Here is a 288,358-nt window from a genome sequence, read left to right as displayed (position 1 = left end):
TTCCCCAGAGGGTGGTTGGGCACTGAACAGGCTCCCCAGGGCAGTGGTCACAGCCCCAAGGCTGACAGAGCTCAAGGAGCGTTTGGACAATGCTCTCAGGTGGGATTGTTGGAGTGTCCTGTATGTGCAGGGTCAGGAATTGGACTTGATGATCCCTGTGGGTCCCTTCCAGCTCAGGATATTCTGTGATTCCATGAACCCCAGGTGCCCAGGCTGTGCTCGGTGACAGACGAGGAGCCGCTGTGACATCGCTGCAGCTGCCACAGCCTGCGCTGTGGTTTGGCTGCTCATGGGCTGTCTAGACAAGCCTTCGAGAGAGCCATGTTCTTCTGGTTCCCATTTGATTATGAGACAGGCTTTTTCATCTCTAATGTAAACATGCCTGAATAAAATAACTCGGCTATGGCATTTCTTGTACAAAGCCCCTTTTCTGGAAGGAGTGATTTGATTCATACGTTTCCATTCCCCACCACGGATACAATTTCATCTTTCCCATTTGGGCATTAGGTTTCCTGAAAAAAAGGGTGAGGTGAAAATGCTGAGCCCCAAAGAAAGTGCTCATATTTAGCGAAGAGCTGCAGCTGTGCAAATACAAGGCTTTGCCTGGAACAAGTGAACTGAAATCCACCTGATTTCATCACTTCCACTTAACACATCCAGCCCCAGGCTCTCCCTGCCTGGCAGGAGCGAGGTTGGTGCCTGTGCTGGGGCACAGCAGGGCTAGGACAGCTCTGCCATCGCCAGAACTTCTGTAAGATGGAATGTTGGGATGGGTCTGAGGGGACCATTGTGGTGGCAGTTCCTCTGAGCAGTGTGAAAACACACATTAATTTCCTTGTAAATCAAGTGGCATATCTCAGTGGTGAGGAGAGAGGGCCTTGGATCAAGAGCCAGGGCTTTTGCCGGCTCCTTGTTGGCTGCTGCTGGTTCATCCCTTTGCTTTGTGCTCGTATTCTCCTCACCCACCTCCTACTGTGGACACTGGGTGCCTCTCCAGGGGCTGCCAGGGCACAGGTGCTGCTGGGTGTTTGCTGTGGATAAGGGTACCAACTGTGTGTAAAGAGGGATCGAAAAGGTCGCTTGGGAAGTCTTGGGAACTTCGGAGGGAGTTGGAGACAACTCCTGCTGTTTGATCATTGCATTCCCCTAACATTGCTCTTGTGTATCTAAAGTAGAACTGAACCAAGGCTGGGTTGGAGCTACCTCTGAGGTTTTGCATTGTCCTGGAAAAATGGATATGAAAGCCAAGTCTTTCCTTTGCACTTCATACCGAGCTCCTGCAAATGGCCCAAGTTACTGAACCTCCAGAAACTATTTACAGGGGCCTGGAGTGACAGACAAGGGCAAGTGGCTTCACACTGCCAGAGGGCAGGGTTAGATGAGATATTAGGAAAAAAATTCTTTCTTATGAGGGTGGTGAGGCCCTGGCACAGGTTGCCCAGAGAACCTGTGGCTGCCCCATCCCTGAAAGTGTTCAAGACCAGGTTGGATGAGGCTTGGAGCAACTTGGTCTAGTGGAAGGTGTCCCTGCCCACAGCAGGAGTTAGAAGTAGAGGATCTTTAAGGTTACTTCCAATCCAAACCATTCTGGGATTCTCTGAAGAAAGACAAGTGAGCACAGAGCCAGCACAGAGCCCTGCTCCCACTGCTCATGCTCGGCACAGGCATCGTGTGCTCCCGGGCTGGCAGCCAGTTCAGGGGGAATGTTTCTGCTCACTGAAAGGGGATCAGACCCCTGGATAAACTCAACAGCTTCTCTCCATAAAGGGTTTGAAATTGGGTGAGTGGCTGCATCATCTGGAGCTAAATAAATGAGAGATTTTCATTTTGAAATAGGCTCTCTTCCAAGCATGTCTTAGTTTGGGGAAAATCTGCTCTCTGCAGCTTTTCTGAAGACTTTCTCTGCTCTTCTGTTGATTATTCTGCTTTTGTTTATGAAATTAGACTGGTGGTGAATTTCATATGTTATTGAGTAGTTCTGAGCATGCTTTGGCCCTAAGCAAATATATGGTAATAGCATAAGATCAGTCAAGGAAAACACAGAAATTCTCAGTTTGTCACCACACACCTCACTGTGTTTGCAGGAGATAAGGAGATCAGACTTTCCCAGCCCTGTCCAGCATGATCCTGTCCCTAGATTGGATCAGCAGTACAACATATCTAGCACTTCAGTGAGAATCTCTTTTTTTATCCAATCAAGAATATTAAAAGAATTCTGTGGAATAGCTATAAATTCAAACATAGAGACTTTTGTTGAGCAAGAAAAAGAAATTAAGATTATAAAAGATCATAATGCAAAATTAAAAAAAGTCTGCTGTATCACTAAAGGACAAGGAGTTATTTGTCAGCTTCCCTACTTACAACTCAGAAATTGGTTTGAGGATTGAAATGCAGTACAACAGCAAAACTGCTGCAGGTGCTTTTCATAAAAGCAACATTCAGTTATTGTGTTATTGGATCTTATCTGAAAGGGCTTTTAAAATATTTGTTATCCGATCCTACATGTAACATAGTGTTGTCATTATGTGTCTAAATATTTTTCCATTAGACCACCCGTGTTCATGTCAACAAACCTCAGAAATTAAATTTATTCCCTTCATGGAATCATGGAATCCCAGAATGGTTAGGGTTGGAAGGGACTTCAAAGCTCATCAAGTTCCATCCCCTTGCTGTGGGCAGGGACACCTTCCACTATCCCAGGTTGCTCCAAGCCCCATCCAACCTGGTCTTGGACACTTCCAGGGATGGAGCAGGCACAGTTTCTCTGGGCAACCTGTGCCAGGGCCTCACCACCCTCACAGGAGAGAATTTCTTCCCAATATCTCACCCAAATTTTCCTTCTTTCAGTTTGAACCCACTACTCTTTGTCCTGTTGCTACAGTTGCTGCTGAACTTCTTGAACACCAGTTCCTGATGAATTTCTTGCCTGTTTGACGGCTCTTGCTCCTTGTGATGGGGTGTTGGATAGATTTTGGATGACTAGTGAGTGAGAGGGGTCATACAGAGCTTAGTGGAAAACCCTGAGTTTGGATCAGTCATTTTCATTTATTTTAGTGGAAACGTGGACCTCTCTGTTATGAATTTAGGAGCACTGGATATAGTTTTGCTATCTTTAGTTACCTTTCATGGTCCCCTGCAGAGCAGTTCCTGAGCCAAAAAGGTCCACAGGTGACAGCTTCAAAGCCATAGGTGTTCCCAGTGATTCTGAAGAACACAGTAGAAATTCTGTGCCTTTGATAAAATAGTGAACTCCATTAAATTTGTATGGCTTCTAGATAAACTTCTGTGGAAACCTATTAGTTAGGTGTGTTAAATTTTACAAGACTTCCTTGCAAGCTGTGCTGGTTTTGGTCAACCACCAGCTCAGATGAGTTCAATCTATCTACTCCTGGCTATTTACAAGAAAGGATTTAACCCCCAAAATAAGAGAAAATCAAACCATTTTAGCATCAACAAGGCAAGGAAATGGAGCATGCCATGTTCTGTCAACAGCAGCTACGCTCTGTGTAAAGAAATTAACTCCCCAAGTGTACTTGCCCTTTGGGTCTGAGTTTAATCCCATGTATTTCTATCACTTTTAATAAGTAGATTTATATTGGACACCAAATGTTAAAATTAGCTAAACTTGAAAGGCCTGCCTTTGAAATGAGTCAGAATAGATTCTCCGTCGAAGTTACTGCAGTGCCAATAAGGATTAATTAAAACTCAAATGTTCTTCATTGTGTGTTAATTGAAGAATTGTTATTCAGTCAACCTTCTTGATTTTTCTCTGTGTTAAATAATCATGGAAGTATTTCACCTAGTCTCACTGTTTATTTAACCAGTTAATTAAGGGAGGGGATATTCTGCATTTATTAGTATTTTAATTGGAGAATTTTTATTCCCGGTGGCCTAAACATCTACATATGTTCAGGTTTTAACTTTTTTTGTCTTTTAAATGACCAGTGTTCCTGATTGTACACACTACAGACTGGGGGGAAAAAAGCTTTCAAGTACTCTGCACAATTGAACTTCATTAGGGATTGAAGACCAGGGGCCAGGTTTCCATCTCAGCTGTGCTCATGTAAAACAAAGTAATTCCCCACTGTAATAATGGACTTGCTCTGAGCTGGTTCTGGCATCGAGATGAGAATTTGGCCTTTGTGACTTAAATAATTAGAGCGCACATTGTATAATGGTATTTAACGGCTCAAAACATTCTATTTAATGGCCACTGATTTATAAAAGGTTACTTTATAATGTATTCACAGTTCAGTGGGTGCCACAAAATTTAAAGCTCCATGGAGAGCCCTCTTGCAGGCAAAGCATGAGAAAATCTTCACTTTAAAGGGATAAGATTCACGTGTGTATGTGGCTTTTTTTCCTGTGTGACCACACTCTACATGACATTATCATTTGCCCCATCCCTGGAAGTGTTCAAGGCCAGATTGGATGGGGCTTGGAGCAACCTGGTCTAGTGGAAGGTGTCTCTGCCCATGGCAGGGGATGGAACAGGATGAGCTTTAAAAGTCCCTTACAACCCAAACTATTCTGTGATTCTATGATGTTATTAAAAAAATTCCCAACTTGTGGGGTCCTGCAAATCTGTAGATATTTGCAACTCTGAAACAAATCAAGGTGCTTCAATATTTTTCTCTGCTTTCCTTCCCTACACTCTGCTGTGAACCAGAAGGCAGCAAACACCAACACAGGTTTCATGCTGACAGTCCATATTCTTTTTGTTCTTTATTTAATTTCTGTCTTCAGTAACCCTAGAAATATATTTTTTCCTCCTGACTTCACCCAGCTTTTCTATTTCATTGGTGAGATCAAGACAGAGATTACTCCAAATAAAGTAAGACCTTATCTTGCACAGAAAAATATGAAAAACATAGAAGCATGTCCAGTATCTTTTGTTTCTCTGTACCGATGCTGAGTGATTTATAGTCACAATTCTTATTTCCCTGATAAGGAAAGTGTCTTTAGATTAAAAATTTGGCAAAACAAATTTTTTTTCCATGTAAAATCAAAGATGAATGTGAATTACTTTTTAAGTCCAGATTCCAAGCATAGTTTCTGATTTAGCAATGCAGTTAGGATACAGTTACATTAGAAAATATGAACAAGCTCCTCAGTCAGGGAAGCCCTTGGGTACGTATTTAACTCCCACTGGGTTTACTAGGAATATGAATATTTGGTTGAAGCCAGGTCACTGTGATAAATATAGAATGTTAGATTAGGAAGCACTGCCTTGGTGATATACTCAGGTGAGTTGATGTCACCAACACTGGAATTTTACATTCACCTTATCTGAGTTGTCAGGGCATCCTTCTCAACTTGTGCCTTAGCTGGATCTCTGTAGGTAGTTTGTCTTTATTACTCTGAATTGATGATTTTCTCAGTGACTGCCCATTGATTTGCTTTTAAAAGGTATTAAATGTTTTGCAAATAAATGTTTTGCCGGTAATGATGCATTGAACACTCAGCAAAGGAGAAGGGTTCACGCCAGGTATGAAAAGCCAAAGGTGGTCAGAAAAAGCCTGGGTGACAGAAGATTAAGAAAGTGAAGAGCAGAGAACAAATCATGACAAAATTTGGGAGGACTTCTCTCTACTCTGCTGTTCATGACAATGCAGGGAGTCATAAAGCCTTGAGCTAATACTGGTTGTCACTGAATCCTGGCAAATAACCAGAACTGAAAATTAGGGTGAATCACGATTTGTGCTTTTAAAAGAAAAGAAATGAAGAATCCTATTATATCCATCCACCAGTGCCCATCCATCCAAATCTGCTCGTTGGAGTCCACTATTAACCACTCTTACTGTCTGGGGTAATGGCTTTTCCTAAGAGAGCCTTTTCCATGGAAGCACTGTCAAAACAAGGACAAGTTTTGGGCCCATCAACCTTGAGAATGTCCTCTGACATTATTAGCTGAATTCATCAGCTATTAATGACTGCAAGATATATAGGATAGACTCTGGTTAGCACTGGGGAAGACTTTCAATTCACTCCACTCCAAGCTCTATTTATTCATTTAGACTAAATGGAGTTATTAAAGGTCATGACTTCATTTCCAAAGTATCAGGTGAAAATACTTTCCAATTTGACAAATAGAGGACACCAATTGCAATAAAATTAAATCTTCAACAATTTCTTTGATTTTAAAGGATATTTCCTCTAAGTTTTACTTTCATTAACTCAATCCAGGTGGGACCTGGAGAAGTGAATGATGGTTCTCAGTGCTCAGAAGAGAGTTGTGGATGCCAATAATGAATTTGGGGACTTTGGGTTTTCAGAGAACAGCAGCGAGATTTTTTTGTCCTACTCAGCACTGAGTGACATGGAAAACCTGAAATATAATAACCACCATGTGCAGAGGGAATTCACAATAAAGCTTGTGATTTTATTTTGTAATCTGAGATTTACCTGTGATATGTGAGTGAATCAGTAGTGACTAAAGAAAAAATCCTCTCTGCCCTTAAGTTCCCTGAGTGCCTGCACTCCTTATCCTTTTACCTGTAGATGTTACTGTCCAAGTGCTTTTGATAAGGGCATTGCAATACAAATTACAGATACAGTAATATTAAAGTTTTATTGAACTTTTTTTCCCCCCAGCAGGAAATCTGGAAAGCCATCTGCATCACTGACTTCTGCCAGAGCAGGGTTCACCTTTCTATGTCCTGTGACTGAGCTCTCAGCAACCTGTGCTGTGGTTGTGATACAAATCCCTAAACCCAGCCAATGTGGTGAGATTGGCCCTGTTGAAGATTCCCACCGTGCCTTCCATGGGACATGTGCTTTGTGGATGGATTTGGCTGGAGGGTGGGTGGCTGGCCTTCTCCAGGAGCTTCCAAAAAAAGATGGAGGAAGAGCAGAGAGGTTGATTTGTTGACCTTTGCAGGAGACACTCAACCCAGGCGAGGACAATCTTCACAGGTGGAAACAGAGGCACCCGTGCCTAAGAGGTGATGGAAAGGGCTGCAGAAGAATCCTGGGAGGACTGACCTTATGGCACCCGGGATTTTGCAGGGTCGTTGAAGGATGACAGATTAAGTGTCTCCAGGCATAATCAGACACGTCAGGTAGGATTGATATTAGTCCTACTTTCTGTGCCCAAAAGCATATGATAAGAATAGAAAATGTTCTGGAGTCACAGCTGGGTGACGGGTCTCTCCTCTCATGTGCCTTGTAGGGCTGGGTGAGCTGCCCATGTTGCGAGAAAAAGCCTCCCAGAATCACTGCATGCTTGCATTGCCCTCAGATTCCTAACAGGATAGCTCAGATAAAGATCTTTACTAATTTGAAATAACACAGCCTGCAGGATTCCCCCCTTTGCTGGCTGTGAAAGTTGAAAATGTTCCATGAATAATTTTGCTCAAGTTGTTCGAGGAAACTTCAGGTCCCCCAAAGGGAACGTGGAAGAACTCTGATTAAACTCCAGTTCCTCCCCTGCTCAGGAAGGGGTAAAATGCAGTGAAGTTTAGATTGCAGGATCCACCCCCCCATAGGAAGGTTAATCCTGTGAGCACAGGAACTCACCTGCTTCACTTGAGAACTGCAAAGCAAGTGGTTCTGTGGAAACTTTGAGAATGTCCAGGCATGTGAGCGTGGCCAGATGTGTGTGCTGCATCAGATTGGAATAAAATGGTGCTTTAGACAGAAAAATAGGTCAGCACAAGATGAGTATGATGCCAAAATAACATAAAAACCCCTTTGCAAGCTTTTATCCAACAGTTTGGGGCTTTGTGCCGCCTTCATTTTGTCAGAGCTGTATATTTAGTTCTCTAAAGACTGTATTAAGAAATCAAGGTGTAATCAATCAGATCTTCTTTCTGTAGTTGCTATTCCCCACGAGGAATTCTTTCAGTTGTAGGGGCAGGAGATTAATTTGTGAAGGTGACTGTGGTCTTGGAATGTGTTTGGGCATTATGGGAATAACAGTAGCAAACAAAAACTATTTCCTAGGAGGTCTGGCCTAAAGATGTTATAAACACCATAAGATGGTATAAATAAGAATTAATTAAAAGTCCTGGTCAGAGCTTGTTCCATGACTTAAAGCAGGACCAGCACAACTACAGAGATTTGAGCCATGTCAAAATATTTGCTTTACACTGTTTGTTTGCAATGGCTTGGCCAAAGTGCGTTTCTCTGGACACTGAGGCTGGGTCACAGAGACAGAGATTACAAATGTCTTCCCTACTGCTGTGGCTGGTGGACAGGAATGGTCTGGTGGGTCCCAGCTTACCCTGGCAATTTGGAATGGAAATTGCAGCTTCCAGCTGAATCCTGGATAATAGTGACATAACAAGAAACAGAATAGACAGGAAGAAGCAGAACCTGTGTGTCCTCCCCATGGTGTTGCAGCAGGAGGGCTGCTCCCAAAGTCATCATTCATGGTGGTTTAGAGTGGATAATGCCTGAATTTTGTAGTGTTTTCTGTTTTTCTTGGGAGGTGACAAAATGACTGATACTCATAGGGATCATGGTTTTGGTGGGAGCAGCTGGGGCACAGTGAGGTGAAATGCTGTGCCTGATGTTGCTCTGCAAATCCATCAGAGCCCAGAATCCAATCCATAGAGCTGGCAGTGTGGCAATAATCATTTCTCTGCAGAGATCCACGAGGGATCTTTGTAGGTCTGATCCAGGTGGCTGGATCTGCCTGTGCCATAGTGCTGCAGGCACAGGAGAGCAGCCAGAGCTGCTGGCAAACAGCCTGTGAGCAGAAGGTGCCCCTGTGCCTTTGGCTGGCCAAGAGTTACAGTTGTGAGTTTTGCTCAAATATGATAACTTTTCACTTGGAATAAGAGAATGATGGGGAAACAAAACAATGGGATCATCTGCAGCTTGGGGCTCACCATCCTCCACAACTTCTCCCTGAAGGGAGGAGCCTGCCATGGGCTACCAGGAGAAGGTACACTCTCCCTTTGGGATGTAGCCTCTCTCTTCAGGATGTATTTTCTCCTTTTGGGATGTAGTCTCTCCCTTGTGGATATGTGGCCTTTGGACCATTTTAAGAAGAGGAATATAAATCAACTATATTTTTTTAATTACAGCCTTTAGTTTCTCTAAGCTACACCAAAACCATCTGAAGATAATATTACTGGATTTTTCTCCTGACACTGTCTGTCCAGTGGAATGGTACAAATGCTTTGTATTTCCTATCAGTATCCAAATCAATAACATTTTCATCTGGCAAAGCTGGTGAAAACTGAAAGCCTTGTGAAGGTGTCCTGTTAACAATGTCTTAACCACTGCTGGCAAAGCCAAGCTCCCCCTATTAAGAATGATGATTTAAAATCCAGTAATATCTAGATATTTATCAGGAGATAAAATGGCTTCTTGCTGTAACTGAAAAGAAAGGAGTCATGAATATGTGGGGCTTTTTAGTAACTTCTAATGAAGATTTTGAAACAATGTCCTTATATTTTTGCATTTCAGTCTATCCAGGAGCTGGCAGAGCAGGCAGTAACATGTAATGTAAAATGAGTTGAAAAGAAAATCTGGGATAATCATTTGTTACCACAGAAAAAAAAAGTAGGGGCTGGTTTTTTTTAGAGAAAAAACCAAAATTTCAGGGTAAACTTGCTATTTTTAGGTTTTATGACTCTCTGTGAGATTTTGAGGAGTAATTATTGGCAGTCACAGCACTAATCCACCCAATGCTCAGAGATCAAAATGCTTTATCAGATTAAGGGGTTATAAGACTTTGAGAAGACTGGTTAAGGTCATATCAAAGTTGCAGTGATTACATTTTATTTTAGCAATTGCTAAAGTGAAGCAAACAGGTGCTTGTGCTTCTGCAGCTGGATGGCACTTGGACCCACAGGCTGTGGAACTGGACAAAATCCACTTTGAAGTGTTTCCTCTGTCCTGCAAAGCAAGCAGTTCCTCAGGGCTTGGGAGGTAGAGAGCCTGTTATACCTGGAGAAAATGTGGAAATTGATGTTGGTGATGACACAGAGGGCAGTGTGTGCTGTAAGGGCTGGGTGGGAGGAATCACAGCTGGATCGGCACAACCCCGCTCGGTCCCAGCTCCACATGGTGCTTCCCCCCCCAGAAGGCTCTGTGAGCAAGGCAGGATCACATAAACCCACGTGCAGAGTGGCGTGAGAGGTGGAGAACCCTCAGGTGTCGGAATAACTGACTTCTCTTTATTTAGGGATTACGTTTTAATTCCTACTTTCAGATACGGCCAGGAATACACGTAGCCACTAATTAAAGTAAATAGGTGCATGAAAGATGTGTTGAAAACTCTCTGTCTGTCTGCCAAGGGGATGTGTGAGATTCTGGCGAGTGTGTGAATGTGCTTTGCTGGGAGTTTCCCAGTCAGTTGTGATTTTTCTTATGCTTCCCCTTCAACCAACTGGTTTGTGCAGTTCAGAAAGGAAATATCCAGAGATATTTCCCATATGGGAAAATGCCAGCAGCAGTGCCACACACTGTGCTCACCGTGTTCCTACTGAGCAGGGTGTTTTCAAGCACCAAACTTTTATTTTTTTTTTTTTCAGTTAAAAAATAAACTTTAAAATATTTAGATGGTTTAGGAATGATAATAGGAATAACCACCCCTGCTGTGAGAGATGCCTTTGCCAGAGGAGGGGACACTGTGTCACACAGCCTCATCTCTCAGCAACATGGCACTGGTTAATAGGGCACAGGTCACTAGGATGAAGAGTTGAACTCACTCCTGGAAGAAGCTCAGAGGGACCTGGCTCAGAAATCACCAGGAGCAAGACACCCCAACAGCGAGGGCACTGGGATGACCAAGGGCAGGACCAGTGCATCCCCCAGCAGTGAGCAGGGAATGTTCCTTGCTTTTCACCTTTGCAAATCTCTCACAGCCTCTCTCCAGGAACTTCACAAATTGGTTGGCTTTGCCTGAACAAGTGAATAAAGTCCCTGGAGCAGGAGAGCAAACCTCAGGAGCAGGAGAGGGTGTCTGCTGCAGGGAGTTGAGCCCCATCAAACCATCTCTGCAGAGTTTACCCCACAGTCACCTGGACAGTGACTTATTACCAGTGGTAGCTCTGTCCCACCAAACACCCTAGAAACAGAGCACAAAATCCTGATTAACATCTCTAACTCTTCACAAACCCCAAGGACAGTGAGGGGGTAACAGACTAAGCTGCCCCAGAGGACATCCCACATTTACTCCACTGTCAGGGCTTCTTCACGTCCCACGTGTGACCTGATTCAATGATCAGTTTATTCTTTAGTGATTTTCATTGATCAAACATGGTATTGAGAGTAGAGGCAGCTATCAAACTGCAAATACTTTTTGCATTATGCCGATGGTAGGGAATAACTCATTTTCTGCACAGCAAACCATGCTCAGGGAGAAAAGTGATCCATAAGCATGAGAAAACAGGCAAAGTTTTAGCTCAAAATCTTGGGAAACTCAGCATTAGCCTGCCTTAAGCTGTGTCGGAGTGGGAGTCTGCATTTCTAACATCCTTGTAAGCACTACTTAGCATTTAAATTTAGGATTTTCTCTGTGGGCGACACTAAAGTCGACAAATGTTTGCCAAACCAGTGGCATCACACTGCATATGACCTTTTGGCAAGCCCTGCAGTAACAGCCTGCTGGCAAGTTCCTCTTGTTTCAACCCTGATGTAAACAGAGTGGTTGGTGGTGTTCCGGAGGCGTGAGGGATGGCACCCACTGCAGGGAGCCCTGTGTGGTTCCTCGGGGAGCTCAGCCTCAAACAGCGGCCCCTGGGAAACATCTGGAATGTACAAAACATCATTGCTGAGCTTTAAGGTCCCTTCCACCCCAAACCGTTCCATGTCTTTACAACACCAGGTTTCAGCTGGCAGAGGAGGCTGCGTGGAAATGTCCTGACGTCCAGACTGGGGAAGCCTTTGTGCCTGTTTTACATCTGCCACCGGAAAATTTGACCTTTTTAATCTTTTCAGGTGAATGTCAGTAACTCTGGAGGACCTCAGCCTGGGAGGATGTGCCTCGCCGGCCTGACAAGACTGACATGCTCTTACAGCAGCACCACATACCTTTAAAATGTAACTTCTGCCCTTGTCGTGACCTTGTGTCTTTCATAGCTTTGCTGTCATTGATTTTCAGTCTCCTTATTGGTTTATTTTTGTACCACATGTGCTCAATGCAAACAGAGAGCCCAAGAGCATGGCTTGGTCAGTCCTTTATCTGCTGACACTACTGAAGGGTCCATCATGATTCTTAAGAACCAGCAGAAGGAAGAGAAGCACAGAAAGAAAATCAGCAGTGAAGGGAGTTGTTCTAATTTGTCACATAGCATAAGGCAGAGCCAGGGGAAAGGTGGCTGCAGGATGTGGTGTTGCTGTGTCTCTACTTTCATAGCAGTTTTCCTCTGTTATTCTCTGCTGGGGGTTTAGGAGAGGAGACCTCAAAATAAAATTAAAAAAAAAAAAGAAAAAAAAGCACTGTCAGGAAATGTTATGCTTTGCTAAAATGGAATCAGAGATTGTCAAAAAGATTTGGGGAGCTGCTTTTTCAGAAACAAAGGTGGGAGTGAAATCCAAGTATTGGTGCTGGCTTTGCTCGTGCTGTGCCAGTTACAGCATTTGCAAAAAATGGGGCTACTGGAGAAAGTGTCTGCTCCGTGTAACTTTCTTAACAGGACTGTGCCAACACCAGAACTTAGTGAGAGAAAGGATAGGGTGTCACCTACAGCAGCGAAGAAACTGTAGAGCGTGTGTTCAAACCAGTGTTCGTGACTGTCTCCTCCTCAGCAGTTTTCATCCAGAGCCAATGTCAACAGCAGGGAACTGCGCCGGCTTCCCATGTCAGTAATTGCTGCTGTGGAATATGAATATTGTGGAATATTGACTTTGCAAGTCAGTAGATCTGAATAATTGATTTGAACAGTGTTTGCACACTCTTCCCCCCCCCATATGACAATGAAGAGCTGCCGACTTCCTGGATAATTTACTCTGCAAATTTTTTCCAGGCAAGTCGACTACACAGCTGTTTGTTTCACTGCTGATGCAGGAGTTCACAGGAGTCAAAGAGGTTTTAAATCCACCGGGAGGTGCAGACAAAGTTGCCAGGACAAAAGGTTTCCTTGTGTTCCTCCTTGCCATTTCACCTTCCTTTTCAGTTCAGTTTGATTTTATTGAGATATATATATGTATGTGTGTGAGAGTGTGTATATATATGTTTATACACGTGTATATGGGGGTGTCAAGAGGGGACTGAGCTAATAACATGGTTCCAGGTGTGAAAGAAATGTGGGGTCCCCTGAGTTCTTCTATTTATGATATGTAACTGTTGAAAGTAAAATTGGCAAAGACCTCTTGAGCCTTAAAATAGAAGAAAAATGAGAAAGCAGTAGTTTCATGAAAGGTAGATAGGAAAGGGAGACGAGCTGTGAGTTGGATAAGGTGAGGTAATCAAGAGTGTGAATAGGCTGTGGAAGATGGACTCAGATTAGGTGCTAACACACATTAATTTACGAGTTTTGGACAAAACCCAGAGAGGAAGAAAATTGCACTTGGGATTGAAATGACAAAGCAATAGGAAGGAGTTTATGTCTGAAGTCTGAAAGCCTCCATGAATGATATGCAAAGAAATGAGCACTGACCCATCTAAATAAATCATCAGTGGCATGGAAGGGAACTGAGCTCATCACCAGTCCCTGCAGGAAGAAACTCCAGCTCCGAACAAAAGCACCAGGATATGGGAAGGATCTGGGCATTGCTCTGGCTTTGCTGTTCCACTCAGGTAAAGAACCTGGAGCAAAATCCTGTTGGCTCTCCTCAGAGCCTGTGACACAATGCCAATGACACCACAGCAAGAACTCGTGTCTCCTACAGCCTCAGAGACAAGGACAAATGCCCTGGGAGCACTTTTCCAAAAATTTCTCAACCCCATCATGGCTGTGAAACAACATGGCTTCATCTCTTGCTGCTTCTGAGCACCAGAAACAGCCTTGAACAGAATTACCTTACTTTACATCTCATTAGTATGATTACATAACTAAAAAATATTGTCTGGTGAAGTATTTCAGGACTGGAGCGAGGCCGGGGAGAACAAAGGCTGCATTCTGGGCGGGCTGGGCTGCAGTTTGACATTAAACACAAACAGCTCTTTGCCATCTTTGTGTAAAGGCTGAAAATATTGTGGGGACTTCCAGTGCTGGCCACTCCACTTCTGTTGTCTGACTCGTAGTATGTTGTTATAGCAAAAGGGGTTTTTCCTCCTCACCTCTGTTTTTAAACACTAAGGGTCCCACTTGTCTTACAGGCTTCTGCTTAAATTGGATTCTGTTGCTCTTTTAGCACGTGGTTCATTTCTCTTCACTGCTGGGACATGTAAAGCAGCGAATCTGCATGGGGTTAATGCCTCAGTGCACTAAAAAAAGCAGAGGCTGGCAGGGAGGAGTGGGAGAAAGTAGATCAAGAGAGAGAGCTTTGTTCCAGTTCGAGTGCTTGAAGGATGAGGGAGCGACTCACACTGTTACTGCAGGCTGAAGGAATGTTGTTAAAGGGATGGGATCTGGTCTTGCTTCAGTTTGAAATTTCATATCTCTGATGACCAACACAATAAGGGAGGAAGACCCTTTCCACAAACATTCCCACGTGTAGGAGTCCATCCCTGGTCTAACACACCATTTCAGGTGGCCATGGTAACAAGTTTGGTTTAGCAAAATTAAAACTTTCTTGGATTCCTGAGGTTTATTCAACACTAGGAAATTGCTAAAAACAGAACCCTCATTGCCGTGGGCATCACTAACAGCCAATCGATTCTGTGTTTTGCAGATGGATACGTTGAACTTTGTCAGCTGAAATATTAATTAATTTCCTTCTGCTCTCAGGAATAAAACGCTGCTGGAGGTACATAGGAACAGATGAATTATTTCCTGCTTCTCTCACTCTTGCAACCTACATTCCAGATCTCTCCCATTTAATACATTCTATTTTGTTTTCTTGTGGGGAGACATGAGGAAGAGGTCAGGAGAATGAAGGGGGGAAGGCTTTTACTTTCTAAGGCATGAAGAGAATTTAGGGACTCTCAAATATAACAAGAGTTTTAGAGGAAGGAAATTCCTTTGCAGCAGCAGATTTTACCCAAGCAGGCTGAGAACTTTGAGTGTGCAAACTCTGAGTGTGTACATGTGTGTGTGCCTGTGAAACATGCTCTTTAACAGTGCTGGGGCTGCTGGCACTTCCCAGGCTGTGATCACTGGGGTGTGACACTGTGAGAGCATCCCTGAGACACTCAGAAATGAGGGAATTCCCAGGGGTTGCAGCCCTGTCCTGTGCTCCTGGATCGTGGCATCCCCCAAGCCACAGAGGGGATGCAGTGTGCAAAGGCAGCTCAGGTGGCTGAATGTGGTGCAGCAAATGCTAAAGCAAAGGGGATTAGCAGAAATAATGAGGCAGAGCTCATCTCCCCCAGGAAAGAAGAAACATGACATGGAGAGAGAGATGAGGGATCTGCATCTGTAGTGTGAAAATTACCAAACTTTCTCAAGAGTCATTTTTGCTCTGCTCATTCCTTACTGGGGATGGGGAGCAGTTCAGGCTTGGCAGATCAGAAGAGTTGTCATCTTCTCATTTTCATGTACTTCAGTACTTTGTAATCTTGGCAATAGGAAGGTGCTGAAGGGGGTCTATTCTTGAGTTTCCAATTCTTGCCTTTCCAATGTTGATTAAACAAGAAAATCTCCTACAAGCCTCTTCTTGTTAGATTCTTCAGTCCTATTTCAAGATCAAATAGGCTTTAAAACAGGTCTGGATAAGCTCACAGACTTAATCTGCTTGAAAGGTATAGGTTGGGCAACAGGCTCGACGTGACAATACCTCACTCTGCGTATCACAGGTGCCCTCTGTCCTTGGCAGGTAAATCTTAGACGTTTTCAGGGGTTGCCTGGGATATCAATGTTCTGCCACTGGCTCAGCACAGTTGTACCTGAAGACACTTGTTTAATGGAAACAGTTTGCATTTTTTGCCACTAATACTTGAGCAGGATCAACATTATTGAGCTAATTAGAATTCAACAAGAACTGATTGTTCATCAGAGAGGGGAAAAAATGTTCCGTGGAGCCCTGGGTTTGGTAGAATTATTTCACATAATTAAGCAATTCCACATCTTGGCATTTTATTCCACTTGTTATCGTTGCACTTTGTTAATAAGTTTTTAATTGCAAATCATCTCTATGACACAAATTACACTGTGTTTACTGATCAGCAAAAATGCCATGAAAACCAGCTTGGATGCCAAGGCCTTCCAAAATACTGGCTGCCAACACCTTTCTCTTACATGGTTTGGCATTAAAATATCTTCAGGTTACCTAAAATATATTGATTTCCAGTTTAAAGTATTATGAACCGCACAGATCCTTGGCTAAGGCTCCAGGAACAGGGAAAGAATGGCTTTCATGGCCAAAAGAAGTTTATTTATGTGTTGTAGACCAGCAAATTTATCTCTGTCTCCCAGATGTTATGGTTTCTATCCTTCACTGCTGCCATATATGCTGTGCGTTCCTCAAATTTGGGAAAGGTGGTTGTTAATACCATTATTTAAGAGTTAAATTCAGAATTACCTGTACAAAATTTTGTGCCAGGTTGAGCAATAATAATTTATCCCCAAATTTATATTATTTATTTGTTTTAATGAAATGTCCAGGCTGAGCTCCTGTAAAACATCTGCTTTATCTTTGCAAAGACTTGAAAAGCTGAAGTGAGAAAGCTCCTTCCTTACTCTTAAAATCTTTAATTATCACCTTCCAGTACAAATGGAGAAACCAGAATTAATTTTTGCAACTGGTTCATTCTATAACATGTGAAGGGAATATGTGAATATCTGTTCAAGTTTGTGTGTGAAGTTTCTGTTCAAGTGACTAAAATCTGTTTGAGACTTTAGCTAGCAAATATTTTCATTTAAAAAAAAAGGATGAAACTTTCAGGGAACCCCAGCGAGACTTGTATTTGCTTTAGGAAGGGGGTTAGCTTTTGAGATTTTTAAAAAATATGCAAAAACTGTTTGAAATTTTACATCAACAGTTTATATGGAGTTAGATATCAATCAGCAACTGAAATTTAAAAAAAATGTTGTAAGTTTGAGGTCAAATGAAGTATTTAATTCAAAATTAAATGAAATATGTTACAGTAGTGGTGAGAATTCCAAAAATAGTAAAGCACAGATGTCCTTAGGTTGGGCTGTCACAGACAAAGGCTGGGGGTCTGTGACCCCAGACCCCTGAAATAAATGCAACACACCCTGGGGGCTAATTGAGATCAGCTCACTAGCTGTGAGCACCAGCCCCTGGCACTGGTCCACGGGTGCTTGCGTGGAGCTGAGGTTGGGATTTCTTTGATCTGGGAGGTTGACGACAGTGCAGTTGGGAAGACCTGGATTTTTGTCCTGATCTGTTGACTTTTTCGTGAGATCTGGAGCAAACATTTATGCCTCCCTGGTTAAGTGACTGCAGCTGTAAAATATTTAAACACAGCTCCTTGGAGCACTGAAAGAGCCATAGACAAGAGTTTTGCAGCTCTTCTCCGGGCTCATCCTCCTCTTCTGCCCCTGATCAGGCTGTCCATGGCCTGGTTAGATGGAGCACCCTCCAATACTTTACCTTATTTTTAAAGTGTTTGGAAGCAAATGCTGTCATTCCAATTTTTGTTAATCTTAGTGTGTCTGTTTCTTTCTCAGGTTATAAAAACATGTGCCTTGTGCGTTTTTTTCACTGTGGAAAGTGTGCTCCAAGTACACCTTCAGCCTCTGAGGGGTGAATTACGGTCCCCTGAAATCATTTCCAATTATGCTGAACTTGGAAAATGCACCACTCTTTCCTTTCCTTTATCTGAAGTCACCTTATCAGAAAGCAATCTCTCAGCTCAGACGAACAGAGATAACAGATATACAAAACTCTGCTGGGTCTGACTTTTTCACCACTTCTTTTCCGTACTGTACATTCTCACTGGTGCCTTGGGGGCTGGGCACTCCCCTCTCTCTAATCTGAAGGGACACTGCTGTTGTCTTCATTCAGGTTTGGCTTGTTGACCTCCTTCAGCCCTCTCTGGCCACAGGGGCATCATTTCCCATCTCCAGAGGACACAGTGACCCGGAGCAGCCTCTGCTGTGCACTTTCCTTCTGGAGGATCAGTGCTGAGAGTGAAGAGGGGTGAAGCAAAGGTGTGAACATTCAATATACTTGGTTCGAGCTGTAACTCAGTTTTATTGAGAGTTTGTTTCAAATGCTCAGCCTTGTTCAACACCCAAACACCCAAAATCCAACCCCCGCTCCCCAGAAATCCACCTGTGCTGGGTAGTTTCCTCTGCAGAACACACAGGTTATTGCAGCTCTTTTCCTGCACTTCCAATTTCACTCTTTCTCACCCTTCAGAAGCTTTGCTGTTCCTCAGCTCTGATTGAGAGGAAACTGCTGTTTCCATTTGGGCTTCACCGTGTGCTTCGCTGCATTTTTCCAACTCATGGATGCTAAATTACATGTAAAAATAAATGTTAGAGTTACCTGAGCTGCTGCGGAGGCTGGAGTGTGCTTTGGCCTCGAGAACTAGGCACCAGGGAGAGCTCCACAAGGCTCCATTGTCTCCATGTCATACTGAATTTCCCTTAGGTCACTGCAGGAATGGGTTCCCCTGGTCAAGGATGAAAACATCCCTTTAGGAAATATCATTTCCAAAAGCTGTGTGCATGTAAACTTAGCCCAGTTTGTTCCAAAATATAATTATAAAATATTGAATTCTAAGGGCGAGAAAACAAATACAAATACAGTCTTACCTCACTTAAAAATAACTAATGTCTACGAATCCTCGGGTTGGAATTATTCCCCGTGGGTTGATTCTTTTGAAATCCAAGACTTTGAAATACCAGCCACAGCACGTGAGAGGAGCTCCATGGCAGGTACAGACAACCAGCTCTGCTTAACATTCCTAAAAGGTCAAATAACTTAAAATTATAAGTATAGTGTTTGAGGTCCATTTATCTGGATATAATTAATTACACCAGAAGTGAAAACAGTTGCTGCAGTACTGGGTGTAAGAGGAGGAAGCACACCCCCAAGTCACTACCATGTACCCAGAATGAATTCCTGCAGTAGTGTCAATCTAATAGTTGTCAACAGTGTAACTGAAGCATTAATCACTGGCTGCTCAGGAAATTCTGTGTTTGAAACAGGAAAGGCAACTGCCCATAATTTATCTTAAAGGACATCCTTGATTTCTCCATTATGTGGAGAAGAGAAGGAAAGCAAAGGGAATAAAATAGTAAAATCTTTACAGAGTCAACACTATGGAATATGGTTGTTTGTATAAATATTAAATTCATGCAGAATTCAGCCTGATGACCCTCTAATCTTGCAACAAAATTTACTGCAAAATCAGAAAGAAGGAAAGAGGAAGGGAAAGGGATGGGAAAGGAGAAGGGGAAGCGAGTTTTCATGGGGCTGCGTTGTACCCCTGGAGTACAAATAATGCAGTTCCCACAAATGTATCTTCTTGCACTGGTAGCTCAAATAAAACCCAGTGTAACAGAAAAAAAATATTTGCCAAGGCACCTCTCATAAGGAGAAGCAGAAAGTACATACTTCTCAGCTTGAATGGCAGCATTATTTTGCCTGTGTTAGCAGAGACAGCAATTATTGTTGGCATAAGGCTTGTTGTAGCTCATAGAGGATTTTCCTCACTGCCCTTGATGGATTGTCAGCTGGGAGGCAGAAAACAGAGCAGATACTTGAGCATAAACCTTGGGAGCAGAGTTGCTAAGAATAGAATTCTTGAAATGGTTTCGTGGCTAATGACTAATCAAAGAAGTTTTCTGTGGCAGCAGTGACGTGAATGTGCTGGTAAATCTGTGCCTGGTGGTTGATGTGGAGACACTGGTCTGTGGTACCAGGTCAGCAGAGCCGCCACCTCAGACCCACCGAGGGCTGAACAATCTCTCCTGTGAGCTGGAGCTGTCACAGCTTGCCAGCACTGAGTGAGTTTCTCTTTGAGTTAGGGGAAAATTCATACTTTGGCTGAAAATGCTGTATTTTCTCTGGATCCATTGGCTTGCCAAGGCATGGAAATTTTGGAATGTTTCACTACGATGCAGTTGAAAGGAAAACTTTTTCTGCCTGCTCAGGCATAAGGATACAGGTACAGGGTGTTTCTTCGAGGAATGTTCTGGACTGAAATATTGAGTGAGTGAGTACAGGCTCCAGGAGCCTTCCAGTGCTCGGGCTCTTGATTTTTTTGAATCTACAATATTTTTTATGCCCATTCCAACTGCGAATGGAACAGCAGAAACAGATGGCTCTGTATGTGAATCAATGCTGTTGCAATGCAAAATCTTGCTATGTGCAGAGAGGGTAAGAGCTAACTTCGAATGGAAGTTAATAGCAATGATGTGTGGAAAGAATATATTAATTGATATTTAATGGTGCGTTAATATTTATTTAAAATTTTGCATGGGGATTGTAACCATAAACTGAAGCTTTAAATAACTGTGCTGTAAAGACAAGTGGAAGGAAAGCAGTAGCAGAGAGATTAAAAAATTAATGCCATGCAAAAGGAAATGAATTCACCTGAAAAAGTCTCTTAAATAAAATATTTTCTTTTATTTTTCATGCACTAGCACCTTATCTCCATCCGAGGCATGTAGTCATTCTGATAATTAAAGCTGCTGCCACTGATCCATGAGAACCACGGGAAACTGCACTTCCATTACTGCACTTCCTAAGAGAACAAGAGATTTGGGGAGAAAGCCCAGGCCTTGTTTAAAGTTCGTGTACACTCAGCTTGGTGTCCTTGATTTACCAGCTCATTTCAGTCAGCCTGTTTAAGCATTAAACAATTATGAAGGTCTTGGAAAGCCCTCCAGTTTCTTTCCCTCAAATTCTTTCTTGCCCTGGTGGTGAAGAAGACCCCCCCCCCTCGCTGTCCCTGCAGACCCACCTACTCTGGGGTAGCTCCTGCCCCGGCAGCCTCATCCCTTAGCAATGCACGGCCATGGGAAGAGCCTGGGTCAAAATATCCATTTAGAGCATAGAATTGTAGAATCATGTAATCATTTAGGTTAGAAAGGCCCTCCAAGATCATCGAGTCCAGCCATTCCCTCAGCACTGCCAAGGCCACCACTAAACCATGTCCCCAAGTGCCACATCTACATGGGTGTTACACCCCTCTAGGGATGGTGACTCCACCACCGCTCTGGGCAGCCTGTGCCAGGGCTGGACAACCCTTTCAATGAAGAAATATTCCCCAATATCCAACCTGGCACGGCTTGAGGCCATTTCCTCTTGTCCTGTCCCTTGTTCCCTGGGAGCAGAGCCCAACACCCACCTGGCTCCACCCTCCTGTCAGGGAGTTGGAGAGAGCAAGAAGGTCCTCCCTGAGCCTCCTCTTCTCCAAGCTGAGCCTCCCTCGCAGCTCCCTCAGCTGCTTCTTGTGCTCTAGATGCTTCCCTACCTCTGTTCCCTTTCTCTGGACATGCTCCAGCCCCTCAAAGTCTTTCTTATCATGAGCAGCCCCCCAGCACCCCCTCATTGGCTTTTTTCTATGCATTGAACCGTGTAAGTTCTCAACTGTGCATTGAGATTATACTTTCTGCTCTCTACTTTCTTTACTGTTATAATTTTAAGTGCTGATATATTCATGAGGACGCTGTATTTTTTTTCTTTTAAGTTTACTTGTGAATGGACATCAGGGGCTGTTTATCCCAGGTGCTGGGAACACACTGACCCAACCAGGAGTTAGTAAGTTCGAAATGCAAAATCTTTATTAATTTTCAAATGAGCGAAACTATTTTTTTCTCACTTCTCTTATAAAATCACGAGGCTACAGCTTCAAAGGAAATTTTGGGAGTTAGATGGTCCCCATGCAGGATTCAGTGAGAATGAGATGCAGATGTAGCTCGTGTTCACCACACGGCTGCTGCTGCTCTGCGATTTTGGCAGCGGGAGTGCTGGGGGAGGTGACAAATTCAGACATGTGTGGCATTGCATGTTTTCCACCCAAACATCACGTTCCCTTGCACGGGTGGTGGATGCTCCTCTGAACACTCAGGAACCAGGGTGAGAGGGCAGGATGATGGAGAGAGGTGTTTTCGTGGTTTAAATGAAGCTGCACCACATGGTTCTGTACAGAGCATCACATTAGATCATTCCTCCTTCTGCAAAATTGATTATGTGCCCATTTATCACCTCCTACATTCGCACTCAGCTCATTCCATTTGCCTTTTCTTATTCTTCAGATGTGCATTTTGCACCATCAAAGAGACACAACACTGGCAAAAATGAATAAACATTTCAGTAAACCCCAAGAGTTTAACTCACAGCCCTAAACCCAGGGGATGAAAGAGGAGAAGGAAAACGGGGTTCAAACCCTCTGGTTACGTGAGTTGACACATCAAGTTGGAGATGCTCCGTTTCCCGCTTGCCTGAGTATTCAGGGATTTCTCTGCAGAAACCAATGGAGTTTGGTCTAAGTAAAAATGGAAACAGTCTGTCTGAGTTATAAACAGCACTTGGTGCCAGTAGGATAAAAATCATGAGGAACGAAGCTCCTGCCATGAGGAGGCAGGAGAAAGGAGTTGGTGGAATGGGGAGAGGAGAACAGTGATGGTTCTGTCATAACACAAAAGCTGACCTATGGAGTACTTATAGAATAATGATCCATTTTTTAATAATTTTGTAAAATCCCACCAGTTTTACTTATAGAAAAAGCTCCTTTCCCAGCCCTGGCACAACTGTCCATAGCTTCCTGACATTCCGATTGTGGAGCTTCTCCCTGAGGTGTCTCCATGCCAGACCTGCTCCTGTGCTTTGGAATAGTTGCCAGCACATCAGCAGGCATAAAGGTCACTGAAACATGAAAATACATGTTAGGAGGTTGGTCAGTCCAGTCTTGCTCAAAGCTGCCCAAAATGACTGCTGGATCATTGCCAGCAAATTTTACTGCTGTATATTATACTCCAGTAATTACACTGCTCTGGGAATATGAAGTCAGCACAGTCTTCCCCTTACTACATTTGTGATACTCCTTTTCTATACACATTCCATAAAGAAATAATATTCTGGGCTTGTGTTTGATGGTATTTATCTGGGGCAAGACACTAAGGAGATTTCTAATAATGCCATTCCCATTAGCAGCTGACCTACAAGGCAGCTGGGAAAGGGCTTTCATGCTTTGTATGGAATATGTGATGGAAGAACCTAATTTTAAATATCAAGTGTATTACGTGTGGCAGGTTGTAAACCTGAGAAAGAGAGTGGAGAATAAATACAGAAACCACGTTGTATGTTTGTTTTTGAGTGCACTGAGTTGTGTGAAGATGGTTTTGGTTCAGGCTTAAGGAGGCACTTGTGTCAGAAGCACCACGACGCTGCACAGGAGGATGGTTTTCTTTGGGAAAAGAGAAAACCAACAAAACTGAGTTACTAAGAATATGTGAAGGCAACCTATTCTTACCCAATGAGCAAGAGGGAAAAGTGTTTGAGTGAAAGTAGGTGTGTGGCTGGGGGAGGGAATGATGCAGCCCCAGCAATCATGGGGACCTGCATGGGAAGCTGGGGGGAGAGAAAGGGAAAGGCTCCTCGGGGTGGGATTGAGCAGAAGGGTCTGGGAGGAGTGTTATTATTGGGTGCTACAGCTCAAAGTGAAAGGTTAGGTCCTCTTTCTTGAGGGCTGGCACCGGAGCATGCAGGGATCCTGGAATGGTGGTAGCTGCATCCAGGGCAGCAGGACTAAGCTGCTGCTTCTTCCTCCTCTTCTTCTTCCTCCTCCTGCCACTGTGTGAGGTCTGCAAGGGGTGCCTGCCAGGGAAATAATCAGCTCCCTGGCAGTATTTAAGGGATGTCCTAATTACTTTTAGAGAAAGGAGAACTGCCTTTCCCAGGATGAAAGAATAGCTCCTTGTGCCTGGTCAAAGAAGAAATCTTCAAAAGCTGGCACTGAAGGTTTTGTAGGGAAGAAATGCATTTAGAAAATACATGTTCGAATTGTGACATAGCTTCAGGTTAAAAAAAAAAATAGTTGTTTACCTTTTTTTAAAAGGGAAAACCTGTTTCAGTTGTTCTTCAATTATCTCCCCTCCTGTGAACATGTACAATTAGGAGCTTAAAGTCCGTTCCCTACCACACTGCTTAATTATGGATGGAAGGTGTTAAGCTAATTAAAGAATGATTGCAGATAACTGCCAGATCTGCCTCAGCAGCTGAAATGTGTCTTGTTCCTTCTATAGAGTGGTAGGATATGAATGTAGATGTCATGGCTGAAGGCTGTGTAGGGCTCCGTCCTTACAGTGCTCTTTCTCTGCAGGCACATCATCCTCCTGTGCCGGTCAGTGGGGAAGGGTGAGGAGGAGAGTTCTTGCTCTGTGCTGCAGCCTGGTCCAGCATCGAGGGAGAGAAAAGGTTTGCCTAATTGTAGCTAAGAAATGGGATTTCATATTTTAGATTGCAGTAATGTTATAAAAAGCCACCCCTGCTCTCTGCGTGTCACTCAGCCTTCGCCTTCGGCAGCTCTTTGACCAGTGTGGTTTGTGCTGAACTCCTCCAGGATGACTGGGCAGGATGTGCTGCTTTTTTAGGCAATGTCATGTTCACCCAAAGATGCTTTTTTTAAGTGAAAAGCAGCTGTACAGAAGGTGATCTTGCTCTTGGGTCACCACAAATGTCAAGTGGGCTCTGAGGATAAAATAACTGAGGTGGCAGTTCTGTTTTGTTTTGTTCCCCCTCCTAGTGAGTCGTTGTTAATTATAATTTTGCTTTCAGTAATTATGGTATCTATCAAAATATAATGACTATAAGGAAAATAATAGTTTTATTTTATAAGAGTAAAATAGCACAAGTCATGTTCTTGTTCTGGTGTTAAGGCAGTTGAGATCTTGTCCTAACAAATTCTTGTGTGTCTGGAACAGGGATATGTTCTCGGTGCTCTCCTTGATAATGTTATTGGATGTCTTCCATCTATTTGCAAAGCCCTTACCAATCTGGAAACGTTTCTGTGTTCCCTTGGGGTGGTACCTACCCTTCCAGGGAGGGAAAGTGCCCAGCACAAGGACCAAGCCATAGAAACAGGGGCATCAGTGGTGGGAAAACAGGTCAAATGTAAGAAATGCACCTTCATTCTGGGTAAGCCGTAATGTAGTGAATAAGACTTTTAAAAAATGTATTTATTGAAAGGGTTCTCAGTATTTTTTATTTTTGTGTCTGCACTTCACAACTAGAGGGTTATAATGGTGGTGCAGCTGTTCTATCAGAGAAGACTGTGCTAGAGATTTGTCAATTTTATTCTTAGCTCTTTATATTGGAAAGGAATTTTTGAAGGCATTTTTGACACTTTGGGAGGAGGGGAAAGGAATTTGATATTCTTGTGGGGCAGGCGGGAAAGAGATCGTGTAACTCATTTCAAAAAACTCTTTAAGCTGCAAGACTTTAACTCTACAGACCTTTAAGCACATTTCTTGTCTTCATTACTTCCAAATAAATGATGCTAGTAATGAAAGAAAAAGTAAAATGCTTGGGAGGACTTGGAAGGTGAAGCCTCCAGCTGGGTCAGCCCAGTGTGATCTGAGAGGGCTTTTCTGGTCTGGACCCACCTGGGGTGCTCTGGGATACCAGACCATGAGCTGCAATACTCAACCCCAATGCATGGCAAATAAAGAGTTGTAACTTATTCTAGGAAATAATATTTTGCTGTAATGTATCTAAATACAAGTATAAGAGAATGCAATTAGATGATCTTTAAGGTCCCTTCCAACCCAAACCATTCTGTGATTCTATGTCATGCCTGAATGGGAAAACCTTTTGGGAAAAGGTTAAATGAGCGGTTCTGTCCTCTGTGAGATCTCAGCTCAGGTGGAGCCTGTGCTGGGTTCCCACTGGTGTAGCTGTTAATGGAGGTTATGAGAAGTTGTGGTCTCTGAGAGATGTGAGGGAGCCTCTGTTGTAGGAGCAGCTCTTAGCAACAGCTTCTCCAGGAGGGTTTATTTGAAGTTTTAGAGGTGGTTTTCTGTACCCACATGAGGGGCAGCAGTGCTGATATATTTACATCCATGTGGGATGTCTTCTGTTTTTAAAAATGCTGACATTTCCATGGCTCCAGAATGTTCAGCGTAGATGGAAACTCCATTTCCACAGCTGATTTGAGTTAATACTGGGATATGACCAGACATCTGCCTGCTACAGAAGCATGTTTTGCCCAGTCTGCCATGAAAATACTTCAAAATGGCCCAGATATGGTTATCAGACGTGAAAACAGAGCGAGAAGTTGCTAAGATAAAATCAAACTGAGAGAGCCCACAAACTGGTTCTATCAGGGAAAAAAAACAACATTCAATCATTCTGTGGCAGTGAAGCAGGCATTTTTTCACTAATAGCACTGAGCTGTGAGTCTCACTCCTTAAGGAAGGCAAAGCTTGCCCTGTGTCACAGCCTGCCTGCGGTACCCAAAACATTTGTTGTTCAGAAGCTCTGGTTAATGCAGAGCTGTTAATTGTCTGACCATTAAATTACTTGGCTTCTACTTAGTCCCCACTGGGGACTAATTTTAAATTCAATTAGCACAAAATTTAAAGGGATATAGTTGAGGGATTCCAGAAAGCTGCAGAGATATGAAATTGTGTTTGATAAGACGCAGTCAGGAAAGGGAAGCTTTTAATCTCCATTTCAAGCTTTTAAACGAGGAGAAACTCCAGAAGAGAAATTAAATTCCATTTGAATACATGTGTACAAATGAGATTTCTTTCTGTTAATGCACTGTAATTTCTAATTATTTTGTTGTTTCAGTAAAACTATTAATAAGCCAGATTTTGAAACAACTAATAAAGCCTTTGGGGAATTAAAGTCACAGGGGTGTATTTGTAAGTTCACACATCGTTGGAGTCTTTAGGCTGAGACTTCAAAGCGTCAAAATGCCACTCTCATCATTTTCACTTCATCAAAAGCAGAAGGGATGAGAAATCCCATTAGGTGCCTGATTTCCAGAATAGTTGTGCAACTGCAAGAACTGTCATCAAGCTCTCAGGAATCAGTGAGGAGATGGAATGTGTTCCTCTTACTGCACACAACTGCACCGTTCCTTATTTTAGGCTGCTGGTAGGTTTGTGGGGGTGGAGCACGGATCTGCAAAGTGAGATTTGGCTCAGGCTGGTCTCACTTTGGGAAGATCTTCAGCAGCACCACCACGAAGCTCTCTCTGACTCCTGCAATGCCTGCCCTGCAGTAGCAGCAGTAACAGCAGTTACATGATACTCTAGCTGACATAAAATTATATTTTAAGATTTCGCGATTTAAAAAGAAAAAATAAATGCAAAAATCCCCAGAGTGAAAAGCTGGTTTTGTGGGTTGAAGAGTGGATGAACCAGTCCTTGTACAGATTCTGAGTGGTGTGCCAGACTTCCAACGAAGCCGTGGGGGAGGTGTATGTTGTGCTGAAGGATAATTGCATCCTGTACAGCGAGCAGGTGTTAAAGGTGTGATGCCTCGCCCTGAATGGGAACAAGTGAGCTGTGCTCTTGTAGCAAACTCTCATTCTGGAACTGCTCTGAGGAGCCTCATTGCTCCCACTCCCCTCCCTGGGAGAGGTTTGTGCACCTTGCCTCTGGCCCAGGGAGGGTTTTCTAAGGCTCATAAAAGCTTTCAGCTTTCTACTTTGGGAGGGGGTTGGCACTCAGGCATTTTGGAAATTGCAGCCTTGTGGTGAGGTATTGCCACTATCCTGCCTCTGAGCCACTGTTTGGATTTCTGTAGTGCTGAGGTTTCCCTGGGGAGGAAGAATGAGCCTTTCTCCTCCTGTAGCAGATCATCAGCTGGAAAATGGGTGTTGCATCAAATGAGCTGAGGTGAAGCACCCAAAATGCTGATCTTGGCCACTGGCAAGGGACAAAGGAGCTCCTCCAGGGTGCTTTGGTACAGGGACCCGCTTCATTGGCATTCTACTCTTCCATGACTTTGAGTGTTTACATTTTAAGACAAATGTTGATACAGATCAAGGCATTGCTCCGAATCGTCTGTGTGGTGACACACGTGACTTCCCTTGTATGGAGTTTGTGTCTGCTCCAGCTCCTCAACCCTTGGCAAACTGGCAGTGATGGTCCCTGCACAGCCCCTACCCCTGCTCTGACTTCACATGGGCCTGTCTTATTTTGATGGGTTTATTCTCCTTAATTTCTCTCCATTCCATTTGAACCATCCACTTTTTTTCTATTGTGCTGGCTGCGTACATTTTTGGGAATAGAGCCCTGTTTAATAAATAGTTATATTTAAAAAAAAAAAAATCAAAAACCAAGCAGCAGAATAATTACAATTCAATTTAAAACTTTCTAAAGGATGCCAGGTTTATTTTCCTTCACTTTTCTGGCACAAACCCATTCAGAAACAGCACTTGCCAACCCATCTTAATTTTGGATAATTACATTTTTGCGATTTCTAATTTGCTAATCTATAGTAATTCCCTTGTGATTTTTTTTTTTCAAGGCAGAAAAGGGGAGTAAGGAAAACTGATTTGTGATCAGAGTTCTCCCTGCTATAATTAACTACATCTAAAAAACAATAATTGATGCTTATATAGCTCCCCAATAGCATCTCTTGAATTGGAACATGCCGCATTGTATACTGCGCTTTCTGCTCTGAAAAGATTGATTTGCAGCCACTACCAATCTGTTGCTAAGCACTCGGTGACGGCACACGCTGAAGTCCTCAAGGACAATACAGAACAGCCAGAATGTTTTTCTCAGTATCAAACCTTTTCCCCCCCCTCCCGTCTCCTGAAATATTGCATCGGTTGCTCCTTAATCAAAGCATAAAAAATGTTGCCAAGGCAATGCCAGAGCCGGAGCCGCCGCTCGCCACAGACAGACCTGCGCTGGGAACTACAAATTTTAGGGCTTTCACTCCAGGCAGCGGAGGTGTGATGGGGGTTTGTTGTCACTGACAGCTTCATTGTCAACTCAGATGTTTTGTAGGGCTGGTTGGTTGTTTGTGTTGTTGGTAGTTTTTTCACTTTAGACAGAGTTAATGACCAAGCGTAGAGGAGTCAATCAGCTTCCTTTAGCCAGTCCTGGTGAATTTGGCTGCTCTGATCCCCTTGGCTGAGAGGTGAAGCAGCAGAGTCTGGCTCCATCCTCTGACATCTCCCTGCAGACACTGACAGACATTGTTCAGGTCCCCTCTCAGTGTCTCCTCTGAGGCTGAACAGCCCCAGCTCCCTCAGCCTTTCCTCGTAAGGGAGATGCTCCGTCCCTTCATCGTCTCCGCAGCCTTCACTGGACCCGCTCCAGGAGCTCCATGTTTCTCTCCTCCTGAGGAGCCCAGACCTGGACACAGCACTGCAGATGTACCTTACATCTGAGGAGCAGAAACCTCAGAGGTGGGCAGGAACAAAGTGTGAATCCATCCTGCATCTCACCTCTCTTCATCCACAGATAGTGTCTGTACAGAGCAGCAATATCAATTCTAAACTTAGCCCAGAAATAAAATATTCTTCCCCAATCCTGCTGTTCCTTTGGGACCATAGGGGAGAGATGGAGTAGGGATGTGTGTCTGCAGCAGAAACATGATTCTTGCACAACAAAAAAACCCAAATAAAACCCCAAACCAAATCACTGTGGACATCTATCTGAGGACATTTTATTTATGTACAGATGAAAATTGAAAACCAATCCTTAAAAAGATATCCTAAACAATTAGGTCAGGAAAGGCACCAAATGCTGAACTCTCTGCTTGGCTGTTCTACTTTGTAATGAGATTTTAATAAAAAGGCAGAAAAGAATGCCAGCTGAGCTGGCACATCTGACATTTTGATAACCTCGTCAATAAAAGTTATTTTATTGGCTTTAAGCAGCTGCAAGACTTTGCCTTATTGTTTAGCTGTCTGTTCATTCTACTCCTGTCTTGTTGATAACAGTAAAAGGATGATGAGTAACAGTGACAATCAATAGAAAGGCATGTTGCTTCTTATATGACCATGAACCCAACTCTTCAAATTGCATCTTCGAATTCCAGGCTCTTTATTTGATCATAAATAGATACACAGGGAAAAAAAACCATACGAGTTTCTAGATGTTGGCTTAGGGTTTTATGAATGTTTGTTCCCAGGTGTTCACCCTTCTGAAACAACTTGAATTCTATTAAAAGCGAAGCACAATATTTATTTTAAGTGAGGGACAAGCTTTTAAACTTCACTACAAGCATCTGGTGGACGGGTGACCATGAAGTGAACTTTCATCAGTGCTCAACCCCATGCCAGTACACCAGGCCATGATGGGATGTTGTGCTCCTGTTGAGAGGTAAGGGGAGTCTTCCTGCTCTGGCCTCTTCTGGTTGGATCCTGAGAGGAGAGTTGAGTTGAAGATGAACCTGTGCTTAAAATTATTGTGTCTGCAAAAGTTAAAATTAAAATTGAATTTTAGAAACTAAACGCTGCTCACAACAACACTTGATTTCAATCTGGATGTTGGGAGTCTGTGAGCTGTGAGCATGGAAACTCAACATTCGTGAGCAACCAACAGGAGATCTCAGCTTTTAGCAGTTTTTTCATTGCTAGGTGAGAGTGACATATACATTAAATGTATCCCTCCAGAACAAAATTTGAATTATTGTTCTAAAATATTCTCTTGTGTTTTCTGAAAATAATTATTCTATCATGAAATTCCATCAAAGACAACAGTGAACAGGACAATTTGACTAACATACATGAGCAGGGGGCCAGTGCTTGCCTGACTTAAAAAAATTAAGATGGATGCCCAGAGGAGCCCAAGTGTGAATTCAGCTCTGGGGATGAGGAACTGATCCCTCCCTCACCCCGAGATGAGGCTCCAGGTGCTGATGAATCCACCAGCTCATACCCCTCCTTGCAGGCATCCCCCACCCACCATCTGGGCATCCTCCAGAGGGATGAATGTCATCAGTCCCTACTGGGGGCTGGGCCAGTCCTGCTCCCCTGTGCCTGTCCTGGTGAGGACTTTGGGGTTGTACTGGTGCTTCTCTGACTTCTGATGTCCTCAACTCTAAAATGATGTTTAAAGCTCTAGAAGCAACATCAGGAATGAACAAGACAAATATACAAAGCCTGGCACGCTCCTGGTGAGGCTCTTAGAAAGTACAAGATCCACCCAGAGCCGGAAGCTGAAGCTGGCAAAAAACAAAGGAGGCAAAGCAGATTTTTAATTGTTTCTTTACAAAACTTGCACAGTGCCACTGGACCAATTCCCTTTCTAGGGAAAATACTCCTGCTTGGCACAGGGTGCATGGGAGCTCACAGCCTGCGTGCATAATGCTGGTTCTTGAACATGTTACCCAGAGCAAGTTAAATTCTGGGCAAATTCACCCCAGGCTGGTGCACAGCATGTCTTGAAGTTGCCCTTGTGTGATGGTTTGTAGCTCTGGCAGGCAGCACTCAGGTCTTGTGGTGGCAGACGAGCACCAGCACCACTATTATCCCTCCTTTAACCAAGTTCCTCACCCCTTAAGGGACTAAACTTCCCAGTATTCCACTGAAACTGATGGGTTTCTGAGAAAAGATGATCAGAATGCATCTCCACAAGAACATAGCCTTTCAGCTCATCCTTGGGGGAATTTTTTCCTCCCTTTTTGTATGTAATTAGAAACTGGAAATAATAGCAAAAGGCTTGTTGTAGATAAATTGACACACTCATCTTCAAAAACACATTTCAGTGGAATAAAAGGGACTGAAAAGACTAAAAATCATTCAGCTTGTATGGAATAAGAGCAGAATGTACTCAATGGGAGAGAAAACAACTACTCCAGCCTACAGTACTGGACCCTTTGGAATTTAACAATCTGGAAACTGTCTTCTAGACTTAACCTATGGAACTTGAGCTCTGTTGCTCTAATTTTTCCAACTTACTCTATTTTCCTCCTCCTGAAATACCAGGATAATATTTTTTCCCTATTTTTATTTCCCTGAATTCACTCTGAGTATTTTTCTGCGGTTATTTAATATTTGCTGTTCAGACTGCGACAGCTCTGCCTGTAGGTGAAAAAAAACTCATGTTGTGTTGCCAAAAGCAGCAATAGAAGCCAGGCTGCTTGTGTTAATATTTGCATTTGAAAGTGCAAAACTGAATTTTCTCTAGTACCAGACACTTCTCTCCTGGTAAAAACGCTGGAGAAAAACATTTGCTGGGTAGAGGGAAAGATGCAAAAAATACTCATGGAAAATACCACTTATTGAATGATATTTTCAAAATACAGAGTCCTTGGAAATATCAGCTATCTGCAGAGCAGACAGAAGAAGTTATGTTGTGGTCCTATCCCGTAGGACATTTTCCTATTTGCCTTTAATACCACATTCAGCTTTTAGGAAGGAAAAACCCAACTCCATAATGGCTTTGGGGACCCTGGGCCACTCCAAGTTGGTTGAGTTCGGCTTTCTGTTTCAACCTTGCAGAGGGATGGTGAGATTTGATGTTTTTGCCAACTGTCTTTGGTTTGAATATGGCAGAAGGGGCCCTTCAACACAAAGATTTTCTGCCAGTCCCTTTTCTGGACCAACAAACTCTGTCCCCCTCTGAAGGATGGCAGAGGGCTCATGTTTTCATTCAGTTATTCCCTCAAGAAGAACGGATGTTTCACTTTATATCTCAACTTGCTCTCTTGTACTTTGGGGAGGTTTCTGGCTGGCTGAGCACTGCCATAAGCACAGAGAGATGTTCCTTCAGGTGCAGCAGAGTGGGGCTGGGGCATAGCAGAGAGGACTGAGGAGGGGGTGATGCCTCCTCCTCTGAGGGGCTCTGCCACAAAACCGCATCATCCCCTCTCTAAGATCCTCTGTGTTGTTGAAATTGTGACTGAATTAGGGCAAAAAAGGGCATTTCTTTGGTGCTCCAGGAGTCCTATTGGATATCTAAGAGGCAGGAGGTGCTCCACCTTCTCCTTCTTGGTAAGGCCTGGCTGGTGGTGAGGTCGGGGCTCCTCCTGGTTCCCCACCCCACCTGGGAAGAGGCAGTAAGTAAGCAGATCTCAGTGTGGACAAAGCGTACTGAAACTGCTCCAGCTGGAACGTGCCGGGTGGAGCTCGTGGCATCCCAAAGAGAAGTAGTACTTAATGCCTTAACCTGCCTTTTCCCAGGGTTTTAGCTGGACTGCACTCTTGCTCTGCCATTCCTTTGGGATTCACCAAACCCCAGCTCCTGGCTTTGAAAGGTGATGTGGAGGATTTTTCAGTCTGGTGCAGGAGGATCCCTGGCACTCAGGGATGTGACTTCCTAGAAACTGCAACAGTTTGCTCAGAGTCCAGAATTGCCACTGGGTTTCTCAACAAGACCATAATTCTGCTGCAGAGTGAGGGTGGTTTGTGCACATCAAATTCCCTGAACTACACTGTATTGCTGCTATTAAAGTGTCTGTGAAAATAAGGGCTGGAGCGCCAGAGACTGCAGTGATGTCCTCTTAAGCTGCCTCCAGAGAAGCTTTTCCCCTTCTCCTTCCTCGTTACAGAGGAACAGCCCATCCCATACCAGCACGTGGGGCCAGCATTCCTTGTCCCACACCGGTGGAACCGAGTGCATGGGGACCAGGTGTGGGGGCAGCATCAGCTGGGGGTCTTGGGCACTTGCTCTTCCCTGTGTTTAAAGCTTTTTGGAAGCTGTGCTGCCGCCCCGTCCCCCTGCAGCTCGGGGACGGTGGAAGGTGTGCGTATAAATAGTCTGGGATCGGAGCCGGTGCCAGTAGGTGGCACTCAAGAATGTGCAGCCCAAGATCTGGGGTTTGGAGGACCAGGGAAGTGGTTTTCCCTGGCAGGTCTCTGCAGGCTCCTGTGAGGAGTTCTGGAGAGCACAAGTTATGCTGTGCTTTAATCCCACCATCCCTGAAAGCCCTGGAGAAGGGAGGTCTGTGGTGCCTTGGGCTGGTTCGAAGCAGGAGGGGATGTGCAGCGGTGCCTGATGGTCCAGCCCCTGTGCTGAGGGATGCTGGCACCTGCACCCCTTCTGCCCTGGCACACACAGGTGGGAAGGCTGAAGTGGCTTTTTCAGCAATGGAAAAAAAATATATAATGTATTTGTGCAAGGGTTTGCAGTGATCAGAGGGCAACTTTAAATGGAGATCTGGTAAGTGCTGCTGTGTCTGTGCTTCACATCCCCTCGCACTGCATGGTGAGCACAGCTCTTCCAGCTCTCTCGGGCAGTAAATGTGTCACTGTGAGTGTGCCTGTGGCACTGGAGGGTTCATTCACCCATCTTCAGTTCCACAGATTGTTAGTGGCATCTGTACCATGTCTTACCACTGACAAAGTGGTTACATTGGCCTGCTCAAGGCTGAGATGTCCTTCTCACCCTGGCCAGCATGTCAGCTGCTGCTTTGGGTGCTGCTCATCCTTTAGGCCAGTTTCTGTGGGATCCCTCTGCGTGGACTCCACAGCAAGTGATCTACCATAGGCAAGAGCACAGAGAATTAGGTGGTGTCCGTTAGAAATAAGACAGGATACTTCCCAAGCTATCTCCAAATCCATCATAATTTGCCCCAAGTGTTTCTCACTAGGACTGGTAACATAATAATTGTTGTATGATTTGCTGAAATCTATGTTCTTTTTTTAAAATGTCATTTATTTGACAAATGCCTCTTTGCATGCTGTCACAATAACTAGAGGAAGAGACTTGCAGGGTGAAACTGTGCTCTAAGCTGCATTGATTTAGTGATTAGTGTCATGTTCATCTTGGATTTTGTAATTCAGACTCATTAACCTGAAAATGTTCTTGCAGTTTTCTTCTCCTAGACTGGTTTGAAAGTACAAAAGCAGCTTCTATTAATTTCAAGGAATCCAAGAGCAACCGTCTCTTGTAAAGTGCTGAACGAGGAGGGGGCAGACTGAGAGTCACTAAATGGTATTTAAAGATTTAATTTTATCGTTTGTTCAAATCTTGATTAAAATAGTATTTATCTGGTTTGCTTCACTGGTTTGAACAATCGGACTAAATCACTGTGTTAAAAAAAACCCAAAAACCTTCAACTATCTCTGCACTGCCAACATACTGTAGTTGGTAAGAAAGGAACGTGCTCCCCATTCTGATCTCGTTTGCTGTAGTTAGAGGCTGGCCCAGTTCATCTGACTGGAAGGAAACTGATCTCTGTTTTGCAGGAAGGACTCCATACAGCTTGTTGCACCCCACACTGTTTGTGTGCACTTTCTTGCACTCTGCTGTCCCGATATGGACTCATTTTAGGATGGAGGTGGGTAGATCAGAGCAAAGCGATAGCAGCAAAGCCATATCCAGAGAGCAGAGCTGAGCTCGGTGAGAGCTGGGGGTGATCACTCATCACACACACCTTTCCTATGCATGTTCCCAATACCATAAAAATCTCCTTGCCCTCCTCTGCAAGGAGCAGGTCCGTCGGTGGCACCCGGAATTCAGGCTCCCGGTTGGAGAGCACCAGGGACAGGATGGTCCCTCTGGGGAGCTTGTCCCAAAGTACTGCTGGAATAGGTGAAAAGGGATGTGTTATTGGATATTATTGTGGATGGCACAGATCTGTGCCTGGGCTGGGGGCATCAGGGGAGAGCCCAGAGCACACAGACCTACTGATCCTCCCTCAGAGGGGGCTGCTAAGGAAAGAGTCTCTAACACAGGTACCACAACTGCAGGGTCAGGCAGGAGCAGAGATTTCCTTCTTGTTCTTATCCCAGATTTGTCCTTCTGAAGCAAGAGGGGACAGCTCAGGTGCAGAAGTGTGTCAGGTTTGGTTTTTTCTCTCAGATAAAGAGCTGACCTTGCCTAAATAACACAGACTGAGTTTGGAGAAATAATTCCAACTTATTTTGCTCTCCTATCCCAGACCCCTTTTTTGGGGCCAGGTTATAGGCTCGTCTGTCCAAACAGTAACCCAGTAAGGTACAGAATATTCCAGAATGTGAAATTTCTTTCTTTCATTTGTCAATTGTAAGCAAAACGGCACTTTGGCTCCCTGGACTCTCTCATTCCTTGGATGAGCACTGGCATGAGCCATGCAGCTCCCTGCTTTTGCATTGAGCAGCTGTGAATGTTTTTTCCAAATTGAATGGTTTCTTACAAATGAAATCTTTAATTTGTGTGTGCAGATCCCTTTTAATATAATCAAGCTCTTTATTCAAGAGAGCAGATCTGATGAAACATCCCATTTCAGCGAGGGCAGTTTAGGCCAGACATCAGGAAAACCTTGCTAATGATTAAAATGGTGAGGCACAGCCACAGGCTGCCAGGAGAGCTTAAGGAAACTCCATCATGGGAAGTCTTTAAGAATAATTTTGGCAGCTATTATCAGGAATGATTTAACTATAATTGATCTTGACTTGGAGAAAGAGAATGGACTAGATGACTTCTTCTTTCTCGTTTTGCATGATTTCCAAGAAATTCTGAAAAAGAAGTTGCATTGAGAGGATTCAGTGTTACCAAATGTTCCTTCCCCTCTTTCTAAGGGAATTTTTTACTAAATTTCAACTGAGCATGCAAATAGTTGAACACACTTTGTAATTTGTCACATGTCAAGGTCTTAACCTCTTGAGGATGTAGCTCCACCTCCATAAATAATCAGATATTTAAATATTTTTCCTTCTCCTGTTGCTTGACGGGTTTGTTGTGTTGCAAAGAGCGACTTGAGTTGCTGTTTCCCCACTGAAGCCAAACCCTGGTGATGGGGCTGGAAGGAAGAGCTGCAGCCACAGTGCAGTGCAAGGCTTAGCCAAACCTTTTAGTTCCACAAACAAGAATTAGAACAGAAAGGGGTTTAAGCAAATATTATTCAACTTAAAGGAAGAGCTGAGTGTTCAGAAAATGACTCACTGTGCAGGCGAGGAGTGTGCACGGCCTTGAACTGTTGTCTTGAGGGCTGGTTTATTAACTACACAAGTGACATGACTAACAGCAAAACCGATGCAGACAGCTGATAGTATCCTTGACCTTAAAAACCTTGATGAAATTTATGATTTGCTCATTTTATAATTTAATAAAGCAATTCTATTAGTCACTCTTTACATTTGCTTCTCCGGACTCAGTGGAGAGATATATACATATATATGAAACTTTATATTTTCAGAATTGGTATTTTAGCCTTGTGTAAAAAGATGCAGCCAACAGAAGATGTGATACAATGTTGGGATCGCTTCCTGTGTGTCTGACTGCAGTGATGGGCAGAAGAGAGATGGTGATCTGAAAATAGCTGCTTTCGCACCTAAAATTCATATGTACAGGCATTCTGACTATTCAGAGCAACCAAATAACTGCAAAGCAGAACAAATACCGTGTGCTGTCTCCTAAACATATTTACCATTCCTTTCAGACATTTTATTTCTTCTCATTCAAGTTTAAATATTGCTGTTCAGAAGCAGCGACCAGAGAAATCTGCAACACTAACAGAGATACACCCCAGTTAATATTCCCTGGTAGGGATGGGCCAAAGCTTGAGTTACTTTCCAAATCCCTGTGACTTTGCAAGTTGGAATTAGAATATTCAGGCAAACCACACAAATTATTTTGGCTTTAGGATGTGAAAACTTGCCTGGTGAGCTTTAGCCAAATAAAACCACCCTGGGTTTTGTTTCACAGCAGCTTTTCCAGGCAAGGATGCTTTTCAGAAAATGAAATCCATTGACCTAGGCCAGGCCAAGAAATGAGGGAAGAGCATGTAGAGGTTATAACCATGTAACTTTACAAACATTTAGCTCCATCCCATATAATTTCACTACATCCAGTGTAACTCACTCTTGGACGCTCGTGAACTTGCAGTCAAGAGCACGTGAAAGCACCAAAGCTCATTTCCCACTTCAGAGCTGTCTCACAGTCCTAAAAGTCTGTGAAATACCTGAATGGTAGAAAATTTTCTGTGCAAAACCATTTTCTCACTTTCTTTAGCGAATGGCAATACCCAGTAAATGCCATCCCTACTTTTCCCTAGGGCGCAGGAGGACCAGTGCCAAACATGGCTGGGACTTACAAGATCAGACTTCCAAAAATGTTTATTCTCCATGAAGTCCTCTGGTTATCCAGCTATGGCCAGGCTGGGTGGAACTCTGAGCAACCTGGTCTACTGGAAGGCGTGTCTGTCCATGGAAGGGGGGTTGGAATAAGATGAGTTTTAAGGTCCCTTCCAACGCAAACCACTCTGGGATTCTATGATTCTATGATTTTCTCCCTTGACTTCATAACACAGGTAAAGGATGGGAAATCTATGGTGAGAAGGACCTGAGTTGATGATGAGAAAGCACCTCTCTCCATGTCTAATTCAGGTCTTTCATACAGTATTTCTGGCCAATTTTAGGCACTCAAGTGCTCCACCTCCCCCCCGGCTTCAGAGTTGGCATCTCCCATTATTTCTAACTCATTATTAGCACACAAGCATCTTGCACTTCCCAACCTTCTCTGTGAACATCCTTGTGCAGGCAGCAGAGGTGCACGAAGAGCTGAGGTTTGATGGCACCAGGCATGTTGCCCAGTCCCTCCTCTCTGTGACTTTGCTCACTATAAACAACTTCTAAAGACACCGGAAAGACACGGCTGTTTCTTCAAACTGGAAATACAAGTAGGAGAGTTCTGTGGTTGGGTCAGTAAGGGAGAGTTCTGCTCCTGGCTGTGAGAAAGGTGGTGGGGGATCACTCTATAAAACTCTGCTCCCATGCATTATATGGTTTTCAGAATTTAGCTTCAGCCACTCCTTATCTTTGCAGCTGCAAAACACTTAAACAAGTTAAAAAGGCTTTATCTCCCTTTACCTTTTTTTTCTGAGGCTGAAACCTGAAAGTTAAGTCTCCCTTTCCCCATTTCTCAAGGTAAAATGAGCAAAGAATGACCCAGACGCTGATGACGTGTCAGTGCATTGACTCTCCTGAGATGGATGTGTTTGGGCTTTGGCATCGCAGAGCAGCTAAAAGCAGTGAGATATGGTGAGAGAAATGATGAAACCAGATGTAAGGGTGATTGAAACCACTTTGTCTGATTCATATTTTTAATGTATTTCTTGGTCCCGGTATTTCATCCCTGTATATTTCCCTCCTGGAATTCATCATACTCTGTGTGTGTGACATCTCAGCTACCAGCTGTGGAAATGATTGTCTGATCACTAAACCCCATAGCTTTAGGTGAGAAATGGGCAACTGGAACAAAGTAAGTACTAACATGCAGTTTTCCATTCTCATTTACACCTTATTAAGTGCAGAGGGAAAGGAATGAAGCCTACAAGATCATGGAATAACCTCGGCTGGGAGGGACCTCCAGAGGTCTCTGGTCCATCCTGCTCCAGTGAGATCACCTCATGCAGGGCTTTGCCCAAAGTCCTTACCTGTGGTGTCTGCGAGCCTTCACCAGCTCCTTGGGACACTGTGGCTGCAGGGGACAGAAGAGAGGCTGTGGAGAAGGGATGATCTCTTCCTTCCTCACCCACTGGGGTCTGAACTCCTCAGGCAGGCAGCATCCCATGGTGATTCTCTCCTGTATGGCTCAGCTTGGCCAGAAACCTTATGAACCTGAGCAGGGTTTGGGTTTGTGATCATATCCAAAATGGGATGCGTTTTGCCAAGGTTTTGCTATGAAAATTACTCCCAGCTCCATTGACTGGACGTGCTGCCTCTGCAGCATCAATTCTATCCCTGGCTGACACCTTTGATTTTGGAAGTTGTCTCCATTTTCCAGAGAAAAGTATGTACATTAGCTATTTTTGGATAGTGTATATTTAATCTCCTGCAAGAAATGGAGCTAGTCACTTGTTCCTTATTTCCAGAGGCATTACATATCTCTTGGTGACAGCTCCAAGGAGCAGAGATCCTTAACTTGTTTAATGTCTTCATTTGGGTGATCGAAAGACACCAAACCAAAGATCCCCTTCTGTATGACTGTGAGGAAAATTGCATGCAGCACTGTCCAGGTAAATCAGCTGCTTCCTCATCTTGGGTTAAAGGGAATATTAAAAAGGAACCAATTTTTGGATGGTTCTCGTATCTGCTTGGAAGCCAATTTAAAATGCTACAGACTGTTCATCATCTTCTCTGGTCATTCTTTTATTTTATGCTTAGCTGAGGATAAGCTGTGGTCTTTGCACCGTGTAAAGTGTGTTTAGACTCTTTGCTCTAGTGAAAAATGAGCTGTTATCTGTGCCAGGACTGAAGTGCGAGGGAGAAATCTGGGACAGTCACAGGGGCTGCCAACGGAAACAACCAGTGGAAGATCTGACTTGTTTAATTGAAAACACATAAAGCAGAGGCACATATTGAGAGTTGCTTGCGGTGGAAAAGTGACCAAAAGTCAGCAGCAACTTCAGAGGGGCTAATGAACATGGCCTGGAGGATTCTCTAGACTGTCCAGACTTGCTCCACACATGTGAATCGGGAGAGCTGGGCTGCTGAAAATTATGGAAGTCATCTGTATTGCCAATAGTTTGAGGGGCCTCATTGTCAAATTAGAAAAGGCAAACCTTGCCAAGAGTGTTCCAGGTTCATCAATGAGCAGCTCAACAGCAAATGACCTGAAGTCTTGCTGTGTTTGTAAATTTGCCTAAATAATAATAATAATAATAATAATAATAATAATAATAATAAAACAAACAAAGGCCCGTCAGTGGTTGTCCTTGCACTGTAGGAGGGACTTTGGGAGTGTGGTGGGAGTGGCCACAGCTGGCAGTGAGGTCACCCCTTTCCCACGGTGTGGCTGGAAGGATCTCCTCAGCACAGGTGAGGCAGCGCTCGCCTAAATACCGGCTTGTGCTTGTGGGTTGAGGTGAAGGGCAGGGAACTCCAGATGAGCTTAACACTGCCAAGGTGAGAGCTGCAGCTTGGATTTGGGCCCAAGGCAAATAGCAAGTTGAAACAAGGTGAGGAACAGGGTCATGCCACCAGAGAGGTGTAAGAATACCAGCCCTGTTAAGCACTGGGCACTGATGAATTAACTTTAATGAGGAAGCTGACAGCCGACTCACAGGCTGATGTTTGGTTTGGTATGAACTAAACCCTTTGTTCATACATAGCACAGATTTACACATGGAAAAAAGGCTGTGGTGTGTAGTCAGCAGTTTTGGTTGGTTAGTTGAGCTTTTTGGTTAATGCTGCTTCGAAAACCAATTGAAAAGCCACAAGGCGTGTGCAGGAGCTCTTGCATTAGTTGTTGCGGACGCAGACTCACCCCTGACTCAGACTCTTCAGTTCCACAAAGCCATGTTTGTGGCTGCAGGGCACCTCTAAGTTAGTGGCCCCATGAGGGTGCAGAGAATCAATAGGCAGGGGTGGCCCACTTGTACCTTCTGCCACCAAACCACCTTTGGCGAGTCTTTCTCTGGTCCAGGTCCCTCGCTAAATACCAAGAATAGCCTTGTCTTTAACTTCTGCCGCCTAATGGCCAGTTAAGGGACCTTTGCAGACCCATTTCTGTCTTCCACCTTCCAAGGCACTTTCCTCAGATCACACATGCAGCCCCCAAGCTCCCATGTGCTTGTTTGCTTTGACTTTGCTCCCTCTTCTCCTGTACTTTGCACTGAATTGAGATGTATCCTCAAACATGGATGGATGGAGAGGCCACCCAATCATGGGACAGTTATTGTTTGAGAGTTTTGATAGCAAATACTTTTTTCTTGCTGGCATCATCAGCTATAGGATGAAAAAAACAAGGAATGTTGTGTTGTCCCTAAGAAAGTGACATCATCTATTCATAACTGTGCTCTTAGGGGAGTCACAGGGGGGAACACCAGCGTCATTTAGGGAGTAAAATGAGGAGGTGTTAGATAACCTTTGTGTTTGCTAAATCCAGCTACATTTGTCAGGGAAGAGTGGAAAGTGTTGATAAAATAGATTTCTCTTTCTGTCTTCCTTTCCAAACTGAAGGGCTGCTAGAAAGTTCAGCACTGTTCTGCGTCTTCAAAAACTGGATGTGCTGTGACAAACATGAAATTTGGGGGTGAATGGCAGAAGCCTCATTGAGCACAGTTTGTATCCTGGGCAGTGAATCCACTGAATGGACCTAGGAAAAAGTAAATAGAATAACCACAATTTTAGATTCTCACAAAGAAAGGGGAGTAGGTTTCTTTTTCCTCTGTCTCCTTTTCTTTTTCTTTCCATGTCTCACACACACACAAGGACAGACGGTCCTTCAAAGAATGTGGAATTGGACTCAGTGATCCTTATGGGTCCCTTTCAACTCTAGATGTTCTATGATTTTACTTTTCCCGATTTCTAATTTACTCTAAATCTATCTGATTGAGCAGAAGCACCAAAAATACAGAAAGGTGCCATTTCTGTGTCTGGTATTCACCAGCCCTTCAATGTGACAGGCACCCACTGCCTGCACCACGAGCACATCTGTTATTAGAAACAGCTGCCAGTGGGAAAGTGTGAACAGCGTGTTCTCTATGGTTACCCACAACACAGGAGCTGGAAGATAAAACACTTCAGGCCAGAGGAACAATTCATTACCTCAGACACACAGGAAACACGCATCAGGGTTTTTCAAACCAACAAATATTCACACCGAGCTGTTCACCTGCCTTTGCCCTTTCGGTTGCGTCACTCCTGGCTCCTCCCACAGCCTTTGCTCATCATTTGCCCCTTTCCTGTCTCTGCCTTCCCTCCATGCCACTTCCCCCAGTTTCCTCCCTTTCTGCTGGAGCAAGCCCCAGATGTTGGCTCCTTTGGAATCCTGCTTTGGATCCATTTTCCAGCTGGCAATGGGTTGATGAACGTTGGTGACACCTGAAGCTCGCACCCAACAAAATGATTTTGCCCTTACGGGTTTGTGCTTTGTAATGTAAGAACATTTTGGCTTGCTCACGTTAGCAGAGCAAATTACAGAACTGGGGGAGATCTGTGTGATTGTTCAGTTGGCACATTTAGAAACCATCAGAGCTGGCTGCTGCTCTGCCATGGCAATGAGCGTGCGTGTCACAGCCCTGCGATGGGAGGTGACAGATCTATTTCAGAAGGTGCTGCACAGAGCAGCTCCCTCTCACCTCCCTTGGCAACTCAACATTTCATCTCTCTAATCTCTGAATTACAGATGATCCTTGTTACCGTTCACGAATCCCAGATACTACACCAGCGCTATTAATTAGCATTTTTCCATACACTGTGAGGTGAGAAGCTGAATGCTTTGATCGTAATAAACTGACTTCTCAACTTGTTCACCTCTCATTTCCAAATACTTTTAATGTTAGGTCAGGAGCCTTGCCAGGCCTTATGACAGTGTGTGAGATTTATGTTCATATATCAAACCTGGTTTACAGTGGTTGGTTACTGTTCTCTGGGATCTCTGTCACTGAAATAACATGCAAGGCATAAAAAGTCTTTCTTGCCAAGAAATTAGTCTGAAATTTCAGAGGAACAAGTAGTTAATGGTCTTTACTCTGTTTAGAGTTTTGTGCTTTCCTCCTCCCTAAAACGTTATGAACAATTTACATCAAAACTAGACAAGCATCACACATTGCTCTACAAACACCTACAAAAGATGCAGAACACCCAGAATTGGGGACCTGACCTTCCCCCATGGTGGAAAAGGAGACTAAATTCTGGATAATTTTAATCATGTAATTTTTCTGGTTGCTTCATTGCAACAGTTGTACTAAAGTGGTGGTGTTGAGGTTGGAACAGATCCTGCTTAAAAATCAATTAGATCATAGACACTTGTAATACTTGCTTTGTTGAAGAGCCATGGAAGGGTTTCGTGGTCGGTCTGATCTTCAAGTGAAGAATTTTGGCCTAGTAATGAATGTTAAGTAAGTAGGAGAAAAGGCTGGCTCTGAAATAGGGATAATCTACACAGGAAGCAAGGTCTGACCTCTGTTTGGCTCCTATCTCAGACACAATTACTTCTAGAAACACAAATGAATGTACGGACCAGACCTCATCACAGCACAGGAGTGAAATCACTTCATATAAAAATGCTGGACGACAGGCTTTTAGCAAGAATTGCCTGGATTATTCTCATCTGGCCTCTATGCAAGACTTCAGAGTGACAGTGATGTGGCTGCTCATTCCCGGTCACTGCCCGTGCACAAAAGGTGCTTGTCCAAAGAAACAAATGGAGCAGCCGTGGTCACTGCTCTGTCCTCAGGGAGCTGCTGGAATTTACACGGAAAGGTCAAATTAATAGCATAAACATACCTTCCAGTCTCTACTTTTACTTGATTAAAAAGAATCAGGTACTAATTATTGTTATTAACTGGGCATGTCAATCCAAAATGAACCCAATGGAAACCATTAAAATCTAAGTTCAAAGATTCATCACCAGACTGGGAAACCATGTATTTTTCTTACAAAATAAAGCAGCTCCTCAGAATTTTCATCTGCATTTGTTGGAAGAGCTGCCTGTGAAACACCAGTGATGGTGTTGGGCACCTTTAGGTGTTGCTTCCTCAAGAGTCTGAACTGGCACTTTTGGGCCCTTTGGGGATTTCTTTCCCATCCCTATTTTATTAGCAAATACATTTTTCATATTTTTGCTGAAAACTGGCTTAACAAGTCACTTCCTTGTAATTTTTGACATTGTACAATGTTAGTTTTACAAGAAAAGTTGTTCTGCTCATCCAGACTATGTTCAAGCTTCTCAGATAGGTGTTTTATTCTCAAATAAATGCTTATATCTGTTCTTATGTGGCATAGCATGAGTTGTGCAATTACAAAGCTTCACTGGTGTAACTATTAATCTTTAGTCATTGCAAATGTCTCTTTTTGATAGTAAAAACAACCCTCAAGCCAGCTGTGTGTGTGCTGTGTCCTAAACACCACTGGTCACTTGTGCTGAGGTGTGCTCTCGGGCAGCTTGGAAAAATACCTCATTTAATCCTTTGGGAGACAAAGGTTTGATTAAGCCACTAGTTATTGGGTTTTGCAGTTATACAATGCATGAAACTATAATTGCAAATGCATTTGGAATGATTTGCAGCTGCATTACTTGGTTTGGTTCAAAAAGAGTCATAAAAATTGCTGAGCAGAGGGAAGATGAGCTCTGTGTGAGGGAAATTTGCACTCTGTGAGTACTGAGCTCTCTCTTCTCCAGCATTTTGGGCCAAGCACTTCATGGATCATATTCCCCTCCATGTCAGCAGGTCTCTGCCTGAGAATTGGGTCTGTGCCACTTCCCAAGTCCCGAGTCCAGCAGCTCCTGAGCACAGGGGGACAGTGATCCCCACAGATTTTGCCCCTCAACTGTCCATGGTAAATCAGGGACAGTGTTGGGTTAAGTGTTGAGGAAGAATGTACAGATGTTCAGAGGAGGAAAAAAAACTTTCTTCTGAGAACCCTATCAATGAATGTCAAATGCCAAAGAGTTTTTGTCACCCCCTCGAGTGAGCTTGGGGATGGCCAAATGGTAAAGTCGTGGAAAACGTGTGGGCTGCCAGAAGGTGAGCTCTGTGGAATTAATGGTGTCTTACGGATAGACCACCCAGGCAAACATGCATAAAACACTTGGTCCAGGTCTATGTTACAGTCTTTTTCCAGTATAGCCATGCTGGGCACTGGGATGGTGGCCTGGGATCTCTCACCAGCAGAGCTGTGCTAGCAGGAGCAGGATTTTTTGAAAATATGAAAGAAGAAATTTACTTTTATTTTCATTGGAATCCTCTAAGTGTCTTTGACAACCATTGCCATAATATTGTTTGTACAAGCAGAGGTACCAATATATGAAGTATGGAAATATTGCCACAGTATAAACACGAGAGCTGGTTCAAGCCTGAGATCCTCTCGGGTATCGATGGGATGTTGCCATTCTCCTGACATATGGTAATGTTTTCTCCCAATAATCTCCTGCAGAAGGAGTGCTGGGCCAACCACTCATACATTCAAATTCCATAAAATATACAGCAGAGTTTATAAAGTTATTAGAACAAAAATGGGTTCGGAGCTCTCATTTCATTGTACAATATGCGGCTTCAGCAAAAGAAATCTGTAAACAGATATTTTAGCTGAATACAAAACTCTATTTAATATTTACTCTGACAACCCTAACGGTGGATTTCAGCCAACATGTTTATGCAGCTCCATGCCTGAAGGTTTCTACTTCGGATTTACAGCTGAATGTTTTCCTGTGTGATGGACGATTATTTAAAACTGCTGCTCTCTCCAGTCCTCAAAATGCCAAAAGACAGTTTTTGTTGCAAGCTGTAATTTCAGTGTTGAGCCAGATTCTGCATGGACTTCATGTCAGTGTTTGTACACAAGGATCAGATTTTGGAGGTTCCCCATGCAAAAGTAACAGAAGAACAGAATCAGGTCCTTCAGGGTTCAGTCAGAGTAATAAATATTATTGATGTGCATCTACTAAATAATTATGTTTGCTAAAATAATCAAACTGAGGCACTATGCCAGAATCTTTATGGCAGTTAAAATTCAACATTAAAATTGCTTTTTACAATTGCTGCCTGTAGATCCAGCACTGGGATTGAGCCTCGGTAAAAGTCAAATGAAAACAGCTTTGTTTGGCTCCAAGTACTTGTTAGTGTCCCCAAAATCCAAAGGATGCTTCAGGAGAGAGACACAAACAATTCACTAGTAACTGGCTTGTCAATGCAGAGCTAATCAATGCAATTAGCTGAGCTTGGCTGGATGATTAGGCTCAGCTTTGAGCAGACCACTGTCACACGCCGTGTTTGCAACCCTTTGCCATCAGCAAAGTCATAATACAGCTCTTGCCCACCCTTTGATGCCAGTATTAAATTACCTCCTATTCCATCTGCACAAGCCAGGTTGATGTAAAATGATGTGAGAGGTGTGCAAAGAAACAGGTTTTTAAGGGTAATTTAACTGGAGCACTCTGTGAAAGGCCTAAGGAAATGCTATTGAGCAGTGGGGAGCAGTTGATGTGATAATGGAGCAGAGACAAAATTATGGAAATTACTGTTCATTAAAGGTTTATTCTGAATATAAGCCAACATTCTCCCCATCTATAAAAGATGTAAAGCAGAGTTCAGAGTGGCTGGGATACCTGAGCTGCTCCAGTTGCTTTAGTGGCTGATGGTGAGTTTATACTGAGGTTGGAATTTCACAAGGATTCTTGTCCATTTGCTTGCTTTGTCTAAGTCTACGTAGAGAAGCAATCAAATAAAGAGATTAAGACAAATTTTGATGCACTTTTACACTTGCCACTATATGACTTTATAATTATTTTGTGACTCCAGGCTGAGGCACCTGTGAAAAATCCTGTGACTGTATTAATGGAGTTTCTTCTCAGGACTTTTCAGAACATTGTTTCCAGAACTTATTTTTCTCAATTTCCTCTCAATTCTTCAGCAAGCCTTTGGTGCTTGGTGAGCATTTAACTACCTATGTCTAGGTGCTAATAAAGGTGACATGAGTGACAGGAAGTGCATTGTATGAGAAATGATGACCTGTGAAGGATGACCATCACTGAAGTTGCACATTCCTCCAGTCTATGGAGAGCCTGTACTAAGCAGAAGGAAATAAATAAATAAATAAATAAATAATTATATCACTTATTCTTGGCTCTGAAACTAAAAATTTCAGAAACTGCAATTTTACTGTAAAAATTGAAATGCTCTACATTGAGGTTTTGACTCCACCTCATTGTACATCAGCTGTAATTTTGAGCATTTGGACTTAAAATGACAAACCACTGGCACAGGCAAAATGAGGCATGTGGACACAGGTGGTCCTTGTGCCTGGGCTGGCTGGGGATTGTGGCACAGTGCTGGGGACTTGGTGTCAGAAAAACGTGACTCCAGGGTTTTCTTCCTCGATGTGACTAAATACAATTTATCTTAAGTAAACATCTTCATGCATTTTATTCCAACCTCTGTAACCAAACCTAAACAGAGTCAACACAACCTTGCCCAAGAACATGTATTTTGGTTTGGTTCTTAATTTTAACTTTTAGATAAAACTGAAGAGATTTGGCTTTTACCATCGTCCTTCATTACGAGCTGGCATCTGACCTCTGTGAATGAGAGCAGACTGGCTGCTCTCCGGCAGCTCACTGATCTAGGCCAAGTTGAAACATCTGACTATTATTATGTAGCCTTATTGACATACTGGTTAGAGAGTCTCTGAACAGAATTGGAAGAGACAGTTTTAATATCCTCTGCAACAGAATTTTCCAGGAATAGAGGTGTGTGTGTGTGTGTGTTTAGGTACAGTGCAGGCTCCGTGCGTAATTTTACGTCAGAATCCCAGAGCCATCCTGCCAGGGCGAAGCCGAGGGCAGCAGAATGGGAAGCCCTTGCTGAGGAGAGGTGTTCCATTGCATAGGACGTAACCTTGGAGTAAATGTGGGCTCCTTCCAGGGCTGACAGGGGCAGAACAACTTCCCTGACCACCATCCCACGGTTTCTCACTTGTCTGCCCGTGCCCCACCTCCGCCCCTCAGGATCAGGCTGGAGGCAGGCAGCAGTCTGGCTGTTCTTCGCCTGTGTGATATGAAACACAGCTCATGGCTTCCAGAGATTTGAGCTAGAAATGTATTAACTTATGATGTTCTGGTTTTCATAAGTCTGAGGTTTTATGATGTTTTGGGATTGTTGTCATCTTGATTTATTTTCTGGGCTTGAAAGGTTTGAACTTGGATATCCATCTTTAGGTTTGGGCCTGTCTGCTCAGCAGTTCCCTGCGCTGCTTTGGTATTTTATCTTCCTGGAAGATTACTCTGCTGGAGTAAATGTAAGGATGGCAAAACCCTCTGGAGGCAGGTTGGGCTGGTTTATTCAGAAAGAAAAATGTGGTAGATTTTCAAAAACGCTGCCATGGGAAAGAAGGGAACAGTCTCTCTTTTGGAAATCTCTTGCACAAATGATCTAAAGGATGGGATTGATACCCTGTTCCCATGGTGTCCTTCTCCCACCAGAATCTGCACTAGTGCTGCCAATGGTCTGGTATGTGGGAAATCAGACACTCAAAACTGAAATGGTCTTTAAGAAAAGTGTGAAGAATCTATCCACTCATTTACGGTGATTTAATCTGGAAGATGAGACGAATATTGCTGGGAACAGTAACACAGCGAGGTGTGAATGGCACCACTAGTCTCAGCGGTGGTTCTGGTTCTCCTCTCTCTCTCCATCAGCACTGGAGGAGGGTCTATAGCAGGACACTTGCCTCCCCAGCCTCACCTCAGCAGCATCTTAAGCCTTTCCCACCACCCTATTCCCAGCAGAGAGAAGGTTCTGGAAGAGATGGGCCATGTGGGCTGATCCAGTGCAGATGGGTTGTGGCTGCATCACTGTGATCACTTGCAGGGCATGTTTTTAATATAGAGCTCAGTACCTGGCTTGAATTTTTTGCAACTGTCAGATTTGTTTTAATCCCCTTATTCTTTGTCTAATGAAGACTGTAGAAAAAATTCATTTCTTTTTCTTTTTTTTCACCATATGTTTGATGCTGCTCCAGTACCGAGTGATTCTGACAGCTCAGGCTGAGAAAGGGAAAGAGCCAGATCTCCCTTCTTGTCTTTAGAAAATCATTTTGGGGTCAGTTCTTCAGCTTTGCAAAAATGCAGCTCAGGAACGTTCCCGGGTTTCTTGTGCCAGGAGAGCTCTGTGGCAGTCTCTTCAGAGAGCTGGGGAAAGTTTGTGCTGAGATAAATCACCACTGCCAATTTGACAGCAAATATCCATCTTCAGCCCAGAGCACTTAATGGCCATGAGCTAATCTTCATCATAAATACCAGTTCCAATTTTGCTTCAAACAGGTGGAATGTCAAATGGTGAGTGTTGGCCAGCTGAAATTAGTTTGATCTTGATCAGAACCACAGTTGGAGCTCTGGTTCTGAGGGCAAACACAAAGATTAAGTGTCGTCCTGCAGCAAAATGATGGATTTGCTGCGGGGAAGAAAGGAACTGAACTCCTTTTTTCCAAGACCCCTAGTTGAAATTATTCCAAGTAGACTTTCTCTGTTCCATATGCAGGTGAAATGCACAGGTTTTCCTAACATTCAAAGCAGATCTGTGAATTTTAGACAAATTATTATCCTCCAAACAGAGAGGGACTTACAGCTCCAGGGAAGGAGATCCGGTGCCCCACTTCCTCCTCTCCTGCCTGTTGTGTCAGCATTCACTTTGTGAGCACAAGACTTGAAGGGACTGTCTGGAATTGCTCAGGATGGCCGGTCCCCACAAACACTCATCTCTGCTCACCACACCAATAAAAGGGACAAGGAATTCCTGCCTACCTGGCCTTCAGCCAGGCCCTTGGCTCCTGCCTCAGTTTCACGGCTGTGCCGGCAGCAGGAGGAGGATGGGAGAGTTTTGTATCAGCCTGATTCAAGCGTTGGAAGAAGGAGCAGAGGAGTCACGCTGCCCACAGTCCTCATGGTCACCTCACAGGGTGCAGGCAGCTCTGCCATCCAGCTGCAGGAGCGAGGACGTGGGGCAGTGGCTGCTGGTGCTCCGTGGAGACAACTTCCCAATCCCCAGCTCTCCCTTACCCTCCTGGCTGAGTCATGAGCACATCACGCAGTTGTTCGGGTGCTGCAACTCCTCCAACTCAGCCTTATCTCTATGCCATTATATTTTTTATATCGTTTCCCCTAGTTCCCTGTGAACTCCAAAATTAGCCAGCACTGTGTTTCCTAGCCTTTTACCAACTATGAGAATGGTGTTTTTTGGGTTGCTAAAAAAGAGTTCCAAGCTTCCCAAACATCATCATGTATTAAAAGCATAAAGGAAGGTGCATGCTGTGCTGGAGGGACTTCACAGGCTTATTTTTTTGTACCAATGAATGGCTTTGAATCAAGCTGTAATTAAGCAGTGACTAATACTGAGGGCAAGAGATTGTCTTCTTCTCATATTTAGATCTTGTGCCTCACTTTTATAATAATGCTGAATAATAATAACAGTACCGTACTGTGGCTTCTCCAAGGATTTCAATTTTTTTATTAAGATTGCTGTATCTATCCATAAGGGCTCTTAAGGAGCCAGCATGGTTTGGGACATACAGGATTCAAATCAGGATTAAGCAATGGAATGGAGAGCGGGAGAGATGGTGCCCGAACAGGTGTCTGTGCTCCCCTCCCCTGCCTGCTGTGCCCAGGTGTGCACTCCCAGCAGCCCGGGCATGTCTCCCTCTGGACCCCCTGAGCAGTGGGAAGCAGGGAAGGGGAGCAGGGTGGACAAAGCCAGTCCCCATGCACAGCCCACCAGCATGCCTGCTTTGTGCATCAGACATCACACAAAGGGTGGGCAGGGAGGGGAGTGGGCGCTGCTGCTCAGAACTAGACCTCCCCTAGCAAGGTGAGGGAGGTTCTCTGTTCCTGCAGTTGTATGTGTTGTTTATAAATACGTGATGTACTTAGAAAAGTGCCGTTCAATTTACCAATAATGCTGTATTTATTTTTCCCAGTTGTCTCTAGTCACTAAGTCAGAATTGTGCAGCCGATTGGCTGCCTGCAATGGTTTCTCAGGAAACTGGCAATTAAGGAGCAGGAAAAACGTCTGTGAGTCACAGATACTTATAAACAAGCTGAGGGGATTGATTGGGCTGCAGCAGGAGCCACCAGAGCACCTCCAGGTCCCCATCCACAGCTCCGTGCTCTGTGTAGGCAGCAGTGGCTGTTCCCCTGGCAGGGCTCAGCGAGGGCACAGCACCACTGGTACCACCACTGGTATCACCATCCTGGCTTAAAGGGGTGGCTGCCCCACCAGTGCCATTTTGGAGTTCACCACCTGTGTTTTGGTCCGTTCCCTGTTCCCTGCCCCGATGTGGTGACTGTCACCAGTGCCATCACACTCTGTGTCCCCTGTGGAGCCCCTGCGAGGCCCGTGCCTGTTCTGCCACTCCAGCTGCAGGCAGGGAACCCACTGGCACCTGCTGTTCTGCAGATTTGAGGAAGGAAAGAGAAGAACATTCAGGGTCCCTTGGCCATTATGCTGTGTTTCTGCTGGGAGAGAGGGTTCCCTCTGCCCCAAACTCTTCCCATTGGCTTGCACAGCCATGCAGCAGGAGCAAGGCTGGAAGAAGCTGGGCTGAGCCGTTGATTGGGCTGAGCTCCCCCTTGCACGGGCAGACCTGGTGCAGGAACATTTCAGAAGGGAGGCAACCTGAGGAAACCTCGTTTCCCTCCTCTCTCCTAAGCCCTTGGTCCTCCTCATGGCTCAGCAGTCATTTACTCCTGCACTTAATTTTTTAGGGATGATTTGAGACTGCTCTGCACTCCCTGCAGCCTCTTCATCCCCACCTCTGAAGGGCTTGCCCATGAGGTGAGGGTGTCACCCCCAGCACTCACAACACAGGGCTGGGCAGGTGAACCCTCCTCCCACCCATGGGAGACCAGTCCCCTGCTCCATGTGCACTTTGTCCCCCTTCCACCCTTGCTGCAGCTCTCCAAGGGGCAGGGAGGGCACAAGCAAAGACAGGGGCCTTGCAGAATTACCTGAACTAATACATAAACCCAAAAAGAAGGAATAACAAAATAAATGCAAGACCTATGCAGAGCCTGCTAGGAGCACATGAGGCAAGGGCCCACCATGGGCAGCCCCACCCACTGAGGCCATTGGCACCCATCAGGGATGGGGATGGCCACTGGAGCCATCAGGGATGACCACTGGCACCTGCTGGGATGCTGTGCTGTGGTAGTGGGACCCTGAATGCAGCAAGGCACTGGTCAGGGTGAGACAGGAAACAGCAACTGCATTTTTACAGCTCTTTTGCTATTTAATCCATATCCATTGGAAAAACAAATTTGTCCTGAAATAATTTGTCTGCTGTCATATGGGGAGTTGATGATAGAACCAGAAATAGATTCCCCCACTGGTAATGCCTCGTGGTGTGCTGCTTTGAGCGGTGTTACAGACACAGACTTGCTCTCTTTTCTTGTCTTTTATCCCCCAGTTCGACAGAAATATTCAGAAATTTCAGAAATTTTCTTCTCTTTATTCCTAACCTGTCTCTCAGTGCTGCACACAACTTAATTCCTGTCAGTGCTCCCATTATCAGTTTCGTACATTCTGACATACATTAGTCTGGAATATAAAAATCTTATTTCATATTAAAGCTAATCTAGTATTTTGATTTAATGAATTGGATCATGCTCAAGGAAATCAGAGTGAAATATCAGCTTGTTAAGTTTCATATCACCAGCTCTCTGATAGGTATAATACGACAATTTCTGGTGAATAAATTATCAAAAAGTTTTATGTGCTGCGTCTAATTTCACTTTCCATCAGATAGAAATTACCACCTACCTCCCAAAGGATGGATTTTTTCTTATTATTCTTCTGTACAACTGCAAAATTAATTACGCTGTTTGGGGTGGGAGTTTATGAAAAAGACACAGAGGGTGGTTCTTAGGGAATTATCTTATTAATGTTACTTCAGCCATCTAAATAAACACAAGGGATTCACTTTGGAGGGAGGTAGAGTCATCAAATGCTTTGATTCTGCATATCAACTCTGTCCCACTTCAAAGTCTCATCTTCATTATTTGGCACCAGCCCTCAGCTTTATCAGTTTTTTAAACACCCTGTTCTGCTCAGCACTTCGGAGATATTTTCCTGAGTGGGTTGTTTTTTCCACTGGCCCTTGCTGAGCTGCATCATTATTCTGCATCTTAGCAGCACTCTAATCTTCCTTCTAATTACATGTAATGAGTATTTTGGAGTTGACAGAAGTACATCAAGACCTAATAATAAAGAAAATTACTAAATCGAGTCTTCCAATTACATTCTATTAGCTCACATGGTTGGCATCTAGTAGAAATAAAAATAGGCATTATTAAAATCCTCCAATATTCCCTTGGTATTTCATCCCCGACCCCACATTGTGCTTCCACAGTCACATCAACAACAGATTTTCTGCCCAAGCCAAAGATTTGCCGAGTTAGAACAGAGTAGTGTGAGGTCCTGTCTGCGCTGGAGACAAGGCCAAAACACGACTGGCTGCCCTGAGAGCAGCTTTATCCTTCATCTGGGAAGCTTTGGATCAATTAAATACACCCATAATGTATGAAGGTGTTATAAATGGTGACCCTCAGTACACAGGAGCAGTGAGGGGACTTAGCACTTCTTAAGATAAACATCTTTTTTTCCTGTTGATTATTGAAAAGAAGCAAATTTGGTTCATTCTCTGACTGAAGGGTGGAGACTTTGCTCTTGTTTTCTTATCACATGTTGTATTATGGCCCCTTTCCATAGCAATGGTTTTAGCGTAAATATAGGAAAGGTCTTAATTATCACAGCTTTTTCTTCCATCCACTGCAGTCCTTCCAAGTGTCCTACCTGGTGATGCAACCATGGGTCAGTGCAGAATGAGCACTGCAATGTTTACCTCTCAGAACTGGATAAACTCCAGAGGTTAAAGGAATCTTCGAGTTGACGTCAAGTCCAGGCCACAGCATTTGGACTCGAACTCTCTCAAGGTCAGGAGTTTGGGTTGAAGCTCCTCTGACTTTGGAATCTAAATGCAAACATGGTTCATAAGGTTCATGTCACCCACAGGGTTATCTTGTCCTCACTTTTTTTCACAGTCTTGCTTTTCTTCTACATGTGCAGCCTGTTACGATGCAGTTGAAGTGTTCGAAAAGCACCTCCTAGAAGAGAAGCGAGAGCTAGAGAAGATTTAAATATTTGATCGTGTCCATAGGTCTCTTTATGTCTCAGAGGCTCATACCTGCCTAGCCAGGAGGAAAGTCCTGCAATGCTGCTTTCCCTGGTCCCCACCTCAAACTGGCCTCAGCTACAGTTTGGAATTGATAGCTTAAACTCAGAACTAAACACGAGTCAAGATGCAGCTTTCTCATGTTTTATGGCATTGAAAACCATGAAAACATGACAAGGTCTGACTCGTTCAGCTGCCTCCCCTGTTCCCACAAAGAGTTGGCAGATGAGCAGCTGAGTCCACATTAATTTCCAGCTGTTTGCTTTCTGTTCCCCACAAAGAGCCATATACTTTTCTTCCCATCACTCAGGAGTACCATCTCCTGACAGTAAGACTCATCCCAGCAACCTTCAGATAGTCTGGAAAGTCATTTCCCACATACAATGCTGAAGGAACATGTTGGATTGGAGGTGCTCCCTCGTGGAGTGCCATTTGGAAGCAGGAGTGTGATCAGACTGAGGGATTGCACATTAACTGCTTGAGTGGTGGAAATGAAACCTGTTAACAGCTTGGCTGTTCCTCACAGAAATACGGCCCCAGTGTGGCTCAACCCAGCTGATCTTTCCTCAAGACAATTATAGGATGCAAATATTTATAAATCACCCATTTATTTTATGCCCTTTGATATGTTAAACATATTCTCTGTATTTCCAATAAGGCTTGAACAAACACTGCCCCTTATGCCCCATTTCCCAGCCAGGCTGACTGGGGGGCACAGAGAAAGGCTCATGGTCCCAAATCCTCCCACGTGCCTCTCTGGGCTGGCCAGAGTGAGTGATGCTCTCCCACAGCCCCTGTACCCATCCTGCTCCAGCTCTGAGCTCCCCAGCTGGAGATGTGGGCTGGGGTCCCCTGCCTTTTGGAGGAGGAGGATGATGTCCTCCTAAAATTTTCAGTGATGCACTGGGAAAATTGAACCAAAAAAAAAAAAAAAAAAAAAAAAAAAAAAAAAAAAGAAAAAAAGTCCCTTCAAAGCTCCAGGTGTTGAAATGCAAAGAAAACACAGTGATTTACCAGCTTCCAGTGTCAATAGTGCCATCCTTCCCCTCCCTCTGCCCACTCAGGACTAACACAGCCCCACAGACCCTTTTTGCTGCAGTTTCAGCCACTGCTCACCCTGGGCAGTTGTGTGGCTTATGGGATAAGGTGGCTTTTCCTCTCCCTCCTCTTCAAGCTGGAAGCCATGAAATGTCACCATTTCTAGTATATTGTCAGGAAAATGGGAGTTGGGCGCAGAACCCAGACCCACACTGGAAGTGTGTGAATGCTTCTGCATCTGCAGAAACAGACAGCCCAAGCCGAGAGACCCAAAAACCATCTTGTGGTCTTTGGCACTGACTGTTCCCCTCCCTCCTCCTCCCCCAGCCCAGAGAATCGCCAGCTCCCGATGCTTTGGGGCAGGGGGCCAGGCTGCCGGCCAGGCAAGGGCTGGGGCTCCACTGCCTTGGACTTGGAGCTGGCCACATCAGAGACACTGTGATTTATATATCCTGTCCGAAATAATGGTTTCAGCAGAAGAAAAGCACCGATTGAAATTGCTGCTGTCACTTCTGCTTCCTGTTTATAACGTGGGATTCGGTTACGCACATGTCAGCGGTGGCATCGCAAACGCTGCATCTGCCCTGGCTTCAGGTAGGGGAGAAAATAAGGGAACATGAGCTCTCAAATCACATTTTGGTGCCAATATCTTCCTTAGCAATAAGGGAAAGAAGAAAAACAATTTCAGGAAAAGGCAGTATATAAGCCACGGTCGCTTCTGAAGCAGAACAATTATTGTTGCTATAAAGGAACCTGTGATGCATCATCTGCTCCTTAACAACTCCTGGGAGAGAAGGAGGGTTATCGAGGGACTCAGGGGGGTGAATCTCTAACCCCAATCTTTAATAAAGAGCTGGAAAGAGATCAGGAAATTATACACTTGTAGGGTTGATCTCAATGGTAAATGCAAGTCTACAGAAATTAATAAAGGATGAGGTCACCCAACAGCTGGAGGAGTTCGCGTTGGTTGGAAAAAAATACTCCAGATGGCTTTTCTAATTTATTTTTTAAAGGAGTAAGGCCTTACCTGACAAATCTGTAAGAATGTTCTCAGCAGCTGAGAGCGGAAACGAGGCAGGATGGGCAGCAACAGCACCCGGATCCAAATGTAACTCGATATTCCTGCAGACAGCGGGCAGAGGGCTGAAGGGCATCATCACAGGAGGGGAGCTCAGAGCTGCATCATGATGTGCCCTCAAGCACTGCCATGGAAATTTAACCAGACAGGGATGAGTTACACAGCCTCGTTGATGGTGTTCATGAGAAAAGAAACTTCCGTTGTACTTTCGGGTGAAAAAGCCCTCATTCCTCTTGCCATCCCTGCCCCGCTCCTTGCAGCAGCCAGCCCAGGTCGAAGGCTGCAGTGGGCCTGGCAGTGGGGGGGTGGGCCAGGGGCACCCCCATGCCTGGGCACAGCAGCAGGGACCCCACTTCCCATCTGTAGAGCTCACTGCTGTGCCAGAGGCTCATTCCCTGTTGGACACTTGGGAGGTTCATGCAAGGCCAGGGAACATGAGAGTGATTGCATATACATTCATGAGGAATTTCTGGCTGGTTGTCAGTGAGCGCTACAGCGAAACTCCGGCTGTACTCGGGGGGTTTTACAGACTGTCCTGCATAGCTGGATCCGTACCCAGCACGAGCTCGCGTTTGAGGTTGGAGCCAACTGGTATGTACTGGCTTACACCAGGGTTCGACTTGGGACTGAGCAGCCATCCCAGATTACAGCAGCGTGGACTGGCTCCAGGAGGTACAAACTGCAGAAAAACATTGTTTGAGCCGAGCTCAATGCTACGGTCAGATTTTAGTAGCAGCGAGACCCCGAGTGGGTGTTGGCTGCTTTGGAGGCTCCTGGTCAGCCCTGAGTTGGGGCTTGGGGCACATTAGGGGTGGCGGAGGGCTGGGATGTTTGGGATCAGTAACAGAGGGCTTGGGAGTGTTGGGAGGCTGCCTGGGACCTGCCTGGAACCCTGAAAGTCACTGGTTATCTCTGAAAATTGAGGGGACAGAAATTGCTTAAATAGAAGAAAGTGACTGACCACATGGTTTCATTCTGTGTGATGCCTCATATGATGTTCAACAAGGAAAGAGAAATCTCAGTATTTGCAGGATCTGGGTCTGCCCTGCAGTGGAATCCATGTTGAGAGGAGGACTTTGTACTGGGGACATGGGTGAAAATAGGGATGATGCATCCAGCTTGGAAACAGTCTGTCAGCAAGGTGCCCCCCTCTGTTCTTTCTCTAACCTGTGGGTACTTACCCACATTTAGCCACGGGATGGCCAACTTTTGAGATTTTATAATGAATTTCATGGCAGTGTTTTCCTTAGCTGACAAGACTTTTCTTAGCTCTATTGCCAAGACCCACACAATATATAAGTTTCTTTTGGTTTTACTACAACATATTCTTTTAACTTATTACTTTAGCCCTTAAATTGCATTAAAATTGCAGACTGGGAAATGCAACAGAAAAGAACCTGCAGGAAGTTTTCCCAGCTGGGTGGTCTGTCCATCAGACTCCATCAATCCTGCAGCTCCAGCCTGCAGCTTCCACATTTTCCACAGAGAGCTTTTGGTGAACTTTTAGCACTGAGCTAATTCTGAGCTGGTGTGAGCAAATTCTGTTGATGGGAATGAGGTTTTACAAACCATGGATTCTGTCACAGCAGAGTTTCTTGACCTTTCTCTGCTGAAGGACTACCTGACAAAAAGTGGGTCGCCCTCAGCCTCCTCTATTGAAAGACATGTGATAAGTAAATAAACATTTCAACATTCAGTGAACAAGATGTTACTGTGCTGGAGAATCATAACAGCACTGTGGTAATTGCAGAGGCTGTAATTAGTCACCAAGAACCACTGGAAACCAGCACCTGACCCTGCTGTGTGCAGGTCCTGACACGCATCTGCCCACCCAACTCTGCTACTTTTTTTAAAAAGTGGGTTGTTTTTCAGCTGATTTCTAATGCTTTATTAACTTCTGCATAGCACTGATGTTTGGGGGACGGACTTTATCCTCTGGTTTTGCTCAGCTGTTTATCTGTCTCTGTTGGTTAGTTCTGACCCCCCAGCCCTTCACGTGCTGACGGATTTCCCAGGCCCTGTATACTCATACATTTACTAATATATTTACTGTATCTTAGTAAATATTCAAACTGATTAGCTGGAAACTCGTTCTGTCGGGCTCTTTCTCATCATTTCCACTGTGCTCGAGCTGCCCATATGCAACATCCTGAGCTGGGATGCAGCAGCCAGGGAACCCAACTGGCCCCAGAACACCTTCAGGTCTTCTTGTCACCTTTATGGCCAAGTAGCGAAAGATGATTTCAGACCATGCCAATGTTATCTGTTGTAATCAAAACTATAATTTTAGTCTTTCCTTTTATTCTTTGTTCCTTATCCCTGACAATTGATTCATAGAGGGAAAAGAAGGAAAAACACCAACATTTGATCAGTCATCCAGAGATTTCCAACCAGGACAACTTTTGAAGCTTGTACAAGGAAACTAATTTAGTATTTTTATAATTTTTCTTTCAACTAGGAAGCTGACACGTAGGTGTGTGTCTAAGTCCACACATTGTCATCTTTCATGTCTTGGCCCTCTTTTGATTTTCCTTTTATTTTTACTCCTGGTTTTATTCTTTTTCTCCTTTATTAAATAGTGACAATTTAAAACATCTTTTTCTTCTAACTCATTACCAATTCATTAAACCATAATACAAAATTTTTAAAGTTATGCTGCAATGTGCATGGCCATAAACAGGCAACAAATACATTTGTTTGTTGGCATCTGGAAGTGTCCTCTCCCAACAGACTTTCTTAGAGTCATTTCCTAATTTTACTGCTGACTGACTTACCAAAGTCGTTCTTTCTGTCTTTAGGAGAAAAAGGAGAGATATGAAAAAGTAATTTATTTCCAGTGGCATCATCTATTTTTGCTAAATCAGTAGCGGGTCACATTGGCTCAGGAAGAGCACTCCTTATCCTTCCAGTCAAAATGAACCTTCGCTATGAAAAGCAGCATCGTTACTGTGTGATTTGGGAATGTTGTTAAAAATAAATAGGGATCAGGGAGAGGTTGATCCAGAGACGCGGCTCATATCCCTTCGTGTGGCTGCAAATGCCTTTTTTTTCCACCATTCTTGAGAAGATGGAACAAGTCAGGAATTATTACAGTAATGTCCCTGTCACTCTGAATAAAACATGAACAAAATTAGTTACTCTTCTTTCAGATTGAAGCAATTATTTCATGTCTCCTTGCACGAGGCCATGTGTAACCTATTTCCGAGCGCTGCAGACAGGGCCATAAAGGATGAAGAAATAACAGCTGGGACTAATTGGAATTATGGTTGACTTGATTCACTATGTTTATTTATTTATTTGTGTGTGTGCAGGGAGGGGAGGAAAGTTTCCTTCAGTATGCAAAATATTTAAAGGGAAAAGAGCTGTGGCAAGTCTGTCGCGATGCTGGTGAGCTTGGCTGGTTTAATTAACCTTTCCACATGAATCCAGCTTTCCATTCTGGAGCTTATCACCTCATTAACACGAGTCACTTTCTCTGTGCCATATCTGTCCTCTCCACCCTGTAACACCAGAGGAGACATGACCTGCTCCCCTGTGACACGGCATCTGACAGCACCCTCAGCCAGACCAGAGCTGACTCTTTCAGCCCTTGCCCAGCACCCACTGTGCTGTTTGCAGGGAAAACCTGTTCCTTAGGAAATTGAAACCCCTGCACTGTTTATTCATCTGCATCTAATTATTCACAGGCATAAGGGGGCAGCTCTGAAAATATTCAGGTAGCTCAGGCTGAAAATTAGAAGGGATTTTGGGTGCCTTGTTGCAATCCAGTGCCCAAACAGACTTTGCGGGGCTGAGGGGGGTCCCACTCCTGGGGGAGCTCGAGAGAGCAGGCAAGTGGCTGACAAGCTTGTGGAAAGTGTCTCAAACCCAGTGTGTTTCTCCAGATTGTTCTGACCAAGTGGCATTTTCTGCCAAAATTCTCTTTTTCTCTGAAGTTTCCCCGCTCATGGTACATGGGATCTATCCATGACAAAGGCAGTTTGTCATGGTGGTATCTGTGCCCTGTTTGGGATGTCTGGGAATCAATCCCTGTATTTTGAAAGCAGAAAAATGATACTTGCCAAAACCGTGGGGGTGTGCAGAAGTTTAATGTTTACTGGATGTTTTGGAAATGCTGTAGACTCCTCATTATAAATAGGTATGAAACTTACTGAGGCTGAGCCTGTTGGGAGCAGAGCACACACTCACTTTGGGACACTGTGGGTTAATGTGGTGGTTTTTCTGCCCTACATTTTTTTTTTCCTTAAGATGTGGCAGGATGCTGCTGAAAATGTATAGCTCAGGGAGCTGGAAAGAATCCTGTGAGTTGTAGTGAATAAATGCAGAGCAGGGAATATAAAATATATGTGTTTTTTAATATTTATTCATAAATTAAAAAGTCAGTATGTTTGCTGAGATGAATGCTAAAAAATTTAATTAAAACCAAAACAACAATGCTCTCTTTCAGTTGCCGTAGCAGCAGAGAAAATGTAGGTAAACATCCTTCTTTCTGAAAAATGATCTTGTTCCTAGCAAACCCCATCACCTCCCTTTCCCAGTAGGAATGTATCATTCTGCTGAAGTGAACCATTAAATGACACTGTGCAAAGTTCTCCGAAGTCAATGCGAGCCTTTTTGCTGATCTTGCTGGACTCCGGATCAGGAGGTAGAAAATTATCTCATTTCATTAATTAGTTGGAAGAAAATTAATCATCTCCTTCTGATGCATGAAATTTTTAATACTGATTTCTCCTCTCCTGGGCAGTATGTTGCCAGAGTCTGGGGGAGCTGTGGCTTGTGCTACTGTACAGGCCACGCTCAGCTCAGCCTTTGCCACCTCCTCCGCGGGGACGGAGACTCAGGACTTGTCCTTCGCCTGCAAAGACAAGAATTTTAAACCTCGCTGCGTTTCCATGAGCCAATGGAACCAGGGTACACTTAATCCGTCTTACAAAGAACACATTTCATCAAATTATAACTCCATTAATATTAATAGCATATTTCAAGATGAAGAGTTCCACTGAGCATCGTCTGCTCCTCTGATTTCCACTGCTGGGTGGCTTCTCCCACCCCAACACTGCTGATCATCTCCCACCACGGTGCAGGGCTCAGGTGCCAGAGTGAGGGGGATGGGGTCAGGAATGGAGGGATCTCCCTGCAGAGCTGACACCCAGGACAGCAGGTGCCTCTGGATGCACATCTCCCACTGTCCCCACCTTCCAGTAGCCAGCATGGAGCTGCCTCAGTGCAGGATGCCATCAGTGATGGGCAATGACTCTGGGGACACGCTGAGAAGGTCCCCTCTGTGCAGGATAGCAGCTCTCTGCTGGGACTGGGCAGCAGCACTGAGCACCTACAGCTTCACAGAATCAGAGAGACATAGAATGGTTTGGGTTTGGAGGGACCTCAAACATCATCTTGTTCCATTCCCTGCTGTGGGCAGGGACACCTTCCACTAGACCTGTCCAACCTGGCCTGGAACATTTCCAGGGATGGGGTATCCATACCTTCTCTGGACAACCTGTGCCCGTATTCAAAATAGGAACTCCACTAAAATTTTATCAACCTGTAAAGCGTCTTTGAGCCTGGCCATGGGCAAGGTTAGCCCCTGCCCCAGAGGGTGCAGAGTGTAACTCACACTTGGATTTTAAAGATGTTTATGAGCTGTTGAGACCTGAGCTCCTGGGCCCTTAAACTTAACATCAGAATTAGAAACTATTACTGAAGAGTTTGACAAAAATCAACTCAACCTTGACTGTTCATAAACATGGCCTGACATTTCCCTCACTGCCTGTACACAGTGGGTATGTTTTTAAAGAGTCCAACCCTATATAAAGGCTCACTGTTGTGAAAAATAATTTACATTGGTTCCTTTCCCATATATATTAGTTACAACCTCAGTAAGAGCACATGGTATTTGCATTTCCAGTTCCAACCACATGTTTCTATGAGAGCGCACTAGAATAGCTGGAGCACTTTACTCCATCCACAGATCTTGGTATTTCCCAGTTCCACTGGGCCTTCTTTATGAAAAAATAAAAGAGTTCCAAAATCAGTTTTCCTTTCCATGAGGAAACAATACAAATAAACTAGTTAATATAATGCTAATTTCACTCAGGATGTTGGCAACCAGAATAGAATCAGAGAGTCACAGAATGGTTTGGGTTGGGAGGATCATCCAGTTCCACCCCCTGCCATAGGCAGGGATATCTCCCACTGGACCAGGTTGCTCCAAGCCCCATACAACCTGGCCTAAAACACTCCCAGGAGTGGGGCAGCCACAGCTTCTCTGGGTAATATAATGCAATAATAATATAATTCAGCTTTAGTTTGCATTACATATCAGCAGGTGAAATACCTATTTGCTCATTTTACCTTCAAGTCATGAAGAAATGAGGACTTACTTTACTTTCTTCATTTACTTGTCAGCTTTATTCATTATAGATGCACATTTTCTAAGATAAGTATCCGTGTCTGTGTTATAATTAAGACTGGAAAAATGTAATGGGTACAGGTATCATTTCTATTCAAATTACTCCTATTTTCAGACAGTTGTTCAGAAGGGGCATTATCCAGGATTATTCAAGTTGCTGCATTTTCCTGCCTGCCTTGTAAGGATGTTAAGAGACAGCTGGCCTTCTGCCTTCCACAGGCAACAGAAGCCTGGTTGGCTAAAGCAAAAAAACCCCACCTTATAGCTCAGGTCTGTGTCCTACTTTCATGAAACAGGAGCAAATGGAGGCAGTGAGGTTGTGATCACAAGAAAATGTTCCCAAATAGGGATCTAGAAGGGTACCTTCTTGACTAGATCCCAGGATATGCCAGGATAGCCCCTCTTCTTAGTTACCTGCTTGCCAGCACTGGTGGAGGTGGCAGTGGGTGTGATGAAGGTGGCAGAGTTGTGGTGGAGGTGGCAGTGGGTGTGATGGTGGTGGCAGAGTTGTGGTGGTGGTGGTGGTGGTGGCAGTGTGGTGGTGGTGGTGGCAGTGGGTGTGATGGTGGTGGTGGCAGTGTGGTGGTGGTGGTGGCAGTGGGTGTGATGGAGGTGGCAGTGTGGTGGTGGTGGTGGTGGTGGTGGTGGTGGTGGCAGCCCTCAAGGACCTGCTTGGGCTCTCTGGGAGCTCTGTGCGCTGTTTACACAGCTGGCTACAATCCAGGTTGGGGTTGGGATGAGAATAAAAAGAATGCAATTGTTATCACAAACCATGATCTCATCCAGCCAGAGACCAAATATTTCCTTGCTGAATAGAAGGTCTGTTCTGACGTTTTACTCACTGAGGCCAACTGAACCTGACAACTCCTAGGAGAGCCAGAGGAATCACAGAATCATGGAATCATTCAGGTTGGAAAAGACCTCCAAGATCATTGAGTCCAACCGTTCCCACAGCATTGCCAGGGACTCTGCTGACAATGTCCCCAGATGCCACATCCACACATCTGTTAAATCCCCCCAGGGATGGTGACTCCACCACAACCCTGGGCAGCCTGTGCCAGGGATGGACAGCATTTTGGGTGAGGAAATTTTTCCTAACATCCAATCTAAACATCCCCTGGTGCCACTTGATGTCATTTTCTCTGGTCCTGTCACTTGTTACCTGAGAGAAAAGACCAGCAACCCTCACTGAGAGAGGCATTTCTAAACACCTTTATTCCCCCTCCTGAGTCAATATGCATTCACAGGAGACATCCTTCCTGAATCATAGAATCATAGAATCCCAGAACAGTTTGGGCTGGAAGGAACCTTAAAGATCATTTAGCCCAACACCATGCCACAGGCAGGGACACCTTCCACTAGACCAGGTTGCTCCAAGCTGCATCCAGCCTGGCCTTGAACACTTCCAGGGATGGGGCAGCCACAGCCGCTCTGGCCACTGTACAGGGCACAGCCCATCCTGTGACCTGCAGTGGAGGGGCTCTGGCCCCAATTTTTGGGAGCTCACTGAGCTTGGGAGCAGCTGCCTCGACTCAGGACCCACCGGGAACAACAAGCAGCTTCTCCCTTGTTGGTTCTTTCCTTTAGAAATTATGAGCTGGTGAGATGGTGTTCAAATGAGTTTTTGGGAGAAGCAGCTTTGCTAATGCTGCTTCGTGGAGTGTCTGAGGAATTGATTGTGCAGGCAAAACGTAATGGGTCTGTTTGAAGGGAAATGAAAACATTCCCTTTTCGGCTCTTGCTGAAGGATAATTATGGGGAAGCTGTTTGTGGCACAAATGCTCTGTTTGCTGTCCCTCCCAGCCGAGCAGACAGCGGGGTTGGTTTAGATTAAGGTCTTTCATGCGGCTCAATTACCACAAATGCGTGGTGATAAGGAATAAGGAATATCAAAGGAGAAATAGAATAACAGGCCCTAAAATTATGTAAATAACTGATAGAGGAGTGTGGTAAAGATGAATTTTTTTTCATTTGGATATATTGAGTAGTTATATTTGCGGAATTACAGCATCTCTTGGGGCTTTTCTAACATTGTGGTTTGTATGTGCTACACTCATGCCTAACTAGCTGTCTGCATGCCAGGAACATTTTTTTTCCCTTTATAAATGACAAGATTTTGATTTCACACCACAGTTACATCTCCCGAGATCCTCTTAATGTGATGACAATTGCAATATTAGTTCAGGCTGTTAATCCCAGGGCTCCTGTATTTTAGCATCTCCCCAATCTCATCAGAATTATATTCTTTCAAGAATATATTGTTGTGTTTATCTTCATATGTATCCCATAAATAATGCTGATGAGCATCTGAGCAATAGTCAGGATAAGTTTCCAGGGAGGTGTGAAGAGCTGTATGTGGTACATGTTGGCATCCTGCATCAAACCAGGGCAGGCTGTTTCAAAGGCTCTGTTTCTTCATGTAGACTTCTTTTCTTTTACTTTTTGTTGTTTCAATTGACATTAAAAGTAAATTTTGATTATAAATACATCTTTGCCTACAAGAAAAGATTTCCGCAGTGCAAGTACACATGCTCCACCTCCAGAGCAGATGCTAATTTAATTCATCTCTGTGAGGTGACTGTCCTGAGGAAGGGAAGCCAGCTCTAAACAGCTCTAAGGCAGAGGTGAAGGTAATCAAGGAGTAATTTCAGGCCAGGACAGGTCAGCTGATATAAATTAAGCCTTAAAGTTGAGTGGGAAATGGTTGTGGGTGTGATGAAGTTCAGACAGTGGTGGTGTTTCTCTGCAGAGCACATGGCAGGAATTGGAGAAATGGAGGAAATTACTAGTTGGAGAAACAAGGTAAAAATCTTTATGCAAAAATCTTTTCTTCATTGGAAAGCTCAGACCCTTGAATCACCCTTCATGTAAACTAACTTACATTTTCTGTGAGGTGGTTTGAGAAGGGATCCACAGGCATTGTACAGGATGAGCAACAAGGTAACTGTGTTTGGTTTGCTTTAGGCTACTGTGGGGAAATCACCATCCAAAGCCTACCAGCCTTGCAATCAGGGATGGAATAAATGAGGAGAAGCAGAGGGGAGTGGTGGTGGTTGTAGGGACAGGACCCCCTTACCCCTCTCCTCTTGCTGCCAAAAGTGGTAAAAATGTGGGCTGAACAACTGCTGAAACAAGAACGACAACATGATATGAGGCTTTTGTAGCCTCTTGTTTTGCCAAGAATTGTTTAAATGATTTTGTTTTGTAAACCTGAGACTGGTTAGTCACAGTCTCCCTCGGCTGCACACTTTGGAGAGGGTGGAGAACAAATTAGTGTGTTTTCCCAATGTCAAATGCCCAAAACCTATGTCCTAGAAGTAAATGCTTTCCTAATGTGTTTTCCCAATGTGTCTTTCTCAGATTTGCAAGATGTGAAGGAAATTAAGCTACTATGAGTGCCAGCCAAAATGCTGTGTTGAGAACTGCACCTCTCCAGGTGGAAACCAAAGACCTGGAATGGGAGCTGTTGAGCAGGTAAGAGGCAGTAAAAAGGAAAACAGTGTGTTTGTGCAGGAGATAATTGTTTTCAGGTGATTCCCGGGTAAGTGCCATTGCTTTAGGCAGGTCTAACACAGAGCTGAGCTATTTGTGCTCTTGCAGGTTGTTAGTCTGTGTGCCTGGGAAGGGGTCACAGGTATCCATAGATCCTCAGAAAGCCTCAGGGTTAAGGCTGGCAAACAAGAGTCCAGAGGTGATTTTGCCTTTTCTAAGAGCCTTGGAGAGAGGAGTTGCCTGGTGCTTATTGCAGTCTCCAGGATGGGAGCTCCAGGGGAAAAATCTTCGCTGAGCTGTAGCTCCTCAGGTGGGAGTAGTTTGGATACCCTCCTGTGAATTCCTGGGCAAAGCAAAACCATCCTGGTGTTAGAAAACATGGAAGTTACTTTGGTGCCCTGTCTGTTGTGGGTTTGGTGTTGTTTTTTTTTTTTAAAAAAAAGTGATTTCTGTGAATACTTTGTATATACTTGAGTCTGTTCAAGGTGAGTTTGTGCTTGGTGAAGCTGAGCCATGGATAGAGGCTGACTCTAAAGCTTTCAAGCCTGGAGAGGTGTTTGTGTGTTTCCTTCTCGTGCCAATGACTGTGATTTTATCATTAACCAGATAAAGTGGTGTTGCCTGAAGCTCTGAATTATCTCCCCTATCTTGAGTTGTCTTCTCTTCCTGTATTTAATTAGCCTAATTTTTTTTTTTTTTTTTTTGACCTTCAGGCAGAGTATAGATCTGGCTATAACTTTAGAAATACTGTATGTAACTCCAGGAATGACTCTGGTGAATCTGGTAAAAGATGGTGGTATGCCACAATTCCTCTGTGCTTGTGGGAACTTCACCTCATGAATTTGGCAATAAGTGAGGAAGAGTAAAGTAGATATCTCAGCATGCTGGCAAATTAGAACCAACACACGCTATTGCCAGTTCATGCTGTCTTTATTTTTGGCTTAAAATAACTTACTCCTTCTGATTTGCCACAAATTAGGGAATTTCTCTGGGAGGAGCAGGGTGGATAGGAGCTGGCGTGTCCCTCCCTGTGCAGCTTTGGGTCCTCCTAACCCAGGATGGTGGTTCTCAGCTGAGTAACTCTAGATGTGCCTCCCCCCCTTATAAAAACCTGTCTTTGAGCAAACATGATCTTGTGGTATCATTGTCCCCAGCCTGCCTTTTGTGCAGACCCACATCCTTCTGTTTGTGTGGGAGCCACCACATGATGACTGTTTTGTCCGTCTGGTGCTCAGGCTGTGAGACCCAGTGATGAACTTGGGCCCTGTTGGTCTCCTCTTCCCACTTGCAATTTTACAGGCTCTGCCATATCCCCTGTCCCCAGCCTGAAGTCGTGCTCAGTCATTTCTCACACAGAAGCTCTTTCATACCTTTGCTCATCTCTTTCTGCTCTCCTACAGTGACCCAGTGAAGCACAAAGCTACTCTCCTGGACAGAACACACGATGGAGGGGTTGGTTATGTCTTTTCCAGAGCAGGAGTGCTCCCTTTAAGTGGCTGCTCTTAGTTCTCAAAATAGTCTGGCAAAGTTGCAAACTACTTTATATATATTATGTTTAAAGAGGATAGAATTTTACCTCCCGTGCTACTGCCTAGACCTGTCAGTAACCCAAAATCTGAAATTTTCACTTGGAAGATCTTGTAATCACTAAATATTAACCATGCCCAGGGCAACTGGAGCTTCCCAGGGCTTCCTCACCTGGCTGTGGGAACCCTGGCAGGCCTGGATTCCCTCTCCTATGCAGGAATTTTACATCTACATTTTACATTTACATCTCTGCACTGATAAATAGGCTCTGGTTACATTTCTGAGCCCATGCATAGGAAACAACTCCCATTCCTTGTCTTTGCACAGAAAAGAAACTGCAGCCTCCTGCTCAGCCTGGGGTCTCCAATGCTCAGCTTCATCTCCTTATTTTAGAAAAGAGACTGTTGCTTCCATCAGAATGGTGATACAGTAAAAGCCTTTTGTCCGTAGAAAACCTACAGAAATACTTGCAAAGCTCTTCAGAAATTCTGCAAGTGGCCCAGAGCTTGCTTTGTCAAGGAATTTAAACATGTAGTCTTGACATGTAAATATTTCCAGAAATATTTCCTGAATAAATAAAATTCCTTCCAAGATGACCTCACCCCTTGGCAGAGGCGAGTGCCTGTACTGTACATCTTCCAGAAGGTTTCATCTGTGCTGTGGTTGGGCTGTGGAGCTCCTGGAGCTTCTGCCAGCTTGGCAGGCTCCAGTGGGATGGGACACAGGAGTCTGGAGTGTGTCACTGATGCCAAGTTCATGGCACTCAGCTCTAAAGTCTCTTTTCCTCTCTTAGTCCCATCCTTCTTCCAGATCTGCAGCACCTCTAATCCCAGCCATGTATAGTCAAATGTGGGGAAGCAGGACCTGAGCATCACTGGGGTTTGTGAACCATAAATCAATTGGATTATATAATTTCTATAATTTACCCTATATTCCAGATAATCAAGGCTGGAATTGGGTTTGTCTCCAGTTTCTGGTTACTGGGGGCTATGAAGAGTTATTCCCAGTGATCTGACCTTCCAAACCTCATGTTGGTTTTTGTTATTTTTGGAGTTTACTTTGAGGGTGAGCATCTGTCTCTGCAGCCTCTGCCAGCTCCTACCTTGTGCTCTCACATACTCCTAAATGAAAGGGAAAGATTTTCTTGCTCTAAACCTGAGGCAAAGAGTCAGGTAACTCTTCCTTGCAAGAGATGTGGGGACATGGCAGACAATAAATAAAATTTATTCATAAATCTCTCTTAGTGCTGAAAGGGGTGTTTCCCAGTTCTGCGTTCAGGAACTTTCACCTGACCTTTCCTTCTGGCCAGTCCATTTCCTACGACTTCCTACATTCCCACCAATTTAATTTCCCCTCTCTCCAAGGCAGCCCTAGTGTGTTGTTATCTATGTGGCTCTGGTGCCTACCCTTGCTCACCTGTTGTGATATCTGGGATCTGTGACTGATTTCTTGCTATGCTGAGCAAAGTACAAACTATTTCTGCCAATTAAGCCTTTATCCAGGTATCTTTAGGTAATTTTTGCAGCACAGAGGAAGGGGAAAGCCTTAGTGACCGTCTACAAAGTCTCTGTTCCTCCTGCTGTGAGAAAGTTGATGAAAGATTTTCAGCATGTGCTGCCATTGAAGTGAGCAGCTCTGCCTTCATAAAACACTGGTTTTCTTCTCTGCATGTCTAAAGTAATAAAAGTGGTAAGAAATTCAAATAAGTTCTTCAGGTTTGAGGAGAACATAAAGAGTTTCCCAAGGGATATCTCTTCAGGAAGGGTGATTTTAAAATCAGTTTAGTTTCTTGGCCAAGTTATTACTCATTGCACCAAGCTCAGCCCTCACCATGTTATCAAAATACTGTAACTGCAAGGAGCGAGTAAGACTGGCTGGAACACAAGAACGTAATTTTTTTGGAAGACTTTTAAGACTTTGAAATTTGTTTGCAGTGCACGTTGAACACAACAGAGTACTTTTGGGAAAAACAGAAAATATGTGACTCCTGGGTGTGCATTGGCCTCCCAAATAGCAGCATTTTGTGCTTGTCTGGCCCAGCACTGACACTGATGTCAAGATGGTGTGTGAGATGTGCTTGTTCCTTGCTGTGAGAAGCCCCCAGCTCCATCCTGTCACATGGGACTGGGTGCTATTAATGTCTGTTGGGGGGAGAATCCCCTTTTGGCAGGTGCTGGTGGTGTCCCTGGCAGGGGACTGGGAGAGGTGCCACTGTCAGGGCTGAGCTGTGACACTGATGACGTTGGGAGGAAACCTCCACCAAGCTCTGAGCACAGTTTATTAATCCTCAGTGACTACACAGATGGATTTAATCATATTGAAGTCTCTTCATACGTGAATTTTTGCTTGAATATTTTTTGCCAATTCTTAAAATACTGACTGGTGCTCCTGCAGAACATGAGCACTGGTGTCTCTAGATCCCTCCAAGTATATGAGCTATGATGTTTATTTTCCACCTGTGGCTCCATAGCTTTTCCCTTCTCAGCTAATTACTGCAGTTCTTTTTAAATGATGCATTTGGTATTGAACTATGGATTTTTAAAAGTTTTTATGCTTGTCTTAGTTGGAAATATGTTCTGGCCTGACTTATAATTCCCTCTGCAGCCTTGTTGGAGTCAGGTAATATACACCAAAGTATGAAGTCAGTAAAACTGTACCGTAAGTCACTGCAGATTTAAAGATTTTTTTTTTTTCTTTTTGTAATGAACATCTATCCCAGGCAGCCAGAAATAATTTCAAAAAATTCCAGGCCCTAATTAAGGAAATCATTTAAGAATATCCTGGGATTTAAAAGTATGCCAAGGGCTTTGCCTTCACAGAGCTGTGATGAGCAGGTACCTGAGCACAGACTCTGAGGGGTCTGGGAGCCTGACCCCCCAACTTGTGCTCCTGATGTGGGAGTGGGAGCAGCGGTGAAATAACTCCTCTGATCAGTGTTAATTGAGTGAACTGGATTTTCATGCCAGCTGGAAAGCAGAGGGGGGAATATGCATCCCTCTGTCTGGGAATTGTTGCAGCTGGAGCCACATTCCGGGCTTCCCGTGGACATTCCCGTGGACATCATGAGTCTGTGTAGGTATCACAAAATTTGTGGTCAAAATTGAAGAACAGTTGAAACAGAACCACGAGCTCAGCCGAGCGAGCCTGAACCAGAGCGATTCCCGGCTCAGTTTGCAGCCGGGTTTCCTGCGATGATGAAAGTTTGAACACTTCAGTGCTCTCGTTCTTTTCACAAGCTGCCGGTAAAGGATTGCAGCAAACCCGTGACCCTTTGGTAACCCCTGGGTTTCCGGGACACTGAGGCAGCAGCCAAACCCCAGCGTCCTGCTGGGAGCAGGGAATGGGGGGAGCCCTTGTGGAGCCAATGGCAGCGCAGAGCTCATCAACCACCACGGGCAGGTCAATAACCGGGGTTGGGGCTCAGGGCTTGGAGCTCTTCCTGTTCAATGGAAGGATGTTGTGACAGAGAAGCACAGCTGAGGTTTCCCGGGGTGGGAGGAGGCTGCTGCTGGCACAGAGACCACTGGGAGCAAGGCCAGAGCTCGTGCTGAAATCTAAGGGAATTTCTTCACAGCTTTCCCCACGTTGCAGTGTCATCCACAGAGATTAAGGGACTGGCTCTCCAGGCTGGAAGCAGGATCCTGAGGGGATCCCACCTGAATGCATCCTGGGTGTGGGATGCCGGGATAACCCCCTCTGGCATGAGGATCCGCCTATGTGGAGGGATCCCACTTCATCCAGCAAACAACAGCTCCCACTCATGGTTTAGTTTGAGTGACCCTGGTTTGGTTACATCTGCAGATCTCACCTTCTGTCAGGTTTTATTTCCATCCATAGCCTGTGCCAGTTTCTCCCACTGGTCCTGCCTGTGGAATCTGCTTAGGTGCAGGGAGCGAATTCCCTGATTCAGTGGGGTCCAGCTCCTATGGAAATACCTCAGCCATTGGCCTCTCAAGTGTTAGGGAACTGGAGGCAAACCTGCCAGAGCTGAAGGCATCCCCTGCCTCAGCCAAGACCTTTATACCTGGGGAGGAAATAAAGCACATTTCAGGCTTCCAACCCTTCTGTGGGCTTTACCTCTGGGAATTTATGGCAGGTAGCTCTGTGGGAGGGTTGTTTGCATTCAAATCCAAGTGTGGTTATTTATAAAGCCAAAAAACAAATACAGCTCTAGATCAGTGAGTACAGATTTGTTTTGGTTTTTTAATTGCCTTTTTTTTGGCTGGTTCTTGCAGCTAGGGGCAGCGTGAGCTGTGATCCTGAAAGGTGGCACTTGTCATAGTGTTCCTCTAGACATGCACCTTCCTGTAAAACCATGGTTGTGTAATTTAGAAGTCATATTTTTGTTGAAATGATTAATTCCACCTAATTCAGAGACCCCCTGGCCCTAAGCATAGGTAAACCCTTCCTGAGGAATGTAAGACATGGCTCAGAACGTCCGTGGTAGGAAGCATCTGTTGTGTTATGCTTAACCTAAAAGTGTTTATTTTTAGACATAATTTGAAATAATGTATTTTGGTTTAGGGATAACTCAGAAAGAATAATTTCAGTAAATGGATCTGTGGTAAATAGTGCATTCCAGTGTTAGTCTTGTTTCTTCAGAGCTGATAACACTGATGGAGTCAAAGCTTATTCAATCTCATAAAGCAAATGAGTGATTCACAGGCTCTGTCTCTCCACAGCGACTCTATTTATAAAATACGAGAATATTATATAAATACCATGTCTTGATCATACATCTGCATTCACTTTGATGGGAAGGCAATTATTTTTCCCTAGCACAGTCCTGTTCAGTGACTTCCTACCTCACCAGAGATTAATTAGTCCAGAAACAAATGTTAAAATACACTTCAAATGGTCAATAACATCGCTGTGCAGTGTTCCTGTCCCTCTCTCCCATGGCAGGGACAGATGTGTCCCTGCAGCTGGCACTGACCTGGGCTGGTTCCTCCATCTTCTGGTGCTGCAGTAGGGTCATGCCATGGGTGTATAGCATCAAATAATCTGTATTTAGATCAGGAAGGACTTGTGGGTGGGTTTATATCATAGAGCTGGGGAGGGACCAAGGGTTCAGGATAAACATTGTGTCACATTCCGTAAAGCTGCCACTGAGTGGTACCGGTGTTGGGGACCTGAGGGGAGGGTGGGGCTGGACTGTGGAGTCCTGGGCTTTTAGGGGCTCTGCCATCACCACCTGAACTGTTCCTCACCGCAGCAGATCCAGAGGGAAACAGGCTGGTAAATGCCCCAGCCTGTAACACATGCAGGAAACCAGGGCTCCTACAGCTGGGCTTTGGGCCATCCGAGTTAAAGCTCCTCTGTCTTCCAGAGCCGTTACGCTTGTGTACACAAATATCCAGAGGCAGGGAGAGATGATCCTTAGTGCTGGGGAGCCCAGGCTTGGCTCGTGGCCTGGGCTGTGCCTGGGACTGAGCGCACAGGCTGAAGAGGTGCTGGTGACACGCACGAGCTGGTGGCAGGGGATTCTCTCACGTTCTTCTAGAACTGTGCCAACTGCTGAGGCACCCAGAGCTGACCCTGGGGGAATTTTGGAGGGTAACAAAGCCCCACCACCGAGCTCACACGACCTAAGGGCTGGGCCTTGAATGGGACAAACTGCAGCCTGGGCTGTACCTGGGTTGTATCTACCCTGAAGGCACCAACCTTTCTGGGACAGGGACACATTGGCCTGCTGTTCACTCCTCCAGCCAGGATGTGTTGGGAAGACCTGTGCAAGGATAACCAGCTTGTTTGTAGTCAATTGTTCTCAGCAACTTCAGAGAGAAGAAAAAAAGATCAAATCCTATCATTTGTACTTTTCTGTTCTGGGGCTGATGCACAAAATGTTCTCAGTGATTTGTGAGGTATTTCTGTCACCATCGTGTGTGTGAGGCAGCAGGAAATGCCAAGAGCATCGTTCCTGTGGTGCCCCCACCCTGGGGAGATGCAGAAGCTCGTTCCCTATGCAGTGACAGCTCCCGGTGTGTGGATAAGGGGGGCCCCGGGGGGGGGGTGTGTCCTAACCCCCCCAGCACTCCCTGTCTCAGCCCTTTGGTTTCTGTTTTATGTTATGTTGCCTCCTCTCTTGTTTGGGTGGGGTTTTTTGTTGTTGTTGTTTTTTAAAGTAGGATTGGAAAAAGGAAAATGAAACCACGTGATTGTTCAGGCTCAGGGTACAAAGCTGGGATAGGTGAGTGGATTCTAGCATTGATTTTTTTAAAAAACATCAAAGTGACTCCGAACCAAGCACTGAGTTTGCAACATGGAGTCAGGTTTCATTTTAAAATATTTTTTTCACTATCCAAGAACTACTATTAGTCTAAGGCCAGTGGCAGATGTTATTTAAAAACACTTGCGTTTGTTTTCTGAAGGCAAATTGTAGATACTTGAGATATAAAAGCTGTTTTTTCTGAGTTGGTGCACAGAAATATAGAGACACATTCTGGACCAGCATCCTGGTTCCCATAAGTGCAATACCATAATTACAAGCTAATCTGTAAGTGCAAAAGAAACAGAAACACAAAATAGATTGAGCTTTAGCAGCTGAAGGAGCCCAGGGAGATGAAGGGAAACATGTAATGCTTTAAATATTAAAAAGCAGAACAAGGTCTTTAAAGGGTTGTGAGGAACTTTGGGGTTGCACTGCCTGTCACAGCCACACAGAGGCTCCTCTTCCTCTGGGGTACACAGGGACATGCACCTGTTTTTACGTGTCTTGCCCTACTGCAACTCCCAAACCATACTGGCAGATCCATGTGGAACTCCAGGCAGTGAGGGCTGGGCATCAGCTGGACAAAACCTTCCATCTGGCATGTGGGAATTGAGAGGTGCTGGGTTTCCTCCCTGGGTGCTCTGGGTCAGCTCAGGTGGCCCTCAAAAAAAGGTACCTGACAGCTGTGAACAACTTCCTTGGATTAATCCTTATGGAGGCATTACTGAGTTTTTTAGTTTTTCAGTGCTATTTGGACTTAGCCATGGGAATGTTTGTGGAGGGCGCCTCACAGCCTCCCCCAACAGAGCAGTGATCCTCTGCTGTGAGATCCTCCCCCCAGAGCCACAGCATCCCCCAGAGCTCTGCTGTGTGAGCTTCTCCCCAGAGTGACATCATATCCCAGAGCCCCAGCATTCCCTTCAGAGCTAGGGCACTGCTTCTTCCACCAATGCCACAGGCTGTGCAGTCTAGCCCAATCTCTTCCAAAAGCAACTTGCTCCCATTGATTGATGTCATACATGGGCAAGGAGTTAATTTTCCTTTTTTTATAGCTTACATGTCATTTAAATTCCAAATGACAACTTACTGCTCAATTTACCATCCCTGCAAGGTTCTCACTGAAGTTTATCAGGCAGGGGCTTGGTCTGGGAAAGCCTTGTACCCCGGGCACTGGAACGCTGTGGAGCATCTCGCAGTGAAAATACCGCTGTGCTCGTGTCTCAGGTGCTGTCACTTTCACCCCTGAAACTCCTCCTTGAGCACTGAGACCTGTCACCATTGTGTTTACTCTTTTTGTTACCCACTAATGTTGTTTTCAGTCCAAAGCATCCCACGGAGTGCACCTGCCTCACCTACTCCCACGAGCGATGCCGGCAGGTCCCGGCGCCGCGGGCGCTCCATTGAGTGCAGATCTGTCTGCAGAGCTCCATCACCCTGACACATGATCTCTTCTTTTCTTAAAGATGAAAAGAGCAGTTTCTTTAGAAGTTTCTTATTAAATGCATAATCTCGTTGAGCAAAACCATCTTGCTTTTAACTTGTTGGGCCTTTCATCGCACATTTGTTCGTGCTTGATCTACAAAGCGCTTTAACTTTTGCAGAATTCCGTGGGTGTCAAAGGCTGTTTTCTCGTGCTTTTGGCTCAGGGAGGTTGGGATGGGAATTATTGCAAAGACAAAGCAAATGTCCCAGCGTTGGGCAGGTTCTTCAGGCATTTGCAGCCTCAGACTTTGCTGTGTTTCCTTCTCGTTATAGATGGGCTGGGGCCATCACCATATCCCAGGATAAGGATGGGAACCATCCTGTGCTGGACACTGGGCAGAGAGGATGATGGAAATAATTTCAGACCTGTGTTTTATTGTAAACTGTGGTATCTGGGACCTAGAAAATTTCAGGTGCCAGGCTGTTAGGATTGCTGCTAGAGTCACTCAGGCAGATAATTAGCTCACTCATTCACAACATCAACAGGAATCAGAAAATTAACATGAGTTGGTAATTATGGGTTGAATGTCTCTGGAAGGCAGGGGCTGTCCAGAGCCTCAGTGTACTGGGATGGAGCTGACACCCAGATCAAATATCTGGACTCTATCAAATATTCCCGTCATAAATTAAGGTTATTCAGGTACTAATTTAAATGACCTGATCTTATTTCTTTTTTAATTTATCCCTAAACCCTTGGAATTTATATAATTTCATCTATATTTTAGCTAGGCAAGAGCTTTTAAAAATATTCTCCTACTATGTCTGGGAAAAAAAAAATAAAAAAAAAGAAGAAAAACAATCTACCAAAGGAAGACTGGCATTAGATTACTTCTGCAGCCGGAGACCATCTTGCTCTTACAATATGTCAAAAGCCCCTTTCACTGAATTGTGTACATTCTGTCCCTGAAGATCTCAGAGCAGCAGTGACCTCAGAAGGCCTCTGGAAGAGAAGCCCTTTACCTTTGAATGGGTGTCCTGACATGTGATGAAGAGATTACCATGGAAAACCTGCAATTTTTGGATGTAATCAGAGAAAATAAGTGAAGAAACCGGGTAAGTCTGATTCATAGTTACTGCTGCTCAAGGCAGTAGTAATCCCTCGTTCTCAAGGCATGGTCAGAGCCTTTTTTAATTAAAAAAAAAATAATACTTGGCTGTTAAATTTAAATAAGGGCATTTAAATCCAGTTGTGCTCCCTTTGCCTTGCAGGTTTAGAAATGTTCAATTAGTGCACAAAACAACCAAACCCCTAAAAGCTCCTCCTGTAGCTCCCCAGCACACACACAAGCATTAGAACTGACAGGTCTTTTGTGCTGAACGACTGCTCTTCCCAGGGGAAACAATCCACACTGTGGATACAAACAGCCAGGGAGCACTTTGCATTTGGCACTTTTATCTGATTATATACACATAAATCTGCTTATAGAACTCTACCCCAACAGCAGAGCATTGTTTTGCAGCAATTTGCACTCCCTGGGCAGAGCCCCTGCAGGCCTGCTTAGAACTGGTTAACCCTTGGAACCTCGGGGGCAACCCAGAGTATCCTCACCATTTTATCTAAATTGTTGCAGTTATATTTAATTCAAGTGGTCCAGTCATAGGAAATGTTAAATTTTCAATGCACACTGTAAATTAAACTGAATTTCTGATTCTGTCACAGGGCTGTGACTCTGTTGCTATGTGACTCTTGGTTAAAAAAGCCCCAAGTCACTGAGAGGAAAATGATTTCAACATTGTCTTAGTGGCAGAGTGGCCTGAGACCTGTCTCCACAAAAAATACAGAAAAATACAGGATCAGGCCTTAAATCAGTAGATTTTTCAGTCCATAATTGGAAAAGTGAAGAGAGTTTTAATGAATGAGACAGATCAAGAAAATACTTATTTTTTTAGTGGAAACTTTGGACTTTTTCAAAACACCAATATTTCAGGTGGGAACGCAAATCATCCTGACAAGCCCCTTCCAGGGAAAATTTATCTAACTGGGGGGGGGGCAAATAAGATATGCCTGAAGAGGAGGTGGGATGTCTGCAGGGTGGGTAGGGGTCTGATCCTCTCCAGACAGGTTGTGGTGTGCACTGCCTGCAGGCACCTGATGTGTACGAATGTCCAGAGGGGTGTGTGTGTGCCATGCTTGGCCACATTCCCACTCACTCCTTCCCTAGGGAGTTTACACGTTTTCCCCAAAGGTCACTTAGGCGATTAACTTAATAGTCCACAATGTCATTCAGCAACTATTTAAACTCCCATGAATTACTGGAGTCCAAATGTTCCTCCCTGTTCCTCCCCATCACCTTCCTGTACTTGCCCTTGGTTAACTCTTTGCACTGCTCCGTGAATACTCCAGGTGCCAAGAAGGCACATGGTGGGATTCCTGGGGTTGTCCTGTGCAGAACAAGGACTTCAATGATCCCTGTGGGTCCCTTTCCAATGAGAACAGGGATCGAAAGGATGGGATGATGTGGACAGGAACCGGTTGAGGTCTGAGAGGTAAGAGAAGGAGTTAAACCTTGTTAAGTAGCTCCGTTACAACAGGAAGGGTGAATGTCTCAGCTGGTACAAACATTCCCCAGTTAGAAGGCAAAAGTGACAACCCAGCAGAATTATTGGAGAGACTCTTCTTGTGGTAGTGGCAGATTGTTTCTGGAAGCGGAGAAATGGCTGTGCAATGGGAACGGCAGGTTTTCCTGGAGTTCTGGATGTTGTACAAGCTCTTTTCAGACCCAGCAGACACAAGCGGGGTTTTTGAGTGGAAAACTGCCAATTATTCCAGATTGTTGTGATAGTTTAGTGATTCACACAAGACTTTAGTAGACTGTTAGAGAGAACTCCTTTTACAAATGCTCTTTGGGTTACAGAGCCTGTTTGGAAGTAAAACATTCACATTTGGAAATCACTCTTCCATGCAGTGTTTTCAGCTTCTGGAGGACTTTCAGTGTATCAGCAGCATGGGCAGGGGGTTCCGCTTGGCCATGAACTCCATGGATGTGCCAGGGGCACCAGGAACTCCAGCAGGTACAGGACCAACTCCCTGACAGGAGGGTGGACCCAGGTGGGGGTCAGGCTCTGCCCCCATGGAATAAGTAACACAACAAGAGGAAATGGCCTCAAGCTGTGGCAAGGGAGGTTCAAGTTGGATATCAGGGGAAATTTCTTCGTGGAAAGGGTTGCCCAGCCCTGGCACAAGCTACCCAGGGCAGTGGTAGAGTCCTCATGCCTGGAGGGATTTAAAAGCTGTGTAAATGTGGCACTTGAGGACATGGGAGTGGTTGGACTCGATGATCTTGGAGGGCTGTTCCAACCCTAATGATCCTATTATTCCATGATTCTCTTATTCTATGAATACACATGGAATGCATTCACCAAAGAGGTTGCCAATCAAACAACTGTGTTTTGAAGCTGACTAACAACTTGGTATCATGGCTTGTATCCTCTGTGCATCCAAAATATTAATAGAGGGGATGTAAAGGGGCTTCTTTCAGAAATCCAAAGGTGCTGGATGGAGTTATCCCTGTGGTTAAATGAAGGCAGGAAAAAAAGAAGCACTATATTCACATTTTTTTACCTTACCTAACCATCTCAGTAATGTAACATCATCAGATGTGAGTGATAGAATGTACATGTGACATCAATTCTGTTACAAATGCCAAAAAAATTCTATGCAGTTTATAGAAGCCATGACAGATCTTTAAATGAAATGATTTTCGGTTTGGTGGTTTGGTTTTTTTTTTACAATTTTGCAGCGTTGGCAGTTTAAGGAATCTGAAAATTGAATCCATCCATCTGGCACTGGGAAAACAAACAACATATTTGTCTCTGTATTCTCTTTTCACTCCAAAGCTTAAAGATGCTAAACGCAACCAAGTAAATGTGAAGTGGGAAGGGAAGGGAAGGCTGAAATCCCTTACCCCTCAGGATATTAGCTTGGACAGGTTCTAAAGAGATGATTTCACTAATTTACCAAAATTACTCCTTGAAATTGAGAAATTCCAAAATTTATAGAACATCTGAAAAGTGCAATATGTGTAAATTCCAGGAATTGATCTGACAGGGCAGGGGTCAGTCTTGTCCTCTCAAATGCAAGGCTGAGTTCCTTGGTGTGGAGTCATCAGAGCCATGGAGGGATACATGGACCCATGCTGGTATCCAAGGGTATCAAAGGAGGCTTTTCCAAGCAAGCATAAAAGGCAGCAGTGCTGTTCCAAGTTAATTATTGACACCATAATAACCTGAATCTGCTCGCTGAGGTCTCCTCTAGAGAAAGTATTTCAGCCTTCAACAGAAGAAAATCACGTCATTCAGATACTGACTAAATTTTGAGGAAACCAGTCAGAAATTGAGGTTGTCAATTTTTATACCTGGGTTCAGGTAAGCTGAGGATTGATCACTGTGCACGTGCTAAAGGAGAGAAGCTGTAAAGAGTTAATCTTTATCAGAAAATCATAAGAACCCTGGCCACATTATTTCCATTATACTCCCTCTCTCCATCTATAACCTTGGTCACAAAATTGGGAATGAAAATCATTATCTATTTCATTCACATCTGCTATTAATTTTTTTGAAACCTCCTTTTAATCTGATTAGAACTTCTCCTCTAAAGCAAACAAATTCTAAACTCAAGGCTAAAATATCAGGTTAGCTTAGTAATTCACATAATATTTTTATTTTCTCTTCCTAATTGAATTTGTACATTGATTTGTGTTACTGTTCTCCTGACCAGTTATTATTAACTGTTTACCAAATGCCAAGGATATGCAATGCACTGGGAAGATACTGATGGCAAATTGCTTTCCAGTTAATATATCCCATCGGTTCTGTCCCTGCCCAGGCAATCAGCTGTGCATCTGCCCTGGCTCTTCCTCCCTGTTCAGCTCTAATAAGGCTTTTTCTTTATAATTTACTGGGAATGTTGTCTGAAATGGTAACTCTTGAGGACTGGCTGTGAACAGATGGCCCATCCCCAGGAGTGTTCAAGGCCAGGTTGGATGGGCTTGGAGCGACCTGGTCCAGTGGAAGGTGTCCCTACCCATGGTAAGGGGATGGAACTGAACGAGCTTTGAAGTCCCTTCCAACCCAAACCATTCCAGAATTCCAGGATTCTAATTTTGAGGGAACATCCTGCCTGGTCAGTGGCAGTAGAGGTAGAAAGATAAGACAATTTAATATGTTTCCTTCATGTCCTCGTGAGTATCCCCATTATCTTCCACGGCTCCAGGCTTGCCAGAGCAGCACGGCAATGTCTGGAAGGAGCAGACACGTGGAACACGTGTCCGCTCCACAGACCTTTGGTTTCCTGTTTTCTCCGTCAGTTATTCAGAAAGGTCTCAGTAAAAGCAGCCACAGGTTCCTTTGGGGAGATGCCTTCTGATGAGCCCAGTGTGCCCAAGAGGATCCTGCTGTCAGGAGCAGCTCCTGGCCCCACTGGAACTCAGTGGGGTGGTGGCCCCTCACACCAAGGGCTGGGAGGAGGGACAAAAATAACCTGTTGAGTTTCACTTTTGTTCTGGGTGAGGAGAACAGATGCTCTAAAATAGTTCCACTTCATAGAAATACCTTAATAAAGCTGCTAAAAACTCATGTATGAGCCCACTTAGCACTTTAGGAAGGGCTGTCCTGGAGGAGCCAGGGGTGGTGGGAGGCAGAAATCCCTGAGCCCTCCTCAGCTCCCGCTCAGGCTGATCGGAGCAGCAATGGCATTTGCTGTCAATTTTCTTGTCTCTTTATCTCAGCCTTTTGAGGGTTACAGGCACAGCAGCATTTGGCAAGGAGACCACATGTAACGCCTTTTTATTTGCCTTCTGCAGTTGTTTCAAGACTTGTGCCTTGTTATGCAGTAGTGGAAGAAGTCAAATACTGACCTTTTGTATAAGCACAAAAGAGCCTTTTGGGGCATTATAAAAACCTCTGAGGATTCCTGTAGCTTCTACACAAGTCTGTATAAAAGTTACTGTTTATAATTGGCTCTTTCCTTCCCCTCTGATGATGACTGAAAGTTATTCTAAAATTAGTATTTATTGTTTTATTAGTAAATATTTCTCCAGTCTTTACCTTCTGTAGATCACAAAAAGATTCACGATTATAAACACTATTTATTAAAAAAATATTTCTCCAGTCTGTAACTTCTGTGGACCACAAGGAAATTCAAAACTGTAAATTGTTAGAAATGTTGCACTAGCCTTGTGAAGCAATGCAAGTTCAGGGAAGGTAGAGCCAAGGTGTCAAGCCTCTCTGCCTTCAGCCTCAATCATCCAGTGTGTTCCTCCCATTTTTAAATTCTCTGGCAAAGAGATGTGACCGACACAGCTAGTGCTGAGTTGTGAAGCTGAAGTGAGAGCAGTGGGTGAATCTCTCCCCGTCTCCTTTCCCGGGCTGTGTCAGTGGTTCAGATGTTTTCCTGTCAGGGCAGACGGACTCACTGTGGTTCTATGAACATTTCCTTGGCTTTCCCAATGAGCTGAATGCATGCCGTGACCACTTGGAAAGCTTCGAGGAGGCTGTGCCCATGGATGCAGGTGACATGCCGGGCTGCTTATTAACACACCAAAGGGAAGTGATGTCAAGGTTTGGGTGGCATCAGACCATCTCCTGCAGCCAAATGATGCAGCAAGGCTCAATATTTGACTGTTCAAAGCACCCAGGGAGCTTCAGCTCCTGGGAGACCTGCAAGAAATGTTTGTAATAATTCCTAGTGAGTGCTAAGCCTCCAGTTTTCTTCATCTGTGCTAAATCCCATAAATCATCACACCTGTAGGACTTCTGCCATCACATAACCCCCTTCGGCTGTGACAGCAGGGGTGGGGTTGGCTCTTACCTGCAAATTAACAAGTTCCACACCATACCTGAAAAACCAGTGAAAACTTGTTTTGCAGGAGAACCCTTTTTTTTTAGGGAGCTTTGCATTGATTCAGGAGAGTCCAAGCCTGCAGCTTCATTAGTGCCTCTAACCCAATTAACCTTGCTTATGTTCTCTTGAGTAGAAGTTTGCAAATTGAGGAGTTTAAATCCTGCAAGCAAGTCTGTGCTGGGGCAAAATACCCGATTTCCTCCTAATTAGCCAGAAACTGAGGGTTGCTGTTGTCTGTCTGCAAGGGCAAGCCAGGTTCTTGTTCATGTCAGCATGAATCTGGTGGTTTCCTTGTACTGACACTTAGAGCAGAACTGGGCCCATCATCTGTCTTTGCTGGATTTTAATAAAAGGTCAGATTCATTCCTCTACTTTTTTGCTCCTTCAAGGCAGCTTTCATCTAAGACAAATTGAGCTATCCAGAGAAAGTGAGAAGTTCCTTTAAGGGGTCAAAAAGTGGTTAAAATATGGAAGCAAAAGGTAGGGAGAAATAGATCCTTTCACAGCAAAGTGGAGTCCCACAGGGATCTGTGCCATTCCAAATACTCATAAATGACTTGGAAAAGGAGAGGACATGGCAGGAGGTGACAAAGTTGGTTGCTGAAAATAAGTTATTCAAAGTAATAAAACCAAAATCTAACTGTAAAGAGTTGCAGAAGTGCCTGACCATATTGAGGGAGCATGTGATCAGATGCCAGGCTGAATTTACTGCCAGAAAATTATAAGACTACAAGGAAATGCAAAATGCACAAAGAAAAATATATGAATATGTGCAATGACAAGCTGTAAATTAGATATTACCACCGAGGAAAGAATCACTGGAGATACAGAGTTCCGTGGAAACAAACTCGCTGCTGGCTGTCAGAAAAATTAACTGGAATGTTAGGAATGATGAGGGAAGGAAGAGAGAAGAGCATTGTGTTACCACGTCTTGTGTATTGTATGTATGTCTGGTTGCCCCTCTCAGCAAGTATATTCTAGAATTAAAAGGCACAGAAAAAGTTGAGAAATATCATTAAGGCAAATGAACAGCTTTGGAGAGCACACATTCCTGCTTGATTCCTTGGAGCTGGAAATACAGAGGAGGCTCCTGTCACTGTGCATCTGCCTCAAGTGAACTTTGTGACACATGGAGTGACATCGGACCCATTTCAGGGCCATTGTTCCCACATCCTTTGATAAAACTTAAACTAAATCCTGGCTGCAGCAAGGCCCAGATGTGGGACATGTCAGGAACCCCGTGCTGCCAGCCCAGATGAGGGTGGCACCAGCTCGCCCTGCCTCAGGCACACATCTGGAGGGGAAAAAGAGGAGCTGAAGGTGGCTGATTTCAGGCTATTTCTGAACAAAGACTGGGAGAGGCCCTACTCTTAAAAATATTCTATGTGAGGCTGTTTCTGACAGAGTTGCTGTTCATTACACTGGAGTGTTTCAGAACCACCCATAAGCCTGGGTTTTAATGCTCCTGGCAATGCAGAAACTCTCAGGTGTCAAAATAACCACCTCTTCTAAAGGGCTATGTGTTACCAGAATGTTTAGGTTGTCTCTAAAATTATTTTTAAATACATGAGACAATATGATTTTCTTTTTATTTGTCTTTCTATCCAGCACTGCAATGTCAGCACCGATTTCTGTGAGTTCAGGCTGATGCCAAGCACAATCCTACCACGGAAATACCTGGTAAGTCTTTTGATTTTTTATTAGATCTCCCAACTAAAGTCACAGAAGAAGGCTGTTTAAAACTGAAGTCCTTTAAAAGTTATATCCATGTAAATGCTAGAACAGCACAACACAGGGAGTCAGTAGGATGGAACCCAAAGGATAAGGACAATTAATTGTCTACAAGGACTTTTTCCATAAGAAAATGAAATATGTAGACCTTATTTATTTATACTGTGTTCTCTTCTTGTCTCCAGAAAAAGCATTTTAATTTTTCTGTCCCATCTCCTTACCAACTGCCTTTGAATTCTCCCATTTCATGTGTGTGATATTTAGGAAAAGATTTAAAAATCCTTTCTTCATACAGAGCACCTACTGCAAGTCCAAGAATTTTTCCCCTTGGCTCCTGGGTTTGGCTCACACTCTGAATTAGGACCCATCTGGGGTACTAAACATGGCAGAGCTTGGAATTATGTTTTCAATTTGAACAGGTGTCATATCTCTTGCAGTAAAGGCAGATGTTTTAAAAGGTATATGACATTTCATAAAACATATTTTTAGTGGTAACATTTTTGTTTTTCTCATACCTTTACTTATATATTTCACTCCTGAGCCTGAGCTGAAAACTTGCTCAGTGTCACAGCCTGAATTTCGTTTCATTAGTGAACCCAGTTGCATATAATTCTGGTTTATTGCTGACAAGCCCTAGATTTATAGAACACGATTTGAAATCATGAACATGAGGAAGTAGGACTTGCTTTAAAACAAAATAGGTGTCAGCCTCCTGTGTGGTGCACTCCTGCAATGAATCTGCCATGTTGGAATTACACAGGAATACACACCTCCGTTCTCCTAGATTCCCAGGGAATACACACCTCCTCCGTCTCAGATTCTCCCAGCATGTTGGCACAGGCGGCTGCTTTGGAATTGTGTGTTAATTTGCCCCCTTGCAGCACCATGACCACCAAAACACTCCAGAGCAAAGAGAGGAACATCGAATCCTGTTTTTTAATCATTTCCACTTGATCAGCTCTTTACACGTGGCATTGGCAGACCTCTCACAAGAACTGGTGAGCGCGGTCAGTCCTTCATCCTACAGTACAATTTACCTGTCCAGGTAATTCTACCTAATTCTCAAACAACAGCTGAGCCAAGATAACCCTGTAGGATCCCAGGGAGCTCCCACACTGCTGTTGGGTGCCTGTAACACAAGGAGTCTGTACAACCCTCCCGCCCACGGAGCAGCTGTGTTGGTGATGCCAACTTAGCCCAGACTCCACTAAAATCTGTGTGCCACTGGCTACTGGTTTTTATCTGGCATTGTGCTGCAGGAAAAAATAAGGGTGCAATCAAAGGTGGTTCTTTTCTTGCAGGCATCCTGTAATTAGCTCAAGTTTTCTTTTCTTCACAGAGAGGTCTTGATGCATAAACCAAAAGTTTCCTCTTCCTTGCATGTTGTTGCCAGATGTTTCTGAAAAACTTCAAAACAAAGTTGTTTGTGTGTACTTACACATGACTTCACCCCAATGCCTGTCACAAAGTGCTCCTCCTCCTCCTCAATTAACCCAATTAACACCCCCATTTCTGACCAGTGCATTTCTGTGACTGTCTGCTACAGCATTCTGGAGTTTCAGCCCTTTGTCACAGATCTAAGCCCCAGCACTCAGAAAAGCTCTACAGCACCGTAACCTCCTCTGATGAATCTCCAGTTGCAGTTGTGATTTCTTTTTTACACAAACCAGCTGCAGAAGGAAGCGGCTCTCACTGTTTGTCCCTGTGGATCCTGAGAGGGAAGGATTCAGTGCTCACAGTTGTTCCTGGGGCTTCAGTAAACCCTGAGGCCCATCCCTAGAAGAGTTCAAGGCCAGTTTGGACAGGGCTTGGAGCAACCTGGGCTAGTGGAAGGTGTCCCTGCCCATGGCAGGGGGTTGGAGCGAGATGGTCTTTAAGGTCCCTCCAGCCCAAACCAGTCTGTGATTCTATAAGGTGAAGAAACAAAGGGATTCAAGATGAAGTAGAGCAACAGATGTAAAATATTGAAAAAACAATGAATGAGGATTGCACAGTGGAAGAACTAGAATAGTGATTCATGTAGAAATACATGACAACAGCCAAAGGTTAGCATAGGAATTACAGACAGAGAAAAAACGGGGAAAAAGTAGAAAAATACAAGAAATTATTAAGCTGCGGAGAGCACATGGGGCACAACACAGCCCCTCTTTGCCTCAGTTTGTAACCTACTAAAGTTAATGGCAGAAGCACACTTAGAGTGAGCTCGGACACAGGAGTCCCCTCTGACACATAAGTTTGGAGCCATGAGGATGATGATGATGATCTGCTCGTAAGGGAGCACCCTCCTGATCCTGTGGAAACCACAGCTGGGTAATGTCATTATTCCATTCTGTCTTAGCTGCAAAACTATTGACAGGCTTCAGGCACTGGACGAGAGCCTTTGATGGATATTTAAGAATTAAACAGAATTACTCACAAGCTGATAGGAAACAAAATTGAGCTCCTTACAAGGCAACCGAGATCTTAAAAGATTTGGGTTTGGGAAGAGCATTAGACACTGGGCATGTCAGTGCCATTTTGCAAGAGAGAGCAGATTGCAAAGGGAGGAGCAGTTCTTTCTATAAAACTGTGCTCCACCTGAACCTGTTCGTGGCACAGCTACAGAATTGGCATTTCATAGGAAAAGGCAATGTAATCCTTATTTTTGGGAGTACTTCCAAGTACGCTTAAGGCCTACTATGATTTGTTATTTGTGGACTTCCTACAGTATTTATTCCAAAAGTGCAAATTCTTTTTTTCTGTGTAATTCTGAACAACCATCTTTCAATTACTGATATCTCTCCAAATATTTATTTAGTAAGATTTTACTTCATTCATGTGATTTTTGGTCACTGGTGCTAACATGTTCTTGGTTTGACTAAATTAATTCCATTCCCCACTGTCTTTGAGATGTAGTTCTGATTCTTCAGCATCTGCTCCTTTAGCTTATCTTCACTGATTGCTTCAGAGATCAAATCCATCAGTTGTGTCCATTCCAGTACTTTGAGTGAAATGCTGGTAGATCAGTCCCTCAGCCTGCAAACTTCTCTGCACTGCCACGGTAAGGGAGATCCATTCAGCTGAACCTGAACTCCACTGAGCAGCACCATCTCACGCACAGATTTCTGAAAAGTCACAGAGAAAGTTGCTGCTATTCTAATCCATGAGCACATCACTTCATCTGGAAAAACTTCAATCCTTTTTTCCTAGGCTGCTTCTAGCTCTGCAGTGATTTAGTGCAGACCCGGAGTGGCCCATCTGTGTTTGCCAACAGGGACTCACGTGTCTGTTCTGTTCCTGCCGGGCTGTCAGCAGTGCGTAACCAAAGAGATTTCCCGTACTGAGACCGTACTGCTGTGTGATCATTTACAGTTGTTTCCTTGAGTCTCGAGGGGGTTAATTTTTTCCCTGTGTCACTCCATACCTGGATGCTTCCTGCGCAGTATGTTCTGCACGCTCACTTCAAAGTCGGATGTGACATGACCTGCTTATCTCTGGGTCCCCCACATTGTCCATGCTGTCCCCAGGCAGATTTATGTCGGCATCTGGCAGCCATGGGAGTTCCCTTCGGTGCTTCAGATGTTCTTTCTGACCTTTGGAATGCTGTACACAAAGCTGAAAGTGGCTCTCGCTTCCACGAATTGCCCGATACCCTCTATGAGAGTCATAATTATATATTAACGATTTAGTAAATTACTGCCCTTCTATATTTTAATGTCTATATTTAGTGTTTATTACATTGTGGCATAGAAGTGTGCGGTCATTTATAGATTTTTGAAATCTATTGTATGACAATTGGCACCACCCTCCCTGTGGCTCCCCAGAACTCCTGGGGCGCTGGGTTCCCGCCAGACCAGCACTTCGGAAAAAACAAAAATTACAAGTCTTTTAAAGCCTAACTTATTTCATGCATTTTTATGAACTAGCAAAGATGGGTTTTATTTAATTGTGACCATGACCATATAACACATTTTAAGTTGTTATGCATTGGGTACACGTTACCATTGTTAAACAGCCAGGACACGTAGCTTACCCAGTTTTTACATTCCATTTATTTTTACAGTGTAGGAGTGCCCTAGGGAACACTTCTGACTGGAGGAGAACGAGGAAACATGGTTTGCTGGGGTTGTTCAGCCTCAGAGGATAACTGTGTGAAGCCACAAGGATTTACCCAGTGCCAGGTGAGCCAAAGGCAGTGGAGCATCCCTTGGTCACTGTCATGTGTGCCACCATGGGCTCTGGCTCCTCCCAGCTCAGTAGCACTTGTAGATGAAGAAGTGAAAATCAGTAACATTCTTTTCCCAGTATTATATAGAGAAGCAGAAAATATCTGACACATTTCATCTACTCAGTTCAATACAAAACATTTAAAAGGGAATAAATCTCAGAGACAGAATCCATGTGGATGCAGGACCGTGCAGACTACGAACAACTCTGATGCCGGATTGAACGCAACCGGAGCTACAACTACAGATTGTGAGTTTCACCAACAACGACCTTGCACTGAATGCTGCTGTGCTTAGCAACAAGGGAAAAACATCCTTCAGGAGAGGGAGAACAGGAATCATTCTGCCCTGGCCAGAGCTCACTCCTGCACACACCACACTCCAGCCCCCCCTGTATTCCAGCATGAAGAGCCTGTAGGATGGACTCTGCTGCTGCTTCCCACTGTCGTATGGATTCCCAGGCTGACGCTGGTGGATATATTCATAGAATCATCAAGTGGTTTGGGTTGGAAGGGACCTTAAAGCTCGTCTCATTCCACCCCCTGCCATGGGCAGGGACACCTTCCACTAGGTCAGGCTGCTCCAAGCCCCGTCCATCCGGGCCTGAACACTTCCAGGAATGGGGCAGCCACAGCTTCTCTGGGCAACCTGAGTCAGGGCCTCACCACCCTCACAGTAAAATTCTGTATAGTAATCTAAAATCAAGTCATTTTGGATCAAAGATGACATTTAAGATATGGAACTATGCATTAGAGAAGGAATGTCCAACCCATAACTGTGCAAACCCAGCTGTAATTAAGCATCTGAGCGGGTGTTTATAAACACATGTTCTCATCTAAATGTCTTAGAAACAAACAGCTTTGTTATACCAGTTCCCCCAAACCACAGAAAGCGGTGTGACACTGGCACTGAGCAGAGTTACAGCTCTCCTCTGCAGGCTGATGTTCTCCCACATGTACCCTCAAATCTGAGTTGACCTAATTTCAGGGGTAGGATGGGCCCCCAAATGCAAGACAGTTTCTGCGGTAGAATATTCACACACCAACAGAGTAAAATTTCCAGGTATATTCCCAGGAGCACACTAGTATTTCATGCTTCAAGACACATCCTTGCCTTTATTTAACACTCAGGACCTCTGCAACATCCCCATGCTGGTGACAGAGGTTTCACGGTATCTGAACACTCTGACTTCTGCTATTCCGGTTCCCTTGCATGGGAAGAAGTGTTTCCTGAGAGCTGTAAATCCATTGCATCATTCAAAATATACCACAAGACACTTCCGAAGATTATTTTAAAAACATCTTTCAAAAATGTATTAGAATAAGGAGATTGCAGAGGAAGAGTTACAATTTTTAGAACCATTTTTAATAATTTTTTGGGGAAAAAAACAATATTAAGCTAACATTGCATGCATGTGTTTTGCATTTTAAACAGCATCTTCCAAAAGTCAATGTGGCCTGGAAAAAAACTTAAAACTTTAAAAAAAAAAAAAATAAGGGCAGATAATTGTACTGTAAAATCCATTCTTTTACTTGGCTTTTTCTTTCTTTGTAGAAGAATCCCTAAGTCTGCATTTAAACAACTGATAAGACAAAACCATCTTTCACTGACAGAACCCATATTGTGTAATTTATGGAGTGCCACAATAACCATTTTTAGGTACCCATTGCTGGTCAGCACAGTCCCATTGCCAGCATTACCTAGTCACTATCTCTAAGCTCAATTTATGGTCCCAAATCAGAGCGACAGATCTTCACAGATGAACAATTGTCATTGCTCTTTCCCTGTCACCAGAGCTTCGGCCAAAGCCAAGAGGATGCTTGTTCTACACAGGCAGGACAACCTCCTCCCCCTCTATCTTACTTCTCCAAGGCAGCGGGATATTTTACTTTGCTGTTTTACTTCATTGACATTTTTAACTCTTGGTCAGCTTCTGTATTGACAATTTCATGTCTTTTCTTGCCCAGCTCATGTCCCTCAGGCATAGTGAGTGGAAACAGCTGTCCCTGGAGTGGGCAGACCCAGACACTGGGGATGTCCCAGCACCAGCAGTTGTTCTTCAGGTGCTTGCAGTCCACATCCAACATTATGCCAGTGCACTACATATTTGCTTTTTTATTTTATTTGAAAAATGTCAACAATTGTTAACCTCTCCGTGAAATGCTGCTGTAATTTGTGGTGTTCACTCATTTGTCTTAATGCAAATATCCATATGTCCAGTGCTTGCCAGGGGACAAACAAGTGCCTCTCCCTGCCCTGCAGGGTCTCAGTCCCTCAGCTTTTTTGTGGGGAGATTTTTGTCTCTTTTCATGAATTTGCCCCAAAACATCCATCCAAGCAGACACCTGCCTCCAGAGCTGCCCATGAGCCCTGAGGTGCTTTCTCTATGGCTTCTTGCCCCTCTTTAGTGCAGACCCCCACTCCCAGAACACACGGTTCACTAGACCAGAACCCAGTGTAGTGGAAGGTGTCCCTGCCCACAGCAGGGTGTTGGAACAGGATCTTTAAAGTCCCTTCCAACCCAAACCATTCTGGGATTCTATGAACTGTGCTGGGCACTGAGGCGCTGCCCTGGGGAAGCGGGTGGCCCGTGAGGCCTCATCCATCCATTGTGGTGGGGACAGTTGGCGAAGCAAAAGAGGAAAGAATCACAGAACAGTTGGGGTTGGAAGGGACCTCTGGAGATCATCCAGTCCAACTCCCCTGCCCCTGGAGCAGGTGACACAGGAACCTGTCCAGATGGGTTTGGAATGTCTCCAGGGAGGGAGACTCCATGCCCTCCCTGGGCACCTGTTCAGGGCTCTGCCACCTCCCATGGAAAGAAGTTCTCCCTCATGTTGAGGTAGAACTTGTTTTGTTTTAGTTTATGGCCATTGCTCCTCATTCTGTCACTGGGCACCAACAAAGAGAGTCTGGCACCATCCTCTGACACCTGTTCCTGATATTTTTATGGACTGATGTGTTAGATCACCTCTCAGTCTTGTCTTGTCTTCTCCAGACTAACCAGGTCCAGCTCCCACAGTCTCTCCTCACAAGAGAGATGCTCTAGACCACTCATCATCTTTGTGGCTTCCGCTCCTTGTCTCTCTTGTGCTGAGGAGCCCAAAACAGGACACAGCACTCCCGATGTGGCCGAGCAGAGGGGGAGCATCGCCCCCCTGACCTGCTGGCCACACTCTTCCAGCAGCCGCTCCGTGGGGCACGGGCGCAGCCGGGCCGGGGGCTCGGGCAAGGGGGAGCCGGGCGTGCGGAGCCGCGGGCTGCACTTTCGCTCCTCGGCCAACAGGTCGCACCGTTCCCCCTCGGCTGGGGCGGGCGGGCGCTGCCCCGCGGAGCCGAGCGAGGAGCGGCGGCGGCGGGCAGAGCCGAGCCCTGCTGAGCCGAGCCGAGTCGAGCCCAGCCGGGCTGAGCTAAGCCCAGCCGAGCCCCGCCGTGCGGCGGTGGCCGCCCCTCTAGCAGCCGGCTGTCTCCACTCCCTCTGCACGTCGGGGAGGCGGAGGGAGGGAGGGAGGGAAGGAGGGAGGGAGGAGGGGAAGAGGAGGAGGCGGCCGCCGCCGTCCTCCATTTTGTGGCGGGGGCAGAACCGCCGAGTGCGGCGCTGCCCGCGGAGGGACGGGGCGGGAAGCGCGGGGGGGGGGGGCGAGGTCCGCGGAGGCAATTAGCGCTAATTAACGGAGGGGGCGCCGCGGTGGCGGGCAGGGTCGGGTCAGGGTCTGAGGCCGGCGGGAGGAGCAGCGGCAGGAGCAGCAGCGGGGGGAGCGGTGCTGTCGTCGCCGTGGCCCCCGGAGGGGCAGCTATTGACTCCCCCCCCAGCCGGCTGCCGCCCCCCGCCGCGGGTGCGATGGCCGTGGGCGGCTGAAGGAGCCCCAGCGCCCTCCCCCGGACGAGGTAAGGGCGGTGAGGGTCCCGCGGGGGGCTGCGCTTCCCCCTCGGGAACTTCCCGGGAGGAGGCGAGAAGGGGGGGGCGGCGGCGGCGCCCCCGCAGGAATGCCCGGGGCGGGGGCGAGCCGAGCCGAGCCGCCCCCGGGAGGATCCCGGGGCGGGACGGGAGCAGGGGCCGGCGGCGGGGAGCGGGGACCCCCGGCCCTTGGCCCCGGCGTGTGTCCGTGGGGAGCGGGGGGCGCGGAGGGGGAGCGGGAGCCGAGCCCCGGGCTGGGCTGGTTTTGCAGAAGTGGGTGTGCCAGGAGACGGCTCAACAGGTCCCGACACATTTCTCTGAAAACTGTACTTTGTAAAGGCGATTTTATTGCAATCCGGTGGTTTTAAGTGTTTGCAGCGTTTTCCTCCTTTGGGCAGACTCTCGCAGCTGGTTTTTGACACGTTTCCTGCGCTGGATGGTTCGCTGCCTTGGGGATTTTTTTGACATTGGGGGAATGGAATTGTCAGATGGAATAACTATATTTTTCCTCCCTTTCATGTTAAAAAAAAAAAAATAAAGAGAAAAGAAAAAGAAATAGGCGAAGCTGGAGGTAGATAGTTATATATTTTCGAGTCGCTGTTGCGGCGTCCACCTTAAACAGCCGAGCAGTTTAGGGGTGCCCCGTTCCCGTCGGTGTCCCGGCTGGCAGGAGAGCGGCTCCCTGGACACGACCAGGAGACCCATCGCCCCTGGAACCGGGGCACGACCCACCCGGGACCCTCATCCCGGCACACGGCAGGGCCGCGCGAGGTGCTGCCGAAGGCCCACGAAGGGTTTTGGCGTCGAGCCTCCCCCGCTCGGGACGATCTCCCCAAACCAAAGCTCGCCGGGGTCACCTTAAAATTTTACACGTGGGGCCTTTTTGTTGATCGAGCCTTAACTCTAGCACACAGAAATAGCAGCGGTGTCGGGGGCTGGGGAAAAATGGGCGGCAGAGCCGCGGGTTTATGATTAAGACGACTGCAAACTCGTGAGTTGGGTCACTGCGCTCGGGGGGTGCAGCCGTGGCCGGGCTGGAACTGGGGCATTGCCCCTCCGCGGGCTGGGGCTGGGCGGTGCGGGCTGAGCGCTGAGTGTGAGGCCGTACACAAACTGTATAGGAAGTTTGCCGAAGAATTTACAGTGGTTCTCCAAATATTTATGCTCTCTGCTGGAAGAAAATGTAGTAAATACAAACAGACGAAACTCGGGAGATTTGTTTTCGGTGTGTTTGTTGGAGAGTAGCCGTGAGCGGGTAAAGTGTTGAACGCTAACGAAAAATCCCGCTTTATTTTGAACTAGCTTTTATTTGTAAATTGGAGATGTATTTAAAGAATTGTGCACGGTTTTTTTGCAAGATTAGTGTGTTGCATTTTAAAATGAACCCGTGCGAAGGTGGCAAAGGCTGTTTTGTGGTGGGGGGATTGTGTGACTTCTGGAGAGTAATAAACCACGGAGGTTCTGGCTGGCTGGCTCCGGAGGCTCCGTACTGCTGTGAGTGAGGGACCTGCAGGCAGTGAGGGAGCTGACTGGGAAAGGTGATAAATGCACTTCTCCCATGCTCAAGGTGTAATTAAATACCAGGGAAATTTACCTTGCAAAATTTGTGAACCAGGTCCTCTAACAATCCTTACACTTCCTTCATGCAGGGAGGGGTGACGGAGCTGGAGAGTGCGTGCAGAGAGGTGTCATGTGCTGTAGGCTGATTTTGAGTTGTGTGCAGATTTAGCAAAACTTTAAAATATGTACTTCCTCCTGACAAGACAGAAAAAAAAAATTTAAAACCCCTGAAAACAAGCACTGTGTTTGAGGGACGTGGCACGTGTCAGCTCATAGCGCAGTCTGCCCTGCCTTCTTTCTCAGAGCAGCTGAACCAGGCTCGCCAGGCGAAAGATTTAGAGTTTTTATTTTTAAGCTGTTATTAATGTGTCCTTGCTGTGCTAACTTTGACTGCTTCTGATCTTTTTATAGTTAATGGTAAAGTAATGGATTCCAAAGAATTGCTTAACCCGTCGGATCAAGACGAAACAAGGAAAAATGCTCTCATCAGTACCAAAGGAGGGATCGTGATGGACTTCCATCCACCCTTCAGGGGTGGAGCTACTGTCCAAGCCCCTGTGTCTACATCTCCTCTCCCTGCGTCTTCTCAGTCAGATTCCAGTCAGCAACCTGCTTTGCCTGACTTTTCGAAAGGATTAGGAAACAATGTGCCTCAGCCAGACCTTTCCAAGGCAGTGTCGCTCTCGATGGGACTGTACATGGGTGAAACAGACACAAAAGTGATGGGAAACGACCTTGGATTTTCGCACCAGGGCCAAATTGGCATCTCTTCTGGAGAAACGGACTTCAGGCTCTTGGAGGAAAGTATTGCAAGCTTGAACAAGTCCTCGAGCCTGGCCGAGGACGCGAAGGGATCCGCGTCTTCTGAGGTGGCGCTCGAGCCGGATTTCCCGGGCATGGCCGGCCGCAACGTCCCTTTAGAGTCGGGAACTGCAGTCCAAAGCCAGGTTGGCTCAAATGGTGGCAACTTGAAGTTGTTCTCTGAAGACCAAAGCACCCTGGATATCCTCCAGGATTTAGAATTGCCGCCGGTATCGCCTGGCAAGGAGACCAACGGGAGCCCGTGGCGGCTGGACCCGTTGCTCGATGATGGTGGTTTGCTGTCCCCCATATCTGCAGATGATGCCTTTCTCCTGGAAGGAAATCTCGGCGAAGACTGCAAGCCTCCCATTTTATCTGACACTAAACCTAAAATTAATGACCATGGTGACCTTTTACCCAGTTCCAAAATGCCAATGCCTCAAGTGAAAACAGAAAAGGAAGACTTCATTGAACTCTGTACTCCTGGCATCAAGCAGGAAAACATGGGCCCACTTTACTGCCAGGCCAACTTCTCCGGGTCAAACCTGCTGGGTACGAAAGTCTCGGCCATCTCCATCCACGGTGTCAGCACCTCTGGGGGACAGATGTACCACTATGATTTAAATACTGCATCGCTCTCTCAGCAGCAGGATCAAAAACCAATTTTTAATATCATTCCATCTCTTCCTGCCGGGTCAGAAAATTGGAATAGGTGCCAGGGATCGGGGGACGACGCGTTGGCTCCTCTGGGAACGCTCAACCTTTCTGGCAGACCTGCTTTCTCTAATGGCTATTCAAGGTAATTAGTTTTTGTTGCTATTTATTAAAATGCTACAAGTGTGTTTCGCACAGCTCTGTGCATGCTGGTTTGTTGTTGGGGTTTTTTCCTTTTTTTTCTGTTTTTCCTTTTCTATTTGGTACGTGTGGCTGATCAGACTTCTCTGGGGAGTATTTATTTGTTGCCACAGTACAATAGTAGCTTTAACCAACTACTCGACTATTGGTATTAAAGGAATAAAGAGAGAAGGGGAGCTGGCATGCTTTAAAAAGTAAATAAATAAAAATAAAACTTCCAGGATACTGCCTAAAGGGAAAATTGAGTACGTGGTAGCAGGATCCATATGCAGACAGTATGGAAGGAAGTATTTAAGTGTATACAAAAGCTGCTTCGTTCCCAAGGGTCAGAGGATCAATCACTGTGGGCTTTTTTTCCTTCCTAGTGTTACTTAAATGTTATGCACAAAAATAACTTGGTTGCCGGGTAAATTTCTAGAATTACATTTAAGCTGAACTCGAGTTTTCGTTGTGCTCAGTATCACATTTACCTTACATGGACAAGAAGATTCCGAGTGGGAAACACTCAGCAGCTTGTTCAATAACTGCATTTAAAGAGATAAGAGTATTTGCAGTCAGATTTAAACTCTTGAGTAGAATGGTAGAAGGGCTGCTGGGAGAGGGATTTGGGAGCAGGTTGGATTAGGGGACCTGATTAGTAGTACCTGTGGCAAGTGCCTTGGTAGTTGTGTTTTCTACAAGTAATCCAGAGGTGCAGATATGCCAGTCGGACACTCCTTGAGGAGTGAACATGGCCGTGGCAGCTCAGTGGGCAACTGTGCCCGTCTCTGTTCTGATTCCAGTGGGAACAGCCAGTTGTATGTTTTCAGTAGGGGTACCCAGTTGCAAGTTTTCCTTAGGATTTCCGTGTGAACTCCTAGTTTTAAGTTTTCAGTATGAATACCCACTTGTATGTTTTCCTCAGCTGTCCTGTGTTTGAACAACTACTTGAAAGAGCAGTGTTTGGCCTCCATGGAGGCAGAGGATTTTACTTTGGAGTCTGTTAGAAAATGGCTCTACAAGTCCCTATACATAAACCCACTATTTGTAGGCTTTTAATGAAGTATCTGGTTTAACTTTCTGGGTTTTATTGCCCTGCTGGCAATTGATCCCCAGGGTGTTCCCTGCCAGTCCCAGGGCTCTCCCTGCATGATATTTGCTCCCTTTTCCCATGGTTGGAATGAGGTGGGTGAGGATTTCCCCTTTGTTTCAGGAGGGCAACTTCGAGCTTGCTTTCATTCTCAATTTCTTTCATAGATTTTGATTTTTGTCATCAGTATGTGCTTTTTTTCTTTGAAGTGTTTAAAGCAATTTATAATGTAAGGGATCCAGAACAGAAAATCAAAATTAGTGGATAGATTCTACCTTGATATATGAATATTGAACGTGCCTTATTATTTATTTTGAGAGATTAGGAATCCTTTCTGCTCACCTTCTGTATAATCAGTGCAATTCTGTGTTTAGTTTGTTTCATGGGGATTTTTTGGTGGATTTTTTTTCCCCTGCTCTTGCTGTATCTTTAATGACAATCATAAACTCTGTATCAAAGTAAGAAGTATTTCTGCATTGGGGAGGAGGATTTCAGGGACTGTTTAACTAAGCAGATTCCCTGGAGATAATGGAAATGTCAGTTTTGGGAATAATTCTGGGAGTTGCTGCATTGGTTGTGTTTTGCAGAGCTGTGTGGGCAGAGCCCAGCACACACCGAGATGTTTGTCCGGCTTTGGGGAATTTTAAACACCAGTGTTCTGTCCTGTATGTCTGATCCTGGAGGGATGAAGATCCCACTCAGGCTGCTAACGTGGGCTGATCCTGCAGGGAAAGGGCCAGCGGCGGGAGATGTTATCAGTGCTCTGTGGAGCAATTTTGGGAGGGTGTTTGTGTTGGCGGGGGCAGGCGGCGATGGGCAGGAGTGTGGGGATGGCCGGCAGAGCCTGGAGGAGCTCCCGGGACAGCCCGGGGAACGTCCTGGGAATGTCCCGGCAGCACCGGCACCAGCTGCCTGCACCACTGCCGGGTGTTATCCATGCTGGGCCTCAAGTGTTGACGTTCTTGCTTCCTGCAAGGTCGTCTTATATTTTATTGCTTCCTTTTTGCTGTAAGATAATGGATTTTTTTTTTCCTTATGGAATGTGTAAAGAATTTTGAGGTGGCTTCTAGTTGAGTTTTGCGTAAAAATTCATTATTCTCAGCTTTATGGAAGCTGTTCTTCCTTCCCGAGGATTTTTATACGCTAAAACTGTGACGTCCAGTTCTAAAAACATCGTTGTTTGGGTTTGCTTTATTATTTTTATTCCATAACATTCAGGCAATTCCATTTTCTTTTCACAGTGTTTGGGATACTAATAAACCCTGGGTTTGATGCAGGATTTCTCTTTCTTCCTGAACCTTGTCAGAAGTATTTGGTCTAAACTGGGTTAGTTTAAGGTGATGTTTTGTGAGTTTGCTTGTTTTTCTTGCAGAAGACTTAACAAAATTGGCATTTGTTTTAGAAACAAAGGAAGGACTCTCTTGCCAGGTTCCCGTGGTCTGTTTTTTTTAGGTACTAATTGTGAGAGGTGGAGGCCAGGATTTTGAGATGCTTAGGTTCCAATAGGAAATATTTCTTGGTGTTGGGAGAATTATTTGGCTATTAATAACATAATAATTATAGACTGAGCATATGGGAAGAAAAGCTGCGGTTCAGTCCTGGTGTTCAGGTTGTATTTAATCTGCCTATTTAATGGGAAGCCTGGAATGTCTCTTTATATCCACACAAGCTGGAATTGATGTCATGCCATTTTTGAGTGGTTTTGCTTCTAAGGATAGCACAGCATGCTGGCTTTAATGAGACAAGCGATAATCAGGCCTGAGAAAACTAATCAATTTTAGAGAGCAGCAGGAGGGATTCTAAAGTTAACAAGCAGAATGCAAACTTCAGGAATTTGATTAATGGGAATGAATTGGCAATGATCAATAAATTGCTGTCTGTGGAATTGTCAGCCAGTGCTTGTGCTGATGTGCAGATTCTGACGGTAAAACACTGAGGTGCAGCTCCTCAAACCCCAGATCTTGAGCAGCAGGGAGGCTCTGGCTGGCGGGAGGGCTTCGTCTGGGCTCACTTTGGGGTCTCCAAGCGTTGAGAACAGAGAAGGTGGATAGAACAGAAGGGAGGAAAAAAGTAGGCTAATGGAGGGAGTTTGCCTTAGATTTTCTTTAATGGCCGTGAGACAGCAGCTGGGAGAGGAGTAAATCGCACTGAAAGCATTTGGTAAATGCTTCACTGAATAACTGGAGGGTTTGCTGGGGTCTGTCTCCAATGGGATGTTATTTGTGATTTACTGCAGGTAAAATTCTTCAGTTTTAAGGAAATGATTTTAGCAACACACACTCATAGGGCTCTTGCGTGGTATATACATTAAATCCATTGCTCAGCTCCTATTCCTCTGGTTTCCTGGAGATGTGGCTTGTTGCGGAGAGAGTGAAGGACACGGGGAACCGGCCCAGCGATGTGGAGTTTGCTCTGTGTTCTTGCTCTGAGTCTACAGCCAGAATTCACAGAAACTGGGCCCCACTGGCAGTGTTACGGCTTCTCTTATTACAGTTGAAATCATTCCTAGTACTTAAGCTTGTGGGGGATAAGGATCATTAAGGAAGTTTAAGAAAGGGCAAGAGCTGAGAGAAGCCGTTAAAGAGGAGGAGAGTCTGGAAGGGTGAGAAGTTTTGCTGGTCGGTCACAGTCCCAAGCCTTGCTCCCAGAATTTACCTTTCTGTCCTCACTCCTGAACTGGGGTTCTTCTTGGACTCAGGTGTTGTACCAGAAGGAAGGGGAAAAAAGGGATTGTTTGCCAGCAGTGGTAAAGGTCAGTTGTCCGTTTGTCTTCCCGCTTTGTTTCACTCGGCTGGTGGCCAAGGCTGGTGGCTTGGCAGGGCTGGATGCAGTGCTTTAAGTGCTGCCTGACTCAGCAGTATATAATGTATGGGACATCCGGAATCGGGTCTTTTTTAATAATTCTATTTTGATATGAAACCCAGACATGTTATTTGGAGTGCTCGGGGTTCCAGCAGTCTGTGTTGTGATTTGTCAGCTTAATGTAATACTGTACTTGGGGTTTGAGTCTGGAAATGCATGGCAAAAAGTCCAGTTGTTTTGGCAGAAAGGGGTGAATCAGGAATGTCCTGCAGAATGTGTTCTAAGGTGCTGTGAGAAGGTAGCCAGGTAAATGAGAGGTCATGTAAGATGTAACCTGCTTTTCCCAATTTTGGCTGATCCTCTCATTGAGCTGATTGCTGAGTAGTCGAACCCAAACTGTTAAATGGTGCTAATTTATTTCCCTTTATAATGACCTCTATTTGAAACTGAGTTCTAGCTTATAAAATAAGCTGATTTTTGTTGTTGTCCATTCAGTTTTTTTAATCTATCTTCATGGTTGAACCTCTTGTACTCTCCTGCTGCCAGTGAAGGCAGAGCTGTAGTTGAACGAGCAGTACTCACGAGTCTTCTCAGAAACGTGAAATACAGGTGTTATACAACTCCTACATTATATATTTACCATGATGACTTTATTGGTATATTTACCTGTATGATTTTTACACTGTGAGAGCAATTTGTCCTTGGGAAGCAAATTTCCCTTCTTTGATTGTTGTTGCTCATTTTGGAAATGAACAAGCTGTGCCTCTTCTACATGTATAAGTAACTGCAAAGTGGAATTATTTTTATGATGTAAAAGGTTCCCAAGTCCTTCCGTCTTCCTGGATCCCCTTTTATAGCTGCTGCTCAGCGGGGTACTAACTCTTCTCCTCCCCAAACTCCTGCTTGTGAAGTATTGGAGACACAACTCTATTCATTTTTGGGGTAGGTGAATGCTGCCTGGGCCGCTGTCCCACCCTAATACGCTGGTCTAGCATAACATATGTGTTCTTCAGACAGTTCTAAAGGCGTTAGTCTTGAGGTAAACAACATTCCAATAAATCCTGTTTTCAATCCAAGTTACGAGCAATGGGAGAGCTTTGTAGAACCATAGTTACAATTGTCTTGGGTTTATGCTGTTAAAATAACTGCAAGTGTGTCACCTCTGTCGTACAAAAATGAACTTGGAAATGCCTTCCGAAAGTGATCAACTTGGAACTGTTCATAGAAACACAGAATGAACGTGTGTGCAGCAGTGTAATTTCTGGGAAGGATATTTCAGTGTGCTGAATGCTGTGCACCAGGCTCAGGGAGCTTGGGTTAAGCTGTCTTTAGTTTTCCAGCCTTTGTCTCCCAGAGCCTCCAGTATACACAAACTTTAATCTTATTTACTGAAGTATTAGTGTGTGGCACTGTGGCATGTACAGATTATTGTTCTCATCCCAGTGGTTTTCTAACTGGTTCACTGTAGTGTGATATCCATTGATACCCATTTATAATACAGCCTTTGCTTAAATAGCCAAGGCACTCGCAGACCAGGAGTTAATCCTGTTCTCAGTGCTGGGTTCTGGAAATACTGGTCAGATGCTGTCAGTGGATGGCCTCATCCCCCTGGGACAGGAGTGAACCAGTACAGCTGGAATAGATGACACATGCAAAAAAAGTAATTTCAGCTCATTGTCTTGGCACCGACTCTGGAGCAGCTCATTTGGGTATCTGTGGGAAAAAATGAAACGCAAAATCTACAGTTTCTTTGCCCAGTTGTGAGGGTGAGACAAATTGCGACTGTTGCATTGCTGGTCCACCTGCAAAAGGATGTCAGCAGAGGGTGATCTGCACAAAGTATGCTCCATCCATGCGTTGGAGGAGTTTGGGTATCACAGACTTAATTAAAAGGAAACTGGGAGACTCTGGATGTGCAGCTCTTGGTGCCTTTGGCCAGGAGAACGCGGACGTGTGGGTTGTCCCACGTGTAACCAACCCGGCACCTTAGTAGTTACTGGAGGGGCGAGTAATTGTGCCTCCAGAAGTGTCATGTTGAGTTGGGAAGACAATTTAGCACAATTACTGTGTCTCTCCTAGAGTCTTACCTTCTTACCTCACCTTCACTCCAAAGGTGTGATGTTCTGCCCGTCCCTCCTGCATTCTGACCTGACTCAGCTCACGCTTACCTCTGCCGTGACGTTTTCTGCTGGAATTCCATCCCTGGCTGAAGCAGTGTCTCCTTCTGCTCAAGCCGTGCCCTGTACTGCTTGAAATAGAGTTATATATACCATGACAAAAGATTTTCCTTCTGCTACCTGTGGCCTGTCTTGCCAGGTGTATCACCCGGCTGCCTCACGTGTGCCAGAGGTGCGTTTGGCAGGATCAGGGACATGCAGCTGCAGCTTCCCAAGCTCTTCCTTCAGGAGAGGTAATGCTGGCAAGCACCTGGAGTTGGGTTTTGGAATGGAGATGATGTCAGGTTTGCTTGTTGCTCACGTGTGAGACACGAGTTTGGATTCCAGGACACGATGTTACTTACCCAGGATATCACGTAGAGTTTTATAATACCAGTGCCTTAAATCAATAATCACCACAATTGTGTGGATTTCTGGAGGAAATTGTGCTCTTCAGAAGTCATATCGACATCTTGTGTGGAGAACATTTCTGTACCAGCCAACTGCCCTCTTAATATAGTCTTATGTGAGTTGGTCACCATGAAACATCCATATTCCAGCTGTACCTACAGAGCTCTCGGTCCATACTAAATCGTCCTAGAAAATGACAATCCTGAGGCACTTTGAAAATTGATATCCAACAAACTACTGATATTTTGTTGTGGAGATGCAATATCATGCACAAGTTCCACTTTTTCATCAAATATCTTTCTTTTTTTTTTTTTTTTTGAGATTGCAAAGGCAAAACTGCTGGGGAACGATTTCTAAAATAATGATCACATCTTTCTTGAATTCAGTTCACTGCTACTGTAATTTAGTAAAGAAACTGAGTTTCATATTGGATTATACAGTAATACATTCTTCATACTATTTGTAATATGTTTGTACAGTTACTGTGTGTCAGAAAACAGCTGGAGATCATCAAATTTCTGTACCACAGTCACAGAAGATTTAATGTGAAACTTGGGAGCAGCGGGGCACCATTTACTCTTGTGTTGCTTCATTCAGATACTTCTTATTTCTGGTTGCTTTTATTTGTGTAGCTAAGTTTAAAGTTAGAAAGTACTGCTCAGGATGTGAGTTTAAAAGAGAAATGAGGGCACAAATGAGTAGTTTGTCTCAAAATACTGCCTGGGAAACTCAGAAATGTGCCGTGGTGTCAGGGAAGAGCAAATAATGAAGTATCAATGAGGTATGTAGTTGATTCAAGTAAGCAAATAATAAGAGTGGCTTGGTTTTCTTTTTTGTTTCGTTTGGGTTTTTTTGGAGGATCTGAGATCTGATACTTTGATCTCAGGATCAAAGAAAACTGGGAAGGGTCTTGTTGTTGTCCTTATCCAAAAGATCTGTTGTGGTCTGGCTGCATCGGGAACTTTGGTCTTTTCTTATTAGAAACTTGGGAGTGAGGGTGATTTGGGGAGTTTAATGTGTGTATTGCTGTCTCTGAATATTTGAATACCTGCTTCTCCTGGCTGTAGTCATGGAGAAGAGGGGTTGGAACAGGGATGACCTCTTTGTTCACAAGTGGGCAGTAGCTTGCCTACATCTCACTGGCGAAAGGAATGTGAAAATGGGATGTCTGTGGTTAGAAATTCTGTGAAATTTTTAGAAAATGAGGTTTTGGTCTTGGATGAGGATCCTCCAGCCATTACACAACTCCTTTCCAGCTGTGTGAATTGGGTATGACGAGAGAAAACTTTGGTGGCTCTCCTCTTTCCCATCTGGGAAGGACACAGCTGCTTAGGGTGTGTGTGTGCCTGGCCTTGCTTTGGACTTCAGCCCTTCAGAAGCTCTCCAAGCTCTGCGTGGTATCTCCATGGCTTCCCCTGCCATCACCACCTGCTTTGAGAGCACCAGTGTGAAGTTTTGGGGTTCTGTGTGATTTTTGTTGCCAAACTCCAGCAGGTCCACTCTGCTGCAGGCTTCTCTACCCTGAGCCAAACCTGGAATCAGTGACAGAAAAGAGCAGCTCATGTGGTTTATTTTTGCTGTCACGGCCTGGAGAACCTGCTTGCCTGGTGTGATTGTGTGTAGGGATGTGGTAATAGGGTCTGGTACGACTCCGTGCCAACGGGGAGCTGTGCCAGGACCGCGCTGCCAGCACGTCCGATGGCGTGAGTGCCAATGGCCTCATGATGGAGCATCATCAGGAGAACAGGAGCCTCTCTGGGGTGTTTGGGGTGGGGAATGGGAACAGAGGGTGCCATTGGACTTGAGGAGGCTGTGCTGGAGCTGCTCCTGTGCCAGACTCCTTGTAATTCATCCACTGACACCTTTAAGAGAGGAGAGCACATGGTTTGGCTGTGGAGGAATTTGACATTTCTATGGATGCAGTGTCAGGAAAGGGTTGTGGGATCTGTCCCATCACTTAAAAACAAGACGTGTGGATACAGCTGTAATGTGTTAAACACTTCATTTTATTTATGATTTCTGTAGCTTTTCATTTGGTAAGATAGTGTAAATGCATTACATTTACACCATATCTTTTAAACAGCAGACCTATCACAGGCACTCTGTCCATTACTGTGTACCTGCATATTTTTAGCTTTTACTTATTTTAGGTTTTTTTTCTATGAGTTTACTCTTACCTTTCTGAAGCAATTAACTTCCTAAAGCCATCAGCAAAGGCTTTGAATAAATCAGTGCTGAAAACGTGCATATGCTGCATGCACGTGTGGGGATTTGTTGTGCAAGAACACAGTCCAGGCATGTTAACTTCAAAAAAAAAAAAAGGACCTGCAGACTTGATAGTTTCATGTCTGATTTCAGTCCGCATATTGATTGCAGTTTCATATTGCCTGGATGTTGTTTTCTCTGTTAAATGTTTTCTTTGGGTTACCTTTGCTTCTGGGATCTCTGATGATTTGTTTTACCTGTTGAATTTCTGTTAATATTGTGTTATGTATGAATTTCTCCCAAATTAAATGCATTGTTCCCTATGAAAGTGGTGTACTTGTAGGTATAATTAGACTTTTTTTTTAATAAAGAACTCTGCATTGTGGTTCTCTTAAAACTTGGAGCAGGTTAGAATATAAGCCAATATAAGAAAAAGTCTTATCTGATGACAGGCATTTAAAAGGCTTTAAAAATTGGAGATTGCAAACTTGGTATCCAGAATAGGTTTTGGATGCTGGATATGTGTGAAGGAATATGGAATTTCACTTCACAGTTTAATTTTAGTAAGATAATAAAATGTTTATTGAAATAATAACAATATGTATGAATGGCTAAATCAGATTCCTTCTGGGTGCTAGAATTCCTTGTAAATTGGTCTTTAATCAGTGGGAAAAACTTTACTTAGAACAAGGGTTAAACCAGCAGGTGAGTTGGCTGAAGTCAGAAGTTGGCTGTGGGAAAAGAGAGAGGTAGGAGGAGGCTGTGGAGCCCTCTCTGTTGGGCAGGGAGCTGAGTTTGCAGGAAAGGTGGAAACCAGACAGTGCCAACACAGAGCATGTAAGCTGGTGCCTAGAGAAGGATGTTGGTAAGCGTTGGCATTGACCCCAGTGAGGGCATTAGAGGGGCCTTTGGTGCCCCCCAAACTTGGCCTGTGCTGTCTTTGTACCCTGTAATAAAAGCCTCTTCCAAAAAGACTCAAAGAGGCATTGAGGTTGGAAAAGACCTCCAAGATCATTGAGTCCAACCTGTGACCAATCACTACCTCGTCAGTCAGACTAGAGTGCCACGTCCAGTCGTTCCTTGAACACCTCCAAGGGATGGTAACTCCACCACCTCCCTAGACAGCCCCTTCCAATGCCTGACAACCCTTTCAGTGAAGAAATTCCTCCTGACTGACCTTTTTTGTGTCAACAAGTGGTGAGACAGAGCTTGCACCAAACAGAAACTGAAATGGCCATGGCCCTGTGGGGTAAACAGGGGGAGACTGACACTTGCTGGTGTGTTGGGGTGAGATCTGTGTGTGTAGGTGGTGGGGCCATCGCTCACAGCAAGATGTTCGTGTTGGAGCCCATCAAACCAAGTCTGGCCAAGCTGCCGACTCGGCGATTTCTGGGCAGATGTGTCGCCCCTCCGTAACCCAAGTGAGACTCAAGAATGGAGGGCAAGAGGTTATATGTAAGAGATGGGGCTGTACCTCGTGTGTTCGAAGGGAAACTAAAAGTGGGAAGAGCAGACAGTGCTGTCAGGGCTGTGTTGCTGCAGGTTTAGGGCCCTGTGTGGCTGTACAGCCCTTTTCTGGGGCAGAGGGGCTGCAGCCCTGCTGGAGGTGATGGACACATTGCCTTGGGCAGAGGCTGGGAAATGACTGGGTGGGAGGAGGTGGATGAGGGGAGGAGTTTCTGCTCAAAACCAGAAGATAAAGAAATTTTGGTGGTAAGAGATGGAGTTAAAGACTATCCTGAGTTGTTATATCTGGCAGTGGGGGGATGGTTTAAAATGGCCTAAAGAAATTAGGTGGTTTTGCTTTAAGTACCGTCAGAAACAGATTAATCTCTGTGAAACAGTTGTTTCATGAATGCAAGAAACTGTTACCAAATTTCAGCTTTAAAATTCAAACGTTAAAATGTTTTAAGATCTTGATAAGAAAACTGCAAAAGAGATACAAATTATTTTTAGTATGCTGTTTTCATTTATTTATTTCTGTGATCAGCTCTGGTTAGATGATCTCATCTCTAGATTCCAGCAGAAAACATCTGTGATGAGGCTGAAGTTTCACACCACTTCTTCTTAATACTTCAATTTCTGTAAAAGAAATTACTAATTTACTGTATTTTCATTCAGCTCAGTAGGATTAGATCTTACTAATATGCTAAATTACTGTATTGAAGAGAGTAATATGTGCTGTATGTGAAAAGAGTGGTTGACAAGGGAATAAAATAAAAAAAATAAAAAGTGAAAGGTTGTAAGTTAATACTTACATGAAAATAAATTAAGCAAGTTGCTTTCACTACCTTACTGGGATTTTCAAACATAGATTAAAATCAGTTTGTAGAGAATGATTTTACATCTTTGCCTTTTGATTTATAAATGATGTAATCCCTTTTGGGGGAAAGGGGAGACTTGTAATTCTTTTTGGGTTATTTGTTTTGACAAAACGATACTGATAAGCTTCAGGTTTAAAGGAAAACTGAACATTAAATTTATGCTCTCTGTTATTTGAAGCAGCACAAAGCATGGACATGATCCTGGATCACAAATACGTTCTCCCTCGTTCTCCCTCGGTGCTGGAGTAGAGCTGTTACTTTAAGCCGTATTTCACCAAAAGCCTTTTTGCTGACCTACTTTGTCCCAGCCTAGCCCAGGTTTCTGAGAGGTCGTTTGGCCACCCTGACTGTGTGGGAGGTTATCTGGTGTAGGATCTGAGTCCTGCTGTCGTTTGAGGTCCCTTGGTTTCATTTTCGTGTCGCTTTATGAATTCTGCCCTTCCTGACCACGTGTTTCTGCTAAGCCCTGCACATCTGCCATTTTCTGAACTGCCAAGGAAGCTCCTTGGACACCTTTTTTAACAAAACCCATCTAACGAGTTCTGTGCTGAATTAAGTCTCCATAGCTGGAGAAGACAAATCTGTTCTAATGCGGTACCAGGTGATTTGCAAGTTGTGTGCACGATTTAATAGAAATGAAATTTAATGCTCAAACTCCCTCCTATAAAATGTAAGTGTTGTAAAATCCTGCGTGCTCGGAGTTCTGTATTTTGGGTAGCAGAACTTTCCTTTTTCAGTTCCTATTGAAGGGAGCAGTTAATATTAGGATGCCTGCATGGCGACATCCTGAGTCATCGAGGTACTTGACAGCTACTTTCCAACCAGAGCAACTGGTTTGACAAATGAGCTTGGACTTATTTTATCACTTCAGAGATAAATTTTTAAAGACTCTTTTAACACATTTAAGGTTGGCACAGCTGATATTTTATTAAATAACAATCAAGAGGTTGCTAAGTCCATTTATTTTTGTGCCTTAGTTTGTTCCGTGTTGCAGATCAAAGCTCCGGTTCAGTCACACACCATACCAGTGGGGAGGAGGAAGTGACTGGGTTTCTATTCCTGGCTGACCCCAGCCTCGGAACTGAGGAAGAGCTTTAAAGGAAATGCAACATTCAGCTCTTTGAATCTTTCCAAGCATTCAGAAGTGCTACCAGCACTGGCTTCCTGCATGCAGCATTTCAAGGCGTGGACCTCATAAAACTGCTGTCCTGATTTCAAAATGAAACCGAGGGAACAAGGGAAGCCCTAAAACTTCATGCAAGTAGCAAAATTACAGTTGCAAATTTTATCAAAAACATCCAAAACGTTCTATTTTTACCCAGCAGGCAGATGTGCAAACCAGCCGGGTGGGAAGCAGTGGAAGGAGATGGGGTGGTGAGTGGGCAAGGGATGCCTGGAGCCTGATGCGGCTACTGGTAGATGGTCTGGGGTCCTTCAGTGTGGGCAGGGAGAGCTCCATGGGGCTGAGGGACATCTGCGAGGAGTCAGTGCAGTGTTAGGGATCTGCTGAGTCTGGGTGGCATTTGCCCAGCAGCCCTGAAGGATCTGCCAGCCTGCAAAGATGTCCTCTTTGATGAACCAACCACCGTGATGGGGCTGCTGGGGGACCTGAAGTTCCATAGGACCTGGAGCGCTGTGGGTTGGTGAGCCCAACTTCAGCCCTTGGCAGAAGGGTAGGTTGCAAACCTGTAAGTCACTGAGCATGTGGAGTCTCTTGTGAAAGAGCCATCCTTGCTCCTGGAAGAAAAACACCACCTCAGTCCTGGGTCGCTGTGAGGTTGTCAGTGAGCTGTAAATCCAATCGACCTGAATAGATTTGATTTATTTTTTTTTCCTTTGGGACTTTGACCCTCTTCCTTGCCAGAGGCCGTTTAAAAAGAAAGAACCCAACAACCCCCGCCTCGCCCAAGTTGTCATGGGACTGGAAGAGCGGTTCTTTTGTTGTCCAGAGAGAGAGTCGGAAGTGAAGGGCAGGATTTAGTGGTGGCTTTTCAGGATGAGGAGTCACCTGCCTGGTTCCCTGAGGGTCAGTGCTGAACCGGGGCCTGGAAAGGGAGCATGTGGAGAGATTTCTGGGTTAGCTGATATGGAGCTATTTTGGGTAGTGAGTGCCAGGTTAGAAATCTCTGAAAGCACCGAGAGCACAGAGTCGAGCGGAGGGGGAGCTCCAGCTGGAAAATGTGAGGCTGTGAGCCTGGGGAATATTATCTATGCATTGCTTGCACAGTATGGAGCTCGGAGCTGGCAGCTGGGACTCGGGAGGGGGTATTGGGTTGTCACTGATAGTTTTGGGAAGCCCTTAGCTCAGTGTGCAGGAGCAACTCCAAAAGGATGAAGGGTTTTATTACCAAGGATGAAGGGAACAACCCATGGCTGTATTCCATGAGCCTTGGTGCGCTTGTGTCCGAGCGCTGTCCCTTCAGTACTGCCTGGTCGTGGGGGGAGAGGGGGCCCGATATGTTCTTAATTTGCTACCAGAACAGTTTTGTTGATATGTTTGTCTCCAGTGCTTAAGAAATCACCCCCAAATGTCATCAAGATAAACAGCCAAAATGGAGGGGAGAGAATGGGAAATCCGGGGTGGTTGTGGTGATGTCTTCCTGCACAACATTTTTTCCTTTCCTCATTTTTAATACATGGGTGTGTATTCCCCCTACCCCTTCTTTTATATTCCATACTTCATTTTGTCTTTAAAATTGCAAATAAATCAAGGTGATTATGAGAAGCAAGCTCTTCCAGCTGCTGCCTGGGGAAATTCCTACGGGCTTGAAAGCCATCCTTCACTTGTTTCATGCTGTAGTCATCGTTCCAGAGACATCTAGGAAATTAAAATCTTCTGTTATAAAGATGGGTTACTCTGTCATACATATTATCGTCAATAATTTCCTGGGCTGTCCCTGTCGTCCCCACACACTTTGGATTGTTGTACCAGCACTGAGGAATTGTTTTCCCTCCTGTGCTGCTGCTGTGGATCTACTGTGCCACCAAAAGCAGCCAAATCCTAGTCTGACAAAAATCAAAATTCTTCTCGCTTAACATCTCTGCTTTCTCTCCAGCTTAACTGCAGTATATTTGTAGTAAATAGTGTAAATATAAGTTTAATAGGATTAATACAAATTTTTAATTTAAATGTAATCTTAAGAAGTGATTTTTCCAAATGCAGCATACGTTGTCCTTCAAGAAAAATGAGACACTGACCATGTTTTAGCCATTCCAATAGCTTATTTTTCTTGATTTTCTAGCAGCAAAGGATGGAACTCGGTGCTCTCATATCTCTAATCACCCTTTCCCAGGGAAGGTGATCGTGTTTGTTGTTCCTGTGGTAGCAGTGTGCTCTGGTACTTCCCAACTCCTCATTTCATGGGTGCATTAATGTGGGGGGTTTCCAAGCTGAGAAAATTGACTGTGGGGAAGGAGCTGGTTCTTATTTCCCATGTGCAGTTGTGTGTGTTTGGAATATGCTCTTGTTGAGTCTGGAGGTGCAGACCGTGCTGTCGGGAAGATCTGTGGGATCCCACCAGCTGATCTGAGAGGCCTGACCAGGTCCCTTTTCATACATTCTCCTTGTGTGCAGTACATTGTGTTACTGCTGTAACACATTCATCATCATTTCCCATGATGATGAATCTGTAAGTTTTCCCAGAATTGTAATTTTAGTTAATAAAGCTGTTCTTGATGCTGAAGCAGGGAATGGTGTTGAGGGTTTTTCCAGTTCTTTCCAATAGAAAGTCATCGTGCAGATACTGCAGAGTATTAATTGCTTGGACTTACCCTTGTACAACATGTGAAAATTAAGAGTAATACAAACAAGCTGACGACTAGACGCTGCGTTGGTAGAGGCTGCTGTTAAAATGTGAATTATTGGCTTCTCCAGCTGGTACTTTGAAGACTTTTTCATGCCTGTAAGTGAGACCAGACTAGGAGCAGCCAGTGGCCCCATCCTCCCTGGCTGCTGCTCTGCTCCAGGGCACGTTGCTTTGCTCTTATTTCTGGAGCTCAGTCAAGCAGTGTTTTCAGATAACTTCAAAAGAAGTATTTTTTTTTTTTAAGTCAATCTTCGGGCAATGATGTCCTTGCTGGAATATGTCACAGTGGGCCACAGAAGTGGAAAAGCAAAGCTGTGTGACTGCACATGGGGGCAGTTTCTCGAGGAAGAGCTGTTTTACCATCCTCACTGCCCTGGGCTACCCAAGATCCTCCTTCTCACAGCCCTGTCTCTTGGCCTGAGCATTTGAATTTCTTTTGACCCTCCAACAGTATATGTTCATGTTGGTTTGTCACCATTATTTTCCATTTACGGAAGAATACAAGAGAATGTTATTACTTTTGTCTTTCTTCTGGTGACTGAGTTGTCACATGCCTTTATTAATGCCTTCAGAGCATCACACTCACTAAATGGTGATGTTTGGTGGGGGATGCTGTAGATGTTACCATCCCCTTTCTCAAAAATTGGAGTCAAATATTTGATTGTAATTTTGTAGCACTCTTAACATTGACACATTCACCTTTTATTTTGGATCCCTGAGTTAGTCAAGTCTCTACTTTCTTTTTTTATTATTAGTGGCACAGTGAAGACAGGATCCCAGAATGGGTTTTGTTGGAAGGGACCTTAAAGCTCATCTCGGTCCAGCCCCCTGCCGTTGGCAGGGACACCTTCCACTACACCAGGTTGCTCAAAACCCCATCCAACCTGGCCTTGAACTCTTCCAGGGACAAGGCAACCACAGCTTCTCTGGGCAACCTGTGCCAGGGCCTCACCACCCTCATGGGGAAGAATTTCTTCCCATCTAACCCTTCCCTGTGGCAGTTTAAAGCCTTTCCCTTTTGTCCTGTCACTCTATGCCCATGTTAAAAAGGAAAGTGGCTTTTGTCTCCTTCCACATTACCTTTTGCCACTCCAAATTTCAGCTTTCAGGCCAGTCAGTGTGAATTGTGTAATTGCCTTTGGTAAATAAGCAATGTCTGGGTTTGCATTTGACAGGACAGGCATGATGGAATTGACTTGCTGAAGCCTTTTCACCGATAAAAGCTCCTTCTTCCCATCCTAGCGATGCTTGTTTCTGTTATATCACCAGCTGTGATTATATCACTTACTGCATGCAAGTAAACTGTATATTCTTCATTACAAAATTTCTGTTTAATTAGATTAAAAGGCCCATATAGAAGGGCCATATTTAGTATTTTTTAGAGAAGTAACAGGCCAGTGGTGTCTCAGTGTAGACATGCAAATGTAAGACAAACACTTTGAGTCACGGGTTTGAAGACTGTTGGTCAGTCCCAGGCTGTGGGACAAGATTAGGGTGTCTGGTTATGAGAGATGGTTGAGGATCAAGTCTTCTCATTAACAAACTTCGATTTTTGTTCATCTAAAGCAAGAAGGGATCTCAGCCGCTGTCACCGGCCAGCTCCTTATCACCTCTCCCCCAGCCTGGTTCCGGCTGGAATCACGGGAGCAGGATTAGCACTTGCCGATGGGCATCACATGCAGGTGCAAATCCAACCCAGCTGCTCTGGGCGTGAGGGACAGAGCAAGGATCAAACACCTTCTCGCTGTCTCTGAACATCTGTGATGCCTTTTAGGCTGATTAACAGAATATCCATGTGCTGGCAGTGGTTTTTGGAATCTGTGGTGGTTTTATGCAGTAACTGTGTTTGGCTCAGCCTGCTGAGGTGGAGGTGCTGGTGACAGCAGCCCATGCTGTCAGTCACCATGGACCTTCCACAGCTGCTTCTCCCAAAGGAGCCCTTGGACACTCCCCCAGTACCTGAGGTCAGTGAGGGGTGCAGTCTGCTTTGTACAAGTAGAAGCGAGGAGGAGCTGCTTGGAAAAGCCACTGCTTCCCCGTTTGGGAAGAGCAAAGGCACTTCCCAAGGCCATCCTGAGGCTTCAGCTCGTGTTGGCACATGGCAGGTGCCATCCAGTGAAGCCAGGACCTGGGCACCAGGACTGCAGCTCCCAAACTTCCTGTGCAGTAAAACTGCTGTGACAGTGTTCTGTGTACAGTGTAACACTTTGCTTTCAGCTTTTGGAATATTTACCAGCATCCATAAGTGGGTCTTTTTCTCTTGAATCGTAAGATTAAACTTGGTCTTAAATAAGGTAACAAATGCCTGTGACATGTCTCTGTTTTGGGTTTGAAAGTGCTCTGTACTTGTGCTTGCTCAAGGAGCACAGAGCCCTGAAAGCTGGAGTTTTTAATGGGAAGCATGTGCATAGCAGCATTATTTCTCTATAATAGCACAATTACTGCTTGTATTTGCTTATTTAATACGTAAGAGTTTTAATTTTTACATGAAATTTTTAATCATTTTTTAAATAGAAGCTGTACCAAATCAGAAGTGGCTGTAATAGACATCAGCGGGGAATACTTTTATCATTGTCTGCTTTGTTCTTCTTTCCTCTCTGAACAGAAAACTTGGTTCTTTTTTGGATTCATGGATGCTCTCTGGAGTTATCAGTGGTTAGTCAACAAGTAAACACGTACTGTACGCGGGCTGGCGGCCAGCTGGCCCCATCCCCCTGCAGCTCGGGACTTGCTCTCAGCCCCAAAGAATGCCTGTTTGCTTGGTCATTTCCTTTCCTTTCAAATACAAAAAATAAAACTTTTTTTCCTCCAATTAAATTGCTTTCCTGGCCTAAATATTAAAATCAAGGAAAGAGCCACTTAGATATTGGGGCTTGGGCAATTTGGAAGAGGAAACCTTTGAGTTTGCTTAGAAGCCTTCGTGAAGCAGTTGTGCAAATGCCGGGCTGGGAAGTGGCTGGGTTTGAAATTCATCTTTTTCTCATCTTTTCTTTGTGGAGCAGTTTAACGCTGATCTTCTCTCCCTAGTTGAGACCTGCATTGTTTGTGGGTGGTGTTGGGACACACACAGCCCTCGATGGCCGGTCCCCTGCCCCTTGGCCAACTTGGGCACAGCTCCTGACCACAGGCTATCTGTGTTCCTGAGCTTACTCTGCTTGGAAAATTCTTTCACAAGAATATTTTCTGCATGTTTTGAACTCCAAGGTGCAGAATGTTGCATGAAGCTCTCTGGTAACATGAAGTTACCAGGACACACCTGGCCACAGTAACCTGGCATTTTGCACCGCCGTGACTACTTTTCTTCCAATATTTGAATGATCAGATTTCTATAATGTTGAGTTGAAAATATCTGTGCTGTAAGCTGGAGAATAATTAGACTGAATGCGTGCCTGTAATTGATCTCTTTGCCGGTGTAATTATACTGAAGATCTGCCAGGAAATCTGCTTCCTTTCCTGCGTCCCTTTCCTTCCCCCCTCAAAACATGCTCCAAAACAAACTCCAAAACAAAATCCTTCTGCTGGGAAAGCCTCAGCACGTGGATTGAGGGTCATGGTTGTGGTTCCATTCTTTGACCAGAGAGGGATTTTTTCAAGAGTACCAACACAATGTGTGTATTATTCCTTCCAGCTTGTGGATTCTTCAGTCTGGGATAATGTATGGGCAGGTTTGGAATGGGCTGCCCAGGAAGGTGGAGTCACTATCCCTGGAGGTGTTCAGGGAACGACTGGACGTGGCACGGAGTGCTCTGGTCTGGTTGACAAGGTGATGATTGATCACAGGTTGTACTCGATAATCTGAGAGGTCTTTTCCAACCTCAGTGATTCTGTGAATCTGTTTTCTTGATGGCCTCATTTCGCCAAGTGCTACATATACCAAGAAATTTATCACTGAATGTTAATCTGCTTTTACAAGGAACTTTACAGTAATTGTTTCCTAAATAGCACTCTTAGATATAATCTCTGTTCTTGGCCTCTAGTCTGAGGTCAAAAAGAAATCAGAGGGTGCCTTGGCAATGCAATTGAAACAGCAGCACAGGTATTCTTGGGGTTAATTTACTTCTCCTACAGAATGATATTTCCAGCTTAATTTGATCTGTTTAAAAGAAGACTCTTTGTCCGTTTAATGCTGTTTTGCAATAGCGGTTGCACTTCTGGCAACTACTGGGCTGGTTTTGCCTCCTTGGTGGTGAAGGAGCTGCCTCTGCACCCCGCCAGTTGTGCTCAGTGTGACAATGGTGAGGGGGAAATTTTGGATATGAACACATGGATATGTCTTCTGAGCCTCTTGCAAGGCTTGAGAAAATCTAAGGAAGAGACTCAACATTCTGTAACTTGGGAAATCAAAGTAGTGGAGGTTTTTAGAATAGAGTGAAGACTGATGGTAGGAACCACCTTGTTTTCCAGCTGCCTCCAATAAGTGAAGTAAAATGCTTATTTTACACAGGAAGAGTTGTGAGGGAGCTCGCCTTTAAAAAGTGTGTGAAAACTTTCTTTTCATATTGTAATTCAGGATTGAGTTTAAAGGCTATTTTGGAAGCAATAACGCTTAGTAGAAACTGGTTTTGAGTATTTTGAATGCTTTTCTCCATTATTAATTTTCCATTTGGAACACTTTAAAGCATATCAAGTCCATTTCCCATCTCCCCGATCGTGTTAAGATTACTTGGTGGTTTCTCTGATCTCAAGGCCTTGGTTTCTGTAAATGACAGCCCCTGTGATATTTATAAAACACTGGTTTTTACTTGGTGGTGTTATTAAAAGACGTTGAACAGAAAAAGTCAGTCTGAAAGGAATGAATTTGGTTATTTCTGACTTTGCACTGCTCTCAGGTGGCTCTCGATGGGATAAGGAAGGAGCTGGTGCTGCAGCAGGAGAGCAGTAAGGATGGGTTTATTCCGTGTCTTGAGAGGTTTGGGGGGGGAGAAAACCGAAGCTGAGCACGCTCATTACTGGCTGCAGTTAAGGCTGTAATTAGTCCTTTGCCAGGCTGTGCCATGTGCAAACCCTGTAGGGCTTCAGGCATCTGAACACGTTATATTCCCATAATACGCAGAATATTTGGAAAATATGTGCCTGTATGTGTAGAATGTGTGCAGTTGGACACAGCCACAGGTACATCCCCCATGGCTGGTGATTAACCTCTGACAGCCCATTAATGGTGTGCTCTTTCTGGAGCCAGGATTTCTCACCCGGTGTTAGCATTGAGGAATGGAATTTGTTTCCTCCTTCATCGAAGTCCTTAAAATATTTCAAGTTTTGCTTTTAAAGCTTGAAAACACTACCAGGTCATGGTTTGAAGCTAAGCTTAATCATAAGATTTAGTAGGTAATTTCCTTTCATATACTAAAATATTTTTTTTCTCCAATTAAATTGCTTTCCTGGCCTAAATATTAAAATTAGGGAAAGAGCTCCTCAGATATTGGGGCTCGGGTGATTTGGAAGGAAGCTTTTGAGCTTGGCTTAGAAGCCTTCAAGAAACAGTCATGCAGATCACAGAATCCTGGAATCATTGAGGTTGGAAAAGACCTCCAGGACCAACCTGTGACTGATCCCCACCTTGCCACTCAGACCAGAGCACTGAGTGCCATGTCCAGTCATTCTTTGAACACCTCCAGGGATGGGGACTCCACCACCTCCCTGGGCAGCCCTTTCCAATGCCTGACTACCTTTTCCATGAAGAAATTCCTCCTGATATCCAACCTGAACCTCTCCTGGCACAGCTTGAGGCTGTTTCCTCTTGTCCTGTCCCTTGTTCCCTGGGAGCAGAGCCTGAACCCACCTGGTTCCACCCTCCTGTCAGGGAGTTGTAATGAGCGAGGAGGTCCACCCTGAGCATCCTTTTCTTCAGGCTGAACACCCCACATACCGGGCTTGGAAGTAGCTGGGCTTGAAATCACCTTTGCTTTATTTTTCTTTTCTTTGTGGAGCAGTTTAACACTATTTTCTAAGTCAGAAGTGCTGCTTTTCTTCTTTTAGCCTTCTGCTTTTGCATTTCTCAACCCAGAACAGATTTTCTGAGAAAAGAGAGATTCTCCTAATTGTCAGCCCTTAAGCGAAGCTAAAGGAAAAGTGCCAGATGCTGCAGGATTCATGATTAAAATTGCAAGAATAAGCAATCCAGGAAAACACTTATCATTGTCTCCTTGGAAAGGCCGGCCGGCTTATCTCCGGCGTTGGCCTCACCCGCGCCGGCTGCAACTGAGATGAAAAACTACAGCCCTTTGACTTGATTTGTTACTTCTTTATGGATTATTGCAGGGGACAAATGGCTTAAGTTGTGACTGTTCCAAGCTTTTTGAAGCACCACAGCTTCCAAAAGCTTCAGAGAAGTAGCATAAATAATGGAAGTTGGTGGGTTTGTTACTGTTGTGTTGTCAGAAACAGTTATTGTGTTTCTGTCGTGGTGCTTGCTCGGGTTTTCTTTCGGAACTAGGGAGCCCTCAGTGTCCACGGCTTTAGAAGCCACTGGGAAGTGACAAGAGGGCACACCTTAGAGGATCAATTCTTAGACTGCACATACAGGATAGGGGTTGACAGGAAAATCTATATTACAGATAGGAAAAGCTGTATTAATGATGATGTGTTCACAATCAGGAATAAGATAATACAAAACTTAAGATGTTCCTTCCTGTCAATTTAAGTATAATTTATATTCAGGCCTTGGTTAATCACATCTAAATTCAGATGTACTGAGGTCTCAAACTCAAGAGCATAATTATCCAAAGTTTAGTTTTCTGCATGAAGCACTGGGGAGGAGAAATAGTCTGGGATTGTTCTTTGCTGTTCAGTGTCTCTCTGTATTGCCTATGTAGTATCTCCTTTGGTTCCTGAAGTTGGGTGGAATGAATTTGAATGGTAAGTCTGACCCTAAATTTACATATACTTTTTCACATATATATATATATATATATATATATATTATTCTTAGGATGTGTTAGTTCTCAGTTATTTTTATTTTTCCTTTTCTGTGATGGTGGTTAATTTGTTGATACTCCCAGTTGTATTTTAAAAATGGGTTGTTTGAGACACTGAAACATTACGACTGTGTCCATCCTGTATGATCCAGATATTGCTTTAACTCTTAACCTGATTTGTCTCTCAGCCAGATCCTTTATTGCATAGTCACGAGTAGCTTAGATGGAGGAGGCTTCCCCAGGCAAGGTGAAAAGGAGAAGCCCTATGGGGATGACTCCATAAACCCAAAGGGTTCCTTGTCTCCTGGGAAGGACAGGGGGATGACTCCATAAACCCAAAGGGTTCCTTATCTCCTGGGAAGGACAGTGGGATGACTCCATAAAAATGAAGGGCTCCTTTTCTCACGGGAAGGGCCAGCACAGCAGAACCCCATCTCACACCCCAGTGGGTACCACCAGTGGTCCTGCACATGCAGCCACAAACCTGTGCCAGATGAATCCCTCTCCAAACACGTCTTTATCTGCAGGTTTAAGCAGAGCTTTCCCCACACAAAGAGTTAAGTGTGCAAACAGTGCTGGGTTTGTTCCCGTTGCAAACGTTGTGTTTGTCGGTGTGACCTTTGTTTAATGTTTCTCTGATGGAACATGTAAGTGACATAAGAGCAGTTAAGAAATAATCTGCAAGATTTTAGTGCAGCCTGGAAATACTGCAAGGCCTTGGTCATACACTTCTTGTTGCAGCTTAAAAGTACTCCTGAGTTTACCAGGGACTGTTGAGAGGCTGGGCTGGGAGCACAGCCCAGGCTGGTCCTGTGTCCTCTGCTTTCAGAGCCTTGTTTGTGTTGACATGTTTGGAATCTCACATGCTGCCTTGGTCTGAACTGCTGTTAAAATAAGGAAAGATTAACCACTTTCCCATTTCCTAAAGGTGTTTTGTTACTGGGTTAATTCCTCTGAAGCTTCACTAAGCTTCTCTTATTTGGAGTGAAAAGCTTGTTCCGTGTGTATGATTGTGCCTGTGCCGGGTCTGCACCCTGGGAGTTTTCAGTGCTGCTTTGGTTTGTTTCTGTGGTACTTGCTGCTGAAAAAGGTGATTTTAAAGCTGGGACTGAGGAAAATGAAGTGTACCACAGTGGGGTCTTCACAGTAATGTCTGATTGAAATAGATCTTTTTTGCTCCTTTGCTTTATGTTAATATTTTTAAAGGTAGGATTTGACTGATGGATGAATTGACTGATCATCTGATGAACTGAAGGAATTGGCAGATAAACCTTCATTTTTTTTATCTCCCTATCCTACATCTTTAGCTTTGCCAGATTTTGTCTCTGGCATGCTCTTTTCAGGTGCCCATAGCACTGTCTGTACCTTAAACCCTTTGTAGCTTCAGCTCAAGAAGCAGGTTTTTGTATCTTTATATTGTTTGATTTCATCAATTGTGTGGAAAACTAATGCCACACCTGTTCTCTTATAGCCTGGAGCAGAGTCTCTAAACTGAACAGGAATGACTTAAAAACTTTCAGGAGCTGTGGATGCAATATACCCTACATTGAGTAAATCCTGGCCAATGACCATAGTTAAAATGTTCTATTTGAGATACCGTGGCCTCTTCCACTGTGGCAAATCTGAGTGACCAAATTGTCAGTGGAAGATTATGGTGAATAGTGAAGGGTCGTAAAAGATCTGTCACGGCTATCAGGAGCTTTCTAAGAGCACAGCTGGTTGTGATGAATATTGAAATTCACCAAAAGAAAAGAGAGTTTCTCAGCAGGGAAGTTTTTTATACTTTTCTGAAAGAATGGTGGAATTCCCACTGTTTGACACTTGCAATAAGTGCAGCCACAAGGACACATGAGTTGCTCTGGGAGGAGAGGGATGGAGTGGAGGTGGGTGTGTAGGACTCGAGGATTGTCTGACTATTACTGTGGTGGGGGTTGTGTGAGAGAGGTAAACAGCCCATTAATGAAGTTTACAGATGGAGTTTAGTTGGGAGGGGTTTCCAGTGCTGCTCAGGAAGAGAAAATACACAAAGAGGCAGAGATGAACAATGTGGCCAGGAAATGGTGTGGGGTTCAGTGAGGAAGGAATAGAGCTTCCTTCAGCTGACAGGGAGGGGGAGAGGAAGATGACGGAGGAAAATGGGTGAAATAATGTGAGAAACCCCAGAGAGAGAAAGAAGGCAAGAACTAGAAGTATCATGGGGAAAAAAAAAACCAAACCACAAAAAAACCCAAACCACCAAGGCAAGAATTGCTTGTAAAGTCCGGGCGTGTGCAACAGGAGGGATGTGGTGAAACATTTTTATAGTCTTCTGTGTGTGTGACATGGTTGCCAAGTGGAAATAAAAGCAGGTAATAACCTACTATGTGTGCATGTTATAGCAGAAATTGTATCTGTAATTGCTTAACAGTGTTGACAAAAGTAATTACAGCCCTCTACTAGATAATTCAATAAAGTTGACTTAAAAGTGCCATGGAAAATACATACAATATACACGTCATACAGGTCTGTGGTGTGCTATTCCTTGCTTGGCCTTCTGAGAATATTACACAAGTTTAGGTGTTTGATTTTGTGTCAATAAACAAACTCATGACATGCTTTTCTTTCTGTTCATGTGGGGAAGAGTGGTTTCATGTTTGTTCTTTGCATCCACTGTGTCAGAGACCAGTTCAAATGAAGTGAAAGGGTGTTCTGAAGAATGTTAAAAATGGTTATAGGAGTTTGGGAAATGCCTTTTATACAGGTTTGCTTGGTTTTAAGCTCTGTTGTGTACACGCAGAGATCTGGATATGAAAGATAAAATGCACTGAAAACGAAATGGGAATCATGAAGAAAAACCTTTTGGTAGCATTTGGGGCGAGACCTTGACCTTTCCCTCAGGGGCCTGAGCCATCACAGTACTTGCCTGTTAGCAACTTTCTGATTTTTAAGTCACCAGGAATTTTGAATTTTCTCCTTGTCTTTCCTGCAAGCGTTCCTGTTCCCTCTCTTAGGAGGTAAAAAAGGAATCTACCCTTTCAAGTGATGTTACTGATGACTAAGTGGGGAACATAATCCACATGAGTTGGTGCTGGACCTCAATTTGGGCCTTTGGTGCTGAGAACATATTGTAGTCGTCATCCTCTGTGACTAAGATCTCAAAATTGTCAGAAATATTTTTGTCTTCCAGCAAAGTACCCAAGATATGATGATTTTATTGGTTTTTGTTTGTTTTTTGTGCTCTTGAAAGCTGTCATGAAAGCTGATTCCCTCCTCACTGGATTATTGTTGCAAAAGCCCAATCTCCCTTCCCACTGCACTGCTCTCATTAAAGTCAGCTCAGGCTCCTCCTTGGCTCATGTCTTTAGCTGCTCATGAGTTTGCTGAAAGTAAGTGGATATAACGTTGAATTTCCCTCACAGGGGATCAAAGCATACTGAAAACATACCTAAAATTGGGGTGGAATGGAGTGGAAAAATGACGAGTCAAATTGAAACCAACAGGAATGAACCACCACTGTTCCCATTGGTAAATGCAGAATGTCTGTGTGAGTTCATTTCAGGTCACATCCATGTGAAACACACCTGTGTTTTTAAAACATACACCAGTAGTATTTATGGGCATCTCTTCTCCCAAACAGAAGTCTGTCTTCAGGACCAAAACAGTAACTTCTGGGGTTTACATTTTTTCGTTTTCAGTTTTAGGTTGAGCATTGGCTGAAGCGAATGACCAGTGTGCACATCCATCCAAAATTTAAGGAATTTAAGGAATGTTGACCATCCAAAATTTAAGGAATGTGTCACTGTTAAAAATACAATCCTCATTCACCAGTTGATTTATTTTGGAGGGGAAAAGGTTTGCTTCTCCTTCCTACAGACATTGGGAACATAACATTTTTTACTGTGAGGTAGGTTTTGGTTTTTTAGCTGTCTCTGCTAAAAGCAAATGTCATTTAAGGAGAGTATTTTTCTTGCTTAAGAACATTGTTTAAACTCTGGTTTGGCCTCTTTCTTTTTGGTTCACTGGTGTTTTTTGAGCTTCTGGACTCCTGTTCAAAGTTTAAAGAACAATAACCAGTCAAATGTAAAATAATGTCAATTGAATCAACCTATGACTCAACAGTCAACCGAGTCATCCTGGACCTGCACCAAATGGACTGAGGCCAAACCCTAAAATTGGCATGCATCCCTGTCCCTCTTCTCCATAGATCTCCACTGAAGCAGAGCCCAGGGTGCAACGTGCTGGTTAATATTCCATAATAAACTGCTCCACGTGTAAATGTATGTTTCTCATTGACAAAAACCATGAGGGCGTGTTGTGCAAGGCTCACCTGGACGGACGAGGAAATGGGGTTTGTGCACTGTGGAATTCACCGGCTTCAGTTCCTTCAGTACCAGTTCCTCTCTGAGCAGGGCTTCCTGGAACGACTGGAGAAGGAATTAAGGAAGGAACGTTCCTTTCTGCTTCTCTTGCCCTCTCTTCATCTTTCCTTTTTCCTCGGTTCTTCCTCCTCTTCGAATTAAGGTTTTATTTCTACTCATTTATTTGTGTTTATCGAATTGTATTGCTTTTAATTTCTTTCTTTATATTTAATTTTTGTTGTTGTTGTAAAGCAGGAATTAGCTCTGCAGTGCTGCTAAAAGCACAAACTTGTGGGTAAGTGTGTGTGTACAAATTCATAAAAATCCACATCTGGACCTCTGTTAGAGGGTTCTACTGGCAGCAGAGGAGTTTCAGTTTTGCTCTGTTCTTTCAGAATAGCAGAAATGAACTTTCTAGTTACCAGTCTAAATTTATTTTATAGCTTTGTGGCTATTTACTTGACTATGAAAGGATTATCCTGCAGATTTGGAGCTGTTCAGCGTGGCAAAGGTTCCAGGGAGATCGTGGAGCCCCTTCCAGTACCTAAAGAGGCTCCAAGAGAGCTGGAGAGGGACTTTGGACAAGGACCTGGAGTGACAGGACAAGGGGGAATGGCTTCCCACTGCCAGAGGGAGGATTAGATGGGATATTGGGAAGAAATTCTTCCCCATGAGGGTGGTGAGGCCCTCCACAGGTTGCCCAGAGAAGCTGTGGCTGCCCCATCCCTGGAAGTGTCCAAGGCCAGATTGGATGGGGCTTGGAGCAACTTGGTGTAGTGGAAGGTGTCCCTGCCCATGGCAGAGGGTGGAATGAGATGATCTTTAAGGTCCTTTCCAACTCAAATCCTTCTGTGATTATATGATTCTATTGCAGTTTAGTTTAATCTTTTACTACCTTTCTTTCAGTACCATTAATATTTTTCCATGTACGTTAGAATCAGCTTTCCAGATGTCTCTCCTCCTTTCCAGCAGCATCATTTTGGCAGCCTGCATACAGTCCTGTGATTGACACAAGCACTATACATGGCTCACACTGAGGTCATTAATGGAACAAGTCCTGTTAAATATTTTAAGTTCAGTTCCTCTGATACAACATTAATGTGTGTTGGAGTTAAGGGGTCAGATCCTTTTCCGATATATGCTGACTGTGTAGGATGAGCCAAAATGCTGTGGCTGGTGTGAGCTCATGGGTCTGTTCTAATAACCACAGAATATCTCAGTGCAGGAGTTCTGCTGTTGCTGAATTCAGTGTGTTGGCATGTGGAATTAGTGTGTTAAAGGGCCTGTGTTAAGACAATAAAGTTTTGAAGGGTATATTTGCTCTTGGTTAGTTCAGAAAACTAAGAAACTGCTTCCAAGACAGTGTCATAAATGTAAAACACACCTCTGGGGCTGCTGAGGTCCAAAACAGAAATCACAGAAACACTGAGGTTGGAAAAGACCAATCACCACCTTGTCAACTGGACCAGAGCACTGACTACCATGTCCAGTTGTTCCTTGAACACCTCCAGGAACAGTAACTCCATCATCTCCCTGGGCAGCCCCTTCAGTGCCTGACAACCCTTTCCATGAAGAAATTCCTCCTGATGTCCAACCTAAACCTCCTCTGGCACAGATTGAGGCCATTTTCTCTTGTCCTGTCCCTTGTTCCCTGGGAGCAGAACCTGATCCCCACCTGGCTTCATCCTCCTGTCAGGGAGTTGTAGAGAGTGAGAAAGTCCCCCCTGAGTCTCCTTTTCTCCAGGCTGAGCCCCCCCAGCTCCCTCAACCACTCCTCATTCTGTATTCACAGACTGAGTGGACTGGAACTGTTTCATGGGGTGCACTTAAAATAAAAAAAAAAATCTGATTCTACTCAAGATTTTTGCGCTGTATTCTACAGGGTGCATTAGTCTTCCAGCCATCCTAGTTTGGGTGCACCTCAGTCTGTGAGCACCGAGTGTGTACCTGTGCATAGGGAGCAGAATGTGTCTGCAGGATTGAGTTCTTGAAGGGCCGGTTTTAGAAGATTCACAGCCTGCCTGTAAATATGTATAGATCAAATGCATGTGTCATCCAGCAAAACATAAAGAATTTGAGAGACCTGGGATGATTTTATTCCATATTCTTATGTAAAGTTTTTATTTAAGTATAAAGGTACTGGCTTCTGTCTGGCTCTATTTTTGCTTCCTCTTCATTTAAGGAAGCAAGGGTGCACAATGAAATTTAAAAAAAAAAAGAAACAACACAAAGCTTTGGAAAAATATGCCTGAATTGATTCATATAGAAATGAATTCTACCCTTGAAGGTAAGACTTTTTGGCTGCTTTACTGGAGCACTGTAATAAATATAAAAGTTTAGAACACATAATTTAATTATCATATTCTGGCCATAAATGCTTTAGGTCTGTAGTACATTTGAAATCCCAAGAGTTCTGGCTGAGGTTGCAGCTGCAACATCAATTACCATTTATCCATTCCAAGAAAGCTTTGCCTGTGCCCTTGAAACCTTTACGTTCTGGAGAGTATCCAAACGGGAACAAGGCGTCGCGTCGCTCGTTCGTGCTCCGTTCTCCTCCTGAGCAGCTCCAAGATGGGAGCAGACGCCATTTCATGGTGGGTCCTCGGTGCCGATGGCTCTGGAGCTGCCAGCAGCTCCTCCGAGCCCGCCTGGCACTGCTGTGTTGGTTCCAGAGAGCTCTGAGTCACCTGTGTCTCCTCGGCAGGTTTGGGAATAGACGTCGTGCAGGCTTGGAGAGAGATGGAAGTGCCCAATGGCCGTGGGGAGCCCCGCTGTGTCCCACGGTGGGTTTGCTCCATGCACTGTGTTGGGAATCTCCACAAACTCCATTTCTGATTCTGTGCTGTTGGTACTTGCCTGTGCTCTCACCATTTATTTTTATTTAACAGAGTATTGATTGATGAGACATGAACTGGCAGTGCTCGGAACAATAGTCCCTGCAGCCTGTGCTGACCAGGACAGACATCAGCTCCCTGGGAAGCCTGTTCCCAACAACATGTGTTTGGCACTGAAGCACCACTAAACTAAGGGAATTGCTGTCTCTGCCTCTCCAGAGTGACCAGTGGTGTCAGGCATTACATGTTGGGGTCTCTGTGTGTCCAGTGTTCCTGTCCTGGGAGTGTGTGTGTCCCTTCTCCAGCATCCCCAGCCTGATGTGATCACCATACTCCCAAAAGCTTCCCGAGAGCCCTTGGGAGTGGAGGCTTGGGCTCAGGACTGGCAAGGGGAAGGCAGGACTTCCTGTGCATTCAGAGCCTGTGTGTACTGGGTTTTCTAATTAAATACCATTTAGTCACATACTTAAGGAGAGCAGAGCTTATGTTTGCAATACAGGTACTTAAGACCTCTGGATTGTACAGGGATCAAACCCCACCAGTGCCAAGATGTGACTAGTTTGACAGGAGAGGTATTAATTTCAATTCATTTTGTTTGACAATAGTGTATTTTTATACATAAAATCCTGCATAAAGGATAGATGTAAAGCCTTTTCTTTGTGTGAACTGAAGTCACTTTTTTGTCCTGAACTCAGTCTGGATACTTTGGTCAAGGTCCTTGTTAGGATGTACCTGTGCTGTTGGAAACAAGCAGAACCGTGTTGGTGTTTGAGGTGACTGTACAGAACCACGAGTCCTACGGCTTTAGTTGTATGAAGGGATGATAAAATGTGTGTTGTGCAGATGGAGGGTAATTGTGAGACTTTGCTTCTTTAGGAATGTCTCATATTTTAATTTCTTCTGTGAGTTAGAATCCCAGTACTTCATTGGCAGGATCATTTACCCTGATGGTGTCAGGAGGAGGCACAACAGTACCTGCCCCTCCAACTGCCCAACAGGTGCTTTTCTGCCTCGAGTTTCTGTCTCCAGCAACGAAGGAAATTTGGCCATGGCCTTCCAGAGTGACACATGCCTCATGTTGGCCTTATCTTGGCCGTGTCATAGACATGTTGCACAAGATGAGACCGTTAGTTCAAAATCTGGTTTCCTGGCTTATCGGGGGTTTTTTAATACAGTGTTTATCTGGGTGTGTGATAAAGGAAACGGTGTTAATCGTCCTGGCTCTCAGAGCGGCTGGAAACCAGGCATGCTGGGGGGTTTTATTTACAGGCTTTGGTTAAATACTGTAATCCAGAGTAGATTTTTAATTTATTTGGCATCATTGAGGACATGCTTGTCATCAAGATCAACACTCCTACCAAAGCAATCCAGGTCTCCATTTTAAATATGAAACAGGAGAGAAAACTGAAGAATAGATGGGTCTGTAAGGAAGTTGTTTGGAGGGTGGGTTTGTGGGTGCTGAGTGCTGTTAGCACCCCAAAATGCCTTGACTCAGAGTCCATGACCACATGTTTAATGCCTCTGACAGTCACTGTGTGTCCCCTCAGTGGTACCTGGCCACACTGGGGTCTGGCTCTGTGTCTGCAGAGCTCACAGGCAGCCTGGGAGGAAAATGGGGGTTCTTACCAATTTTTAGTCTATTTAAACTGAAGGTAGAACATTGCAAGAGACAGAAGAAACCAGTGGTTCAGCTTCTCAGCAAAATGAATTTTTGGAATTATTTTCAATTGGCAAACACGCTTCTGTTTTAATAGTCATGACAAGTCTAGTGTCAACAGCCTTGGTTTAAAATTTTTTCCTGCTTGAACTGAAAACTACTTTCCTGCCTAAGTGGATATAAATAATAATTAATAGTTTCTCTAGTTAATGAAGAAATAAATAAGCAATTCAAAAAATGTAATCAGTTGGTGTCCGCAGCCGAGTGTTTACATTGTTCTCATTGCTGGAAGATAAGGAGGAGGCCCAGCTGGCAATGACATTGAAAATGGTTTCTTTACTCTTAGTTTGGTGATACCACTTACACCAATAAGTAACTGCCTTTTAAGAGTATGTTCACTCCTGAGGTGAGTTGTGCTGCAGAGCCAGGACGTGCAGTGAGCTGTGTTTTGGGGTCTGGGTGTATCAGGACTGAAGGAAACTCAGAGATTTGAAACACTGGATTAGAAATAGGAGTAAAATGAATAGCCGTATCAAAAGCCTAGTCAAAATAAATATAGTAAAATTCTGAGCTGTTTCTGCCCATCCTAGGCATGCTGCATTCATTGTTTTCCTTGGAGGTGGCACTTGAGCATGAACAGCATTTTCTTACAGGTGTGTAGGAGCCAGTTGCAGATATTCCAGGTTTGTAATTTCTGACAGCACCAGGGTATATTTTAGTAGTCTCTAACTCTGAAAAAACCTTCCATTATGCATTTTCCCTGAAGTTCTTTTTGTTAAGGGTGACAATTGCTAAGCTGACTGGCAGCCTCCAGATTTCCTGAGCTGCTGCTGCTCCTGCTCTGCAGCTTGCAGCCTTTTTCCTTAAATGCAGACTGTTTTTAACCAAGTCCTCTTTCTGTTGCACACTTATAAGTTGTTGTTGGTGCTAATTTAATTCACATTTTTAAGAAGACTTTACCCTTCACCAGAACTGTGCTCAGGCAGGGCACATTTTGGGCAGAATGTGATCCAGGCTGATTATCCCAAGCTTTCGTGTGGTGGTAAAAAGAGTTGCAGGTTCTAGACTGTAAATGACCGGTGATTTTGGTCTAGCTCGCTGGAGTTGCTTTCTGTAGAATCATGGAATCCCAGAATGGTTTGGGATGGAAGGGAGCTTAAAGCTTATCCTGTTTCACCCCCTGCCGTGATCAGGGACACCTTCCATTGAACCACATTGCTCCAAGCCCCATCCAGCCTGGCCTTGAACACTTCCAGGGATGAGGCAACCACAGCTTCTCTGGGCAACCTGTGGAGGGCCTCACCACCCTCACAGCGAAGAATATCTTCCCAACATCTAATTTAAACCTAATCTTGAAGCTTCAGTAGTTCTGTGACTTTCCTTTTATTAATGCAGAGTAGCAGGAAGGGAGTGTGGTGGTCCCTGTCCCTTCTGTCTTGGCTGTCACAGCCTGGCCAGGGACTGAGGTGCTGGAGTGACCGACTCGCCTGGCCCTGGGACTGTCCCATGGGGGAAGATGAGGGACCTGTGGGAATGGAGACCCCGAGACAGGAAAGCCTCCCACCACCATAAACATTACCACACCTGGCTTTAGTGCAGTTTGACCCTTGAGCTGGGTTTGAAAGTCTCTGGTGAATGATTAACACCAAAATGGCTTTAGTTAAACAACTTGATTTCTGCAGAGCTGGTTACCAGGGCTGCATCTTCGTTAAGGTTTTCCATTTTAACCACTTTGTTAAGGCTTTCCATTTTGCCCCCATATGTTTCCTTGACTGGAAATGATAACTACATCTATACAAATAAATAAAATCAGATTGTATATAAATAGTTTTGAAAGTACGTGGGAATGGAACCCACATCACAAATAACACCTTGCCTCTCAAAGTAAAATTTCATCAAAGTTTTTGCAAAGTTGGAACCCTTAAAATTGGGAGGTTTTTCCCCTCTCTCATCTATCGTGCTTGACTATTTTAATTTAGATAAGACTGATAGTTTGGTAGGTTTTTGTTGCATTTAAAACCATGTCTGCAAATACTGCAAGGTAGCTTTTCTATTATATTATCTCAGAGTGTAATTTCCCTGTCTTACCTCTTCCTTAGGAAGTGGTTGTTTGTCTTTTACTGCATATAACTTTATTAGTAAAATACTTGTATTAAACATTGCTCTAGTTAGTTGTGGCTCTTGCAGGAGCCCTTGTGCACTGTAATTCCTCCTGGTTGTGTTTTACAACCAGGGGCTGTTGGTGGCTGGCAGTTCTCCACATGGTTAGTAAATATTGCCCTTATCTGATACAGCCAGGCTGGGAAGATATGCCAGGAGCCCGGATTAGATTGCTGACTACTGCTTTATTAATCAATGTAATCATTTATTTTTAGTTTTCTAAGTCATATAATCTGTTTTCTTTCTCATATTACATTTTCTTTGGTGCTGGTACAGAAAATAAGCCCTGTTTAAAAATTAAAGGTGATTGAAAAGTTTCATTGGAATATGTTTGGCACTGCCATGGTTTCCCTGACAGCTGATGAATGTTTCCTTTAAAATGCTTTTGTCAGAAATTTGAGAGGTATAAAGGGTTTTATTTTTGTATCTAAATTAGCTGTCTTCAAAATTATACCTAGAAAGATGTTTCCATCTTATTCTGCTTTTAATCGTTTTAGTGAAGCAAAGTTTTCAAGTTATATATTCCTTATTTAAACTCACAGGCTCCCAGCCTATACTTCAACGCTTAGTCTGAGATTTTTATTCTAAGAAAAGGAGCTACTGGGCCTAAAACTTAAGAGAAAATAAGTCATCTTAGAGTAGCTCCTGACTGACCAGTGATTACTGATTGTGGAAGGGGGGTTGTTTGGTTTTGGGGTAGGTGTTGGGGTTTTTTAGTTGGGATTTTTTGCATAGGACACCACAAAGTGAAGAAACAATTCAATTCCTTTTTCCAAATGGATCAGTAAGCGGTGATGGGGGAGGAAACACACGAAAGAAGCAAGTAGTGTATGTATCACATGAAAGAAAGCAAACCTCCATCCTTACAGTGTTCATTCCTAGAGGTCTCTGCACTTGAGGAAGGCAGACGTGCTGGGTACAAATCAGGATGAGTGTGTAATTAAAGATGCATGTTTGTAAGGACATCAAATAGAGGGAACTGGGTTGAATTACATTCCACCATGGCTTGGATGCTGAGGGTTGGATTGTGCAACCGTAGGGTTTTATTAGATCTTTCTGTTCTTTAAAAGAAGACAAATTAATTGGAAAACCCAGCAACGCCATCCCATGGCTCATGAACAGGGATACAGTCCATCAGTGAGCTGACAGACATGCTGATGGTGGTTGTCAGCCTCTTGGTAGAGTAATAGAGGAGAAGTGCTGCAGCATTCCACAAATATTTTCTGAATGCAGAGGAGCAATGTGACAGATCTGAGCTCCATTCCAAGTTCTGGAAAGAAGCCTTCTTTCCTTTGGGAAAAGAGAGGCCTTTTTCTTCCCTTTTTCCTCAAGGCTCACTCATTCTCCTTTATTCCCACTGCCAGCCTTTCCTGCTGAGGCCTTTGCACCACCCTTGTCCTACTCTCTTCTTCCCACTGCTCTTCTAGGATATTGGAGCTGTTGCTGTGTCCCTGTCCAGTGTTTTCTTTTCTGCTCAGCCTTCTTTCTACTCTGACTGAGACACAGCTCAGCTCCTCCCCCAGCTCAGACACTGTTTTTAGGGGGATCTGTATGTACCCTAGGTCTTTGCCTGCCAGTGCTCTCACAGTTTTTCCCCTAACCCAAGTAATTTTCACTTTTCTCTGCCCTCTGATTCCATTTTTGTCAAAGTGAGGACTTCATTGACACGTTTATTCTGGTTTGACTTTGATCGCTCTGTATTTGAGTGGGAGCATTCCTTTTCCTTGTCTTTTTATTGCCTAAATCCCTCTTGGAAAGAACAAACAAGATGGCAAAGTCCTTTGAATTGCTAGATGGGCCATTTCTCAGGTACTGTGGGGATGGGACGCATGGACCTGTTCAAAAGCAGAGCCTCCCAGGTGTTGAAGTGTTCTAATTTGGGCTGGAATTTAAGGTTTGCGTGAATGTTTGAGATCTGTGGGGTTTTTGAAATGTGTGACCAAATCTGGTCAGACTTTCTTGAGGAGAGGAAAAGGAATTTTCCATGCAAAAGCTAGCCCACATACGAATGTTAAGCCCACACTGGAGAACGTGGATGGTCTGGAGAGTTTCCAAGGAAAGGCACCAAAGTCTTTAAAAAAGTGTCATTTTTCTAGCTTCAACTGGAGAGTGGCTGGAACCCTGGGGAACAGGATTTTCTGTGAAAAGCATTTTAAGTGAAGCAGACAGTATAGAAATTGCATTTTAGGAGTTTAAAACTCTGTTGGAAATGACAGAATCACAGAATGGTTGGGGTTGGAAGGGACCTCTGGAGATTATCCAGGCCAACAACCCTGCCAAGGCAGGGTCACCTGGGACAGGTGACACAGGAATGTGTCCAGGTGGGTTTGGAATGCCTCCAGAGAGGGAGACTCCGCTCCTTCCCTAGGCAGCTGATCCAGTGCTTTGCCACCCTCCATGGAAAGAAGTTGGTCCTCACGTTGAGGTGGATAAACTCAACAAGCTGGGCTTTACAGGAGGTGTGGGGCAGCCTCCGGCAGGCAGTGCTGTGGTTGGGGCTGTAGCTCAATAAGATCAACCTCTGAACTCTGGCCCAGCACTGCTGGCTCAGCCCTGAGGATTAGGAGCAGCTCCAGGGTGATTACGGTGGAATGTTTGTTGTTCTAACGGGGATTTATTTTTTTTCTTAACGAACTAACCCTTCGTTTGTAGCTGGGCTGTGTGTACATTGGAAAACCAGGCCCTGATGTTAGGAATGTATATATATTCTTCTCCTAAACTGCTGGGGTGAAGCGATCACTTGTTACTGTGAATATTTATCAGTATATGGCCCAACTTGCACAGTTTCTTGCATAACAGGATCCCAGTAGAAAACTCGATGATGGTGCTGGAAGCGGAGCCCTTATGCAGACTGCGGGGAATGTGACAGTAATGGAAACAAGATGGAGTAAGAACGTGTTTTAAGAGTCAATTTTAAAGGCTGGGATAATTGTGCAAGAAACTTGGCTTCAGAAATGTGTAAGGGAAGGAATCTTGACCCAGCCAAATAGGCCATGAAAAATCCATACAGTTTTCCTTAGGTTTTACAGAATTTCTTGTTTAACTCATTCGGAGTCTGGTGCACTTTGTGTGCAGAACTGTCCCACTGGAGGATGAGGACAAGCCATTTCTGCAGGTACCAACGTTGTGTTTGCCTCTATCCCGTAGATCTTAATGAAGTACTTTTCTGCTTTGTTTCAGCCCTGGAATGAGATCAGATGTAAGCTCCTCTCCATCCACAACCTCAGCAACTACGGGACCACCTCCCAAGCTCTGTCTGGTGTGCTCCGACGAGGCCTCCGGGTGCCATTACGGTGTTCTGACATGTGGCAGCTGCAAAGTGTTCTTCAAAAGGGCAGTGGAAGGTAGGCCATGCTTTGAGGAGTTTGCTGTTTAAAGATGTGAAATCCCTGCACGTATCATCCACGTTCAAACCATTAGATCACTGATCTTGTCATAGTAAATCACATTGATAATGGTGCATTATCTGAAGCGTGGATTCCATTCACACTGATAAAATGCTCCCATTCACTCCATGTAAAAGGATTTATTGTTGTCTTGGCTTTTGTCTGTTTCATGTTCTTTCACTGTTGTTTTTGTTTATTTGTCCCATTTTTATACAGATATTTGTCTGTGTGCATTAGGTTTGTAAAGTTTGTGATTTTTCATTTGAAGGTTAGCTGGTTTGTATAGAAGATTGGTAAATCTGTTGTGTGTGAGGTTGTGGTATTTTGCAGTTTTTCTTGTAAGCACTGTTGGTTGAACTGCATCCATGTCCCTGTGTGAGTTGCAGGTATCTGGGTAGCAGGGATGTGTGTGTGGTTTTGGAGGATTAAGATTTCTGACTAATCACAGGGAGAAAATCAATGTAGAAACTAGAGATGATGAAAAACTAAATGTGAATAAGGGCTCAGTGATTTTGGGGCTGCATCAGTAGCTATTTTGTAACAGACTAGGCTGTACCTCAGGGTGTGACTCTTGGCTTCAATATCAGATGCAGTTAAGTTGGAGCATATTCCCAGTGTCTCTTAAAGGATAGTGATTCCTGAGTTCTGAATAAGAACGTCATTATTAGTTACACCCTCCAGGGTTTCATGTCTTGTGCCTTCCTCGTGCACCAGACTCATTTTGTGCTGACATTTTGGTTATCTGGGATATCTGGAGAAGAGAGAAGGCTGTTTGATAAAGACAAGACATCATTCAGTCTTTAGAAGCAGCACTTTTCCCCAGTTCCCAGCTCAGTGGATGCCATGGGGAGCTCTGGGGAGCTCTCAGAGGGATTTGGGAAAGTCAAGTTCACATGACAGTTTTTGCCTGTCACAAGGGGAGGGATGTCGGCCCTGGGGGAGCTGAAGCTGTTCTGAAGTATAACGAGGCAATGGGAGCTCAAGTGCAAAGCACTTTATTTAAGGCAAATAATCATCTGTACCTTTGATTAAAATCAGGTCACTGGAGATCCCTCAGGAGATATATTACATGGCAGCTGAATGTGTGGCATAGCCATGGTTTTACCTGTTCTCAAGCTTAAATAAATCAGAGAAGTATTGATACAGGAAAGAAGCAACGCAGTGATTCCTTCTGATCAGTGATGCAACTTGACTCATCATATGTCAACTGTATTGGTATAAAATGTAAGCAAGCTTGTGGCTGAAAAATGGCAATTAGATCCTCAAGGCTTATTCTGCTTCCATTTTTGTTGTTCCACAAATTATCCCACCCTTCACAGGATCACAGAATCGTTTAGGTTGGAAAAGCCCTCCAACATCATAGGGTCCAACCTTTTACTGGTTACCACCTTGTGAACTGGACCATAGCGGGAAGGATTAAGCACCCTTAATCCTTCCATGAGATATCATGGATATTTTCAGGAGCCCTTCCAGGATCTGTTAGTCTTAGTCTTTACTTTAAGGAACAAATAATTTGCTCTTGTCTTTTATAGGCATTTTTTTTTATTAGGAACACATGTGAAAGGAATTTGTTTCTGCAATATCCTTTTTATTAGTAGCTGCCAGGCACCTGTTAGTATTCAGATCAAGCTGACTCTGCACACTGGTTATCCAGCCTTTAGCCAAAACCCTTTTTTCCACCTTTGTCTCCAGGCCTGTGGACTGTGACAGAAATAATCACAGAAACTGAAAGTGTCAGTGTCTAGAAAGTCCATGTAAAGTGTATTCCTTTCAGCATAGAATAGAACTAGAGAAGAGGGAGGATGAAGGTGGGACAGCAACTGTATATTTATGCACAGTTCTTCACACAAACAGGCCTTCAGGAACCCAGAGAGGCCAGAGATCTTGTTTTAGCTCTGATTTTCATGGTGTTTCAGAGTCTAGAGCCCTCGTGATCGAGTTTCTCCTGTCGCAGAACCAGCCCTGTTCACCTCCCAACGTGTTATCCCAATACACCAACCTGGATTTTCACCGCTCCTCCCACGTCCGCTTCGTCGCCTTGGAGCAGATCCTCACACCTCCCTCCACTGCAGATTCCCCCAACACCTCTCCTTCCTGCTGTGCTCCAGTCCTGTTCATCAGCAGTTTTAATTCCATCTTCCAAAGTCCTTTGTCTGCAATTTCTAACCTTTTTATAGGGCTGATGTGCTCAAACAAGCAAGGAGTCGTTCAGTGCCATAGAGCATCAGAGCCCCCGACACCGACGGCTGCTGCAGGCATTGTGGAATAGCCAACCTCTCTGTAAAATGCCCCAGTGTGCCCCAAATCCCCTTGGAAACATCTCCATTGGCTCACTGCTGGTTTTTACCAGAGTATTTGTGAAGTATCTTTGGGTTTTGAGCAATGAGGAGAACCGAAGCGAGTTGCTTTGGCACGTCCTCTGGGCAGCACTCAGGCGTGGAGATCAATTTCCCTTCATTTTCCCACGAGATATTCACGTGGCAAGAAGGCTTTAATATAATGTAAGTCAAAGAAATAGTGTAGCTTGCCCCCAGAAAAGGCAAGAATGGTGAGAAGTGAACAGAAGAAACCAAACCTTCATGGAGAGGAGCCCCTTTGTTCGGAATAAAATGCAACAACTGCTCAGGAAAATCTTCACCTGAAGTATCTGTATTGTTGGGTGAAACTGTGGTCTCATCAAACATCTTTGAGAGACAGGGAATTGTGGTCTCTGCTCCTCTGCAGTGCTGACAAATTGTCATCAGTTTATATTTCATGTGTGTGCACAGATATATTTGTTTATATGTATTAGGGTGCTAATGGCAAACAGAATGATGAGTCCTGGATCTGTTGTCTAAGTTGATTAAACACAAAGATTACACAAGGGTCAGGAAGGCTCCTCTTCCCCAAACAGAAGAGGTGTGAGAGTTCATTCAGAAAAATGTTCAGAGCTTCCTTGGAATATCAACGTGAGACACTTCATGGGATAAGTTTGACCAAAGCCATAGGAATGGACTCTGCGTGCCCATAATTTTCACAGCTGACTTGAAACAAATCCCTTACCCAGGCTGTTTTACTGTGAGAAGACTCTTGAACTCTGTTGTTAATAGCTCTGTATTTGGAAAATATGTTTCTCACAATATTGTGCTGTCACAACTTTGCAATATGGTGTAAAAGCCCAGGCTGCAGCTTTCTGCCCTCTGAAGAAACATATTTCCTGATCCCTCTCTGGGAGAAGGATCTATCCTTTAGTAATACCTTTCCCTTAATAAGTTATATTGAGGAATTTGGTCATATAATTCAAATAACTAAGAATATATACACTTCTGGTGCCATGCTTTTAACAACTAAGAAATAGTTACTTAATTTCTGTAGTTCAAGTTGTGTTTTTAGGGTCACTTTTACTCTAAATCTGTGAATCCGGAAAAATGTCAGAGAACTTGGTTTGGCTGGGTCAGGCTGCAAAGTTAAACAAGGAGAAAGTTTCATGACTTTCAGACTGATGAAGCTGTGTCTGTTCTCTGTAGAAATCTTTCCAAGTGTATTCTCAAGATATGTTTGTGAATGTTATTTGTATCTCTTGTCAAACTATTTAGAGAAATGGGAAACCTGCTGTTGAAGAAAGATTTGGTAAATGTAAGGGGAAAACAGTTTTAAAAATAGAAGTTGCCTGATACTAACAAATTAAAAATAGGATTTTGAACTAAATTTATTGGCTTCAGGGTCTAATTATGAGAAATCTGTTTGGATACATGAAATCAGATGTATATTGATATTTTTGCAAGACATACAGTGCAGTAGGTAAAGGTCTTACATCGTCTCCAGACCCTTAATGACTGAAAGGATGAATGGCTTCAACTACTGATCTACTCAGGGAGCTTATGGTTGTTTTGTTTTTGTGCACACAGGGCAGCACAACTACCTGTGTGCTGGGAGGAACGACTGCATTATTGACAAAATCCGGAGGAAAAACTGCCCGGCGTGTCGCTACCGGAAATGTCTGCAGGCTGGCATGAACCTTGAAGGTAACCGTGTGTCCACATCCCTGCTTTGGGTTGGAATCCTACCCAATAAAGGCCAGGCTGCTTATGAAGCAACGATTGCAGCAGCACTTTAATATGTTAAAAGCAACTGGCTGCATTTCATGAGCATTTTAATGAGAGGCAGGAGGTTATTGTGTTATTTCTCCTTTCTGTGCTCAGTTGCTCTGTCTGTCGGTGTGTTCAGTAGAAGTGAGTCATACACACAAGCTAGGGTTATTTTTTGTTCCTGTCAGCACATACATATCTCGTTGCTTTTTCATGGAATCTGAGACAGGAGAGTTCTTGGGGAACACCTGGAGGGAAATTAAACACCTGTAGGGAGATATGCTGTCTGCCCGTCCTCACTCGGGAGAGTGACTTGACACTGAAATCACAGAGGAGAGGGGCAGAAGTGGTGATTATATCTTCAAACTGAAGAAAATGGAAGTATTTTTATTGATGCTGTGGATTCTTCCTCAATACCTGTCAAAATCTCTCTAGAAAAGGTCAGTTAAGTAAATAAATTTAACGTACCAGTACATAGTTGTTCTCTGCTGAGTCCTCAATGGCTTATGAGAATCTGAAGGCCATGTCAACTAAGGATTTAGCAGCAGTTGTAAAATGGCATAAAACACTTTTATTAGTGTCAGCTACATTTTATGCTTGCTATTTTTCCCTGAGCAGTAGAGATTAACACAGTACTTCCTAACGCAGTTATCCGTGTGGTACTTGTATAATGAAAATTGTCAGATAAAATGAAAATGTCAAAAAGATATTTGTCAGCTCCCAAGGATGAACAGAATTCCATTTCAGTCAGTGATAATATCCTTTGGTAAGATGTAAGTGGTGAATTAAGTTAAAGAGATAGATGAAGCACATACTGGAGTCCATGTTAGCACGTCCTTTCTTCCTCCTCTGCTTCCAACCTCCTTCAGCAGGACACAGCACAAGGTTTTCTGTGCTGCAGGTGCTTCTACCTGCCCCTTCCTTCAGAGCAGAGGGAACAAAGCCGAGGGTCTGAAATGCTCTGTGACCCACTTACAGGCACATCCTCTCCTTCAGGATGGAGATTTGCTGGAGGAAGGGATGTTGCTGCTCTGTTTGTTGAGGTGTTACCATGATCCGTGTGCAGGATGGGAAGGTACAGCCAAGATCTACAATAGTGGGTTCTAAAATAAATCGCTAAAGCACATGAAGTCATCAGTGAGTGTCTCCCCGGAGCTGGATTTAGGTTTTGGGCACTCCCAGTGGGCTGGACCTTACACTTCAGAGATCAGAGCCTGCTCTGGGTACCCACTCGGGACAGGTCACTGCCTTGCTGGGGCTGGTGTGGCCAGGAGCAAGGACAGGGAACAGCAAAGACTGAAGACAGTTTAAATGATGCAAAACCCCAGAGTTTTTGCTTTGAGGTGGAAAAGAATGAGTTTTGGTTTAAGGCTTGTTTCTAATTTTTCTCTTTATTAGGTATAGTGTTCTGATACTAAGATATAGTACTCTCATAGTAAGCCTTTCCCTTCCTGCATCAGTTTAAGTAGACACCAATATCGCTGTGTCAGGCTCCAGGTCACAGAATCAGAGAATCACAGAATGGTTTGGGTTAGGAGGGACTTAAAGCTCATCCAGTTCTACTCCCTGCCATGGGCAGGGACACTTCCAGTTGCTCCAAGCCCTGTCCAGCCTAGCCTTGACATGTTGAGTGACCCCTCTGCAGCAAAGAAAATCAAATGGAACGACATCGGATATTTGCCACTTCTCTGCATGTAGGTTGGATCCCTTCCAGTGTAGTTTGTCTCAATTTTGGCACAGAGAATCCTAGAGAATAGTGAGGTTTTGGAGGATGGAGATTGTTATATAAGTTGCTGGAGAAGGCGGGGGGGTGAAGTTTTTATGTCTGAGAGGGAAAAGGAGTCTTGAAACTCAGCAACACAAAAATGGAAGAACTTGGAGTAGTGTGAAAGGGTGAAAAACACCCTAAAACAAGGATTTATGGGACAGATCTGAACAGATGGGGAATAGGTCATGCAGAAAAGCAAATGGGGAGGCAGCATAAAGTGCAGCAGAGACTAAGAAGCAGTTTCTTTTATCTTGTCTATTTTAGGGTCACAGTTCAGAAATTACTGTTGTTTAAAAGAGAATTAAATTTGCATACTTTTTAGACAGTAATTTCTTTTTGACAAATCCCCTGCTGCATCCTCAGTGCATAAATAATGGTTATAGCAAACCAGTGAGTGATCAAAAGAGATCCCAATATCCAGCCTGTCAGTCCTTTGGCCCCTTGCACTCACCTGATGTGCTGCTGGACTTCTTCTATGAACCTGCCCCAGCACATTTTGGGTTCCTCAGTTTCTAATACCTACAGTAGATTGCACTGTTAGGTATTGTGTAGAAGAGTAATTATTTTAAAATGAATAAAAGAATTCTGACCTGCTCCTGTCCTGAGATGAAAATGGCTCCTTCTACCCTAGTAAAATATTACTTGCTAATTTTCTATTGTCCTTTTTTTATCATAGAGTCAGTAAGGTTGAAAAAGACCTCCAAGATCATCAAGTCATCCCTTTGGCCCTGCTTATCACCCTTTTCTAGAACTTTCTTTTTTCTTTTCCATGTTTTTTTGGGCATAGGGGCCTGGAAAAAAAATCAAACTACGAAGCTGCAGGTACCAGAGATTTAGACAGCAGAATAATGATATTTTGTACTCCAGCCTTTATTTCTTTGAGTTCTCATTTCCGCTCCCACCGTTAATTGGTGTTCCTTGGCACCCTTTCTCTTTGTGATGTGTTGGAAGAAAAGATTTATTGTTAGGTTTTATGCCTGTAAAAAGTTGTCTCATAATTTTTTTGGCTTTTCATGCTGCTTTTTACAGCTAAACTTGGCAATTTATGAGTTTTTTCTGCAGTCTTCACTTGGAATTTATTTCAGATTTTTGAAGGATCGTTTCTTTTTTCTAATCCCATTCCCTGCCCTGCTCTAACTGCAGTGGGCTTGTTATAAATCCCAGTTTAGCAGGAAAGTGCCTGACTGTCTGGGGTGGTGGTGGCAGGTCCATTGCCCACCTGGCTCAGGTGCAGGACCATCTGCCCACGGGGCAGGGAATAGGAAGCCTGTGCAGCCTGGGTGGATGCCAGACTGTAGGAGGTTGGGAGGGTTTTGTTTGTTTTTAACAGAAAATTTTGGATGCTTTTCTCTCCATGCTGAGTTTATCTGTGGGGGTTATCTCCTGTAACGTGCCCTAAGGAGCTGGGGTTAAATTAGTGGTCTTTTTATATTTGAAAATAAATTATACAGAAATACATTATCTCAACCTTTTTTTTTTCTGAGTTACAGCTATATATCTAAGTCAAGACTAGTAACACAGCCTAATAAAAATTCTTACATAATAATTTGCCTTATCAGATCTATTTATTTTGATTATAATTTTATTAGGCTTTCTGGGCTGGAAATACTCCATCCAGGTGTCTACAGGAAGCTGAAGGCATGTGCTTCTAAATTTAAGTCAAAGCAGCTCATTTGCTCTTCAGAACATGGATAATGGGGCAAAAACCACCAGAATGTGGAAAGGATTTTGGAGCAGCCATTTCAAAATTAAGACAATAACAAGAAGCTCTTTGCTCCAAGGAAATAACTGTTGCTATTCCCCCACAGCAGGTTTGGCACATGTGGCCAGTGTACAGATATTTGGGAAAATGAAATTTATACAAGATCTGTAGAGAATTCCTTGTGTTTAGCATTTGGTCTCTGAAGGCCATGTCACAGCCAGTGGGTCCAGGAGGGAGTTTCATGTGTTGTTACACTGCAGGGTTGGTGCATTTTGGATGCTGAGAGATTCTGAATGGGTCAGGAGGAACTTTGAATGTGAAACCACATTACGTGATGCTTTTATGGGCTACTGATTTATCTCAGAAGTTCCAGAGCAGAAATCAATTAATTAACTGAGGCACCCGGGGAAAGAACTGGTTTCATTTGGTCTCCGTTAAATAGCGTGTTCTGTGTGGCCGCCTCCATCCAGGAGAGCCAGAGCCAAGCAGGAGACTCCATTATGGACAAGATGCTAATAAAATTGTTGCTCCAAGTTTTTGTAGTTTACAGTTAACATCTCTGTGTGATGTTTCATTTATTTGGCGAATGGGTTTTATGGTTTAATTACGCAGCAGTGATTTATATGCAGGAGAAACTGGCAAGAGAAAAAGCTCCTCCTGCCCAGCATTTTCAAAAAAAAAACCCCTGTTTTCCCTGGCTCAAGAGATCCAGTAATTCCTTACCCATTAAATATACTTTTTCCTTTCTTTTGCCTGGTTCCTATACTTAATATCTTCAGGAACTTTTAAAGTCCTGCACATATTTCCAGTGGTAGGATTTGGCCTTGTATTTTAGGATCAGCCTTGTAAGGTACCTGCGGACATTATTGAACAGTTGGAAACAGTAACATAAATGGGACTTTTATTAAAATGTAAAGCAAACTTACTTTCAATGGAGGCTTAATTAGAATTCATGTGAAATTATTTACTTTATGCACAAATGCTGTGAAGGTTTCAGTGGCCTGGTCCCAGCTGCAGGGAGGAGGGAAGCAGCGCTTCCTCTGCTGCATTTTTATCTCGGTGCGGTCACTTTCCATCACCTCACCTGTGACTTACCCAAACTTTCCTAGCTCGCAAAACAAAGAAGAAGATCAAAGGACTGCAGCAGGGAAGTGCCACGGGAACACGGGACGCTCCCGAGGCATCCGGGAACAAGAGCATCGTCCCCGCGTCGCTGCCGCAGCTGACGCCGACGCTGGTGTCGCTGCTGGAGGTGATCGAGCCCGAGGTGCTGTACTCGGGATACCAGCTGGAGGATCCTCTCCACCCTCAACATGCTGGGAGGGCGGCAGGTGGTGGCTGCAGTCAAGTGGGCGAAGGCAATCCCAGGTAACACACAAATATGTTAATTGCTGAGTGCAGTCTTCTTATTGTACTTAAACTCCGTGTTTGTTTTCCTTCAAAGCTGTGCAGATGAAGTTTTAGTCATAACTGGGCTTGTTCATGTCTCAAATACTTCCGGAGTAGAAAAGTAGAAAAAAATGCAGATGCAGAAATGTATTTACTGCAGATGAGCTCATTTTACTTGAACATTTTGACCATTGGATCTTAATGTTCATTTTAAAAGTAATATAGAGAACTATTTTTATTAGCTCTATCTCCACCTTTTAGAGTCACAGAATCACAGAACTGAGTTAGGAGGGACCCTAAAGCTCCATGCCCTGCTGTGGGCAGGGACACCTTTCACTATCCCAGGTTGCTCCAAGCCTCATCCAACCTGGCATTGAACACTTCCAGGGATGGGGCAGCCACAGCTTCTCTGGGCAATAAATAATTATTTTTTGAATATTTTTAGCAAGTCCTCTTGACTTTTACAGACCGGCACTGCTGTGCTGCTTCTCTGGGTCTGCGTTCATGGATGGTTCTTTTTTCACTCCCCTTCACCGTATCTGCAGTTTTTTCTTGACTTTTCTTGGGAATAGGTGTTTGAGTGTCGAATTCCAGGGTGGAAGTCAAGGTGTTCATTTTCTCCCCAGCTCTGTAGCAGCACAGTTAAACTGACTCTTACCTGGGGAACGGGGGTGGTTTGTTGCTATTTTGGCTCCCACCTGAAGACACAGTTAGACACGGAAGAAGTGATGTCAGATCTCAGCCTAGGACATAACACATGGCATCTGTCTTGGGAGAGACCAGGGCCAAGGGTAGCTGAAGATCTGTTTATTCTTACGGAACAAAGACCAGTGTTTATCTCCCTCTCACTCATGTCAGTACTGTTACCTGCCTGTTCTCAGAAACGCTGGCAGAAACACCTCCATGACGCATGTGTTGCCCAAAAATAACATCACAGAACAGGTCTGCCAAAAAAAAAAAAAAAAAAAGGAAAAAGAGTCTGATAATGAGATTTATGAATCATAATAGTGCCTCTTTGAGCAGAGGAAATAAATTAACAGTGAGAAAGAAAGGCTGGAAAACTCAAATATATCTGTGTCCAGCAGATATGTGACTGGAGAGGTTTGTGTGTGTTCTAGTTGTTCTAGTGGTGATTGGTCACAAGTTGGACTCAATGCCCTTGGAGTTCTTTTCCAACTTTGGTGATTCTGTGTCAGGGCTGTTCACACTGGGAAGTTACACGGGATTAGCTCAGTCTGCTCTAGGAGAGATTCACATGCACACACTTCCTTCTGGGACAGGTCTTTGGGAGACCATCTGGTATTCCCAAATCCAAATTTAGATTCCATTTTATAAAACACTTCTGTGTTCATCGTCTCTGTTGAACGGTTTCCCTAATTAACCAAGCCCTTCAGGTTAGAGCATATGCTCTCAATGGAAATGCCAGTCTTCTCTTTAATAACTACATTAATAGCAACTGTTCTTATCATTGTTATCTCCTTTCTTTTGTTTGCTGAGGTGGTTCCTCATGAGTATTTAATTGTATATCCTGCTCCTGGTTGTAGCCCATCAGCCATGCTGACAACACGCCAGCATTCCTTGCCAAATCCTTTCGCTGGGATTTCAAAATAACCTTTTCCTGAGGAGGGTTTGAGCACAGATTCAAGGTTTGACCCTGTAAGATTGGAATCGCTTCGAAACCCTTCGTATTTTTGAAGCAGTACCTGGTTGTTCCTGCTGTCTCCAAAGCCAGGAGCTGTGTTTGAAGCTGTCAGACAAACCAAGTTTGTTCTGTATTCATCTACTGGCTGCTGGCTGTTGGCACATCTTCAGGAAGCAGCTTTTTAGATGTTCTGAGCTCTTTAGATGTCAGATGCTTAATAAAATTAGATAAAATCAACTTGAATTCAGGCTCTAATAATGATTCAGTGTGGCACGATAGATTCCTGCTAAATGTGGGCAGGATCTGATAGGAACTAGTGTTGTAAATCCAAAGCTGCCAGCATTTTCAGACTGTTTGAGGGACCAGTTGTCAGATTTTACCCATTTCCTCCTTGTTCACTTGGCTGTGTTAATGCTGCATATGAGATCAGAAGCAGTTAATGCTGGTAACTAATGCAGTACTTATTTTCTAAGTTCTGTGTACAGTTGTTGTGGAATAAGAACAAAATTTTACATTAAGCCATTTATTGTCTGGTGGACCGCTCTTGTGAAAAGTAGCAAGCCCTGTTATTTTTGGAAGGCAGCCCAGTGAATTATAGTGTATATGAAATACAGTTGTTGCCTTTTGTGATCTATCTGACTGACCATCAGTTCCAGATAAGCACATACACATATATTATGACTTTTAAATATTACATCCCCTTTTACTCCCTGTAGTGCCTATGCACCGATAACACAGCAGTTGTGCTGCTCATAACCCTGGTCCTTTTCCAAGTCATGCAAGATTTTGTCCTTTTTTTTTTTTTCCCGGCAACTGACACCACCCCCCCTCAATTTTTTATTTTTCTAGGTTTCCGAAATTTGCACCTGGATGACCAAATGACCCTTCTGCAGTACTCCTGGATGTTCCTAATGGCTTTTGCTTTAGGCTGGAGATCCTACAAGCAATCCAATGGCAATCTCCTGTGCTTTGCGCCGGATCTGATCATTAACGAGTGAGTAAGACCTGCCACAGCATCTCTGGGGTTTGCACTCAAGGGGTGAATCACTGGGTAACAAATCATTGCAGAGATCCCAGATCTGCCTGTCATTTGCAACTTGTTTTTCTTTCAGGAGCTTGCTTAGCGTTTTTAACTAAGTCAAATGAAAGAAAGGTGATTGAGATATTAAGTGTATTTATATCCAGGAGTTTTTGTGGGAGGTGTTTGTGCTTAAATGTTCCATATTGTGACTGTTCCAGCACCATTCACTAGAATCATTCATGTTATCAGAGCCAACACAGTCAGAGCTAAAAATATGTTAGGGATGGAGAGAAAATTTTGGCAAATTGCATAATGTTCTGTCTGTTTAGTTTATAAAAGTGGCAATATGGTCCTACCAGTTTCCCAGAGTTCCCGATTCCTTAAACATTTCTTTCTGAGCCTGATTAAAGTAGGGCTGAAAAAACAAGGTTACAAGTGGAACAGCCTTCCTGATTTATATTTTCTTGTTGAACTTTGTTATCAATTTTCAAGCAAAGTTGAATTTGGTGGAATGTTTGGACGTATTTTTTTCTTGCACCACACATCATTATCCTTGTATTTTTCCAAATTTGTGTTGTGCAGCAACTGTGCTGTAGAGGAGGGAAAAGAGGGAATTTGGGATTGGTGAAGTGATTGCATCTAATTCATGTCTCTTGTTTCATGGCCTTGCAGTGGAGGCAATACAATTGGCATGTTTTGACAGAGTCACAGTATTTTTGGTTCTGTTGCACTTCAGAATCAGATCTCCCAAATATTTTCTGTGTTTTAAAAAAAACATAATAGTTGTTACATTTTCTGTGGGATCAGCCACTTACATTCCTTTGTCATGTTTATTTATTCCCTTTTTTTTCCCCCTGTGTAAATATTTATTCAGACTTCTATAAACTGTAATCATTGCCTTATAATAACTTCAGAAAAAAGGTGTGGAGGAGATGGCAGGTGAGGGCCCATGTGTGTACTTACGTTTATTAAAGTGCTTAGAATGTGTCTCTGGAGCAGAATAATCTCTGTGTGGTGGAATTGAAATAATTGATGTCACTAAGTGTAGCAACATCTACTTTGCCTTACATCAGAGATCTCCTGCTGTTTTATTAGTGACTCAAAACCACAGATCTTCACAGCCAGGTGTTGATATTCTTGAAAAACAAAGCTACAAGGGTAACCCTGTTATAGCAAACAGTAATTCTTAAATTCCTTCCAGTTACAGTTTGGTACATAAATTGTAGATCACAATGACATTTGTTTTCAATAAAACACATTGACTGAGAGAACTGCAGTTTCTTCTCCAGTGGGCTACAGGTTCTCCATAAAACTCTCTGGTCGTAACTTTTTATGTCCCATCCCTCAATAAAAGAGAGGCACCTCGGAGCTCAGTGTGACAAACATTGACTAACAACAAAACCGCTGCAGGAGTCGTGAGAAGGTTCCGGAGCAGGGAAAGCTGGAGAAGGGCACCTGGGGCTGGGATGTTGAGCCGGACAGGAGAGGCATCATGGGCACTTAAGCAAAAATGCACTTGGATTTTACTGCAAGAAAAAAGTGCCCTTGGATTTGAATGATCAAATGTGGCCACATAGGATAGATTTGGTAATAGTTGGTATTTGACAGTGGAGCAGGGGGATAACACAGACCAGAGCATGCAGAATTACTTCCATGGTTGCAGAGAAGTGCAGTTAACTTCTGGTTTAATTTTGGGGTTTCTTTCAGTTTCTGAACTTTAAAACCTTGTCCTCACATTTGGTGCAATTCAGTGTCTTCCGCTTCAGGAAGAGAAACTCCCATCGTGGAAGGGTCTCCAATGAAACAGTAGTTCAGTTGGACCTAACTGCAAAATACTTTTTTAAGATTGATTTTTTTATGGGATTAATTAGACTTTCTTTAGCTTCATGTATCTGCTCAAGCATCTGAGCAGCATCAGTCTTTCATGCATTTATCATTGTGCCAGCCCTGGCCAGGATCATCCTGTGTAGTTACAGTTTACTTACATGGAGTAGCAAGATCAAGTAGCTCATACAGTCTGTGGTGGGAAAGAGGATTAAATTCTGTTCTTAAATCTTAGGATGGCAACTTAGCCATTTGCTCAGTCTTCTCCTAAAAATTGAATATGTGTTGAATATTTCACTTTTATGTCTGTACTCCTATAATTTATTTATTTTTTAATGGAGGTATATCTATGCTAACTGATAATATATGTGTTCACACACAAAACACAGAATTCAGTTCAAGTTGTTGAGACATGTGGCAGCTGAATAAATCTTAGGTTTCAGGCCATTATTTAGTACTTGGAAATGGTTTAAACCTGTGATTTTGCAGTATTGTATAACTGTTTCCTCAGTCTGTGATTCAAAACATGCCCTGCTGGAATGGGCACTGGTACTGGATCAGCTTTTGGCCTCTGGGTATGTCACAATGTGCCCAAAATTACAGTGAGCACAGTGACAGTGCACAGTTGTGTTCAAGTAGCAAATACCATTTGAAGTGCTGCCCAACTTGAGAAAGAAGTTCCTGGAAGTTCTGGGTCTTGGGATTTCTACTCCAGTTGCATGTTCATCATCATGGCTCCTTGCTCTGAGGTGTGAGGTCACTTCCATGGTCTTGTTTGTCCTTCCAATCTCATCTGCCCTACAGAATAGCTGTATTGATGTATTTGATTAGAAAAATAACAGTGATTACAGTTTTATAAGCAATGTTTTGTCAGTTCTCTTATTCCCCAGATTTTTTCCCCAAGGTTCTTTTGTAACTCCTTCTGTGGAGTCAGTGTCATCTGGTGTTCAGAACACCAGCGTCCTGTTTACTGGGTTTTAGTCTTTCACAGGCTTGACTGAACTGAGTGACTCACAGCAGTGTTGAAAACTCATCACGTGCTTTTATCATCCACACACGTCCCCCAGAGCAAGCACACGTATATCCATGTGTTCTGTGATCTGGGCTGAGCTGGAACACCACCAGTGCCCCTTGAGAAGCTGGTCCCTAAAGCAGAGGGGTATTGGATACTTAACAGAGCAAGGAGGTGATTCAGGGTGGACTCAAATGTGCAGTCATTACAGCAGGATGCCTTCACAGTGATCAAATGCTGCCAGTCACCTCTTTGAGTCTTTTTATGTGCCTGGCTGTAATTGCAGAAGCCTTGAGCTGCTGCCCTGCCAGTGTCCCTGGGGAGCTCCTGCGGCTCAGTCCGGGCTCAGCGGCTCCTGAACTGCCATGGGGTGCAGCTTCCCTGGGATTGCTGGTCCTGAGTATCCCAAAGCTCTGCTTGAGAGCCAGCGTGTTTCTGTGGGTAGTTTCAGCTAAGAAGGCGGCACTTGTGGTGTCCTCACTGAGTACAATGTCTATTTTAATTAACTAAATATAGCATTGAGTTGAAGTGTTACATCTGGTCTATTTGTGGGTAAATTAATCCATGGAGATGGTAAATGGCCTGTGCAGGGAGGGGAACCAGGATCCTGGGCAGGCAGGGAGAGAGCCCTGAGCCCTGCCCTTCTCCGAGTCTGTGTCCATGACCTGAGCCCTGTCCTCGGGCAGGTTCCCTGTGGCAGCTGAGATCATCTGATGTGCCCTGGCCAGGAGATCTGAGATGGGAATGGCTGGGACCTCTTCCCAGAGCATCTGCCAGCATTTAGGATGAGGCAGTGAATCAGCCTCCTCGTGCTCTGACACAGCCAGATCCGCAGCCTCTAGGGCACAGGGCAGAGCTCATCTGTGTGCTCAGACCTCGCTGAAGGGAGGGGGCTGTGCCTGCTCTCATTTTTTGGGAACTACAGTTTGCATAGCCCTGGTACTGCCCAGAGTTTGTGTGTCTTCCTATGGATTCTCAGCCTTGTGGATATGGTTGAATTTACAGCAGACAGAAACAAGCGACAGGCTGACCCATTTCATAATGTTTATTTTAACCTTCTGCCCAGAAATGGGCATAGTTTTACGTGAGGAAAACTGCTGAGCCCTGTCAGAGAATGTGTTTAAATTACTCAATTTGAAATCTCTGAGATGCCCTTTGATACAGCCCAGAGGGGTCAGGACAGCGTTTGCCAAGCAGCCAGATGGTGGCTTTGTGTCAAGTGCCCTGAGAAACATCCCACAGCCCAGCATTGCACTTACTCCTGTTTCATGCAGCTTTACCTTGTGTGCACTTTATATTTGTGCTGCTACTCCTTGATTATGGAATGTAACATAAATCCAGTGTTTCTGGGTTCATGTGCGAGCCCACAGACTGTGGCTATAGGTACAGGGCAGTGTCCTGTTCCACTCAGAAGGAATTGTCCAACAGCTCCATTTGGAAGCAGTGGGGTTTTACACTTGTGCTTGTTCTAGTTTATTACTGTTTCATAGCTTGTATTTCTGTCTTTCAAACCCCCTTGGAATTCCTATTATTCTCTGTTTTTTCCATCTTGAGAAAGGTGTGGTTCTTCTTTCCAGTCAGGGTTTTTTAAGATGCTTGTGAGGGTGCATCACATACTCCTCCTGCAGGGCTAAGGAAGGGAGAACAGAAAACTGATCAGCTTTGAAGAAACTGTAGTTTCATAACCAAATCTTACTTCTAACTTTCACAGGGATCCCATTTCGTCTGTGTGTAGATTTTAATATTGAATAGGTGATGACTTAGGAAAGGTGACACATAGTTAATGAAAAATAAAGTGCTGACATCACTGCAGAGAGATTGTGTACTCACTGCATGGGAAACAGATTATTTTGCCTGTCTTTACCAAAACAAAAACATGGAAAAGCATAAATCTGTTGTACACTCTTCAGAATTAATCTGTTCTTCGTTTCCCACCCAAAACTAATTCTGCAATATTCACAGTACCCAGCTGTAAAAGGGGATTGTTGTGTCAGATGAGGTACTACTAAATAAAAGGAAGAGTTCCCATCTTGATGCAAGGTTTCATTGAAACAGGGAAAAAACCCAAAAAGAGTATATGAAAACATAATGTATTATTCTGATTCCAAGATTTTCCTTTGGTTGTCAACATGACTTTCCATTTATGGTTAGAAACTTGATTATTACACTGCAAAGGTAATGACATTTAATTGCAGTGCTAGTCATCGCTTTATGAACGTGAGAGGATACAAGTGTAAGAAATTGAGAAGTTACAGAAAGTTGCTGCTGTCAGTAGTGAGGAAGTATGTGTTAAATCAGGTGCACTTTGCAAAAGTACTGAAAGAATTAGAGAAATCTCATCTCTAGCGTAGCACACCATCATGTTTCCTTAGAAAGATGAAACACTTTGGGACTGCCAGGCTTGGAGAACTCTGTCGCACAGTGAATGAACTCGATTTCTGTGTCGAGTTTGTGCTGACGTCTGTTGATAACAGAGCTTGCTGACGGTCCTTGGTAGAGACAGGCTCCCTTTGTGGCGCTGGGATTCAGCACGTCAGGCTGCCTCGTTCCGCAGTGCTGGGCCGGTGTCTGTCTGTGTAACCAAGGCAATCACCTCAGTGGGCTCACAAGAAAACGGAGCGTCATTTCGCTGTGCGATGGCTCACGTACAGCTTGTCGTCTGCCTCTGCACCCCCCGCTGCTCTGAGTGCAGCCTGGAAACCCAGAGATGTAGAACTCTCAGATACCTGGACATGTCATTAATTTGTATGCTTTTATTCCTCAGGCAGAGGATGAATCTCCCATGTATGTATGAACAATGCAAACACATGCTTATGGTCGCCCGAGAGCTCTCACGGCTTCAAGTCTCCTATGAGGAGTATCTCTGCATGAAGACATTGCTTCTCCTCTCTACAAGTAGGTGAACAGCTCAATTCCCAGCTTTTGGCATTTATATCTACAAAAGTATGTGGTGGATTTGCAATAAATACTGTAAGATAGATTTATATAATATGCTGCATGATGATTTTTATCTTTCAGTAAGATATGCTGGAGTTAAGTCACAGCTTAGTAAAATTCTGTCTGTACTGCATGAAAGGTCAAACGTGGTGTCACAGTAGTCCTTTCAGAATATACAGAAATAAACTAATATGAGACAACATAAGTAATATTGGTTACTGTATGTAAATAACTTTTACAGTGTTATTTTTCCCCTCTGTTGACATCACTGTTACCCAATGACTTTGTTTTCTCTGTGCTCTGTGGGGCTGTAGCTCCCTGAGGATCTCAGCTGCAGCCCTGGCTTGGCTGCAGTCCAGGGACTCACCCAGCAAGGAGCATGTGTGTGTGCTGGGAGTGGGTGTGAGCCGGGCACCTCGCCTCACACCAGGAAAGCCTGTGCCTGTGTGTCCTGGGAAATCCCATCCCACGGCCATCATGGCGATTCCTGCAGTCCCACGGGGCCGAGGGAGCTGCTGACATGCTTCTGCTTGTCAGATTGGTTTTAGTTCAGTGCAGTGACAGGTGCCTGCGTACTCTGAAAGTAGCAAGAGCAGCAGTGCAAGTCAAGATTTTTCAGCGTAGTACTTCATCATCTTCATCGGATGGTTTGGGTTGGAAGGGACCTTGAACAGGATGAAAAGTAAATATTATTAAGTTTAAACAGTTTATTACACAGAGGGTGTAAACATTCCGTATCTTTAATATTTCCAGTAAATAACAGCATTAATTCTTACAAAGAAATGAGAACTTTGTTCCCTTTGGGCTTTTCCCTGATAGGAGCAGGAGGAATGTGCACCCCAGCGCTGTTCACGTTGCAGGGCAGTGAGTGATGGGTGTGGGCAGGGGCACTGGGCTGCCATGGCCCATTCCCTCAGGGCCCAGTGCCCCATCAACCTGGCAAGACCTGGCACAGCCTCACTGCCAAGCCCAGAACTGGGACAAGGGCTCTTTTCACAGGAAACTTTCAGCCTCTCACAGCCATGGGCTTTGTAGGAACTTAAAACTTCCCCAAAACTGCGGATTTAGAACATTTTCTGGTTGATTCTGAAATCTCTCCCAGAAATTCCTTAAGTGTTTTGGGTGTGGTGTAGGCCAACTTTCCTTACAGGAATTGGAAATTTCCTTAGAGAAATTTCCATGGCAGAAGTGGTGACAAGGCAGCACTGGCAGAATTCAGCCCATTCAGGAGCCAGGCCAGGCAGGCGCTGGTGCTGCCCAGAGAGGCCTCTCCATTCGATTTACGGTGAAAGACAATATATCTTCATATTTTGTTGAGTACATACATTGTGTAAGTGGTACATTGTGGAACTTCTGCAAATTGAATGGCTAAAATTTGTATAGCTCTTTAATCCACAACTTTGCAATTTTAATTGGTTTATTGTGTTTCTGTGTTAAGTTTTCCAAGAGAAGAGGAGGAGTAAAACAGGAATCCCACACGGGTCTGGACATGTAACTCACACACAGACATAGCTCACGGACCTTTTACATGTGAATTACTGAAACAACAGTTGACTTGTTTCATCTCCTGTGTAGGCAAGGCAGACAAGAGACTTCAGCATCTCTCAGATGCTGACAGTGCAGTGAGGGTTGAATTTTCTGAGGAAGGGAATGTGCTTTATGGCCTCTGTCCTCCTCTCTTGCTTTCTGTTGTCTTTGTCTCAGCTCTTTCTCTTCCCTATCTTCAGCTCTTTCCATTCACTTCACCAAGGTGATCAGAGGCTTCAAATGAAGGATGTTAAGGACCACTGGAGTCCATGTTCTCCTTTGTCCGGGTTAGTCCTTGGCCTTTAAGGAGGACCATCCTCATAGGAGGATGTAGGTACAGGGACTTAACGTGGATTTGAGTCCCCACAGCTTGGGTTTCTGACCCCCAGATCCTCATCTGCCTGGCACTATCTCGATGTCCCATCCCTATTCCAAAAAGCTCTGTCCGTGCCCCGATTCCTTCATGGCTAGGACAGTCAGGTTGTTGTCCAATCTGTCAGTCCTTGCCTGGATGCGTTACTTGATCCATGTCAGGAGGCTTGGAACTAGATGATCTTTCAAGATCCTTTCCGAGCCAAGCCATCCTGTGATTCTGCCCTTGCTCTTCTGCTGGCATGCAGAATTTTTATGGAATCTTTCTAATGTCACGTTTCCCCAGACATGGAGAACACGGGAGCTCCAACCCTGATGGTTCTTCATCAAGGCACTTTGAGGGCTGGATGTTGTTGCCTTCGTGGACTGATTCCCTTCCCTCTGTTTCTTTGTTTTATTTTGCAGCAGTCCTGTGCTTTTTGTTCAGCTAGCCATCAATCCCAGTTCCTGCTCTTTCCTTCTCTCTCTGCTGTCATTTCAATCAGTCCAGTCTGGTCATTTTCATAGAGACACAGACTGGTTTGGTTTGGAGGGGACCGTAAAGCTCATCTCATTCCAACCTGACCTTGAACACTTCCAGGGATGGGGCAGCCACAGCTGCTCTGGGCTACCTGTGCCAGGGCCTCACCACCTCACAGGGAGGAATTTCTTCCATATTTCTAACCTAAATTTCCCCTCTTACTCCTTGTCCTATCACTATAGTTCCTGATGTACGAGAACTTAAATAGTGACACAGTTCATAGCTTTATAATGTCTTAAAGGTTCGTATCAATGTTGCAGTTCCCAAGGAAGGCCTGAAGAGCCAGTCTCTGTTTGAAGAAATCCGGATGACGTACATCAAGGAGCTGGGCAAGGCCATCGTGAAGAGGGAAGGGAACTCCAGCCAGAACTGGCAGCGATTTTATCAACTGACTAAACTGCTGGACTCTATGCATGATGTAAGTCCTGAAAGGAATGCTGTAGGCATTCCAGATAAACACGTTGGGGCGGTGACAGTGATCTCCTCTAGGCTTTTATTATTTAAAGGGATAAATATCGCGGGGGAGGAGGAGGTCGTGCCCCCCTACTGTCTAACGAAAGGCGAACTGACAGCCGTGAACGTGCTGCTCTCAGGCTACTTCTGCAGTGGAATCCGCAGCAATTAATTTTATAATTCATCTAATTTTCAGTCCCTTTAGTTCTTAAAAATTGTGTTGCTTTAAAATGGAGGAACTCAGAAACTGTAAATGATTTGCAGTAGTAGCAGAGATGTGAAGTTTAAAACCTGTTATGAATTTATGGAGTAGTTGAAATTGCAATGAAATAATTCCTCAGCGCTATGTGTGGTGTTAGCAGGATTCATTTGGCAAAGAATTTCAGAATTCAGTCTGTCTCCTTTGGAATTTAATTCTAAATTACACAAAGCAGTCCCAGCAATGTTTAAAATGGGGGAAACTTTGGGACCTCAAAACTACTGTTTTTTATTTGTTACTGTACCAGGCACCTGGAAAGATCTAATTAAGCTTGTACATGTGTATGTCACTTATCTGCTGGAATGGGAATTGATACCGAATCTCTTCAGTGTTTGCATCTGTTTGTTTGGTTTATATTGGAGTGCCATTGACAAGAATTAATTAATTGAGGATGCCTGTGCCTGTCCTGTTGGAGCAGGGGTGAGGGGTGCTGGGATGTGCCTCATCATGCACAGGCAGGGGTTGGGTGGGAGGAGGATGGATGTGAGTGATTCTTCTATACATCTTCGTGTGCAAGTAATTCTTTGCCTTATCACTTGTAGGTGGTTGAAAATCTTCTGAGCTTTTGCTTCCAGACATTTTTGGATAAATCCATGAGTATTGAGTTCCCAGAAATGTTGGCAGAAATCATCAGCAATCAGATACCAAAATATTCCAATGGAAATATCAAGAAGCTCTTGTTTCATCAGAAGTGACTGCCTTAACACAAAGGGTTGCCTTAAGAAACCGTCACTCGATAGCTTTGTTTTGTAAAGAGAAAACCTACAGAACTTGTTCCTTTTGTCCTCGCAGCGGTGTTTCTTTTGTAATTATGCACTACATGTGGTTTACAGAGGGCCAAGAGTTAGGCTGGAGAAGCAGCGGATTTCTCCCATTTGGGAAAGAATTGGGGAGAAAGGAAAGGCAAAGAAATCGTAAATCCTATTTGTTAGAAATTTTCTCTCTCCCCTCGTGCACCATCCCCGGATGCATCAAACCACCAGTGACAAGCTCTGAGGCTGTTACGAACATTCTGCTAATTAATTAATTGCTGCAGTTGGCTGGAGACAATTTTTTAGGCGTTTTGTTTTTTTTATTTTAGTAAAGTGTTTTGGATTTTTTTTTTTTTTAAAGTTAAGGTAGCATTTTGGTTTATGCATGTAACCTGAAGAAAGTTTACAAGTGTATATCAGAAAAGGGAAGTTGTGCCTTTTATAGCTATTACTGTCTGGTTTTAGCAATTTCCTTTAACTTTATATACCGTGAACTCGGCTTGTTCATTTTTTCTTACATAATTTTTTTGTAATACTTCAAGATGCCTATTGTACAGCTGGTTTTTTAAGGTGGGGCAGCTCGTAGCTTTCCTAAACGACCTCTAGACAGTAAATCCTTGAGTAGATTCATGTGAAAAAGGGTTGGGCTTTTCTAACCTAATCGCTTTCAACTGTCAAAGCGGCTATAAAAATTTGGCTTTTTTTAAGGGCCAGGGTGGGTGGGAGAACACTCTCAAATCTCATTTCAGTAGATCCGAATGAAATCCTTTTGGTATATTGCAGAAGTGTTGGATATGCAGATTCATAGAAAATTAACCCAGTCCTCACTGGATGTAAATGAGCAGGTTATTTTATATATTGAAAAAAAAAAAAAAAGAAGCCTGATTTTTGCATATGATGCAACAGCCATAACGCAAAGAGTCATGGGCTGCATTGATGCCAAGAAGATCAGTCCTGACTGCCCATCAGGAAATTTTCAGGAAAATATGCATAGCTGCAGAAAAGTTTACTTCTGTGTGGAGAAACTCACATTTTCTATACACTTAAACCTGTCATCACACGAGTATATCTGGAAACCCCCACGGACAGAGGAGGTGGACGTGTGATTGCACCCAGTGGTTTGGGTTTGTTCTCCTGGACGGATTCCAGAGTCCTCCTCTTCGGGGAGATGTCCGAGCGGCCACACGGCTGTGACTGGATATCCCAGCTCCAAACTCGCCTGGTTAGAGACCCAATTCCACATCTCCACCCGTCACTGACTGCTCCATCCTCTCTCCTGGAGAGCAGGAAAGCTCCGCTACTGAGTTCGTGGTCTTAGAGTTGTCCGTCAAACTTTCTGTCTTTGTAAGGCTGCAGCCCTTCACACTGAATTCCTGGCGTGCCATAAATTCCCATAGGCCATGTGGATTTCTCCTTGTTGCCATTGATAAGGATATTTTCCGATGTTTAGAAGCTGTAGTAGCCTTTTCTACGTGCACCTTAACAATTTTCTGTATCTCAAAATTGAAATATTTACTAAGCCACTCTAAAATTTGATTTTTACTCAAAGTGGCCAGATTATTTGTGTAATAGAAATGAGAAAGATCATCTGAGAAAATACAAAACCTAATATATTTTTATATTTAGTTATAGTTTCAAATATGTATAATCGGTATATTCGCTGATACAAGAAAAGAAGGGAAGGGCTACTGCAGCTTTAAAAGCAATTTATTAAATGATTGTAAAATAGCTTGTATAGTGTATAATAAGGATGATTTTTAGATGACAGATTGCTTTATCATGATACATGTAATTATATTTTTTGTAGGGGTCACAAATATGATGAGTGGGAACCCGTTCTGTGTGGTTTGGCTGGAAGCAGCACCGGAGGCATCGGTGTTCGTATCCAAAGAAGTGCTTTGTTCAGAGGGGAAAACCTGTGCTCCGTGGGTGTTTGTAGGGTTGGGTTTGTGTTTATTGAATCACTGTGTAAAAATTCCCATTGGCTTTTGGGTGGGATGCTCCTATCTGTATGGTCGGGAACTGCTCCCGAAGCATGGCTGAACCAGACCCCCACTGCAAAAACTGTCAGCCAGGACACCCAGCTCTGAATTCCTCCCGGGGGAATTTCATACACAGCCTCACTCCCACAGCAAAAACAGCTTCAAAATTGGGCAATAATCCACATCCAGGTGCCAGCAATATGTAAATACAGAGCATGAGGTGTCCACAGCACATTTCTACTTTCAGCAAACATTGGTTTCCAGCTGAAATAGGAAACTCAATTCTCCTTTCTTAAATCTCTTTTTGAATGTTATACCTATTAAAAAAGATCCTATATTCAGTACTTTGGAGTAAAATAGCACCTTTAATAAAAATAAATAATCATTCTCTCCTTTGATCTGTACGGAATATGTACATTTTGTAACAATTAAAGGTCAGGATTTTAATTATGACATCCAGCCCAATTCCATGGGAATCCTCACGCGCCCAGTTGCGATACAGATACAGATACAGATAGGAGTTTGGTGCTGTTGGGTTTGGGGGGGGCTCTTTGGTTCAAAGGAAACCTGCTCTTACTTTGGAGAATGTTTTATAAACTTGTATCCCCAGAGCCCTCGGTCGGAGCCTGGGGCACAGCGCGTGTGCGGGTCGGGGTGCACGGACCCGAAACTTGGCATTTTTGCCAGCAGAAGCAACTGCAGTGAGCTCCAACAGATGATGATGGAGTTGGGGGTTGGAACTGGATGAGCTTTAAGGTCCCTTCCAACCCAAATTCTGGGATTCTGTGATCCCCCCATGAGAGAACTGGTCATGTAGGAGGAGAGGCTCTCTGCCCCTTGTGTCTGTTTGCCTGTATGTTCATTTTTAGTCTGTGGATTTAAGGAAAAACAAAGGAGACTGTGATGTTAGAGAAAGAATCGTCCTGTATGTGCTGTTCAGTTCTAAACTTCACCAGTGAGAAAACATAGTGCTTTAGTCAGCAGTGAGAAGTCCATGTCCTGTTATCCGTAGTCCGTGTAGCAGTGGGTAGTCCCTGCACTCTGGATAAAGCAGGGAGAATTCTGACTTCGGCTCTTCAGTGCCTTATCACAAAGTGCACGGATCCGCCCAGGGACGGCGGGGGCAGCTCAGGACGCGCCGGGCGCTCGCAATGGCCTTACGGGGGGACACCGGGACAGGGGGGCGCTGGGGGGCCGCCACGAGGGAGGGCAGAGGGAGGGGGGCTGGGAATAGGTGCCAATTGATGCCGAAAAATGACCTCGCCATTTTCACAGAGAAAGGTAGGAAGGAGGAGGAAGTGCCTGGATGAACGTTGGCTGCGGGAGCATCCTGTAGTCGAGTTTTAGCGAGGAAGGACTTCAGGGACATGACTTAGAGTGAGATTTTATAAAGATTGTATTCTTATATCCCTGGAAGTGTTCAAGGCCAGGCTGGATGGAGCTCTGAGCAACCTGGTGTAGTGGAAGGTGTCTCTGCCCGTGGGTTGTAATGAGATGGTCTTTAAGGTCCCTTCCAACCCAAACCAGTCGGGGATTCCATGATTATATACCAGTCACGCTCTATCGTTAGCCCAGTCTGCAACCAGGGGTTGCTGAGCCATCGACATCACATAGGAACCAAATTTTCCGGGAAGGTCGAGAGCCTCTTCAGCCAGAGGCCTCGTATCCAAGGAAAGGCTGTGTGTGTGCGTGTGTGTGGAAACATCCCACCTCCAACAACCTGCACAACAGCAGAGTCAAGCGATGGGTCATTACTCTATTTTGTATATTAAACAAAAAGATATATACTGGGGACAAATCCTATATCATACCGGTGTATGGCATTATTAAAAAATCATTATTTTTATCACAGCAATTTTAAACAACATAAAAGAAAAAAATTAAACCAGTGACTCCTGTTTAAAAATAAAAGTTGTAGTTTTTTATTCATGCTGAATAATTCTGTAGTAACAAGTCTGTAGTTTTCACCTACTCAGTGAAATGTTGGACTGTAAAAGCTTGTGTGGAATTGTTGAACATTTATTTTTTCATTTAAATTTGCTGTTCTGGTAATACAAAGCCACACATCTGTACAGAAGTTGCAGTAAATGTGAGCCATTTACAGCAATGCCGAATAATGGACAGAAACCATATAATAAAATTCTGCTTTTTTCATTAAATGGCTCCAAAATGCTTTTGTGGAGTTTTTGCTGTGATCCTGGAGAGGGTTGGGTCCAACAGCGAGTCGGTTCATTTGTGGTGGTCTCATTATTCACCTTATATGCAGGAATTATTTGTACTGGAGTGAATTGCTGCTGTAGAAGTTCTGGAGCAGGAGAATTTCTGATCATGAAGTTCAAATTAACAATTTAATTGAAAATCACAGCTGCCTATGTTTTGCCTTTGCATTCTAATGTCCGTTTTCTGGAGGAAAATCAGCACTGTGGTTCTCTAATGTAATCCAGAGCAGGAACGTGCCTTGGAGCAGCCTGACCTGTGCCCACCTCAGAGAAAGGCTAAAGCTGCCGGGCCAGTTCAACTGAGGAAAACAGCACAAAATGTTTTGTAACTAAATAAAGAATTGATTTAGGTTCCCTGAACAGCTGCAGCTGCTCCATCCCTAGAAGTGTTCAAGGCCAGGTTGGACCGGGCTTGGAGCAACCTGGTCTAGAGCAAGGTGTCCCTGCCCATGCTGGGGGGGTGGAACAAGAGGAGTTTAAGGTTTCTTCCAACCCAAGTCACTCTGTAATTCTGTGATTTAAAATGTATTTTGTCACTGCAGTGGTTCTCAACTATCTGATATGTGTCAGAATGTGATAAAAGCTCCTTCCCAAGGCAACTACCGGATGCCAAATGTTAGTGATAGAGAGAAACAAAATGTACTACAAAGTCATGGGCATTACCTAGGGGGGAGGATGTGGATTGGGGTGGGAGTCCTGGGCAGGGGATGGGCTATGGGATTCCAGCCTAAGGGGTCCTGTGCAGCAGGATCATACCTTCCCAAAGGCAGGATTTAACCCAAATTGTGAAAAAGGACTTCCTATATCAGCAACACTGAAAGGTGCCTCTGTCTGGCTGTGACAACATTGCACTTTGTTTCATAAAGAACAGAAAATGCTGTCATGAAGTTCCTTCCCTGCCATGTGGCCATTGGAGTTTTCGAATGTCAACGTCTCCAACCCATCAGTAACTAAAACCTCAGCACAGCTCATGCCTTCGCCCCCTGAGCAGCAGAGCGAGTCGTGCTGTAATAAAATCTCATTTAACTGCAGCATAAAAGGCCGAGTTCCCAGCAGGGAATGATTTCTTTGAATTGTTTGCAATTAAAACAAAGCTTACATAAATTTCCCTTCGGTAATTCCCAAGCTGGATGGCTGTGGATGGGGGTCAGAGGCAATACAAGAACAGGATTTATGATAACCGCGTTTATTTGTGAAACAATTGTGGAAAGATTCTTTAAGGAGCGACATCAGATATTAGGATAATATAACTGCTCTGTGTCTCATGAGCTCCAGCTTCATGGCAAGTGCATCAAGTCCTCAATGTGTTCATGTTCCACATGAAATCCCACTTGTCCCATTCCATTTATAAAATCATTGACATCAGAAACATCTGTGGACCAGGTTCTGATTCCTTGCAGGATTTCTGCCCCTCCTGTGCTCTGTCCCACCACACTGGCTGTGGCTGGAGCGTGGCCATGGTGCTGCCCTGCCCTGGGAGGGCGGATTGGGGGCCATGGGGCTGCAGCCCTCCCTCACCTGCAGCCTTATTTTGCAATTACTTGTTTTCTGGAGCTCTATCCTTAGCTTCCAAGAAATTCGGATGAAGCCCAGCATGAGATGGCAACTCATGATTTCTGTTGTGTTCACATTATCCCAATAAAACAATGGCATTTCAGACTGGTTTGGAAAAGACACCATTAAATGCCACTTTTACAATTTTGACATTTAAGATTTGAGCTCTTGAGTTCGTGTTTGTCCCTGGGACAGTCCCCAATGGGCCGTTTTGTCCGTGGCTGTCTCCCCACTGCAGTGGGAGCTCACGGAGCTGTGCCACATAATGCACAAATACTGGGATTCTACAGAATAAAAGACTCCTTGGCTGTAAGTTATGGTTATCCCAGACATTGCCAGTGTTCTTATCAAGATACCATCAGGAACTAGTCTGGGAGGGAACACAGGACTCTGCAAGCTCAGGTCCTGCAGTGCTGCCTTAGGGATCCAAACCATTTCAAGTCCCTAAATCCAAGATGTAGTCATTCCTTCAGACCCAGCTGACACTCATTCCAGGGGTGTCTCTGCTGGTACCTGTACCCATCTTGGCACCAGCTGGATGCTGAACTGCACAAAGGCACTGGCCAGATCCGTTTCATGGAACCACAGAATCATTTGGGTTGGAAGGGACCTTAAAGCTCATCTCATTCCACCCCCGTGCCATGGGCAGGGACACCTTCCACTAGACCAGGTTACTCCAAGCCCTGTCCAACCTACCTTGAACACTTCAGGGATGAGTCAGCCACAGCTTCTCTGGGCAATGGGGTCACATGTCAACAAGTTTGGTTCATTTCCTTGTCAGGGTTACAGATAATTTTGATATTGGCAGACCTGAAAATAATATGTCTACTGCATGTCCATTTTAAAATAAAAACATGTAAATATTGAACTTGTCAAAGTGAGACTGGAGGAGCCACAGGGAGAGGAACCCTCTGAAGGGATAAGAAGTTCATTGATGTCCAACGCCCGAGTCCATGGAAAAGCAGATAAAAATCAACCTGGAGGAGGGGTAAATATCCTTATCCAATCCATCACAGGCCTGGCACAGCTCCAAAGCATAATTAAGGATATTCTCTGAGGTCACAACAGGGAACTTCTGAGTTTAAAAAATAACAAGTGGAGTCCTTCTAATTATGGGATCTGCTGATTCGAGATCAAACCACATAAAAAGGTAGGGGGAAAACAGCTGAGGCAGCATCTCATGTGGGCACTATTTGCATGGCTGATGCAGGAGGACAGGGTGAGACTGGGAAAAGTGACCTGGTGAGCCCAGTGATGGGCATTGGGAACAGGGGATGTGTTCCCAAGGAGCAGAGCATAGGGGACTGTGTTCCCGAGGGGCTGGACAGGGGAGACTGTGGCCCAGAGGAGCTGAGCATGGGAGAAATGTGTCCCCAAGGAGCTGAGCACAAGGGGGATGCATCTCTGAGGGACTGGACATGGGAGAAATGCGTCCCTGAGGAGCTGAGCACAGGGAACTGCTGCAGAGCAGGGGTACAGGCAGTGACACAGGTCATGGGGAGGGGGCTGAGCCTGCTGTCCCCATCCCCCCAGACTGCCTTGGCCCCAGCGTACCCATGTCCAGGCTCCTGCAAGAACCCATCCAAAATTAAACCCCAGCATTTTTAATTCCTCATTTCTCTCACACCCTTTTTTTCCCTTTTTGGCTCGCAGGCAGAACTTCCACAGCCGAGCTGCAGCCAAGCTGCACGTGTTCCTACCCCAAACAAACACAGGACTGGCCTACAAGGCTCAGACCAGAGCAATTACTAAAAATAATTAAAAAAAATCCAACCAGCCCAACCCAACCCTTGGCAAGCCAAAGAAAACCCGAGGGACGAGGCTCTCACACCCTCCCCTTGTGCAGAGATGCTTCTCCCCCCCGTGTGGGTCAGTCCCTCGCCCACCCACACCCACTGCCCAGGGGCAAACGCAGCCCCTCTCTGGGGCAAGGGGAGGTCGGGGGTTCCCCCTTGGCGTCCCGGGGGGCTCACGGTGCTGGTGCCCCTCGGCTATCCCTTCCATGGGCAGCGCTCCCTCCCGTCACGCTGCTGGGATTTGCTGAGCATAATGGGGCTGAAACAGCTCAAAGCTGTTGGGCTAAATATATCGTCGTTGCTGGGGAAATAAATAATAAACAGCGGCTCGATTAGGATCTGGTGGTGTAATTGGTTCTGCTCCGGGTGGCTGGAGGGCAGCCCCGGCGCTCGGAGCAGCAGCACTTCAGGTACCAACACAGTAACAGTCAGTGAACAAAAGACCCAACCAACCCCAAATTCAAAAAAAAAAAAAAAAAAAAAAAAAAAGAAAAAAGAAAAAAAATACTCAAAAAACCCAAACCAAAACAAACAAAAAACCCCAAACCAACAAAAACCCAACCCCCCCCCCCACGCAAAAGCAAGCCCCAAAACAATCCCCCCCCCAAAAAAAACCAACCAACCAACCAACCAACAAAAAACCCTAGAGGCAGAAGCAGCACGTGCATCTCCCAGACCCAGAAATATTTATTATAGGTAATGGCTGCAGCAAAATTAATAAGCTTTAGAAAGCAGCATAACATCTCCGGGATCTATGGGAGCGGGACAGGGAAGGCAGCTGTACGTCAGGCAGACGGGGCTCGAGGAGCAGCTCCAGGGCCAAGCAGGAGCAGCCAAGCCTCCGTCCCGCAGTGCCCCCGGTGCCCCCCAGCCCTGCACAGGAACCGGATCCCGGTGGAAGTGTCACCGTCCGGCTCAGCCGGGTGAGGAGGACACGGCAGACACTCCCTGCTCAGCCCAGCGCTGGCTGCCGTCCAGGCCGGTAGCTCTCCCTCAGGAGTCATTGTAGGTAAACAGCATTAGAATGAGCTTGTTTGCACAAGAGCTGCTCCGGCAGCGGCTGGAAGGACGAGTTACAACCAAACCCACAACCCGCAGCTGCCGCAGCAGCAGAGCATCCCGGCCGGATGGGCTGCAGGGCCATGGAATTTCACCGGCACAGCCACGACCCCTCAGCTGGTCGTGGGCACCTCCCGCTGCGGCAGGGCCGGGCACAGCAGCACTTCCCAGTGCAGCCTTGGGAAAAGATCCTCACTGGCTGCTGGAGCAGCGGGAACCAGCCCAGGCAGCCCACGGTGTCATCAGCTGGAAAGGAGAACTTACCTTTAGGTGTGTTTGTGGAAAGGGACTTTGGACAAGGGCATGGAGTCACAGGACAAGGGAGAACGGCATCACACTGACAGAGTAGGGTTAGATTGGATATTGGGAAGAAATTCTTCCCTGTGTGGCCCTGGCACAGGTTTCCCAGAGAAGCTGTGGCTGCCCCATCCCTAGAAGTGTTCAAGGCCAGGTTGGACAGGGCTTGGAGCAACCTCGTCTAGAGGAAGGCGTCCCTGCCCATGGCAGGGGGTGGCATAAGATGGTCTGTGAGGCCTCTTCCAGCCCCCTGTGCCTGGGAGATGCTTTCATTGAGGGTTTCTTCACTCCTACATTCTGGCCCTTCTGGGGCTCATTCCCAGAGCCTCTCTCACCACCCGTCACTCCTCCACCGCTCTTCACTCACAGGTCGTTGTGAAGGAAAGCTCCGACCAATCTGCAGATATTTAATTATCTGATTGCCCTGGGTAACAGCTGGACCCCAGCACAGGGTAGGGAGGGGGAAGCAGCAGGCAGGAGGCGATGAGGGCTGCGGGGTCTCCCAGAGAGATGGACCCACGGCAGCAGGGACACAAAAATCTCCCTGTGGAGATGGGTTTGTTCAAACTCCACCTCGCTCCCACCTCCAGACCTTGTTCTGCCATCCCCTCCTAATCCAAGCCCACGGTTGGTCTCCAGGACACCCGGCTGATGCAGACTTTTCCCCCTTCCTGCATGCGTCAGTGAGTTTAGAGCCCAGGTGTGATTTTTCTAGACCCTTTTGTCTGAGGTTTAGAAGCAGAATAAGCTTCATTAGCAGGAGGGAGGATTTACAATAAGTAATAGGTAGGTGCTACCTTGTGAGCCGTCAGCATTGTGCTAAATTACCAGCTGCTTTGCCGAGCTCATCTGCAAACAATCAGCTCCTCACCCAGAGAATAGAGCCTTAAACAGCTATTTCTTAAAAAAAACCCTTTGCTTTTAATCTTTATTTCCCAAAAGCTAAAATTTTGCATTAGCCCAAATGTACACACTATAATTGCTTTGAGGTTTATGGTTCATTAGAATAATTAAAATACCACACGCTCGCTGATAAAATACCATGTCCCTCCACCACCAGGCTCTGGGTGTGTGCTGGTAAAGTCTTCCCTTGGCTACAGACCCACCTGATCCCTCGATGTGCTGAACTGCTGTCAATGAAACAGGGGGTTGGATGCTTTTTTTAGAACCCCAGTCCAACTGCAACCCAAATCCAACCCAATCCAATCCAACCATAAACCAACACCAAACCCAATTCAACTCAATCCCAACCCAAACCCAACCACGACCCAACAAATCCAGCCCAACCCAATTAAATCCAACCACAATCCAACCCAACCTAATCCCAACCCAAATCGAACCCAATCCAAGTGCAACCCAACACCAAGCCAAAACCAATCCGAGTAAAATCCAACCCAAATCCAATGCAAACCCAACCCAACACAATCCCAAACCCAACCTGATCCAACCCACCCCACACAAAGCGCCCAGCAGGGCACTGGGAGGTGTGAGAGGAGCGCTGGCAGTAGTCTGGGCGCTCTCAAACCATGTGAGTTGCTTCACTTGCTGATTCAAAACTCCCAAAAATCAGTAAAGAGACAAGGGCAGCCTGACCACAGGCCTGTGGGGACCTCAGAAACGCCACATGTGTCAGTGGCCACTGGGACACTGGGACCAAGGCTGGCCCGTGGTGGCCTGGCCATGGCCAACTTGTGAGACTTGTGTCCTTGACCCGAAACATGGCAGGGCTGCGCTGTGAGACTTGTCCAATGTCAGTTCCAACAGATATTATTGCACCATCTCTTTTTTTTTTTTGGTTTAATGCCTGAAATGACAGGCCAGGGACCGTGAGAGAGGCTCTGCCCATGGGCAATGCCACCACCCAGCTTTCGTATCACTTTGACTGATGACTTTAATATTAAGCATCAAACGCCCTGTCAGGCTGGTTTAAAAAAGTATTTCCTATCTTTAATTTGTCTTGGAATAAACTGATGTTTACGACACTATTAAAGCTGGCCCAAGAAGGGAACATTTAGTAAGCATTCCAGCCAAATTTTTCTTTTTGGAAAGTTTTAATTAAAAAAAAATATTCCACTGGCTCTCCTGTAAGAGCAATAACTTAGGCTTGATTTCCCTTTCCTCCAGGAGACGTCTTGTAAATATGTCTGCATGGGACTTTTGTTCCCAGAAACCCTCTAGGTAGCACATCCAAAAGCTCTCATGTGCCTCGGAAAAGGAACTTACTCCTGTCTCAGAGTAATGGGAGCATCTGAGGAGCCAAAGGGGGACACTGCATGGAAAGGTTTTGTGGGGACACGGCTGGCAACAGCCTCCTGGCACCGGGTGGGCTGTGCTGGTGCTCACACAGCATCGCTAAACAGGCCCTTAAATACCGTGTCCCTAAATAATGCCTTTTGGAGTGGTTTTGGCGTGTTTGCAATTCCCATTCATCCACAGCATTCTCTGCTCTGGCAGCATCCCGTGAAGGCAGGAGTGATGATGGAGGAGCAGCTCTGGATGGGACAGTCCCAAACAAAAGCAAAGAGTGGTGACAGGAAATATTAAGCATTTAAAAAAAATCCTTTCCATTAGTCCTTCCCATCCCTCTCCTAACCCTCTGGGAAGGTGTTTTGTTACACCTGCCCCAGGCAGGGCCAGTGCCAGCTCCAAGCAGCCCCACGGTCCCAGCACCAGCCGCAGCCATGGAGTGATGCCGAGGCAGGATAAAGCCAGACCTCATCTTATGCCAGGGCTGGATAAAGCCCAGCCCCATCTGATGCCAGGACTGGATAAAGACTGGCCCCATCCTCAGCTTCAGGAAAACCAAGAAACAGCACAAATGTTGACTATTAAATCCAAGGATGGACATGAACCAGCAATGTGCCACTGAAACACTACAAACCTCTCACCCTCTTCTTCCAACACCTCAGAGCAGAGACCACCAGGCAGGTGGGGAACTCCACCCCTGCCAAAACCACACCAGGCAGGTGAGGAGCCCAGAGCATCCCTCAAGGCACTGGGGTGTTATGGAGAGGGTGTGATCCCCTGGGAACAATCTGTGCTGCCTGCCCTGGAAAGCAGAAAAAAAATGATTGACTTTTTCCTCTTTTTTTTTTTCCCCCAAGACAAAAGCCCAGGAAGTTTAATTACTGTGGAAGAAACGTGAACAAGGCTGATATTTCAGCTCCCTCTTCTCTCAGTGACACCACAGAGCAAACGAAGCAGCAGCCCAAGGCTGGGGGAGGTGGGGGATCAGGGTGTTTGGGAGCGTCTCTGTGACTGGTTTCAAATGTCCTTCACTTCTCTCATTACAGCTCTTCTAAAAATATCAAATATAGATCTTTCCCTCATAATATTTTAAGATACTCTATTTATACATTAATTCTTTCAAAAATAAAAAGTGACACATACAGCAATTCAGTCACTCAGAGTCTTAAAAATTATTACAAAAAGCCACGACATCCATCCCCAGGGTGGCGGCAGCGGCGCTTTGGTGCAGGACTCACCACCGCGGGCTGGGGGTTCTTTTGAGACTTTCTTTTATAAAATATAATAATTCCAGCTCTCAATATCCTGGCTCTGCAGTCAAACAGGGCTCCTTCTTCCACCCTCCCCCGTAAAAATGATCTGGAATGATGAGGGACTTGCACACTCGCTCTGCCAAGCCCTCACAGTGTGTCCACGGAGGCAGGAGCATCCTCTGAGGGCAGATGGAGCTGAAGGACTCGTCCTTTGCTCTCCACAGATCCCAGGTTGGCCACATCAACAGCAAATGCTCTGTGAGGATGGAAATAATTCACCTTGTACAAGTAGCACTGCACAGACTTGGCACGGACAGACAACACACCAGGTTGCAAGCAAGGAGATGCCTAAAAAACAGTGCTGGAGAGTGGCAGACACAGCTTCAACACGGCACATCAGCGGCCTGGGCACTGGTGGGAGCATGGATGTGTCTGTGCAATGGGAATTAGGAAGTGGAGGTACCAAATAGCCAAAAAACAGGAGCAGGGTTTGTCTGGGGCTGCACCAGGAAGGCAGCGTGGGCTGCTCACCTCGCCCAGCACTGAGGTTTATCTCACAAAAATCAAAATCCTTAAAAAAAAAAAAAAAAAAAGAGCTTGAGAGGTTTGGTCCAAAATATCCTTACTCTGCCATGCCAGTACCTGCTGAGCCCCACCAGCCCTGAGCCCCCACAGAGCCCACCCAGGGCTCGCTCTCGCCTGCAAGACCCGGCACTGTGGTGGCACGAGGAGGGCAGTCGCCTCACCGGGGCTGCCCAAGTCACCACGGGGGCTGCCCAAGTCACCACGGGGGCTTGGCCCCCTCAAAGTGCTGCTGCAGCCCCAGCCTGGGGTTTGGTGTCAGACGAAAGCACCCCAACCCTTCCCCTGCCCCCAAGGTTAGGTCAGGGTGCTCCCTGGCAGCATGGAGAGTGTCGCTCAGGCCAGCTGGAATGCAGGGATGGATTTGGGAGCACAGGACTCGCTGCTGGTCGCTCCTCCTTGGCAGGAACACTGGTGAGTGGGGGTCCCCCAGCTCCCACTGATGCTCCATGCAGCCAGTGAACGGTCCTGCTGTGAGGAACATCCTGCTCAGGGGCTCTTGTGCCATTCACAGTCTGCAGGCTCAGCCCCTTGGAGTACTTGGTTGCAGTGTGGAGCTGTCCCTTTCCTGGTTTTCTCATCACTGGGATGCAGGCTTCGGGCATCTCTCCATCTCCCCAGGACTGCTCCCATGCAGCCCTGGAGCGCACACCGGGAGGAGAGGAGCATGTCATGATCCACAAAAACATCCATCCAGCGGGCACAGGGATGTCCTCACCCCACGTCACACAGGGGCCTGCAGGACTCCGCCATGGATACCATGGAACACTCAGCAGTGGCGCTGCACAAACCCACAGTTATAGGAACTCCACATAGTTCTCAGGGATCAATCCTGTCTTGCCATTGAGGGTCCCTTCCAGCCAGCCAGGCTCCTGGGATGGGTGAACTGTGGAGAGAAGGAAAGGGCAGGTCACTACAGGAGGGGACGGGGGTTGCTGCTCCTTGTGTGCTGACCGCATCAAAGCTGTTCTTGGAAGAGAGTGAGACCTTTAATTTGTGTTTATTTTTAAGAAAGGAAAACCAACAGAGTTAAAAATGAGCTTTGGGGTCCCTTCCAACCCAAACCATTCGATGATTCTGTGAACACACCAAGGGGCTCAGACAGCTGAAGTGCTCTGTCTGTGAACACACCAAGGGGCTCAGACAGCTGAAGTGCTCTGTCTGTGCCTGCTCTCCCGTGGGACTCCTCGGCCTTTCCTTCCCCAAGTGAATCCCACCACACGACTAAGTGAGCCGCACACTCAGCTGCAGATGGCGTGTCCACATATTATCTGGAGCTGCTGGGCTGAGGGAAGTGAAGCATTTGGGATAAAAACAGGGGTTCAAAACTTTCTCCAGATTTGGGCTAAAATCTCTTTGAGGTTGGAGAGCATGGTCACATCGTAACCCTGCACATCCCGGCTCGGCCTTGGCCCAGTCTGGGAGGGAAACTGCATTAGCGAATGCTCCCGGCGGGAAAGCAAACCCTGCAATCTGATTGTGTGCAACCAGAAACCTGATCAGTCCTCAAAAGCCTTTCTTTATTCAATCAACTCCTGCAAATTTGCTGATTTTGCAGGAGCCAGGCCAGGGCTACACCGATGCAGTGTTGCGGAGCTGCCCCAGCCTCCTGTGACTCTGCAGGTCTGACTGTTCACGCCATGTCTGGAACCAACCTGGACAAGACACGAGTTTAAACAGAGCTCTCAAATGTGCCATTATTGACCATGTGGGTGTTGCTCACTGTGGGCAGCAGTACCCCAGTATCCCCATTGGATTAAGCTGCTGCTTGGTCACAAAGCTTAAAGTCCAACTAGTACCTGTCTGCATGTATTTCTGAGATCTGTTTGCCTTTGCTGGGGTTTGTAAAGCCCCTTGATCACAGCAAGACTCCCACCAAGCTGTGCTGGTTCTAACTCCAGCCAACGTGAGCCCCGACTGCGCTGCTGAGTGACTGGAACACACTGTGTACTTTTTCCCTTGAATAATCCATTGATTTTTATCAGCAAACATAATGTATTTAATTCAAACTTGTTCCCCTCCTAATTCCCCTCCGAGCTGCTCTGATTCCCACGGGCTCTCAAAGGGGAGACCATGTTTATTTATTAGATGACTATGGAGCTGCTTAGATGAGGGGTTGTCTTTAATTCACATGGACTCATTATCTTCCCCTTTCTGCTGTATTCTCCTCTATATCCCAGGGCAAAACCAGTGTCTGTGGTAGCAGCTTCCCAAATGACAATGCATAACATATAAAAGCCAAGAACTACTTGGAAAGTAGTAAAAAATCTTTCCTTTACACTGGGATTATAACTAAGCCAGAGCTGCTCAGTTCCATGGGGCACAGATACTTGGTGCAGGAAACAGAAAAATCTATGTTCATTAATGTTGTCTTTCACTAAGCAAAGCCCACCTATTCCAGTGCTCAGTATCCAGAGGGACAAAGCACATGATACTTTTCCATCTTCTGCATGAAACATGACAGCAACTGCACAGAATATTTCTGGTGCTGGTACGTGGAATCTAATCTCTTCTACCCAGAAGCCCTCCAGGAATGGCTCAGAAGAGGGGTCCGTACCCATGGGAGGGACCTGGCACCGTCACACAGCCTTGCTCTGCCGGTGGCACCGGGCACAGCTCTCGCCATCCTGCTTTCCCAACACTCCAGGAACAACATCCTAAATATTGCACTGAAAAATGAGCCCATGTACCCCCAGGACTCACCGTTGTCAAACACGGTGCCAGCCGTGAAGGAGAGCTCCGAGTCGTGCTCGGCTTTGCAGGCGTAGAGCGCGCGGGCTTTGCGCAGTGGGGAGCTGCAAAGAGAGGGCAGAGGTTGGTACAAAACCGCCCAGACAGACCAGCACCCCCTGCTGTGCCCAGGGGCGGCCACGTGCTTGTTGAAGAGGGGTCCAAAGGCCTCTGCTGCTCTGTGAGGGTCCATGGCTACACTGCTTGGGGGAAGCATGAAGAAGACACCAGATGAGGCTGAAGGTTCTTAGGGACGAGCCACATTTCACCACAAGGTAAATCCCAATCTGACCCCAGCTGGCACCATGAGGACTAGAGCCCAGACTGGTGCCCACACAGCAGCAGCCCAAGCCAAGGTCCCCAGGAGAACTCCAGGCACTGGGCTGGAGCTGGAATGTTCTGTGAGTCTCTGAGGGGCCATCACCAACCAGAGGTTGGCACAGAGCAAAGGTGTCACCAGCCCTGCTCTGCCAAACCCATCACTCCCGGGTGCAGCTGCAACCACAAGATTTCTCAAAGAAAAATCAGCACTGGGGGAAAGGTATTTCAAAACAGAAAACCAAGCAGGTCCATGAAGAATTTGCTGCACTTCTTTAGAGACTGTACCTGAAGGTAAAAAAGATTTAACAGCCGTTAGATTTTGCTGGAAGTGTCAGCGTGCCCACGCTGCGGGGGAGGGAATCAGAGTGCAGAGAGCCAGGAATGGAGCGATCCACTGACAGAGCAGGGAAAATGAGGGACCTCACGGTCCCCCCAGCAAAGTGCAGGCATACAAAGCTGTCCCCACACATGGAGCCTCGTGGCTTTGGGCTGGAGCAAGGCTGGTGCAAAGCTGGGACACTGCCACGCTACGGTGACGGTGACAGTGACAGTGCCAACCTGCCCAGACACTGGGTCACACCACCAGCCAGCTCCATCCAGCACTCTGCAGGCTGCTCGGCTGGGACACGGCCAAGAGAAGTGATGGAAGTGCCCCTGGGAGCTGCTGGGGTGGGGAACAAGGCGTCACCATTCTCAGGTCAGTGCTTTCACCAGCTTTTATCTTTCCAAGGACTTGAACTTCCTCAGAGTTCCCTCTGAGCAAGCCCAGGGAAGCGGCAGTGCTTTGTGGCAAAACCAGTTCCCTTTCACAGCAAACCCCAAACCAGGGGAGCTGTGAATGGTTTTGGTTTTGCAGTGAAGAGAGCCCTGAAATGAAGGTCTCTCCTCTCAAAATTCCAGCTGCCTGACACAAGCAGCTTAAAACACTTAAAACCCAGGGTGGGCAAACAGTCCTCCCACTCCAGAGGGTCCTTCACTGCTGGGGAGGTACCACTCACGTGGAGTGCTTAAGAGACCATCAGATGAAAAACAAAAGGTATTTTCGGGCTTACTACCTTGAATTATTCAAGTTGTTGGTTTTCTCCCCAAAAACCAACCCTTGCAGCCTGGTGTCCCTGGGCCCAACCTGCCCCTTGCCCACTGGCTGCTCTCTGGTTGCCACTGTGCCTAGCCAAGCCCTGTGGGGCTTTTGGGGACCCTGATGGTTGTTCTCGTTCAGTTCCTGCCTCCAGGCATGGTCCAAGGCCAGCATGGCACTCCAGAGTGTTGCCCATCTGCCCTTCTGTGGGCACCTGGAGGATGCTGAGCCTGTCCCTGAGGAGGAAGGCTGCTCGCAGGGCATCACGCACTGGCAGCCTCCGCAGACGTGCAGCAGAACAAATCAATGCCCTGCCAAGGGGCAGCAGCATTTGTGTGGTTGCAGGTGTGGGGGAAGAGCTTGGCCTGTGCCTGGCACCACCAAAGAGGTTTGACACATCTCCCAAGTGCAGGGATTGGTGCCCCAGCTCTGCACCTGCCAAAGACTGGGAGCCACGATCCGCCAGGAATGGAAACAGCCTCTTGCTCCACTGTGCCAGGGTGGGCTCAGACAGGAGGAATTCCATTGGAGGGCACCCAGCACATGGCCCAGCAGTGACACTGAGTGTCTGCTGGGACCTGCAGTGCAGGCCCTGTGTCCAGAATGTGGCACAATGCCACTGCAGCACTAGGTCCAGCTCCTGGCACCCCGGGGGACCCCACAGGGCTGGCACACAGCACAGCCTGACCCACTGTTCCAGGGGCCACTGGGAATCCTCCATTGGTCCATCTGCAACTTCCAGGACCAATTTGCTCCAGAGATGCCCAAGCACACAGACATGGGCAGAGAGCAGCAAACACCTGTGCTGCCCCATGTCCTTCACCCTCCTCAGATCCCAGAAGAAGCGGTGGCCAGAAAATGGGGGGTGACTGTGCTTTTCAAAGGTTCTTTACTCCTTGTAGTACACTTCTTACCTGTTGCAGAGCAGAGTAAAGCCAACTCAGGAGCTGAAGTGGCCAGAGAAAACCACCAAGACCAGCAGCGACACCGGGCACTGCGGCCACGACCTTGTGAGCACCAGCTCCTGCTTGCCTGGGCAGGAGATTCCCAGAGGCCCAGGGGGGTTCAAAGAGTCTCTCCTGGGGCAGAAGGGTTTGAAAGCTCCTCTCTTGCTGAGTGCAGACAGCTGTGTTGCAGGGGTTTGAGCAGGATGCAAAGGGAAAGGGAAGTGAAGTGGGAGAAACCAGGGAAATTAAACAGAAATAGCAAAAGCAACAAAAAGCAAAGCGAATTGTGCAACAGACCTGATGGGGGATGAGTCGCTGGACGTAGAGGAGGTGGGCATAGGACTTGATGGCGCGGAGAACATGGGCCAGGACGGTGAGAGGGGTGACGTTGGGCTTGGATTCTGAGGGCTGCAAGACATAACCAGAGACCTTATCAACGTGCAACCACAGCAACAAACAGCAACCGAGAGACAGTGAGACGACAGCCGACGATAGCAAGTGCCTTGGGAATATTCAGAGCATGAGACACAGCTACGAAATGAAGTGCCAAGACCTTGGGAAGTGTTTCAAGGCCGGATCTGCATTTCTCTGGACAACAAGAGCTGGATCTTCCAATTAACCCCTGATCCATCGTCCCCTCTGCTGAGGAGGGGTCTCACTGCTGGCAAGCCAGCCACTTACCTGCCTTGTATTTCCCCCAGTGCTGCCAGAAATAGCTGCTGGTAGTTCTGGACATTAATGATGCCTGTGACCAGCCTCCACCCCCTCTGTATGTCACTTGTTGCAGTGCTCATGCAGTTGGTGCTATAAAACTGTCATTGATTATGTTTTCCACGTTTTACATCGCAGAACTCTTTTTTTTTTCCCCTCATGCAAACAGCTCTTCACTTTCAAGACACAGCTGTCAACTGAAGCTGAATCAATTTACTGAACTGGTAAATGCATGCAGAAGTGTTTGGTTCCTTCAAAACTGTTCGATTCAGGTCATTCTCTGGTTCGCTGAAAAGCAATTATTGTACTAAAATACCAATTTGACTCTGATTCATCTACTGTTTCTATGTTTAGGAACTCATTGGTATTCCCTGTCCAATTCAGATTATAAACTCTATCCCTGATAAAACAACAGAAAATCCTCCCCCTACTGCAAATGCTTCTGTAAAAGAGAGAAGTTTTGTAAAAGCATCATGGTTTATGTTTTTTCCCTTGCGAGAGGGACAGTACCTCTGATCACACAGGTCTGTGATGAGGTGGGCACAACCCACCAGCAACCCCCAGGATGTCCTCATCCCTGTCCCTGAGCTGGGGCCTCCCAGGGGAGAGGGAAGGGATACAGGGAACGGGGGCTTTAGAACATGTGGGAGAACCTCAGCCCTGCTGGAGCAGTTCAGACCAACAATTTAACCTTCTGTAGTGTCCTCTGGCTGCCACCGCACAGGGATATTCATGACATGGACACTTTCCCCCTGGAAATTGGACCACCCCTGCTTAAGGCCAAACTCTTGGCTTTACTCCTCATAGGAGCTGTGTCACTGGATTCAACAGACATTGATGAATTACAGGCAACACCTTTATTATGTCAGAGGATTATATGCGTATAGAAATGGGATACGACAGTGCAGCACCAGAGGCTGGAAAACAGGGAATGCTCACAGGCAGGCTACAACCAGAGATCCTCAGAATGTTCTGCTAATAATAATCGTTATTTAAGAACAATTTTTTTGCATTTTTTATCAATAAAACTGTCTGTCATTTGAAAAATGAGTAATTACCTGTTTGCCTTGGTCTTTAGCGAACCTGACAGCCATTGGTACTTACCAGATACTCGACCTACTGCCACCTCCAAAGAGAAGGAGGTGCTACCAAGACCACCAAGTCATCCCAAATTGCCAAAATTAACCCTTCAAGCACCAGTTCTTGTGAACAGATGGCACAATAATTCCCTTCTCCAAGAGGAGCCTGGCCAAGGTGGAACTTGGAGGGGCGATGAGCTGGAGACCAAAATGTGGCTGGGCCTGACCCGCTGAGAGTGGCCACCAACACCCATCAGCCCTCTTGCCACTGCGCCCACCGCGGCTCCAGGCAGAGGGCTTGGGGTGCAAGAGGACATCTCACTGGGTGTGTCAGTGTGGGATGGGGCACCGTGACATCCCACGGGGTGCACCAGCGATGGGACAGCCACCACCTCTGCCACTGACCTTGGTTGTCCTCACTGCACGACAGAAGGAAAATCCAACTGTACAGGGCTCTGGGACTAGAAATTCCCAATGCACTTTCTGAGATGAAATCATGTCAAAAGAATGCAGCTCTCACTTCCCCTAAAGTCGCTCTGTCATCGCTCCACAACTGCGCACCCGCTACACTAATGGCAGTGGGGAATGCAATCAGCAGGACTCTAGATGTCTCTGCAATGGTGGGTAAAAAAGCTCGACTGCAAGCACTGGCACTCAGGCCAGCCTCTGCCTAAGAAGTTATCAATAATTTGGAGTAGGATTTTGGTGTCTTTGGATCCTTGGTGGCAAAGAAAACACTCTCCATGCCCACCAAACCAGCGGAGAGAACTGTTAACTAATTGGTGTGCAGACCACTCTGTTCCCATCAGGTTGCTCACAGAAGAGATGAACATGGTCTTACAATGGCTGAGCTGCTCCTGTGCAGCTCTGCAAGTCCGTCCAGCACATTTCCTCAAGAAGAACCCATGGATACCTCAGGACCCACCTGAGCTGCAGCCCAGCACTTACAGACCTCAGATGCACACAAAGGGTTCATCTCCCTTCCATGAAATACAGGTATTTACTTTCAAGATGCTTGCTTGAATATCACCTTTCTGAGCTTATCTAAGTGCAAGACCCGAGTCCTGTCTCGTTGGAGGTGTCAGTGCATGCGATCAAATGGACTATCCCAGCATCTCTGGCATTTTGGAAAACAGTTTTCTTGTAGGATCCAATTTCCTTTGTTTCTCATGAAAAGAGCAGAGGTGGTGAGAGGCTGGGGGGAAGTGCTGGCTGCTGCCTGCAGGCAGCAAATGTCATCTGGACCTTTTTTTTCTTTCTTCTTACTCGGGAGGGCTTTGCGAGGGGCTCTTCCTGTTGGGTGCACAGTGGAAACAAAACAGAGAAAATTGCTAAGAACCAAAACCACCAGAAGCAGCAAACAAAGAAGTGGCTCAAATTAAGAGTCTTCCAAGGTGGGAATGGACATTTCCTCAGCAGAAGCAGCCAAGGGAACTCCATGATTCTGTAGCCCAAGGCATCCCGAGGCTCTCGCCTTTCCTGCTGGTCCGTCTGTGCCCTCGGAAGCAGCGACTGAGACCCCGTGAGGAGGGACCTCTGCCAGGAATGGGCAGGGTGAGGAGGGTGTTGTGCCACAGCCTCTGAGGGGGCACCTGCACCTTCCACTGCATGTGGCAATCCCTCTGACAATCCTACTCTTCCAGTAAACAGTGTACTTAGAAATGAATTTAGGAGCTAAATCCTCCTCCCTGCTTCTCGTGCCTGCCATACACACTGCCTTTCCCGTGCAGATGTCTAATTTGCTGCCCAAACATGTTAAAAAAAGCAGTAACTCTTGCTTCAAAACTCTGCTGGAGTTGTTGGAGCTAAAAAATCTCTCTTCTAACCTGTTTTCATAACCTGCCTCTTTCATTCCTCTTCCTCTGCAATCCGCCCCGGCTGCCTCGCTTTCCTCACCCAGCTCAGGCCCTCCAGGCATGTGCAGCTCTGAAGGACTGTTCTCAGTGGGTTTCCAGACAACTTCTGCTGCTTTGTTCTCTGGGCTGAGAGGACATCGGTTCCACTTCAAACATGTTTACAACTTGTTGTTTATTTTTGTGGAACTTGGGGCTATTTCTGACACAGAACATCTCACAGCTATGGATGGGCAGAGCCCACTGAGGGATTAAAGCCCTTTCATGAAATCACCTCAAGAAAAACAACAATATTCCCTTTCTGACATGATCAGTACCTGACTGCAGCATAATACATCAAGGATCATCCAGCCCTTTACTCCCTGATCCATTCCTCTAGAACAAAGCTGCAGAACATAAGGTTCTTCTCAAAGATAACCAGAAAAAAGAAAATTACAGTTTTATGTAATGCCAGGGCACTTCAACTCTGCTGAAACAAGGACAAGACTGCAGGTCCCCAGCAGACATGGCTCTGTTGCCTGAATGAAATGGGATGCAGTCTTGGGTTGGGAAGCTCAGGGAGCTCATGCAGTGCCACAGGTCCTAGCAAAGCTTGGAGTAGATGGATGGGTTCTAGGAAGCAGCTCCTGGGCACTGGCTACACTGTGGGTCAGTGACACACCACCCCATACCTGACCACCAGCTCACAGGGCTCCAGACTGGCAGGGTTCTTCCTCTGTTTGGTACTTTAACACAAGAAAAACGATAAATTCTCTCCAGAGTTATTCTCTCGGGAGTTATCTTGCTGCATGGTCATTTGGGTGAAAACAATGACACATTTAGGGAAATAAGCAGCCAAAATGCCCTGTGGTCAGCATTGTTTGACCAAACTGGTCCAAAAAAAAGCTCAAATTCTTCAGCATGGACCTTCCCCACATCTCCATTTACCAGTTCCCCATTTCCATCTCCATCAACACAGACTACAGGATCTTCTTTCCAAGAGCACGGACGTGTCCCTCTGTAATCCTGGTGACACCCAGCACATGGGTGTGTCTTGTCACTTTGCTGCTTGGCTGAGTTCCCACATGTAGAAATATTTCCCTGTTTTAGTCATTTCATAAACCATCTAAAAGCTTTTCTACTGTAATAAGAGAGAGACCAGATGAGTTCTGACTTTGGGAAGGAGAGCCGGAGTTGTTGTCTCACTTAATAGACATTTCCATTTCCAAACGGAGCCGGATGGTGCTCAGTGGTGCAGAGGGATGTGATGACTGTGCTGGTTTGGTACAGAATTCTGGCACGGAGCTTACAGCCTGCTGTTAATGCTGAAGAAAGTGAGTGATAAGCAATGGATGTGTTTTCAGCATGAGTAAGCGTTGGAGGCACTGCAGGAAGGAAGTTTGCAGGACCAGCGTGGTGTCAGCACAGGTGTCCTCCCCAGCAGGTGAGATCCAGGTGATGGGAGCATCGTGCCATCTTAACATGGAACAGTATTTCATTAATAGTCACACAGTTCATTTATAACAGAGAATTACCAGCATCACCAGCAAGTTACCGACCCGCCAGTCACTGCTCTTATGTGGGACCAGCACTGGAAGTGGGACAGGCAGGGCAGGGGAATGGAGGCAACCACAGATCCACACTAATGGGGCTTTGGGTTCTACCCAGCACCCAACCTAGACATGATAGAGAGCCATAGAATGCCCTGGGTTGGAAGAGATGTGAAAGATCACCCAGTTCCATCCCCCTTCTATAGGCAGGGACACCTTCCACCAGAACAGGTTGCTGCAAGCCCCATCCAACCTGGTCTTGAACACTTCCAGGGATGGGGCAGCCACAGATTCTCTGGGCAATCTGTCAGTACCTCACCACCTTCACAGGGACGAATTTTTTCCTAATATCCCATCTAACCCTGCCCTCTGGCAGTGGGAAGTCAGTCCCCCTTGTCCTGTCACTCCAGGCCTTGTAAATAGTCTCTCTCCATCTTTTCTGCTGGCTTCCTTCAGTTACTGGAAGGGGCAATTGGGTTACCCTGAAGCCTTCTCTTTTCCAGGCAGAACAATCCCAATTCTCTCAGCCTTTCCTCACAGCAAAGGTGCTCCATTCCTCTAATCTCCTTTCTGGCCTCCTCTGGACTCACTCCAGCAGGTCCATGTCCTTCCTGTGCTGGGACCCCAGAGCTGGAGGCACCTCTGCAGGTGGCATTTCACCTGAGTGGGGCAGAGGGGCATGTTCTGCCTCACTCCACCATTTGCTCAGCAGTTGTATTTTCTGCTCCATCAATATCCCCCCTAACTCTTCCTTTCTGCCCAAAAGGCTCTCAGCAGACTCAAAATCAAGCTGGAGGGTTTTATGTTGAACTGAGTGCTTTCAAACTGTGTTAAGGCTCTTAATTATTAATAGAAAAGTCGTAATGTGGCAGTAGGAAGCCAAACTGGCAGTTTAGAAGGGAAGTGTTGGTAAATCAGGAGCCAGCATCTTAGTCACGGCTTCTCCATCGTGCTGCAGCTTCTAACACGAGGTAATTCTGCAAGTCTGGGTGCATTAGTCACCAACAAATTGTGTTCACAATTAAGGAGAGCTCAACAGTCCTCCAGAAATCTCTCATTCTCCCTGGCATTCAATGCACTGCTATCTTACACCCCCCAGAAAAGAAAACTCTCCCATCTGCCACCCCAACAACCATATGGGATTCTTGGAAAATGAAGGAAATTAAAGTCCCTGTGGGAGCACAGCTCCCAGATCAGCCAGGAGGGGTTGGTAGGACCAAATATTTGAGCTAAACATATCCTGTGCACTGGGCAGCCCTGCTCCGATGCCGAGCCAGGTTTGCCAGACATAAGCAGCTCAGACCTGAGGTATGTGGCTGAGGGTGACCTCGTTTCGGGAAGCTGGAGCTGCAGGGAAGGTGACTGATATGGAACGATGCTGTCCTTGCTGCCAGTCACCACCACCCTGCACTGGGGGACGACAGCCCCGACCCCCTGCCCGAGGCTCTGTCAGGACCAGCCCTGCAGCACCGCCCTGGGAGCCCAGCTTTGAGTGCAGGGCAAGGGGATTTGGTCTTTATTTCCCAAAAACAAGTCTCCCTTTTGCTGGCAGAGCCATTCCACTGCAGGGAGCCAGGAGGGATTGCCCAAGGGAAGTGATGCCAGGAGCTGACTGCTCTGCCCCAGGGGGTCTCAGGCTCTCACAGGAGCCCCAAAGGAAAAGCCATGCTCTGCAAGCACCCAAGGAGGGCAGAGATTTTGGGATGAAGGAGAGCAGAGATTTCAGGACAGCAGCAGCAACCATCCCCACGAGCTGGTATTGCCAGCTCTCCAAAGGGAGAGAAGTTCCCTTTACTTTTTAAGTAATTTCTGGAAATGACCAGAACAGCTACTCCCCACCACAAAAAACTCATTCCTGGCTAAGGAATATTCCTCGCATAACTTGACAGGAGGCCATTTCCAGGCTCAAATCCTAACAGAAAACAAAGACAGTTTATTTAAGCCTCATCAAACTCTCATTTTTTACCATACAAATATTCTCCCTGCAGCGTAAGGAGCCAACACCTACCCACGTAGGGCACATGCAGTGGGAAAAACAATGGGGATTATTTGGGCCTGAGAAGGTGATTCAAGAATAACAGATGAGTAAAGCCACTGCATAATAATTTTCTGCATTTACTTGATTTCCCTGATTTCCTTTTGTTCATCTGGCCTCGTGCTGCTTTGTTTTGCAGCTTTCTGCAAACATCAGTTACGAAAGCTGAGTAGGGCATTTCACTGCAAAACCCAACAAACACAATACTGAAATGATCCAACTTTATCATATTTATCAAAAGAAATCCCATTTTTTTTCTGTTCTTTCTTTTTTCATCCTTTTTTCACTTGAAAACACCAAACTTTGTAAGAACATTTTTGCCTCAGCATCTCTCACCAGCAAAACTCTCCTCCTCCTCCTCCAGTCGCACATCCCCTCCCAGTGCAGCCCAGCTGGGAGGTGTGAGCACCACAACCCTCCCAGTTTACTGGCCCAGCCTCAATTCCTCTCCCTACCACCAAGCTGGACATGTACCCTTGGAGAACCCTTCCCAGGAATAAAATACAGCAAAGATTATTGCATTCAATTCAGTTCTTTCGGTTGGTTATTTTCCCACTTCTTCTTCCTCGTGCTCTTCCAAATCTCCCTGTGCTGTACCCACTGCTGCACCCAGAGTCCCCCCAGAGGTCTCCAACACAACCTCCTCCTCAAGCAGGGGTTGGAAGGGGTCTTAGAGACCATCCAGTTCCATCCCCCTGTCATGGGCAGGGACACCTTCCACTAGAACAGACTGCTCCAAGACCTGTCCAACTTGGCCTTGAACACTTCCAGGGATGGGGCAGCTACAGATCCTCTGGGCAATCTGTGGCAGGGGCCTCACCACCCTCATAGGGAAGAATTTCTTTCCAATATCCCATCTAACCCTGCCCTCTGGCAGTGGGAAGCCATTCTCCCAGCCCATCTCCAGAGCAGAGGGGCTCCAGCCCTCAGAGCATCTTTGCAGCAAAAAAAAAAAGGGGATAAACTTTCCCTGCTCCTCAGGGTTCCCACAGAGTCAGTCTCTAGTGCAATCCCCACGCATTGTTTGAAGCAGGCAACGTTTTCTGTGCCCACATCTCCCTCCCCTCTCCCCTCTCCCAGCCCTCAGCCTGGTGTGGTCAGAATCCAGAGGTATTTTCCTCTCCTCCACAGGGGACACAGCCACTGGTGCTCATGTTTTAGCAAGTGTTGGTGCAGGCAAGAACAAAAGATGAAACACTGCTCCTTTCTCCTGTCAGTTCCTTTCCCACTGCTGGCTACATGGTCCAGGACACCTTCCCTGCTGGACGCCTGTGGATCCCTCACTCCCTCCGGAGCCGCGGTGCTGAGCCGGGAGCGGGATCGGTGCCAGTGTGCGGGGGCAGGCAGGGAATTGGCAGCGGTTCTTGCGCTCCTGACAATGTCCCAGCTTAGCACAGCCCTGTCACCAGTGTCTGCACAGCGGGGTGAGCACGGCCAGGGGATTGGGTTACCCCCAGGTGAGATAAAGCGGTGCTGTTACAGCTCCAGCTAATTTATAAAGTTAATTAGGCACAGGGATCTCCTTTCAGAGGAGACAGGATGTCTTTGTGAGAGAGCAGCCCTGTTCTCCTCGGCCCCTTCAGGGGGAATTGTCAGCCCTTTGCTGGGAAATCGGATCGCTCGGGAGGGGTGGTCACCCCGGGACAGCCGCCCCGCGGGGGTGGTCCCCATCTGAACCCTGCTCACGCTCCGCTCCACAGCCCAGCTCCTTCCCAGCCCTGGCAGCTGGAGCTGCCGGGCCACTGGGGAGGTTTGGGACGTTTTCAGCACTTCTAGTGCCTGTGTGGTGCTGCTGGAGGCCAGCACTGCCTCAAAAACACTCCCACAGCCGTCAAAAGACTTTTACAAGACAGAGTCTGGGCTACATCCTCGATTTTGAATTCGATCTCCCCACAGAAAGCGAAACCAAAGAATGCGCTCGGCCGTTTCACTAAAATATTTCATCCAAGGTGACATTTATAGGTGGCAGGAAGACCTAATGTACCATCATTTTGCTTTCAGCAGGCTCAATAAAAATTTTGGCTGGGCTTGCGCTTGAGATTCTGCCCAAGGGAAACTCAGATGCCGACTGAGAGAAGAGCTGGGAGCGGGGCTGGGTAAGGAGGCTGAGCAGACCGGACCAAACAGAACATCCCAGGCAGGCAGAAGAGGAGAGAGAGAAAAGGAAAGGCAGGATGATGATCCTGAGCTCCACACACCAGTGCAGAGCAGTCATCACATGCACACACAGTGCCTGCAAGTGCCCCGGGAAAGGCTTTGTTGCAGCATCTTTGACCCCCACAATGACTGGGATGTATTTGAAATCCTGCTCCATTTGAAAGTAAAATTTCCAGTAGCCAATATTTGTCTGAGGCAGTTTCTTTGAGGAAGATGCTGCTATGCAGCGATCTCCACACTAATTACAGGAATTAGGAAAGCAATGGGAATGCAAGGTCTGTATTTTTTTTTTCCAGGGCTTTCCAGAAAGATGCCTTTTAAGCATCATGTGCTGCTGAAATTTAAGGTGCTTTTTTTAGATCTCTTGGAGGGATATCTAATGTAATTCAGCTTTCGAGAAGCACCCTTAGATGTTCCCAGAGCATCACCCAAATAGAACAGTTCTCTTCAAAGGCAGAAACTTCTCAGAAGTCTCCTGAGAGGCAGCACTGGGAAAAGCTGTGGATGATGGCAGTCAGGCTGGAGGAGCTACAGGATGAGCTGGAGTGTGGAGCTTCTGAAGAGGCCATCGGTCTGTCTGTCTGTCCCCTGCAGCCACCCACACATCCCACACGGAAAACAGCACCCACAGACACAGCAAGGCAGTGGATTCAAAGCTGGGAAAGGAATAATGGGCACCTGACCCCATTGGTGAAGGGCTCTCAGTCTGACAAATTATTTTTGTTTTAATGGATGAGCCTGGAGAAAATATTTTGACATACAACCACTGGATCACATCGGCTTGGCCACAGGGCTGGAGACTTGTTTTATGAGAATATTTGGCTTAATTTTCAAGTTCAATTTGTGGAAAGTTTCTAGACCAAGAGCCAACTGAAAAGCGAAAGAGCCAAAGCTTTGCACAGTTGCTGTGCCAAACTCCAGGGCATGTGAAAATCCCACACAGCAAAGGAACAGATCCCACCTTTTCCTCCTACGAGCCCAGAGGGGCTGCTGGAGGCGGCATCCCATCGGCACAGGGCTTCTCTTGCCCAAATATCCCACTTTGAATGGAAGTTTGTCACTTCCCTCTCCCCTCTCAAAACAAATCCTGGTTCCGGTGGCCCACTAGCATCGTTCTTTTCCACACATCTTAAAATACCTCATGGAAGCACACAGATGCTCAGGAAATAAATTCTGGATTATTTAAATGCAACATGGGAAGGAATTCATAGAATCATCAAGATCTGGTAAAAGACCTCCAAGATCAAGATCAAACTTTGTATGATATATATGTATATATATAGAAAATTTAAGACATATGGCCATCAGCAAATAAGCCTCAGGTATATTTATCTGTGGAGTTTACTGAGTTTGCTGCTTGTGTTTTCCATGAGCCAGGTTTAAGGACATTTGCCAGAGCCCTGAATCACTCTGGTTTACTGAGCTTTCTCACCACAGGCACGATCTAGGACTCCCAAGCTAAAACTGTTTTAAAAGAAACAAACATGCAGACACCCTCGAAACAGTCTGCACCAAAAAAAAAAAAAAAATAAGTCATAAGATAGTTTGAATATTATGTCATTTGGAATCAGCCAAGCAGCAGACTGGGAATTTAAGGAGCTTTTCATAACTAAGAGGACTGGGAGATAGGCGGGTTCTGTTCTAACCTGGCAATGATCTCTGCTCCTCCTGAGCTCAAACCAACCCTTGTCTGAGACACAAAATCCAAGTGCCTGGTGCCACCTGCTCCATCCCTACCCCTACCCTACCCCATCCCTACTCTGTCCCATCCCTGCCCCATACCTGCAACATCCCTGCTCCTGGGAATGCCCAGGTCCTCCAGCAGATCCCCAGAGCAGGATGTTGGCTTTGCTGGCTGGAGCACCTGCCTTTTTCTTCCCAAAATTTGGCCTTTTCTCCTCTCCCAGGCCCCAGCCCACCCTGCACTGCTGCCAACCATCCTTCACACTGTGCTCATGATGAGCCACTGCAGCAAACCCGGTTTTCTTTTGGACGCAGAACCTGACACCTCATTTTTGCTGTGCTGTCCCTATTCTTTTCTCATAAACTTTTAATATTTCCTGTCACTCCAAACAGGAGAGGAAACACATTTGGGGTAACTTCAGTCCACTGTATGTCAAATGCCACAGGCTGACTTTCAGCTGCTGGGACAGTTCCTGGCCACAACCACTCTGCCCTCCAGACAAAATGATGAGCAGATCTGGTTTTAGGGGTGTCCCAGGGTATTTCCTTGTTCTCACGAGCAAAGCAACAGCACCTCAGACTTCTGTGAGAAGATGGGAAAGATGCAAATCCCAAAAAGCCACAAGAGGAGGTATCAAGGGGAGGGGAGAAAAAATAATTGTGCATCGTGACACTGCCTGGAAGGCAACACTGTGAGCAGCAACTTTGCTGAGGAGCCAGGGTTGCTGACCCAAGGTTGGGGGCACTTCTTGCACCAGCTCCAGCCATCCCACCCCACCGGGACCACAGATTCCAGGTGTAAAGCCCCCAGTCCCAGCCTACGACCGCAGCTGGAAAGAGGTCTGCTCCTCTTATAAAGCAATTTAGATAAGGCTTTTCCGGAGCAGGTCTGATTACAAGATTTCACATAATCCCTAAAAAATGCCATTTATTGTTTGGCAGCCCAAAGATCCGCCCCTCGGGGCTGGCCTTAGCGATCCAAACCCAGATTAGGCAGAAACCCAGAGTTTTGGGGTCTGGGTTGAGCTTTGCATGGCTGCACAGAGCTAGGATAGAGGAAGACACTGCCCTCCAGCCCCAGTTTCCATCTGGGGTTCGCTGTACCCCACTTAAGGGTGCTCAGAGAATCAATTCCCCTGACAAAGGGCAGCAGAGGACACACAGTGGCAGACAAGGGTCCCAGGGGGACCCCAGCCCTGTGCTGCTGGCCCTGACACGCCTCTCCAGCTCTTGGCTTTCTCTGGAGCCACCGTGGCTCCTGGCCAGGCGGTCACAATGCGGTGGAAGGAAGAAGAAACAGCTTTGTTTTACCCAAAGCCATGCAATTAATCAAGTTCCTATTTCCTCGCAGTCCCATGTTCTCCACCCCAAATGCACCAGGCAGCTTCCACCCATGTCAGAGAAACGGAAAATGAAGTAAAAAACAAATGTCTTTACTATGGTAGGCACCACTCGGGTGGCATTCAGAGTCCAGAGAAATACAGGACCCTTCCAGGCAGGCTGGCAGCCCCATCCCTGCCAGCCTCTGACCCCTGAAATCCCCTCCTGGGCACCTGCTCTCTCACCCAGGAGGAATTCACACAGTCACAGAATCATTCAGGTTGGAAAAGACCTCCAAGATCACTGAGTCCAACCTGTGACTGATCCCCACCTTGTCAATCAGATCAGAGCTCTGAGTGCCATGCATGTCCAATCATTTCTTGAACACTTCCAGGAGTGGTGACTACCACCTCCCTGGGCAGCCCCTTCCAATGCCTGACAACCCTTTTGCAAAGAAATTCTTCCTGAATTGGACTCTTCTGAGCACAAACCATCCCATTTTTTATCATGACACATGGCAGTACAAAACACCAGTGTGTTTTCCTGGTCTTTTTCCAAATCAAAACTGGGGCTGAATATCAGGGTGGGAAAGAGCGGGTGATAATCCAGGTTCCTTGGGGACAGGAGCACTTGATTTATAAGCAGATTCCTTAAACAGAAGTCCCAGAGATACCATTTCAGAGGGCCATTCCCAAAGTGGCTGCCAGGAAGGCAGGATGAGGGTGGGACCTGCTCCTGCGCCTCTGCACCTCTAATTGCCATTATTCTTCAGGAATATAAACAACAGGAATGAGAGAACAGAGAGCCATGAAACCTCAGCATAACAAGGGCCTGGGAGCAAAGGGAAAGGAACTGGAGGTCAGGCAGGTTAAGGGCTCATTTCTGGCACACCACAGCCCCTCTGGATGAGGACAGATGGGCAGACACAGCACAGTGGGCACTGCTTGGTCTCTCCTGAGGCTCCATCCAGTTCTTCCAGGGAGGAACCAGCAGCATTTAAAGGTCTATTTACTTCTCCTCACATGCTTTTGTATGTCACAGCTGATAACTGACAAAGTTATTTGCATTTTTAAGGGATCATTTATTCCAAACAACCCTACCCTATCCTGTTTGATACATTGCCCCATCCCTGGAAGTGTTCAAAGCCAGGTTGGACAGGGCTTGGAGCAACCTGGTCTAGTGGAAGGTGTCTGTGCCCATGGAGGGTATCGGGACTGGATGAGATTTAAGGTTCCTTCCAACCCAAACCATTCTGGCATTCCACGATTCTGCACCGGTTTGTTTCCTTCTGGACTTGGATTTGGGATGATGAGGGACTTCACAGCAGAGCAGAGGGATGGGGTAATGGGAAGAAGGAGCTGCCTTTCACATGGTGCAGCATCGCCCCAGTCCCACGGCTCTGACGTGCTGTTCCCTCTCCCACTGCCCCACAGCTCCCTCTCAACCACTTAGAGAAGGTGGAGGCTGTTTTGCAAACACAGTAATATTTGAAATTTCTCTCATCCTCAGGCACGGAAGGAGAAATGTTCAATTTTAACTGGGATGCTTAATGAAGATTTATTCCAGTCCTGTAAATCAAAAGCATGTGGGAATAACTGCTCTTCCTTGGATTAACTGGGTTATTTTTTCATGACCACTAGACCTTAGATCTGCTGCTCATTTCTTTCCATACCCATGGAGGGTAAGAAATAGCCATACTTGGTCAGTGAGAAAATAAAGTTAAATGCAAATAGACATGATCTGACTAAATCTGAGTTTCCCAAGGTTACTATTTCCCTAAATGCCAAGTCCCTGCGGTGAAGGAGGGGCAGCAAACAGCCTGGGGTGGGGCAGGCTGGCAGCACGAGGGGCTCAGCCTGGTCCCTATGCCACCAGTGCCCTGAGCCCATGGGTGAGAATGGACACCACCACTGGGAATGTTGATGGGCCTTGAGAGCTGTGGAGAGCAAGAGACACTGCTGAACACAGGCAGGGGCATTAGGGTGGTGTTGTATCTCCTTCTCTACCCCCTGCCATAGGCAGGAACACCTTCCACTATCCCAGGTTGCTCCAAGCCCTGTCCAACTTGGCCTTGAACACTTTCAGGGATGGGGCAGCCACAGCTTCTCTGGGCAACCTGTGACAAGGTCTTACCACCCTCATGGGGAAGAATTTTTTCCCAATATCCCATCTAACCCTGCTCTCTGGCAGTACAAAGTGATTCCCCCTTGTCCTGTCACTCCATGCCCTGTCCAGCTCCCTTAGAGCCCCTTCAGACACTGCAAGTTGCTACAGTCCCATTTGCTGGGCATAAAATAACTGCTGTTTCCCCTCCCGTGCAGCAGCAGCAAGAAGGGGTGGATGGAGCAGCTCATCCTGGCACTCTCCCATGACAAGTTGACAGAGGGGTACACAGCTACTCCTGAAACGGGGCATCCTGTGACCCAGGCAAGCATCCCACGGGCCAGCTGGGAATCTTGAGTGCTCTGTCACCACCCCAGCCGTCCCTATGTGCTCTGGCACTCCCTCCCATCCGAAAAGCCAAGGCAGCAGCCCGTGGGTACCGTTCGCACATAGAGTTCTTGGCTGACCCTCAGCTGGCCCCAGCCCACCTTCACCAGCCCTGCACAGCCAGAAATGACTGTGAGAGTACACTGAATTCCTGTGACTCCACTGACCCCTCCAGCCTGTTTTGGCTGCTGTTTACTCCCCAAGCTGCACACACAGGTTGCTCAGTTTGCAGACAGCGGGACAGGAGGCCACACCTAATTCAGAGTGAGGCATTATGGTTATTTTAAGCACTAGAAGGTGATTTTAAGGAGGTTGTGTGTGTAACACAACCTGGCTATTGCTGCCCGTGTTTGCAGCACCCACCTCTGACCTGCCCTCAGCATGCCAAGCAGCTGCTCATAACCCCAGCACAGCAGGGCCCTCACACAGGGAAGGCTTTGAACAATACAGGGGACACAGATGAGACCAATGGACAAATAAAACTGGAGAAAAAACACAAGCAAACTCCAGTCAAGGTGTTGGTTATCTACAGCAATACCTCCACACCACAGGCTGTCCAGGCAGAGCCGTCACAGCACTGTGCTTCTCTTAAAAGGTTTAAAACCCATAGTCTTAAATATTTCGATTTTCATGATCATGTATTTTAGTTTGAAAACTTCCTCCACTTCAGCTGAAGTATGTGTCTATGCTACACGGTGCTTTCTCCTTCGGGTTTTGCCATGTTTTCTACACAGGCAGGATAAAGAAATCTGATGGGATAAAGAAACCTGACGGGACACAGAAACCCAGTGGGATACAGAAACCCAACACTGCTGCTTTGGACACAAATGCCTCCCTGGGGTTTGGTGGCCCCGGGAACCAGCTGCGGTCTCCAGGCACCCACAGTCCAGTGACAGCTCCTGGCACAGGACAGTCCCGCTGACTCACCCAGTACAACTCCTGCCCAGAGCAGTTTTTCCATAAAAATAAACCCAGCCCTAATAAATAAATGCATTCCCATCGTAAAAGCCCGATTGGTGGCTGGGAAGGAAGAGCCTGCGCTCTGCAGCAAAACCATTTCCCTCTGGATTGGTGAAGGAGGACTATGCTCCAGAGAAGGCATGTCAGAAGGACCCCATTCCCCTAGGGAGGGGGACAAGGGTACCAGCACTGAGGCAGGGGGATCTCTTCCCCAGCACAGCCACTGCTGTAACACCATCGTGCCCAGAGACCAGGGAAGAAGCGACACACGCTCACGAGGGGGATTTAGGAACTGGCGCAGCTCCCGGTGGAGCAGACCTGGGGGATACATGAGCATTTAGCAGGGAGCCAAGAGGCTTTTGTAAACAGAAGCTCGAACAAACATCTCTCATTTCACAGATGGTGCTCACAATTTACAGCATTGCACATTTAAAGGCCACCTTGGGTACATCGGTGCTCCCTGCACAAGAAATCCCCCAGACCTGCAGGCCTCAACGTTTGTGCTCCAAGGAGCCTCCCACTAAGACCCACAGGAGTTATTTCCACAAGAACATCGGTTTTCAACTTAGTAATAAGTAAGAACACCAAAATGACCCAACTCCTTTCCCTGCAGTTCCCCAGTTTGGGTGAGTGCAGGCTCCCAGCTCAGCGGCCAGTCAGCTCGTGGGGGCTGCCAGGAGAGCCAACCCCTCCTGAACAGGGCCTCAACACGATGGCCCTGGTCCACAGCTAAAAAATTACAGAAAATACTGAAGAGTGCAAGAAAAAACCCAAAGTCCTGAAGCAGAGCCCAGAGATGAATCTCCCAGGACCAGCAGAGAATTTGGCAGAGTGTTTGAAGGAGCTCAAAGGTCAAGGCACCCCAAGACCCTCCCCGTGGCCACAGTCCCTAATTGTGGGCCTGGTAATTCCAGGGGAGCGCCAGAAACCCTCACATGGCAGCACCAGATGCCACAGCCTGCGGCAGAGCGTGTGGCTGCCCGAGGCTTCCTGCAAAGCCCAGATTACTCAGCTGCTTGGAAAAACAGAAGCAGCTTTATACAGATATTATTTGGGCAGCCCCGTGGAGCAGCGGGGACGGAGACACCGGACACTGGCACCATTCAGACACCCTGCCCCGACCCAGCCCACAGCCACAGGGCAGGGGTGGGGACAGACCCACTGCTGGCAGCCCTGCTCACTCTCCTCATCCTCACCACTGCAAAGCCACCCCCCCACAAGCACTGCCCATGGAGGGCAGAACCCCACGGAGCTGTCAAAACCACAGGCACAGCCTTTGCTCCCGGGCAAGCAGGCACAGAGGGGTGAGTGACGTCTGTACACACAGTTTAATCACAATACAATTAAGTCAGATGCCTCATTGGAAGACTGGATTAAAGGCATTTGATTTAAATATTTGGGGTCATAGAGAATATCTGCCTTGTGGTACTATTCACTTTAACACTTACTTTTCAAACTTCAGCTCAACATGGACCAAAAACTCATGTGTTCCTGCATGTGCACAAATCATCCCATAATCACTGGATTTGAGGAAAAGCACTGAATGCCACAAGCACTGTCAGAGCCACAAGCTGCCAGTGCTACCCTGCTTGGCCCTGTTTTACTTTGCAGAACTAGAGGCCCCTGAACTGGCACATGCACCTGGTTCAGTGCCAGGCTGCTCACCTAATCCCTTGGGAACAGCATGGTGCTTCCGCTCTCCAAAGTGTCACACAGCTTTAACTGATTTATTCTGCTGAATTTCTTTATAACTTCTGTTAAGAAAGAAATTATTAGGAAGAGGCAACTCTTGAAATCTGAAAAATTGTGAATGTGGCAAACAATCCCTGTCAGGTCCCAGCAAGACCTGGGCTCACAAACCTTGCTCTATGATAAGCCACACCATTTTTTTCCCCTTAAAGGATAAATAAATTAAAACCATCCTACTGGGGGAATGGGACGTGACTGACTCCAGAGCTTCAAGCAGGCATGAGACAGTAATGCATCTTTACTCTGCATATAACACATGTAAAGCACGATCTTGATTTGGAAGTGTCCTACCTTTGGATGCTCTATCCTGCCCCCACAGCACTTCTGCCAGGCAGCTCACCCGCAGTGGGAAAATCCACAGGGAGCAGGCATGGCGTGGGGTTGGGCCTCACAGTCCTGCTCCCAGGAATGCTGAGGAGAGGTCGGTGTGGTGCTCATGCAGCTCAGGGTTTAGTGGCAGCGATGATGAGGAGGGAGGCAGAGCAGATGATGAAGCTGGATGAAGCCTGTCTTGGCTGCCCCACACTTACCTTCCCGTTGGGAGTACCCAGATGGGTACCCAGGGCCCGTAGGCATCCCACCTGCTGGAGTGAGGCCTGGACCCCAGACCTCCAAACCCAACCCTGGTGCCAGCCAAGCCAACAACGACGAGATTCACCATCTCTGCAGCACCTGCCCTGGCACTTGGCCGAGCCCTCCACCAGCATCCAGCTAAATCAGGAATGTCCCTGTCTGCTCTCAGGGGATGGGGGCTGCTATGGATGAACAGGAACTGGAAGTGTTTGAGGCCTGTGGGAGGACTGGAGGGGTGGGAAGGAAGGTCTCCCTGAACTGAGAAGGTCGCTGCGTGCAGCGAGGCCATGAGTTGCCGTGGTGGGAGCAGCATTCCCGCCGGCCGATCCGCAGGGATGCGCAGGGGCGTGCCGAGGGGCACCAGGGGGAAACTGGGTTCAGCTCCTGAAGATCTGAGCAGATCTTCACATGACAAGGAGGGGAGGTTCTGTGGGAAAATGCTATCGGGCCCGGCCAAGCCACGGCAGGAAGGAAATTCCCCCAGCGGAGCCGCCATCGCGCGAGGGCTCTGCTGTGGCGAGTTCAGGGACTTCGTAAATAACTCGGCCATCCCCAGGGAGGCATTGCTAAGGTCGCTGTTTTTTCCCTTGAACTTTCCAGATGAAGGAAGCAATAGCAGAAGCAACAGCACAGATTTGGCCGGAGATCAACTGTACTGACAACAGTCAGAGAATTGAACTCAGAAGAAAAGTCCTTTGTGTGTGTTGGAGTTATCACCAGATGGGCTGGGCATCCCTGGAAGTTCTGCTCAAAAATATTCCACACGGGCAAAACCCCCAGAGCTGGAACTCAGTGGCAGATGTAACCCGCAGTAACTAATTCCACCGTTTAGACCAAGTTAAAAATGCAGGGCACATGCTTGGTGCCCATTAAAAATTAAAATGTTAAATTGTATTCTTCAGCAAACTGCTGGGATTGAGTAAGTAACAACCCTGATTAAAGATTAAGGATGGAGAGTCTATAAAACACTAATTACCACTGTACTTACAGGGAATTTGGCCTGTTGGGTTTAATTACTTCTAGTTCAAGATCACTTGAGTTCAGGCTGGGCTGGGGAGCGCTGTTGGAGTTGAGGAAGCTGTTTACATTTGAAGAGATGACGGATTCCAGGCTGGAGTTGATGATACTGTTCCTGTTCTCCTCTAAAAAACACCAAAATCCAAGAACCATCAGCTGCCACTGAAGGCAAAGTCAAGAGCAAATGACTGCGAAGGCATCGAGTGTTCCCAGCAAACCCTGCCCCAGTGCAAACTGGGAGCATCTCCCCAGAGCTCAGAGTCAGTTACAGAGATATTATACATTAAACCACAAAAAATACCAGGTACTCTTTGGTTCTTTTAGTTTTAAGATGCAGGTACATTTAAATAAGCACCATTTTTAGCAAGCAAATACGCACTTTTCTCAATGCATTAATATTTTGTATTCCCAAAGACATCTAAAATGCCCCAACCTGAAAGAAATTAAAATGCAAACTATGCACAGGAATGGATTTGTGTTACTGAAATCAGCTCCCAAGGGATGGAGTGTTTGGACAACAGAGCAAGACAACACTTTAGATCAAGAACAGGACAGATCACCCTAAGCTGCCTAAGGACCTAAGTTTATCTCAGCAAAAAATGCTTCAGTCTCATACTTGACATCACTACTCGTTGCTCGTTCCTGTCCAGGTCTAAAGGGGAAAGGGAATGGAGTCTCTGCTCCATTTTAGCTCAGCTCTTTCAAAATGCAGAGCCATGGTGGGACAAAGACCCGGCTTTGGATCTGGAAAGGAATGGGATGTGTTGGGCATCCCCTGGTGCTGGGATCATTGCTCTGCTGACAGTCCAGAGCTTCTCAGAGATTCCTGTTTCTCTCAATCACATTAAGAGATTTCCTCATTATTTGTGTAACTTCAGCAGTGAGCACTGACAATATTGTGCATCTCAAGCTGACACCACAGCATGGGCCCCTCCTCATCTCTGCCCCAGATCCCCTAAAATCCCATTAACTCATTTCCAGGAGAAGCTTTTTCCATATGAGCAGTAATTGTAATTGTGAGAAGCAATTAGCAACACTGATGGCACGACAGCAGCCCCAGGCAGAGAACTGCTGCTTCTGGGATGATGCTTTCCTGAAAGACAGGCACCTGCTGGAAAACACGGAGAGTCCTACTTAAAGGATATATCTTTCCAAAATTATTTTTCCAGTGCACAATAATATGGTCCAACTACAACCAAAAAGCACAAAGAAATATGGAAATCCTCATTCTCAATCTCCCTTAATTGCTATCTCTGCTTGTGCAAGGAGAACGTGCAATATGCATCCGTATCCTGCGCACATTTAATGAGGGATAAGAGTGCAAGAGGAACTCCTGGGATATGTGAAAAGTTAATCCTGAGCACACAGCAGAAAGGAACTGCCTGTAAAACAGCCTGGCAGGAGCGTTGTCTCAGAGCGTTGGGGCAGCTCTGCCACTGCTCTAAAGGGAAAAACCACATCAGCCACAGGTTTGTGGATGTCCAGAGCAGGGTCCGATACTCCTTGTCCTGCTCCTTTGCTGGAGCTGCTGCATTTCCCAGATACCTGGACAAAATCAGCACCTACATGGCAGCAGGACAGGGCTAAACCTTGGTTTATCTGAGGTTGAGCTTATCTGTCAGAGATGAGCCAAGGCCAAGGATGTGTTAATTATGTTGATACGCATCAACATGTTCCTGAAATTGGGTTTCCCTGATCTTGATCTGCAATGAGTCACCATGGGGACAAGCAGCACAGACACCTCTCTGTCCCCAGCTCTGTGAAAGTTGAAACCTCTGGGTTCAGAGGGCATCAGCACCTTGTGATGAAAAAGATTATCCATGCAGAAGACAAAGATGGAAAAGTAAAGAAAAGCAGAACGCTGAGCTCCACAAGTATCGACATGCAGACATGGGAGCCAGCAGATGAAATGAGAGAGAAATTAAGCTGCCTAAGGACCTAAAAACCCCAAATCCCTCTATTTTTGTGTCTGCTAGAGCAGGTTTTGGGCAGCCTGTGACAGACCACCTAAACACAGATGACCAAGCTCAGGGATTGCTCACGCTGAGCCTGGTTGGACCCAGGGCCGACCTGAGTCCCTGGAGTGTGGACTAACACTACAGCTTATTATTTCCAAACATTTTCTACCCAAGACTGAAGTCCAGGAATAAGCTCCATAAGCCTGACAGATCAGTGTGGATTGTCTGCCTAATCTCCACACCAGTCACCAGCCAATATCAAATTAGAGTCCCCGTCAGCCACAGAACTGGAAGTGTTTCAGCTAAAGGGGAAGGGAGATGAATGGTAGAATCTGAAACTCCTGCTTTATTTTATTTCCTCCTTTTTAAAAGGCTGAAACTGTGTTTTGCTTCATGTTTTTAAATGCTTATGTGAAGGATTCTTTGCTGGGAGGTTTAATTGGGTCTTACAGCTACAAGAGCAGAACTGCCTTTCAGCTAAAGAGCACTTCCAGAGTGCAGAAGGGAGAAGAGCCACTTTGCAAAGAAGAAGAGCAAGAGCTTCTGTTAATAAACCAAACCTGCAACTTCTCTCTGAGACCCCCCTGGGTCAGTTGTGGGCAAAAATGGGAATGTTTAACAACAAAATAATCACTATAATCATAGATTAAACATAATGATCTAATCCACTCTCTTGCATTACCCTGTCTGTTGAACATGATAATTTTCGACTTACACACAGCTTTGTATGATGAATTCTAGTGAAAATTTTACAAAGATATTGGACTTCGATAAACAAATTTCAAGTAATGGAAAATCCACTGTCCCACTTCACTTCTTATGGTAAAATTATTCTCAGTCTTAAAAAATGTGCACCTTGTTCCCCTTTTGAACGTTTCTAGCTTCAATTTTCAGCTTTCAATTTCTGTGTTTGAGCTGCTGCCCAAGCCCTCGTGCTTCAGCCTGACTTTGAGCCTTGGCCCATCTCTGGACCAGTTAGAAAGAAAACAAAGAAGAAAGGAAAAAGAAGAAAGTAGTAAGAAAGGAAGAAGAAATGAAGAAAAAAGAAACCTCACATTATTCCTCAAGTGACATGTGCAGCAGGGATGGCAAACACTGAATAAAATGGTAGTGGCTTCCCAAAGATACAGGAGGAAAACTGGGAAAACATTGCTTCATTTGGGAATAAATAAATGCAGAAATAAACACATGAGCTCAGTTCCTCTTCCAGGCATGGGGAGGATGGCACACAAGGGCTCCAGCAGCCCATTGACCCTGGAGTGTGACAAGCAACTGCTTAGTTAGCAGAAAATAAATCACTAGGACTGAATTTTTCAAAAGGAACTTTTGATATTTGAGGCTCCTCCGACAGCTGTGCTACACCATTCCCAGAGCACGCTCTGGTGCCACCGCTGCTTCCTCAAACTCACACGGATTGTTTCGACACCCTCCAAAATGACAGTGGCTGGTAATTAACAGTAACTCAATCAGACAAACCCACATGTTTTGAGAGTCAGCAAAGTCCACAGCGACCACTCTGTCCACCCTGGGAAGCTGGGTTATCTCCAGCCCTCCCCTGCTCCTTGCTCCATGTGTGCTTGTTCTGCTCACCAGGGCACTCTCTTGCTTTTTGATCAAACTGGGAGAGCTCCCAGTTGGTTCCAGGAACACGTGGCCTGGATGAACCAGAGAGCTGGGAATTGGGTTTATGCTGTAACGCGAAGCCACAGCCTGAGCAGACACATTTCTGCCACCCCATGAGCAGGGATGGGGCCTTGGCTCTTTCATCCAGATATCTGGAGCATCAATTAGTGACAGAAATGGAAAGATGAGCTCCAACATTTTTAAACTGCCATGGTACATAATCCTCAGGAAAATGCCAAACCTCCTGGCCAAGTTTTCCTGTCTGTAAAAGGCAAAGTGCCTGAGGGCATCCCAAAAGGGTTGCCCTGTGGGGATGTCGGCGGGTGGCCACCCTCGGCACAGGTGTGGCACCCGCGTCCTGGCAGCTGATGACAGCAATGATGGGGGCGAGGAACATGAGAAGGGGAACACGCAGGGGCCAGTCAGGTGGGGAAGGGACAGCAACACTTTATCCCGTGCTACAGCAGCCTTGTGTCGAGCCCTGGTTAAGGGCTCAGATGCCAGGAGAGCTTCAAACTCCCCACTGATGCAACAGCGGAGGAAACTGAAGCCTGACCCTGTTATGGAATCATCTCTTCCACTGACAGCAGTAGAACTGCATGGGGATGGCATGGGAATGACAATCTGTTAGGCATGATTAGGGCAAATATGGAGGGTTGAGAGGGTGGCTGGGCACTTACGCTTCTCGTTGGGCTGGGGCGTGTGGAAGAGCGTCAGCGGCCGCTCGCTGCAGGAGGGAGGCTTCGAGTCCATGCTCTTCTTGCGGGATAACAGCAGCTGTGAGTTCGACGCCGGAGTCTCTGGCACCGTGTTAAATATCTGTTAAAAATAATAAACAAGTTGTTCTCTGGCATCATCCTTCGAACAGGACAGCTGCCCACCTGCCTGGGCTGCACCACTCTACAACCACTCTGCAGCGCAGCCTCTGAGGAAGACATGTGGTCAACAGGGCAATATTTTAGGTAGAATTTCCTAAATTCTACATTCCTGCTCTGTCTACACTCCTCTATTTTTCACCCAAGATGCACATTGCAGGATGGGAAGAACCCTGACACTCTGGCACTCTGCTGAATTTTTGGGGGTGCAGATGATGGCGAGTGTCCCGGACAGACCAGCCATCACTCTCCCCATGCCCCCTGCAGCGCAGCCTCGGCGCCCACGCTCCCACGCCTGCATGCCAGCTTGGGAAAGTCTTTGCAACTTTCAGCCACAGCTGTCAGAAAACTGAGTAATCACATTTTTCTCAAGGGGATGGAATTTTAAAACTGCATGAACCCAAAGAGAAGCAGTTTTGTTGGTTGTTGATATTTGGTTATTTATTGTTCCTCTTCTGGATCCCCAGGCTCAGACAACAGCAGCCTCCATACCAGCTCTCTCAAGGTCTCACTTCATTGCTAGAGCTCATTAAACCCCATCCCTCAGTGTCTTTCCTGCTCTACCTGCCCCAGCCAGACAGTCAACCAGCACGGACAGAGGTTCCCAACAGGAAAACTGCATTTTGACACAGCTCACTGCCCGCCGCAGCATGGGGTGGCTTCTCTGGAGCACATGGCTGTTGCCACAGTCACTGGCAGCCATCACAGTGGCCACCAACAGCCATGGCCATGGTCACCAACAGCCATTACCACGGTCACCATCAACCCTCTCCAGTGGCCATCACATGCCACCAGCGAGTGGAGCCGCTGCCAGCAGTTAACGGGTTTGTTTCATGAAACAACAACATCATCTTCACACACACACACCAGCCCTCCACGATGATTCCTACAAATCCCTGATAAAGTGCCAGGACGCCTCAGCCAAAAATATCAATGTCCTGTCCCTCCCAAAAGTGCACAGGGGCAGTGGGAAGGGCAGCGCTCGGCCCTCGAGAGGAGCTGATGACCCACTCCCAGTGGATCGAGCACCACATGGCCAAGGACATCCCTCCCTGGCCTTTCTGAGGACATTGCTCCCCAGCCTCTCTGTCCATAGGGACTCCCCGTCTGGGCTCGGGATCAGCCCTGAAGCCGGTAGCTGGGGTGAGGCACAGGAATTGGAGCTGAATCCCTGTGTCCAGCTCCTGCATGTGCAGCACGACCCGGCAATGGCCCGGTGAGCGCTTGGATCTGACTGCACAGTGGGACAGATGGAGAGATCATGGAGCCCTTCCTGGGGAGCTCTGCAGTGCTCATTCACACATTCCTCATGGGCTCAGGGATTAGTGGAGAGAGAGGCTGCCCCAGTCACACTCTCTGCAAGAAGCACCAAATGTTGTCACCCCACATGCCTGCCCACGGCCATTCCCACTCCACAATGGCTGGTTCCCAGTCTCCCCATTGGAGTCTGGGGGCCAGTGTCTCCCCAGCCTCTTGCATGGATGAGGCACCATGTTCTCTGCATCCTACCCGCCCTCCCCAGCCCCCAGCAGCTCACCAGCCCACCCTAGCACCTCACCAGCCCTGCCCAGTACATCCCACAGTCCCAGTTAGCCAGGCTATTCATGGCTCACACAGCTGCACATGCTTCAGGTGCCTTCCCTGGCTCTGGGACCCTACCATGAGCCCTGTGCTCAGCAGGCTAAATACAGCTCCTGGGAGGCAGGATCCTCAGCACAGGGGCTGAAATCAGTCCCAGGGCACCCTGCCTGCCCTGGGCTCCACTCCCCACACCCAGTACGGCCACTACCTGCTTTAATGTGCTCCTGCTTTCAAATTGCTTTTCAGTAATAAATTCACCTTGGGAAATATAATGAAATATATAAACCAGGCAAGATAAAAGCATTGATTTATGAATTGCATTTTACACAACAATTCCCACAGCACACTTGAAAATAAACTTCCAGGTTTCTGTTTCAGGTTTTTGGGGGTTTTTTTGGTCTTTTATAACAAGAGAAGATACAAATGCTCTTCAGTGAGGAACTCAGTGACTAAAAGCAGCCTCATTTCAAATGCAGCTGGAACATCATTATGAAACTATTTTGCTAAAACCTTCAGCACTGAGATCTTACCATAACTTTGCATTTCTGTTAAAGCCCCCAGTCAGCCCAAAAAGCCGATGGCCTGCACTGCACCCTCAACACAGGCTCTCCAGCTGCTCTTGTGGAGGCAGGGAGAGGTGTGGGCAGCGCAGGAGGCATTACAGAGAATTAGGATATCTTTTATAATACATAAATGTGTTGTAGTCACAAGCACATGGAGGAAAGGCCGAGAATCGCTCATGGATAAATCCTGTTAAGGAAAGTGGCATTGGGGTTCATTAGGAAGTGCTGGGCAGCAGAGCAGGGCATGTGGCTCCTGCTCAGCTTCCTTAGGCTCCTGTTTGCTCCATTGCAACACCTGGCAGGCAAACAGAGCCATCGTCCCTTCCTCTCCAAGCCCTAATCCTACTCCCATCCCAAGGTTATTCCACATTTCCAGAGGATCTGGTGTCAGACTCATGGGACATGACCCAAAGGGCAGCAGTTCCCAATGGCAGCTGTAATTTAAAGACAAATGCAAGGGCTGTAACACCTTGATGCATAGGGATCTTCCTGAGGAGAACATACCTGAGCTCCTCCATCCCAAACCAATACCACAGCCTTTCTGTGCCCACAGAAGCAACATCTCCAAGAATCAGAGATCCTGTCTCCCTGACCCCACTGGCTGCATGTTTGAGGCCCCACTGCAGCCCCATGCAGCTGTGCCCCAGGACTGCTGCCCACACCACACAGAGCAGAGGTTCAGCCCTGCATGTGAACACATGACAAACCTGTCCAAGATGTCCCCCAAGACGCCTGTGAGCAAAGCCCCATGTGACAGCTGTGATGCCACCCTGCACCACCACCCTGGTCAGGGCAAGTTGGTCTCTACTTCTACCTTTGCAGCACAAATTAGTTACTTCTTTCCAACCAAAACCAGACTAACAAAAGAGCATAATCACGGAACTGGATGAATTCAGAAGAAAATGGTATATTTTAGCACATGCAGTCACCCCATGCAGTCAACTGGGAGGGACAACCAGCACCGAGCCACCACTGCTCCACTGACAAACAACATCCTCATGGCCAACAAACACAAATGCATCAGGATTCAGGAGATCAATGCTATGGATAAAGCCAGTACTTGATAAACCCAGATTTAGTCAGCAAAGCAGGAGCCAGCCAAGGTGTACATCTTGCACTAGCTTCCTTTAGTGCTCATCTCTCTTGAAACCAAGGACAAATTCCTACTAAACAGTGGGAAAGGGGGAGAAAGGGGATTTCTGTGATGGAGACACAGACATGCTGACTTATACTGGGATGCCAGGAATAGCTTGGTTACCCAACTGCAGCCCAGGAACAGGCAATTTTGGTACCTCTGTGCCCTCTCCTGAGCTGTGTCCCTCACTAGTGACAGTGCCAGGGAGGTGCCAGCTGTCCCTTCCCTGGCACAGCCCCCCCACCTGCAGCAAAGCTGCCAGTGCTGCTGGTTATAGGAAATGAGGGGGGCCCTGGGAGAGGGGTCTCCCATTGGGAAAGAGAGACCAATTCCTTCCCATAAATAATTGACACTGAAAGAAGCCAGGGAAGCCATTACCTTCTCATGGTTTTCTATTAAAATTTCAATCACGATGTTCTGGAATTTGATGTCCATAATGGCAGCGACTGTTTCCTCTTGAGGTCGAAGCAGCGTCGGCCCAAACACCACACCCAGATTAGCAACAGTCATCAGGTTCTGCTTGTGATTATCTGCAACTCTGGGAAAAAACAAAAAGAGAAAGAAAATGAAGTAGGTGATGGAACTAATCCGCAGGGAACCCCCTCTCTGCTCTCCCTGACTCGTGGCTGGCACAAGGCTTACAACCCTGTTTACATTTTTTACGCTCCTGGTGAGCTCCTTGAAGGCTCAGCCATGTGGAAAAGTACAAATTTAACTGTTGTGTTCCTGGAGACCTTTCAGCCTCCATGAATTGACTAATCCCACAAAACCCCAACCCCGCACTGGCCACCGAGCCTCATGCTGCAAACCACTCCCAGGAAAACATCTTGAATCATTAATGCTTAAAACCCTTCTGAAAACAAATTGTTGGACCTCTGACACACACTGCTCTCCAACTCAATGAGTGACCTCATATGTTCCAAAGGCCAATTCCTTCTCAGCCATTCCAGCGCTGGGCTGCACCAGAGGTCAGCCCCATCCAGGTCATCCAGACTGGCTGGGAGGTGACGATGGGTCTCTACCCCCAGATCCCCATGGCCCACATCTGCCCTTCTCCATCCTGCTGAGGAACCCACCAGAGATGAGCACCCGCTCACTCAGGGACCCACCAATATTCGAGCTTCCTCCCTGCCACCTCCATCTCTTTTTTGTTCACAAGGGCACAGACCAGTTCAGAGAAGCGAAACAGCTCACGCTGAGGACGTGCCACGGTGTGTTTGAGGGGTTAACTTGGAGCAGCTCCAGTTGGTCCCTGGTCTTAGTGATGCAAATCCCCATCAGCCCCAATGGGGCACGTCCTACACTCTGTCTCACCCCGAGGATACCCGTGCACTGAGGACACACTGCATGCAGGAGGCAGTCCAGGAGCCCCCATCCATGTCAGACCATGGATGCCAGGGACCAGGTGCTCGGCTGCTCCGTGGCACAAGCCTGGTTGTGGCATGGACAGAACTCGCTGGGTACCATGGAATCTGCTGAGTCACACAGGGACACGCGTGCGTGCGGCGCAGCCGGGACCTGCGGCGCAGCCCTGCAGCTCCGTCTCCCTGAGTCTTTCTTGTGGTTTTCTCCTCACCTCTTCAACCAGGAAACACGGCAGCTTCAGGCTGTGTGCTCACACGGTTTTAAGCCTAAGGGGGTTTTAGTGTCTTTTCCCTTCACTCTTTCTCTCCTGTTTCCATGGATAAATGCAGCAGAGGGGCACAGAGTGAGGCTGGACTGCCCCAAAAATTCATTGCCATGAGCTTTTACTATTGACCTTGGGGTCAAGATATTTGTGGGCATACTCAGTGTATTTCAGCACACTGTAAGCACAGGTTGGTTTAAAAGAAAAGATGTTTTCCATCCTTTTCCATCCAAATCTCACTTGAACCAGAAAGAACTCATTCCTCATCTCTATATACAGCTCCTCAGGCAGCAGATGGGGACCTCAGCACAGAGTAGGGCTCAGGGTTGCTGGTCTAGCTTCTCCCAACAGCAGCATCAGCCCTACTTACTGCCCAGGCAAGAAGCCTCACTTCGGTGCATGTTACATCCCTGGAGAACAGGCAGAGCTGTCACCTCCACCGAGTCTGCGCTTAAAGGTGGGAGGTCCTGGCCAAAGCCCCTCAGGAGCTGGTGGAACCTCCCTCTTACCCGTAACTCCCCCCACTGTCAGGAAGCTCTGAATATTTTATCACAAACGTGCGGGAAATCTCCAGTGTCGGTAAACGCTGCGGGAGATGGGCTGCCCTGGAGACGGGCTCCAGCACAGAGATGACAACTTTGCCAGTGCTGAGATGATGTGCTGCCCACAGGGCTGCTGTCATCCCATCCAGGCTGGACATTCCCATCCCCAGATGAGCACAGAGCCTCTCCCCATCCCCATCCCCATCCTCACCACAGCCAAGAGCACACCAAGCTGTGCACTGCAACACTGGCACCACCCACCGTGACCCGCAGAGCTGGGAGAGGGGGAGCAAACTTTCCTTAGGGAGTCACAACCCCATGCAACAGTGAAAAAGGCAGAAGTCCAGTAAGAAACATTATATGCTACATAATACTTCTACAAGGATTCGAACCTTCCCCTCACTCCCACCCATCTCCTCACCAAGACACTTACAAACCCCAAAGACATTTTCGCATTGCAACATCTACATTTCAAACACACATTCACGTGCTCCTAACTCGATTTGGAAAAACACAGCTGCAATTCAAATGGCTTTGAAAAGTACTAATAAAATAATAATTTTAGTGATCTTCTGCGGTTAGTAAAACAATGTTCATTTATTAAAAAAAAAACCTAATTGATCTAAGTCATACAAAATTAGGTCCCTCCATTTCTCATTACCGTTACCATGTCCTACATCACTCTAATAAATTGCACTGTCACCAGCTCATTACGGTGAGGCAGCTGTGCGTGGCCCTGGTAATTATTTCAGACTGAGCTATTAATGGCTTCCCAGGCAGGACATGATCCTGCAGCACCAGCCACGGACCTGCCCTAGCAATGTCCACACGGGTGGCCCCTTGCCTCCATCACCAAACTCCACTGTGTTTTATTTTGCCTCTGGAAGTGTGGGAGCCATTCTGCAGCTATGCAATCTGGTTCCTTTCTGGAATAAACCTTAGTGGCACATGAACTGATCTGCATCCTGGGTACTTTTCCAGCAATAGCCTTCCCCACACTGGGTCACCACAGCTGTGCTCCAAAACATGATTCACCTTTCACATCCTTCAAATTCCACAACCATTACCCACAGGATAATTTACTCTAAATTATACCTCTTCATCATCTTTTGTACTAGGAAATAATGCCACAGTTTCTAAAGATGGGGTGTTCTCAGCCCAAAGTGAGTTTAATGCCGGGGCTGTTCAGCAGGGACTGGCAGTGCCATTCCTGAGCTGCCCTTTAGAAGGTTTCCAAGCATTCACTGTTATTTTCCTTTTAACCTGCTGTTTCTTTCCGGTCCTCAGTGCACTTTGAAAGAACTGCACTAACATTAACTTTGATGGGTCCTTTTCCCACTCCCTCTCCATACCCACTTTGGAGGAGTCACATCCAGCACAGGGAAGAAGCAACAGCTAATGGAGGAATGTGCAGAACCTCTTCACTCCTGCTTGGGGCTCCCAACGGGCCAAACTACCACTGGCTTTTGGACTCTGGGCTGTGCCTCCTCCTCTCAACACATGATGCTTCCCACATGCCTCCCTCCAGGATCAGTGGGAGATCAGCCTGGCAGTGTGGGACAGTCCTTGGCCATGGGAATATCTGCGCTCAGCAGTGCCTTACCAACACGCAGCTCCACGAAGGCCTGACCCACTTGGTGCTGACCCAGGAGCTGTGCTGGATGCTGCCAGCACCCAGCCAATGGCACTGAGACCGAGCTCGGGACACCCCGGGCCAGGAGCCCAGTGCTCCTGTGGGAGCTCCATCCCAGCAGGTCATTCCCCAGGGTGTCTGTGGACGCCGCTCACTTTACACTCACTTTCAGCAAAACAAAGGAGAACAAGAGCAGAGTAAATCCATGTTGTGTGTTAAATTAGATTATGCCCAGGTTGCCTGGATACCGTATAATCACTGCCATGACCAAACACAATTTAATACAGGGTAATTGGTAGCCAAGGTTCAGCGCAGGGAAAGCGCAGGAACAGTAAATATTCCCTGGCTGCGCTGGCTCGCGGTCAGCACTATGTAGGAGAGGAGAATGGCAGCGGGTGCCATGGGCAGGCAGCACAGTGTGGGCCCTCACTCCTCTTACCAAGATTAATGAATTTGGTCTTTTCACCCTGCTCAATGGCTCAGACTCATTTTCACTAAGACCCAGTTAAAGAATTCATTTGCTTCTCCAGCAAACTACACAGGTGCTTCCAGTCCTCCCAGTAAGAGCCAGCACTGCAGCTGAACATCATGCACAGGGCCCAGGACAACAAAAAATGGACCAGCATGAGACTTCTGGGCTCTGACCTGGCACCAGTGGGATCACTTGACATTGGTGGACACAGTCCAAGCCCCTGCCCAGCACACTGGGCACCAAGAGCCACAGAGCTCCATGGGGGCTGCTCCAGTGGATGCCACAAGGGCACTTGGCTCTGCTCCCCACAGAACTCCTGTTTCCTGTGTCTGGAATACATACTTTGTGCATGTATTTTATATATGTGTATAAAATTATATATATATAAAATTTTTTGTGTATGCATTTTATATATAAAATACATGTATCTGCATATCAGCCCAAAGTGCCATTATTAGTTCAAATATCTTCCCTGATTCAGAACAAAATCTCTGAGCAAACAACCATTTGAAGGGAACAAAGGCAAAGTCTGGAGTGTTTCTATTTCCATGCCTGGGACAAACCTTTGAAAACAAAGTGCTTGTTGTGGCTGGCCTAGCAAGTCCTTAAAGGATGGAAAATAATGCAGCTAATTCCTATTGCTACAGGTAAAAATCCATCTCCTGTCTGCCATCACCAATAGAGCTGTTTAATGTGAAAAGCCAGTCACGCAGAGGCCAGCAATTCCCAAAATTATTTAGGCTGCTCTGGGTAGTTTGACAGAAATTAAACACTCACCTTTGACTCTGGATGTGCATGAGAGGTAAAAAGCAGAGGGAGTGCAGGCAGCACGCTGGGATCTGAGGGGGGCCTGTGGATCCACCATCCTGGGTGGGCTGTTGGTGCGTGGCAGAACTGCACTTACCCCATGCTAGTGAGATCCCACCAGGGCAGCAGCTGTGTTCCCACCCAGTTCATCCAAAGAATCATAGTATCATGGAATCATTTAGGTGGGAAAAGCTCTCCAAGATCATTGAGCCCAGCCATTCCCCCAGCACTGCCAAGGCCGCCACTAACCCACGTCCCCAAGTGCCACATCTACATGGCTTTTAAATCCCTCCAGGGACGGTGACTCCACCACTGCTCTGGGCAGCCTGTGCCAGGGCTGGACGATCCTTTCCATGAGGGAAATTTCCCTAATATCCAACCCAAAACTCCTCTGGCACAACTTGAGGCCATTTCCTCTTGTCCTGTCACTTGTTATCTGAGAAAAGACCAGACCTCCACCTCGCTCCATCCTCCTGTCAGGGAGTTGTAGAGCATGAGAAGATCCTCCCTGACCCTCCTTTTCTGCAGGCTGAGCCTCCCTCAGGCCCCTCAGTTGCTCCTGGTGCTCCAGACCCTTCCCCAGCTCTGCTGCCTGTCTCTGGACACGATCCAGAAATCCCTCCTGGGGCAGCACAGCCCGTGCTCGGGGAGGCTCAGCACAGCCAAGCTTTGTCCAGGTGGAACCCCACAGCTCCCTGCTCCCAGTTGCCCCCACTTCCAGCCATTTAATCTGGATCTCACCCAGGAATGGACGGACGGACACAGGCGGCTGTGAGCGCACACAATTGCTGGTATTTATCAGATACAATCTAATGAGTTCTGGGAAATGTTCCTGGGTGCATTTAACTCATCCCTGCACATTATTGAGTTTAATTGGGCTGCAGCGTATGAGTGTGTAGGTGGAGAGCGGCAGAGGGACTGGGTTGGCCCCCACTCGGCTTCACCCCTCTCCGAGGGGCTGGCAGAGTTGTGTCCCAGGAGATGGTGGCCCTGCAGCTCCCTGGGGATGACTCACTCTTGCTCAAACCTACGGTGGGTCTCCCAGCCTTGGGAACGTGTCCAATGGTCAGGAATGCAGTAGGTGTTTATTGTAGGCGTGTTGTGACCACGGTGCCCAGCGCAGAGCTGGTGAAACCACCCGTGCAATTCCACCTGTAGCAGCGTCCACTGGTGTCCCAGGCAGCTAAACTGGTCAATCACACATTCCTAAACCATTCCTAAAAAGGCTATGTGCATCATAGGAGGTGACAGGGACACTGGTCTGCAGTGGCTGCTGGGAGACAGCCCTGGAGAACCAAGGAGTGTAGCACCTCAAAGGAGCCTGGCCAGCTCTGCTTCATCTCATGTTCCAAAGGCACCTGGGACATGGGTTAGTGGTGGCCTTGGCAGTGCTGGGGTAACAGCTGGACTCAATGACCTTAGAGAGTTTTTCCAACATTCATGATTCCATGATTCCCAAGCTGGAGCACACAAGCACAGAACTGCCACACTTCCAAATTGCACAACTGCCTCTTTATCCTGCTCTTGAGGCTCTGGACATGACTGCACTCTTTGGGTTGCTCTTGGATGCAGGGAGCTCTGCAAGGGCCAGAGGAGTCTGGAGTGGCAGGAGGTCATTGGGCTCAGTCAGCCACATCTGTGGGAATTGGGAACATCTGGAATACAGACAAACCCTGCTGCTGGCAGCCCAGGCTCCACAGGCCACAAGCTCACAGCTCCGCACCCTCCCCAGCCCCGCCATTCCGGAGAGGAGAGCCAAGCCTGAGGAATGTAGATGGAGGCCAGCAGATCCAGAAGGAGGACAGATCACCAGGGGAAACTTGCTGAAAGCAAAAACCTTCAGAGGCAACACTGAGGACTAAAGGGGTCTCAGCAAGCAACCATGCTGCTCTCGAGTTTCCTGCTCAGGCAAGGATCAAAACTGTGCCTGCACTGATTCTGGGTGCTTTGGCTTGCTCCAACAAGACTCTTTTTCTCCTGGGTGAATCTGGCCACAGCTGGATGTTTGGGTTCACTCCCAGGGAAAAAAAAAAAGGGCTCATGTTGCACTGAGAAGATGCCGAGGCCAAATGTGAGGTTCAGTATCAGCGAGTCTGATCAGTGCGAATTCCAAACGTGCTGCAACTTGCAAGGAAAACACGCAGGGACCTGCAACGCTGCTCTGGTTCAGGCTTCCCAGACCAAGCCAATGTGGTTTCCAAAGCCATCCTCTCTGGCTTTGGGCAAGCTGAGCTTGATGGGGGATCTCAGAGGGATCTCGGATCTGCTCACCAACCCTCAGCCCAGGGCTGAGTGGTGCCGGGCTGGCACATTCCCTGCACCTCATCACAGCATCAGCAGCACTGTAGGTTTCCATTGACACCCTGGTGAAAGCCACAGGCACGGCCACGACTTGATGTTAAATGTCACTGTGGTTTCCACCTGCACAAATACAGCAGCCAAAGGGGCCTCACCCTTAAACAACCCCAGGGACAGGGTGGAATGGGGGCTGCCACGGCCACAAACGCCATCCCTGTGCCACTGCCATCCCCAGCCCCAGCACCCCGGCAAAGCCCCTGCTGAACAGGCAGGTTTTCCTTCAAAAACAGAACTCGCTGGTGCTGTCACATTGCAATAAGAAACCCACACGGCCAGCAGGGCAATGAAAGCCCCAAGGAGAGGTATAAGTTACAAACAATCCTTTGAAAGATCTGCCACCACGGTAAGCGCTGTGCCGAAGTCTACAACCTGCTGCGTGGAAAACAGCCAAAATAAATGGGCTCCCTGGGAGCCTCCTGTCAGGAACTGGCACTGGGGTGAGCAAGTGCACCTCCCACCATCCCTGCAGGGAATCATTCCCAGCTGGAGCCAGGTCATGGGGCCACATGCAGGAGGTGCCTGGTGCACACCTGTATGTTCACACGAGTACAGTGGCCACGGGGAAGGAGAACAAAGAGGGAGTTTGACTTTTTTTTTTCCTCTTAGAGGTGTTTTGGAGCACATTTGCTTCACAAAGGAAAGGTTAGTGCCCACTCCTCCAAAATACTGAATTTCAAAGAACAACAATTTTAGAAGAAAGAGAATACAGGAATAACCAGCTTTGCAGAATAAGTCATGGCGAAAAACAGCAGGAAAAATGCTTGTCCCACCTTTTCCGATGATTGAAAACATCCCTCATTCCCCCAGTCTTGTGTACCCTGCCACACACATATAGGTTGCAACAAGATGGCTTCAAAGGTCCCTCCCAACCCAAACTTTTCTGTGATTCTGTGAGCTGGAGATCACGGGGAAAACTGTTGCTCAAAGACATCTTGGCGCTGATAATTTCTGGTCTCCTTCCTCGTGCTGAAAAAAGATTAGACTAAAAATTGCTGAGTTTGGTTCATGTGCTGGGTCTATTCATACAGAGCAATCAAGGGATGTGCTCATTAAGATGTCTCCATCCCACTCTGTCTGAGGCAACGGCACAGACACCACCAGGGAAAGACCAGCCAGTTATTGGAAATCTTTTGCTCACTCTCACTTCAATCTGTTTCCATACACAGTTTCAGTTTCACTGTGATAAACAATTAAAAAGAATCCAGATATAATTATGTGCTATCAACAACCTCTATCCCACCACACCAAGTTCAAACACAAGCCCACAAGCATTCACACTTGAGGAATGCAAAATGCCTGGTGCTGCTCCTGGAGATCCCGGGCATCAAGTGGGAGCTCAGTAGAGATGTTCAACCACAGAAACTCCACAGCTAACCTGGCACATGCTGCATTACGAGCTTCTAAACCATCATGCCAGGTTGGTGACATCAGCTTTAGTCCAAGACCCCCATTATCATACCTATAGACATGAGTCTTGTGCGGGAAGAACCTAACGAGAGGTGCTGTAGGCTCCAGAGCTCATTCCTCTCCAGCCAAAAACTGGGGAAACTGCAGAAAACATAAGGACCTTTTGGAGAAGCTTGGAAGGAAAAGCTACCAGCACACACACAGCTGCTCCATGGACAATCCAGGCTGAGGGGGTTAAAAGTTCATTTGCAGAAACAGATGCAGATAGCTAATTTAAACATTACAGGAAGTCAAGCCCAAAAACCCAGAGAACACCTACAGGGCTTTCTGTGGTGGTTTTTCTTTTTAGTTCTGCAGAATCTCAAAAACAAAACCAGAGAAGTAAAAGGAAGGCAGAGTAGGCAAGGGGAAGGCATGCACAGAGTGCTGCAGGGTACACTGTGCTGTTTGGGCTCTGTGGAAGCATCACCGGCTCCTCCACCAAAACACATGAGGTAGAGGAGAGCAAAGGGGAAACCAAAGGTGTTGCTGTGCCCCACAAGGCTCTGACACCTCTGGCTCCAAAGCACAAATCATACAATCATGGAACCAACAGAATGGGTTGGGTTGGAAGGGACCTTAAAGCCCACCTATATCCAACTAGGGAAAAAGGAAAAATGGGCAAAGAAAGCACGGCAGGAGACTGACACGAGCCTGAACCAGGACAGCCGAGCTCCAGACAGGACTCTCCCATCTCCAGCAAGGCAGGACGTGCCTACAGGGAGTCACCTTCCATGTGACTTTTGCTACCTATGGAAGTACCCAGATCCTCTGAGTCACCCAGGGCTTTGCCCAGGAGCCAGCAGTGCTGTGATCCAAAAGGAGCAAAAACAGGCACTGGGCAAAAAAATGGCATTCCCGAAGGCAGCAATGAGGACCACTGCCTGGCCTGGGGCACACTAGCTCAGAGAATGCTCCCTGTTTGCTTTTGGCAGCCAAATCAAGTGAGGAGCATAAGAGAGCGGAGCATCTCAGAGGCCTCAGTGGCTAGTGGAAATTTCCAGAATGTCCGGGACAAGAATGACTTACTGGAAGCAATACATAAATCAAGCAAATGAATAGTTACCAGACAGCAGCATAAACAGCTGCCATGGGGATGAAATCAGACCTGCTGTGCCAAGAGGCGTCAGCCTCCTTGCTGGCTGCACCTTCGGGGGAAACCAGGAAAACAAACCAAGGAAAAGCACATTTCTGGGGGATCTGCCACCCCTGGTCCCATGCAGGTGCCTCGGTGGGTTCCTGAAGTCGTGGGCACAGAGCCCACCATGGTGAGCACTGGGGACCAGTTCCCAGGGGGCTCTGCAGGGCAGCGTGGCTGGGAGCGCGGCACAGGGCTGCCAAGGCCGGGACTGCTCCACGCCGAGGAAAACAAGCACGGGTTGTATTTTTAGGCAGAAGACCTGGAGGAATTTTTTTCTTCTTCTCCTTTGCCAACAATCCCTCGTACAGCAGCGAGCCCTCCGGAACACACCGCACGCCGTGCCCGGCCCCTGCCCTGTCGCGCCAACGTGGGTTTTGCTGGATCCCCAACAGCAGCTGCCCTGCAGAGCCCACAGAAACCCTCAGAAACCATCGTGCTGATCAGCGGCAAACAATTTGTGCTAGAGATAACAATCACTGTCTTCTTGGTTAAAAAACGCAAACTAGAAAACGCCACCGGAGCAAAACCAAAGGGAACCAGTTGGTGTTGGCCAGGTTGCAGCTGGGAGAGATTAGAGATAATTAATTCTGCTAAATACACGTACACACAGCTTGGCTGCAGCCTGCTCCATGGTCCTGACCTTGGCCAGGAGAGGAGTGGGTGCATGGGTCAGGGGACACCGGGGGCAGTGGCAGCGATGCTGGGGGAATGCTGACCCACGGGAGGGTCTGGGGGCCCTGCGGAGGATGCACGAGCCCAGCACCACCTTCATTGGAGAGCTGGACTCACTGCCACAAGAACAAAGCAAAGCTCAGGTGTCAAATTATGGCCACGCACAAAAAATAACTCCTGAAATGCTTGAAATATAAACAGAGTGAAATCCTCCTGTTCTGCACAAAAAAAGAAGAAAGAGACAGGGATGATATTGCAGCTCCACAAACAAAAATGGCAATTTTCTGCAACCAGCTCAACTCTGGCAGTGCCTCTGCCAGCCTAGTACCACTGTGGGAGCCTTGCTTAGCTTTGACTTACTGGACAGAAAAAAAATTGGTTTAATCATAGAATCCCAGAATGGTTTGGGTTGGAAGGAACCTTAAAGACCATCTCATTCCACCCCCTGCCATGGGCAGGGACACCTTCCACTAGCCCAGGTTGCTCCGAGCACCATCCAACCTGGCCTTGAACACTTCTAGGGATGGGACAGCTGCAGCTTTTCTGGGAAACCTGTGCCAGTGTTATCCGGTCTCACTGACTCTCATCAGGATACGGGCACAGGCTCAGGGGACGGTCTGGGCTGTGGGTGCTTAGGTTTCCCTGCTGAGATCTCCTCAAAAAAATATCAGAACAAAGAGATCTTCTTGCTCTCGGGAACAGCAAAACACAGCTGAGTTTATTATGGGGATCCTGAGAGTATGAACATGTCCCAGCAAAGAAGATTAAAGGGTTTACCTACTCATGGGTCAAGGAATAAAACTGTAATAGCAAGTTTCACTGGAACTAAGGTCTGCAGAGCAGGGGAGGAAATTGCAGCATTACATTCCTGATGAAAGAGCATGAACAGGAATCACTCCTGCTCTGTGTGTCTTAATGGATAACTGCCTGGACACACAGACATGAGATAGTGTAAACAGTCTTGGAAATGCAGTAAGAGGCAGAAATCATGTTCACTTTCTATTGATATGCTCTTTTCTCTTCATCCTATCTGTGCCTGTTCCTGAGATCTGTCCTCTCCTTCCTCTGCTAGTCCCTCTCACTGCACTCTGATTTTGGGGGGCACCCAGCTGCCACAGGGAACCCACTGCATTTCTCTGCTATGCAGGAGGAAGGGCACTGCTAAATTACCTCAGAGGCACTTATCCTGTCTGATACTGGTGTTAATAATTGCCATTTTTGAATGTATCAGCTTTCTTAGCACGGTTTTATTGCTGTTAATAACTGCAGCCCCATCACATGAGGAGCCCCACGTCCCTCGTCAGAGCAGCAGTGCACCAGTGCACGTACACCCCAAAAACCCAGAAGCCATAGACCAGCGAGAACAGGCTCTTTTTCTATTCAACTGACACAGCCCAAGTTCTGTTTTTAGTATCAGAAATCTCCGCAGCAAGACTGTGAGAAATATTTTTTAGCTCATCTGATAAACACGCAAATCTTGATTATTCATATGTTACTTAAAATAAAAAACCCAAACAGAAACAGATGAGACAATCCCCTCCAAGCAGCGTGGCCCAGCTTGGCAGGGCCAGGCAGTGGACCCTGGCTTTGCCCACGTTAGCTGTGGGGGCCCTGCTCTCAGCAGCACCCAGACCCTGGCTGGTCCCACCCTCAGAGCATCCCTGTGGGACAGCCAGGCCCCATCCCTTCTGCAACACGGCCCCTCCCTCCAAACATCTGCTGCAGATGTGCGGATTTGTCTCCACTTATGCCTTTAATATGGCTTTATGGCACTGCAGCCTCAAACAGCTCATTTAGAAGAGTTGTGGCAACAAGCCCTGTCCCCAGCTGCCTCCCAGGTACTCCTTGAAGCAGGGTGCTGCTCCCAGATCAGGGTGATGCTCCTGGAGCAGGGGCTGCAGGATCAACACTAAAAGGATGCTGTGAGTCCATGCCTGGGGTTGGCTGAGCTTCTCCCTCCGCAGCCCAGGATCCCCCAGGAGTAGCACCAGGGCTGGGAGAGCTCAGCAGAGCAGGCTCTTGCTTCTCAGCTTCCTGCCTTTCTCTGAGATAATTTTTTTCCTATTAAATAACACTATGAGCTGTTTCTTTTCCTAAAATAGCAACACCACCACACTCGCTGTTTGTTTTGTTTCAGTTCCTTCCCCACCAAAACAGCACAAACCCCACTGTACACCTGCCTCCCCCTCCATGTCTCACTCCATCACCAGGGTTTCCTTTAAATGGAAAACACTTAAACAGTTTTGGATTCTTCGCACACATAGAATCCTGGAATGGTTTGGGTTGGAAGGGACCTTAAATCTCATCTCATTCCACCCCTCTTTCAGGGCTGGGGCAGCCAAAACTTTTCTGGGCAATCTCAACTGGCCAAGGGGAGCACCCGAAAGAGCCTGGCTCTGGCTTCAGGCTGTAAATATAGAAGGTTTGAAACCAACACCTAAACCAGCTCTTTGGTTTTTAAACAGCCTTGCCAGGGAGTCCATGGAGACACAAACCCATGTCACAAGAAAGCATCTGGAGTTGGTTTTAAGCCTATTTCAAGTACCGTTTGTTATTTTTTTCCCTTAAACATACAACTTGGGTTCTCCCAGACCTTCTCCTAAGCAGTCATCCCAATTAACTCATTCCCCAGGTTTCCCTGTCCTGCCTCATCCCTGCTGCTCCTGCAGCACCAGTGCAAACTGCAAGAGCAGGTCCGACCCCGCAGCCTTGAGACTGTCACAAACATCTGATGATGCTTTCACTTTTAAAACACTAATCAAAGGTTTCTATGGGAACCTGCAGGAGCAGGAAGAAGATGGGAAATTACAGGTCAGCTCTATCACTGAAAGAAAAAAAATTATTCCATTCCTTTGCCCTCGCAAAGTTTCAAGGTGACCCAGAAATACTGATTCATCGGGGTGCATAAAGGCAGAAAATACACCCCAGAGTAGCTGTCTGTTGGGCAAAGAAATCACTTTTAGTCCTTTAATGCCAGGTTTGACTGGAAACCCCGAGAGGAGCTTCACGTCCGCTCTGCCTCCTGGGCAGCCAAACCCCACTCCAGGCCACTAAAAGCAACACGAGATTCCCAATAGCTTATGGGTTCCTGGTGCCAACACAGGGCTGGGGATTGGTCGGGAAGCCCCCTTCCCTCATCCTTGCCTCCCTCATCCCTCCTCTTCTCATTCCTCCCTCCCACTCCATTCTGTCGCTCAGCCCTTGGTTCACTCAGACACAGGTTTCCAGTTTCTCGCCAACCAGATATGACTCAACACCACACACACACAAGGAAACTTTTCCACCGCTATTAACTTTCAGAGGAAGTGGAAAAAGGAGAGAAAAACACATCAGTCATAAACGTACTTTGCCAAGTGGTTCATGAGCAACTGCAGCATCTGCCTGTTTTTCTCCGGGAGCCGATGAACGAGGTTGTGGATCTCTGACACTCTGGACTCCTGATTCTCCAGTTCTGTATGGGAAATAGAAGATGATTTATCTCTGCATCGGGGGTTTGTTATGGGAAGACTCATAACACTAACTCCAAAAGACATCCCAAGGACCTGCTCACACCCAGGCATGCTGTGGATACTATCCATGGCACTGCTCCTTCCTACCATCTCCAAGCAGTTGAATCCAAAGGAAGACACTTAAAGGGTTGAAACTGTGAGCTGAGAGTTGATGCCTGTGAACAGCCAGTGGTAAGCAGGGCAGGGCAGGGCTGGCTGTAACCGGAGTGATTTCAGCAACAGGAATATCAGCACGTTCCCTTTCTGTATGTTCAGTGTGCCCAGCAAAGGTCAGGCGGGAGCATCCAGTTGGATCCACGGGTACTAAGTGGGAGTTGCTGAGAGAGGCCACCACCACTGTGGCCATGGACTATGTGAGCCCTCCTGGCCCTGGCTCCTTGTACAGCTGCCAAAAGAGAGCTACCTGCTCCCAGCAAAGCCCCTTCTCCCAGGAAAGTGACAGGAACACAGCACAGACATCTGAACCACCACTGGTGCCATCAAACACCCGTGGGCATTGTTTGAACAACAGCCTCCCCCGCCTTGGCAGCTGATGGTCACAACAAGCGGGAGCCACCGCCAGCTCTGCGCTCCCAGCACCATCTGTGCTTCCTCTTCATCTGGTCACCTCCCAAACAACAACCTGCCCCGTGGCTCTCCATTCTTATTCTACTTTCTGGGACGGGAGCCCGGGAGGTCGGTGGGGAGGCAGCAGGGCAGAGGGAATCTCAGTAACTTGCAAATGAGGCTCCACTTTGGGAGCGGGGCCATAAACATCAACAAACTCACTCGCTGCTTTGATGAAGCTCCTTTGAAACTGGTACATCATGAGGGGCCCTGGGAGCATTCTAGAAGATAAAAAGGAAACAGGCACAAAACACATCTGGGAACACAGTCCACACACAGAAGGCTTTGCCTCTACCACAAATTCAGCTCCATTTTGAAAAGTGCAGAATTTAGCAACAGCAACTCTAATTAATTCCCCTCATCAGAAAGAATAAGATCTATGCAAGTACCTTTGATTTATTCGTCACTAAATTAATCTTTAATTTTAGCATTCCTTCAGTAACATGGAGTTTCAGTGCATTACCAAGCCCCTGACCTTCAAGTAAATTTAAAAATAAATTAAAAAGATAAACAAGACTAGTTGTAAAACTTTCACAATCCCTGTTCCCATTCAATTCCCCTTGCCCCCTCCCACTGCTGCATCCCTTCAGAGGGTCACACTGGTGCTGCCCACATTCCTCTGCTTTGCCAACAGTTCAAACTCTGGAGTAAATGTTTCCAATCATGCAAAATTCTGTAGTGTTCTGTGATTTTCTAGGCTGAGATCCACCATGCTAATTACCCTCACCAGCCTAATTGGATTTAGCTTCTCTCTTGTGCTCCCTCACTCTGTCAAACACAACCCAACGCACACAACAGCCACAGAGAGCAAGAAGCTGTGGTCACAACAGGTAGAAGCATGTTGTGGATAATGAGATGCTGCTGGCTGCCAACACCCGAGCCCAGTGGGAAGATACCCAGGACGATAAAGGCATCGACTTACACACAGAAATTATAACTACACTAAAGCTCAGCACCGCGTCTGGAAAAGCTCTACAGCCGCTGCCCTTTACACAGCACTGCCCCCACCTCCTGCCACGAGCTCAGAAGGTGGAAGTCCATTGGGAAAAGCTCAGAGAAAAGCTTAAATCAAAGCAGGAGATGCAAGAATGAGCTTTTAAAATCATGTTGGTATGATATGTGCATCTGTCAGAAATGAGTGTGTTCCCCAGATTATACTCACACATGCTGGAAGGTCAGGGAAAAGCCAGAATAAATTACCTAAGAGCAGTTTCTGCTGTTTCTATCACAGTGCTGTTGCTAAAAGTCTGCAATAAGGGGCAGTAATGTCCCAGACCACCACTGAACCCCTTCTGAAGCAGGGTGAGGGTTTTCTCCTTACCTCAGGTATGTTTTCAGTGCACTAGTAATGGTCTTGATCTCCCACTCTGCACAGATCTCTGTATCTGTCTCTGTGGCTGTTTTGGGATCTAAGGAAAAAGACAAAAAAGACAAAAGTGAAGCAAAGCAAAAACAATTCCATTTTGTGCCAGCTCAGCTGTGTGGAGAGACTCTCATGTCCCATTTTATTCGCTATTCCCAGCCCAGGGACCACAGCCAATCCCCACAGACATGTCGGCAGGGGAGTGGGGTCCATCACCTGGGATGGGCCACATTCACTGGGATGGGAGGAGAGAAAGGAAAGGGAATCATCCATCCCAAGCGAGGACATGGGCAGTTTGGCTCTGAGGGTGACAGGACAGAGGGCACAGCAGCCTGTGGTGCTCAGTGACAGCGGTGATGGCCAGGCACAGACAGGACACAGACCCAGGACACAGGGACCCTCTTCCCACTGATGCCAAACGTCATCCTGCATCTGCCTCCCCACCGAGGCAATCACAGCCCATCTCCTGCACAGCCACCATCAGGGCCAGCAGGAAGTGGCCTGGCCATGGATACCTCAGGCACAGCACTGAGTCCCAACACGGCAATGGCTCCGTGCCGGGGTGAGGAGCACGGCCAGGGAGAGGCAGGGCATGGATGTGCCCCATGTGCTGATCTCTCCCACGTGGATGCTCCTCCACGAACACGCTTTGCTAACTCAGTGCTGGAAGCACAGTCAGGATCCTGCTCCTAACAAAATCCCAGGGAAGCCTCTGCGGGGATCCCGGGATCCCATCAGTGCCAAGCGTCCCTGGGGAGCGGCGCAGGCGCGGGGGCTCCCACCATGCCCAAGGCCAAGGCTGACACAGCCACAGCTGCTCGCACCATCTGCTCCTACAGGCTCAGCTCAGGGGGTATTTCTGCCTTTTCACAGACACAAATAATGCACTTTTGAATTTTAAAGCCCCAGGTAAGCATTGGGTAATTTTCAACCTACTTAAAAGAATGCCCTGAATAGAGTTTGGCTTTCCCTTGGAGCAATGGGTTTATTTTAATTCAAAAACAATATCGAGAGGTGCACCTGGAAAAGTAAACATGTGAGAAATGTATATTCACACAAAGATCATGTGTGTCTCACACAATGATCACACAAACGAACTCCATCCTCCCATGTCAATGTTGAGGAAACTTCCTACTGCACTGCCTTTATAAGGAGGAAACTTTAATGGAGTCAAAATAAGCTTGGCAAAGTAAAAAAAAAAACAAAAAAAACCAGGAAAACAAAACCCCCCAAAAGTTCCACCTTTTTTTAAAAAAAACTTTTTAACCGAAGCAGAACAAACAAGTCCAGACTGTGTGTCTTTGCAAAACCTCATCCAGCAGTTTCTAGGCAGGACCATGGCACACGAGGTGAAATTCCACAGTCGGTCCCATGAAAAGGCTCAGAGCAGTTAATCAGTTCCCCTTGACCTTCAAATTTATGAGTCTGCAAAAAGTGAGCGCTGTGGGTTCCAGCTGCAGCATCTGTCTCCCCAGGCAGCGATGCTGCAGCCAGAGCCGCAGCTCTGCCTCCCACAAGGACACACTTCCACAGGAACTGGGGTCAATGTGGGATAGGGGCTGGAAAAGCACCCATAGCCCAAAGTCAGCATTAACCCTGGAGCTGCTTTTTGCTGCCAATCACTGATCTGATATCTCTCACGAATTTCTCCAGGGAGAGGGGAATTACCTGGGGCACTACCTCATCACCCAGTTGTAATTCTCACCAAGAGACTTCCAAAACAGTCACAGGGACGTTTCATCCCAGCAGTGAGGGGCATGAAGGAGCCCACTCCCAGCCCTTATGGCCCAGAGGGAATAGGAGCAAGAGCAGATCAGATGCTGTAACTCATGCCAGGGCTGAATTCAGACCTGCTGGTGCCCCCACTGTCCTCTGACACACTACCACAATAAATCCTTTTACAAGAGCTCCCACTTATAAAAGTTTGCTTAGGTGCTGGGTTTTGTCCTCATTTTGATGGTACCTGGTGCTGGTGAAGGCTTGGGGAGATGACCTGCCCCTGGAAGCACCCCCCCACTGCTTCACACTGGATCAGACTGTGACAAGCTCTGCTGCCCCAACCTGAAACCCACAGGCTGGGGCTGTCCCTGATCCAGTTGCTGCCCATGGGGAGCTGGTGCTCCACAGTCCCTGCACCGACCTCCTGCAGGGACACCTCATGCCAAAGCCCTTCCCAGCAGTGTCACTGACACCAGCTCAGGGAAACTTGATCTTTTTGCCATTTAAACTGTATGTGAAGCAGTAACACTGCCCACATTCATTTCTAAATATAAGGGAAACCTGATGTTGTAAGCACAATTTGGTTCCTCTGTTCACAAGGGCTGGATCCAAACGGGAGTGTCCGAGCAGAGCGGTGCTGCTGCCAGCAGGATATTGGAGCCCTGAGGGCAGCAAGAACAGATGGGGTTTGACAAGGGGCATGTTTCTGCGTGACACTGACTTCACAGACAGCCCAAACACTGGGGCTGATGAAGATTTGATCACCCACAATTTGGAGAAAGATATGGAGTCGTGGGTTTGCAAAGCATCCCAACGATTGACGGCACGGGGGATCCCCAAAGAGGGTCCTGCTTCCAGCCTCCACTCGCCTGTAACAGGGCTTCCAGCACCAACAAGTAACGAGGACACACCAGGACAAAGGAAAACCACCAGCAATATATCACCGTGTTATGAGACACGAGGTCGACAGCTGAGTGGCTTCAGTCGCCGAGGAGATAATGGATGCTGGATGGCGTCCAAAACTGGATCCCTCCCAGCTCCAGAGAGCTCTTCACCCAAGTGAGTTTTGCCATCTGTCACAGCCCCAGAACTCACCAAGACCAACTCTTCTCCCTTAGAGGAGAGTTCGGGGTCCATCGCTCTGCCAGCCCACGGGACGAGGCGCAGCAGCACGACAAGCACCACTAGAGGACCTGCCTGTGGACCTGCTGCACCCCTGAGCACCCACCCCAGAGCAATGCTCTTCATCTGATGCTCTAAAGCAACCGTGCCCAACGTGTGCCACGGGAGAGCGCTGGCTCCCCCGTCGGACCTGGGGGGCCACAGGGCACCTTCATGTGTCCCACAGCCTGTGCCAAACTTCTCTAATAAAAGCATCAGTCACCAGCTCTCGTGACTGCAGCAAACTTTCCAAATGCCAGAGCAAAGCTGGCACGCAGAGGTCCCCTGAGCCCGGATTTAGTGCTGTGCCCTTCTGCTCCAATCACCCCTGGATTACCAATTTTCCATAGGTTCATGTTGACAGCAGTAACAGCCACTATGGGCTTGGATCAGTGAACACCTCAATGGTGTAAAAAGAAGGGGGAACTGGAAAAGGAGAAGGAAAAGATGTTTAAAGTGAAACATAACAGATTAAAACTTCCTGTGAGGAGAAATGCACTGTGAGAGTGCATTTCTCTCCTGTGAGAGAAAGGAGCACTGGAGTTTTGTGAGGGCAAGGAAAATGAAGTCTTTTAGCAAAGGAATGCTAATAAGTGAAGGGAAAGACAAAAGAGACCAGAAATGCCACTTATTTCCCCCAAGGAGTAACAAACACATTTAATAGGGCGCTAACAAATTATTAAGCATTTGTTTCCCCATTCCCACAACAATTTCATAGGTGGTTTTGCCAAGTCTGAGCAGCACCAGACAGGACTGGCTGAGAGGCAGCTGCCCTGTTCCAGCTCAGATGTGTTCTCTCTTCAACTGTGTGTCCAAGACATGCCTGGACAGACACACAGACTGCCTAGGGCTACAGCTGTGGGATGGAAATGCTAACTGCAAGGCCAGGGGCTGAAATGGTTTTGTCCCACACAGCCTGAGCCAATCTCAGCACCAGCCTGGACCACAGGAAGGGCACAGGGAGCAGGGAAGGTGATACTGGAGGGGCAGCAAACAGAGCAGAGAGAGGGAGGGCTGAGTTCCTCTTTGGGTCAAGGATAACCCCCAGGCTGTAGCTGACATGGAACTGGGCTGGGAGTCAGGATAACAATTCTCCAGTATATCCCAAAAAGTGCGACCCAACACAGGGCTCTGCACCATGGTGGGTGATGGAAACACAGTACTTCCAAAAAAGGAACCAGTCCAGGAAAAGTCAGCCATGGTGCCCCAGACCTGCCTCAGGAACAAAGACCAGCTCTCTGACACCAGACCTATTTGCTCCTACACATTCCAGTGCTCAGATCCAGCCCACAGGAATGCACTGGGAGCAAACACCTCCTTCTCTCTGGCCATCACACCCTGTGAGAGGTGAGAGGCTCTGAGGCTGCTAGGCAGACACAGGGGGCTGCACATTGGGAGCCCCAAAATGTCAACACCAAGTTCTGTCACAGTGTGATCCAGCAGCTTTTCTCTCCTGAGCATCCAAACCTGCAAGGTCCAATGCCTCAGGCACAAGGGAAACACATGCTGAAAAGGTCTGGGCAAGACCGCGATAAACAGGCACAAGAAGGTCTGTAGGGAAAGCAAGAAGAGTCACAGGCAGCATGCAACACGCACGAGAAAATAATTTCAAAGTGTGCTGGGAACAGGGGGGCAGGTAGGAGATGAAAACCCAAAGCTTTCAGCTATTTCTTTGAAGATTTTGCTTTGCATTTGGGAAGGCTGCCAGAACTCAAAGAGTGCATATGAGCAGGACACCAGTGACTGCACCAGAGACCTCATAAAGCAACGTCCTACACGAGTCCTACCTTCTGACCTGCCAACGGTGCCCAGGGACCTCCCGGCCTCTACCAGCACATGGTCCTAAGGGCACATTCACCACAATTAGGGACTCCACCAAGAGCCTCTGCTCCCAGCTGGCAAGACTTCAAAGCCGCACAGTCAGCTTGCCTTTAACAAAATACCAGATACTCACCCATTAATATACTGAGCAGCTTTTGAACTCTGGAGTTTACTCCAACAATCCGGTAGAGACCCTGCTCATTGATCCCTAGGAAAAACAAGGAGCTTATCAGGAGAAGGTCACAAGAGCTGCTAATATTTCTTTCATCTCTTTGGCTTCTCGAATAGCAAAGCCACTGAAACCTTCTCATCAATTACATAAAAAATTATAGAAGAGGGTAAAATTTGGGTTTGATATCAAGGATTTCATGTAATAAAAGTGTTACATTCAATTAGCTCAGGAATAAGGATCTAAGGACACCTTTCCTCCTCCCCACAGCCATCAGGGGAGCTACAGTTTGCCCCATGAAGGATCTGCACTTAACAAGGGAAGTTTGGGAAAATTTTACTGTGCCACATTCTTCAGGTTGAGGTCTGAGCCTTTTGCATTTCTGCACTCCCTCATGTAGGGCCAAGAGGCTCACAAAAATCCTATCTGTATACAAGGAGTTTTCACAAGAGGCTTTGGGGAAGGACTGCCATGCCCAACTCTGTTATCCCACGTGAGAGGACGTGCTTTGCAGTGTTCCTGCAGCAAGGATGCTCAAATGAACCCCTGGCTTTGGTCCCATCCCCTCTTTCGCACACCCAGTGTGTTACTGCCCAACTCTGCCCCAACGTTTGCTGAGTCCAACCACAGGGCCAACACGTGTCTCGGCAACAGCATCGGCTGGAGCACATTCATCTGATGTGGATCTGAGGGTTAATGAGTCATTTTTGTCCATGAAAAGAGCAGGAAAGCAACTGCTCCACTACCAACAGCTGCAGGGCTGCCCCAAAGCTGCCCTACCTCTTGTCTCCACAGCATGGATGCACTTCTTGATGATGCTGAAGCCGATACTGTCCAGCTGGGCAGCTGCAGGGGAAGAGAAGAGAGAAGTGATGAACACCTGGCAGAGGGACAGAGCACAATGCTCCTCCTGAATCCCTGCCATCCCCAGCAATGCTGCACCACTGCCCAGATGGGGCAGGGAGGAGGAGAAGGAGATAAATGAGGTGTTCAGGGCAGAAAAGCCTGAGTACAGCAGGTTGTACCAGGTGTAACTCAGGCAAGCACAGACGCTGACTGTCATTCCAGCCTTCACATCCCTCTGAACCAGCCCCTCCACACCCACTGAGAAGCAGAGCCCTGGGCTCAGCCAGGCATCTACCTCTGTGGATGGTCAAAAATTATTTTAGGATCAAGGTGAGATAACCCAAACTTGTCTGGAAAGTTGACAACAGATTGCTTGAAAAAAAGGAAATCATATATTTTTGACACAACAAATCCCCCAAAATGGCAGCGTTCTTGATGAGTCCCAGGGAATTCCTATACATCCTTTCTGCTCTGCATCCAGCTAACCAAGCCACACATGTGCCGGAGAGCAATCCAAACCAAACAGTTCTGTGATTCTAAGAAAACGTGGAGGTAAAAACATCACATGAAGAGGAGAGAGCTGACAGCACATGACAGTGGAAGAGCATTAGGAACTGGGAGACGGGAATAAATTTTGGGTCAAATCTCTGTCTGAAGCACCTCCTATGCCCAGTGGGAGGAGAACTGCCCCTGAGGTGCCCATCAGCACTGTCCCTAACCACTCCTGCACACCCCAGGCAGCCGCTCCTGCCCCCAGCAAGGCAAAAGTCCAGCTGAACAATATTGTCCTGTGAGCCACCACACACATCCCACTCAGCCTCACCCAGCACAGATGTGCACGGTTCAGGTTCTTTTATTAGCACAAATGAAATATTTATTTGGAGCAAATTAGGGTGTCCCGAAGGCAGCTGACTCTGCCTGAGACTGAGAGCTAAAACATTGGAGTTAATGGGATGTACAACTCTACTCATTCGTGCCAATGCAGGTTTTCACTTTTAATTTCAAGGAATTAATTGTACACGGATCCAAACACCTGCTGGAAAAATTCATCCCACAGACAGCTTTCCACCACTGCCTGGAAAACGCTGCACACAGCTATTTGTTATGGAAAATTACTTCCTTCCTACAGAAAGGTTTGGGAAACCTTCCATAGGAAGGAGACCCACAGTGTGCAAAGCTTCCCTGGGCTCCAGACTCCAGAGAATGCCGTGTTGTGAGAGACACAACTCATTCTATGGAGAGCAGGGCAGAAAGGGACCAGTGCCCAGGGCTGGCAGTGCCCTCACAGAAAGGCACGTGCAACTTCCCTCCTTTGCATTCCCCCTGCTCACACTGTTATTCACACATGGATCCACTGCTGCTCCATGACCAGCTGCCAGCTCACGGTGTCATGGAGCAGTCCCTTCCTAATCCCTTGTTTTGAGTTCTCTGCTGGGGGTGTTCTTTGTCTGATGAATGGCACAAGGACCCAAAACAGTGCAAAGTAAAACAGCTCTGTTGTGTTTTTCTGGGCAAGCAGGCTTTCGTGCCGAGCCAACATAAGCACACAAGCTGCAGGATGCCTGTGCCATAGGACGTGTGGATATCCAGAAGCTGCAGTGCCCTTTCCTGGGCACCTGGAGGGCTCCAAGCACCACTCCCCAAACACAGATGCAGCATAAAACCAACGTGCCTTCTGCATCAGCAGGGCACAGCTGCCATAACTCAGATCACTCAGGTACAAGGGTACCTGAGAAGCACAAAACCACAGTGTGGAAACACTCTTGTACCAGCAAACCTGGTTCAGCAGGTCTGATCAGCCTTGGCTTGGCACTGATATGACCCTGACCTTTGGGTGTCCCTGCATGGTGCTGTCCAGCCAACACAGATCACTGTTTCAGGCTCTCTGAAGTGCCTGGTTTATGGAAGTGTCAACAATTTCATAAAACAACAATTTTCCTTTTGTCCCTCACATGTCTGGACTTGAGCAAAAGACAACTCCAACCCCCAAGGCCAGGTTGGACAGAGCTTGGAGAAACTTGGTCTAGTGGAAGGTATCCCTGCCCATGGCAGGGAGCGGAACGAGATGAGCTTTAAGGTCCCTCCCAACCCAAACCATTCTCTGATTCCATGATTCTATAACCCTGCAGAGCCAACTGCCCCATGGCCAAGCAGGGCTGGGATCCCACCTCCCTGCAGCAATAGCAGGAGCAGGAAACCCAGCAGTCCCCCCAGATGGAAGGGACCTGGAATAATCCCCCTAAGCAGATGAATAAGCTCTTCCACTCATTGCTGAGCTCTGGATCAGGAAAGGTCGGGGATTTATTTGCAGTAGTTACATCCAGAAATAATATCTGATTAAATATCCAAAGTGCCTTTATTCATCCTTAAATTTAACTTTTAATGAGCATTGTAAAAGCTTGATTTCCCCTCTCACAGAGCAGTCGCTCTTTATCTCAGTCATTTACCCAATGATTCAGTTCAGCAACGGCCCAGATCAAAGGCAGATTTGGATCTACTGCTGTCCACATCACAGAATCATGGAATCATCTTGGTTAGAAAAGCCCTCTAAGGTCATAGAGTCAAACTGTTGCCTCAGCACTGCCAAGGCCACCACTAAACCATGTCCCCAAGGGCCACATCCATACATCTGTTAAATCCCTCCCAGAATGGGGACTCCATCACTGCCCAGGGCAGCCTGAGCCAGGGCTGGACAACCCTAATTTCCAACAGGCCCTGTTTGCCTGTCCAAGGGCAAGTAAAAGAGCTCCCTTTAAGGCTCTCCTTCCACAGGGAAGGATGTGAGACTCAGCTCCAGGCTCTTCCTACAGCAGCAGCATTCCCGTGCCAAGGAGATGCACTACCCAGGCTGTAATTAATCTATCACAGTAACATTTTACATTGGCAGGAGTGATACACATCACCTGTATTGCAGCTGCTGCCCAGACACACCCCCACACCCATCTGACCTTCAAGCAGCATCACATCTCTAGTGCTAGTGAGTTGGTCTCATCCCATTCTATTTTTGCCTAGCAGATTATTTCTATTTAATCCATTAATTCCTTTACTTTACGCTGATGTGGCATATCAGAGCATCAGGAAGGGGGCAGGACTGAATCAGCTCTGTGCAGCTTGGCTGGCTCCAGCTGTGTGTCGGTCGTGGCAGTGCAAGGTCAAAGCAGCTCCTCTGTCTCCCCACCACACATTTCTGTGCCATGAAATGACCACTGGTTTGAATTGTTTCAAAGACTTCAAGGAAATAAGAGCCACAGAGGTGGGGAGAAACCAAGAAGCAGAGACCAGAGAGAAACGAGTTTTCAAGTCTTACCAGAAATGAGTTTTCAAGTCTCAAACTACCAGTGAGCTGCCAAGTTTGGGAAAGGAAGATTGAGGGTTAATTTAGGTTAGATAAAAGGAAGAAGTTTTTTACAATGAGGGTGGTGAGGCCCTGGCACAGGTTGCCCAGAGAAGCCGTGGCTGCCCCATCTCTGGAAGTGTTCAAGGCCAGGTTGGACAGAGCTTGGAGCAATCTGCTCTAGTGGAAGGTGCCCATGCCCTTGGCAGGGGGCTGGACTAAATGACCTTTAAATGTCCCTTCCAACCCAAACCATTCTGAGATTCCGTGACTGTGCCTGCTGGGGTGGCCAGATCCACACAGATAAGGGCACAGCAGACAGGGCAGCCAAGGGTCTCAAGGTATGTGAAGAGCTTGTGAAAATAAAGACAAGTTTTGATGGGGTCCTCAACTAATGGGGAACCAAGTGGAAGGGGAAAAAGGAGAGGGAAATGGGGAGAGAAGGGAAAGGAGTTCTTCTGTGCTGTTCCATGCAATAAGCACAAATGGCCTGGAGGATTTGTTTCCACAGAGCAGGGCAAGTCCTTCTGGTTTGCAAACTAGTGCATCTAAATCCTCCTAGCTCGCGCAGTTCAGTGACACCCACTCACCCCTTCAGCATGGCTTTCTCCCCCCTCCCAAAGCAGATTAAGATAAATCACCTGTGGGCCGATGGCCATCTGGCCACTCAGCAGGATGTAAAACCAAAAGCTCTGTAAATTTAGACAGTGGCCAAAAAGTGCCACTACAGCACTGCGAGGTGCTGTCATGCTCCCATAAGTACAAGCAGGAAGCAGAGGTATAGAGGTTTCCAGGGTCAGGAATTGCATCCGGACCCACTCAATCACTGCACTCATTTCAAGTCCTTATAGGAAGCTCCTGTATCAAGGGCTGCTGGCAGAAAGCCAGCCCCTGAATCAATTTTAGAGTGGCTGGTGAGGCAAGCAGAGATCCAAGACACGGATTTAATGAGGGCTGAGGCAGTTCAGATCTCTGACCACACCAGCCTAGCCCAACTGGAGGGTTCAGAAGCATTGTTATGTACACAGCCAAGGGTTCCAACCCTCTTCCAGAGCCAGGAAGGACAGTCTGTGGAGCAGATAGGGAAGATCCTTCTCACTTTTAAGATAGACCATCAAAATGGTCTCTTAAGCCAAATCACCAGGTACAGTCCTGGCAGAGCCAGGGGCTGTGTGCAGGGAACACAGAGCGGTGACAGCTCACGCCCAGGTAGGATGCAGCTGAGCCAGTCCTGGTCTCTGTGTCTCAAAAACCTCTTTTGCCCCTCTGGAAAACTGAGACAAGATGAGCTGTTCTAGCAGAGTTCCTACCCCACAGGGCATTGGCCATGCTGCCCTTCCTGAGTGTGAGGCACAGCACTGAGCTCTGCAAGGATGACCTGCGATGCACAGAGCCAGGTGGAACACATAGAGGAAAGGATGGATGTGCAGCTGATGCCAGGGAGGACCAAAGGGAACAAAAAACCATGGCAGAGAGGGGGAAGAGACTGCTTTGTGCAAGGGCTGAAATGCGTGTGAGGAACATTAGCTGCAAATTATACCAATTACTGTGAGAAAAATGCTTCGGCTCAAGATGAAAATGCTGTGTCTGAGGCAGCACAAAAATGAACCATGTACTGACCGTCAGCCCAGGCCACCGCGTGACCGGATTTGAGGGAAGGAGGGAAGGGACTGAGGGTTGGAGTATTGCAATTATGGCAAATCAAACCTACTGGGAAATGGCTCAATTAAGGGTTTTAAAACACAGGACATAAGAGGCAGGACCAGGTGCGACTGTTCCTCTAAGAAGAAAAACAAGTGCTTTCTTGACTCAAGGCTTTGATTGCCTGAACTACAATAAAAACAGCTTTTTTATTTTTAAGGGCTCTTGTTGTCAATCCTGATGAGACAGGACCTCCTCACTCCTGTATTTGTGCTCCAATTCCCCTCTGGAAAGGCACATTCACACTGTACATTCTGGCTCAGAAAGGAAAGCTGGTTGGTCCCAGGTGCCACCTGAACCCTCTGCTGAGCATCAGGAGCAGGTCCCAAGGCCACCAGCACCCCTGCACTGCCCTTGAGACACCACAGTTTGGGGCAGGAGGGGACACATCCCAAGGGGGAGAGGGAACTGCCTCACATTGCTCTCCATGGCCCCAGGTCCCACCATCAGGTTTCTGCCCCTGGTCCCTGCTGGGTGCCAGACACAGTTTTCCTTGGGCCACCCTGTGGTCCCCATGCCAATTCTTGTCACCCCCTGGCCCAGGGGAGCCCAGTACAGCCCAGTGTCACCAGCTTCTCCTGCTGACTCCCCACACAGCTCAGTCACCTCTCAGGGGTCAGGCTTGAGAAGAAATACTTACTGCCTTCGCTCTGGTTGTCCTTGTTCGAGTTGTACACCTGGAAAACACAAGAGGAAAGTATTATGAGGACCTGGGCTCCAGCTGGGAAGGGCCTGCTGACACGCCTGGTGTCACCCCAATGGTGTCTGCTGCCAGGACCTGCCTCCACCTCCCCCAGCAACGAGGTCCCCAAAGAGCACCATGACTTTCTGCACCCAAAGGCCGCAGCTCTGGAATTGTCATAAAATAATAACTAGGATAGGACTTACAACAAGAGAATGCAAATGGGATGGACCAGGTAAAACCAGAACTACAGGGCTGTTTAAACAAAATGAAGGTGGGGTTGGACTAGATGACCTTTAAAGATCCCATCCAAGCCAAACTATTCCATGATTCTATGACTCCTCTTCTAAAAGACACACATTAAGGATATAACCTTGGAGCAAAGCAGGCAATTCCCTTACGGGCATTACAGGAATCTCTGGTAGGTGCAGCTCAGACACTGAGCAAGCAGCCACCCTCTTCAGGTACTTACAGCCTGAGCAAATGAGTCAGGCAAAGAGTACGAGAGGAAAAGAAATGTCATTAACTTAGAGAGGACATGAAGTGCAGCAGGATGAGGCAATGCATCCAGCACTGCCCGCAGCAGAGCCACCGCCGGACTCCATCCCAAGCCTCTCCAGCCTTCAAATATCAGTGCTCCTTCTCCCATCCTGATCACTACTACAGCCTGGCTACTTGAGATGAAAGTGATGTTTCAGTGGATACAATTAAGAGGGGAAAAACACAGGCAGAAGGTTTTAATCATGGTGTGAGGGCGGTTTAAAAGCCCAGCATAATGCCAAGAGCAGCTGTAAGAAGATCAGCCTTAGACAGGTTGTATTTCTCCAGCTCAACAGAGTAAAATGGTTTAAAATAATCCTTCAGTACTCAGAGTCCCTACAGGAACACACATATCCCCCCCTCCAGAGCTCCAGCAGCATCCCAGCTGGAGCTGACCGCTGCACCATCCATAGGACAGGACAAAAAGCAATGCAGGCTGTTGGAGTTGCATCTCTCACACCCTTCCTCTGCTGGGAACAGGGCTGGAAGCCCCCTTCCATAGGGAGCCCGGCACAGGGAGCTGCCTGCATCACATGCTTCCTCTCAAAATAGCCAGGGGGGAAGGAACGTTTCCAAAGGCCGTGTTGACAGCAACACACCGGCAGCAACAGCCGCACAGCCTCGGCAGCGGGGACGGGAGGGGCGCCGGGCTGCAGGCTCGGCATTCCCTCCACGGGATCCCAATCCCTGATACTAACACTGAAGATGGGAGGGTCTGTGCTCCAAGCAGTGTCCCTGCTGCTGGGATCTCCCCTAGGAACTCCAGCAGAAGGATGAGGCTGGGAAGCTGACTGTGGTGTCCTCAAAGGTTCAGTGCCAGCGGCAGCCGGGCACGCGCTGTTCACCACAGCAGAGCTCACCATGGTGCCCCAAAATCAGCCCAACACCCCCACCACCCAAACCAAAAACACCCCAAAAAGGCTGTGTGTCACACAGCATGTCACCATTTGGGCACATAAACAGATTCTTTCCTCGCAGGTCACTCAAACGCAGGCTATTCCTGTGCTCTCCTGCCTGTCTGGGCACCAGCCAGAGGGCAGCAGGACACCTTGGATCAGATCTGCCACCCAGGACACGCTCTGGGAAGCACAAATCTAATGGAATAGCTCAAAACCAGGGGTTTGGGCAGAGACCGACCCTTCAACACTAATTCCTAGGATAGTTCCAAGGAACACCTTTCCCCTCCCTCCCTCTCAGGGCACTTGGCTATGCAATGCAAGACCAAGTAGAGACAATTAATTGCAGGAGAAAATCCATCAGGCCACATCTGGCAAGCGGGGGATGATTCAGCAGCAAAACCAGCTGCAGTCAGCATGTGAGTTTTCCTCTAGGAACAGTGTTTATATCGAGAAAATAAAATATGTGAAAAGAGGGAAGGAAACCACTCGTTGGTTCCCCTGCCCATGGTACTGCCCAGCAGCCCCAGCCGTGGTGTCAGCCTTCCCTAAGGAGGTTTTTCTCTCCAGCCTCTGTTGAAGGGACCAGGGACAAAGCCTGAGGTGACTCTACTCAAAGGTTTGGAGACACATGATCCCTCCTTGGGATCACAAGCGGGCTTTGTGCCCTGGTTCACCCCAGACATACAGGTAACACTATATACAGTGAAGGATGGGGCTTGGAGCAATCTAGTCTAGTGGAAGATGCCCTTGCATATGGCAGGGGGTGGAATGAGAAGAGCTTTAAGGTCCCTTCCAGCCCAAACCATCCTGCTCGAGTCATGGTGCACAGCACATCAGATACAGGGAGATCATCACCCTGCACATTCGCTGTTCCAGTTTGGATCCATGAAACAATAGAGATTGTTAATCACCAGAGACTGCTCCTAAAACAAGGGAAAAGGGCAGGTAAGGAAACAACATGCTTATGCCATTAATTGCAAAGTGCGCACACAACGAGAGGGAATTTTCATGCAGAGGTCAAGTGCAACCATAAAACAAGGAGATACTGTGATCCTATATCCATCTTATTGAGGACAAACCTTTAATCCATCATCTATGTTAATCCATTAACACTACTCTACATCATCAGGGTTTTAAACCAGCCCCAAATCTGCAATATCCTTTTGTTTTCCAAGAAAAGCATTACTTTTTAAAATAAATACTTTTCCTATACTGCCTCAAATCTTTTGGAGAGCAATTTTTCAGGATAAGATAAAGTTTCCAAGTTTGAGGAAGGGGCTGCTGTGTAAGAGGTCCAAGAAGAAGTCCAAGAGTGAGGCTTGTCCAGTGCCCCAAGGGTCACATCTGCCCCCTTGACAACCCCTTGGGCTCCTGCCCAGCTTGGCTCTCGGGATGTTAATATTCTATTCTTTCCAAAACAGCTCTGATAACATACTTACAGCACAGGCTTAAAGCACGAGGATGCTTCTGAAGATTAAGCCTCACATATAAGACAGTCAGCTGATGGACCAACCTCCCCCTGCAGAAGGGTGTGGAATTTTAAAGAGGTTCCTTCTATTCCCTACACTACACACGCAGCACCAAGACTGGGCCTGCGGCACCTCTTGTCCCAGGAGAGATGGGCACCCAGCCGGGAACACATGGTCCTCGAAAACCTCTTCTGGACCCTCTTCCAAACAACTGCCAAGGGCTGGATTTGATTTTTTTCCCACCCAACATCCTCTCTCTCTTGCATGTCTGCATGCAATTCCCATGCTCATGTTGGCTGTGGGCTGCCTCACACAGGATACAGCACCGGGACATGGGGCTCCAACGCTCATGCCAGGTGAACGCGAAGGGATGGCACGGTGACACCTCACAGGGTGACAGCACCCAACAAACACCCAACGTGGGAGGGCTGCCAAGGACAGGAAAAGGCCAGGCAGGAGCTCTGCAGACACACACATCACCCAGCGTCAAGCCAGACAATAAAATACCATTAAATAAGTGTATTTTTATACCCACACACTGTTTTCCTGTTGTTAACACACTTTGGAGAAAACAGACCTAAACCCAGGAAGCTTGCAGTGGAATAAAAAGCTTCTTTCACTTTTCAGTATTAGTCAAGGACAAAGGGTGGGAAATCTGAGGGAAAGAACATCACTCAGAGGTGAAGGGCCCATGTCCCACAGACACGTGTGGGAACAGGCTGGGTTATAAAACTCAGAACTGGGGCTAGTGACTAACGTGCAGACAAATCCCTGCCCTGCAGCACTGCGATGCTTTAACATCACCCTCTCACTAATTATTCCCATTTGAGTGTATCTTCAGAGCCAAAATATCTTTACTAGGCAGTTTCAGAAGTGATGTGTATAGAAAAAATATATATTAACCTAGTGAAAAATCTGCAGACCTTGATGACTTGAATTTAGTTTCCTAAATGCATACTGTAGATGGCCAAATATCCTGAACAAAACCAGATTGTATCACTTTATCAGAAGAAGCTACTGCTGTTTCATTCCTGTAGGATCACTGCTGTTTGGAGGCTTAAACAAGGCCTTTATGAGCTATTATTGAAAAATTCTAAGATGCATCTCTAAGTAATCCAGAAGGATAAATTTTATAAGAGCACAACAGCAGTGGCAACTCATGACTACTTTGACACTTGCACTATGCTCAGTTATGAACTTGATATTTAAGATAATTCATCAAAGAACAAGTTATTTCCTTTGGTGAGATTATTTCACCAAATATACACTTCCTATAAAATGAGGAAATGGTTTTATAGGGATGATTAAGAGGTCTGCAATGTTCAAAGGTGTGCTAGAGGAACATATAGCCTGGGAAGCACCACCAGCCATCCTGCTCCCTCGGAGCCTGTGATTTGAGCCAGAGGGTAACTCACTCACATCCACCTACAGCCACAGCCGAGTGCTTGCTCCTCAGTCAACATCCCCAGTTTCATGTGCACCAAAGTCTGGGCAGAGACAGCAATGCAGACACTGCATCTGCTCCTGCCCCCTCCAAATTCAGTCCTGCCATTACCACACATACACACAACACTGGAGTTGTGGGTAACTCAAACATCAGCTGTGGATTTTCCTAATCAGAAATGCTCTAGGAGCCATCATTCAGAGCTTAAAATACCCTCACAGCCACTGACAGTCACCATCAGGAGCCTAAAACACCTCTAGAGACACCATCCAGAGCCTAAAATACTCTATAGACACCAACAGCGACCACACAAAGCCTAAAATACTTCCATGGGCACTGATGCCCACCATCCAGAGCCTAAAATAGTCCTACAGCCACTATTCATCATCTGATGGCACTTTCTGCTTGTCCACAAATAAACCAAGAAGAATCTGATCCATCAGTTTTCCAACCTGATCCTAAATAAATCGCACATGGGAGTGTGCAAAGGGCAAATGGGTGTGCGGGTGGTTTGGGATGAAACTGGATTGTGGGAAAAGAAAAGGAAAAGGAAGTAGCTGGGGGTTGGAAGGGGAACTACGAAAAGATGATGTTAGGTAATTTAATGTTTATTTCCTCATTTCAGGGGTCACACTGTTGCCCATGGTGTCCATTTACCTCCACAAGACACAGACTGTGTTCTCTTAAGGCACTTGTAGGGGTGCCATGAACTTTCTGTGAACACATATTTCATACAAAAAGCAAGTTCTCATTTAAAATTTAAAATCCAAAATGGCCCAACCTAAGCTGCATCCCTTGGAGGTTGCACAGTGTTTAGCAGAGTTCCAAAAATCCTTCAGGTTCCAACATCAGCGTGAAATTCTGCACAATGGCTAAAATCTAGAGGAAAGAATTGTCCAGTTTCTCAGAGGGAACAGGGATTTAAGGAAAGCCTTGGAGACCAAGAGGCCAGCAGACCTGGTTTGGAGGGAGTGAAACCTCCGTCTGAGAAGGATTTCAAGCACTATACCCTGGAGTGGAAGATTCGACCTCACACTTCTTTCACTTGTGCCGGGACCTTCCCTTCAACCCAGACTTTCCATTTGGACTATCAGAAGGGGCCAGTCCTGCCAGAATTCCCTGGTCTCCCTGGAGAAGCACAGTGTTTGCAAGGCCCAGAGCAATGGGAGGAAATGCTGCAGTATTATGCAATTTCCTTGTGATTCATATTCAGAAATCCTCAAAACAACCAGGAACGAATCTTTCGACTTTCAGCTCAGAAGATGCACAAGCCAAAAGGGTATAAATAGATATTCTCTCAGATTTGGTAGCCCAAGTGGCTCCCCAGCCACCTGGGATGGGTTGGGAAGATACGGGCAGGAGTAGCACAGACATTCCATGTGGGTGTTTTGTAACCCTTTCATAAAAGAAAAGGGAAAATGGGCTGAAAACCAGGTTGGTGTCCAGCCATTCTGCCTGACTCAGCTGGTGCTGGGGGGTGTCCACAGCACCCCAAGTACCCTGGAGCTCCAGCAGAGCCCCTGCACAAGGCTTCACTCAGCCCAGCATTGGGAAACACGGGATGGAACTCTCATACATCCCTTTTCCCACCTGTTAATTGCCCTACAACAGAAGATCCACTTGGAACAAATCTTTCCTCTTAATGTCTTCCTCACTCGGACACCAGCGATGCACCTGATCGTGTCCCCGCACTCCAGAGCATATCCCATAGAGAGCCATATCCATGGTGCACACAGGGATGCCCAGAGTGGGGCCAGAGCCTCTGACCACCCAGGGAGACCTTCAGAGGATGGCATAAACAAGCCTGGGGAGGGGAGGACACCCCATATCCTGTCCCCGCAGCAACAGGGAAGAGGAAAGAGGAAAGATAGAAAGGAATAAAGGAGAAGAGAAGAGTGAGATGGCACAGGTATGTGCCACGCCAGGATCCTCTGCACCTGACACCCGCGCTTGGCACAGCACTGCAGAGATGCTGCGTTGGGACACAGCCCAGTAGCAGGATCCCAGCAAAGCAGGGCAGATCATGTACAAAAAGCCTATTTCCTTATTAAAAGCAGGACACCTGGCAACCTTGATGAAATCAGCCCTTGTTTCTGGCTCTGCCTTATCAACCCTGTTCTATTTTTGTCCGACAGCCAGGTTTTTGTAGTACAAGCAGGATTTTCAGAGCTAGACTACACTGTGTTGTGGTTAGAAATAACCTTCCTTGCTCTGCGAGCCAGAAGGATACCGATAGGAGTATGATCTCTCCCAGCCCACATCCCTGCAAACCTCCCTGCAGCGGCAGGGGAGGAAAAAATATGCCTTGCTTCCCAAGTGGAGAACTTGGCAGGGCAGCAGAAACCCACTGTGAAATGCTGGTTTATGTCATTCAGACGAGGCTGTTCATTTGGAAGAGGGTGGCCAGGGACCCTGGCAGCTCCTTCCTTCCTTCCTTCCTTTCCTCTCAACCTACTGTTCATCACTGTCAGAGTCATCTCCCACCTTGTGTCCCCCTTTCTGTCTCCTCCTCCTTCCTTCCAACATAAATTTCAGCTCATAACTCACACTCTGGGCCTGATTAAAAGACAAAGAAAAGAAGTCTATCAGAAGTGAAGTATCTGGGGGCTTGAATCCTCTACATGGGTCTTGCTCTCCTGTCTCTCGGAGCTGAACTAAAGGATGGTTCTAATTAAAAACAAGCCCACGTTTTATTACAAGTGCAGGCATTCCCAAGGGCCTCCGGAGCCGAGGCCGGCCGGGCTCCCTGCCAGCCAGCTGGGCTGCTTAGCTCAGCTCAGTTATATAACCCACCATGTTTGTCACCCAAGGAAACAATTACCTGGGTCAAACTAAGGGAAAAAATTACCTGGGTCAAACTGTCAGCTTCCCATGCGTAACTGCAGAAAGGGAATCCAGCAGCACCTACTCTGGGGGTTATGTGGAAGCAACAGAGCAGAGCATGTCAGATCTATGGCAGCCTCAGAATAACGCAGCTAAAGGTCAACTGCTTCAGTAAAATACATTTTTGGAATAACTAAAGCGCCTAAAGTTTCCCAGAGCAGCATTTTTAGGCAAGTCCAGAAGAGCAAACATGTTGGGATCACTCAAATGACTGATTAAAACTGAAAACTTCTATTAGTCTAAGCTTCCCCTAAGTTTTCTAGGATGCTTGAGCAACAACTTGCACATCCTCCTCCAGCAGCTCTGCCCTGGAGCCCAGCCAGCCCCAGCCAGCACACACACCCTTCCTCCTCCCAACGTCTGCTGACAAACACAGGCTCTCAACACATCAAAACCAGCCTAATTTTAAATGGCAGTGTCATCTTTATTTTTAAAATAACTGTAACGCAGCCATGCCTGGCGCTCCTCCTCTGTGAAAGAGGTTTGACACTGCCCGGGTGTTCCGAACAACGCTGGTGGCTTAGTGCCAGCACTGGTTAAACTACCACTGGCTGCTGGTTTAAACACTGTGCAGTCCTTGAGCTGAGACCACTTTCAGTCCCCCGTTTGCACAGCTGTTGGTGGGGGACACCTGGGTCAGCCACGTGGCTGAGGCTCCGGGAAAGGCAGCAGAAAGGGGACACAATTCCATCCTTCTGCTCCCAGGGAGACCCCTGTGAGCCCAGGGTGGCTGCAGAGGGTTTCTCAGAGCAGCCCTGGGACACAGCACAGGGTTCCTCCCTGGAGCTGGGAGCCAGCCCGACGGAGGCTTAAATGGTGGTTGTCCCTCTCCAAAACTGCAGCAGGATGTTTACCCCCTTCCAGACAGAACCTGAAATTCTACAAAACTAATAACCTTTCTGGGAAATCACTCACCCCAGCACGTACCCAGCACTCGCAGCTGCACAGCACTCGTGAGTAGCATTTCTACCATGTGGCATCCAACAAACACTGTTTGAGGGACAGCGTGGGACATGTCCACCTGCACGCTGGTGTGGCCTGAGCCTGCTGCCTGCTGGTTCAGGTTCCTGATCACAATCCTGCTCCTGCCAGAGCCCAGCTTCCCAGCTCCGCATAGGGATCTGCCAGAAATGGCAAATCAAGGGTGGAACAACAGAGAGACCAGAAGGACAGAAATAAGATGATTAAAACAGAGTTTCAAAGGACAGACCTTCTCTTGGGGCTGCAGCTGGGAGACGAAAAACCCCTGGGTCACGGACAGTGGTGGGGCTGCAGCAGGACAGGAAATTACTGCTTAAAACCAAATGTAAGAACCAATAAAGTAGGAAATAAAGGAAGAGGGCAGTTTTGCAACTCATTGTACAATGAAACATTCACTTTAATTTTTAATTTAAAGTAGGAAATAATACTCTTAATAGTCTATTCAAATTGGCAGGGGAGTTTGTTCTCCTAAAAACAAGCTATTCCCTGAATTTCTACATGTTTCTTGAATTGCCTGATCAAATAATTCTAAGTAGAGGTGATGAAGAGCAGAGGAAAGCAAAGCGAGTACACACTCTTTGATCTGTCACTCCAGCCAAGGCTCTGTGCCTCCCTACATTGGTGCCAGCACAGCCAAAGGGTGGACAGCAAGCTCTCACCAAACTATGCAACGAAATCCCTGGATGTAACCCCTCTGCACCCTTCCCTTAGGCTGGTTCACCTCTCCAGGCCCAGACTCACAAACAAGTTGCCACACGCAGCTGATCCGTCCTGTTCCACACACTGTGCTGCAATCCAGGTTCAATTAACCACCATTCCCCAGGAACTCTGCAAACTTAACCCACCTCTCACCACCACGCTCACCTCTGGCCTGAACCCCCAAAACCCCAAACCCATAGAGCAGCAGAGTTGGTGGGTGTCCCACAGGGGAGATGAGTGTTGTATGATGTCCTGTGGATCGTTGATGGGACCTACACTCACATCCCCATTTCTCACCCCTCTGCAAGTTTCCCTTGCGGGGTATCAGCAGTGGCACAACATGGGAGGAGACATGCAGCAGAGCCAACATCATCTGCCAAAGGGAGAGTGAAACCCAGCTGGTCTCCTGGGACCAACTGAACCCATTTTCAGGCAAAGCCAAATGTTCGTAGCCAATTTCTGCAGCACAGACCCCCAAGGAAGAGCAAGGAATGCATTAAAGAAATTATGAGGTATTCACAGGAGAGCTACTGCTCTGCTCCTGCATATCCCCAGCAACACAGCAGGAAGAAGAGGTCACAAACTTGCCAAAACTGGGTGGCACAGCACTTTTAGGTGTGTAAAAGCAATCCAGAGGGCTCTTTTCTCCTTTAAAAATCATCTAGAATGCTTCTCTCAGTACTGTTCTCTCTGTCAGCCAAGTAGCTTAAGAAAAGGACAAAACCTGCCAGCCTGCAGCCAGTGGTGACTGTGGCTGGGCGAGACGACAGCCAGTGAAGCAGCAGTTGTTGGAACCAGGAATAAAAGCCTGAAGTCAAGGCTTAAGACCTCACTGGCTTAAGTGCTTTAGAAGCAAAATAAAAGCTTATGAACTCCATGTAAAGTTACTGCTATTACAGGCTTAAATGAGTTACCAAAGAGGGGAGGGAGAGGGAGGGAACAGTGAGAAGAGCATGTGATACAAGAACTAACATGGAATGTGATGCATCATTCCATCTGAAAGCTCCAGCTGATTCTCTGAGGATCCTCTGCTACCACCTTGTCTCCAAAAAAGACTAAGCATTTTTTGGGGCAATAATCTTGAAGTCTGGGATGCAAAAATAGGCCAAGCAGAAGCTCCCCTGGGCCAGGTTGGGGCCCAGTGGGACTCACCACCAGTGTGGCTCCACCGAGGCAGTGGTGCTGCGCTGGGAGGCAGCACGGATGCTCGCAAAGCATGGAGAGACTGAGCTCCAGTTCAGGGAAAGTTCACTGGGTGAACTTAGAGATTAAGAGCAGGCAGAGCGGGGAAAAAACGTTCTGTTCAGCAAAGAGAGAGAGACAGGGAGATGAAAAAGCAACAATGGGAATGACTCAGGTCATGGAGAACGAAAAAAAAAATTTGCTATAAGAAAACAAACCCAGGCAGGACGAAGGCCATGAAAACCTGCAAGATAAAGTGTACACAATAAAAACATCTTCTCCAGAAAGCTGACAAAAACACACGTCTGTGGGATCGGGAGCGTACAAAGATCAGCATGGAAAAGGCTGTGAGGAAACAAGCTGGAGAGACAGACACAGACCCAGCCCTGAGGAGAGCGAGGGGAAGAACACGGTGATCACTCCAACACTTGTCCATGGGCTCCCCGTGCAAAGAGAACTCAGTCAAAGACACCGTCTGTACACAAAGATGCTCTGGGTGAGGATTTTTCTGCCATCTCTGACAACTTAGATGGAGTGAATTAAAAGGGTAAAGCAGATCTGCAGCTCCAGTGAGTCCCAGCCCAGTGTGAGGGGGGTTGGGAAGGGGTGTGGTGGGTGCAAGGTTGTTCCCCAGCAGCCACACGGGCGCTGGAACCAAAGTCCTTCAAGTTAATTTATTTTTTGAATGAGCCAAAATGACAGGAATGCCGAGGTTGAAAGCACTGGAGTGAGTTCAAAAGACATCATTTCCATTGGGAAATAAATCCCTCACCATTTTGTATAATTAGACAAGGAAAATGAAAAACAATTTCAGAAAGAATTCCCAGCAGCAATATCCAAGGAGGAGGCGGGACGTGCGTTGGGCAGGAATGCGGGGCTGGGCTCTGCTGTCACTGCTGGGCACACAAACACCACACAGCATCTCCAGAGCGGCAGGGGTGAAGGAGCTCCTGGACCACTGACCTGTTGTCCCACCAGGAGCGTGGCTGCAGGGTTGGGAACAGGACCACAGCATGGGGAGTTCCAGAGGCATCATCCCACCCATCACCACCAGCCTTGGTGCATGGCCAGAGCTTCTGGAGAGCCACTGCACCCAGCCCATGTGGATGAACCAACAGAGACCCTGAGTGGGAAACCCGCAGGGAAGGGAGTCCTGCCCCATGGTCCCAGGCTGGCAGTGGGTGGAGAGATGCGACCACATTGCTGCTGCTTCACTCTGCTCCTCTCACCAACCCAAACCCACCACCACCACCACAGCATGGCTCCCAGAACGGTGGCAGTGGTCAGCACTCAGTCTCAGGCTGGGGGGACATGGAGGGGCAGGGAGAGGGGAAAGACACCCACGGCTACGGAGGGAGAAGCCCAGAGACCTGACAGGTTCTGAAGATCTGTGTACCCTTCTAAAGGTCTCCTTCCCTCAGTGTACCCAGATTAAACGCTGCCATCCCAAAACTATCGGTTTCTTGTGTAGTGGCAGGAGGGAGAAGTGGCTCTGATTTGGGATTGTGCCGGGTTTCAGGGATAAAGCTGGGAAGCAAGTGCTGTCCCCACCCCAAGCAGCCCAAATGCAGGAACTGGGGGCAGGCTCAGGGGGCACGTCCCTCCCTCAGACCTCCAGTCCCCGGGACAGGGGTGAGGGGCAGCCCCAGCAACGCCGCAGAGCCTGGGAGCGTGGGGGGGTCCTGGCCCAGCCCCACGTCACAAGTGCCATGAGTGGCCGGTCTCAGCTGCCATCTAGTGGGGAGCAGCTGCAGGGCACCGACATCTCTCCAGGCTGGCACAGTCTCAGAATCATTTACGTTGGAAAAGACCTCCAAGATCATCGAGTCCAACCTGTGACGGATCCCCACCTTATCAACCAGACCAGAGCACTGAGTGCCACACCCAGTCAATCCTTTAACACCTCCAGTGGTGGTGACTCCACCACCTCCCTCGGCAGCCCCTTTCAATGCCTGACAGCCCTTCCTAGGAAGAAATTCTTCCTGATGTCCAACCTGGACCTCCCCTGGTACAGCTTAAGGTCATTTCCTCTTGTCCTGTCCCTCGTTCCCTGGGAGCAAAGCCCGACCCCCAGCTGGCTCCCCCCTCCTGTCAGGGAGTTGTAGAGAGGGATAAAGTCTCCCTTGAGCCTCCTCTTCCACTCTAGCTACAGGCTTGGCAAGAAAGCCACAACCTTACCAAAATGCTTACCTTGTTCTTTGCCACAAAACACACTGTCTAATTTGTGCCTCTCCTAATCTTGCAGCCCACCACAACCACAATCAGCCAACACAGCTTTTATTCCTGACTCAGGTTCTAAGGAAGTTTCAGAATTACTCTGGCCTCCACCATCCGCATTTGCAAACTTCATCACCAGAGGAGAAAATCCATAGGAAACTGACCTCAGTATCTTAATAAAACCAAACACCACTGACCCGTCAGGGAGTTAGCAGTTTCTCCTATTTCCAGCTTCTGTAATACCAAAGAAAACCCAAAGTCAACATAGGGGGTTTATCCAAATTAATAACAAGTGGTAAGAGTTAACGGCGCAATGAGAGTTGTCTGGAGGCTGCTCCGGCTGTGAGATACAGCATAAATCTTCTCAAGTTGTGACAAATGTCTTGGCTAATGCAGCCACATTCTATGTTTAGATCTCACTAAGATGTAATTTGACATTTGGGTTTACTTTCTTCATTATAATTAGGAAACGAACTCCAGTCCACGTTAATCTCTTCACAGCCTGAATTTGCACATGGAATTACTGCCCCCACTGTGCCAAGCCTTCCCCACACTCAACAGTAAAGTCAAAGGAAAACCAGACATCCTTTCCAGTAGGGTTCTTTGGTTACAGAAACACAGTCAAAGCATAGGATGGATATTTCTAGGAGTTTAAAGGTTAAATCCTTGTCTCTTGTTCAAGGAAATCTCTGTGGAGAGGTAACACACCACACCCTGGTGTTGTGAGATAAGAACCCAAACAGAACAGCCCACAACTCCATTTTTGATGGATGGAGGAGGATATCTGAGGACAAGGAGGTGCCTCATCTGTCAACACGCACCACCTTCGTCAGTAAAGTGCCTCTTGGATCTGTTTCCATATGGGCTGTGTTCCCATGGCTCCCACTCCACACCTGGAAGGCCAGTTTAAGCCATTAGCATTTAAGTGCCATGAAGTGTTGCATTAATGCGCAGCCACAACCCCTGACACGCTGGATGAGCAGGCTGCCCTCAGCTGATGGGCACGATAGAGAGGAACAGCAACACACAGGCGGCACGAAGACCTGCGTGTCTTTGAAGGAGTTCTCATAACCACATTCTGGAACAGGATAATCCAGGCAGTCCTGTACTGGTTGCTCCACAGCTCCTTTCACATGCACAGCATTTTGCAAGCACCCAAAATCTCTGTCTGCACCTCTACAGAGTGGCTCTGCTCTTGTGTCGCATCCTGGTAACATCCGCAGGTCAACACACAACTGGATGACCATATTCTGGCAGCTCTTGCTGCAGGTGACTGGGTTTCCCATCCCTGCAACAGCAGCTCCCAGTGGAGGTGGGCAGTGGGAAGCAGGTGAGCAGGCTTGGAGGAGGATAAGGCTCCGCTCAGACTGGGAGCAACAATGTACATTTTGCTTCTGAAGAAATGGAAAATATTATCTATTTGGTCTCCAGGTGCAACCAGAATCAAAGCAGGGGTTCATTTAAGAGGGATCAAGACAGCTGGCACCCAGAGCTGGAGAGGGTTTTCTCAGTACAGCTTTCCCAGGGCTCAAGAGTCAAGGTGGAGGAGCTGGCTGGTCATCCCAAGCAAAGGTTTCAACAGGTGATTGAAAAAGGGAGCAGAGGCTGTCACAGATTCATCGAATCATGGAATGGTTTGGATTGGAAGGGGCCTTAAAGTTCATCCAATCCTAACTCCCTGCCATTGGCAGATATCTTACACTAGACAATGCTGCTCCGAGCCATGTCCAACCTGGCCTTGAACACTTCCAGAGATGGGGCAGCCCCAGGTTCTCTGGGCAAGTGAAAATTCAAACAGAAGAGGTTCAGTCAGGGGACAAGGAGGCCGGGGAAGCAGCCAGGCTTGAGCCCATGCAGGCTGTGCCCTCTCCTCCCTTGGATGCTCTCAGGTCCCAACCAGGTAATACCCCGAGCAACCTGCTCTGAGCAGGAGGTTGGACTAGAAACCTCATGAGCTCCCATCCTACCTGAATTACGTGATGGATCTACGATTCCAGTTTGGGACCTGGCTGTAATGCACAATGCAATCCTTTCCCTGAAATGCAGGGCAGCAGCCTCCCACACCTAGCCTCCTGATCTCTGAACCGCTGCACGTTCTAAAAGCAAGTGCTTGACTAAGCCCAGCACGTGCTTTCCAGCACTCTCGGAACAACCCCATGTATCCACACCTCACCTGGCTTCAATGAACATTTTCTGTGGTAAATAAGAACCTTTCCATGGATTTGGGGGGATTTGCTCAAACCAGTATCAGGCAGTGGGCTGTGCTGGGATCTGACATCCCGTTTGCCACATGGACTCCACTCCAACTGCCAGAGCCTGACTCGAGCCTGGAGCAACGACACCCAACTCCAAACCACATGAGCTGTCATGGAACAGCCTGGGCTGCTCTGGCTCTGTGTACGGCTTCTTTCCGTGTCCTGATATGCTTTTGGCCACGCCAAGGAATGAAGGTCACAGGATGGTGTCTTGGCTGCTCGGTGGTGCCGTGTGTGCCATGGGAGAGCCCCCATGCCGAGCCAGGACGGGCCACACCAGCACCTGCACCCTCCGAGGGACCCGCTTGGAACCGGCCAACTTTTTGAGCAGGCAGGAAGGTTTGAAAACGCATTCAAAAACAAAAACTAACAACCTGCAAAACTCCAGAATCCCTTCCAGAGGTGAGGAAGCCTTTGGCAGGGCAAGAGCAAACACGGGGAACAGGGGCCACGCTCCTCCGCTCACACGAAACGTGCAATTCTCTACCAGACTGAGAAACGGCTGCCAAGGAGTCGCAGGACTCAAAAAGCCCTGGAAATCTACAGCATATTTCCTTCCACTGCTCTTTTTGCCATGTTTTCCTTTCAGCACGGCAGAGCAGCGTGTTTGTGCTGGCCAAGCCTACCCTCCTCCTCTCCACCGCACCTTCAAGCAATCCAAGCACAGGAGATACAGTATTACCTCAAATATTTAACCAAGGGATTAAACTATTCTCTTGGCAGGAGGCAGGAGCTGCCCCACAGATACAGCTCTCACACCGGCTGCCAAGTGCTGCGTGACAGTGGGATCCGCAGCAAACAATCTGCCCTGGGCTACCAGAAGCTCTCCACAATTTTCTCTGCTTTTGGGGTAATATTTCTGCTCACCGGTTCCCGGCCATCCATTGCCTCCATCCACAGCCTCCGGTCTTCTTCCGAAAGCGCCTGCATGGTGATGACACCCGGCCTGCAGAGAGAAAGGGGACGCCGTAAATAAACTGCCGGATGGAAAGTAAAATAAAATAAAATAAGCAAAGATAAATTTCCCATGAGAAGAAGAGGGAAAGAGGACAAGCTTCTTTCTAGCCAAGTTCCAGCAAATGGGGCTGAGCCCAGTCTGACCTCTCCATGGACATCCCTGCAGGTCCTGACCAGGATCAGCCAGCAAGCAGAGGACATCTCCAATGACTGACACACCTTTCCAGTGGGTTTAGTGTAAGAGCTGGATGCCAAATTCCTCCTCTGGCCCTCAGCCTTCCCTGGGCTAAGCAGGTCCATCCAGCAACAGAAGAAGGCAAGGAAGGTAACCAAGGAAGGTAACCAAGCAAGCAGGAGCCCCACACATCCCAGCCCTCCATGTCCCACCACCACCCCATGCACCAGCTCATGGAGGGGACCTTCTGCTGTGAGAAGCATTACATCCCCAGAATGTTGGTGCCAGCACAGCTGTCCCAGTGCCCTGACCCTGCCCATACCCTGCTGTCACAGGCAGCAGTGGCAGCGAGGTGATCCTGGTCTGTGCACCCCTCCAGCAGCAGGGGAGCACTGCAGGAGCCCTGGTTGCCCCAGGGTGCTGGTCCTGCCCCTGCCATCACACACACACAACAGCCCTGAGCTGCCCTGTAAATCCAGCCTCCAGAAAATGATGGCTCATTTATTGTAATGAGAAGGGGAAAGGCCTGAGCGCTGCACACACAGTACAGGAGCCAGAGGACAGCACTGGTCCCGCCCTCGCCCGAAGGCCAACGCCACCTCCACGCTCCGGAGTGGACGCTACATCCTTTCCATGCAAGGAGTTAAACCTCAATTACGTGCTCTGATAAGCACGACCAGCAAGGTCAGGATGTATTTAACACGCTGGAGAGTGTTTGCACAACCTCAGTTATGGTGCGTGTTTGCACTGTGCTCCCACGCCGTGGGCTGGCGACTCACTGCACCTCGCTTGGCTGCAACCTGTCAGGATTTCCATCTCCACATCCCAGCTCATCCCATAGCCAGCTGATCCCCACACACAGCCCGGCTACTGCTGTACCTCCTCAGCATCATGTCTTTGAACTGGGTCTCCAGCTCCTAAGGGGTGGCTGCGTCCTGCGCCACTGCTGCTCCCCCAGCAGGGCTGGGCAGAGCCCCCAGGCTCAGCCAGACAGTGAGATCTGTTCTGGGTGTCTGCTCTAGCCCTGCTGCTTCCTCACGGGCTATTTTCAGACGCATTAGCAGAGCACAGCAGCTATTCCTGCTGGAGGAGAGCAGGCAGAATCCCTGGCAACGGGGAGACACAGGCACGGCCCGAGCGTCGCGTGGCTCAGCAGGCTCGGGGGGGCTGCTGGTGCTTCTCTGCTCCTGGGGTTTCATCCACGGGAACTATGACACACCTCTGACACTGCTCTTCCCACTCATGGCAAAACACAAGGCTCCAGAATGGCAGACGAGTCAGGATCACTGCTCTGGGATACCAGGATGCCAGGGCACAAGGTGGGAAGAGTGATTAAACCTTGGAAGCTGCCAACCGCCTGCGGAGAGCAGGAGTGTTCCACAGAGTGTTCCACAGAGCACGTAGGCTCTGTTCAGAACTAAATCCTCAAAAACTGATAAAGCCTGGGAAGAGGGGTGATTTGCAACTTGCACTTCCCAAGGGTGATTCAGGAGGAGAACGTGAGCAGCACCAGCAGTCTGCAGAAGCCTTTTGGTCCTTGATAAGAGCCAGTCCTCTGTTAGAAGAGTAAACAACAACGGGGGCTTTCAAGTGGTGGGTTTGGCCCGTCTTCTATTGCTTTGTGGCACGTACAGGCAAGGAACAGAGGATTAAACCCTCTCCCTGACTCAGCTCCCCATCCAACCCACCTAGCCATTGGCTTTCAGCACGTGCAGCAGCTCAGCATTGTCCCACCAGTGGATGCCGTGTGCTCAGCCTTGCACCAAGCCCGGGTCCAAGAAAACCAGACATAATGTGCTTGATCTCTGTTAATCCCATTGGTGAGTCAGTCAATACTCACCAGCTTAGTGGTTTGGAAGTTTACTCACTTTGAAGGGAAGAGGAAACCACTTAACCATTGCCCCATCTGACAGGGAAAATGCTCCACATCCAACAGCAAATACGTTCAAAACACGGCACAAAGCTCCTTGTTGTGCAGGTACAAAGCAACTGGTACCTGGGGAGCTGAATGGTCGCTTAAGCCAGGGCTTAAGTCTGAGTTTAAGCCAAACTGCTGCTGAAGGCACAGATATCCCAGGTAGAAAGCCCTGGAAGGGCTCTTGCTCAGCTAGGGAGACACAGGAAAATAAAATATTGGGATTTATGTCTCTTTAGCCAAGACATTAAAACAAAGAATTTTAAACCCTCCATTTACACCAGAGCAGAGTACCAGCAGCGTTTGGTCCTGGTGTGGCAGTGCTGGTATCTGACGTGCCAGGTTCCCTCAGAGCAGGGCAGAGGTGATAACACGAAAATGTTTGTTCTGAGTCTGAGCAGATAACAAACAACTCCTCTGGCTTCACTTCAAAGTCAAACTTCTTTACCAGCACGAGGGGAGGGGCCGCAAAATTGAATTAAGCCAAATTTCCCTTGCAAATAGCTCTGCATTTCCTCCCCCAGTGTTTATTTGCCAGGGCACCCATTGCATCACTTTCCTGAGCAGAACCATCTTCCTGGCTGTGATAAATTTAAAATGCACCCACACATTACACCTCATTCATAATTGATGTGGCCCATGCCCACGGAGTACCCTGTGCTTACAGCCAGGTCTGATGGCTGGCGCTGGATCAGCCTCCTGCCTACACTGTCAGCATCAGCCCGCCTTGAAATACTGCCTGCAGTCAGCCTCATCCTCATGGAGTCCTCACCGAGTCTCCTGGAAGATCAACTACTTCCCAAAGTGTGTTTGTTAGATTAGGGATATCTCAGCTATCCAGCGATGGGGTAGATATCCTGCTGTGACTTACTTTTCCAAAAGATAAACAAAATGGATCTGTCCTTGTCCCCTCCCCCAACAAATCACCCTGAATACTGGGGGTCATTTATACAGATAATTATTTACACAGGTAATACACAGCAAATACACATTCTGCTGCGGGGCAGCTCCCATCCTCTCCCAAAACCTTATGTGGTAGGTACCCAGATCCACACGGAGGAGCCTGCCAATCCCAGCCAGCCCACAACAGTGGCACCGGGACAGCAGGATGCCCTCTTGGATCTGTCATCCAAGATGCACAAACAGGAGCTCTTGTGTCAAACAAGATCAAGGACCTGCTCATTCATTCCTGATCTGCATCCTGCATTTCCACCTCCAGGCACCAAACCCCTTTGCCTTCTTCTGGGATGCAAGGTGGAGATTTGGAATCAGAAGGAACCCATTTCTAAATGGAGTGGGTGCAGGAGGGTGAGACCACAGCAGAACATGGCAAACACTTCACAAGAAAGTATATTTTCAATATGCTACAATCTAAAAATGGAAGATTTTTCCATATGAGACCACACAGGAAATTTGAATTTTCTCAATATCTCAGCTTTTGTGACAAACAGCCTGGCCTTAAGGAGCTGTGACTAAGCATGCCGAGAAAATGAGAAAGTCCAATAGCTTTTCCTTCTTCCAGAAAAACAAATAAATAAGGAAAGCAATAGAAACAGATAAGAACTTCCAACTCTTATAGCAGCTTATCACAGTGAGACAATCTAAACTGCTGGATGAAAACGTGTAAGAGTAGATTCATAAGAGGGGCTGAGGGCTGAGCAGAGCCGAACGTGCAGAGGTCTTCACGGTCCCAATCTGAGCAGAGCAAGGACCCCATACAAGTCCCCACAGCCACGGGCCAGGGCACCAGCAGTCAGATGTGGACCCAAAACACAGATGAGGAAAGATGGAAATAAGGGGAAGATTGTGTTCCTGAATTCAGAAAGTCTCAGTGTCCGCGTGGAGCTTAAAGCACCATCAGTACAACAACCACCAGCACGTTCTGTGGGTCCCTGTGGCCGCTGACAAGGAAAGGAGCCTCATCCCTCATCACCAGCCCGCCTGTGACAACCCCCCAATGCTTTGTTTTAAAGGTCACTGGAAAGGCGACACTGGCAGAGGAACAAGCACAAGTTGAACTGCACGTGCTGTCCAGAGCACCGGCGAGAGCTGCGGACACCAGCAGAGGTGGGGTCCCTGCCAGCCGCCCAGTCTCAGCACAGGGAAGTGGGGAGAAGGTCCTGCCACGGTCAGGGTGGCTCTCAGAGACATGCAGACCTGTCAGGTGCTTACCCAGAGCAAGGCCAACAGTCTTCCTAGGGAAAACCATCTGGTCAGGGGAATGCTTGGCAGGTGCCTGGCAGCTCACTCACCCCAAGGCAACCACATAGCCATTGCCATGCCAATTCTTCTCTCAGGAACAGTTTCTCTGTGGAAAGGGTTGCCAAACATTGGAATGGGCTGCCCAGGGAGGTGGTGGAGTCACCACCACTGGAGATGTTCAAGGAACATGGCACTCAGTGCTCTCTGGTCTGGTTGACAAGGTAGGGATTGGTCACAGGCTGGACTCAATGATTTTGGAGGTCTTTTCCAACTTCAGTGATTCTGGGATTCTATTCTACAATCAGACTGCCCACAGAGCACAGTGCCAAGACCCCTCAGGAACAGCCCAGGGGAACGGTGGTACCTGCAGAGCTCATTGCCTTCATGAACGACCAGGAGACCAAATTCCCCATTTTGAAAACCTCCTGCTCCCATAAAAGCCAACTGGCACGTAGAAGCACTTCGCTTCTGGCCTAGAGCAGTGACCTACATTATCCTAAATGACAAAGCTTTTGTCATCAGTCAAATGAGATACTCCTCCTCCTCAGGCTCATTTTGTAAGACACTGGCTGTCATCCCTGTTTGCTTTGTTTACAACCTGATTTAATATGCAGAGACTGCAAATAAGTTTAGTTAATGAAAAAAGAGCATTAACAATAAAACACAGTATCCATCACACTGGGGGTGTATTTCAGTTAGACACTAGAACACCATTCTGGGGCTAATTTTGCTGTAACAAAGCAATAAAAAACTTGCTACAGTGAACAACAGAACTGTTTGCCAACGCCAAGGCCAGGTTGGATGGGGCCTGGAGCAACCTGGTCCAGTGGAAGGTCTCCCTGCCCATGGCAGGGGGGTGGAACAAGTTGGGCTTTAAGGTCCCTTCCAACCCAAACCATTCTGGGATTCTGTAATTCTGTGACAAGGAAGCAATGCTGTAATAACAGATTAGGCTCCAGTTTTTCATCTCAACAATGCTGAATCATCTTTACAGGAGAAAAAAACCACATTTTTCCCCCCCTAACAAGCTTAGCTGTTGCTATTTAGGGTGTTATTTATAAACTCCAGCCCTGCACCCCATGCCTGAGTACCAGCTTCCCAAAATGCAACACTGACAACAAGCTCGTTTCTGTGCGATGACTTTTTCGAGAAGGACCGGCCGAGGCTGCCACCTCCAGGCTGTACAGAGATCCAGGAGCTCCAGCTCCCGGCCCCTGTGCCCGTGTCAGCGTAGCACCGGGATCACACTGTGTCCCACAGCACCCTGCAAGTCAGCACAGACAGTCGGTGAGACACACACAACCTCGGACACAACCTGTCAGGCCAAAATGAAACAAACTGGAACTAAGCCAGTCCATGCACAGAGAGCTTAAAACACGACTGAATAGGCTTTAGGAGAGTCTGGGAAGGAAATGGACTTCATGTTGTCCCCACAGCAACAAGTGACATGAGTAACTGAGTCACACCTGCAAAAGGGGAGAAGTGCTGTAAGTCAAACCCAGTGCATATGGGAGACAGAAAAGCACCTTGGGCATGTTTGCCTTCATTGTATCCAGACTTCCTGCATGGGGCTGAGGAACAAGACATCAACTTTCTAAGTTCTCTAATAGTAGAGACAATAATAAACCACCAAAAAAAGCAGCAAACTATCCCAAAAAAACCCAGCTTGAGGTAAAAAAGCCCACAGATCAGCCTTCTGCGTTTTGTGAACACAGGCACAGCTCCAGCCAGTCCTTGGGCAAAGATACTCCATCATTCGTGGTCCCACACTTGGGTGGAGAGTGTGAGCTGAAGTTTTTGCCTCTGCTCGGGTCCTTATGCTGGAGATGATCTCCTCCAGCATGAAATGGAAAGTGATGCTTCCAGAGAGGAAAACTCCCTGCTGTCTGAGCCTGGCTGCCCTCTGGAGCAGCGGGATGGTTCTCCCAGGTGAGCCCCAGCACCTCCAGCTGCAAACAGACTCCTCCGCACCATGAGCTCCAGGTCCCCCATGTCCCCAGAGCCTCACAGTGAAGCCAGGCCAGGCCTGGCAGGGTGGTTGCAGGGTGGCACCCACACACTGCCAAGCCCCAATAACCCCAGACTGGCAAGGAAACCATTCCTTGACACACAGGGCTCTGTAAAAGAGGCCAAACCCTGAGTGCCAGGCAAGGTGAAGCTGATCTCCAGCAAACCCTGGCACTGACAGCATCACCCAATGCTCTGATGGTGCCCAGATCCATCCCAGGAAGAGGGAGACAGGTTGACCACATCACACTCTCTTTTAGACATGACAAAAACTGTTGTTTCCTCTTCTTCTTAGTTTATCTTGGGAATAATCAATATTTTAGATATCTAATTAAAAATTCTGATAACCAAAGTATGCAGAGCTACCTGTACACTGGGAAGAAACAGCCTTTTCTTTCAGGCATCCTGCTCCCCTGCCCTCTTGGACAGGAGCACATTCCTGCAGCAGGAACTTGTACATGAAAGGAGCAATTCCTTAGGTGCCGCTCCCCTGCCATGATTACATGGAGCAGGCAGATTTCTGGAGAAGCTCCTGATCCCATGCCTGGCAGGCTCCAGACATCAAGGGAAGGCTCATTTGCCTCTGAACATGCTACAGAAGAAAACTATTGTGGTGGTTCTATTCTTCTCCTCCCACTTTTAGTTTGATTTTCACATTATAAAAAAATATCCTCAGGGCAGAGGAAAAAAAAATCCCTGTGTCAGCTGAAATACTGCAGCTTTCTGGAGGAAAGCACAGTTCCAGAGAGTGGGAGGCAGCCCCGGGTTATCTTATCCCTCAGCCAACACAGGCACAGCTCCATCACCCCAACCCCTCCCTGCCATGGGCTGGCACCGAAATGCTGCCGAAGCACAGGCTGGAAAGACATCGTGGGTTTTTCCAGCATTATTCAACACCTCGGATTTCCATGAGCTGGGGTTTTTCCAAGACCTCCTGGGCATTCCTGCAGAGGGGAGGACAGCTGGACCACTGACAGGCAGAAAACTGGGAGGACACAGACACTGAGTGGCTTTGGAGTGGGCTTTTGTGAACTATGTGAACTTCCTGCAGCGAGGGAGATCCAAGGCAGTGACTAATTCCGTTTGGAATACAAACGCCAGCCTGGCTTTCCTGTTTATATACATAACCCATGCACAATGCTAATAGATATGGTAACAGGCTCCCATTCCTAGGTGCTGTAGAATGAATCCACACATATCTCTGGTTCAGCTGCTACATGAGAATTCACAGCAGGAGCATTTTACTCCTTCAGGAAAAAGAAGTGAATCGAAAGTGCCCAGAGGCACGAGCCAGACATCCATTATCTGGTGGACCAGCAACAGCCGTGCTCCAGCACAAAAGCTGACCAACACATACCCAGAGCTGGAAAGAGGCATCAAATCCCTGCCAAAACACTCACAGAGCATCTTTTCCAGACTGACAAGCATTTCCCTTCTGTGGCCGAAGCCTTGCAGAAGTGCTAAAGCAACATAGAAATCAGAGAGACTTGAGTAAACTCGGCACCTTGTAAACTTAAGCACCAACTCAATATACGGAGAGCACCTGGCTGAGAGAGAGGTGTGATTCCATGGATTAATGCTTTCCATTCACAGAGGATATGACTAAAGGAGAAGAGAGACATGGAAACTGCACAGGAAAGCCAAGTGCAGATGAGCACAGCCCTTCCCTACACACGGTCACCGTAACCCCGGGGGTGTCCTCTCGGCACTCACCGATCCACAGCTTCCACATCAAAGCAAAACCTCTTCTCGATCGAGTCTGTTTTCCGCCGCGTGCAGGATTTCAGGGTAACAGCTTCGTCTTCTCCCTGAGAAGAGACAAAATCGCAGGTGAGGCCAAGAACACCTGCCTGTCCCCAGCACCCACCGCTGTCAGTGAACAGGTTCAAACCAGGGGGGATTTGGGAACATCACCCTGTTAGAAATATCTGTTTATACCTCTGACATAAGGAGTAGTCTTTTCACTCTTGTTTGGCCCAAAACCTTTCAGGAGGAGCCTTCCCTTCAGGATGCCCTCGACCAAATCTGTGCATTAAGCATCACACAGCCCATGCTTCAGGCAGGCAGGGAATGCTGAACCACAACTTCTGGGCAAAGTCAGCTTTATTTTCCATTGCTAAATGACACACCATAGACCTGGCTGTCAGTTTTCACTCCAGGCTGCATTTTTGGCAGCATTCTGCACACAAGGACTCTTAACAGGAGCAAACATGCCTTAAAATGTTTATTATATAACAAAGCAACGACAAAATCATTCTCTCATCCAGAGAATGCCTCTCTGTGTCCAAGTTGTACTGGATTTCCACAGGCTGAGCAGCAATCCTGCAGGATCCATGTGCACTGCTGTCCTCTGCTGGAGGAAATCCTGGCTCAGCCCCTGCCAGCACAGACATTTCTCCTGCAATTGTTAAATTCCACTGATGATTCAAGAGAAAATGAATTCTAAAGGAGTTCCTGGAGACGGACACTTTTCTGTGTTCTCTGTGCTGTTCCTGATGACACCTTGGCTGACCACCCTGTTCCCTGACATCCTCATTTTTCTAGGAAATATATTTATAATCACGGAATCGTTTAAGTTGGAAAAGACCACTAAGATCACTGAGTTCAACTGTTCCTCCAGAACAGCCAAGCCCTCCAGTAACCTATGTCCACACATGCCACAACTACACATCTGTTAAATCCCACCAGGGATGATGACTCCCCCTGATTCTTACACAGAAACATCCCACCCCAACATCAGACAATCAAAACACTTTACAACACACAGTCCTACCTCAACATCTCCTCTCCCTTGCTGATCCCTTCTAAAGAGTTTGCAACCATCCAGTTGTGCCAGTCATCCTACCATGTCTCCGTGATGGCAACTATGCCACAGTTTTCCTGCTGGCTTCTAACACCTCCTGTTCCTTGCCCATGTTGCAGGACACACCACGTTTTGGGGGAAGAAGCCCTAACTCCTATGTGACCGTTCTCACGTGCTTCTGTGGTTTCTAACATATGAATAAGCCTCATGTCCTAGACAAGGAACCCAGAACAAACCCAGCTCACAGACCTGAGAGTTCTGTGCAGTGCATCTCCCCAGGGTTCAGCAGAGGCCACCTGCCCCTGGTCCTCCCAGCCTGGCCTGCTGCCAGCACCAGGCTGCTCCCACGTTGCCCAGCTCCCTGTCCAGTATTCAGGGAATGCCCCCGCTTCTATCCCACTAATATCCAGCTCCAGCCACAGCTCAAGGCACAGTCATGAGTGGCTGATACCACGTGCAGTGTCCTGTGTGACCCATGAGCCATGGGTCTCCTCCTGCAGCACCTTGGTACCTGCTCCAGCCAGATCCTGAAATTCCCTGCAGCACAGCCCCCAAGTCCCTGGGCTGCTCCACACTTGGATGCTCATGCCAGTCATCACCAACAGACCCTGTGGCCCATCCAGAGCTGCCCTGGCACAGGCAGTGTTCCATGCCAGGGTGGCACAAGTCACAAGTCCTGGGTGAGCAGCCGCACTGGCGGGGCTGGCACAGCACTGGAGTGGGGCCCTGGTACAGCACTGGAGTGGGGCCCTGGCACAGCACTGGAGTGGGGCCCTGGCACAGCACTGGAGTGGGGCCCTGGCACAGCACTGGAGTGGGGCTCATGCAAGGTGTGAGACAGGCTAAGGGTGCTGCCCGCAGCGCCTGTGCCCCAGGTGCAGGGGGAGCCCTGACATGGGAAGAGTCCAGATGAAACACTGTGCAGCCGCTGACGATTACAGGGCTGGGATATGTTAATGTTGAGCTCTAATGAAGATGCTCCAAGGCAAGAGGAAATTAATTTTAGAGGCTGCCCTCCCCCCAGCAGGAAGCCATGCGGGAGCCTGTCCAGCTCCCGAGGCGCTCCCTGGCAAGGGGATTGTGTTTGCAAACCGTCCCAGCTGGGAATACTCTGGAGGAGTCTATTGTTCCTGCAGCATAGAGGAGCAAAGCCAGTCCTGGATACAGCCCCAGGAGCAGTGGGCACACAGTGTTTGCTGGTCCCCCAGCTCCTCACATTCCCTCAGGGTTGAAGGGAGCTCCAGACTTTCCTGTGGCTCTGTCCAAAACAAAACAACTTCATTGGCCAAGTCATAGGATCATCAAAGAATCACAGAATGGTTTGGGTGGGAAGGGAACTTAAGAGTTCATCTCATTCCAATCCCCTGCCATGGGCAGAGACATGTTCCACTAGACCAGGTTGTTCAGAGCTCTATCCAACCTGGACTTGAATAAGTTACAGACACTGGGGAAGGAGCAAAATAATGAAGAGGTTCTCTTGTCCAGGTCTTAGAGCAGGAATGTGGGACTGAGAAGCAGGCACTCATGGCGCTGTAGTGTGGTGGGTTCACATGGCAAACAAAGATCTCTGAGCTTTGGGGGGGCTTTCTGTCTTTTTTCTTTCTCAAACAAGGTGACAAGTTAATTCCCTATGTGGCACCTGTTCAGTCTGGAATGAATATGCCCCACTTCACTGCATTTGTGTCACCTTGCTATAAAGGTGACAGAGTCTGGCTCCCAGGAGAGCCTGCAGCCAGCAGTGCTGTGCGTTTCCCAGCAGAGCCCCGGGACACCATCCTGCTCCATGCCAGCACTCACCCCTTTTCCTCCTGATTTCTGGTCAAACGGTACCATCGTGATCCGCTTCGATTCCCTCTGGTACGTGCAGTAATGCTTCACCCAGGAAGTCCCAAAGTGACCTACAGAGCAAATGTAGGTTTTATTCCCAGAACCAGTGCCCTCCCATTAACAACCTGCTATGCTTAATGATCATTTAACATAACACATTCCTGTACCTACAGTTTCCAGTTGGATTAAGTGTTATTACCCTCCTTCTATTCAGGGGAAAGACTTTTATGAGGCACTGGCAGTAATTCTCCCTACCAGAGAGAACCCGGCTCCCACATTCCCACCTTAACATCCCACCCATTGGGCCAATCCCTTTCTTTCAAGGATTGTGCACCTGCTGAACCAGCCTTCGTGTCCTACACCCTGACAAACCCCTTCCCCAGACTCCCACCCACCGCATTCCCCATCAGGCAGTTCCGCCACCCCAACACCTACGCTTCTCCTGCACGTAGAGATAACCCTCCATCGTGTAAGGGCTGATGTTTTTGTGCTCGTGAGGATTCTCCTTCATCTTCTTCATCAAAGCTTCAACCTCTGATCTTGTTCCTTCAAAACGGTTTCTTGTCTGCAAATTAAAACAGGAATGTCTTCTCCAGTGCATGGACCCACAGAGGGCTCTGCAGTACGGAAGAACCACAAGGGGTGGGACTTCAGCTGGGTCCTTACAGCCATGTGGGAAATGGGACAGGGGAGCCCACTGACAACAACAGGACAGGTTTGCTTCCTGGGCCTGGATTTAAGCTAAGGGAAAAATATTATCATAACTGGCAAGGGCTTCCAGTACTTTAAGTGGGCTTACAAAAAAGAGGGAGATTGACCTTTTACATGAGGAAATAGTGATAGCACAAGGAGGAATGAATTTAAACTAAAAGAGGAGAGATTTAGATTAGATGTTAAAAAGAAATTCTTCCCTGTGAGGGTGGTGAGGCCTTAGCACAGGTTGCCCAGAGAAGCTGTGGTTGCCCCATCCCTGGAAGTGTTCAAGGCCACGTTGGACAGGGCCTGGAGCAACCTGGTCTAGCGGAACCATGGCAGGGGGTTAGGACTAGACGAGCTTTAAGGTTCCTTCCAACCCAAACCATTCTGTGGTTCTATGACTAAAATACACCAAAAGGTGAGTTATCTTGGCTGGACAGTGACAGCAATGGGTACGTGGCACAGGCACACTCACGTTCTGGATGCTGATTGTCAGCTCTGTCTTGAAATCGCTGAAGTCCTTTGCAAGCTCGTAGCCGTGGTGGTAGAACGTGAAAAGCCCCTGCAGAAATGCCAGCAGCTGTGTCGGGGCAAAACGAATGGAGATGGTCAGTTGAGACCCACAGCTGCCCCCAGAGCCGCTGCTGCTGAGGGGAAGGGGCCCTGAAGCCCCCCGGGCTCACTGGTCGGCCCTGGGGAGATGCCCTGCTCCTCATTTCACCTTCACACCTCCCCAGATGGACCCCAAAGCGAGGCTGTGTTTCCTTCCCCCAGAGCCAAGGCAAGACCCCATCCCAGGACCCCACACACCTCTGTCCCCCTTTCTGCATTACCCAGGCCCTGGAGTCACCAGGAGCAGAGCCAGGAGGGGTCAGGCACAGCATGCTGCGCCTCTTCCAACTCTGAGTTACTTTTGGATCAGCAGGAATCACCTTTGCAAAGAACCGGAAGGTCTGGCCCCTCCCAGAGCAGCTTTAAAGGATTTAACACCTGGGCAAAGGTACATCTTGGAAAACATTTTTTTCCTTATTTCTGTCACTTCTGCACTCTTCTTTCCTTGTGAACGTTAATTATAATTTGGGGTTTTTTTCCCCAATCGAAAGTGTTTTTCTTTTAATTGCTCAGGCCTCTAAGCCTAGTCCACCCCAATAACTGTCCCCACAATAAAAAAATAAATGTTGAAATGCTTCCAGCACACACATGGCCACTAAGCCAATGGCTCTGTGCCCCAAGGCTCCCACAGTGTTTTCCCCCTCAAACCTCCCTCTTTAAGAGGGGTTGTGGGGTGAGGCTGGAGGCCCCCAGCTTCCCCACTGCAGGACAACCCACACCACAGCCCAGCTCCCCATGACTCCCCATTCCACCACACAATCCCCTGGTTTTTGCAGGCTGAGGGGGCTTAAGCGTTCACTTACAGGTTCCACAAACTCAAACATCTTCCTCTCCTGGACCTCTTGCACCTTGAAGACGTATTCTAGAGAGACTTCGTAGAAATGCTGGCGAACCTGGTCCACCTGGCTGTCTGCCTGCAGATGGATTGGAGAGGAAACACGAGCTCAGTACTGAATGGAAACACTTGGCCTTCTGACCAGAGCACACCTGGGTCTGATGGCAACATAGCCATGCAGGACAAATTCAGTTTCAGCCCCCAGTCATGGACTGGACAGATGGCATAGTGATAAATATAAACCTGATTCACATGAAGACGCTTCACATGAATCTTCCTTCAGCCAATAAAAATGTTTTTATGACTCATGTTCTCACCTCCCCGACAGCTGTGCAGAAAACACGCAGGAGAGGCGAGGAAAACGGGAAATCACTGCATACTTGACAAGAAAAGGCAATCCTCCACTCTCTGGAAAGCACCATGACGGGATCTGCCAGAGCATCCCAGGGCAAAGGCAGGTGGCACATACACCCACCACCAGCATGTCACTTTGGTGGATCAGCAGACAGCAAATCCCCTCTGCTTTGAAAGCCCAAATGAGCAAAAATAGGGACATGCCCCAATCCCAATGCCTAAAAATAACCCAGTCACGCACACAGAGTGGAGCCGGAGCCGCTGTACCAAAAGCAGTGTGAGGGACACAAGCATCCCTGGAATGTGTCACAGAATCCCAGAATGGTTCAGGTTGGAAGGGACCTTAAAGATCATCTTGTTCCAAGCCCCTTCTATGGGCAGGGACACCTTCCATCAGACCAGGTTGCTGAGGTGACATTTTGCAAGTGACACTTCGCATAGAGTAACCGAGAGTGTCACTGGGGTTTTGCCCTTACAAAATCCAGCTGGCAAACACCCTCCTGGATGTGAAAAGCAGCTCGTTCCTGCTTCTCTGAGTGACATGCCCATGAAATGTCTCGTTTCCCTCGTTGACCTGCCACCAGCTTTTGTGCTCACAGTGTGCAGGCTGAGGGAATCAGCAACCTGAGTTCTGAAAAGCAGAAAACATGATGCAATCGTGTAAGTCTGCCAGGAGTAAAATGGCAAATTAGACTCTGCATGTTGTTTAACTGGTCAACAGCCAAAGCAGCAGAGAATTCCCATGGTCTCCTCCTCTTCCCGCCTCATCACAGCAGTTGCACATGTGGCTGCTATCACCCTCCAGATGTGGACAGCTAGAGGTTAGGAAACAGAAACCACCAAATCTCCTGCATACAAGCACTCTTGTCTCAGGAAATCAGGGAGTCCAGTGGAGCTCCAGACTCTCAGAAATGAGTGGTGTTAATTCCCAGAAATGCTGCACCCACCAGCACCTTTTCTGTGCACACACCTGCAGCCCCCACCCTGAGAGCCCCACAGCCAGCAGGGATGGTGATGGGCAGCCCCCAGGGAGGTGCCAAATGGGGCCAGTGCTCCACCACGCCATGAATGTCACATCCACATTTCACAGCCCTCATGCTGGACACTCTTTCAAAGGCACTCCCCCTTGGTGGGGTCTGAGCCATCAAAACCATGTACACTTCCCAGTGCCTCGGGGAAGCAGGCCCCAGCACCCCAACTGGGAGCTGGTTCCAGCGGGCTCCAGCCTCCTCCTGCCTTCCCAGAAACAGTCCAAGTCAGTGTCTGGGGTGGGAGATGCCACCAGATGGCACCAGCAGCCAGCCCTGCTCCAATGCACCTGCACAGCATCCCACGCACAGCCACTGCCTACAGCCCGCACACACCCCGCACACAGCCACTGCCTACAGCCCGCACACACCCCGCACACAGCCACTGCCTACAGCCCGCACACACCCCGCACACAGCCACTGCCTACAGCCCGCACACACCCTGCACACAGCCACTGCCTACAGCCCGCACACACCCTGCACACAGCCACTGCCTACAGCCCACACACACCCTGCACACAGCCACTGCCTACAGCCCGCACACACCCTGCACACAGCCACTGCCTACAGCCCGCACACACCCCGCACACAGCCACTGCCTACAGCCTACGCATCCCGCACACAGCCTCCACCTACATCCCGCCTGCATCCCATACCGCATCTCCAGGCAGCCCCAGGCAGCCCCGCAGGGCCATGCTCTGTCCAGGGCACAGGATCACACTTCTAAAAGCAACCGTTGTACAGCCATGACAGCCATGAGTGGATCCTTCCCTTGCTGGACAGAATTCCTTCCACTCCCGTGCCCATCAGTATCTCAAACATGAACTAAACCATCATCCCCTGGGACACAGGGGTGCTTCCATATGGGAAGTTATTTACAAGCCCAGAGGACAAAGCCGGCTTACAGGCGTATCTGCCTGGATTCTGACCCCTCCTCAGCCCTGATTTGGTGGAAGATGATTACCTATGCCAGAGGTATTTCTGCTCCCAAGTTCCCAACTCTGCTGGGCATTGTCCCAACCTGTGTTGTCCTGGCGCAGGAGCCTTGTGCCCACGAGTGCCCCCAGTAAGGGATCAGGAGCACACCAGCACCATGTCCAAAGGCAAGGACACGCATACTGAGGGGACCAACTGCAGCACAGGGAATTTCAAACTTGGAAGAAGTGATTGAAAACTCAGTGTAGTCATCCAGTAAGAGCATTTGGCACCGCAGCAAACCACGTCCTGAGTCAGGGATGGCTCCTAAAGCAGTTTAAGGCACTAAGCCTGATCCCTCCTCCCTTGGAGCCCAAAGCAGCACAGTCACTCGCAGAGAAGGAGATCAGACAACCCTGATTTGTGCTGGCACACGGGAAGCCTGCAGCAGAACCAGTTCCCCTCTGTTACACTCTTTAATTATAAACCCTCTCTCCTTTTTGATTGCTATCCATTTTGGGATCTCTCTGATTTACTCACCAAAACAGCTCCATTCCCTTTCATTAAGGAAGAGGGGAAAAGCCAGCACTCGCAGCCAGAATGATGGAAAAAATGAGTTTACAGTCAGGAGAACCATTGTTATAAGCTGGGTAAGGCATTCAAAAAGCTCTCCACAGTGACAGCCAGACATGGAAACACAGAGGTTGCTCTCACCTCCTGAAGCTGGGATTCTTTCTTCTTAGAAGACAAGTTCAAGTGCTTTTCTAGGACACCACAATACTTCTCAGTCTCCTTGTCATATTTCTTTTTGGCGTCCTACAAAACAGAACAAAATGTGTGACGCTGAACGCAACGGCACCAGATTAGCCACGAGGACCCATCGCATCCCCGCAGCACATGGCAGGACAGCACATCCCAGGTGGGAGTTAACATGAGACAGGACCATGGCCTGGGGGTATCAGCTGGAAGCAGGTGAAGCAGCTTTTATCTGTCAGCATCAGGCAGCTACAAGAAAGCAGCTTATGCTTCCAAAATCCAAGGGGTGGGGGAACCCCTCTTCTACTCCTGGGGCCCAATGCTTGGTAAAACACGCAGACCAGGCCTGGTCCAAAGACAACAGTGAGGAAAGTGCTTTTGAACCAGAATATTACCACAATTTCATATCCCACCCCTGCCAATCCTTGCAAGAGTTTCTCCTTCGTGTCACTCAGGACTATGACACAGTATGGCTGTTTATGGCAGGAGCATTAAAAAAGGATGTCAACTTCACTTTCTTTTGTACCCCCATCCCAACCAGGCAATCCCAACACACCAGTACCAAATCCATACTGGCACCTGCTCATAACCAGCTCCCTTCTGGAGGACTCCTCTTTGTCTTTTGTTTTCAGCTGCATGAGGCAGGGCAGCACTGCTGGGCTGGGCACCCCGCTGCCATGCAAACGCGGCCCCAGGCGCTGGCATGAGCTTCTTGCAGGCAGCAGCAGGTTGTTATAACAACAGGGGAGCCACAGACAGTGGTTTTCATTTCAGAACAAAGGCAGGAAAGAAAGTGGGGGGGTCAGACTGTCTCACAGCCACTCTCAGCCACACTGGCGCTTCCCTGTCCTGCCAGAAGCCGTCTGAGTTCCCGTGCGACACACCGGGGTGGGGAGTGCAGACCAGGGGGTTTGGGTGATTGGGAACCCCTCCAAGAAAATCCTAATTCTTGCTTGGAGTAAGGAAAAAGTTCACTTCAACTGGAATGTGATTTTTGGCCCTTGGCATGTTATTTGGTTGTGGGTGAACTCAGAACACTGAGGCTTTTCCCGGGAGCTGGTTCATCCCCGTGTCCCTCCCACAGCAGTGCATCGCCTCCTCCCATGCCTGTGCCCATCCCTGCAGTGTGCCAGGTCCTGGCCACCTCTGTGGCTATCTCTGTGCAGCTCTGGGCTCTGCTCCTCTGCCTGAGCAGGGGCTCCCAGAGGGGACAAGTGGGTCAGTTACCTTGGCGGCCCCGATCTGCTCCTTGCGGAACTTCTCCAGCGGCGTGATCAGCACCTCACTGGCATTCTCGATCTGTGGGCAAAGACAGACACAGCTCTGTTGACCTGTGCTGCTCAACAGCCTTTCCACAAAAACCCTCCCACAGCCCACAGACGCCCACAGGCCTCACCCCTCCGGCTCTGCACTGGCTGAGGGGCTTGTACCAAACCTGTGAGCCCCCCCAGCACCAGCACTGGCCATTTTCCAACAGCAAGACTCCATTTCTGATGCTTTTCAAGTGTTCCCCTGCCAAGGCCACCCTCCCCTCCCTCTGCTTCCCCTGTGGCTTTGCCATGGGCAAGGGAAGGAGCATTGGGGTGGCAGCCACTGTCACGTCAGTGCCCGGGGTGCCACAGTAGAGCTGTGGGCAGCAGCAGCAGTGTCACAACCCCCTGCTCCCAGGGACAGATGGGGCCGTACCATGCGCATCCGCTCGTCCTCCAGGTTCCGCAGCACCGTGGCAAACTCCTGCAGAGACTTGGCTGGAAGGGACACAGTCAGCATTTAACGTTCAATTTTTAAAGAAAGAGAGAAACCGAACAGGGGGTTTTTCTGTCTGTCTGTGTTTTGGGGGTTGTTGGTTTGGGTTTTTTTTTATCCTCTTTGCTCTCTCCCTAAAAAGGTTCCAGCTGCCTATGGAATCAACTGGCAGCAGAGCAACCCCAGGACCAGGTTCTCACCTCCAGAGAGCAACACCCTCACCTCAAACCTGCCCTAGCCAACAGCTGGTCACTGACCAGCCCAATGGTGCAGCACTGGCCTCAGCTATGTTCAGGGCACGAGGGGCAGCTCACCAGCACAGGGACCTGGAGCCAGTGAGGAGCTATTTCTGCTGAGACTGGGCACAAATAAACAAGTGAAGTTAAATCAGGGCTAAAGCTCCTTTGCTCTCCTGGCTCCAGACGATGTGCACAATAAGCTCTAAAAGTCCAGCTGGGGCAAGAGCAGGATAATGGTGAGGGAAGCAGCTGAAGCTGCTGCCCTGTGCCAGGAGAAGCTCTGGTGGAGCAAGGCCCAGTTCAGGGAGCACTGCCAGGCTCAGCACTGCTGGTTCCCTGTGTTCCTGCAGCCAGCACTGAGACTGCTGCTCCTCTGCTTCAGGTCACAGCCCCTTGCAGTGTACCGAGCCACAACCACATCCAGATCCTGCTCTCCAATGCAAAACATCCAGATAACCAAGACGGTTTCAGATACAGGCAATCTTCTCTGTTTCTTATCTGGCAGTGACAGATTTAGGCCAAAAAGCAACAAGTGATTCCCTGGAAAAGGCTTTGCTGATGTTGAACCAGGAGGAATATGCCATTTTCAGAGAACAGGAAAGCACCGAAACTCCTGGACCCCTTGGTGTCCTCACATGTGTTTCCCCCGCTGTGCCCTACTCAGGGATCTGGAGTGAGGTCCAGGGCACCAGGACTCACCTATGCAGATCTCATCATCCGTTTCAGCGTCGCCGATGCAGCGGAATTTGAACTCATTGAGGGAATCCGCGAACTTGCGCTTGGCGGCCGACAGGTCTGTGGGAGAGGGGGAGCAGGGAAAACAGGGCTGTTAGAAATGGAAAAGTACCTCAACAGCAGGATACAGGCAGATACGTAATCCCAGCTGGTAAACACCCACAGAGGGACCCATTCAACGGGACCCCCAGCACCAGAGAAATCCCTGAGCACTGCCCTTCTGCACCCACCCCAGGACATTTTGGGGTCCCTGTCAGCAGCCCCCAAAATACCCTATAGTGGATAAAACCTCAGAACACCATGAGAACACCATGGGAGCCTAGGCCCAGAGCCGTGGGGGCAATGGCAAATAGTGACACACAGTGACACTGCCCTTCAAGAGATGGCACTTCTGCCAGGCTCCTGGTCCCGCTGAGGGAAGGCCCCACAGACACGCAATAATGCAGAGGTTCATTCTTCCCAAGCTGCAGATTCTCTCTGCGATCTGGATCCTATTAAGTTCTTACTCGCAGTGACCTGAGTGGATCCAGGACTGGCTTTTCGAACCGGCCCCGTAGCCCAGCACACACAGACACGGTCCCGGGCACCGTGAGGCCACTGGCTCCAAAGGGAAGTTGTGGCTGCCAGCACTGCTGGCATTAGGAAGACACAACGCTCAGTCCCCTGTGCATTTCTTCACTCAAAGCCCAAAATTCAAAATTCAGTGGTTTTTTCCCCCTTTCCAAGCACCGGTGGAAAACATGCCTGCACACAAAGGCCGTTTCCTCTTCTCAGACACCAACAGCCGAGAGATAACCACAACAGAATCCAAGTGTTTTGCTTTTCCCATGGGATAAGGGAGTTGGCAGCTTTCTCCAAGTATTAAAGCTGTTCTCCCAGTATTCCTGCTGACAGCCCTGGGGCTAATCCTGCCCAGTTCAGTCCTGGCTGCCTTTGCACCACTGCTTCCTAAGGCAGCAGAAAACCACCAAGCCACGGCAGGCAGGGAGAGGGAAGGCACCGGGAGCTTTCCCAGTGGAAAAGTACAGAGGGGGGCTTCTCCAAGAAGAAGGTTCACACATAACAGGATTTGCACTTTGCTCCCTGGAGGATGGAATGAGCACGGCTTACACCCTGCCAGTGCCTGGAGCTGCCAGGAATCTCCATCGGCACCTACAGATGCAAGCCATGTGTTTTTCGGGGGCAGCTTCCCCAAGCGCTCCTGCCAGGGTTGAAAAGAGAGACTCGGGGGGTTAGAGGGTTTGCTCCAGCTCTGGGGCTCAGTGAAGGGCACTGGGACAGCCCTGGGCAGCTCTTTCCACTCCCCACCACAGGTTCATGCTGGTGCTGGGGGGCTTGGGGACTTTCACCGGTCCCAGAGCCAAGTGGCCTCCTGCCTCCTCTGGAACAATAATGAAGATGACGTTAATGACTCAAGGAGCCACTTCCTCCCCCGCAGCCCCGTGCTGACCAGCAGCCACCAGCCACACTCTCTCCACATATACTGTGGCCTCCCTGAGCCCTTGGCCATGTTACGTGTGACACATCCCCACGTGAACCCGACCACATGACACCCCTTGTGCCCACTGCCAGCTGGGCAGGACCCCAGAGCCGAAGGCTGCTCCAGCACAGGGATGAACACCCAGACAGAGTGAAGCTCCCACAGCCCAGGGCAGGGTAACCATCCCTCCTGCTCAGAGTGAGGACAAGGTTGGGGCTCTGGGACCAGGCATTAGCCAGAGCGAAGCCGAGAAGCCCTTGGAGCCAGCAGCACTGACAGCAATGGCCCAGGGTGCTTATAAATAGGCAAGGGAGAGGCAGGGGGAGATGGAGATAAGTCCTGGTGCAACAGCGATAAAGGATAAAATTAGCAGCAGGATCAGCCAGAAATGGAGAGAGGGGCACCCGTGCCCGCCCTGTGGGGCCCTGTCATCCTCCCTGGGACACCGTCAGACCCACCCACACCCCAGCATCCCCATTTCCTAAAAGCTGGAACCTCTCAACTACATTTTGGAGAAAAAACCCTCCAGTGGAAGCTGGAAGGCATGGTGAGAGCAAGGCAGCCCCCTGACAGGCCAGCTCAGCTCCTGCGGGTTCTTCTTCCCCAGGGCTGTGAACAAGCAAACCCAAAATCCTACAAAGGCTTGACAGAAACTTCTGCTTCCTCTCATGCATGGGTAAAACCACCCGGACACTGCACATGAGTCACAGCCGGGCTGTGCCAAGGGCTCTGGAAGTTTTCCTTCCAAGTTCTCCACTGGCTTGACCAGTCAAGTGCAACATAAGGGAAAACCACCACAAAAAGCCTGAAAAATCATTCTGCCTGAGCAACACAACCAGATCAGGTCACAGTTCTTCTCCTCATCTTCATCACCTTCTATGGCTCCCCCTTCCCATCAGGGCTGGTGGGGATGGGAAGATCCCTTCGGGAAAGTCCACTTGACAGGAAACAGGCACACACACTACAAGTCGGAGGTCCAGCTGCACAGCTACGGCAACCAAGAACCTAAATAAAATGTCCTTTTAAATGTGATGCATCCTCCCTATCCACTGCATCCTCGACAGTCACAGCATCCCATCCTCGACATCCACCACAGGAAGAGCAGGAAGGAGGACGGCTCCCAGCAGGACAGAGGGCAGTAGCCTCATTTAACCCCTTTGCCTGTCCCTCCTCTCTCACACCCAGTTCAGGGGTCACCCCACATTCCTCCTCCCTCTGCAGCCAGGGAGCCAGATTAATTGCTGGCTGAATTCCTGTTCCAGCCATACACTCCCAGGTTCCCTCCAAACCCGGCTGAAGCCAATGCTACTCCAGGCCCCAGCAGCCCTGCAAGGGATCAGCAGCAAGGGAGCACCTCGTGCTCCCTCAGACCCTCCTCCTCAGCTACTGAGAGTCAAATCTTTCTTGGAAGTGGTTGCTGTGGAAGAGGATGTCAGGCAAGGAGCTTGACATGGTTGGTATTTACATAAAAAGCCCCTTCCAAAGGAATTTGGAACTACTGGAAAAGGCTGTTTCTAGAAGGAAGATGTGATTTCACAACACTCCTTCATGTGTACAGCACCCCGGGCACCATAGGGATGACCCCATCCCAGTCAGGTTCACATCCAGCACCCTGGGAACAACAGGGATGACCCCATTCCAGCCAGGTCTACAGATGGTGCTGCAGTGGGGCAGCCCCAGGGACACACTGCTGTGAGATGGGTCAGCTCTGCTCCCCAGGGCACAAGTGCTGGATCTAACATGTCCCTGTTTCCACAAGATGACCCAGCACATGGAGCCTCTACCACTTTGAAGGAGTAATTTACACCACAGTCTTGCCACAAGCCACTCTCTCCTGGTCACTGGCTTCCAGCTCCTTCCCCAGCTTTATTCCTCAGCTGGACACCTCACCTCTGTGCAACACCCCATCACACCTCTCTTTGAGTGTTTAAAACTTTTTCAGGTCTTTCCAAAGGGAACAGAGGTAAAGTGTGCTGAGAGCCTGGACAGACAAAGAGCAGGAGCAGTTCCCTTAAACCAAAATTCATAAGGAGCAGAGAAGAGATTGGAACTCCTCCACCTGCATGCTCCAGATGGACAGCTGGGAAACGTGACCCAGGACACAGAGGGGAACTGCAACACAGCAAAATGAGATGTTGAGAAGACAAATGCCTGGTCCTGCTGCCTAGTCCCGTGTTGGAAAGATCAGGTTGGCCAGAGAAAAGTGAAACTGCTGGCTCAGAGGCCAGGGCTCTCCCCACAGCTGACTCTGCAGCCAGTTTGCTATGTAAGCTAGAAAAAGCAAAAGGCTCAGCTGCGCCCAGGACAGGGGCAGGAGCAGCACGATGCCATGGGTGGTTCAGGTTAAAGATAAACTTACTGCTGGGTCTGACCATGAAGGGTTAATGCTGCTGCAAAGGGGGAGCAGAGGATGCTGCTGCAAGGCAAGCTCCAGGCTCTGGGCTCTGACAGAGGCTGTGCTCACACAGAGCAGGATTTCTACACTTCCTGCAAAGAAAATTGCTTAATAGCCTATATTTAATGTTCAAGTGGACAACAGGAACCAGGACTCCTGCCCCTTCCTTCCCCCGTGGCAGGGAACGGCAGGAACAGCAGGCTCAGGCTGCATGTCCCCTGCAAGCCCCCACGGAGGGACAGGAGGGTCCCCAGTCCCCTGCTCCTGCCAGCAGTGACACTGCTTGTCCCCATCAGCAGCCCCATGGGCCCAAGTGGGTCTGCCCTGGGAAACAGTCCAAATGCAGGAGCCCTGAGAGAGCAGATCTGGGGGTCACCACCGGAGACCCCCCATTTGGATGCAGAGAAAACAGGACACAACAGTTGGCCACTCTCGTGGCACCTCTGCAGCCCCACAGCTCCCCAGCCATGCAGCCAGCACAGAGCAACCTCATGGTAGGCAGGAGCCAGCCGGGATGGGTAATCCAGGGAACAGCTGCTCTAATCAGCAGCCAAAAGAGCCGGATTACAGCCCGCCAAGGGTGCTTAGAAAGCAGCAATATGGTGTCTATCCCCACAGCGAGCACCCGGCGAGCCGGGGCTGCCGGCACAACGCCAGAGTGAGCCACTGTGGGGTCACACAACACCTCCTAGTGCCCAGAGATACACAGGGATGGGGGGTTGGGAAAGGTCGAAGCTGGGAATGGCCAACTGGACCTGACCGATGGATGCATGGGACACTGTCCAAACCTGGCCCTGTAGTTTACACAGGAATCCAGCAACAAGCAATTCGTGCCTAAAAATCAGCATTTGCAGCTGCCAGCATCAAATTTTACCCTCCAGTCCCAGTCCGTGCTCTGCAGGGGTTGGCACCAAACATCAGGGCAGCATCGTTAAACGCTTCATTTGCTCCAGAAGGTTTAAATCCCCTCTCTGCACTTCCCAGCGAGGTCAGCAAAGCCCTGGTCCCACGAGACACTGCGGTCCTCTGGACCCAGCCCAATCCCCAAGTCTCTTCCATAGAGAATTAGCACTGATTTGTTTATTAAACAACTCCACTAGGCGGTTGGAGTTAATCAGTGATTTAGGATGGGACGGCAGCTGCTGGCAGGTTCCCCCTCTGAATCATCGTTGAGTAAATATATAAACCCAGATGGGAAGAGCCTACCCCACCTCCAATGCAGCTTCTGCCGTCATGTTCCCACACAAAAGCCCATGAAGAGGCTGCACTGGCTCAGCACACGTCAGACATGGAGCTCTGAGGGTGCCAAAGGCAGCGAGGTGACCCCAATGACCAGTGCAATGAGTTCAGTCCCTGCAGTCACCCCAGGCAGAACCCCTGAGGTGGGGAGAGCATCTCTGCCATGGCCCCACACCGCCCCCAGACCCCATTTTGCTGCCTCTTACACACACACAGCCTCTAGCGCCAAGCCTCAGCTCAATGCCACACACAGGGAGGCCAAACCCCACTTCCCAAATCCCAAAACCTAATTTGTATCATGGAAAGTAAGTGTACAAAACACACCCTACGAACCAGGGAAAAACCCAGAACTGCTCAGATGTGCTAAAGTTCAAGAAAAACTGAACAACCTGTCCAAGATGCCCCAGGACTGCAGATCCAGGAGGATGAGCTCCTGCCCAGCCTTTCCGTGCAGCCACGGGAGCGCCCGGCACTGCTGCCGGCCGAGGCATCCCCGTATGCCTCCCTTCAAACACTCAACGTGGCTCCATACGGGAACACGTTTGCCAGAGGCACAGAGAACCCTTTGTGGGCTGAATGGCACCATTGACCCGGCTCAAATAGCAGATCAGATTACATGAATTATTTCCATGGTATTTTAAGAGATAAAGGTTCTGCGCTTCATGAAAAACAAAGTTCTCCCTTGGAAAGGACTGCCTGGCTGCACAGTTAAAATTATCCCCTGCTGCCCACCAGCCCAGCACCCGGCCATGTCAGCGTGCCACCCTCAAATCAATAATGTTTGGAGTTATCTTGGGAGTTTTGCCAGGCCAGGACATTTGTGCAAAGCTTCCCAATATTCCTGATGAAAGGCACTGAAGATCCAAAGGAAATGAAGCCAGAAGGACTGTCAGGTCCTGAGCTGCCAGTCCTGCATGTCCAGTGTGACATCCTGCAGTGGGACCGGGGCTGCGGCAGCACAGAGCTGAGAAGCTGTTCCTTTTGGCTCATGCTGCTACAGCCACTCTTCCATTTCCCCACGATTTGAGGAAGCTGATGGTCAGTCAGAGCCCTTGCCCTTCTGCCCCACTTCTCCACCCTGCACCAGCCCTGGACTTCCTCAGGCTCTGGAGCCCCAAGCCCAGTGCTGAGCCTGCTCTGCCTCAGACACCCAGAGCAAAGGTTTCACTGCTTCTCTCCATCCTTCCTGTTCATCTTTTCTTAGCACTTGTCCATCACTTCCTATTGCAACAAAGCCCCAGCAGCCACTTTCGTGACTCAGATCCTTATCTCACAGCAGCAGAGACGCTGCAGAAGCCCAGCTCATGCAAACAGCTCTGCCTTTCCCCACTCACAGTGTCGCCAGGATTGTGACACTGGTGGGAGAGAAACTGGCCCAGGCAGCAGGGACAGCTTAACAAAATGAAGTGTCCCTGACCACTGCCAAGGGTCCCACCTAAAGGGACCCTTACTTCAGCACTGGGCATGTGAACCATCAAACCTCTCTATCCCACAAGGAAAGGAAGACGTGGGGAGACTCCCATCTGTCCTGCACGGAAACTCTGGATGATTTTCTCTACTTGCCCAAACAGGATTTTTCAGCAGGAACCACTCCAAAGTGAAGTGCTCTGTTTTGTGCCCGGCAGAGTCTGGCCCCGGCCCAGCTCCGCATTAATCAGGTTATTTTGATGAGCTGCAGCAGCTCTCGGCTCAGGGACATGGGGGAGGGTGGACAGAGGTGATGCCGAGTGGGGATAAAGGACAGCCACGGAAGACAAAATGTCCCGAGAGCTCCCGGCGCAGGTGTTGGGTCGACACAGCACTGCAAGCCAGCCCTGCCTGCAGTCAGGACATGGAGGAACATAAAACCCATAAATGATGCAAACTAACCCCGGAAAGGCTTCCCATTCCTGGAGAGGCTGAGGAGACAGATGTCTGCAGCTGCAGGAAGGCACAGCGTAACGCAGGTCCTCGCTCCCAGCAAGGAGCAGCCAGACTTGGAGAAATGCAGGAACCTGCCAGAACCCTGCCAGCAACACTGGGAACTGCTACAAGATTCTCAGGATGGCCCTGGAAGATAAGGGGCCTGAAGCCAGGTACTGCCAACCTGGCAGGCAGCTTCCAGGCTGACCATCACTGTGTCGGGAATCAGCACATCGGATCAGCACAGCCATCCTCTGACTGCCCAGCACCGAGTAGAGCCCTCCATGCTCCCTGCCCAGGGGGCCTCCCGGTGCTCTGCATGAACATGGCAACACCCCAGTCCTCCCACAGCCTCCAGAGCATCACTGCCCACAGTTCCCGGTGGATCACAGCCCATCTGCCCCCTGGGACAGGGTAGCATCACCCAGGTGCCACCCCTGCTCTCTTGAACTGGCCCTGGACACGGAGCATTTCATGCACTTAGCAGCAAAACAAAACAAAACGGGATTTCTCCATTTCCCCACCCAACTCCATGTCTGGCACTTTTCCCTGTGCTTATTTTCGTTCACATCCTGGTGTTGTTTTATGACAGAGCCCCCCGTCCCGTCCCAGCCAGCAGAGTTTGCTGGGCAGGTGGCCAAGCATCAGAGCAACGGGAGCTCAGGTGGGAGCAGGCAAGGTCTCTGAATAAAATCAAATGTAAATATTCACCACTCCAAGACAGAGAAGGGATGCATCCAAACAGCAAACACGGGCAACAGCTTAAGTGCCTGGAAAACATCAGGGACATGGAAATGGAAAACTACTGCCCCAGCTGGCATTTCCACGGGCAGCCAACTGCACAAGTGAACAATGTGAGGAAGCAGCAGTGAAAATCCCTGTATCCCAACCAGGGCCAGGGATTTAGGCACAGCACTGGCTCACAGAGAGAGATGGCAGACCTGCGGAGTGCAGCTGTCTCACTGCACTGAGCTGCCTGACCTGCAAACCCCAATCCCTGAACACTATTCCCAAAGCAAGGGGTTTGAATATCGCATTTACCCCACACCTGCACACTGCCCCACTGCTGCTGCTCCAGGCAGGTTGTGTAAATGCCTTCAGCCTTACACCTGTGAGTAAAGTGCCTCCAAAAGCAGGTGGAAATGCCATGTTTTTCTCAGAGTTCCCCATTTCCCCTAGTTCCCTCACTGGGGAGGGCAGGCAAGTCCGTGTTAGTCTAACACTGCCTTGATAACTACAATTTCTCCTCTAAGCCTTTTCCTCACTGTGGCAGGGGAGGTTCAGGCTGGACATTAGGAAGAATTTCTTCAGGGAAAGGGTGGTCAGGCACTGGAAGGGGCTGCCCAGGGAGGTGGTGGAGTCACCAACCCTGGAGGTGTTCAAGCAATGACTGGACGTGGCACTCAGTGCTCTGGTCTGGGTGACAAGGTGGTGATGGGTCACAGGTTGGAGTCGATCATCTTGGAGGACATTTGCAACCTAAATCATTGTGTAATTCTGTGATTCCTCTCCAAACCCTGGCACAACCTACAGGAAGGCTGCAGATGACTTTACCCTCGTTGCCACAATATTTCATCGACTGGAGCCTGGAATCACATTTCATTAGGACAGAATGCCCTGCCCGAGACAGCTAATCGATTTAGAGGACACTAATCCAGAAGAAATTTGCTCCTGACCGAGGCAATGCCCATTAGCAGAGCAGAAGGCCAGGCGGGGGTCTGGCTGGGAGGGGGGTCCTGGGACGGGGGGGCTATGGCAGAGCCCCCCACCAGGCATCATGCAGGGCAGGAGCAGATGCCTCAGGCAACGCCCCACATTTGGATTAGTCTGTTATTAAACCTAATTAGTTAATAGGTGGGCCACAGGGAGCCAGCTTGATTTCTCAAGGGGCAGGCGCCAAAGCATAGGGGTCTCCAGGGGACAGTGGGTCGAAGGACCCCCATGGTCCAGGTGGGGAGGGGACCCACACCCTATCCCTGCAGGCAGGACAGGACATCCCAGTACATCCCAGTTGGCCCACAGTGTGCGGCAGTGCGTCCCCTCTCTCGGGTCCCCATCCCAGGGGCTGTGCCCACAGCCAGGGCAGGGAAATGGGGTCAGCTCCCAGCCCCTCCAGAAGCGGTTCTGCACAACCAGCTTCCTTCTCCTCCCAAGGAGGCTGCGGAAATCCTTTTGTCTCCAGTGCTCCACCACGTCAGCTGTAAGAACAGGAAAAATCCCACCGTGCTCACAGGAACATCACTGGCAAGTGAGTCAATTTTTCCTGCTCTGGCAGGAAAAAAAATATAAATTAAAATCTCCAACAGAGCCTAGGGAGGCACGCAGGGTGAGAACAGGGATGCACAGCCCAGAGTGCATCACAGAATCATGGAATAGTTTAGGTTGGAAAAGCCCTCTAAGTCCTCAAATCCAGTCGTTTCCCCCAACACAGTCAAGGTCACCACTGACCATGTTCCCAAGGGCCACATCCATACATCTTTTAAATCCCTCCAGGGATGGTGACTCCACCACTGCCCTGGGTATCCTGTTCCAGTGCCTGATCACTCTTTCTGGGAAGGAATCACTGCCTTTAACCTGGGCTTTCTCACAGAATTCACGGGAGAGACACCCAACGCTCTCCTCTGCAATGGCTGGATTTTTTGTGAAACATTGCTAAGCAACCAGTGCTCAGTGAGGGCATCGCTGTGGACAGACGCTGTTTCAGCTAGAAAAAGAATATAAAAACAGCAAAGGGACGCTGTGGCGGGCAGCATTATGGAAAAGGCACATGCCAGCTCATTTTACAGGTCACTCAGCTGGTGCAGAGAACCCTTCACACTTCCGTCGTCATTATGGATAATGGAATAGCAGAACAGTTTGGGTTGGAAGGGACCTTAAAGCTCGTCTCATTCTATCCCCCTGCCATGGGCAGTGACACTTTCCACTAGACCAGGTTGCTCCAAGCCCTGCCTGAGGGTCCAAACTGCAGGGAAGGCTGAGGAAGCAGCACCCAGGCCCTCTGCTGGCCCCCAGTCCCCACGCTGGCACAGGCAGCCCCGGCCCCCACATGGCATGGCTGTGCCCGCCGCTCCACGTGCGGGAGCCAGATGGTCCGGAGGCTGGTGTGCTTCCCACAAACTCCAGCTAGAAACCATCTTGGCATCACCACAGAGACATCCTCTTCCCTCTCAGTGCCACAGTCCCCACACCACAGAGCATCCTGCGGCTACCATCCCTCCCCAGCGTACATCCTGCACCCCAGACATGCCATGACTCCCCAGCTCCCATCAGCAGGTGGGAGCGGAGGCAGAGCAGCGCAATTCCCAGTTTCTCCAAGCCACACCTGGGACCATCCTTGCTATTAAGAGCTTGGGTGATGCCCTAAAGATCCCACCTCGTCAGGAGCCCACAAGCCCAGGGTCACCAGCCGCTTGCACAGAGCGGGTGGAGCCACCTTTGGCGCAGGGAGCACGCCAGGAAAACAGGCAAAACAGCCTCGTCTCCGCCGGCCGCGGTGACAGCCGCTCGTGTGCCCGGGGGAGGAGGAGGATGATTCACGCTGAAGTGAACAAGCTGTGCGGGTTTTGGTACGAGCTCCCCCTCGCTTTGCCTCCCCTCCCACCCACCTCGGTCACGCTACAGCTACTCATCACACCGCAGCTAAACCCAGATCCTTAAAAGTGATGGATAAAAAAAAGGCTGAATCCGGCGATGGATCCCTGGAGCAGCCCATCCTCCTGCTGTCCCACTGCTGAATGGTGCAGAAGGGGCCCAGAACACCCCAAATCAGAACCACAGCACAGGCAGAGTTCGCTTGGCCACACTGCCGCTGCCTCTCAGACAGGGTGGGGGGACTGAAGCCCCTCTGCTGAGATGGAGGGATGCCAACCCCTGAGCACCCCTGCCCTGTTTTGTGCAGGGATGCTGCCTGGCCATGGCAAGCCCATGCCTGGTCATGGGGTTCAGGAAAAAGCAAGAAGCACACAACAAATTTTAGGGTGCCTGTGCAGAGAGGGTGAAATCAAAGGAGTTGATGGTCCCACTCTGCCAGCCAGGAAGGGGGCTGGCAGCACAGCAAGGGCAGACATTCCATCCCAGCTAAGGGCTCCTGTGGGCTGGGATCAGCCAGGAAAGCACCACGTGTGCCAACCTGCAGAAAGCACAGGGACACACAGAGCCGGCACCGCCGCTGCCTCCCACCCTCCCCGCAGCAACCATGGGAACGGCATTTCCTCACACGGATTCCCAACGTCACTGTGAGCTGCTACCCTCAAAGGAAAGAAAAATAAAGGAAATCTAAAGAGCCCACTGCTTCCAGCCCATGTCCAGGGCACACAGGTGATGCCATGCACGCTGTGTGTACCTCTCAGTCTGGCAGCATTGCAGGGAGAACAAATGGAGACAGAAGATGCAGCTGTGATGGCACACCCACAGCCTTGGAAAAACAGTCTCTTGACCCAAATCAGGCAAATCTGCTCCACGCTGGAAGTGTGAGCAGGATGCAGCAGGTACTTGGCTCCTGGTGCTGGAGGGACACTGGGACATCCAACCTGCCCCTTCGCATGCCCTTCCCCAGGACCATCCACCTCCAGCTCAGATTCACTCCCTAAACACTGGGGTGTGACATAAGGCTACACCAGCTCTGGCACTGCAGCAGTTCCAGCCCATGCCTCTCAGAGCTGCTGTTTATTCCAGTCCATCCCCCTCCAGCCCAATAGGCTGGGTTTAACCCGGCATGGGACACACTCTCGGTGCAGGTGCCATGGCCAGGTAGCAGCACATACGGAGCCTGCAGCTTCTCTCCATCACCACACCAGCATATCAAGACATGTGCCCAGAGGTGCTCCGTGGCACACTCCCAATTAAGGAGATCTCCCAGCCCTGTTAATGAGCCTTCTGTCAGCATAATTTAAAAGATGTAATCACGACACAGCCTCTCTTGCACACCCAAACCCTTTTGCTCACCAGCTTCCCTCTCTAGCACTGCCAAGAGGCGGAATCTGGCTCCAGCTCAGCAGCTCATGGCATCTGTTTGGTGGCTACCACAGGATTCGAGAAGTCCACCCCAACTGGGAGCTTGGCTCCCACCATCAGTTCCCAAACTGAGGGGTCGTGGCTGGGGCAGGAGTACCCCTGGGAGATGGGCAAATGGTCCCTAGGGCTGCTGTGAGGAACCTCCAACATGGATCACAACCACAGCAGCGCACATGGGTGAGCCACTGCAGCATCCAGGCAGGGCAAGTTTTCCCTCTCAGGCAGAGCCAGGTAGGATAAGCATGCAGCCCTCTGGAGCCAGCACTGCTAGCACTACAATCCCTCCAGGGATCACAGTGCAGACCCACCATCACAAAAAAAGAGCATCTCCCAAGCAGGAACACATTCCTGTCGCTAATTTCCACTGGGGAGGAAGAGCAGGAGCTTTCAATTTGTGCTGAAAATTAAGCAGAGTATTATCACCTGTCCTACTCCTCATTTGAATAAAATCCCAGGCAAGCTATTAAAGATGTGGCTGCACAAGCCACACAGGTCATGCAAAGAAGAAGTCCTCCGTGCCTTTGGCCCTGCTGGCGCAGGACTGACTGGGCTGTAATCACATCCCTCTCCATGGCCCAAAGTATTCCCTACACCAAATGTTTCCCACAGGAAGGAAGAGGAGAAAATACATCCTGACATCACGGGGGAGCCATGTTACACCTTGGCTAGGTGAACAAAGCAGGAAAAATCAGCAGCAAATCATTTTACCAATCAAACCCCAAACCCACGTGCTTTCCCTCAGACCAGCCCTCTGGTTTGCTCACCTGGCCAAGGTGGGGGGAAAACCAAGGGGGGCCTGGCTGTGACCCACCACACTGGGGGTGCAGGCAGGGACTCCAAACCCTTCTGAGCACAGGGCAAGCTCTTTGGGCAACACTGTCTCCCACCACCCAGGAAGGGACTCGAGTCTCTTCCCACATGGACGCTCCGGGAAATCCTCCTGTGCTGCAAGGCAGCAATTCCCCAGCTCTGGGAAGATGCCGCAGGTGACTCACCTTGGCCACCCCACACCCAATGCTGCTTGTGGGCGGCTGGCACCAAGTGCTCAATGGCAGCAGCCAAACATCAATTCTCACAGCACAACTGGAGCAGAACCGAGTGCCAGTGGTCACAGCAACCCAGCGGGGGGGTTACTTTTGCACAACACTCCTTTTCCTCCAAACATGAGCCTGTAAAGTCCAGGACTCTCCTGGCCAGCAGCACAGCTCTGAGCACTCATGTTTGCAGGTGGACAAACAGGGAACTGTTCCTGGGAAGGCCAGACCTAAACCTCTGAACCTCGATCACTCCACTCCTCTGTGCAAACATGGTGGGAAGGTTTGGGCTTCGGGGACCAGAAGGGCAAAAAGGATGAAAATAACCTACGATGGGCTTTGGGTTCCTCCTCCCCAGCACCAATGGGGCACAAGGACCAGTCACTCCAGATGGAACTGGATTACAAAGCAGCACAAGACAGGGTATGTCCCCCAATACATTCGAGGGCTTTTCCCCTTCAGAGCCACATAAGGGCATTTTGAGTGCACGGCACTCTGTTACAGTCTACCTGCCCTCTGCCCACTTGAGTCAAGGCTCCCCCAGACCCACTCGCCAGGGAGACCGAGTGTGCTGAGCCAGGGGCCATGGAGAGCAGGAAGGGAGAGGCAGTGACAGTGGCAAACTGGGCAACTGAAGGTATCGGCCAGTCTGAAACATTTCCTTATCACCCGCCTAAGCCTTGTTTGTGTCAAAAGGGAACTAAGTAAACACTGGGCAAAAGTTTCACTTTCGTTTCCAGGCTGTTGCACAATCAGTGCCAGTTCCATTCACTGCTGCCCCACAGCCATGGGCACAGCTCTGGGTACAGCATTGCCACCCCACAGCCATGGGCACAGACGTTTTATAAAGGGTTGATTTCACCAAGATGCTGCTGAGATGTGGAACAGAACCCGTGTGCAAGAACATCCCAGAGCCCAGCACACCAACAGTACCACCAGGAACTGCCCCACCGCCCCACTTCTTCACATTTTAAGCTGCACGGCAACCCCGGAACTGGATTTGTCTCAGGAAAAACCCCACAGCTGCAGCAAAAGCCCTGCTGGCATCACCCCTGGCAGCACAGGCCACCTCCACCACCCTGGTACAGTGCAGGCACACAGGGGTCATCCCAGGGGGCAACTCATTAAAATCACACCTTGCAGGCACAGCAGGGCGACCACACTTCTCAGTCAGCCACATGCACCAGCTGGAAACCTCAGCCAGGAGCAGGGGCAAACCCCAGCTGCTCACTGCAGCCAGCATGGGACAGGCTGGTGGAAGGCAGAGCTGGCATGAGACCTGTGAGACGGTACCACAGCATCTGTCCTGGGAAGCCAGTGGGGCCAGAGAAGCCCCAGGCCGCTGCAGGATCGAGGTCCACCCCAGCATCATCCCTTTCCCACATCCCCCTTCGGTCCTGCCCTTCCTCACTGCCAGCCACAGCTCTGTGGTGACCCAGACAAAAAACAGCCAAAGGAAAAGTGATCCAAAACACCAAACCAGCCCAACTTTGCCTTTCGGGGCACAGGCACCTCCGTCCTTCCCATAGGAACCCAAGACATGGTACAGCCCCTCAGGGTCCAGCCCTTGTGCTCCTTGTGGGGAAAGGGTTCACAGAGCCAGCCCCATCCCAGCCCCACCACATAAATGAAATTGCAGCCTCTGCCATGGGAGCGCGGCAGCAGCCGGGGCGTGGACGGGTTCAGTGGCTTCAAATTAGTGCCTGGGAGTTGGAAGAAGCAAAACAAACCAGCAGAAACGTGGCAGGGCACCGGGCTGTGCCCAGTGCCTGAAGGGGGTGACAGCCCCATCGCCACGGGGACATGGCGCCTGGCAGGACAGGGAGACAGGGAGGAGGAGAGTGCCCAGCTCAGCCCCTCGACAAGGTGTGGGGGAGGCGATGGCTGGCAGCCACCTGCACCCCCACTCCTCCATCTTTACATGTGCTGCTTGTCTTCCAAAGCAAGCTGCAGACATCTCTGCACCACCATCTGGGCACCTGGACTCCATATCCCCCTCCATGGAAGCAAAGGGACTGGGACAAGCTGCTGGCTGGGACACAGCTCCCTGCCTGCCCCTTTCACAAGCACAGGGACACACAAAGGGACAAAATACTTCAGCATCCCTGCTCCCACTGGTCACCACAGCTTCCTCACTAGAGAACAAGTTTCACCGCACCCAGGCTTCGAGTTCATTATTTATGTCACACTCGAAATCTTTGCATCTGCAAAACTTTCTGAATAATTTATGGTGGTGGATCAGGGAGGAAGAGGGACACGTTTTGCTGAAAACCAGGTCACTCCAAATACCAGCCAAGCAGCGAAGGGAGACAATGGAAACGGGTACAGAAACTCACTGGGGAGAAAAAAATCCAACAGCATTTATCTATATACATATACACACACACTCCAGAGATGCCATCGGCATCTGAAGACATTTAGCAAGACCAGCCCTTCAGCAAATGAGGATCATTTTCAACCTTCTAAATTTATTTTTTCTCTAAGGGAAGGATAAAGAGCTGTGAATCAGTCCCATTTCCCTCCGTACCTCGTGAAGGGCAAAAGCAGGGCACAGCAGCCCCTTCACCAAACTCTGGTAGAGACACTCTTACATGCCCTTATCCAGTCTCACCATCCCTGCACACTGGTGTTGGCATGGGAGCTGCAAGGGGCCAAGCAGCAAACAGGAGAACACTCCTGTCCAGCACTGCCGAGGGCTCTTCCCCCCTCCAGCACCTTCTCCCCGCCACAGCCTGTCCAAGTCACCCCTCGCTGATACGCAAGGAGTTACGTTCCTATCACGCCCGTCTTAAAACAAAGAGGATGTGAAATGTTCAGCAAAGGCAAGAGGAAGGAAAATGAGCAAGGATATTGCCAAGACCTCACGTAACTCTCATTGTAGGCCACCATGCCGTGCCAAGGGCCCAGACACCCTCCAAGCTGCTTGTTCTGAGGGTAGCGTGCTTTGAGCCGGGGGTCTGCTGCTCCCTGGGCCTGCCTGGCTCCACACCCACATGCCACGACAGCTGAGGAGCAGCATGCAGACAAAGACAGTCAGATAAGGCCACCATGCCCAGCAATGGGGAGATGAACAATTTGGAGACACCAAAGAAAAATAAAAGCTGGGTAAGAGATGCAAGATCCGGTCACAGCCAGGAATGGCCCCAGATACCACCTGTACTGACTGACAGAGGTGACATCCCCAGCCCTGAGCCCTGAGACATCCCCATCCCCAAACATGAGAGCAACACCAAGCAACAGGCAGCAGAGCAGCTCCCTACTCCTGCAGCATCTGCATCCCTGCTGATGGATGCCAGAATGATCCGTAAGGGCTCATAAGACACATCAGACCTTGGACCCAACACACATGGGGAAAGCTGGGACAGATCCTGTCCAGTGCCAGGTCTGCTGAAGCAGTCAGAGGCACCATAGCTCGGAGCAGCCGCTCAGCCAGTGAAGTCGCTCCTACAGCAGCAGAAGGATGTACAGAGTGGCCGAGCATCCAGCCAGGAAGGGAACACCCCTCCCCAGCCTCCCGGGCAATGCCCTGCCCCACACACCCCCAAACCTTCCCCCAAAACACCCTGCAGACCGTGCCACACGTGCAGGGGATGTGTTGCTGATTCACATTCCAGCAGAATCGGTGTTATTCCTGTCCCTGCAGCCTGGGCACCCGTGGAACAACCCCCAGGCCCCATACAGGAATTAAGGGCTAATCCAGGAACGCATTCAATAGAGGCTACAAAACAATTCAGTCATAAAAACATCCTTATCTCTGGAGGCCGGAGAGCATTCTTCCTGCCCCAGTGCAGCAGCCTGGGGCGCAGGGCCATGCGACACGGCCACGGCCAGTGGGACAGGAGCCCACCAACAGCCACGAGCCCACAGGGGCTCACAGCACACTCCAAAATACCTGCACACAGAGTGACTGGGGCAAGGGCACAGCCGGCCCCCTCGGTCAGCACCTGCTAAACGTGCCCAGTGACTAAACCCAGAGCCGAGCACCTTTGGGACCCACTAACTCTAAATGTTAACTCCTAAAATGTATTTTCAGTGAAGAACAATGCTGTAGGATTTGTTCTGGGATAAAATGAACACTCCAGGCAGGGTCAGGCACTGGCTGCCTTTGGCAAACGCTTCACAGCAGAATGCTTCTCAGACCTCCAGAGCCATAAAAGTGACGACAGCTGTCGGATTTGGGGTTTATTTTAACCCAAAATGCCAAGAATTGGTACAATGGGAGTCCATGTAACCCAGATGTTAGCAGCTGCTACTCCAGAGCAGGGGAACTACACCCACAGGGCTTAGTGTGAGATCAGAAGGGAAGGGAGCAGGAATCAGCTCTCCCAGGAATGGACAGGGTGGTGGACTTGGCCAGATCATCACCTGCCTGCACATCCCAGGGCAACACCCCTGCCTCACAGCCCCACAATGACCCTGCTGTGTCCCCGAGGCCAGGCTGGGGCATCGCAGGTGATGCCACAGGGGCTCCATGGCACACGTGTCTGTCCTGTGTCCCTCTGTCTCCCCATGGCACCAACCAGGGCAGGCTGAGCCTGGCAAGGTAACCACGCGCGCTGCCAGCCTGAAACCCCCTGGCTGGTGAAGTGCCCTGTGATTTGGGCCAAATAAACTTAAAAAAAAGAAAAGCCCCAAATAAGCCTGTGGGGAAAATAGCAGGAACAGAGACACAGCTCAAGGAGCAGCCTACCCACCACGGCACCCCAAAGGTACAGCCCACCCCACCATGGCAGGGGGTGGCCATGCAGAGGTGTCCCCAACTGCAGCTGTGGGAACAGGAGCCAGCCCAGCCTGGGCATGAGGGGGAACAAGGATGCTGCCAGCCACAGGTGAGGGTCTCCCCAGCCCTGGAGCCACAGCCTGAATTGCTGCATCCCCCTCTCACCCAGACCCTACCATAGTAGTTTGCAGCTTTGCCCCCCCCCCCCACCATCTACACTTCCCCATTGGGGATAGAGGGGTCAGCCCGGTCAGAGCCACAGTGGGGGCACTGGGCACCCCCCACCCTGAGCATTGAGGGGACGGAGGGCAACTGGAGGGGTGGGCACAGCACCAACCCATCACCCAGGCAAACCACTCCCAAAGGATGCCACCGCTGAGGGCCATGGACTGGGAGCTGGCAGACCAGACTACACATGTCCCATAACCACGCACAACCCGGTGGACCAGGACCGGTACCAAACATGTCCCAATGGACCACTGTCATGCACATCCTCATGGACCAGGACCAGAACCATGCACATCCCGAAGGATCCATCCTGATGGACTACACATATGCAGATAGACTAGGACCAGGACTCAGGACCACACATGTCCCCAGCAACCACGGCCAGGCACATCCTGATGGATCACGCACGTCCCGCTGGACCGGGACCAGGCACATCCCAGTGGCCCAGCCAGACCACAACATGCAGGGGGGACAGGAGTGGGTGCACGTGGCCCCCGATGGAGCAGAAGCCCCCAGCCCGGCCCGGGCAGCGCGGGGCACAGCGGGCGGGCCGGGGCTAGGGGAGCAGCCGGGGGTCGCGGGGTCCCGCCCCGGCCCCGCACTTACTTTTGAGGGCGGCGACGAGCGACTTCCCGTCCTTGATGAGCTCCTTGATGAACTTGTTGGTCTTGTCCAGCTCGGCCTCGTGGGAGCGCAGCCGCTCCCGGAACTGCGGGCTGTCTAAGCAGCACTCGCTGAACTCCAGCGCCGGCAGCCCCATGCTGCCGGGCACCGCGGGGGGAAACCGGCAAGAAACCGGGAAAAAAGGAAAAAAATCAAAGGTTTGCTAAGGCGAGGCGCGCAGCCGGCCGTGCGGGGAGCCGGTGGGAGCGCGGTGCCGGGCCAGGCCGGGCCGAGCCGGGCGGAGCGGGGCCGGGCGGAGCGGCGGGAGCGGAGCCGCGGCGGGGGCGGAGCTGCCGCCGCTCTGGGGCCGCCGCCCGGGCCGGGCCCGCGCCGCCGCCGCGCCACGCCCCCCGCGCGCCGACAGCCAATGGGCGGGCCCGGCACCGCCCCTCCGCGCCCGCTCAGCCAATCGGCGGCGGGGGCGGGGAAGGGCCCGCGCGGGGCCCGGCCCCGCGGCTCCCGCACCTGGGCCGGACCCGCCCGCGGGCAGCGGCTACACCGCGGCGGCGGCCCCGGGGGCGGCCCGGCCCTGCCCCGCTCCCGTCCCGGTCCCCGCGACCCGGCCCCGCCCGCCCGTGGGGGAAGCCGCGCCCCGGCCTGCGGGAGCGCCGCTCCGGCCCGCCCCGTGCCCTCCCCGTGCCCGCCCGGGTGGCGGCTTCGCACGTTTCTCCTCCCATCGCACATCTGTGGCGGAGATTATTGCCCGGGTTTACTGTGTGAGCTGAGAGAATAAACCCTTAATCTCCTGGAAGGGCTGTTCGTGGAGGGGCGGCGGAAGCAGCCGGCACCACCGAGGGGCTGCGGGGCCCGACCCCACCGACAAGTGCCATGACGTCCCCAAAAGAGCATCGTCCCACGGACGATGGCGGTCCACTTGTCTCCATGGCTGTCATCACACACTCACCCGGCCACTTTGCCCTGCGGCCCGTTTCCTTCAGGAACACGCCAGGAATTTGGCCCGGGCGGCGCAGCAGCTGCCTCATCACCTCCTTCCCTCGGCTGGGAGCCTCCAGGAGCAAACTGCAGCCCACCAAACAACTGATCCTCCTCATCAGTCTTTCTGGCTGCCATGAGGTGGATGGTGGCAGCTACTCACCTCGAAAACAGGAGAGACTATCAGTGCCAGTCCCATGGAGCTGAGAAAATCAATTTCTAATGTAAACAATGGCACCAAGTCAAGACCCAGCCATCTCAAGCCACCCAGAGCCACCCCTCGGGCAGAGACATGCACAGTGGAGCCAGCAGTGACCTCTCACCCCAGACTGTGACAAACAGACACATTTGTGGATAATCCCCAGATGACTGGAATTCCCCCGTTCTCCACCCCAGCCATCCAGGCTCGGGAGGAGGGCGAGGGCGGCTGGCGAACACGAGCCCCAGCGTGGCGCTCGTTCCGGATCGAGCACGGCATTCCTGTCAACTCAGCCATGAAACGCAACGCGGGGCCTGTGCCAGCTTCGTGCTTCTCTGCGAACTGGGGAGAAGGGATGGTCTTGCACAAAGCTTGGGCTGACAGGATGGGCTCCAGCCCATGCCTGATGTCAAAAAGTTAATCCACCTGTGTTTTCCAGCGGGTGGATCCAGGCACAGGAACCTGACACCAGCTCAACCTTTTGTCTCTGCTTTTTTTATCCACTAAAGCACGATTCTCTCAATCTTCACACCACAGCCTAATTCAGGCTGAGTCACCGCCTTCAAATATGGTTTGCGAGCCACATTTTTTTGGATGAGGCCTCCTAATTATAAAAAAGGATGTAATACTAATTACATGCTTATCTTGTAGGCAGGATATAAAGTTTAATGAGCTGTCATTTACGCCATATGCACACAGCCCCATAAAAGCACGAGATGTTATTATTTGGATTACGTTCCTTAATTCTACACTGTACAAAGCCACAGGAGCATTATTTTGGTTTTATCCTTCTACATCACCATTGTTCTCGTTCATATTAAAAAGTGTTCCAGCACTTACTGCTAATAGAGAAGAACCTGTAACTAGATTTATAGGACACTGCCTTAGAGGATCAGAATATTTGAGGCTGGAAATTAAATTTCAGTACTTTTCCAGAACCACAGAAAGTGACAATGCTCAGACTGTCCTTTTCTGATGAACACAGAATCGAGGCTTTACAAAGCTCTGTCACACGTGAAGCACCACACACACCACAGGACTGGAACTGAGGCCTCAGGAAAGCAGTGAGGACTTTTCTCCCCTTTTTCTGGCTTCATTCACCTGGAGACACTCATTGTGTTTGAGCTCCAAGTGTGGGAGCAGAGCAGGGCAGCATGCTGCACTGGGGAAAAACAGCCATGAACATCTTCCAGCTCCATTTTCCTAGGACTGTGCTTCCAAACAGTAAAAGAATATAAAATATCCTGAGTTGGAAGGGACCAACAGGGATCATCAAGTCCAACTGGTGGCCCTGCACGGGAATCCCACTATATGCCTGAAGGGAAAAACAAGCAACCAAAACCCCCAAATTCCACATCCTCCTGCCTGTAACTAACAGCAGCTTGCAACCCTCTGCAATCCCTGCCATATTTACTTGCTTTATTTTTTTAAGCAACTGGATTGTCTCACCCCAAGCGAGCCAGGTCAGCTGGACACTGTGAAGGGATCCAGTAGCTTTGCCGTTATCCCAACAGAACCCTGCCCACGGATCCCTGGGGCACAGCACTGGGCCCACCAGCTCAGCGAGCACTCCTCTGAGCCTCTCCAAGGCTGTGCTCACACATCCTTCCTGCAGATGAAAGCTGCGGCCGCTGTAATCCCACACTCCCACCCCCGAGCCCGTCCTTGACCACACATTAGCACATTCTCCCTTGCTCAGTCACCACCCCGCATCCCACAGCTCACTCGCTCAGGGAACGACACCAGCAGAAAACTAGTCCAGCTTTAAAAACAAACAAAAAAAATTTTAAAAGAGCGGTTTCTACCTAAATGAGCTGATTCTGGGATCAAGTAACCACAGGTGCAGGAGTGGGGGCTGCCACAGCCAAGTAGGAGGAAGAGGGAGACTGACAGAGGGCAGGGTTAGAGGAGATGTTAGGAAGAAATTCTTCCCTGTGAGGGTGGTGAGGCCCTGGCACAGGTTGCCCAGAGCAGCTGCAGCTGCCCCATCCCTGGAACTGTTCAAGGCCAGGTTGGATGAGACTTGGAGCAACCTGGTGTAGTGGAAGGTGTCCCTGCCCACAGCAGGAGGTTGAAACCAGAGGATCTTTAAGGTCCCTTCCAACCCAAACCACTCTATTATTCTTTGACTGCAGTAGCATCAGATCAGTCCCAGCGTTATCTCTGGATGGGTCACACAGCTGAATTAAACAGGTTTGTTTGAAAATCAGCAACTTTTTTTAGGGTGAGTTTTCCACTGGGAACATCTTCCCCATCTGAACACAGCATCTCCCCACCTCCCCATTCCTGCCACATCCTTGTGCTGGCTGCAGTTGTTACTGGTCCCCCATAAAGCAGCAATTGCTAACACGGAATGAGGAGCCGCTTCTCCTCCAGGAAAGCTTTCTACCAGTTAAGTGGCACTAGTCAGGTAAAGCCAGAGTGACAGCAGGAGCGGGAGGTGGGGAACCAGCCCCATCCCCACACAGCAGCTCTGAGTCCCCATGTCAGTTCACAGCATCTCACATCTGTCCTGGAGCGACAGAGCCCTGCAGGGAGGCCGGTGCTGAGCACCAGCATCCACACACATGGACTGCAAGCCCTGCTGTGGGACCTTAAACCTGGTCATCCTACAACTGTCTTGTCTTGGGGATGACCCCCAGTCCCAGCAGCATTCCCACTGCTGTGAAAGTCAGAACCACTGTTACAGGGGAAAGGAGGGTGGAAAACAACCCACTAACCGGGTCTCACAACACCAGTGGCTTGGGCACTAATGCATTTCAGCAAGTCCCAGGAGACAACAACAGGCATCCTGACTGTCAGAATCCAGGAGCTAAACGAGAGGTTTCTTGGAATTGCCCTCGGGCAGCAATGTTCAAGGTCTATTTATTATGTGACTGTATATCACACATCTTCCTTGCTCCCAGGATTTTTTTATTGAGCTAGGCACAGATGAGGCATTGTATATGGCAAAAATAAAACAACCTTGTTCCAGATAACACATTAGACCACTGCAATTAATCTCTGTGAATTCCCTGTTGTAATACAAAGGGCATGTATTGACCTGTTGTACTGACAACTTTCCAAGAGATCGGATCCTTGACCATGGACCTTTTGCTGGCTGTGAATACAGGGTTGCATTCAATACAACACCAAGGGCTTCCCCTTCTCCCATGTCATCCTGGAAGTGTGCTCTGGGTGTTCTTATTTGGTACTTTTCCATGTGAATGCAGCAAACAGCCTTAGTGACACCTTCAGTGTAACAGAGTGCTCCCTCCACTGAGCATTTATGAGCTTTACATATAACTATCATGATTTTACATATATATATATATTACAGTGGAACAGTACTTTTCCTTCCCGCGTTGCACCTCTAGCAATCACACATGAATTTCCACCTACTCAGTTCTTTTTTTCCCTTCTCTAGCTCACTTTTCTCCTTACAGTCCCTCCTCCTGGCCTTCAGGCAGATTTGCAGGGGTGGGCGAAACAAGACAGAAGATGGGAACAGCAGTGACACAGCTCAGCCTCTGCAGTGGGACAGATCTCCCTGAAGTGAAAAGCAAACCAGGCTGGGGTTCCTGCTCCATCTACAAACTCTCCTCAGCTCACACTTGTTAACCTCCAATAATTTTTTGCAATACTCGTCAGTAGCCACTTGTGCTGCCAAGTCTTCCCAGACACCAGAGGTTTGGTAACTGGTTTTGGAAGCTGGTTTCCCTTTGAATGGGAATACTGATGCGATATACTATTAGTCAGCCTGTGGTGTCCTACCTGCCACAATGATCTCCACATCTATCTCCTTCCAGGTCCCTAAATCAGTGTTCATGCCTTGGGCAATGAGTTCCTCTTCCCCACAGAGAGCACGGTGCTGTAACCGTAGCTGCTATGAGCCTGTTGTCTATTTAGGCTAATTGGCTTTGCCTCCTGCTCGTGCTCTGCAGCGCTCGCACCCGTCCAGACGTGCCCAGGACATGCCAGCTCCTTACGGCGCCGCCTTTGCCAAGCCACTCGCCTGGCACGTGCCTCTGGGAGGCATCTGGGAACACCAAGGAGACAGCAGGAATCTCAGGGACAAAGCCCACAGGCAGTGCATCCGAGGGGAGCTGTCTCCAGGAGATGCACCATTCCCTTTCATCTTCCTGGCAGGTGTCAGAGCAGATAGACTGAGACCCAGCTCCTGGTGCAGCAAGCACAGGGACACTCCTCAGGCTCCAGAGTTTTCTGGTGCTTGTGCTTTTAGCCAGTTTAGGAAGTTGTTTCCCCTGATTCCTTGTTAAAAATAAAAGCAAACCTTCTCAGTACTCTTCAGCCAGATCACTGAGCAGCCATGTGTATCCCTGACCCCCTCATCTTTGCTAACCAGGTCTGTCCTGTCACACTGCAGAGGTGGCACTTTGCCACTTGATTTGCGGCACAATTCCCCAGAGTGCTTCTTGCCTCCCCCTTCTCCAATTTCAGGGGAAGCTTACTTACATTTTTACTACTTCATTAAGGTTTAAACTCTGCTCCAACCCTGCAAACTTCCCTCCCACTGTCCGAGTTTGTGACCCCATCCTATCCTGCTGACAGGATGCCAAACCAGGATCCTCCCCAGAGCAAAGTGATACTCAAAAACCCCTGTGGCTTTTCCTAGCCTGATGTTAAGCTTTGACTTTTGTTTCCAGGATGATCTTCATGATGCTGCAGTCAGGCTTCCACACTCAATGTTTCTTTTGTCTCTCCATAATCTGGTGATGGTACTGATAGTGATCAAAGGCACCATGGGAGCCTTATGCTGAAGCACCATGAAAAGCAGCTTTTAGAATCACCGTGCATGGGTCTGTGGTCACCCTGCCCAGGAATGGGACATAAAATAACTTACAAACCAGAAACATTATTTTAAAGAGTAATGTCTTAATGGGGAGATTGCAGAGGCTCCTTTTCCCGGCAGCACAAGTCCCTGTTTGACTCAAGCCACAATGACCCGTTCTCTGTCTCCCTTTGGAGCAGCATTCCCACTGTAAATGTTAACGGCGCTGTGCACACATGTGGGACAGAACAAAGCTCTGCTTTATCACCCGCCGTCGCGGCGTGAGCCCGTCTGTGTTACAGATCACGAAGGCAGCGGCTGCAAGGTCACAGCTTCTGGAGATGTGACAGTCGTTCAAGCACAAAGATGAGGGTAGGATATTGCTGGGTCAGGGAGCTGGGATGTCTAGAGGCATTTAGCACGTTTAACATGATGCAGGAAGATCACACAAGGGAATTTCATACAACTGTGTGGGTTGAAAGGGACCTGCAAGATTATCCAGTTCCAACTCCCTGCCATGGGCAGGGATATCTTCCACTAGACCAGGTTGCTCCAAGCCCCATCCAACCTGGCCTTGAACACTTCCAGGGATGGGGCAGCCACAATTCCAGTGTTTACTAGCGTATCTGTATATTTAGTTACCTTCAGGCAAAGACAGGGTTAGTGCTGCTGATCATCACTGTTCCCTTGCTCATGGTCCAGGCTACATCTCATTCTGAGGGAAGGGTGGGCTTCCAGCATCACCATTCCCTTCATCTGTGGTTTTTCACCATGCTGTCCAAAAGCTTCACTAGCTCCTTTCCTATCCAGGCCTCACCTGCCCAGGGATTCTGCAGAGCAGAGTAGTGGATATTTAGCAAGTGGGGGGAAGAAGGGAATCTGCTCCCTGCAGGTGCCAGAGAAGTGGCAAAGGAAACATTACTACAGGCCCTCAAGGAAGTTCTTACCAACAGAAAATGATAAGAGATTCATAAGTAAGAAGAGTTTCAACCTTGGGATTTTTTTGGTGAATCCCATAAGAGGGGAGGGGTACACACAGCACACAATAAGGAAAACCCAGGATGCATTGCTGTGATGAAAATATTTTTTGGAAGAAAGGGCTGGTCATAGATGCCCTCTAAATTCTGCAGGAAGAAGATAAAAGGCCTGACAGGGACGTTTTGGGCAGGGATAAGGCATCAAGCAGCTGCCCAAGGTACAGCTAAACATACAAGGCAAAGTCAGAAACAAGCTCTCAATTAAATGGAAAAGTGAAATTAGTCATTAGTCATGCCCCTGGGAGTCACTGCAGTACGGGAAGCTGAAATGGAAAAGTAAGGGAACCGAGAGCTATGAAATCTTCAAAGATATCTATGGAAGAAGTATTTAAATAACCGAGTTAATTATAGAAATGACAAAGTTTCATTGTCAGGAAAGGCCAAACAGTCTGTCTATTCTTACTTTTATTTTTTGGGGAAATACAAAGTCTCCTCAAAGCCCCAGCCAAGCAGCTGCCACTCATTTCCTCTCCAAACACAAAATACCAGCTTTATCCATGTTCTACATGGGAGCTTTGGTCTTATAATGCTCCATGGAAAAAGAATTCCACAGGTGTTACACAGGGACTTGTGGTAAGAAGAGGGAGCAACAGGCAGGAGAGCAGAACCCCAAGGAGCTGGAGATGCTTAGAAAAGCTTAGATGTACATCTTAGAGACAGAACAGCAGCAAGCAGCACACAGAGACATAACCTGCACCAAGCCCAAAACCAAGGCAGGAAAGGTTTTGGCCATTAGCTGCATTAAACACTCCTATACCCCATTCAATCACTTGCCTTTGGAGGAGCTGGAGGCAAGTCCCAGTGCATCCAAGGAGGATCCCAGCAGGTGCCACTGCTCCCAGGCTGGGTGCTCAGCACAGCCACAAGCACTGCAAAGCTCCCCAAAAGGCTACAGTCCTCCAGAGCAACAGTACTTAAACCCTGCTCCGCCCTGTATCCCATCAGCACTGACTCCCTGCAGCTGATCCCTCTCCCAGCAACACCTGGGGAGGGTCAGCCCTTCATAGGGAGCACCTGGAAGACCAGAGTCATAGAATCACAGAAGGGAACTTAAAGGCCATCCCATTCCACAGACCAAAGGGATCCAGCTGGGACCAAGCCTGCCCCCTGAGCTCAATTCCCAGTCCCATAGGCACTCTGGACTCGCCTTCTTCATGTGTCAAAGTCCAGTGGCAGCCTGGAATCAGACTGCAGACATGCAGTGGATAACCCATCCCTAAGGATTCCTGTGCCTAAGGGGGCAGGATCCATGCCAGGAGGATGGGGGCTGCTTCTCACAGGCACCTCTGGAGGGGTGTGAAGCTGTACAAAACCTCCGACCACTTAAGTGGGGTTATATTATCACAAGACAATTCCAAGGAGAGGAATGTTTTCCCAAAATTTGTATAACCACTGGAAAAAAGTCACAAACCACTGTGAAATTGAGCTGAAGCTGTGTTTCCAGGAATTAGAACCAGAAGTTCCCAAACCAAACTCTAGTTTCCTTTTTGGAGGGGCTCCAGAGATGTCTGCTGTGCATTAGCCCTGGTACGACCCGTACGAGGGATGTAAGCGCTGCCTCTCCCTGTGTAAATAGTAATTTCCTCCTGGTGCTGCTCAGTGGTCCCAGACCTCGATGTTCCCTCTTTTTCTGTCTCTGTTTCTGGAATGTGGATGGAGATTTTCCTCTCCCCAGCACTCAGTGACCACCCCTACACATGTGCCACTTTACAGCAACTCCCTACTGTTGGCTTAAGCACAAATCGTTTGAATTTTAATAATTAGGCAAGGCCACTGCCTTTCCTGCATAAAAATATCTTCAAACAGCTTCTCCAAATTCCTGTGGAATTCCCCACTAACTATCCCAACCATGCCTGGAAGTCCAGACAAAGGGCTGGAGTTCAGAGGAGCTGGTCACCGTGGTCCCCCTGCCCAACCCTTCAGAGGTTGCAGCCCCCCGGTGTCACCGTACCCTGCACCCAAGTCACCTCCACCTGTTTTTAGCTGTGCGTGTCATTTGTCCCCTGCTCTGACCTCTCAGGGGTTGACATTTCCATCTCTCAGCAGAAGACAGGGAATGGTGGCTGAGTAGCAGAGGGACTGTGAGGGTCCCCAAGGGGCTGGGTGTGATGGGGCTTCAGGATCGCAGGGGTGCTGAGCCAGCTGGCCAAGAGGAGCTGGAAGGGGCAGGATCTGACAGGCTGCAGCTAGACTGGCTTACAAGAAAAGGGAATAAGAACCAGAAAACAGATTTGCAATTAATGAATGTAAGAAGGAAGATAAGGAGCTGCCCTGTGGGGAGCTGTGCCAGCCATCCGTGTGTCCAGCAGCCGAGCCCACAGCCAGAGAGCAGCCAAGGCTTTGAATTCAAGGAAGTTCTGTCCTGCCCCAGGAAGGTGGCTTCTTCCAAACCCAGAGGATCAGAGGCTGGAGCTCAGCATTCCCACTCAATGTCCTGCAGAGTCTGCCCGTGTCCAGGGGTTTGTAGGGGGTAGGGAGCAGAGACTGGACTGTGGCAGTGGGGCATGCAAACTGCCTCCCAGGACTGGGTTTGCCTGCAAACCGAGTGGGCTGTGTGGTACAGCATCCCCCAAGGAGCAGCATGTGGTGAGACACAGGCCCAACAAACATCAGGTGGGTGTTAAACTGGTTGGGGGGGGGGGGTTGAAGTTCAGTACAGTGCTGGTACCTGCAGCTCAGTGGTGTGACATTCCACTATAGCCCAGAGCTCTCCAAGGAGATGGATGACAATGGACAGTGCCATTCCAGTGATGCCAGCAACAGCCAGATCTTAGTGCCTTCTTTAACCCAGTTTTATCATGTCAGCACCAAAACACGTCACCCAGCCAGAAAACCTGCCTGTCCCCACAGATCAGTGACTGAGACAGCACGTGAGGCAGCAGCTGTGGGAGCAGGAGAACAAAATTATCCTCATCATCTCAATTATTTTCCAGGCACATATTTC

General features: G+C 47.6%; 2 protein-coding genes across 4 annotated transcripts; one reads left to right on the top strand and one right to left on the bottom strand.

Moving 5' to 3' along the window:
- The first annotated feature begins 92,254 nt into the window (after positions 1 to 92,254).
- On the top strand, positions 92,255 to 157,005 carry NR3C1 (nuclear receptor subfamily 3 group C member 1). Its single transcript, XM_027718520.2, is given in 10 exon segments — positions 92,255 to 92,332; positions 94,314 to 95,502; positions 131,414 to 131,577; positions 135,507 to 135,623; positions 140,266 to 140,440; positions 140,442 to 140,524; positions 143,037 to 143,181; positions 148,809 to 148,939; positions 151,661 to 151,818; positions 152,655 to 157,005. Coding segments are annotated over 9 exon segments (2,301 nt in total). The 5' UTR covers positions 92,255 to 92,332; positions 94,314 to 94,327; the 3' UTR covers positions 152,808 to 157,005.
- Positions 157,006 to 165,100: 8,095 nt separating this feature from the next.
- On the bottom strand, positions 165,101 to 278,571 carry ARHGAP26 (Rho GTPase activating protein 26). Of its 3 annotated transcripts, XM_027718573.2 has the most exons (23): positions 278,418 to 278,571; positions 259,765 to 259,860; positions 258,767 to 258,828; positions 258,308 to 258,379; positions 257,039 to 257,140; positions 253,996 to 254,106; positions 253,056 to 253,160; positions 252,320 to 252,449; positions 251,855 to 251,955; positions 248,968 to 249,062; positions 240,866 to 240,944; positions 225,388 to 225,424; positions 219,647 to 219,712; positions 218,831 to 218,905; positions 213,955 to 214,042; positions 212,796 to 212,854; positions 211,864 to 211,969; positions 198,199 to 198,358; positions 194,347 to 194,485; positions 190,057 to 190,210; positions 171,227 to 171,337; positions 168,557 to 168,648; positions 165,101 to 166,739 (listed from the first exon to the last, which is right to left on the bottom strand). In XM_027718573.2, exons 1-23 carry the CDS (start codon positions 278,569 to 278,571, stop codon positions 166,651 to 166,653), a joined length of 2,283 nt encoding a protein of 760 aa, XP_027574374.1. In that variant the 3' UTR covers positions 165,101 to 166,650. The 3 variants fall into 3 exon arrangements, with proteins under 3 accessions (XP_027574374.1, XP_027574375.1, XP_027574376.1); XM_027718574.2 differs by lacking the exon at positions 171,227 to 171,337 and having other exon boundaries at positions 166,651 to 166,739; XM_027718575.2 differs by lacking the exons at positions 165,101 to 166,739; positions 168,557 to 168,648; positions 171,227 to 171,337 and adding an exon at positions 172,479 to 174,012.
- Between the last annotated feature and the right edge of the window lie 9,787 nt (positions 278,572 to 288,358).

Source organism: Pipra filicauda, unplaced genomic scaffold (genome assembly GCF_003945595.2).
Source record: "Pipra filicauda isolate LSUMZ 115617 unplaced genomic scaffold, ASM394559v2 scaffold3_size10097308_pilon, whole genome shotgun sequence".
In the NCBI taxonomy this organism is placed as follows: domain Eukaryota; kingdom Metazoa; phylum Chordata; class Aves; order Passeriformes; family Pipridae; genus Pipra; species Pipra filicauda.
This window is presented reverse-complemented; position numbering and strand designations above follow the sequence as displayed.

Excerpts from the sequence above, each read along its gene's own strand:
- ARHGAP26 (XM_027718573.2), bottom strand. The coding sequence starts at position 278,571 with ATGGGGCTGCCGGCGCTGGAGTTCAGCGAGTGCTGCTTAGACAGCCCG. Across the intron at positions 254,107-257,038 it reads AAGAATCCCAGCTTCAGGAG|GCAGACAGCCAGGTGGACCA; the intron begins GTGAGAGCAACC and ends ATCCATCTGCAG. Across the intron at positions 219,713-225,387 it reads GGACAACCAGAGCGAAGGCA|CTGCCCAGCTGGACAGTATC; the intron begins GTAAGTATTTCT and ends CTTCCCCTGCAG.